Source organism: Zosterops lateralis (assembly GCF_965231275.1).
Source record: "Zosterops lateralis genome assembly, chromosome: 6".
Classification (NCBI taxonomy): Eukaryota; Metazoa; Chordata; class Aves; order Passeriformes; family Zosteropidae; genus Zosterops; species Zosterops lateralis.
The window spans coordinates 4,353,834-4,602,822 of NC_139761.1; the positions used below are offsets into that span (position 1 = coordinate 4,353,834).

Below are 248,989 nucleotides of genomic sequence, written 5' to 3' on the forward strand. Positions count from 1 at the left end.
CATTCCTGCCTTGGACTGCACTGTGTGACTGCTAACAGGGGAAATTCAGAGAGGCTGAAAGATGTCTCAAGCCATCTCTGCTGCTCTTCTGCCTCAAATAACCTCTTTTAAGAGTGTTACTGGATACCACAGCAACAAACAAGTCCTTTAGATGTGAATATTATATTAATGTGCACACAAGGCCCCTCAAAATGCAGAAAAAAAGTAGTTTGTTTTTTTTTCCTCTTCTCACATGAAGCTTTGCAGGGCCCTGGTAAGACTTTCTCATTTTTGTTTGCTGGAGTTATTTCTCAAGAAAGTGACAGGTCTGGACTTAAAAGTGAAATCCAGGAACTGCTCTACATGTCCTAACAGGAATCTTTAATTAGGAAGAATAAATAGTGTGGGATTACAGCCTCCTGTTTATTAACTGCTTAGTGCTGAAGTAAAGTGGGAAAAGAGTAGAAGACCTGTTGGAATTACAGGCTTTTATTCAAAGCAATTCCTTATGGAAATATTGAAATTTTGAGAAAGAAATGGATATCTGAATCCTTTTAGATCGATTTATTCTTTTCCAAGTCACCTTTGCCCCATCCCTGGAAGTGTCCAAGGCCAGGTTGGATGGCCTTTGGAGCAGCCTGGGATAGTGGAAGGTGTCCCTGAAACAAAATGATTTTTAAGGCCCCTTCCAACCCAAATCATTTTGTGATTATTCTGTGATTCAGAAAGGTTAATTCATATCCTCTCCATCCATGTTGGCTTTGTGTCCTGCAGACTTGCTGTGTATATCTGTTTTTAAACACTTCTTTCTGTTCCACAGAGGTGTTCACGTACAAAACTGTGTTCAAAGCTTTCATTTTTAATTTTTTGTGTGTTATCAGGCACCAAAGGACCCCTGTGGGGCCGGTGGAATTGCTCTGGCACAAGTTCACTGGCCTGGGGGAGTTTAAACAGAAAGAGCAAACAAAGGTCAGTGCAGGACTGGCCCAAATTCTGCTCTCACTTGTGTTGCTGCTATGGGAGAGCCAGTCTCTCTGCTAGGGTGATGTTTGTGTGAAGGAGACAACTCAGGCCAGGAAACATTGCTAGAGAGGGTTAAGATGATCGAAATGATGATGATAAACCTGGTCTAGTGGAAGGTGTGCTGATCCAAGATGAGTCACAAAAGGTTTAGGTCGGATATCAGGAAAAGGTTCTTCCCCCAGAGGGTGCTGGGGCACTGAACAGGCTCCCCAGGGAATGGGCACGGCCCCACATTTGACAATTTGACAGAATTCAGGGCTGGGACACGCTCTCAGGCACAGGGCGGCATTGCTGGGTGTCCTGTGCAGGGCCAGGCGTCGATCCATGATCCCTGCGGGTCCTGCCAGCTCAGGATACTCTCAATCTGGGTGTGTTCAGTCACAGGCCGGACTCAGCCATCTCACAGGCCTTTCCCAGCCCAGGAGGTGCTGTGATTCCGTTCCCCTGTCCCCGATTCCATCCCCTTACTCCCGTCCCGGCCCCGCGCTCCCCACACCCGCCCCGCCTGAGGGCGCCGGCCCCGCCCCGCCGTCTCCAGGCGCCGCCGCCAAGAGAGGAAGTGTCGTAAGGGCCGACAGGAACTGGCCGCGGGTTTTACGGCCGCGGCGGCCGCGCTTGGCGGCGGCGGAGCGGGAGCTGCCCAGACGCGGCGGTGAGTGGCGGCGGCGGGGGGACCCCGGGCCCCGAGCGCTCCGGGAACGGCCCCGCCCGCGGGGGCAGCGGGGCAGCCGCCAGAGGGGGCGGCGGGGCGGCGAGGCGCGGCCCGGGCACCCTACGTGCCTTTGTTCGTGCCCCCCCACCCCCCCCCACCCCCCTCGCTCCCTGCCGAGCGCGGCCCGTGAGGCCGCCGCGCCTCCTCCCCACATTCCCGTGGCCCCCGTTGGGTTTGGCGCTTTCCTCCTCCTCCTCTTCCCCGGTGAGTTTGTGTCGGTCTCTCCCGTAGGATATGGCCGAGGTACCGCCGGGGCCTAGCAGCGTCCTGTCCCCGCAGGGGGACACGCTCTCCCCCTTTCCCGGAGGAGGAGGAGGAGGAGGGGGGGCGGCTTCCTCCTCCTCCTCCTCCGCCGCCTCCTATGCCGCCGCCGCCGCCGCCTGCACCGGCGCCCAGGACGAGGAGGCCGAAGAGGAGGAGGAAGAGGAGGGACCCGCGGGCGGACGGGAGCAGCAGCAGCGAGGAGGAGGAGGAGGAGGCAGCGACGGCGGCAAAGGGGGCCCGCAGCACCGCCACCACCACCGCCACCACCACCACCCCCCGCACCACAACCACCAGCTCAACGGCCTCATCAGCCCCGAGCTGCGGCACCTGCGGGCCTCCCTCAAGGGCAAGATCCTGGGCTCGGAGGCAGGGGCGGCCCCCGAGGGGCTGGAGAACAAGCGAGCCAGCAAAACAATGGGCTCCGGACAGCAGCAGCCGTCGCCCCCCACCGCAGCGCCCTGCTCGTCCCCCCACGCCAACCACCTCCCTCCCCAGGGAAGGACTGCACCCTCTCCGCCTCCTTCTCCCCCGGCTAAAGGGGACAGGAGCCAGCCTGCTGCCACAACCACGACTGCTGCTGCTAAGACTGCAGCCCGCAATGGGCTGGCAGGAGAGACTGGCTTGGAGGAGGAAGAGCAGGAGGAGGGGGATGAAGGAGGGGAGGAGGAGGAGGAGCCCCTGCAGCTCCTCTCCGGGTCCTTAGCGGCAGCCTGCAGTTTGAAAGGCTCGGGAACGGACTGTCAGCCCGAGGAGGACCTAACGATACGATACGTCCAGTATGAGTCCGAGCTGCAGATGCCCGATATCATGAGACTGATCACCAAAGATCTGTCTGAACCCTACTCCATTTACACATATAGGTATTTTATCCACAACTGGCCACAACTTTGCTTTTTGGTAAGTTGCCAAGAGGGGAGCAGGGGAGGGCAGGAGTTGGGAGTGGTTTGGGGGCCGGGGAGGAGAGGATGGAAGGGTTGGAGTTTGTGGAAATAGTTTTAATGATCTTTTTGTGGGTAGGGCCACAAAGCTTTTTTGGAAATACCTGTCCCCTTGTGACCTGAGCACGTACAAGCAAAGCATGTGCCCGAAGTTCTGCATTTAACACATGTTTTAAGTGGTGGGGAAAGGTTTTGAGCACAGGGCCAGGATCCAGGAATTCAGGGCTTCTAATCTTGGTTTTGACATTGACTTTTGTGACCTTTGGTAGCTCATTTTATGATTCTGTCTCAGTTCCTGCGCTTGGATTTAAGAAAGAAAGTACTTAGTCCACTAATGCCTTGTAACTGCTTGGTAATTCTTGCACAATGGTTTCAAAACTGACTAAAGCAGGGCTGGCACATAAACGTTAAGTGATAGGTGGAGAGGCGCTGTGAAAGGTTTAGTAGCTTTTTGATCCTTGAGCTTCCTTTGACAAAGACAAGTCCAACTGTGTTGCTTTTACAGGTGCGAGAGCGCTCGCAGCACGCAGGAACTCTCACGTTGGCTCCCTGCTCTAACAACGTATTTAGTGTTGTATTCTTCCTGCTGCACTGCTGAAAGGCTGGTTTAGCTGCCCCCTGCCTTCCTGAGTGTTTAGCACTTTTTTTGTGTCTCAGTTGCACGCTTTTAGGATGATAATTCATCCGCAGGTAAATGAAACTGAGTAGAAGTTGGCCTGAGGAGAGTGTGTGCATAGCAAGGGCTTAGCTGTGCTTGGTTTACTCATAGGAACACTTAGAGCTGCAGAACAGAACGTTTAGGGGAGCTTGTGGCACTTCCTTGCCAAAGAAAAATGATGAATTCATCTCTCTTGATGTTTTAATTAAGATTGGACATTCCTCTGAAAGGTCTGATTTAGGCAGAGCCAAGACACCCTTCACTTCAGGGGTATCTCTGAAATTTTGAGAGTACAAGAGGTGAGAGTAGTGGAGTCCATCTGGCCTTAAACTTCCTGAATGTTCCTGGTTTAGGATCTGGTATCATTTATAGCAGGATTGATATGGTTTATAGGAGGATTTTCAGAACTGTGCCTCTTAAAATCCTGCAGAGGGAATACAGTAGGATTACAGGAAGTTGAGCAAAGCAAAAAGCTGACCTTCTGGAACAGAACAGAGTATGAAAGTACTGGAGAGCCTTGTTGGATGCAAAGTCATGTTTGCCATTACAAGGATGCTGATCAGAGCACAGTGAGCTCTGCCTGTGACTGATTTACCTCACACTGAGAGTAAAATGCTCAGGAACTACAAAAGTCCATACTTTGAGCATCAGGTGGAACCCTGGTAAAGCCAAGGCAGTGTTGGATATTCTCAGATCACAGTGCATTTGTTTAGACTTTCAGTCATTATGGGTTTTTGTTTTGTTTTTTTTTGGTTTTTTTGGTTTTTTTTGTTTTTTGTTTTTTTTTTTGTCAGGGAATAACTGGAGAATTTTGTTGTGAGAAAAGCAGTGACAAGTTGTTTGACAGAGAACTAAAACAGATGATTTCTAATAAGTGCATTTAAAGAGTAAGATATCACTCAAGGAAGAGAAAGCTTATTTTGTAGTGACAGCTTCATTTTTTGATAGCCCTGAAGAATCAACAAAACTTTATTTGAACTCAATGTATTTTCTTTTCTTTTTTTTTTTTTTTTTTTCAAAGGTGAAACAATGCAAAGTACATAAAAGTGTAGAGAATAATACATGGCTGTGAATATCTAAAGCCAGCAAATTGTGATCTGCTTAATAATTTGAAGGTCTTGCAGCTTGCTGAGTCAAATTCATGTGTGTGGGGGATTTGGGGTTTTTTGTGACTAGTTTTAATATTTTTTGAGGTTTGTTTCTTAGAGGTTGTCTTGAAAACTTTCTGTTCCATAAAATATAATTTGTTCCTGCAGTTAATGGATTCCTGAACTACTTCTCTCTAATAAGTCGCTATAAAATATTTATCTTCAGTCAGGGACTGCATATTTCAATTAGCAAGAAGTGTCAGGATGCTGAACATGAAGCTTAGTGCCTGATCTTGCTACTGAATCATTTGATTTAATGCTTTGTGGCCCCCCACACCTCTCTGGTTTCAGGTTTTGGCTGGATTTTGATTGTTTTGGGAAAAGAGGTTAGCCTGTGATTTGATTGTATTTGGAAAAAGATCTGTAAGGGTTCAATCAATTCCTTTACTGAATTTCACCATCTCCATTTGAAATTCTTCCAGAGTACATCCACCTGTCTTCCCAGTGCTGTCATGGCACCTTTTCCTTTTCTCTTCCTGTGAGGGGAAAGGACTTGACACCACTGAAATTTAAGATGGAATGTGCATTTTCCCTAAATAATCAGCACTTGCCTCTTTCTGATGGTTTATTCAGTGAAACATCTAAAACATAATTTCCCTATTCTGACAATGCAAAGCTAATTTCTGGGGACACGATTAACTTCATTGCATGGATTTGAAACTTGCTGAATTTTGGCTTGGCCTTCCCAAGTTCCCCAGTTGCTCCAAGGGCTGGTGCAGCCCAGGCTGCCACTTGTTTTCCCTTTCTCTTCAACTCCCTCTTCCCGCCTTGTGCCATCCCTGTGTTTCTGTGATTTTGGGAGCCAAGGTACCCCTCTGACCAGCATATGCTTGTAAATGTGTGAGTATTTAAATGTTTTAGGGTGATGCTCTGTTGGTTTAGAGCTCCAGATATATCCCTGTAGGATGTCACAGGCTCTGGGGCAAGGGCAGAGTGCACAGCTGGAGGAAAGGCAGAGGAACAACCCTGACTGGCCACTGGTGACCTGAGTTTTTCAGACCACAGTTCCTAACTGCACACTCAAGTTAATACTCCACCTTAAAAGGGCCTGGAGATACTGGAAATCTTCAAACCCTGTTAAATTCAGTATCAAATTTATCCACATAACTGTTATCCTGACTTTAGGGGTAGCAAGTTGGGAATACTGCTCAGTGCTGAGGTGTCACACTGCAGCAGTATCTGGGCTGTGGCAAGGTAATAACATTTTCCTCCATAAACTTCCAGTGGAAAATGTCCCTCTCTTTAGCAGGGGGTTGGAACTAGATGATCTTTAAGGTCTTTTCCAACCCAAACCATTCTGGGATTCTGTAAAACTCCAGCTGTCTGGTTAAATTCACATTTTGCTTGTCTTCAGAAGAGCAAGTTTGTGCTGTGTATTAGGAGCGGGTGCCCAGTAAATGCCTGGTTTTTACTTATTCTCAGAAGCTCTGTCAGCCCAGTTTCTCCTCAATTGATAACCACTCCTCTGCCAAAAAATGACAGGGGCAAGAGGCATCTTCTGTTCCATGTGAAGTATTTTTAAGCAATGTTACATCTTTGTCCCCAGATGGATTGTAAATGCATTTTCAACGTCGTAGCTTTCTTTTAAAGTGGTTTTGTAGCTTCTAGTCTTAGCAGTGCTGAAGTTCTGAAGCTTGCATTTCAGACTGATAAATTAAATATTTCAGAAAATTGTTTTCAAAATCCTTTAGCGTGGGAGAGGTGAGCTTAGGAAACCTTGCTCTGTGCCAGAGTTTGGATAAGACAGAACATAATAAAAGCAGAGTTCTGGCTGAGTGTTGTAACTTCTCCTCTAATTCACTGTACCACTCAGCTGCCTTTTAAGAAAAATCTAGAAGATCTATGCCTTTATTGGGTTCTTAACTTTGCCACTAGCTATAGCACCATTTACAATTTAAACTTTCACAAATTCAAAAATAACCTATTAATTCCATGTAAATGGTTTTAAATGTGTTGTAAATCCTAAATGACTGCAGTTAAGTCTTGTTTTATACTAATGCTTTGCAATTTTTTTTCTTTTTAATTGGATTTGATTCAAGAGTCTCGATGTGTTGAAATTAAGACTTGTGAGACATCATCCCTGTTCTTCAGCTGTGGAAAACCTGAGGCTTAAAGGAAGAGCCAGAAAAGTTAGGAGGTTGTCTGAGAAGTCTTCCTGGCCTCATGCCAGACGTAGGAAGAAGTTGTTTTGTAGGAGAATTTGCAAATTTTGTATTCCAGTTTGTTTTTGGGAGCGATCACACTTTTCAGACGGTCTGTCACTGTCGATGGCTCTGTGAAAATTGAAATCCCTGCAGCACCTGAGCAGGTGACAGGAGCCAGGGCAGTTATTCCAGAGGGTGTTCCTCACACAGGAGGGAATTGCTGCTGTCCAGGTTCACAGAGTGGAAGCAGAGGGACGTGGTGATTTGTGTGGTGATTTGCCAGGTATGGGAAGAGCTGTGGCTGAAGTGCCAGACGTGAGGTTAAAACCATTGCCCTGAGTGTATCCTCTAATGGCATTCGGTAACATGATCCCTAAATGTGAGCCAGTTCATACCGAGCTGTGCCTGGAATACTTTGGGATGGACTTTGGTGCAGGTGTGAAGGGAAAATGCCGTGCAGTAGTGCAGGTTCTGCTGTGTTTGAGTTGCAAAATATTTCCCTTTTGGGGCTCATTGCTTGTTATTATCTCCTTTAAGCAAAATTCACAGGATCTGGATATTAAATGCCTACTCAGACTGGCTCATAGACATAATGGCATCTTTGATAATGAAATTAATATAAATTGATTAATTCTGTGCAAAGTAATGTTCTTGCTGATTTACAGACATTTCTCTACTAGCTCTTCCAGTATATTAAAGTCTGGTTTGTTTTAAGCATTTAAACTTATTCATAGGAACAAAGATGATGCAAATATTGGATTTGGATTCATGTATGTTAATCCTGCTACTATTAACCTAATATTGGAGTAAATCTTACAGTGCTCTGTGGAGTTTATAATATATAGTAGTGACTTAGGCTGAATTCTGTTTGTAGAAAATTACATGTTTAGAAGTACTTTCATATACCTGAAAGGAAAATTTGGCCCGTGATTGTCTTTTTCTAAATGATATTGTGTGGGAGCTACTTCTTCTCCCTCCTCACGACTCTCCCTATTTTGGTCTGGTCTGGAGGTTTTTTTTTATTCACACAGTTTAACCTTCTCCAGGAAATTAAATTGCAAAGCTTCACATCACAGTTTAGGTTCATTTCTAGCTCTAGATAAGGTTGGAAAGAAGGAGAAAGGAGAGAAAAGGGAACAAAAATCCCTCTAAATGAGGTGGAAGTGCAGAACTCCCTTTATGAGTGGAACAGCTGTAGATTAACTGCCAGACTTACCTGCCTAAAGACAGAGAGAAATAGATTTCAGTGTTTGCAGAACTGGTAGCAGAGTCATTCTTTATTCAGCTCTCTGGCAGCAGTGGTAAAACCAGTGGGTATTTGCTTCTTTGATCACTGAAACAAAATTCTTTGCTGTTCATTTAGCATTTTAAATATATGATTCATGAATATAACTTTCCTAAAAAGTGCCCTGAACAGGAAAGAGTTCCGATACAAAGTGTCTAGATTATCATTGCTCCTGAAGCATGTAAAAAAAAAAATACATTTATCTTAAAAATTCTCCACATAACTGTTAGGATCAGCACTTTGCACGTGTTCACTCCAAGGCAAAGCACAACTGTAACACACTAGTTTGTGGTGTGCTTTTTTTTTTTTTTTTTTAGTGAGGTATAAGATTACATCTAGGTACTCTGCATAATTATAGCAATGTTCTGAGCAGTCTGTCTGATGATACTCTTTATTTAACTCCCTGCTTTTCTCAGGTCTGAGCCGAGATACAGAACTTGCCTTGAGCTGAAACTTTGCATACACCGTTTGAGTACGGGCACAGCTCCTCTTTTCTGTGGAATAAACTGTGTTTTGGAACAAATGAAAGACTGCTTAGAGGCTCTGTGTTTCAGTCCAGTTAGATCATGCTACGGTTTTTGTTTGTTGTTTTAAAAGCCACTTGTTAAGATTGTTCAGGGTTGTTCTTGGATACTGCTGAAATGTGTTTTCCTGCCAAATAAAAACTTAGCAATAGTTATATTTGCTTCAGCTACATTAGAAATGGAGTCAGGATCGTGCTGTATCATAGGGCTTTGGAACTGAAGCTTGTACTTTTTTGGCTGCTTCATTTCACTTGTGCTGCAGCTCCTGGGTGACAGCTGACTTGGTTAATAACCCACCATCCACGTGGAGATGCTCAAAGACTTTATTCTTTTTGGGGTGAAGAGCCTGTGCCTGCAGTATGACCTGCAGGAAGGAATCTTCTGTCTCTGGAGCTTTACCCTGCAAGCTGTGCACAAAGGCTCAGGTGGTTGAGTTTATACCACAGACTCGGGAGAAGTGATCTCTGGGTTCACAGGTGGCTGCTCTGAGGTCTGGCAGCACTGGCTCCAGCAAGATCTTTTCATTTGACATGTCTTAGAGTCGTAAATTTGGATTATCCAGCAGCTCTTGTGCCAGCACGTGCTTGTGCCAATCATGTCCCGTAGTCCTGGTTTAGCTGCTGCACTTGAGCCCAGGGCTGGTCCTCCCTGCAGCTCTGTCAGAGGCTCTGGATCCATTCACACACCCATATGTAAAATTAAGAGTTTCTTTTTATCTCTGCCCATCTTTCCTGAGTGCACAGGAATTTGTTTTCCCCTTGGATGCTGTCCCACTCTGCAGCATTACTCAGTTTTACTGCTGCAGGTTATAATGTCGTTAATCCCTTGTGCTGCCTAATCCTTCAGTTAACATGACTTAGTTTTCCTTTCTCTCATGGTAAAATTTTGGTGAGCACAAGTGGGTGTGCAAGTGGTTTGTTGAGTGTTTGGGTCCTTTCCTTTTTGGGGTTTTTCTTGTTAATATTTCAGAGTGTCTACATCTCCTTGACCACGGTTACTGTGACAATGGCACTGGGATTAACTGCCAGTGCATCGCTCTCAACAAATGAAATCTCCCAATAGTTAAAATGTGTGAAATTAAATGTGCTTTTTTGTTTGTTCTCTGGGTATCTTATGGCTGAAAACGACAGTGTCTAAAGATTAAATGCAGCAACACTTTTCTCTGATCCTTTTGTGACCTTGACATTAAAACCAGACAAAAATTAAGCATGTTATCTACCACAGCCCTTGTACAGGAAAATTCAGATCACTATTAAACAGGAACGGACTTTTTGCCTCTGCAGAAGCCCATATGAAAGGGTAATTTATGCCTTAACCTGGTCTTTTATTTTATTTATTTTCCCTTTTTAATCACCTGTGTCCTTGCCTGTAGACTTTGTGAAATGATAATGTGGTTCTTTCCAGGAATAATTCATTGGTTGGTTATTGGAACTTTATTGGAATGTAATAAAGCAATGAAGTCTTTTAATTATAGTTATACTTCAGGAGGGACTTTTAAAATTTACATTGTCACCTTTTGGTAGCTTCATGCAGACAAATTTTGTGTGGCTCTTTCACTTGAAAAATGAACTGGTTTACTGCTTTTTGGTAGCACTGTGGATCCCAAACTGAGAATTCCATCCGTGTATGTTTGTCTTTAAGGCCATGGTAGGTGAGGAGTGTGTAGGTGCCATCGTCTGCAAGCTGGATATGCACAAAAAGATGTTCCGCAGAGGTTATATAGCCATGTTAGCAGTGGATTCCAAATACAGAAGAAAAGGAATTGGTAAGAATAGCCTTTTTTTGTTCTTTCTTCCTTAAATCCTCTTGCTGGGATAACTGCAGCTGTCACAAAGATTTAAGCTGAACTGAACTTGAGGATGTGGTGCTTTGTGTGTCATCCCTGCCTTACTCAACCGCGCCAGCTCCCCAGTGGCTTTTCTGATTTTGTTAAAATAACCTGAAATGCCCTGTGAGGTTCACACCTGGGATCTGATAAGGCTAAAAAGGAAGGCAGGCAGCAGCCCCTTACCTCTACCACTGCCAAATAACAACAGTGGGAACTGCTTTGTGGTTTTGTGTGCCCTCATCACTGTATTTCTATGTTGTGTTCAGGCTCCTTTTTTACAGTGAACTTATTTCCTGACTTCCCCCTATAAATTATGCATATATTACCCATCAGGGAGAATGTATGGAGCTCATTACTGTATTAATCAGGGAAGAAAAATAGCTGTGTATTGTTATTTGAGTGATTGAAATGGAGATCTGTTTTGTTGGGAAGTTACACGGTAAAGAAATCACTCCTGGCAGGGAGTTTGCCCTTCCTCATTAATCAGTTTTGCCCTGTTGAAGGGATTTTCATTCTAACACCAGTTTGCCAAGTTGACTTAGCTAAATATCTGTTCTTATGGAACTTAACTTTTTCACACTGGTTATTGTGAAATTACATTTTGTAAGGTATTTTTAACTAAATGTAGCCATCAGTTCCAAAGCTTAGAACTGAGCTTCACCACTCATCCACACTGAACAGCTCATGCTTCTGTGATTAAAGACAGAAAATTACTTGCAATCGAAAAATACAGTGATCCATTGCAGAATGTATCACTGTGTTTGCTCTCTTCCAGAAAAAAACTCTCCAAAAAAAACCACATTACCACGACTATTCAAGCATGTGCAGATTTTTTTTCTTTCCCCAGTGCAATTCAAAAGCCATTGTTGGTTTCTGTAGTGGAGCAGAGGAAGAGGATACTGAGAAATCACTGTCTCTCCTTTTAGCTGAGTCATGAAGGAGTCTGCCATAATTTAATTGCAGGTGCTTGGATTCAGAAGTAAATAAGAACTAATGCTGTTATTATGAAGATCACTGCAAGATTTTTCCCTCACTTTAGTCAGTTTGTTAAATTAGAATTACATACATAGAATTGATCTTAAAAGCCTTGCTTACTTTAGCATTATATATGTTGACTTTTTTGTACATCTGCCACCTTACTGTTTCTCAGAGTGCCCTGTTAATCTGAAGATCAGCTTTAAATGTAAAAGTTTTATCATAACATTCAATGCAAAATCTTAACTGATTAGAGTTTTGAGAATATTTTAAAACATTCTGTAGATTCCTTGGGGGTTTTTTTTCCTTTTCTATAGCCTTTTTATGGAAGTGAGATTTATCCAATTTCACTCAACAGCAGTTTTTTCCACTAATAACTTTGAAAACAACTTTCAATTTCACCCCCATTCTACAGACAGGTAGGGATATTACATTTGTAGAACTTTTGTGAAATCGATGACAAATTAAGTTAAAAAAATTAAACAAATGCTTGACTGAAGGGAAGGAATGGGCTTCAAGAATATTATTAGATACTAGCAAACCCAAATGGGAATGAGCCATAAGAACAGTGGTTTCATAAGTTCTGTTACTAACAGAAGTATTTGTTTTAGTAAGAGGAAATTCCCTTGGAAGATGAATGTCCTTCAAGTACACGCCAGCAGATTTTGACTTTAAATGCAACAAAAAGGGATGAATCACATCTTGGAAGGCTATATATAACACCCTGTTGAGCATAGCAGCCAGTTTCTAATATCCTTGTGTTACAAGAATCTTGCACTTGAGCTGAGTCTCTGGATAACTTCACAGATTATTTTGGTGTTCAAACCTGAGACTGCAGCTTGACTGCAACTCCTTGTTTTTCTTTTCCTCCCTGCTTTCCCCAGGTGTCATGTCATGTAGGTAGCACACATGAGTCATATATAAACTGGCTTTATTTTTTTGCACTTCAACTCTGACACTTACTGAAATCTGTGTTTCAGGTACAAACTTGGTTAAGAAAGCTATTTATGCTATGGTTGAAGGAGATTGTGATGAGGTAAGATTTTATAATCAAAACTTTCATAATGTGAATGGTTTGCACTCTCTTGTATGTGGATTCATTTCACAGGTTTTTCTTCTACAGGACTTTTTTTAGGTGGGAAATAAGTTGGTAAGAAGGTCCTTTATAATAAAAGGGAAAACAAACAAAAAAAAAGTATGGTACAAATAGGAGATGGACTTTCTAAATTTGCCCCAAGTGCTGAAATTCAGCAATGTACCTTGTGAAGCTGCCTCAGCCTTTACTCAGGCCCAGTTTCCTGCAAGGGCCCCAGTTTGAGGTGCAGCTGAGCTGTGGGATGAGCATGTCCTGTGCAGCCCTGCCATCCCTCCAGAGTACACACAGCCACAGAACAGTGTGTGCTGTGCTGCTGCAGAATGTGGATTTATCACAGCCACTCATCAGCCTGTTCTGACACTGCACAGAGCAGAGCTGCAGTGGCAACACAGGCGTGCAAGGAGAGTGACTGAATCACTGGCAAACTTCCCTGCCCTGAAAGTTGTTACTCTTTTACCAGATTACAGTTCCAGCTTTTTTATATATACATAAAGCAACTCTATTGTTACGTGCCTTGTTTAACCTGTGAAGAACTCTGCCTGCATCCATCCATCCTCCTTAACCAGGTTCTCTGTCCCTTTAACTTGCAGCTCCTTGGCACAATGCAGTTGTTCCTGATACATGAGCACTGTCATTTCAGTGTGTCACAGTTAATGAGCCTTTGATCTCTGTGTTATCTCACTTCAGCTGCTCCCTCATTGTCCCACTGCCCTGTGGGGAGTTTCTTGTGCAAAGCTACAATTGGTGTCACAGGACTTTTGGCACAACACTCCAGTTTATTTTTCTACTTGTGTTTCACCTCTTGCAGCATCCCTGCCTGTGCTCTGGTTTCATTCGTAGGGGGATTTATTCTTCCCCTCTGATCCCTTCATGCCTCTGCTTGCTGGTGTCTTCTTCCCCCTCACCTTGTAATTTATGTTGTGCTTGGGCAGTACAGTACAGTCTGTAATTCTTTGTTAAGTTCTTTATTTTGGCTTCTTACCTCTATCATGTTTTCTAAAATGCTTTCCTTTAATCTCTTCTACTTTACTACTTGCCTATACTGAACTAATCAAGAAGAGGTTTGTTTGTTTTCCCCACTGCTCTCCACTATGGTCTTGAGTTGGTTTCCCATTTCTAGACTAGTCAAGTTGTTTAAAAAATTGCAAAATACTTGAGGATCAGGGTTACAGTGTTCACACCACAACTGCAGAAGTGAGATGCAGAGAAGGGAGGTGAATTGCCCACTGTTATTAGAGAGTCAGGAGTAGAAATGGATGTTTCTACTCAAGCTCTGAGTTGCAGTAATTACTGTATAATTTCTGAATGTCTGTGTGCTACTTCTCCTGTAAATTCATTTCTAGATTGGACTGTCTAACAGATGACCTCTAACAGTAACCTCTTCTGTGTCTGTCTTTTTCCTTTACCACTGTCACATTAATCCAATATCCCTTTTTGCTGGTTTTTTATCTCCATAAACATGAAATAACTGTGATAAGGTCTGCAGTGAGGCCTCATTAACTCTTAGTCACAGATTTTCATCTCTGGTGCTGTATAAATGCTTTGGACCAGGGGCAGAGTGCATTTCTCAGATTCTTTTTCTTTATTCGAAGGCACTACAGTTCAGACTCCTTGAATTGTTGGCTGGTTTTAGAACTGCTTTTTGTAAAATGATGATTCCACACTCATCCCCTGCTTTTGGGGGGCTTTTACACCAGCTGAGTCTTGTGCTGGCACTAAATTTTGAACCCTTTAGGGAGCATGGAATACAAACAGAGTATTTTACCAATTTTTCATCAACAGAGGCACACCTACACTTATTTTTATTTATGTTGTTCTTTTCCACATACAGGTTATCCACAACCAACCAGCCAATGTTTTCATGGGTTTTTTTCTTTGCCACCAAGTGGGCTTCTTCCACATCCCCAAAATTGTGCAAAATAAGGATGTTGGGTACTTGTACTATGTGGTGGAGTGCTGAGTTTTCAGTCAGACCAGAATCTGAAAAATCTAAACAGGCACCCATGAAAAGCTCTGCCCAACTCTTGGCTCTCCCCAGTTTTCATAACAGTTGTCAGGAGATGAGTTTCTGATTAATTGATGCTTAAAACTCATGATACATGAAGTAGTGCATCACAATAATTTGTCTGTGTGAGATGTATAAATAGTTTAATCATCCCTGCAGCTTTGAGGGTATTTTTCTACATCTTTTAATAAAATCAGAATCATGATGAAAATAAAAAGATACTGCTTTTTGAGATAAGATGGAGCACAATTAAAAACAAAATGCTATTTTCTGAAACTTGCTTGGAATAGGATTAAAAAACATGAATATGCAGCTGTGGGTGTCGTGAAAAATTTCCAAAGGCTGCTTGGAAACTCTTCCCTTCAATCTAATTATGGAATAGATGCAGTAAATAGACTTAATGTTAATAACTTGTGGCATATAATCTGATAAATGCCTCACTCCTTGTGTTGCTTTTTGAAGTATCACAGATTTGGCTTTGGAGGTACCAGCATTGAGTCCTAAAAAACAAAGGATTTATACAACACCACAGATGAAAATCTTGACAAATCACAGCTGATAAGTGGCATTTCAAAGCCTGCTGCAATGTTCTGGTGTTTAAGGACTTTTTTTTTTTTTTTTCCCCTGAAGGCTCTTTTAGTGGGAATAAACCAAGGCAGGCATAGGGAATGAGTGATTCCCAACAGTGGTCAGCAACCCTTCCTGAGAGGGAGTTTCTGCTGGGTGCAAAATCTTCCTCAGGGGTGGTTTCTGTGGGAAAGCAGTGGAGGGAGTAAGTGAGGAGGTGAATTGAGGGGAATGGAATCTGTGTGCAGGGGAGGAGCTGCCCATGGAGCTGGCCATGGCCCACATGAGAATAGAAACCAGGGAAGTGATCTGGTGTTGGGGGTGGGTGCTGGAACCAGAAATAACCTTCAGGCCTGAAGAAAGTACTCGACAGCAGCTTCCAGCTGGAGTGTCTGCATAGAGCATTACAAAACTTTGGGATCTCTGATTTGTGGGGTTTTTTTTTACCTTTGTGACTTTTTCAAGTATTTGATGTTTATGAATTCTGGTATTTGGGGTAGTGAACTGTAATGGGCTGAGTTTCCAGTAGGTCACAGTGATTTAGGATAACTGTGGGCTGGCTGCATAGAAAAGGTGAACTATGGAAATAAATCAGGTGAAGGTGAATAGTTTTACTTCCAACTCTAAAGTTTGGGAGATATTTTTCTTCCAGTTTAAGAAAGAAAGAAAAGCATGTGCTAATTGCAGCAAGGTGGGTGTCTGGCTGCTTTTTGTACTGTTTTTGCTGGCAAGCAATTTCCCAAACTCTACAGCTGAAGACCATCCTGTGTAACTGTTACATCTCTTAATTACAACTAGAAAGGAAGAGTTGTTCATATGCAGGTTTTCCATCTGTAACAAATGACTGAGGAATCTGCAGGCAATCCATTCACTTCATATTGCTGAAATAATGTACCATGCAAGTGGTAACTAATGAAAATAAGACTCCAGCAAGTGGGGACTTCAAAAACCTTTTTTTTTAAGCAAAAATGTAGAACTTGAAAGGGGACCACAGATTCTCATAGGACTTCCCATTGAAACTTTAGGGTGATTTAGAGTGGGGTTTTTGGCCACACTAGTAGGTGTGTCATTTCAATTCAGCACCTAGTAAAAATGAAATGTGTATTTTTGTGGAATCCTATTTGAAATAATTTCATTACTGATTTTTTAGTTTCTCCTTCATCTACAAAACATATAAAGTATGAACTGTTAGATTTTTTGGGGTAGTGTTTCTCTTTAAAAATTAAGGCAGTTAAATGGATTAAGGACACTGGACAAGTCCTCATAACTTGAGTCTGATGATCTGTCAGATTTAAAAACAGGAATAGCAACTTCCTCTGTGAGTGCTAGGAGGACTTTTTTCATTTGATTTGGCTGTACCCATTCTAGGGCTTGGGTTTTAAACTTGAGATCCTTCAGAGTTTGAACTGAAGAAGCAAGAAAGCCTGACCACTCCAGTTGGTTTCAGTTCAGGAATAAATTCAAGGTATGAAAATATAGCAACAAGGAACATTGCACTCCACTCTTAATATAGAAGTCTTCTTGCTTCTAAACCCAGTTAATATTAGAGTTGAGCTAAAACGTTAGGTTTATGAAACTGAAGATAAAAGAGAATGTCACAACCTTCAGAAAGTTGCAAAAAACTTGAGCAGAAAACTCTGTTCAATCCAATCAGAGCTTTGTTGCCCTTGGGGGGGTGTTACTGTGTTACCAGAGGATTTTAACAGGCATATGTGTACAATAAAATCAACCCACAAGAGCAGAAGTAAATGTAACAATTGAAAGTTTGCAGCTTAAATGAAAATCTCACACAGGAAGGGATGCTTTCTTCACCAAAGGAAGCGAATGAAATCTGAATAAAATATGCCTATGTTTCCTTTTCAGATAACAGAAACATGCCTTCAGCTGCAGTATATTGAGATCAGGGAATTACTTTTCATTGTGCTGAGACTTCCTTAGAAATACCAGAGCAAATCTGTTGCATTTGCTTTCAAGATGAGCATTCTCTCAGGTAGTGGGATTCCAACAAACCTGTATTTCCACATTGAACCACTCCCTTCAGCTCAATCACCTGCAGTGCTGGAAGTGTTTTAGCATTGCCAGGTGTTGGAGCTTGCAGTTGAATAGAGAGTTGTTACATCACTCTGCCAGGTTACTGAACCTTTGAGAGAGTGAATGGCCCTGGTAGCTGAGAGTTCAGATAAATAATCCTCTGCATGGTGGATTTACACAGGTCAGATTCCTTCTTTGGCTTCAGTGTTTTGTTTAAATTGGAATTAAGGAGTTGTACAATGTGCAGGAAATAGTCCTCTCCAGCAAAATGATGGTGCTTCCATACTTTGTTACAGATGAATAGTTATCCATTTTAATGGATGGAGGATGTTAGGAGTATTCCATCAGCTCACAGATGCCAACTAGAGAAATTCAATCTCTAATTCTTGTCACAAAACTGAGAATTGAATTAGGTTGTCTTAAGTGTGCAGCTACAACACTGCCCTGCTGTAATTTAAGAACTCTGATGATTAATTTAGTTCCTTTTTGTAAAACTTAACTATTTCCAAGTCTTACATTTTTCATTGGGTTGTTATCCCCAGCTTTATTGTTCTTTCAACGTCCTTACACTGAGAAACACAGGTGGAATTGCCTATTGGAATGTGGCAGCCAGACTGGTCACCTACAATGATATTTGAAAATCCATTTAATATTTCACTGAAGTTTTCCTGTATTTTCATTCTGTGGTCTTTTTACAGTGACCATCAGCTCCTGTCTAATATGTGGATGTTCACTGTCAGGGGGTGTGTGGAGCCCAGTCCTTGTTAGTTCAGCCTGTGTTCTTGTGCAACCAGGATATCTTGCTGATAGCAGAATCTTCAATAATTGAGTTGGACACCACTAAAGAGGCAGAATTCGTTTTTATTATGTGGAGGGAGTGCAGGACTTGTCAGTTATGGCAGAGTTGTGTTCAGTGCATGTGGAGAAAAGAGAGAGAGGAACAATTCTGAAAAATTCAGAAGTTTTGTGATGAATGTCTTGTTAAGGCCAGCGTAGTTTTTTCCTATGCTTGAAAATTCTGAGACAATTTTGAGTCTTAATCCTGACTACTCTTGGACTCGGGTTTGGTTTGAGTTATTTCTTGACAGATCTTTCTGCAGCTGAGATCTTACCAACACAGGGGAAAAAATATGGGAAAACTCTGCTTATTCTTCTGGTGTGCACTGTGATTTGGGTTTAGGGTATTTGTTGATACCCAAATTGGATCAGGCTCAGAGCAACCTGGGATAGTGGAAGGGGGTTGGAACTGAATGATCTTGAAGGTGTCTTCCAATCCAGACCACTCTGTGATTCTTGTGTTGAGCACAAATACTCACTGCAAATATTGTGTCTGACAGCCAGTGTCAATTCAAACCTTGTCTCTACATCTCACTGGAAGGAATCAGGGGTCAAAGATATTAAATCATTAAGTAAATGCTCATGTGCCAAGTGCTTGTGACATGCAGAAGTTCAGTTACTCATTCAAAGTGTGTTTTGGACCCTAACCTGTTTGGTAGCTTGGGTTTTGGGGGAGGATGTTGGGAGACAGAAGTTATTTGGGATTTGTTTGTTGCTGTGGTTTTTTACCCTCGTTAAGAGGTGGTGAACTGAAATACTGTTTACAGCCAAGATCTAATATCTTGAATGTTGTTTACAATTACAGTTGTGGATGAACTGCTGGTTGATAATTTTTTTTTAATGTGGGAATGGATGCTCAATGTGGAAATATTGCTTAATTAAGTAAAGATAAGAAGAAATGAATTCCATTCATTGCTAACAAACGTACCTTTAGATAAAACCTTTGGAATTGGTTCAGCAATCGGGTACTTGCAACTGCCGACTAACGCAACACACTTTTTTTTTTTCTTCTTTTTTATTTCTTTTCTCCCTTAAAGGTTGTATTGGAAACAGAAATCACAAATAAGTCTGCTTTGAAACTTTATGAAAACCTTGGTTTTGTGCGAGACAAGAGGCTGTTCAGATACTATTTAAATGGAGTGGATGCACTGCGTCTGAAACTATGGCTGCGTTAGGAGACCCCATCCCAGCGAGCAAGCGACGTCCCAGCAGCGCAGAGTTGTCCTTTGCATGCAATGCAATTTGTCCCAAATTGCTTTGCAAGGTGGACTTTTAGTACTTTCCATGCAGCTCTTAAAAAACCTGTCAGTGTCCCATTGAGTGTCGCACACATTCATTGCACTTTGGCATGGCGCATTTGTTCCGAATTAAAGCCGATTGTCTCAGACTCCGAGTCCTTTTGGTACCAGCCAGATGTGCCAGGTGATAGCCAAGATAGGTTCATTCATTTGCAAGTCTGCTGACTCTTTAGGACATCCACACAGTGAACGTTTTATCAGAGAAAAACCTGGATGGGAACGCCGCTTTTGGTTCCCGAAAATTCAAAATAAAGCCAATGTAGATTGTAAAATTCTATAAGTATACTAACATTTCATACAAAAATTGCCATAGTTTTCTGGGGAAGAAGAAGAAGAAAAAGAAAAAAAGGCTTCAATTTTAGGTTTTATTTTTCAATATTGAATTTTTCCATTCTTAAATATTGGTACCTCAGTGATTAGTGAATGAAAAAATGTATTGTAGGGTGGGGTGTGTGTTACAACGAGTAACCATTAAATTGCGTCTGCCAGTGCCTGTATAGATAAGTATATTTGTCTTCACCTCTAAGTTTGGAGTGCATGCTTTTATTCTTTTACTTTCTTCAGTTGTCTTTGCAAGGAAAAAAACAAAAATCTGCTTTTATTTAAATTCTGGATTTGATAATAAATTATTTCAGATTTTTATAATTCGGATACTTCTCCCAAACTAGAGTTTGGAAGGCCCTTCTTATAGCAAGAAGTGTAAGCTATTTTGAAAACCTTGAGTAGCTGCTAAAAGAACCTGGTGGCACCAGTGAATCTCTGCTGGGTTTGGATGCACTTTTTTCATTAAAAGAGTGAGGGACTTCTTTTAAAAGAAGATAGAGAAAATTAATGTAAATTGGTATGATTTTTATTTAATCAAAATTATTGCTAGAAGCTCTGAGAAACAGCTATTTTAAGATAGTTGGAACAATTTTTTTTTTTCAGATTCAGATTGCTTTGCTTCAGTGTTCTAAAATGCTTCAATCTTTGGTTCTTGGTCTTGGTAATAAATTTCAAGGTGTATCGTATTCATTTTTAGCTGCTCTCATTTTCTCACTTATATGAGCTAAATTATTGGGGGATTTTTTTTTTCCCCTCTAAAATCAAAGCAGCGGGGAAGGAATTTTGTCTCTCTTTCTTGCATTCACTCTTACTCTGTTTTTCTCTATTTTTTTTCCCCTTTCATTATTTGGGCTTAAATAGGTTTTACCAGTACCCATCAATTTTTTCAGTAATGACAGTGTCGAGGCTTTCTTGTTCCATGTGATTCCATAGCCCAGGTCTATGAATCAGTTGGGTTGGTTTTTTTGGGTTTGTTGGGTTGTTGTTTTGGTTTTTTTTAATTTTATTTTGAAAGACAAAGGTATTAGGTGACTTGTGGAAGCACCTGTGTAATCAGAGATCTCAGAATATTCAGACTTGGAAGGGACCCACCAGGATCAAGTCCAACTCTGAGGTGAATGGTCCTTACGGGGATCAAAAGGATGAACTCTCAGTGAATCCACTCTCATGGAATCGAGCGAATTCTCCAGATTTGCCTTACTACTTTTTTTTTTTCTTTTTAGGGTTTGGTTTGAGTCGTGGGGTTGGTTTGGGGTTTTTTTTTTGTTTTGTTTGTTTGTTTTCATTTTTGCTAATTACTGTACACTAAAAACAAAACCAACAAAACCCCTACCTCCAGTATCATTTGGAAAAGAGCCCTGTGCAGGAAAACTGGATTTGAGCAAAGCCGCCTTTTGCACAGACCAATCGCACATGGTGATGGACTTTTCTTACCATGTACAAATCATGAGTTGTATTTGAAAATAAAGATTTTTAATGGATATTGGCCCTGCTGAGTTTTCTGCTTGCAGAGACACCATCTGTGCTGTCCAGGGGGTCTGTTCCCCTCAGTAAAGAAAACTCAACTTTAAAAGGGTGCCCAAGACCAAGTGTTGTAAGTGGGGTCTGTTACTCTGTGCTGGAGCTCAGCCTAAAGCCTGTGTGTAGCCACTGCTGCCTTGTGACACGATAAAACCTTTTGTTACCCTGCTCCCCCAGGGGTGCCAGTTGTTCTGGATGGCTTTTCAGCAGTTTTGCTCAGTGTTAAGACTTGATGTTGGTAGCCAGTCCTTTCAGGTTTCCCTCAGCTGTGGTCCAGGGCACAGGGATTGCTCTGAAGCTGGATCAGGGAGGTTTCAGACCTTGCAAGCAGCTGTTGGGCTTGAATCACAAATTGCAAACTGGGCTGCCTTGTGTGTCTTGCTGGGGTTTCAATCTGCAAAGCCAGACAGGCAAGTTTTCTATTGGTTAATATTTAAGCCGTGGGTGTCTTCAGATTCAGAAGCCGACTTGGAAGTGAGCTGAAATCCCTCCTCACTGCCAAAAACATCCCTCTGGAACAGACTTCAAATACAATTCTGGTTGGTTATTGTAAGAAGTGGTTGCTGCCATGCCCATGTTGAAAATAATGAGCAAAATGGATGTAGAGTCTCTCTTTTTTTGTTTTTCAAAGAGCACAAGGCCTCTGAAAGGTTGTGCCATGGCTGCTGTGTCAGAGTTCACTGCAGGAGACACTGAGGCTGCATGTGTTGGGTCCTGTCAAACAGATTTGTTCTCTGTACTGCTTGGGATTAGGAAATCAAGTGGGAAGCCTTGAATTTGCATAGGTTTTCTAAAAGAATCTAGCAAGGAAAGGTTGGTTCTTTCTCCTGTCTGTTGCTGAACACAGTTCTCTCTCCCCCTCGCCTTTTTGCATTGACAAATCTAACTAAGGAGTTGATTGCTTTTATATTTAAATTTGCCCAAATGTTGCTACTGGCTGACATGTCGGTCTGGATGTTTGCATTCATTATGTTGGTTTTTTTTTAAGAAATGATCAGGTTCATCATCTTCAAGGCATCATCAGATTGGTGTTGCAGAGTATGTCACAAACTATTTTTCAGGGCACTGCAAGACATTGCTACAACTCAGTGCTGTGTTGAAAAAACTTCAGGTCGTGTATAAACATTACAACCTATGTTGGAGTTCAGGTATCAGGTGGGCATCTATGAAAATAGCAAGTGTATCTCAAAATACTGGACTGCTGTTTTGAGTGGATTATATTCTTCTGTCCCTTTATCCTTTTTGATGAGAACAAAACCAGTGGGGTTACGAAAATGTACAAGTTGTCTAAATACAATGCAGTCAAATAAATGGTTACGTTGTTTATCTATTTCCTTTTCAACGGGAATGTTCTGATGGTTGTTTTGCTTTGTCTACAAAATACAAATACACACTTGGTCAAGGCAAGGCTGGATGGGGCTTGGAGCATCCTGGGCCCGTGGAAGGTGCCCCTGCCCATGGCAGGGTATGGTCCTGAAGGTCCCTTCCAACCCAAACCATTCTGGGATTCTCTGACAGAGAAATATTGGGAAGATTTTTACAAGAGAAAACTGTCTGTCATGACTGGATTTAAAAATTGCCATGCCTGTGTTGGGAGCATCCTGAACATAATTTATCTGAACGCTGTCACAACTGAACTGAACTGGGTCCTTTTTTTGTGGGTGTTAAGTCATGACTAACACAGACACTCTGCATTTTCCTGGGAGGTAAGGAGAGGGTTTATTATTTTGGTTGCAAGTAAGCAAGACTTGGGAACTGCTCGCAGCCTTTGCAATGCTGAGGACTTTGTTTAAAGTATACAGAGGAGTCCTGTATGTGCTTTGAAAAAATCCTTTTTAAAATCCTCTCAAAGTACTTTACATGTACTTTGAGCTTTATTCCCTCTACCATTATGTCCAGGCTCCTAAAACTCTGGGAATTTTTCAGCAGTTGTGCCTGTGTGTAGTGTGCAGGTGACTGAGGGCTGTCACCAACTGCCAGGGACTGCTGCTCGTCTGCTGGGATCTCCAAGGCTTTTCTCCTTCCAGTCTTTTTAATGATTCTTTACAGTTTCCAGTATCTAAAGAGGAACTTTTTTTACAAAGACATGGAGTGACAGGCTTTAAACTCACAGAGGTTGGATTTAGATTGGAGATGAGGAAGAAATTCCTGATTCTGAGGGTGAGGAGGCCCTGGCACAAGGTGCCCAGAGAAGCTGTGGCTGCCCCTGGATCCCTGGAGTTGTTCCAGGCTGTGCTGGATGGGGATTGGAGCAACTGGGATAGTGGAAAGTGTCCGTGCCATGGCAAGGGGTTGGAATGAGATGATCCCTTCCAACCCAAACCTTTCCATGATGCTGTTACTCTAATGAATGAGTCTCCAGCTGTTCAGCCCTTGCAGGTGACTGGAATACGAGGCCTCCAGGTGGGAGACACACATTTAAATTCCACCTCTGCATTCACCACAAGTTCCATCCTGGATTTAAGAAATTATCACAATCAAACCTGAGCCCTGAGAGCATCAGCAGAAAAAATGTCCTAAACAGCTTCTTAACTTTTCTGAGAGGTGTTTTTCCTATTTTCTGCACTAGCTGTTGCCTTGATTTGGGGCATTTCCTTTAAAGAAAAAAAAAAAGCAAAAGCAAGACAGGAAAATTACTTTCTGCTAAAGTGAATACTTCTCTCCAGGCGCCAAAGACTGAGAGAAGGTGACAAAGAGGAGACAGTGGCTAAAGATTGAATACAGGAGCTTCGTAATAACTGGTTCCTACTTTTTATCTGTAACAAGATGCCACCTGCTGCTCCTCTCTTTTTTTGTTTGTAAAATACAAGTTAAGAAGAAGGTTGAAAAAGTAGGTGACCAAGCAGCTTTGCTAAAGTAAGGAAGATTTATGCAAAGCTGAAGTTATTAATTATATAGAATAATAATATTATAGACTTGTAGAATAACCTGAGTTGGAAGGGACCGATAAAGATCAGAGTTGCTCAGCTCCTGGGAAAGATTATTATATTATATTAATTATTTTATTTTATTTTATTTTATTTTAGCTTTGCAATCCCCTTACAGACAGTACCCTGCAAATCCCTGCCCTGTCCATGTGAACACACTCCTTTCCATGAGTAATTTAGAACACACAGTTAATTGAATACTCTCATGCTGCCATGGCTCCCTCCCGAGGGATGGGAAAGGCTCTTAGTCTAAATCAAAATTAGTCTTTAATATCAGCAAGAACAAACAAAGGAGCCCTCAGAGTTGGATGCATTTGATGAAAGGGTTGATGTGTCACTCCTGAATTGGGCTAAGTGTGCTCCAACCCCATTGACTCCGAGCAGGAGACTTTGCTGGAGGAGATAATTATATAAAGAAGAAAACCAGCTGCTCTTCAGACAAATTAAGGATGTCCTTCTCCCTCATTTCTCCTCTCTATACTGATCTAGGAGTCCTGCAGCTCTCCAGGAATGAAAAGAAGTTTCAGGTTCAGCCCTAATGAAGGGCTTGAACCACCCGTGGCTCCTGCTGCTGGTCAGTGATAGAATTCACCAGAAAATGGAATAATTTTTTTTCTCTCTTTTCCACCCATTTTTTTACTCAGGTGACTTGATCCAAAAACCTTTTGGTGTCCTTGGGTCTGAAGTCACTCCTGTGGCTGGCACAGGGCTGTGTTTCTTGCAGCAATAAACTGAGCGTGTTAGGGATGAGTGAGCTGGGCTGCCTGAAAATGTAAACAGCCCCAGAAAGTAAATAAATTGGGAAGTGGTTCAAGCCACAAATGGCAGTCGGAGCCTTTTCCTGCAAATAGAAGAGATTTTTATCTCACTATCTGAAAGTGACATTCAAAGAATTGCTCTCTTGGGACTGGAAAAGTAGTTCTTCATTACAGGAAAGAGGCCTGGATATGATTAAAAAGCAAAAATGTTCTCCTTGGGGTTCAGGGTTTTTTTGTTTGTTTTATTGAAGGGAAATTGAAAATCTGGTGATCTCCGGGCAGTCAGTGAAGCAGAGATTACTCCAATGGCTCCATTTATAAACTGACAAATGGAATATGGGGCAGACATTTACAGAGGTGCTGCCTTGCATTAGGCTCTATAATATCTCAGTATTCTCAGTCCTTTGCACTGTGTCAAAATAGGCCAAAAATTTATTGAATTTATTGAAATGTCAAAATTCAGTGTTCTGGTTCTGTCCGTGTGGAAATAACTTTTATATCTCTCCCAACAGGAGTTTTGTAGTTCTCTGTGAGATTTGTTTTGCAGTTTACTGCGTGTTCTTGGAAAGTCCTTTGGAAGAAGTGCTCTAGGAAAACTTTCAGCCTCAAAATCCCAGGAACATTTTGAACCTACAGAAAGAGCCCTTTTTTTCTCACAGATCCTGCGAGTGACTTCTGGTTTTTTTCCTCAGCAGCTGAAGGGCTTAATCCAAGCATGGAAATAAAAATCAAATTCCGGAAAAACATTTTTTAAAATATCTTCTAAATGATCTTTTGCCAGCTTGATCCCTCTTCCCCTCCCTGCTTGAGCTCTGCAAACTTTTAGTTTCAAGCTGTTCTAACACTCCAAGGACAGATTACTGTGGGTGAGTTTTCCGTGGTAAATAGTTTCCAGGGGGACTTAGATTCCTTTAAACTGCAAATTTCTGCTCCTTGAAATGCAAAGATAATTTTCTGGGGTTTCTTTTGGTTGTATCCAGCCCCAAAACTCCTTTCTATCAGGGTGCATTGGATGCATTGTCAGTCAGCATTGGGCAAACTGGCTCAGGACAGGTTGGGGAGGAGCTGCAGCCCTCAGAGGGAGGAAAAAGGGGAAACTGAGGCAGGAGAGGCTGGGTTTGCTGGAATCCTTTGGATTCATGAATTCTGGAAATCAGAACTGCTGCTTCTTCAGAGGCAAGTGCTGTCATCATGCCTTGGAGTACATGGATTGTCCAAACCTCGTAGAGATGGGAGGCTTGGGATGTGCTGGAGGGGTGTCCTTAGGAAATCTGCTCATCCTCCATGCTTTTCTTCCCTCTGGCCTGAACAAGCATTATCCTGCTTAAAACACTGGATCATGTGGCAGGGGAAAGGCACAAAAAAGGGCAAAGCAGGGATTTGGTTTGGGAGTTACCATTTGTCAGGACTTGGTTGTTACAGGAGCCTGATGTCGTGGACTTGAGCCAAAGCAGTTTTTGCTGGGGACTTTCTGCAGGCACAGGGATTAATCCTTAAAGCTGGTCCTGACACAGGACAGGGCCTCTGACTCCTGTGGCTCAGGTGAGGCTCGAGGCTTAGACCTCCTCGCTTCACCAAACAAAAACTGAATATTTCCTTAAAATTAGGACTTGAGGGGGAGATGGTGAACCACAGTAGGTTACAGCTGACAAAACAGTAATAAACCACCTCCTGAAACAGCAGCTACACCAGAAGCTGTCTCATCTCTCTGAATCCTCTCTGGAATGAGGCAACAGCTTTAACTGGCACTTCCAAATCCCTGCTGCCCATCCTGGTTGTCACCCTGCCTTGGGACTCTCCTTCTCCAGCAGTGAGAGCAGAATGACCCCCTGGCCATGAAACTACAGCCACAGTCATATCCCCGTGTATCCTGGACATTTCCCACTTTTCTGCTTGTTTACCAGGCAGAATTTCACCCCTTTGCCAGCAGACAGTGAAGGCATTGATGTGGATGCAGGGCTGGGGGCTTTGACTCCTCCTGGTCTCATCTCTCAGGTCACAAAGGACAGGACAAGAGGAAACAGCCCCAAGTTGTGCCAAGGGAGGTTTGGGTTGGATACGGGTGAGAAGCTCTTCACTGAAAAGATTCTCAAGCCCAGGGCAGTGATGGAGTCCCCATCCCTGGAGGGATTTCAAAGCCATGTGGATGTGGCACTTGGGGACATGGGTTTGTGGTGGCCTTGGCAGTGCTGGGGGAATGAAGAACATAATTCTCCACATTGTTGCCTGAATACATGGTATTCACTCAAAAATCTCAAGATACAGACTCTGTACAAAGGATTTGTCTTTTCAAGAGAAACGTTTCATCCAGAGCAGCCACTTTTCACTCCATGTGACCACCTGGGCACCTTTGGAATGGAAGTCAAAGTTTACAGCAAGACCTTTCTCCTTCTGAAACATTCTGTAAAGCTTCCAGCTGCTTTCCCAGTCCTCTGGCTCCTACAGCTGTGCCCCACAGTGCTCTTTATGTGGCTCAACAAGTATTACTAGGCTGCTTCCTGAAGATCTGGAGTATCTGCATCGCATCTGGATTCTGCCAGGAGCTGCTCCACCACTGCCTGGGCCATCCCACTCCTCTGTGCTGGGTGAATAATCTGCAACAGCAGCAGCTCGGGCTTGCTGATAAGAGCTTTACATAGAAATGAGGCAAGACGAGGTTGGGATGCACAGGTCTAATCTCTCCACTTGGTTTTTAATAGGAAATATGGGGGGTGAAGCAGGGAGGTAAGGCTGGGTTCATGGGGGAAGCAGTGCCACAGGTTAGAGGGCACAGATCTCTCAGATTTTTATGTGCTTTACACACTTGGGGTAAACCAAGCCTGGTGAAACAGATTCTTCCTTGATAGTAAGTGCCTCAAAGAGGGTGGGGTAACAGAGGTGTGGAGAAAAGGGGTGAGGCCTGGGGAGGGATAAGAAGAGAGGAAAATGCCAGGGATGGGAAATCAGAGATGTGGAGCTGGTGAATTGTCCCCAGTGTCTCCTGCATGCATGGAGACAGGCACTCTGAGGGGCTGGGAGGGGGATTTCACAGGTAATTTGGGACTGCAAAGCATAATAACAATGTGATGCCTCCTGCAGAGGGATCAGGAGGGTCTGCCCTGAAAGAGCAGCACCTCGTTCAGCTGAGGAATTCTGTGTGGCCAAAAGGAGGCACCTGAACAGCTTGAGAGGTGGTGAAAAAAATGAACTCCTGGTGCAGAATGGGCTACCAGAGCCTACAGAAAGACAGAAACAGGGTGGAAGAGCAGCCCTGTCTGCAGCCAGGTGTGTGCCTTCCTCTGAGAAGATTGTGTCTCTCACAAAAACATTCGTCTGGTGCTTTATTTGTGCCAGGGTGATACACTGAGCCAGCTCCCAGAAAGGTTCAGCTAGCAGAGGAAAAGCTGGGAACAAGAGCAAGGAAAGAAGACCCTGGTGGTATTTTGGCTGTGAGAGCAGCTCAGCCACCATAAGTGACCTCCTCCAGCTCCCAGCTGAACTCTGACAGCGCTGGCCATCCTCCCTGTGTGTTCCCCCATGGAGGAGCTTCCAACTCAGTTATAAAATAACCCAGATTGAACCCTGCACTTGTGTCCATCTCCCCCAGGAGCACAATCCTCTGCCCTTCAGCCTCTGCCTTCCCAGCCCCCTCTGATTAATTTTTCTCCCTCCAGGCTGGTGTGGCAGCGAGGGCTCTCCCAGAGGAGCAGAGGGACTCCTCCAGAAGCTGCTCCCAACTTGTGTGTTCACCACACCCCTGACATGCATGTGGATTTTCTCCTCATCCAGGAGTGCTCAGCAGAGAGCTGAGCCTCCACTGGGATGGTGTAAGCAGGCAGATAAATGTTTTCATGTTTAAGAGCAGGGAATTAATCACATCTGCCAAATCTGTCTTGGTAAACAAGCTTAAGCTTTACCTGGGAAACCTGAAATGATAAATCCCACTTTTCCATTTGGAAACTCCATTGTTTTCTTTCAGTTAAGCTTTCTATGTCCTTTTGGGGTTGTTGCCTGTTTCTGGCCAGGCACTGAGAGGAGAACAATGAATGAAAATTTGTGCAAAATCCTTTTCTCTGGGGGCTGGAGGTGTGGGCTGCATCACTCTGAGCCACCTATGGCCACTGTGAAGGACATCAGGGAGATGGATGCTCAGGGATCCCTCAGAGCCTTCACCATGGCCACAGCTTTACCTCATCAGCTTCATCCTGAAACTGAGCCCCAGTCCATGTAACTCTCTGAAAAAAACACTGTGGGGAGAGATGCATTGGCTGTAAGGGACCCTGAGGCTGCAATCTGTACACCCTTAGGGAAAGTTTCACTGCAACACAAGGTGTGGCACGTTAGGGACCTGCTCAGGGCTGATAATGTCACCTCAGGGGATGGGAAGAAACCCCAGGCTGTTCTCTCAAACCAGGCTCTGCTCTCCCATCCCCAGCACATTTAACCCCACATCTCTCTGGGATGAAAGGCTGGGTTTCATGTCAACAAGGCTTTAATCGTGCAGGGAATGTGCTGCTTCTCCAGGTGTTGGTTTACTGCCTGTCCTCTACAAGCAGGGACATCTCCTCAAGGTCAGGGGCTTCCTGTGCATTTATTGGGTCACCAAAGTAACTCCTTCCTTCTCCTGGCAGCAGGAAGGTTGTGATGCTTTCTGTGCTGCGAGAGAAACCATCAGCAGAAAACCTGAGCTGATGTTCTGTTCACATGTTTGGAGGTGGTTTTGCTTTGATTTTTTTTATTTTATTTTTTTTTTTTCTGTCTGAGGTCTTTCTTTGTCTTTTTATTTTTTTTTTTTCTTTTCTTTTTTTAAAATCATTTTTCTTGGGCTCTTTGAAATGTGCCAAGCGGATGATTAATTGCAGGAAGCATCCAGCCTCCTCCAGGGCGTGATTTGCGTGTTAATCAGTGAAATCAGCACCGCTGAATCCTGTTACACCTGGACATCAAAGCCATTAGGGAAGGGATGGAAGAGGATAGCCACGGGCCTGGGAGCTGGGGCTGGCTCCAGGCAGCCCCCAGGGGAAGGATCTGTTTTACACCAGACTCATCGCTGTGCTCCATCAGGGGAATCTGCACACGGCTGCCAAAATCTGACACCCGAAGGGAGGTGACTTCAGGGAAAACGTTGCCCTAAAAGCATTTCATTATTTCTCCTGACAGAAGCTGTGTGATGGCAAGTGCTTTTTGGGATGTTGAGCCAAGTTTTGCGATGCTCTCGCAGATTCTGCAAAACCTTGGTGTCAGAACCTTCAAAAACAGCCCTTAGTGACCATCATTCCCTTGGACCCCAAAGGCAAAGGAACACAGGATTGTTTGGGTTGAAAGGGACATTAAAGATCATCTCATTCCAAACCCTTGCCATGGGGACACTTCCCACTATCCCAGGTTGCTCCAAGTCCATCCAGCCTGGCCTTGGACACTTCCAGGGATCCAGGGGCAGCCACAGCTTCTCTGGGTACCCTGTGCCAGGGCCTCACTGCCCTCACAGGGAACAATTCCTTCCCAATATCCCATCTAATTCTGCCCTCTTACAATAGGAAGCCATTCCCTGTGTCCTGTCCCTCCATCCCTTGTCCCCAGTCCCTCTCCAGCTCTCCTGGAGCCCCTTTAGGCCCTGGCAGGGGCTCTGAGCTCTCCCTGGAGCTTCTCCTCTCCAGTGAACACCCCCAGCTCTTCCAGCCTGGCTCCAGAGCAGAGGGGCTCCAGTGACTTCACTCTATAGAAGAAATAGGAAAGGTGGCCACAGGCAGGTGTTATTTTCCTGAAGCTTGGACATATCTGGGCTAAGAGCAGAGATTTTCTGTGGAGGTTTTTGTTCTCACAGATTCACTCCCTGCTCCAGATCTCAGTGCCCCTCTCCAATTCCTGGTACGAGCACAAAGCCAGGTCTCATTATGCTTAACTAGAACATCAGGTACAGAATCCAAGTACTCAAAAGCTGGGAAATGAAGAGGTAAGGACTTGCTCATTTTAACTATTTCCACATCCATGTAACCACTTATGTGACTTTTCTTGCTGAGGGAAAAAAAAAAAGCCTTTCCCCTCTCTGCAGCTGCCCAATTCCAGCTCAGATATTTCTCTGTATTTTTGTTGGGTTTTTAAAAAACTTTTTAGTGTTTTGTAATATTTTTTTTTCCTTCTTACACAGATGAAGACTGGACTCCTGTAATTTAAACACCTGGAGCAGAAAACTCACCAGTGAGTTGCGTCCAAAGAGGAAAAAATTAGGACTAATCTTGTGTTATGTGCAGCTTAATATCTCTGTTCCCATGGTAGGAGAGGATTCCAGGGATGGGGCAACCACAGCTCCTCTGGGCAGGGTCTCACCACCCTCACAGAGAAGAATTTCTTCTTAATATCCCATATAAACCTGCCCTGTGTCAATTTAAAGCCATTTCCCCTTGCCCTGTCCCTCCAGACCCTCGTCAAAAGTTCCCCCTCACTCTTCTCAGGGCCCTTTAGGTTATGGAAGGTGCTTTAGCCCAACTGTGGATTCACTCCCAGATTTTTTTCTGACAGTTTGCTGAGAGCACCAACAGGACTTTAATTCCCCAGCACACTCTTTCTCCAGGAGATGGATAATTTTGTTTATGCCTAAAACCATCACTGGATATAAATGAGGCTTAGGCAGGCTGGGGATGGTTTTTTCTCCCAGGAACAAGTGGCAGGACAAGAGGAAATCACCTCAAGTTGCACCAGGGGAGGTTCAATAGGAGGATATTAGGATAAATTGAAATGAAAGTGGAAAGCAAAGGTCGCTGCAGAGAAAAGGTCTTCTCTTATTTTTGTTTTCTTTTCCTTTTTTTCCTGCTCTAGCATGGTATTTTCTGCCCTGTTTCTGCCACATTTTTGTGATTAATTTTAGTAATATCTTGCCAGATCATTGTTAGAAATCATCTTTCCAAAAATAGCAGCAATAACTTGTTGTGGCTGAAATGTGGGATCTCAATAAATGGAAACCAGAGAAAAATCCCAAACCAAAGCCCTGCTCTTAATCTCAGTGGCTTTCTGTTCGTTTTTTAAGAGTGGGAGATTCTCAGGGAAAAGCAGAATTTCTAAAATATATTTTGCAAAGACCTACAGACACATTTTGCAGAAAATCAAGTGTCTTATTTAATCAATCCCCATCCCAGGGCAGCAGCAATGGCCTCACAGTCCCTGTGTAGTGCAATGGAGCCAAATGAAGCTTCAGAACCTTTTTCCTTATAAGAAAACTGCAAGAAAAAAAAAATCAGCTCCAGCCACTCTCAAAGGCATCTTTGTGTGGCAAAAAGCTGTATTTTTAGGTCAGCTTGGCTAAACTGAAGGGGGTGGTTTGTGTGCTAAGTAGAAGTAATGCCTGGTTTTTAAGCTCAGCCTGAATTTGTGGAAGTCCTAAGCCTTGCTGGTTGTTTTGGGTGTTGTTTGGAACTGGGATCCAGTGGCCACCAGTGAGAGAAAACTGCTCTGTGCTCAGTATTTAATTAAAAGTGAGTGTCTGCAAGGGGTGACTGCAAAACTGCTCCTTTGTGGCCCTCTTTTCTCAGGGAACTGTGGTTATTTAACATTTTAATACAGTAAAATTAACAATTTTGGGTGTTAAATCGTGGCTGCACGGAGCAGCAGTTAATGCCAGGGTGGGGATCAGCAGAACAGGGAAATTTGGGGCTGGATCAGGAACACAGAGCAGGATTTGCTCTGCCCCATCCCCAAGGGGAGAGTCAGCATTGATGGGAATGAACAAAATGGATGGAGCAAAGGGTGGGAGAAGCTTTGGGCAGATGGAGGATCTCCCAGGACTGACACAGGTATCTCCTCTGGGGACACTTTGTCAAAGCTCATGTCACAAAATCCCAGAACCCCAAAATGGTTTGGGTTGGAAGGGACCTTAAAAATCATCTTTATTTCCAACCCCCTCCCACAGGCAGGGACATCTCCCACTAAATCAGGTTGCTCCAAGCCCCATCCAATTCAGGCAAGGAATTTAGGGGGAGAAAAAAAAACAAAAAAAAAAAAAAAAAACAAAAAAAAAAAAAAAACAAACCAACTAATAGATGAACTGAGGCAAGATAGAAGGGGGAGAAAGCAAGGCTTGGTTTTGCCAGCAGGAAAAATGATTTCTCACACTTTCCTCTTCTCTGGAATAATGAAACAAGGTGCTCAAAGGCTGAGACAAAGAGGGAATTAGAGCCAAGACCAATCAAATATTGAGCCTAAGGACTTGTAGCTGTGTCAGTGGGGGGTTATGTTGGATATTGGGAAAAAATTCTTCCCCCAGAGGGTGCTGGGCACTGCCCAGGCTCCCCAGGGAATGGGCACAGCCCTGAGGCTGCCAGAGCTCCAGGAGTGTTTGGACAATGTTCTCAGGGACAAGGTGGGATTATTGGGGTGTCTGCAGGGCCAGGAGTTGGATTTGATGATGCTTGTGAGTCCCTTCCAGCCCAGGATGTTACAGGATCCTGTGGGATAAGTGTTGCTCTCCTGACAGTGCTCCAAGTGTCCCCTTCACTCCTGGATTTATTTTCAGCCAGAGCCAGGGCAGGACTGAGCCTTCCTGCAGGAATTCGCTGTTCCCACAACGTGTCAGTAGGTGGCAAAAAAGCTACAACCCTTGTGCTAAGCAAGAAATAAAGGTTTTTTCCTACCTCTGTCAAGAGCGGGAGGGATCTGTGGGCAGCCCTGTGGCATCAGTGGAGATGGATTTTGTTCCCACTGGGAGAGAGATCCCTGCACCAGCACTGGAGAGACATCTCAGAATGCAGTACCAGGACCAGGTAAAGAGGCTCAGAGACAAACAGGAGCTGCCTCCTTCTCTTAATTCATCAGAGGACCCTTGTGCCATTGCTTGACCTGACTTGGGGATTATTTAAAGAAATCTGGAAACTGTGAGAATGTGGGAAAACAGCAGTTTTGGGGCTGTGCTGTCTCAGAGCAGCCCGAGGATCACCTGGTGAGGCAAACAAGAACCTGCCACGCTTGGTATTTTTTCTTTTTTTTTTTTTTTCAAGCTGATGATAAGACTTTAATCCTGGTGTACAGCCTGAAACGGAGCTGCTCAAGTCACTGTTCTCGGGGGCTTTTCTCTGCAGCTTTGTGTAAGGAGATTGGAACAATCCCAGCCTGTCACCTCCCAGAGAGGCAGGGCAGATAAAGGGGTTTATAAGGTTGCTGGGTGCACCCCAGTGGCTCAGTGATGGGGTTTTCCCTGATTTTGGATGCCTATGTGCGTGGGGAAGGAGGATGTTGTATGATGGTGAAGAACTCACATTCCTGGGGAGGTGAAATGCTCTGAGCACCAGGTGGGGCTGAGCCCAGGGAGGTTAGAAAATCCCATTAATCCAGACTAGGCAGTGAGACCCAGTTACAGTGTGGCTTTGTTCAGCTTTATTTACCTAACACCTCTCTTTGCTAAGTGTAATTAATTTTTTTTTTCTCAAGATCAGTACCAGAGGTGTTACAGCAACCCCGGCTCATTTTTTAAATACAGCAGCACTGCTCATTGACATTTCCTCTTATAAATTGTACATTTAATTGCTAATGATTGTGCCAGGCTGGTGCTAACTTCAGGCTGAGCATGATCATCAAAATTATCATTTTGATTTAACATTTCAGCAAAACCAGCTCAGTTAATCCTGAGCTGGAGGAACTTGACTTGCTCTGGCCACGTTTGTACCAACAAAAACATCCTATAACCATTTCCTGGGGAGATCAAATGTGCTTTGGGGCAGGGATCTATCTGACCTACATCTCCTGGGCTGTACCATTTGCTGCTGTCCATACCCACCTCATTAACTGTAAAATCTCCATTCTTTGCTGTTTTGATGAAATATGATAATCTGAATTGTCTGAAAGTGCTGAATCTGGCCTGAGCAGTTTCTGCCCCAGCACATCTCCTGTGTGGAGACCAGCAGGAAGGGTCCAGCCTTCCCTTAAAGCTTTGGGCAGTGTGGGATTAACCACAGAAACACATTTTTAGCCCAGGGAGGCACAGGGTACTGAGGGGCTCTGCTAAACACAGGCTCTGGTTTCTGTAGGGTTGGATCTGTGTGTGCTCAGATCATCTTTGGTGGGTGGCAAGTTTTGTCCTCTCTAGAGCTGCCTGCAATGGCTCAGCCTTCAAATGATTCCAGCTTCTGGAACTGAAAGCTTCTCTCTAAAGCCCTCAGTGCTGAACACACATTGTGGGAGCTTCATTGGGCTTGGTTTTGGGGTTTTTTTTCCCACCCCATCTTCTGCAGTTTGTAGAAAAGTCTGTTTCACCTTCAGTAATGAAGAAAATGTTTTCATTTCCAGTGTCTGGATGGATGTTAGAAAACAGAGGATGAGATGCCACCTGCCTCTCTACAGGTTGTGATAAATTAAGACAATCAAGAACAGTCAAACAGTCCTTGAGCACCAGAAGGATTTCACAGACCCACAGAATGGTTTGGGTTGGAAGGGACCCTAAAGACCATCCAGTCCCATCCCCTTCCTTGGGCAGGGACACCTTCCACTGTCCCAGGCTGCTCCAAGCCCCATCCAACCTGGCCTTGGACACTTCCAGGGATCCAGGAGCAGCCACAGCTTCTCTGGGCACCCTGTGCCAGGGTCTCCCCACCCTCAGAGTCAGGAATTCTTCCCAATATCCCATCTCACCTGCCCTCTGGCAGTGGGAAGCCATTCCCTCTGGGATGGGAGCAGATTTGCTGATTTTATCACTTCTGTAACAGCAAATTTTGCACGCTATAGTTGATAAATTAATGCTCAGAGTCTTCTCTGCACAGTCTCTGATATGGATTGAGTGGTCCACAGACACTCCTCCGTGGGCAGCTCTTCCTCAAGGCTGACAACACTATTATTGGAAAACTTATCAGCTCTGTCTGAGATAAATTGCATTTCCACCAATTATAGCTTAATTGTTGACAGATGGGAACACAGAAGGGAGATGTGTCACATCATTAAGAGAACAGGTGTATAGACAAGTGCCAGATTAATTGTTCCAGCCCATTAAATCATTGACCTTTTCAGCACACCCTCCATACTGAGACTGAAGTTCTCACGATATTTGCAGCTCACACAGGATGACTGTGTTCATCACCCAAGCTCTTGAGGCATTTTTAAAACACACAGACTCCAGACATGGACTCATTAGCCATGAGCAGCTCTCCTTCTCATTAAAATGATTCCTCCTCTTCTTCCTTCCCTGTGCTGGGGTTTGTTTTTATATTTTTTTCTGGTGAAATCCCACATGGTGTGTGGGCTTTTTCCAAAGTGCAATTTTCCCCAAGGAGCATGTAGACATTCTGTAATGGGCCATGCATTTAGAGATGTCAAAAGCAGGTGAAATCAGGACAGAGCAGCTCAGTCTGGGCATCTTGGCTGGAGGCCCCAGATTGATTTGGGGCTTTGACTGTAATTTCCAGCTCTTGCTCTGCCTGGGATTTTCCATGAAGATAAATTCTGGTGAGTCAGCCATGGGTGTCTCGTTCCCTTAAATAAGTGTAAAAATGTGTCTCCTGCTCTTTTCCTGGCTGTGTAAATCAGGAATGTGAGGGTGCAGTGCAGACACACCACAACAGCTTTGTGGGAAGGGAGCACAGCTTTGGGACACTGATGCAGGACAAGCTTCATCTGTCCCCACCTGCCCAAGCCCTGCTGGTCCTGGGTGACTGAGAACTGACTCCAGATCTTCTTGTTCTGGGTGTCCTGGCTTGAAAAGCCAAAGGATCAGGTTTTCCAGCTGAAAGTGGCTGGGATGATAACAATATTTGTTACACCTGGAGTCCCTGCCCTGCAGCAAGGAGCTGATCTAAAGATGTTTTGTCCCCTGGTAGTTCTAGAAAGACCAAGTGGGAAGGGAGAGAGACAAGCAGGAGACACAAGAAGGAGTTAATGTCCCTTGTCAGCTCTTTGTCAGCAGCTTCAAACAGAGGCAAAACTGATGCTGGCAATCAGACCTGTCTGTTCCCCAGGGCTGATGGTGAAATCTCTCCCTGCCTTGTGTTTCACCAGTCCCCCACTTGTCCAATTTGCCACAATAAAATATCTGTGTGATATTCAACTGAAATCTCCTTTTATGTAAGTGCTTTGAATCCTCAGATCTGGTGACTTTTGTGGACCTCCAGGGACAAGCAGACAGGAGACAGCAGAATTGGGTGAAGTTCCCTCTCAGGTAACAAATTATTTTATAAGGAAAATGAGATAATTTAATTAAAAAATACATTTTATGTGAGATGGAAACTGCAAGAGCGTTTTTGATAGATCAGATACCTTCATATAATCATCTTTTCCAATATACTTGGAAATGTCAGATTGCAACAGGGAAGCTTGTTCAAATTCCTATTGGTGCTGCAGCCCTGACCAGCATCCCAGGGAGAGTGTCTGCAGGAGAAGATGGAGATTTCTCCCTTCCCATCATTCACTCCCCAGCACTGAACCCTGAACAGGGGAAAAAAAGTGAACCAAAGCCAAATTTTTCAGATTATATATAAATCTGGAGGTTATTTCTGAAGAAAGTACATGTATTTCTATGCCCAGGACAGGGAAGGAGAGGAAATTAAAACAAAAAAAACCAAAACAAATCCTAAAAACCAACTAACCAAACAAAAAAACCCCTACAAAAGTCAAAGAGGAATTTTAGAAATGCCAAAAAAATTTAATTTAAAGACTTTCTCAATGAATCATTTTACCTCACAATTTGAACTGAGCTTTGTGGTTTAGAAAAGGTTAATCCCAATTTAAACAGGAAGATTGAGTAACTCAAAGGCAAGTGAAACATTTCATTTCAGTTGAAATTTAATATTTGGGGTTAACCCAGAATTTCCCCAAGCTTCCATTCAGATGGATTTTTTTATGCCAACCCCCTCCTCCTCTCTCCACCCCCATTTCACTGTTGCTCCATCCAAGACTTTCTTCCCCAGATATTTTGATTCAGCCACACGACCCAGAGGGTTTTTATTCACCCCACATCAGTGAGCTCCTCGTTTCCAGATGTCTTTCCATACTCACAGAAATTCCACTTACAGCCAGCGCTGTCTCCAACCTCAGCCCCTCCATCTGGGAGGATTCCAGCCCCTCCATCTGGGAGGATTCCAGCCCATCCATCTGGGGAGGATCTCAGCCCCTCCAGAGCTGGGGCTTGTCCCTTTGGCACACCCCAAAGAAATACCACTAGAAATCCCTGTCAAAGAAGTCATCAAAGAGGGAAACTCTCTCTGTCTTGGTCCTCACCAGGGTGGGTTTACGGTGACTTTTCTCTTCCCTCTCCCACTCCTCTGACCCTGTGCTGGAGGAGTCCCAGAACAGATCCCTGGCCTGTGGCTCCCTGCAGAACCACAGGTCCACCTTCCCCTTCCTGTCTGGAGAGAGTTCAGCCCTGTCAGGCTGCCTGGGGAGTCCTCCACTCCACGTGTTTCCTAGGGGAGAGAAAAAAATAAAATAAAATATCTTGGTTTTGCAGAGCTGCTCAGTCACTTGGAGTGGAGCTGGAGATGGCTCTGGACAGCTGGAGGAAAGGAAAATCCAAAGACCAGAGGCCATGTCTGGGGCAGGGTGACACACTCAGGATTGTATTTGGTGAAATTATAGACTCTGGCAATATGGCTTTATCCCCCAGGGCGAGAGAGCTGAGCTGAAAAACCACGAGGGAATAAGAAGCCAAGTTTGTTCCCCTTCTTCCTGGTGAAAGTTCACCCTCAGGTAAGTTTTTCACTGATTTAAGCACTTTTAGCCTCGGTGATGCATTCCCAGCCTGGGCCAAAGCCTGTCACGAGCAGGCAAAGCAGGACAGGGCTCATGCCTTGGACAGGTCAGGGTGAAGAGTTGGCTGAGATTCCACTTTGCTTCCCTCTTCTATAGGGACAGTGGAAAAAAAACACCCTACACCTAAAAAATGTGAGTGTCCCATTTACCCCAGAGCTCCCTGAAGCATTCCAATGCTTTGTCCTACAAATATTGGCCTCTTCCCCCCTGAACCTGCTTCTTATCACTGCAGGAGGTGGAGCAGTGGAAGCATCTTCCATGGGGAAACTTCTCTGCTGACATTTAGGAGGGCTGGGGAGTTTTGCATTGCCTTGGAAAATTACTCCACTTACCAGGGTCGTCCTCAGGAAAACTCTGATTGTGCTCAGCAGGGATGAGGTCTGGGCTTCTGGTGCTGTCACCTCCCTGGGGAGTGTCAGGGACATCCTTGGGGCTGAATTCCTTGATTTTTTGCTTGTTGATTTTTGCCTCCCTGTGGAGATTCCGCTTCAGCTCCGCCTGGGTTTGTAAATGAGTGAACACGTTTTAATAGCTCGACGTGGCACAGCATTCCAGGGCTGGCCCTGGAAATAACTGCACAGAGGAGTAGTTTAACCCAAGCAAAGGGAATTTACCAGGCTGTGTGTGCATGACAGAACACGACTGGGACAGGGATTTTTTGGTTTCTCTGTGAGTCATGGCCAAATGAGGGCAAAGAGTTGGAAAAATCACAGGTAATTACTGATCACAGGAGCCCTGGGGAGGCTCCCCACCAACCCTCTGCCTCAGACTCAGGGAAAGCTTCCTTTCACCTTCCCAGCAAGAGGTCTGAAGCCTCCTGGTCCATGGGAGAGACACCCCCATCCCCTCCCCAAATCCACCTTGGCACTACCTCTCGTCTCTTGCGGGTCAAGTCCAGCATCTGAAGCTTGTGCAGGTGCTGCCTCCTGCCAGGGAGAGGATACAGGCTTTGCCCTCTCTTCTCCAGCACCTAGGAGGTGTTTAAGGATGCAAATAAATACACCTGCACTTTGTGAACTTTCTGAAAGAGAAAGGAAGAGCCACCAGCTGACAACCCCCTCGGGTGCTCCCAGATAAAGGCAGTGAGCATCTCCCTGTGTTGCCAACTTGCAAATTCGTCACAGATTTTCACTGAGCTTGCAGTTTATCCCACAGCTCTGGGGCAGGAGGAGAAAAAAAAAACTTCATTAAAACAATGTATTTGTGCTTCTGCCCCCTGAGGTGTTACTGCCTTGAGTTGGTTCTCCAAGATAATCTCATGATCCAAAGGGGAGAACAGCTTTTGCATGTTTGGGGCTGCAGGGGGTGTTTATGGCATGGAGTGTTTGCAGCCTTTAAATCAGACTTGGGGAATTGTTAAGGTTGGAAAAGGTGTCTAAAGTCCTCGAGTCCAACTGTTTCCCCAGCACTGCCAAGGCCACCACTGACCCATGTCCCCAAGTGCCACATCCACGTGTCTTTGAAATCCCTCTGGGGATGGGGACACCTCCACTGCACTGGGCAGTCTCTTCTAATGCCTGATGATGCTTTCAGTGAAGGAGTTTTCCCTAAAATCCAATCTAAACCTCTCCTGGCACAAGTTGAGGCCACTTCCTCTCGTCCTGTCCCTTGTTCCTTGGGAGCAGAGCCTGAGCCCCACCTGGTCCCAAACTCCAGTCAGGGAGAGTGAGAAGGTCTCTCCTTTCTCCCCACCACGTGCAAGTGAAGGGTGATTTAAAAATGTGCCTCTCATACTTCCAGCCTCTAAAATATTTAATATCCTGGCTCAGGAGGTCCATCTCATGCAGGGAACTGTCATGCTGGAGATCAGGAAGCTTTTCCCTTGTTTTGGACCCTCTCACCCACACACCAGAATTTCAGCTCAGTGTCCTGGGCTCAGCCAGGGACAGGAGCACAGCCAGGGGTTAAACACCAACTTCTGCCCTTCAGGGAACCCAAAGTGTGAGGGAGAGGAACCTGCAGCCAGGAATGGCTTGTGGAAGGGCAGGAACTCAAGTGCTTACCTTTGGCTTTGGGCTTGCAGCCACTTCTCGCTGACTCCAGGGCTTTGCAGGAGTGATTGCTTGTGAAGGGATGGCAGGTTCAAGCCTCTGCAAGTCCAATACTTATAATATTTAGCATTGCTCATTCCACAGGATCATAAAACCGGATATGAAACCACCTTGACATTTTTCCAGCTCCAGTTTTGGCCCAGCTGCTTGGGATACAGGAAGGAGTTTGGCATCTCAGGGAGATGAGCATCATTTGGTCCTTCAGGAGTGGGGAAAAACTGGGGACATCTTTTGCATTACAGCACGAGCAGCAAAGCCCAAGTTTGGCAGCAATTCCATCCCTGCAGGGATTTCTCTTTGAGCCCCAACAGTGCCCAAAGCTCCATCCAAGACCAGAGTGAAGCCAAACCACGGCTCAGATTGCTTCATGGCAAGGTGGAGCCTGCAGAGGTGTCATAATTCAATCTCAAGAATCCTATCAGGTCATCAAAGGGCAGATCCCAGTTAGAGGAGACCTAGAGCACCATCCCCTCTGTCCAGCCAGTCTCTGCACTGGTCTAAATAAACCACTCTCTGCAAAACTGTGCATGGTACAAAGTTCCTTTTCTGGTGGCTGGTGCAAATAGGCAGAGACTTGCTCCACAGGCTGCTCTGAGCATGGATTTTTATCTTAAGGAGAAAAGTTGCTTCCTTAAATCATGCCAAGCTCTGAGGTGTTGCTGGGTCATTCAATGGCTTGATATCCACAGAATCACTAAGGTTAGAAAAGATCCCTCAGATCACCAAGCCCAATCATTAAACCAGCACTGCCAGGTCCATGATTAAACCATGTCCCCAAGTGCCACATCTACACAATTTTTGGACACTTCCAGGGTTTTGAACACTTCTAAAGTTCCCTTCTAGGAGGGGAGCTCAGTGCTCCTTTTAATGTAAAAATTAAAGGGGAAAAGGGGACATCATCATCTGTAAGACCTGATTTATACTTTATTTGGGACACCATTAACTCCTTGATTACAAACAAGTGTCCAATAACTGGGGGCACATCTCTGACTGTCTGCACTGAATTCTGGCATTTTCAATCCATGCAGGAGGAAAAATCAGTGTCACGTAAAGGGAGAAATCTCCACTAGTCTCAAACGCCAAATCCTCATCTCTTAGCATCAAACAAACCCCACAAAACTAAATATGAAACTGAAAAATGGCACTAGATGGCAGCATGTGACACCACAAGCTGTTGGTCCAGGCTGGCATCACTCTGGGAAGACACTGAGGCCACCAGCACTGGGGGGGATGAAGGAAAAAATCCTCCCACATCCCTCAGCTCAACACCCTGCCCTGCTGGAGAAGCCAAGCTTCAGGATTTTGGGTAAATCTCTGTCCCAGGCTGGAAAATTCCCTTTTCCCTTTAGTTTTTGCGAACATTACAAGTGTTTGTCTGGAAATACCCCGTGATAAAAATCCTCTAAAAGTCCTTGAGAAGGCCACATCACCCTGCTCCACTGCCTTTGGGAATATTCCCAAAGGAAAAAGGCTTTTCCTGGAGCTGTGCAAACTCCCTGAGAGCAACAGCAGCAGGACAGGGGAGGATTAACAGAGTCTTTGTCCTGAAATGAGTGTTAACAATGTCTCCATAATGCACAAGTACAGCCATGATGGAAATAAGATCATAATCACAGCAAGGGAGTCTCAAGCAGAGAATCTTCACTCCGGTGGGTTTGCTGTTCACAGAGTCATGGAAAACCTGCAATTTTTGGGTAGGGAGGGACTTTAAAGACCAACCCGCCCTGTCAGAGGGAAGTTTTCATTAGACCACGTTGCTCCAGGTGGATTGAGGTTGGATATTAGGAAGAAATGCCCATGAATGAAGGATGGATTAGAGCTGTGGCCTCACCCGGGCCAAGTAAAGGGGGAGAAATAAAGATCTGAAGATATTTCTGAGCTTTAGTTACATAAGGGTAGCCCTGGTGTGGACAAAGAGGAGACAGTGGCTGAAGATTGAATACAGGAGCTTAATAATAACTGATTCCTACTTTTTATCTGTAAAAAGATGCCACCTGTTGCTTCCCTTTTTTTTTGTTTGTAAAATACCAGTTAAGGAGAAGGTTGAAAAAGTAGGTGACCGAGCAGCTTTGCTAAAGTAAGAAAGATTTATGCAAAGCTGAAGTTATTACTTATATATAATAATAATATTATAGACTTGTAGAATAACCTGAGGTGGAAGGGACCCATAAAAACCATAGTTGCCCAGCTCCCGGAAAAGATTATTCTATTCTATTCTATTCTATTCTATTCTATTCTATTCTATTCTATTCTATTCTATTCCATTCCATTCCATTCCATTCCATTCCATTCCATTCCATTAATTATTTTATTTATTTTAATTTATTTTAGCCTTGCAATCCCCTTCCAGATAGTACCCTGAAAATCCCTGCCCTGTCCAAGTGAACACACTCCTTTCCATGAGTAATTTAGAACACACAGTTAATTAAATACTCTGGTGTTGCCAGGGTGTGGAGGAAAATCTTGACTGTTGGGTCAGGTAGAATCATGGGGTCTGGGCCTTGGGGAGGAATGGATCTGGGAAGTGCAGGATGGGGAAACTGAGGGAGTTTGGGCAGGCACAGAGCATGAACAGCAATTCCTGAAAGGCAGAACAGCTGCTGTGCCTCCCACTCTCCCCTAGAGCACAGCATGTCTGTCTGCTTTACCTCCTCTGCCCTTGGCCTGAAGAGCCAAAACCAGCTCCACATGATCCAAATTGGACCCTTGGCCACCCTGGCCCCATGGGGACAGCAGGATTTGGCTGCAGGAGCCCAGACATCCCAAAGGACAGTGGGACATCCCACACTGGGACACGTGTCCTCGTTGGGTGTCTCCAGAGCACACAAGGTTGTCCTCACTCCAAAGCAGGACTTTCCCCTGGTGTTGCTGTAGGGTGTTTGCCTTCCCCACCGTGGTGCTGTGCCATGTGTCCCTGTCCCCACAGAGCCCACAGAGCCCAGGGGAGGCTCAGCCAGAGCAGCTCCCAGGGAGGTCCCACACTCGCCTTACTTGGGGCCTTCGGGGTGGGTGCTGCTTGATGATGCTGGTCCCATCCTTTCCTGGCAAGGTGTTCCAAGAGAGGGGCCCTGAAAGGTTAAAGAAATGGATAGTTAATTCATGGTGGTCATCAGCTGCTTAGGTGCACCCAGGAACAGCTTTGTGCCCCTTTTTTCAGTTGTCATGTCCCTGTCTGTGTGTTCCAGTAACACATAAAGTATTCTGTTGGCTGCAGGAGTAAAGTGGGTGTAGCTGTGCCTGTGATGTCCAACAAATACCTCTCCAGCTTCCCCCCACAACCACTCATGCCCCTAAATATGACCATCATCATCCTTGTGTCTCCTGTGGCCTCTCCCAGCCCCTGGGATTGGGGTGGTCAAGGGACTCCTCTCCTCCCATGCCCTGTCACCATCAGCTGCCCAAGAAATCCCTGATCTCTGCTGCCTTCCCACTGTTAAAGTCAGGCCCAGGGAGCAGTTTGGGTATTTCCCTGCTGCTGCTCAGCCCCTGAGACTTGATTATTGTGATTTTTTTGGTGGGACTGAGCAATACCTCTGCTGATTTACTGCCTGTGGCAGGAGTGAGAGGGCTGTGCTCAGGGGAGTGCTGCACTCCCAGGCCCTGGAAATCCCAAAAGAACCTGTCACATACCACTGATCTCCTGTTAGTTATTAAAGCAGAGCTTCCTCCAAGGCCTGGACAAGATCCAGGCTCGGGTCTGCTCTGTGCTGGTGCTCTCAGGTGGACACCACTGCCCCTTTTGTTCTTTTCTGGCACAAATAAATACTTGCGTGTGCAGGAAGTATTTCTTTCACACAACAGTTCATGTGTTTATCCCACCTGTTTACCCCAAAAGACTGTCCTGGTGTGTTCAAATGACATTTTATATGGATTTAGGTGAGGTGTGGCTGAGCAGCTCCTCAGGAGGTAACAGGGGAGGAGAGTTGGGGATAAAGTGCAGGAAGAACATTACAGCTGATGCCAAATTTAATAATCTTATCTAACGAGAAAAGTGGCATTTTGGAGTCAGTTTATGGGGACTTCCTTGAACCTCATGGAATTTCACCAGGCTGGGCTCTTGGAGGAGAGAGAGACAACAGTCACAGAATCATGGAATGGTTTGGGCTGGAAGTGACCCTAACGATCTTTATTTTTCCACCCCCTGCCATGGGCAGGGTCACTTTCCACTATCCCACGTTGCTCCAAGCTCCATCCTTGGAACACTTGGACACTTCCAGGGATCCAGGGGCAGCCACAGCTTCTCTGGGAACCCTGTGCCAGGGCCTCCCCTCCCTCACAGGGAGGAATTTCTTCCTCCTGTGAGAATTCTGGGATGTGGGAGGTGGTGACTCCATCAGGTAAATGTTTGCTGGGCCCTGCAGAGCCCTGGCAATGTTTAACCACCGAGTGAAGAAGCTGTGGCTGCTCCACACATGCGGGAATGGGAGCCTGAAGGGAAAATTTCCAGCACAGGAGGCTCCTCTGGAATCAAACCTCATCTGCAGGGAACAAGGTGGTGAAATAGCAGCTTGCTGGAGAAAAAAAAGGGGTTATGGAGTATTGCCTCTATCTGCAGGCTGGTGAGTGTGTAGGGAATTTCTGGGGGGAAAGGGAAAGGGAAGGAGGTGGCCCATGGAGATGGGAACAGGGACACAGCACAGGGAAGTGGCTGTGCCTTAGGAGAAGCTTGTCCTGGTGCAGGATACAGCTTTGAGGAAGTTATTTCTCCCTTATGGGGTTTGATGGTATCTGCTGTGTGTGTTTGGGGTTGTTTTTAATTTTTCCCTCCCATCCTTTCCATGGATGTGGCTTGTAGGACATTTGCCCTTGTCTTCTGCAGGCACAGAATACAGATACAGTCTCCAGGTCTGCTCTCTCCAAGCCCCATCCTTTTGACTCCTGTTCTCCTGTTTTTCACCCTGACACTTCAGCAGCAGCAGATCCTCCCCTCTGGGGGAATCTGGATTTAAAATAAGCCAAGCTGAACCCTCGTAAACCAAATAAAACCTATTCTCTTGGAGGCTTTGCTTATTTAGACAGCAGCTCCAGCTAATACTTTACTCAAGTCCTCCTGAGCATAACTTTTCTTGTTTCTGAAAATGGAAAGTGATGGAAGATTACATTTATTACATTTTTTATAAAATACACTTCTCTTTTTTTTTAACAAGCATTTTTTAAATGCCCAGTGATAATTTTCCAGAACAGGAACATTTAGTTGTTCTTGCTCTCATGGAGTACTTAAAACCTGCTCTTCTACAGCAAGACCTGATCTGTATTCTCCCCCAAACCTCAGTTCTGGGAATGTCACTGCTATCACCCCAGAGGTTTATTTGCTTTCACTGCTTCCTGATGAATGATCCTGGAGGAAACATCCAGCCTCTGGTGAAGCTTAACACTGCTTGGTGTGGGTCAGAAATTGATTTTTGGGAATGAAAAAACAGGGAGGGGGATGCTGGGGGTGCAGATCCTCCTCCCTCTGTCTCGCCCTTCCTCACACCCCATTGGTTTTCATGGATGTTTCTCCCTGCAGCATCCAGCTCCTGGTGGAGAGCTGCACATCCTCTTGCAGATGGATGCAAACCTCTGGGAAGGCTTTGGGTGTGGATGGAGTTTAGAGGCTGTGGGGAGAGGCTGCCTGTAGGGAAGCACACACTCAGCCAGGCTCTCTGCCTTCCTCTGCTCCTGGCTCAGGAAATTTGGCATTAATCCCAATGCTGAGTTTTACCTGCCCAGAATCTGACTCTGACTGGGGCAGTGATGTGCCTGACAGGGGCAGGTGAGCAGGACAGGGCTGTGATGGGGGTCACAGGGTAGACAAGGGTTTGCCTGGACACAGGTGGGTGCCAGGGTGATGCTGGAGTGTGACTGATGAGAGCAAGGAGCTGGGATCTGGGCTCTGCTGAGTGAAACCCTTCCCAACACAGTGGGAGGGAGAAAATAAATGAGTTTTCCCAAAGCTAAAGCATCCTGGAAATAGCAAAAATGGCCACAAAGCTGCTGGTGCAGAACAGCACACTCCTAACACCCACCCCACACCTCAGCCAGCAAACCCACAGTCCCAGTGAGCCCCAGGCTCACAAAATTCCCAATTTCCCAGCCCTCACCTGCAGAGGCTCTCCCGTACCAGGTCTCCCGCAGAGGTGGAAGCTCCAGGTGGAAGATGGGCTTTCCCCAGGGCTGTCCTGGCTCTCCTGGGAGCCCGTGCAGGGCAGTCAGAGCGGGCACATCCCCCTGGCCGGGCACTGGGGCCACCCTGGTCACCTTGGGGTGTGCCTTGGAGGGGCCCAGACCCATCCTGCAGAGCCAGGGCTCTGAGGGGAGCAGGAAAACCCCTCATTCACTGTCCTCCCTGTGCATGGAGAGGGATCTTTGTGAGCTCTGCCAGCTCTCACAGACCTCCTTCCCAGCCTGGTTAAACATTGACCCATCCCCAGCCATTCCCCTGCAGGGATGGGAGGTGGATGCTGCTGACAGAGGAGGGGAAAGCAGATTGGGAGCCACTGCCAAGCCCTGGAGAAGGTTTGTTTTTACCTCCAAGTAAAAACATTCCGATTATCTGATTTAAAAAACAAACTGATTTTCTACCAACTGGCCTGCAGGTATTTCTTCAAGCAGGTCTTTTGCTAAGTCTTCAGGTTTTGGAAGGAAATTCAATCCCTGGAGCACTAGAAGGGTTAAAGTGTCTCCCATCCTGCATGGGAGGAGCAGCCTGGGAATAAAGCCTGGCCCAGGAGCTTTCCCATCCTTTGCTGAAGCTGGCTGGGGGCACTGCTGAAAAAAAAATGCAGTTTTAGGACAAAGCTGTCTGGGAATATTGGTCAAAGTGAGTCGTATTTGATGGTTCATAAAATCACAGGATCGTAGAAAGATTTGGGTTGGAAAAGACCCTAAAGATCTTCTAGTTCCATCCCTCTGCCATGGGCAGGGACACCTTCCACTAGACCAGGTTGAGATCAGAAGAAAATATTCATTCCTGGAATAACCCAACCAGTTCATGTTTTCAGCCACAAAGCACCAACATCTCTCATGACTTTGCTTTGCCCAGGTCACACAGGGCACCAGGGAGCAGAGCAACCTGGCTTGAAATATTTTTTCCTTCTTCTTTTCAAATGAAAATGTAAAATCAACACCCTGCTTCCCTCCTGAGTTTCTCGATGCTTACTGTCTATTTTTCCTTCTTAATTACTCTTCCCCTGCTGAGAACAGGTCATTCCTGTTAAGTAGCTTGGGGAAATCATGAATTAAATGGATGTGTGGGAGCTGTGGAAACCCACGTGGATGTTCAAGCCCATGGAGCTTTATCTGGTGTTTTACCCAGGTTTTGGCAAAATCCTGGCAGGGTCCCTCTGCTCCCCCCACTCCCCAATCCCCTCTCCTGTCCGTGTTTCCTTCTCACAGAGTTTTGGTGTGCAAAACAGAGGGCCAAGAGCAGCAGCTGAAGGTTTGAGGTGGAGGAGGCTGCAGGAGGATTCTCTTCCAGCAGGTCACTGGGGAAAGCTGAGATCCTGGTCAGGGATGCTCATCCTTGTCCTTAACGGGAGGGGTTTTTAATGCAATAATGTTATTTTGTCTATACATAAAGTTCAGTTAAATTCCTGAGGTTTGTGCTGTAGAAACGTGGGGCTGGAGGAACTTTGGTCCTATACAGCACCATTAGGGACAGCCCACAGTTCCTCCCAGGAGAGCTGGAAGACTTTTATCCCTTTCTCCCATTTCATTTACTGCTTTAAACTCTCTACCAAATTCAGCTGAAACCTGCAAGTGATGATGATGATGATGATGATGATGATGATGATGATGATGATCCCACCAGAACTGGATTTTCCAGTAAATTTATTGCAGTCAGAATGAAACCATTGACTCCTAAGGGCTCTGGTGCCCTCGCTTTAAAGGAGGTACTGAGAAAAGCTCAAGGGTAGGGCCATGACTCGAGGGGGTAGAGTTTGTTACTCACCTTCACACAGGGCAAAGGTGAACCAAGGGGCACTTTGGTAAGACAGAGATGGTACCAAAGGCAATCCTGCCTCAGATATATTGTTCATTACCAAAGAGTGGCCACAGCATTGCCCTCACACACAGATGGGTGTAGTAAAAGTGAGTTAGTTGGTAGGGAGTCAGTTGGGGTCTGCTGGCTGTGCTCTGGGGATGGAGGGACAGGAGCTCAGGCAAGGGACAGACAAGGTAAGCCACTGTATGAGGGACAGACAGGGTTAGGTGGCCGTGCTGGGGACAGCACCGAGCCAGAACTGCTGTGAGGAAGAGAAAAGAAGGGAATAAAGAGCCAGAGCTGTGTGGAGCTGCCCATAGGATTGCTGCATAGAGAAGGTATGAAAGACTTGTACATAACACAGGGCTGATACTTGGAGCCCTCTGAGGTTTTTAAAGCAGCACTCTGAGTGGAGTGTCTGTCTCAACTGACAGGGCACCACTCAAACACACACCTGCAGCAGTGGATCACCTCTGCCTTAAAGCTGCTCCTCAAAAATGAATTTTAAATCACGAAAAAAACCCCACCAAAAAAAAAAAAAAAAAAAAGTGGGCAAAGGAGGAGATGGAAAGTGGGTGGAATGGATTTTTGCCAAAATAATGCCTGGGCTTTTATGCAAATCCCCAGTGAGTAAAGCAGAAACAACCCCAGCCATGCAAGCAGGCTGCTGTTTATCCTGCTTGCAGCACGTTCAGGCAGAGACAGCGTGAACAAATGGATCAGCAAAGAGAGGAAAACAACCCAGCAAGGCTCCTCTGGCTGGGATACAAACTGCTGTGGCTGATAGAGCTTGTTATTCCACATCTGTAAGGTCAAGAAACACAGCTCCTTCCTCCCTCTGCTCCTTGTCACTGCTATTGACAGGGGACATTCTTCTTATCTCAGCCCAGGCTGGGGACAGGGTGGTCCTGATAACAACACTGCCTGTGCTGCTGGCTGGCTGAGCCCTCCAGGGAGGGCAGGCACTGCTGGGGATGCTCCAGGAGGGTTATTCACAGCACGTCTGGTTTTCCTTTCAGCCACAGGGAGAATGTGATAACGCAGCTGCTGGATCAAAAGTGGAATTTTCCTTGGGAGATGGGGCCACAGAAATGGAGCCTCACATTGGTGGGGAGGGCAGAAGGGGCTGCCAGAGACACCCACAGCAGTGGAAGTGGTGATGTCCAACCAGTCAATGCACACTTTGACGCCTTGGGAAGGCTGACCTGAAACAGAGACTGGACAGAACTAGAGAATAAAGTGGGTATTTATTGAAAAGCCCCTGGGATTGATCTTGGGCAGAACATGGCCTGACCAGGGCTGCACCCAAGGTGGACCCAAAATGGTCACGAAATGGACAAACAGTCCTGAGGTCTCACACTTTCATAAGTTTTGGTCCATTTGAATATTGAGGTTTAATTGTCCAATTCCAGCTTCAGGTTGTGAGGTCTCATCCTTCTTGTTCCTCCCTTCAGTCACTGTTGTTTGTGCTTTGGGCCTGAAAGTTGTCCTTGGTCTCCAGCAGGAAAAGGATTTGTTTTGTCTCCTTGCTCTGTGAAGAGAGATTGCTGACACTTAAACAGGAGGCTCAGAACTGCACCCCTGGGCAGCACAGAATCTGAAAAACATAAAAGCTAAAACTTAAGGCATCAGCTTGACAGGGGTGATTATTTGTTTGCTGTTCCTCTGATGGACCACCAACAGCATCAGGCCAAAGAACCTCTGTTTGTTGTCTGATTTCTTGGGTTTGGTGAGTTTTTCTGCAGCTGAAAGGCTGAACTGCACTCCAGGAAAAATCATTATTTCCACGCTTAATGAGAAATCTGAACAGGAGGTTGGGCAGAGGGTGAAGGAGGGGGTTTAAGGCATCACTGAGGGGGATGAGCACCCCTGGAAAGCATCTGGGAGGTGACTGTCCAGAGAACCTGTGGCTGCCTCATCCCTGCAAGTGTCCAAGGCCAGGCTGGATGGGGCTTGGAGTAACCTGGGATAGTGGAAGGTGTCCCTGCCCATGGCAGGGGGTGGGACTGGATGATTTCTAAACCCATTCCAACCATAACCATTCCATGAACATCAGACCAAGGCAGGGGTGCTCTGCTCAAGCCTTCCTTGCTGGGATTATCTTTTTTAACACCCTGGGCTGCTGGCCATGGAATGTGTCAAGCAGGGGAAATCTGACTCTAACAATGGGATTTCACATGATTTTCCCTGCAGAATTCTCAATGAGGTTCCTTGAAGGATCCAGTCTTTGGCCTGAAGATGTTGCCATGAGGCTTCTTGCCAAAAAGTTCTCATCAATGCACACAGAAACTAATGTTTTGTTTTCCCCATGTGTTCAGTTTGGCAAGAGCTAAAATTCCAGTAAAACACATCCCCCAAAACTATCTAGTAAGGTAAATGAATCTATCAGCTCCAAAACTGTGGGGAGAGGCCAAGCTGGCAGGTGCTGAGTGCTTTCAGCCCATCAGTATCTTTATATTTAACTTTTTTGGAATATTTTTTGTCCATCTACTCTCAAATGCAGCAGACCAGGAGCTGTAAGAGGCTTTTGTGGGTATGCAAATCTTACACCTCTGGGTTTAGGGCACAGGGGACAGTTGGTTGGGTTGGTTTTTGCAGCCCTTATTCTGCAGCCATTTGATGAAAGAGTCCAAGTTTGTGGTTTTTTTTTTTTTTTAATACATACAAGTATTTTTTCTGCTCTGCTGGCTGCAAGGAACAGTTAAGACATGAAGATTAAAAGATTTAAAAAACATCCAGCAGAAGACTGAAAAAAAAGAGTTTGGTAAATTATTATTTGCATGATTGTTTTTATTCCTTGGAAGAAATACCGAAAAAAAATGACCCCTAACTGGCTGCAAATCAAACTCACAAACTTTGGGCAAAAAGTCAGCAGAGCTCAGGAATCTATGATACATTCCAGTTAGGGTTTGTTTGTTCGTTTGTTTGTTTGTTTGGGGGGGGGGGGGTTTGTTTGTTTTTTTTGTTTGTTTTTTTTTTTTTTTTTTTTTTTTTTTTTGGTTGTTGTTGTTGTTGTTGTTGTTGTTGTTGTTTTTTAAGAGAAAAAAAAAAGTCTATCTGCCTATCAAGTGATCACAAATAAAGATAGTCTGGAGTGGTCAATTCCAGACAGCTGAAATCCAGGCTAAATAACACAACAACAGGCTCAGGGAAGAGAGTAAGAGGGGGGCTGGTTTCATTTGGCTTTAAAAGATTTTACTACAACAGAGGTTAAGAAAAATATTCCTCTATCCCAAGCCTCTAGAAAATAAAAAATGGTATTTCCCAGTTGAGATGAAGGAAGACCCATCACTCATGAAACATTTGCAGCAAAGAAGGAAGTGCATGTTCCTGGGAGAAAATGATGAAAACAAAGATATTTCTTTAAATTACTCATTCCCATTCAAGCAAGGGAATGAAGGCCTGAAATCACAGAAAAAATTGTTAAAAAGGCTCTGGAAAGGAAACATGAGTAAAAACACTGTGATTGGAAAAAACCAGAGAAAATCTGCAACTGCAGTGATTTCAATAAAATGGACTGAGATTAAATGAGGGGCAGTGGAAAGGACCAAGACTTGCCAAAATGACTCCAATTCATATCCTGAAATCAAGGAAGAAACGGAAATAAAGAGAAAGGAGAAATGAAATCTGACTATTATAAGAAAAATATTTTTTTTAAGAAATGGAGTCTTTAAAAAAGGGAAAATTTTGAAACCACGTGAAAACCATCAAAGTCAATGGGATGCCCAGAAGTGCAGGGAGAGGGCCTCAAGCTTGCCCAATTAATCTTCACTGAAATTTGAAGATTTCATTCCCTTTCCTGAAATGCAGTTTACCCAAATTCTAGCACCACTTCTAGAAAGGTGGTGTGTGAAGGAGGCACAGCTCAGTGTGCTGTGGGAGGAGTGGCCTCATGTTCTGCACATCATGGAATATTTATTCTTATAATAATTGGGAGTTATCAATGAAACATCAGAGCCTTTCAGAAATGAATTCTCCAAAATTCCAGGAGGAGCTTCAAATGCTTTTCCAAGCAGTTGGAAATTCTACCTCACCGAATGGGCACTTCATTTGAAGTAAACCAAGATATTAAATTTTGAGATTACCTGGAAATATCCAAGATTTATATTCTTCAAAATGGCTCTCTTTTTGTCAGGAAAGAGAGACAAACAGTACAAACTTGATCCACATTTTAAACTCACCAGCTCAGAAAGGCACAAGCTCAAACTTCTGTTTATTACAAAAGATTTTATTGTAGTTATTTACACCCGTTCCTCGTTAAGTGTATAAATGTAAACATTTATTATAGATGTATTTCTCTTATCTTACAGTTCATCCCCTGCTCAGGTTAGATGACATTTTTTTGAAGCATACAGGTGGTGAGGAAAAGTTAAGCTATATTCACAGAATATACATCTGCCTGCAGGGAGAGTCCTCCAGCCCTACGCCAGCGGGATGGACACTGTCCCGTTGGCTCTGCTCCTGCTCCTCGTGTGGACGCTGGATTCCGTGATGTCCTCAGAGTGATCCTCGCTCTTCTTCTCCTTCAGGCTGTTGATGAACCTCAGGGTGATCTCGTCCCACTCCTCAGGGAGCAGCATGAGCAGGAACCCCACGCAGATGATGATGGTGGCCCCCAGCCGCACCACGCTGAAGATCATCTTGTGCTTCAACAGGTCCACGGCTGGGAGGAGAGGGAGCAACAACAGCCATCAGGAGAGCAGCAAGGATGGATGGATGGATGGATGGATGGATGGATGGATGGATGGATGGATGGATGGAAGCACCAAGAGCAGCCAGGCACACCCCTGTCACCCTCGGTGCTGCACTCTGGGTGTGACACTGCCCGTGTGGCTCTCAAATCTCCCTGAGCTCTGACCTGACAATGCAGTGCTGGAGGTGCCACAGCATCTCTGTCCCTCACTGCCCTGGGCAGGATCTGAGGGAGCCTGGAGGAGTTGATTAAACCCCAAGATTTCATGGTGAAGGGTCTGTGAGGGAGCTGGGAAAGGGGCTCTGCTTGGAGAAAAAGAGGCTCAGGGGCAATCAATTCTTGCTCTCTGTGGGGCTCATGCTTTGCTCCCAGGGAACAAAGGACAGGACAAAGGGAAAAGACCTGAAGCTGAGACAGATTGGATATTAGGAAAAAATTCTTTGCTGAAAGTCTGGTAAGGCACAGGCACAGGCTGCCTGGGGCAGTGGTGGAGTCATCATCCCTCAAAGTGTCCAAAAAATGAGTGGACATGGCACTTCACTTTATGGTTTAGTGAGCACGTGGATATTTGGTTGAAGGTTGGACTTGATCACCTTGGATGTCTTTTCCAACCCTACTGAACCTGTGATTCTGTGATTCCTGAGATGGAAGGCACTTTTTGGTAACTCTTTATCCACAACAGTCTGCATCAGCAGAGTGTTCCCTCAAGGCTGCAGGAGCCAGGGATGGGGAGAGAGCTCCAGGTGCCTCCAGGCCCAGCCTCCCAGCTCCACCAGCAGCACCCACAGGACACCTGAGCCCTCAGGCAGCCTCCCACAGGCATTTTCACAGCTGCATTCCCCTAAAACCAGGTATTTTCTAGTGCTCAAACTCCCAGGAGTGATGATGAGGCTGAGGAGAGTGAAGAGCAGAGACAGAGGCTGTTCAAGACAGAACTCCAGAGTGAATTTCCACCCAAGAAATTATTTAAGCAATAAAACTGCTTTCTGAGCTCCCATGGGCTCGTTTTGCCAGCAGTGACACTGGTACCTGCATTTCCAGGGACGCTGAGCACGGTGCCAATGGAGATCAGGATGGGGTAGGTCAGCACCACCCCAACGTTAACCAGGATATTGAAAGCTACAGAAAAACAGAGAAAATAACACATGAAAACGGGGGGAAACATCAGAGTGAGGCATTTCTCCTCCACCTTGCCCCTACAGGTATAATATGTGATATTAATATGTGGCATTAAGTATCCACACCACAATGAGAGACTTGTCACAAAGTGATTGATTTTTTGTTGTTGTTTTTTTTTTCTATATGAGTGTGAAATTAGGGGAAATTCTACACAGGGGAAAGGGGAGGGCTGGATGGCCTTTCACAAACTATAATACTGAAGTTATCACACTCATATTCCATGGCTTTGCACAGGCTTTAATCAGATACAAAACCCCTGGCCTTTTGTTGTTTTGGTTTTTTGTTACATGACAGCACACCCAGAGAGCTCCAATTTCCTTGAAAGATTAAATAAACCCTTGAAGTTTGCTTCAGTTCCTTTAACCTTTCCTTGAAAGATTAAAAGCAAATTTAAGTTTTTGATCACCCACCACCCAGTCCTGCTGCTGAGTCCCCTGCACAAGGTTGGGTTTCTACACTTGGGTGACAAATTATCCCTAATTTTGGTCCCCTAGGAGCTCACAGGGCTGATGCAGTTGTGGTTAGAGCAGCTCAAGGTGCTCACAGCAGCTCAGCTGTCACATCTCAGGATGGGATGGGCAATGACATTCTCTGTGCTTCCATTTAATAAATGTGTAGCGAGACAAAAAACCTCTTCAATTATGGAATAAAAGAGACTTTACCAAAGGAAAGGATGTTGTTATATGTGGAAATTAAAATGCCCCTGGGCTGAATCCAACAGATATTTTGCTGGCAATTCTGGCTCAGAAAGAGGGAGCCCAGGGAGCCCAGGGCCTGCAGCATCCCCAGAAAGGTGCCCCAGCTCTGGGGGTGCCCCTGTCAGTGCACAAACATCCCCCAGGAGCTGACTGGGAACATTCAGCCCTTTGAAATGGGTTTTACAGCAGTCAAGCTGTGCCAGATACAGGGGCATTGGTGTGGAACTGCGGCAGGGATGAAAAAATGGGCAATTAGTAGTGCTGCTTCATGTTTACTCCCTGCTATTACTGCTAATTATTAATTAATGTTAATTATAACTATGCTTACATATCAATTATTAATTGTATAGCAATTAATAGTAATGTTTCATGAAGTGTAATGAAAAATATGAATCATTTCTAAGGAGTTCCAGTTAGCACCAGGACCAGAATTAACCTGTGAGAGAGCTCTGCTGCTTAAGGGGACAGGGGGAAATCGTTTGTGCCTGAGGCTGATTTTATACAGAGGTGAAGACTGAGAAAAGTATTTTTTTTTTTTTAATAACTTACCTAACCAGAGGCCAGCTACTCCACAAAGGTAACCCCATGGCACAGCAGAGAAGGGGTACCAGTACTCCACTTTTGTGAAGTAGAGGATGATGGGGGTGATAGAGATGAAGATGAAGTTGAAGAAGCCCAGGGTGGACACGAAATGAGCTGCTTCCCCGAAGTTTGCACTCCCAAGAAACATTTTGAACAAAACCTGGAGAGAAGAGGAGAGAGGAGGGGTTTAGACTCCATGCTTGTCATGGAAGCACTCCATTCCCTTGGGGACAACATGCCACAGCCCAGCCCTTTTCCTAACAAGAGTCTTGCAAGGGGATCTTCAGTGGGATTTCTGCCCTTTCCTGTGTTTTAGCACCATGTCTTTACCACGAGGATGGCTGAGTCTGTATAACAAAGCTTTCCAAAAAATGCCACGAGGAGCAAGGGTACAAAAATGCAGGAAAAACCCAGAATAAAGCAAGAACCCAAGGACACACCATTCCTGCAATGAATGGAGAGGATTTGGGCTGAGTGTGGCAGCGCAGGGATTTGGGAAGAGACTCAAGTGACTTCCACAGCATCACCCTGCTGTGAGAGAAAAAACAGCCTGGAAGGGCTCACTCTGGGAGAACTTGTCCTCTATGAGCCTGAATTCATGAAGTTTGAGTGACTTGCGAAAGTCACATTTATGAGTGAAGTGAGCAAAGTCCTAAAGCTGCAAGGGCAGCTTCTGACCCCACCACAACTCACTCCAAACTTTACAAACCCAGCCACGTTCAGCCCAACCTGTTCCTGAGACACAGAGTCCCTGCCTTTCCCAGCCCTCACCTTCCAGAGCTGCCATCTCCTCCAAGCAGAAGTGTCTCTAATGAATTGCCTGTGCCAGGCTCACACCAGGGCTCAGAGCCAGGGAGCTGCAGTGCAGACCTGGGATGAGTTGGCCACCCTGGCTGCACATGGAAAGCCCCTTTGAAAAGTGCTGATAAACTCTATTGTCACAATTTAAAAAATGATCTTAAACTCCTCGTGGCGTGGCAGTGGAGATTTCATTAAAGGCTCATCAAGAAAAGCCATTCTGGCAAATTGGCAGCTGACAGCTAATTACCCTCACGGTACATTTCCTGACACTGTCACAACCAGGAGTGACACAGGAGTGAGGAGCAGAAGAAAACATTTATTTTACAGCAATTCTCTTTGTATTTGTGTCTCTTCAACAGTCAATGATAATGAATTTAGGAGTGCCAACAAACAGTTGTGACCCACCTTATAGAGCGCAGAGGTGGAGGCTGATCCCACGGCGTAGGCCACCCCGATAATTGAATCACCCTGGAAACCATCTGCATATGCCATCATCACAATCCCTGTGATGGCCATTATTGCTGCCACTATCTGCACAGACAAAGCAAAGCAGTGTAAAGCTGAGATCATCACCAGGAGGAGCTTCTCATGGGCGTCAATACCCACTTGCTCTGACCTGGAGTTTTCCTGTTTTCCCTTAAATAGGAAAGACCGTGGGAGAGATGTAAAGAATAATGGAAGTGTGTGCACTGACAGGGATGTGGATCTAAAGCACTGCAAATTCTGCTGGAGCCTACTGACAGAACATCCATCACAATGCATTTTGTCAGCTAAACAGCCACTTTGGAGAGGCAACTGCAAGATCAAGAAATTCTAAAGCATCACGCTCTACTGTGTAACAAGAGAAATATTTAGCATTGCCTCCAATTTGACTTGAAATGCAAACATTAGATGGCCAAACATCCTGGAAATTTAGGCCAGGGGAATGAGCCCTGTATTTTGGAATACCAGGGTATCACAGGGTGCTCTTCCAGCTGTTTTGGCTGTGCCCTGACAGCTTTTCTGGACAGACATGACCGAATTTCTTCATGAAGCCTTTACCTTTGTGCTTAGGTTTTTGGCCTCATTTGAAAATCCCAGAGAGAGCATCAAAGGAGCTTCAAAGAAAAAGAACAGGAATCAGTAACTACACCATATCTGAAATCCTGGGTCTTGACTCCAAGAACCTTAAAGAAGTGGTAGGGAGCCCAAAGTGGTTTATTCTTAAAAAAAATTGCCCCTCTCTCCACCTAATTGCCCTCAGCAGGTAAATGTGGAGTGTGAATTTCTAAGACACTCAATACCCAACATCCATGGAGGGTTTCCTGAGCCAGTGCACAACTCCTGAGCCAACACCAATGTGACATGGGCACTTTGCCTCTTGAAAACATCACTGAACTTTATTTAAGAAAGATTTAGTCCTGGGTAAACCTAAACTTCAGCCCACACACTTCAAAGACTTCATCTTGATCCAATCATGTATCCTCCTCTACAACAGCCTTTCAGAAATCACAGCTTCACCAAGAGTCCCAGAAAACCACTGACACTCATCCCAAGCAGATGTGAACCAGACTGAGGCAATAAGCACAAAAAATCCCACAAAATAACTTCAGCAGAGCAAAATCATGTTTGAAGGGACACACAGGACAGGGACACACAGCTGACTCAGGTGTCCACACAGGGGACAATGGGGAACCAAGAACCATCTATCAGGGCAGGGCCAACCTTTGAGACTCCAGGTAAAAACATCAGGGCTCCTAAATCCTACAGGCATCCAGGCCAACATCTTCCCAACTCATCTCCTGGGTGCAGCTTTCAGTCCTTCCCTCTCACCATCAGCCCTATTTCACCAGTCCTTGGGGCACACAGGTGTCCCCTCACATGGCAGTGGTGCCAAAATCTGTATCCTGCCTTACTTACATGTAAAACACCCCAACTCCAAGATACAAAACCTGGAGGTACCACTGACACCTCCAAATTCACCACAAAATCCAGCTGAAATCCAGGATCCAATGCCATGGGCTGGAATCCCCTGTGGAATCTCAGTCTCTCAGTGCTGTGATGAGATCTGGGAGGGTTTTAGCAAGAGGGGACAGGAGGTTTCCCCCTTTTCCTTCCAAGGATAACACAATCCAGCAGCTGGGCCATCCTGGGAGGCACCACAGAAGTCCCAGCCTCATAGCAATGACAAATGACAGCCAGGACCCCTCAGACACCCACGGCCTCTCCTCTGAGAGTGCAGAACTCCCCTGCCCTGCCACACTGGGATTCACCTGGGATTCACTGGGATTCACCTCAGGCTGCACTACACACCCTGCCCTGCACAGAAATTCAAGACTTCAGCTGTCAGCTGGAGTATTTCCAGCAGTGTGTCTGTCCCAGAAGGCAAAACAGAAGAGTCCAATGTAGTCATGCCCTCCTCCTTCCAAGGGCAAGGATGGAGGTTTAACTCTTGGTGCCCTCACTGCTCAGTCCTTTCCTTGTGTCACTGAAAATGAATAGATCCATCATCCCCTTTCTTCCTGTCATGAAAAACTCTCTCTCAGTCTGTCTACACCAAATTTAGAGAGCCAGATTCCTAATTAAATCAAATATTTATAAAGCCAAGAACTTTTTTTTTTCCCCTGAAACAACTAAAATGATGGACACGTGGAGCATCAACACCTCCTGAGATATAAGCAAGACCCGGGACTGAAATAATTTTCAGCAAAACACTATTTAAATTTCATGCCCAAGGCTCCTCCTGCATGTTACATACCAGGGCATCAGCACAGCTCACCTGTGCCTGCCTCAAGTTTTGGCTTTAGAAACCTGAGCTCACATCTGCAGGCTGCTCTGCAAGGTCACAGGGAAGCAAAGACAGCTGTCAGCTCATTAAACAAGTTTTTTAATTAATGGAAGAGTGTAGTAATTGTCTTTTGGAGCCTTCTTAGGTAAGGAATGAAATTAGTTTGCCTCCTTTTTTTTTTTTCTTTTTTCCCAGCAAGGCCAAGCAACAGTTTATCAGAAAGATTTGGGTTTTTTTTCGATGTGGAGCACAGCAGAGAAGAAGGTGTAAAGAATCACAGGATGGTTTGGTTGGAAGGGAATTTAAAAATCATCCAGTTCCAACCCCCTGCCATGGGCAGGGACACCTTCCACTATCCCAGGGTGCTCCAAACCCCATCCTACCTGGCACTGAACACCTTCAAGGATGGAGAAGAAACCTCTCTCCAGGCTAAAGTCAACATTTTCAGAGGAAAAAAATGCCCCCAAATTACTCTGTACCTACCTAAAAAACACTGATTCAACTCCACACATGAAGCCCAACCAAGGGCTTAAGTATGCAAATATATAAGCATGTGTCTAAGTCTAAGGAGCACAAGCCAGCAGAACTTCTCAAATACATAAAGTCTTTTAAATATTTGTGCTTGCTTTGAGCCAAAGCTGTCTGGACTTCTCAAAGTGTAACATGGAGATGTTATCAATTTGAGAGAGAGAGATTCACAAGTGTCCAAACAAAGGTTAAGGTACAGGCAGGGATGGTTCTGTGCGTCCTTTCCCGGGGTAGGAGGTACTTCAAGGTTCCTGAGCTCTGCCTGCACTACTTTTATAGGTGAATAGAACCAGAGAATTGTTAAGGTTGGAGAAGACTTCACCGAGTCCAACCCTTCACCTAAATACTGCCAGATCCACCACTAAACTGTGTCCCCAAGCACCACATCTACACATTTTCTGAACCCTTCCAGGCATGGTGACTCCACCACTTCCCTGGGCAGCCTGTCCCAGTGCCTGACCACCCTTTCTGTAAAGAAATCTTTCCTAATACCCAACCTAAACCCCTCCTGGTGTTTTTTCTCTCTCGGGTGGGTGCTACAGCTTCACCACTGATGGCACATGGCTCTCTCTGCAGAACACACACTTTGGGTGCCTCAAACACAGCCACAGCAGCTGAAACTTTGTGTGCAGCCTTTCTGCAGTTATTCAGTGCTCCCACAGGTGGGATTGGGCCATTCCACAGGGTGGTCAGCAAGGCAGCTTTGCCTTTAGACACGGCATCTAAAAATGATGCCCTACAGCCTGGCTGCCAGCTGCTTCCAGGAGTGCAGGAAGGGTGCCAGGGGATCAGAGGGATGTCAGGCAGCTCCCACATGTCTGTGGGCAATTTGGGGGCTGCTGCAGCCACACTGGGCAGACAGGGAGCTGGGGATGTGCTGCAGAGTCACTGCTGTTCCAGGAACTGCAGCATCCCCACCTCCACGTGCTGCAGGTGCACCTGATGGTCCCGGAGCTCTGGAAGAGCTGCTGGAACCTGAGCTCCTTGGAAAAGCTGGCTGAACTCCTGGGTGCTGAGTTTTTCCACAAAAACATGGCTCAGGGTGTAGGATTAAACCTTTTATTTCTTTTCATGTCCTCGCTGTCCAAATAACCCAATTCCTGCTGCTCTCCGAGGGGCTGCGGGCAAGGGCAGCTGAGGAATTCAGAGCACAAAAAGCTGTGTCTCTGCTGCTCTGTCATATTTTAGCTCTCAAACACTCTCCTGCGTGGTTATTAACATCATTAAGTGTTATTCCTGTCAGGAGAGCAGCTGGAAAACACTGTGAATTACCTTCCCAGCAATGAGCATCCAGGCTCTGCCAGCGAGCACCGAAATCCAGTTTATGTGCAGGATTTGCTGCTCATTTTTCCCTTCAGGTTTTTTCCTGTGTGAACCCCACGGTGTTTACAACATTCCTACTAATGCATATTTATGGCAACCTTTTTTTAGTCAGTGAAAAATAAATAATAACTGAAAACAGCTTTTATTTCTAGGTTTCTTTAACAGAGCAGACTAGGAGAACACAAGAGCTATGCTTGCTCTTCCAGAAAGATGTTGCTTTGAGATGAAAATTAACTTAAAGGGTACAAAATGTTCAATTTCTTCAGATAATCAAGGGGCAGAGGGGGGTAGTTACTGCTCCTGTTATTTCTCTAGAGGACTGAGGGTTTTACATCCTGTTTATTCTTTGAGTCAGTGAGTGGGCTGAGGGTGGGTCACATTCACCTCATCTTTCTGTATTTTTAGCTGTGTATGAAACAGATATCCAGGTGTCTGGCTTTACCTTCAAGCACTGGCTCACCTCCTCAGCCTGGCAAGCACAGTGCCCTGCTCAGTGTCCTGGCAGCTGCTCCAAAAGCCAAATGAGATACCTGTACAACAGAATGTCTTTTCCCTTCATTTCTGAACCCTTCTATCACATTATTAATAATAATAATAATAAAGAAAAGCTGCTGTGCCCATTTTCAAAAAACAAACTGACTTGGATGAGTGTCCTGATCCATCACACTTTCCATGGAACTTAAATCCAGATGCTGCTGGTCCCTTCTGGTCACAGTGACCACACCTGACCCCAACCAGTTCCTAATGAAGTTCAAGATTTTCAAAAATTCAGTCAGGATTGTGCCCAACACGACCTTGAGCCAATTCAGAGGGGAATATGCATTAATGAACCAGCAGAAATCCTCACTACTCCTCATCCAAGGTGTGAAGCCAATAATTGAAACTGCACGTTTAAATTTAAATTGCTGCATGTTGGGAGATGTGTGCATGGAAAACTACTCAACAAGTTTGCTTTTCCCAGAGCAGGGGCACATAATTTTGTTCGAGTTCTGTTCTAAACTTTTGCAGGGTCCATTTTACTGCCAGTGAGTCCTGCAATACTTCAGTGAAAAATGTACCTCTACACAAGAGAGGTGTGTTATTTTTAAAGCAATTTTGGCACATGCACATGTACAAAGAAATATGGTAGCACAAGAAAAATACATCACTCATCAAAAACATCTGTCTACCCAAACAAGGAATAAAACTGCTTTGCTTAGAACCTAAGCATTCCATCACTAAGTTTAAAATAAAATTAACTAAACCTCAGCACCGTGAGCCAAGACAGAATAGGTTTATATGAAACTGGAAGTTCCATCATAATTCATCAAGTTGCAGTTGGCTGTAATAGCTCCTTGAAATTCCCACACTGAAGTTCTGAGGTCTCTAAAACTGATCCTGAGGCTGCATCATAAAACTAAATGAGAAAGGTTTTCATGGTGTGTCTACGCCCCAGTGCAGCAGTGCTATGGCAGCACCATGGCTGATGGCTTTAAGTGCAATTATGAAAATATGAGAGAGTGGAAAAGGAGGCACATTCATTACCCTTGCTCCCATGAACCTGTCTTTGAGCACAATCCAAGAAAGCAAGAAGACAAAAGCTTTGTTACAACAGAACAGGGCAGAGACGTCTGTGGCTGTGAGCTTCTTTAAAGCCAGTAAATACAGGTAGTTAGTCAAAGTCCACAGAATAGAAAAGGGAGCAGTCCTTTTAAGAAAGAGTTTCAGCGTCAGACCATCTTCACCAAAAATCCGACTGCATTCCCTACGGAAAGAAAAGAGTTTCAGTCTCAGCCAGGGTTTTCCTCAGCATTCACTCCAGCACAACAAACATTCATTAGGCTTTTATAGTGCTTTTCCTAACGACTTCACATGCCCAGGAGAATCCATTCTTTAATTCACATAGGGAAAACAACCCACAATCTTCTTAAAACAGCCATTTCACAAGAAGGAAAGACGTAACTTACCTGGAATAATCACACTCTGTGCAACAATAATCCCAGGGACTCACACACAGAAATGAAGGTTATCTGTAATGTTCCCACAGCTCCCAGACTCTGCCTTCAAGGCCATGAACACATGGATTAGAATCACCATTTATTCTCTGCAGCTTGCCAATTTTCTTTTTTTTTTTTTTTTCTTTTCACTTCACTCCAAGCCCTGTTTTCATTCTGATTGAAATATATATTTTATGCACGGCCAAGGAAGCTTTAAGATTTGCCCAAATACTCAAAAAGACTGGCAGACACATCAGCGTGGTGGGCAGGAGTGAGCCAGGCAAACAGGAGTGTGAGAGAAGGAAGGGAAAGGTATTTAACAGCTTCATTTTACTGTACAGTGAAAGGCTGTGTTTTCTAGGAGATGTTTTCTTGAGGATTAAATTGCAAAAAAAAAAAAAAAAAAAAAAAAAAAAAAAAAAAACCAGCTTCCCCAACACTGCATCACACAGAGCTGAAGTGAGCTGTTTGCTTCTTAGGATTTCAGGAATTTCTGCCTTTCCCAGACTGGGAGGGATGTTTTTTCAGCAACTCCACTGTCTGCACTCTTGGTTGAAGGTATTCCTGAAGATATTCCCAGTGTGCTCCCCTCCTTGGCACAGCAGGCTCCCCAACACTGCTTATAACATGAGAGGCCCCACAAGTGACCCCAAAAAGCAGTGGAGTGAACAAAGGCACCCTCAACCTGCAGCACATCCTTCCAAGGAAAGGGACATGGAGGGAATAATGCAAATGCCCTGAGGCCCTGGGGCTCCAAAGTGCTCACAGCCAAACGTGGCTGTGTTTGGAAGATTGGTAAAATACTCATTATGTAGAATTAATTAGCAACTTCAAAGATTGCACTGCAATGTGATGTCAAAAATGTTTGTTACTTGGGGGGGGTGGTCTGATAATTATCCTAATTTGGAAGACAAAATTGTTTTCAGGGACCCTTAACCACTTTTACTAAATCTTGGGGATTTTGCTGTTACAGACATTGCAGGTTTTTACTTTTAAGATGGAAACCATCACTCTCGTTTTGAAGAAAGTAGAATAATAACATATAACCGAGATCAGCTACATCTTAACCTAAATGGTTTCATGGTTCCACTCAACAACCACTCATTTCCTGATGCCACTAAGACAATCTGGTGTACAAAGCAGTCATTTCTGCTAATAATAAATTCCATTCTCCAACTCTGTGTAATAAGTTAACACTCAGGCTGGTGGATCTGTTAATTATCTCCTTCACTCTAGTTGACCTCAACACTCTCAGGAGTCCTGTTCACCAAAGATGAGGATAAAGAGGTTTAAAATATATAAAAAGAACAGCTACTGGTGTGCATCATTTATCTGAGATGCAAAGCAAACACACAGTGAAGCACATAAATTAATGCCTAACTTTGATTGCAGGTTTTTGTCACTCTGATTTCAACAGGAGTTAGAGGTGACAAGTTTCCCCTGTGTGAGAAGAGACTCGTTGGCAGCACTTCAGAATTCTTTGACACACAGATATAGCAATTTACCTTTACAAGATGCTTCCCCTTGAGACTCAGGTGGGTGCAGAGGGTGATTCTGGGCTCAGACTCCATCTCACCTCAGGAAAGGTGGGTGCAGTGTGGCTGTGTCACCATTCCATGACACCACAGCCAGGGTGCCCCATGTCCTGGCAGAAACAGACCTGCCCTGTGAACTCCACACCTGTGTGGTGGGAATTCTGCCATCACTTCTGGATCTCTGTAAATCCAGCCTGCCTCAGTAGCTGTCAAGATCTTAGAGGAAAAGGAGCCTGTGCTGTGTTAGAACAAGGCAGAAAGGTGTCTGGGCTACCTCCAGAAATGCAGGGCACAGCTGGACCCTAATGCCAAAATGGGCCAGGTTTTGTAGTCCTGCAGATCCCTGGGATGTCTGCACACAGAGCAGGGTCAGGAGGATGGATCCAAGTGCCCTGACAGTGTGACTCCTCAAAGGAGGAAGGCTCAGTGGTTATTACATTATTCTGGGTCAGATTAATTACTATTCTGGGTCAGGTTATTACATTAACCTGGGTGATTTGGGAGAGGCAGTTGTGGCTGCCCCAGCAGTGTCACTTATCTCTGAGTTCCCAGAAGCAGTGGGAGGGGTGAGCAGAGATGCACAGCCAGGAAAAGAATCTGGAAATGCTTCACAATGGGCTGCCCAAGCAGGTGGGAGGGCCTCCATCACACACAGTGGCCAGACAAAACAGTTCCTCAACTCTCAGTGAAGAAAATACAGTGAAGTCTCTGACAGGGTCGTGCTGAGTGAGGTAGAGACTTGATGATTTCACCCTTGTGCTTAGGAGAGCTCCATAAATAATGCTCAGTCAATGAGGAGACAGAGAGAATACTTTATTTTCCCAGTCAGATTGCCTGAGGCTTTGTGAGGGCTGGTGGCTCAGTGGTTAACTCAGCCTCTTTGACATGCAACTAAAATTAAACTTGTAGGAGTCATCAGACATGACAGTGATTAAAACCTTGGGCTCAGGAGAGAGGGCTCCCTGAACCCTCCCCACACAAATAATGCTGCAGGCTGCTGACTTAGAGGCACAGACAAATCTAAGGGCAGCTGACCCTGAAACTACGACCCCAACTCTTTTCCAAATGCACGAGAGGTCTATTTAAAACCTGCCCTCTAACACAAATAACTCTTTTGACTTGCAGGTAGCCCTCAGCCATCAGCTCTGGGCAGTGTGCCATGCTCTCAGGAATTACAGCACCTCAGGCAGTGGTGTAGCTTTGCCTCTGACACCCATTAAGTAGCTTGTGTGCCCTCTCAGTTATTCTGATGCCAGGCCCTGCACAGGAATGGGTTTGTTCCCTCCTGTTCACACAGCTGCCTCTGGAGTGAAATCCAGCAGCTCACAATAAAAAAAACCCCAGCCAACAGGCAGAGACCTGGGATAGAGGAACACAGAGAATGCAGTGACATCACCTGGATTAGAACTTGGCAAGGCCACAGTGACATTAGGGCAGCAAATAAAACAGCAGCACCTTCTGTGAGCACAAATTCAGGGCTTCTGCCTAAATGATGGCATCTGCAGCAATAAAATACCTCCAAGCTCCACTGCAGGGGACAGGCACCAAACTGAGTGTGGTTAAGCACCCTGGTGAGTTGTGCTCCCAGCACTGACTGAATCTGGACTGGCAGAAAGGGCCTGACCAGCTCTCCTTGTCTGGTGGAGAGCTGCAGCAAAAGGAAAGGGAATTCTGCATGAAGTTCTCACATAAGCAGTGATGCTTGGGGGCAGCACCAAGGAATGCTGTGTCCAGCACCAAGGAATGCTGTGTCCAGGACCAAGGAATGCTGTGTCCAGCAGGAATGGTCCATGGGGAGCCCAGCTTTGTGCTGATGGTGTTCCCCATGTTTCCCCCAAAAAGCCCTTTGCAGAGCAGGACTGGATTTGCCGTGCCATTCCACAGGTGGCTGAGGGAGCTGGACTGAGCTGCTACTGCAACAAGCAGGGACAGGTTTTTGGGTGAGAAACCTGCAGGGACAGGTTTCATATACAAATATCAGCTACTTATGGTTCAGCCTGCACTTCAAGTGATGCTCACTTCTTATTATCCAAGAAACCCAACTCTTCCCAGTGTGTTTTATTCACATTAAACCTGCACCCACCAATGCTTTCCCTGGCCAGTGCCCCGAGGCTGGGAAGAGCCTGTAGCACCAATCTCAGCTCTTACAGCTGGCAGGAAGCTGCTCAGTGTCACAATGTTTGTCCTTGAGAAGCCGAGGTGCCAGATGGGGAAGGCAAAATGTACTGACATAGAAAATTTCACCCACCTATTCCACACCACAACTGCATCAGACTCCTAAGTCAAGTCTGTGCAGTGTCTTCTGCTGTGGTAAATGCTGGCAGGGTTAGATTTCCTATTCCTAAGCTTCCTCAACTTCAGATTATCTCAGCCAGTACTAAAGGAAGGAGTTTCAAGCTCTTGCTTTTATTTACAATACTGAGGGAATAGCAAGAGCTGTCTACTGCCTCAAGACAACCAAGACACTTCCCCTAAATGCAGCAGTGAGTCCATAACCATGAGTTATTTTCTCAGACCACAAGACTGAATCCCTAAGGTGAAGTCTGAAAGGTAAGAAACACACAATTTATAATCTCAAATATAATAATAGAATACTGGAATGGTTTGGGTTGGAAGAGACCTTAAAGCCCATCCAGTTCCAAGCCTCTGCCATGGGCAGGGACACCTTCCACTCTCCCAGGTTGCTTCAAGCCCCATCCAACCTGGCCTGAAACATTTCCAGGGATCCAGGGGCAGCCACAGCTTCTCTGGGCAACCTGTGCCAGGGCCTCAACCCCCTCGTAGTCAGAAATTTATTTTCAAGATTTAATCTAAACCTGCCCTCTCTCAGTCTGAAGCTATTCCCCTTCCATGTCCTTGTCAAAAATCCATCTCTCCTGCAGCTCCTTTAGGTATTGAGCAGCCTGAACTTTCCAGAAAGCCAATTTGAAGTTGAGGATTGAGACTCCTGTCCTTCCAAGTGGGATTTATTAAAGGAGCAGAGGCTCTCTGCAGCTTTGCCAGCCTGGGGCAGCACTCTGCAAGTCACTCCCAGGATCACTGATCTCTGCCAAGATGTCACAGACATTGTTTGTTCAGATCCACTGGGAATATCTGCTGGACAAAATGTCTGATGCCTTTAAAGCTCCTAGAGAGTAACAACATCCTCCAGAAACACAAAGATAAATCACCTCTGGTCTCCGAGGAAAGCCTGGAACTGCTGCAAATGGGTTTATTGACAAGAATTATCTACTGCACAGGAATAAAACAAGCAAATGAAGCAGCAAGAAATCTTATGAAATGTAATAAAGAGTCTTGTAATAATAAGACTATTAAGAATGCAAATCAAGAAAATACACAAACAATGCAGGTTTGAAAATACTCCTGTGTTCTGGGGAGGAGGCTGGGTGAAATGACTTCCAAAGATCCTTTCCAAATTAAATCTGTCTACAAATTAAAACTACAAATTTTCAATCCCTTATGTCACCAAAAAATTGAGGAGATGCCAATCCCATATCCAAATTGTCATACTCTGGATAGTCAAGTTGTAACACAGCACAGACCAAGCAGTTACTCCCCCTGATGGAATCATTATTTACCAGCAGTTGCTTCCTCCTTGGGATGTGAGTTCCTGACATCTCTGGAATAAGAAATACTCTGGGAAGATTCCCATCAGCTCTAACACTGGTGTCCTGAGTCCACACACTCACTGACCCACTGGAAAAATTCCTGTGGCTTTTAACACAGAGTCCTCAACTTTAAAAAGCTGAATTCTTAACAGCTGGAGAAATATATCAATTATTTAAGCACAGGCTTTTTTTTTTTTTTATGCATTGCCCCAAGATTTTGCTCTGATAGAGATATAATCAATGAACCAACTGCAGGGGATTTATCTGCATGGTTATTTCTTCTCACCTTCTTCCTTTTCTGCTGTGCAATTGTTATTACTTCACCCCACAGGCAGAAACCAAGCTGACACTGTTAATGTTCTCACAAACACTCCAGCAGAAATCTGAATGAAGCATCATTAACAAAGCACCAGGGTTTGCAGAGAAGCACTTAATTAAGTGCAACTGTTCAATTCCAGTCACACTGATTTGACAGCAATGATAATTTAGGGCCAAATTACATCCCAGATCCTGGCAAAAAAGCAGCTGAGGGAAGAGCTTGGCCCTGCTGCACTCCAGCCTGATGGTCACAAATGGGATTCCCTGTGTGCTCAGTGACAGCAGGAGCCAGGGATGGGCTCCATGCTGGGTAATTCCTGCTGGAACAGACAATTCTCTTTGAGTCAGGCACATTGTTTTTCAAGCAAGCCTGCACTGGAACAACAGAACTGTGTCCCAGCTCAAAATGACCCTGTGAATCTCCTCCCTCCCTGGGCAAGGTGTGGGATCTCTTGGTGAGCTGAGTTTTGTCCTGTCCTTTAAAGCAGCTCCCATGTCACTGTCACATCAGAGGAATAATGGAAGTGGAGGAGGAACTGTGAAATCAATTGCTACAGAATGTGAGGTACTCTCAAGCCCTGGAGACAGACCAGATGTGGTTTTCTTCACAACTGAAGCTAAGCTGCAGCCCTGGTGGTTGGACTGGATGATTTCTTTGGGTTCCTCCTTAACCTTGTATTTGTCTGATTTCTCAGGGGCTGCTGAAAAGGGATTTATGAATTTCCAGCAGGAGGAAAGGGCAGTCTGCATTGTGCTATACTTGCCCAGTACAGAGAGCAAACCACGGTATTCCACATGGAAACCACCTCAGCTCTGAGCATCTTTCTTCTCACCTAGGAGTCAGTTTGGTTGTACCCAACATTGCTATTCCATCATAAATGGACCAGGACAGATTCATCAATGACCTGATCCAGGCAAGAACACAAAATATAGATATATCAGACAACACAACAGCAAGATTAAGAGCAGATTATTAACCTTTGCTATCCATTAAAAAAAACAAAACCTTTAAAAATCAAAGATCCATTTATTCAGCAGGCATCACTCATCTGTCAGCCTCCTGTGAGCTATTTATGAATGAGGTTTTCTGCAGCATGACCTTTACTCTGCCTCCTGACACCACGGGTGGAACTGAGCACAGCAGTGACCTCAGCCCTCAGGAATTAGGTTTTTTTAAAGGGATACTGCCACAATAAAGCCTACCTGAATTTTTTGATTGGAGACTGCTTTTCCTGTGCAGTTGCAAGGTGCCCGGAATAATAAATGGGGAAAATCATAATGTTCCAGTTTGTTGAGAACCAAGTCATGAAAAAGGGACAGTCAAAGGTCTCAAAAGTGATTTTGATGAATTGTGTGGTCCCAACCCAGGAGGAAGAGACGGATAAAATGATCAGGAATCTCCAGATTAGCTTGAGAAATGTGGATGTGCAAGACTGGCATCGTGTCTGTCCTTCAGCTTCTTGGCTGCTGCTCTCTGTGTGCGTTTGTGTTCCTTCTTCTCCTGAAAAAGAAAAAAAAAAGGAAGAATAGAAAAGGAGTTGTACGTGTAATGAACGCATTCAAAATAATTCTTGGTAAAATCTCCCCTTCTGGTCCAAGTCACAAATCACCTTGCCTTCTCCCTATAACTTCTCTATGTCCCATAAATACTGAAATACTGCACAAAAGTATTTTAATAAGACCATCTCTGTCACTTCAAGGAGGGAGAACCAAACACAAACATAACACTGAGGGCTGAGGTAACACCATTACAAATAAGCTGTTGTCACTATTTGCTTTATCAGCCCTTCATTCCCTCTGCCAGCAAACTTCCAGAATAAAAATACATCCCTTGGAACCAACAACATTATAGAGGCAATTATTGTTCATGTGTGCAACAGAAGAGCTCTCTGAGCCTGCAGGTCTGGAGACAGGGACAAATTCTTATTCCTCAACACTTTTAATTCCAGAATCACTTCTTTTATTTGCAAGCTGGGATGGGGAAGTAACAAAGAGTTTGGTTTTATGTACCCAAGCAGAGAATGGCTTTTTGCAGTCAGGTTGGTGTACTTACATTTTTGGAGTTAACAAAGGAAACTGGACAGAAGGGAAGCTTGGCATGGCTAGAAATAAACCTCTGCACATAAACAAGGAGCGATCGGAGAGTTGGCACTTCCCATTTTAGGACAGCGGTTTTCAGACCTAAGTGCACATTTCCTAACACAAGTGGGGAGAATTTAATCTCACTGACTGGTGACTTGCTCTCCGGACAGATCTCCCAGAGATCCAACCCATGATCCCTGTTTTGGTTCCCCAGATCCCAGCTGAAAGCAAGGAGCACTAACACTGCTGTCCTGAGAGCTCATGGGGCAGCAATGAGCTCCAACAATTCACCCAGTCTCATCACATCACAGCAGTCTGGCAGAAGAAACTGGGAAAATCTTCTAGAAGTCATGGCCTGAAGCTGTTCTGAACTACTCCTATCAATTATCAGCCACGTTAATTAATACATGATGTGATGTATAGAAGGAACAATATGATTTTGAGAGGTAATAGATGCACTGAGTGAGAGCACACACTGTCCTATATTCAACTTTTATGTGACAGAGGTATCCTTTTGCACTCAGGTTTAGTTTTCTTTTATATTAATGGTTTTGCGACATTAGCCATAAAGAAATGTCAAACTGGGGTTCCAAGCTATTACTGTAAACCAACATTACACATTAAAAAAAAGGATTTATCATAGCAGGGAGTGCATTTGGAATCAAGGATTTTCCTAACTAGGCCATGAAGCTTTTTGTAGTTGTAATTGTATGATGTGTTCCTAAAAATAACCTGTATTCAGTGGCTCCATTGTTTAGTGGTGAATCAAGAATTTAAATAAAATTACAGGTTTATTAAAAACATGCAGAGGATAATCAGCCACGGGTCTGAAAAGACAGGCATCCTTTTAGCATTCTCCTTGGCTGCAGAGAGAAAGTAGATATTTTTATGGTACTAATAATGACTGACATCTATTGAAAGGTAAATTACAGTTTATTTGCAAGTTAGAATGGCTTAAAAAGAATATATTATAGTAGCATCAACTTGCAGGTCTTCCTGCTGAGTAAAACTACCATGCAATTAGTCCTTTTTCAGCTACCACTTAAAATAATCACAGAATGATAGAAGAATAAAGCACTTTTAGCCATGCTTTCTATTTTTCAATTACAAAATAATGATGCAATTGGTGTCACTATGCATGACACCACCATCAGCACTTGATTTGGATGTTACAGTCCCAGGTCTGAATGTCAGGGAAAGGCACAGAAACACACACTTGTTGCAAGACCTACCTTGGATTTAAAGATCTGTGTAAGTTTTAGCCTGAATAAATGCACAGTGGGGAGTTGCTGTAAGTGTTTAACCAGTGGGATTCATCCTGAGCGATGCAGTTAGCAGATAATTGTGTATTCAGGATAAATATGTTGTCTGGGGCCCTTTATATTTAATGATAATGAAAAGGCATGGTGAGAGGAGAGCTGATTCCATCCTCTTGTATCTACATCCATCTACATCTCAGCTCACTGGAGGCACTTCACTCTAGATCAGATATTTGCAATTAACTTAAGTGAAATTGTGATTGATCCCAGTGACAGAGGAGCTTGACAGCTGCTTTCAAAATCCATGGATATGCACACCTAATTCCTGGCCAAAGAATCAAAAGGACAAGTTAAGAAACATCTTTCAAAATAATGACAAGGCTTGAACTCGAAGCCACAGGGTGAGCAGGCACACGGTTCCTATTAAAGAGGTTTAGGGATTTCCAAGTCACGAAGCTGGTGCTGGAGGCAAGCACTTGTGCTTAGACACCAAATGATAATGAGGAGAAAACAAACTGATCAGCCAAAGTGGCTGGGAGACAGCATTTTACAATTGGCAAGGTAGCAGAACTCCTTGGGGTCTGCATGTAGGTGGGACTGGAACAAACCAAGAGACTTTTCCTGGGAACAGCACAGAAACAAGGCTGAAAGGACAGGTGAGAATGCAGATCACACTGCAGGTGACACAAGGAGATGGCACTGGCCAATGGCAAACTGTATGGAAGGCAGTGAGCAGAAACACCTTTTGGTCCTTTGGTCCATAGTGCAATTCTTATTGACAAGATGGTCACAGAAGAGCCTTTTGCTTGCAGTGTTCAGAAGAGTGAGATGAGGAAAACCAAAACCTACACCTTTCCATTGGAACTCTTTTAGCTATTTGGCAATTAGACCCTAGAGAATTGTATTCTTTGTATTTGTTTACCTGTTGGGCCAGTCCTAGTTAAGACTTCTCTGATGAGGATGGGAAGATCAGAATCAAAAGGGAAATTAATAAATGCAAAGTAAGTGTTTAGAGGAGTATGATGTCCAAACACTACTCAAGGCTTAGGACCCTTTTTTGGAGAAGATGGATTCTGATTTCGGATGTACCTTAGTGCCACCATGCAGAGTTATTTCAGCCTGATATCTGGAAAAATGAGATCTGGTTTTCCAATATCTTAGCTGTGATCTTAACTGCAAGATGCTGCATCAACTCCTTGCAGCAATGATCACCTTCAATACTCTTCTGAGGCTTTCCATCAAGAGAGTACTCGTGGAGTATGAGATCCCTCTGTTTTACAGCACGAGGAGGAAATGGGTGTCTCCTGCTGCCATAGGAAGGTTCAGCTCCCCCAGATCCAGTGTGCAAGGGAGATCCAACCTCTTCTTCTTCCCCTTTTTGCTCACAGTGTCTGCACAGGCAGTTTTCCAATGAACTTGGGCAATTAGGTAATTTCCTTCCAAAAAGCTTGGACAGGTAAATTATCTCACTCATTTAAAGTCTCTCCTTCTCAAACAGTGTGGTTTAGCAGACTCACAAGCCTGTGGCTGCACATTGTAACTGCTCCCATCCCATCCCTGCAGCTGCTGGATGGACACCATGGTGAAGAGGTCAGTGTTCACCACACCTACAGGTTCATTTGAGCTAAACTTCTGCAGTGAGGAGGGTGATGGAAGCCCTGACCGATGTTTGGAGCCGTGATGGTCTTCCCTAGAAATCCTTCTGCTCCTTCTTCTTCAGACCATCCGTGGCACAAGCTGAGGTCATCACTGTCTTTGAGAAGGAACTCCTAAGGGCCCTGGCATGTGGCCAGGCTGAGGAGACGCAACCACTCTGTGAAATCTACCCGTGTGCTAGGGTTAACCAGCTCTGAGGATCTTCTGTGCCTCACCGCCGCGCCGGGTCCCCTAACGCAACGTCACGTCCCTGCGGATCCCAGGCTTCTCCTCCCGTCCGTGCCACCTTCCCGCCTCACCCCCGGGCTCGGGAAGGACCTGCAGGTGGCAAACCAAACCTCAGCATGCTCGGGCCCTGCCCCATTCTCTGCGGAGACAGAGGGGAGAGGCCTCCAGGCAGGCACGCGGCGGCGCTGGGAGTGCGGCTGCGGTTCCTACCTGATCTGCTCTGCCTCTCGACTCTGCTGTGCCGACAGATTCCCGAGGGACTTCGATTCTGCAGCTCAAGAATGGGAGCAGCAGAATCTTCAGCAACAGATAGAGGGGAGAGCTGCCTAGTCATGCCTCTGTGTCTGCTGGGGCAGTTGCCTCCTGGCTTGCATTGGATGACAGATGATCGTGAGGCACCTGAGAAGAAAGAGTTTGCATCAGTTTTGTCTGGAAGGCCCCTGGAGGGATGCAGGGCTTTCAGACAGGCTGGCAGTGAAATGCACACAAAAGGAAGCGCACGGCAAAAATGCAGGTTTTCAGCTCTGCTCTGGATAAAGCAAATAAGTGAGTAAATAAATACTTAACTCTCTCCCCCCTTATAGATAAAAAGGTGATGCATGGAAACCAGTCTTCCCCCTGAAGAAATGAGAGCCCCATGCTGCAGTGTGTTCTTGGCCCCATGGCTCCGTCCACAGGGCCTGCACAAAGGAATTTGTACTCACGTGGGCCCCTTCCTGAGCACTGACACTGAATCAGGCCAGAGGAGAGGTCACCATTCCCCCTCAGGGTGGGAAGGAAGGCTGAGGAACCACTGCCTCCCTCAGTGCTGGGAGCCTCTCTAGAGGAGAGCTTCCTCCTTCCATCCTCCAGAATAATCCTGGAGATTCTTGTACAGAATGAAGCCACAGTCACTCACAGGTCTTTTGGATGAAGATTTCTGCTGCAGGATTGAAGATGCTGATTTTATGCATTCACAAACACCAAATCAGAATCTCCACATCTTCAGAGAAGTTGCTTTCTCTTCCTCTGCTACGTGCAGGCAACTCCAAGATGAGACACTTCACATGGAGGCTGGACAGAGGCATGAGGTGGCAGAGAAGACACAGGTCCCAGAAATACCAGTGGCACCAGATGAAAAGTTTTTCATTGAGTAGGACACCATATTTAATGAGTAAGAGCATGAAGGGCTGGATTAAGAATGAGGAATCAACAGCAGGAGTGCAGTGCTGGAACCCATCAGTGACTGGTGATCGATTATCCATGGATTTCCAAATTTATTGGAGGTGTCTCTGTAAGAGGTCAACATATGAGCAGCACAAGAGAGTCTTCTTCTCCAGCAGAAAGTGAGGATGACAGGCCATTCTGGCAGATAGAAATGTGTGTTCCCGGCCAGCTGAGATCACCCACTCCTTGTTTTGCAGCTGCTACTTCAGCTGGTGACCATCTCACCTAAACTTGTGGAAGATACCCACACCCAGAGCAGCCACTGACCTTGCTGTGACTTGAAAGGACTTAACAGATAATCCCAACTACTTCATACTGAAAAGAACACAAAAATAGACACAAACTCCATGTGTGAGGTGCCACATGTACAACAACTGTGGCAGAAATCCCTGAGGGGAACATTCTTGGTTGCAACACGAACCATTCCAGTGCACTTTGAGCAAAACACATCAAACCCAACTATTACCTGAAAGTATATTCCAAAGCAAGGGCTGTATCCAAGACTCAAGAACTGAGATAAGACTCTTGCCAGTGGGTTCATGCAATCTTCCATGGACTTAAAGGTGGGCTGGGTTCACAAAGACTAACAAAGACCGATGTATAAAATATGGAATTATACAGAAAAAAAAATCATCTCTCACCTATTTAGAGCCTGCAAGGTTAATTTTTACCTACCAAGTAGACGAGTGACTGAACCAGCAGCTGACCCCCTTCAGATATTCTTTCTCAAGATGCTCTTCCCTTTCTTCTCTGTCCATTATGAGGAATTCTGATGAAGGGGGGCACCCAGGTTTAGATTCTAACTGATAATAAAGTCCTACAAATCCAATCAATGCAGGAAACAACCCACACTCTATGACAGCAGATCCACAAACCCACTTTGAAAAATTAAGACCTATATGATGAGAAGCAAGCTAAGCACTGTGTTGCCTCTCCTCAATTTTTGATGAGCATTACTTTCTAAAGAGCTTTCTAGAGCCTACCTTAAAGGTGTTTTCACACCTTTAAAAAGCCCTTCACCTTGACAAATCTATTTTTTTAATGGAGAAAATAATGATCTAGCAGCCACACAACTCCCTGCATGACTTTGTTCCACTTATTTCAAAACTCAAAGAGCTACCTCTCCCACTGGTTAAACAAGAATAACATCACCTACTTGAAAAGATTTAGAAAACATATTGCAAGTTACTCCTGCAAGTTACACCTTCATTTGTCATCTGAAAATTAGTCCCAGCCTCCATGAAGTTAAACCAATCACTAATTTTGGGGCAAAATGTTCAAAAAGGCATTTCTGATTTTTCAGGTGCACAACTTAAAGAGGTTTTATTTTCAGGAAGTGTTTTCTGGCTGCCTGTCCTTGGAGAAGAAGCCACCCAGGTAGCTGGCTCCAAATCACTCCTCATTTTGATATTCATCATTTAAAGAGATTTCATTAAGTTGAAAGACATGTGTTATGTCTCAATTCAGATTAATTTCAGAACAAGATTCACATTATACTCAGCAGAAGCTTGGCAGGTGACATGCAACCAAAATTTGATGGAAGCCTGTTTTTCCTCACGTGCAAAAAGAGCTCTGGGTTATTTGTATCTGGTACAACAGAGAAGCATCAATCTTCTCCTATGCATTGACAAACCCAGCAGGTGAGACCAAAACTGTAATTCAAGAGATTGCATTAAATCGAAAGTCACTGCTTGATTTACTGAACTCTTCTTCCCTTATACCTGAAGCAATCAGACAGCGCAGCCATTTATCAATATTTCATTGTTACAGCCAGAAACCCTGGACACCTAATGCTGCTCAATCTGAACGTATTTTAAAGATATCTGTTGATAGGAGAGGGGAAGAGATAAATACTGGGCTCACTTTACAAACCTGGAGCCAACAGCAGGGACGACAAATCACCAATTGCACAGCTGAGCAGTGAAACCTCCCAGGTGGGCAGTGTGTTATCCCATGGGAGAGGAAGGGAAGGAAGAGCCCCAGGAACTCTTGTCTCACCCCACAACTCTCAGCTATTGAGCAGGGATCCACTGTCCAAACTTGGACAAACAAGTCCCTCCAAATTTGGAGGGATCAAGATCAGCATTTTCCACTGAATATAAAGGAATAAGGGGAATGTATAGGAATATAGAGGAATAACAGAATCATAGAATGGTCTGGGTTGGAAAGGAACTTAAGATCATCCAGTTCCAACGCCCTGCCTTGGATAGGGACATCCTCCACCTGACCAGGGTGCTCACAGCCTCATCCAACCCAGCCCAGAACAACCACCCTGAGCAGAGATGTCAGCATGGGGTGGGACTTCTTACACAGTTTGTGGCTTTAGCAGGGATGAATCACAGGCTGAGAGCAAAATTACATTTTGGGCATCATTTGCTATCTTAAGAGAATGCTACTGCAAGAGACTGGGGAAAAACAAATAAGAAAAACCTTGCCAGACTGTCAGATCTTGCTGCTGTATGTGTTCCTTGGAGATTGTAACTGAGTGTCAAAGCAAGACTCTGCCAATGGGATTGACCAAAGAGGAAAGGGAGAAATGGGAAGTACCTCACATTATTGTATCCAGCACATCTTAATGCACCAAATCCACCTGGATTATTTTTCATTATTGGATAAAAACAAATCCATGCTCTTTCCCATTTTTTTACAATTACTTTTAGTCTCTTAATTTGTTTCAGCAAATCTATTTCCTCACCCTACAAGTGTAGATGCTTTATGGCTTAAGAAGTAAGGCCATTTCTCTGCACATGGAGACCAAAGGGAAACCACCAAGAGGACACACATGGCTTTCCACATGACTCTAACAAAGTCTGTCCCCATCTTGCATTAATTATTATACACATATCCCAGTGTACTTTGATTTAGCAAGGTAATCACACTTGTGACTAACCTAAACTACCTGATTAATATCACTCAAGTCCAGCCTTTCCATGTTCTTTAACACCATTCTGAGTCCCAGCTGGGGGAGGAGGTGGCCCCCATCTGCTGCTGCCATCGTGTCCACTCAAGCCAGGAAGAAGAAGCACAAGCTGGTCCTCAGAAGCATTTTCACCAACCACCTGTAACCAATGCACAGCTCCCTTGCCCCTCTGAAAGATGCAGTACATGACTTATGGCTTTCTGCTCATGAACAGGTTCCCAGATGCAGCTCACACAGAAATGTGAAATTGAGAAAATGTGTACCTTCTTTGGCTAGAAAAATCTCTTCACTATTCTCCAGGGGGCTTGGAGAGAAGGATTACACTCTGAGGTTCAAAACCAACTCTCTTCAGATCATCTTCAAGTATATGGCATTTTTAGCATGTGGCAGCAGTGCTTGGAATAAAAGAGCCAACCCATGCAATTTCATTTGGACAATGTTTCCAGTCTCACAGGTGCTACTAGATCATGGAATATCCTGAGTTGGAAGGGACCTGCAAGGATCATGGAGTCCAAGTCCTGGCCTTGCACAGGACAACCCCAGGAATCCCACCACATGCCTGAGAGCATTGTCCCAATGTTCCTTGAGTTCTGTCAGGCTTGGTGCTGTGACCACTTCTCAATCACACTCTGTGAGAAGAACCTTTTCCTAATATCCAACCTGAACCTCCCCTGACACAGCTTGACACTGTTCCCTCTTGGTCCTGGATCAAATGGATTGCCAGGTAAATAACCAAAGCAACACAAAAATGCAGTCCTGGAACTAAATTCTATGGCCAGACTATCTTAGGATTGGTTGTGTCCTTTTTTTTTTTTTTTTTTTTTTTTTTAATCCAACTGCTCTGATGGAAATTTAGAACCTCTCAAACAGGTAACTGAATTCTCATCCAAAAGCCATCTGTGCATGCACAATACTGCATTACCGACACGAAGTGCTGGCTCATTTAGAGACAGCAACATCTGGCTTGATGGGATGAGCCAAAATACATTCTCTTTATTTGATTACACAATAAAATAGATGGTTAAATAGGTGATGGAAATGAGCTGAATGATTTCTGTGTGTTACATTCCCAAAGCCCTGCAGAGCACTGGTCACCTCTGGCTACCACCACAGTCAGGAGAGAGAGAGAGCAGCTTTGCCAAAAGGCCACTCAAAGCACCTACAATCTGCTTTTTAGTCATTCAGTACTAAAACACACTTATTTTACTGTGTCCTCAAAATCTCAGCTCCTGATGTCTCATTGTTTCTGCACTGACAAAAGGATGCCTCCATTGCACTGCCACGGAAACAATCGCTGGGCTTTGACAGATGGATGGAGGCAGGAGTGGGTCTGGTGTGGTGCGGAAAATACGTCAGTTGAGTGTTCCTGCTAAATGGGGCCCTGGAGAAAGAATTGCCAACGTTCCTTTTACCTGCAGTGGTACCTGCAGGAGCCAGCATGAGCCCTGGTGATGGACCCTCTCATACCCCAGTGCTCCCACAGCCTGCCCAAAAACTCCCCTGGAGCAGCCACATCCTCATCAGGAGGGCTGGAAGCTCTCACAGTGAAATTCTGCTCTTACTGATGATGTCTTAAGCTTTAGCTTTCATGTTTTCAGATTCTGTGCTGCTTAGGTGTAGTTCAGAGCCTCATATTAAGTGCTAGTAAGCTCTCTTCATAGAGTAGGGAAACAAAACAAATCCTTCTTCTGCTGAAGACCAAGGACAACTTTCAGGCCCAAAAGCACAAACAATGGTGGACTGAAAAGAGGAACAAGAAAGATGAGACCTCACAACTTGAAGCTGTAATTGGACAATTAAACCCCTATATGTAAATGGACCAAAAAGTATAAAAATGTAAGATTTTGTGACCATTCTTAGTCCACCTTGAGTGTAGCCCTGGCCAGGCTCTTGTCCTGTCCAAGGTGTATCCTGGAGGCCTTTCAGTAAATACCCACTTTATTCTCCAGGTCTGTCCAGTCTCTGTTCCAGCTCAGCCTTCCCAAGGCATCACTGACGCACAGCAAGGAGAAGATGATGTGAATTTTGTGACCAGGGAAATATTGGATGCCCATGGAATGGGGAGTGGAGTGGTGCTGCTGTTGGGAGAGGTGAAGAGAGCTGCTCCTGTCCATTTTACAACAAAACCTCATTAAGTTGGATTAGCCACGGCTTTAATTGGATTGTTTGCTACTGTTAGCACACAGCTGGGAGCAGGGCATGCAACACCATCAATCCTCAGTGACTGAGGTCCACATTTTATTTTATCCCAGCCACTGCCTGTAAAATCAAATCCTGCCTTTCACAGCACTGGTGTAAACCCACAGCACGCCAGTACAACCAGCCCAGTGTTCTAGGCAGACACCCTGACAAACTCTCCAACTTTTAATGTGTTCTGAATCAGCAATTTGACCAGGGATGTGAAGTCATGATTACATTTTACAGAAGCCAAGCAAAATCAAGAAAACAAGCACACAAGCTTTGCTGGCAGCGTGCTACGCAGGTTTGAGGAATAAGCATCTCTTAAATTCCTTCCAGCATGTCTCAAGCATCTGGAGATAATGTTCTCCATTTAAACACTGCAATGGTCTCTGTGTATTAGCAATGCACAGATGTCTGTTCAGAGTGATGTCTTGTTCATTTATTATTTGCTTGTTCTGGAAGTTTTTATGCTTGAAGGGGATGAGAAGGTTACGATAATTTTTTTTTTTTTTTGTCCTAGGGGAAAAAGATTTTCAGACTACAATGAAAAACAAATGACTCAGTGATGGCGTACAGCATTTCTCTTGTACTATGATTAACTATTGTCAAGAGCAGAAAGCAGAAAAAGTAAGATATTTTGGTTGTGGTTCACTAGTGACATCCATCAGCAATTTCTGCCAATTATCTCTTCAATGTCTGTACACAGCCCTGACTCCAGATCAGCACACAGCAACTTTGCTTAAAACCAGGAATCTCAACAACTTCCACAGGTCCTCCCATCCTTGCAATAAAATTAATAAAGAGAACTTAAATTGCACATCCTGTAATTCACTTAGTGCCTGATCAAGGGAAGTTCCACTCTACACTCTCGCACCTAATAACCCTTCCAGAGGAGCAGTTCCAGCCTATTTGTAAGGGAACAGAATCCAAGTTGGCAAAAAAAAAAAAAAAAATTAAAAAAATAAAAAAAAGCCACTCTAAGGGACTTCTCAAATTTTATTTTTCTGAAGTATGTGGCTCCTGTATGTATTGCTCTGGATCAAGGCCTTTCCTCAAAACATACAAAAACAATTACTAGAAAAACCCCAAATTCCTGTTCAAATCTTTGTTCCACCTACATTTTAATGAAAGTATAGTTAAATACGTGGAAATACTTTTTTCTCATTTCAGCCTAACTCAAACAAATGTATCACTGCCCTTTTTTAAACATGGACAAGGGATTTCATTGATTTGACACCAAAAATAGCACACCAGCACCAGTGTGGGAGTGTCAGAACAGGTCCTGATAAAGAGACTTATTTGAGAACATCTGTGGTGGAACTGGCAGCTGGAATATGGATTGTGAAACACAGTGGCTACTCATATTTGAAAGTTACTGGGCATGACAGCACAGTTAGAGTTTGAAGGAATGTAGAAGGGAGTGCTGCAAATGAAAGATGATTTTTATATGCTGAAATCAAAACTTCTACAACACAAAATGACCTACCAAAAAAAATTATTTAGAACATCCATTTGGAGCGGAATGTTTTGGACTGAATTCTGCTGAAATGAAAATGAAAACATTGATGGCCTCTCCATTGAAAAGCAAATGCTGTGTTGAAATCTCAGAATTAGCCATGACAGCTCTGGAGTCAGAACACACTGACCTCCCATGGGGAGAGGATGGACATTTCCCTCAGCACAGAACTTTTCCCAGGCAAAGAGGGGAACTACACGAGAACTTAAGACCCTTTGTCTCCTTCCAGGACTTTATTTTAAGCTTTTGCTCACATAAACACTCCTCTGAGACCATCTCAGTGACAACTTCTGAGTGAGACCTTTGGGACTCACACATTCAAAGGGATATCCTTTGCTGCATCAGACTACAGGATTTTTTCCCCCCAGACACACCTGATCCAACACCATTTCAAGTCAATCTCAGGATCAGACCATCTTCCCATCACTCCAGCACTGACTGAGCAACATGAACCCAAATAATTTGATTCAAGGCTGCACACCATCCCATTAAAAAAAACCTCTGCCATAAATTTTATAATGAATTATATCAGATGTGCTTCCAATCGTTTTGCAATTTATACACTCGACTCCAAACCAAAAGGTTAACAATCTATTAAAAAAAAAAAAACCCTCTGAAAATTAATCTTGTCATAGCTAGAATTTGGTGACATTTCCAAAAAGAAACAGACACTCCCAGTTAAACTCTCACTTTTACTTTCACTGTCATAACTCAAGAGTAGCTTCAATGAAAGCCATGAGGCTGCTTTGACATGAAGTTGTTGTGAAAGGAATTTACACCTAGGACAGTCCAGATATCACTCACCTGTATCTCATTAAGAAATAATTACAATATAGCTTCTACTTTCAAGAAACACTGCAGTAAATCCAGGCTGGCTCATGAATCTCCCAAGATCCAAAAAAGCAGCAGACACACTGATGGACAGCTCAGCAACACTTTATATTTGTTTTTATTTCCTACACAAACTATTGCCTCTCCTGGCTGATGGGTGCCTCCAGGGAGTGATTCACTCCAGCTCTCTCAGATACCAATCTTGGGAGGTGAATCACCTGCTGGAGGTGTCCAGCTCTCCCAAACTTCTCAGTGTGTACCAAGGCTTATATTTAGATGGATGTGGATGAGTCCAAGCCTGGCTGTCTCAGACTCAGGCCATGCAGCACTGCAGTGCACTGAGCCCATGTTTCAATCTCCTTGCCTGACTTAGAGCCTAATTAAGCACATTTAAGGAAGGGTGGATTAAAGGAACATTTTCCAGGTAAGCAGCTGGGGGCAGCAGTAAGGATTTATCACTGCATTGCTGCATTTTGCAATCACAAGAGATACTTCCTTCTATTTTCTCCACTGCCCTTGAAGTAATAGCTTTGACAGGTCTCATCCCTGCCCCTTCCATGATTTTTGGGACAGGTCTCCTCCATGCAGTGTCCACGCCACACACCTGGCTGATGCTGGGGAGTGGGGGCTGGCCAGGCTGAGGTGATTTGACTCAGGATTTGGTGGCTGTGGTGCCAGCTTGGCACACACTTCACATCCTCCCACTCAACCCTGGGGCCAACCCTTCTGGCCAGCTCCACATCCTTCCACATGAGCAGCACTTTTGACCACTGATCTCCAAGCACTGGGTGCACCTTCCCTACCAAAGGAGTCTTCTTGCCTGGATTTCACTCCACTCTCCAGGAGTCAGCAGCTCCTGTGGTTTTATCTAGAGGTATCTAGAAAGCCACAAACCTCAGCTGTGTGAAAACTGCCCACACTGCTCCCCTGCTCTCCTCCCAGCACACAGGCCCACAGCCCAAGTTGTTCTGGAATCTCTTCCAAGTGCTCTCCCATGCTTGGGAAAGAAAGAGGGAGACAGATGCAGTGCTTTTGGGAAGCTGGCTGCCCTATCCCATTAGGATTCTTTGGGAATTCATGCTAAAATCTTTGCTGATCTGTAAAAACTGGCTGCCCACACATTTAATGTATGGGTCCAGCATTAATTCAGCTTGGCCAGGTCCATCCTGAGCAAGAACCTTTCCATTTGCAGCCTGTTGGATATGACAGGTGCTGTCATGTACTCACTTCCAGTCTACTGCCCTTTCTGGGTAAAAAAACCTGGATTTTCCCTCCCTCAGGAGCCCAGGCAATGCCATTTTGACACTGCTGCTGCAGCCCAGCATGGGCAGAAGGTTAAGACAGGTCTAAAAGAGACACCTGGCAGCAGCTGGACTGGTGAAGCTGAAGGCAACCACAGCTTGTCTTAGACCCCTGTGAGGCAGGGACCATCTTTAATCCTCTGTATTCCCCACCAGGCATGACATGAGCCTGCTCTGAGCCCTCAGGAAATAAAGAGCAGCAAATCACCCCATTTTTACCAGCACAGCCAGCTCACCTGGCTGTAACACTGCTCCTAAAAAAGCAGCTGAGGGTATGAATTACAATATCACACATCCTAAAGCCTGGTGCTGTGCACCAGCAGTAAGCAGTCAGCTCTTCCAACTTTCCTTAAGGCGTTTTCCCCTCAAGGAAGAAACACCAGGTAGCTACCAAGCCTGCAGAATTCTAAACATCACACACACAGTTCTGAGAAAAACAACACAAACTACTGCCTGGTCTATCAAACCCCATCCCCTGTTGGTAATTGAAGGCAGCCTGAGCCAGGTAGATCGAAGAACTGGAAGTCACGCTCTGCTGACCAGCACTGGACCATGGCTCTTGCTTTGTTTTGCTCCTGGATGAATTCCACTCACAAAAAAAAAATATAAAATTACATTTTCATTGCTGGTTGGCTCAAACCAGAGACAGCTTACACACACCTTGTAGTTTTACAGCTTCAGTGTCCTCACCACACACACCTGGTGGGAAAACAGCTCCTTTCTGGCACAACAAGCAACTTTGGGAGGTACCACAGCAGCTCTTAAAAACATCTGACACTGAGGAGTGTAAACTCAAATGGTGCAGTTAAAGCCTGAGATTTCTACAGACATTTAAGTCAAAAACTCAAACCTGGACATCAGGAGTTTGTTTTTTTTTTTTTAAAGCTTTCCCTTTTGACCTCTGATTTATACAGCATGTACACCTGTTGTAAATTTTCAGCAGACTGATTTATTTGTTTCACTATCAGGGCAGTCAAATCTCCTGCTGGACAACATCCCCACATCCCCAGTGACTCTAAAGCATGACATGAAGTTGATGGGCACTCTTAAAGGAACAAGGCTCTCATGTTCTGATAAAGAGCATAGAAAAGAGTTCCCAATTTCTATCTTGTGGTTTTCTGCATTAAAGAATTGCTTAAGAGCTGACACTTCTGAAAATGAGGGAGGAAAAAAAAGCAGTTTAAGGTGACAACCGCTATACTGAGCTGAGGGACAGTAAAAAAAAGCTAGTGCCTCTGTCTTCACAGCAAAAACAATAAATCTTGAGCACCATAGTAAAATACCCTAGAAAAGCCAATAACACTACGTGGACCTAATTTCACACAATTTTAAAAGCCAGAATTGAAGTACAACAACTTTATCCGTTGTTCACGTTTCAACATCAGTTTCTTCACCAGGAATCACTCATACAGCAGCTGAACGCAGGGAACAGAAATTTAACTGCCACTAATGCCAGATGATATTAAAGTGCTAAAAATGCTATCTGAGCATTACTTTAAAAATATAAAAACACACACACATACACAACATTCCTGCTACTCTGCACGGAGTAAGAGGAGCACGCAGAGTGAACTCCTGCCTAGGATGAGATATACAGGGATGGGGAAAAAAAAAAAAAGGCATTTACCGGCTGGCACAGGCGAATTTAATTCTGAAACACTGTAAGATGGTAGCGGTGCCACTCTTGCCGAATGTTTCTTCATCCTCTGGAATTGCTCTCCCACTCAGGCGCTCACTCTGGCTTTAGTCTGCATCACCCTTGGTCCCGAGTACTACAGCAGACACGGGGCTATGGCTGGTGGCTGGATGTTGTTCTGGAGGTGCTGCAGGAGCCTACGAGTACTGATTTGCTGTTTCCCTGGGAAACCATTTGCAACACGTTCAAGCAATGCTTGACCTCTGCCAACACTCCTCTTTCATTCAATTGTTGAGCGCGGCAGATAAAATATAAATATATCAGCGGCGGCGGCGGCGCCTGGCGGACTCGGAACCGTGGCAGCCCCTTTTTGCAGGAAATTGGGATTTCACATCAAATCTCTGCGCTGTGCTGGCAACGCAGACGGCAGATTTTACTCTCAGACAACTGCGAGGACATTATGCAATGCGATTTTCTGGTTCCTTACACTGCGACAATATACGGACGATTATAGTAATTATTTTAAGTAAACTTCGAATAATGGGGCTCCTATAGAGCTGCTAAATCAGGAATGCCTCGGGCAAAAGAACAGGTGACATTCAGGTCTGTGTCTGATAATAAGGCAGTGGTATTGCAGGAGGCTCTTCTAACACCCTACAAAAATTGTCACAACCCAGATAGATACAGATATATATATACATATATATACCAGGCTATGGCTGGTCTACATTTCTTCCTCATTTCCCTTGAGACAGCCAGGACAGGTTTTGTCCCTCTTCCCCTGACACCTTCTCTCTCTTCTACTTCCTTATTATTACTATTAATATTTTTGGAAGTCGTTCACTTGGAGCAATGGAAAAGTTTCACTGAGCAAACCAGAGTCAACCCACACAACTTCTGTAACTTAGAAGATCTCACCTCCTTGTGTAACCAGCATTGTGCTGGGAGCTTCCTCTGCCAGGAAGTGGTTACTGACACCTCTAAAGAGCCCTGGCTCTGGATCTCTTCACCAAGAGATCAAGTCTTATCCAAGAATTTGTAGGGAGCAACCATTACCATTTATATTCAAGGTGTTTGATTTAGGAACAATGGGAAATAAAAAAGGAACAACCAGGAAGGCAGCTCAGCTCTACCAGAATCCACTGGCAAAGTTGCTGGTTTTTTAAGGGCACTAGTATAGACCTTTTATTTATAGTCTTTGTGCTTTTGACAGCAGCTGAGAGTGGAGATTCTTGGCCTGGGGCTTGGCCCTTCTTTCCCCATTATCCCACCAAAAAAGGAGAAGCCACTGGCTGTAGGGAAGGCCAAAGTGGTTTGAAAAGGATGAAGAATTGCTGGGCTAGAATTTTCCATCTTGGGCTTCTTCGGGCACGGTGCTGGAATCTCACAGGTTTTACACAATAACAGGTTGTGCTTGGGGTACGTGTGCAAGGACTGGTCCCTTCCCTAACCCTTAAGGAGGAGAGGGGAGGAAGCAGAGTCCCAGCTGGATCATCCTCTGGCAGGGAAGAGACTGCGATTAACCCTATAGAAAGGAGGGACAAAGTATCTAATCCCACTCTCACAGCCATCCCACCCAGTGGGACACATCATGGAAGGAGTACAGGGAAGAGAAATGGTTACAGCTGCCTGGTTTTCCACCCGGCATGTCCTCTCCTGAAAGGCTTGGAGATCTCCTTTAGCATCTCCATTATGTCCCTGGTGACTCACAAGGCTCTCCACCATGACAGTCTATTCCAAAGTATCAACTGCATTGCCTAGAGCTAACTGGCTTTTACTGCTTATCTGCATTCAGAGGATTTCCAGCACTGTGTAACAACCACTATTCCAAAGGAAATTATCTTCCCAATTTGCAGAAGGAATTTTATTCTCCTGTCCAAAGTGCTGAGAGTCAGCAGAGTTTGTGTTAGAGTAATCACTAGTCAAGTAATTGCTGGCTCCACAGTCACTAGGCTCCCTATTAATACATGTCTAGTCCTTGAACATTCATATAATATAAACAACATAATAATATAACACAGAGATTGCTTTTAGAAAACCATTTCTGCAAATAGGGGTTTATAATGGAATCATTAACGAACCTTAACAATAGTGAGGATGAAACGCATGAGACGATGTCAGACAATTGCAGACATTTCTTTCAGACAATTTCAGCACCAACAACAGAACGTGACTGAATCTAAGAGCTGCTGCCTTTTTTATTCAAAGGAGAACCAGCCACTGTTTCAACACTAAATCAGAAGCCAAATTCAGCCCCTCAAAGCCATCTTTCAGATCCTCTCCCCAGCCATCTCTGCTTCCTAAAACAGTTACACAAGAAACGAAGAATATACAAAACTGCCTAAAACTATGTGGAATTGGTACTTACAACTTCCATCAAAGATTGCAGTTTGAAAAGCATCAGCTTCTCTGGCTACACAAGAAAGAGCTTTGGCCATCTGTTTCTGCTCCTGCATTTCTGATCCCTCCTCTGTGCTCTCTATCTCTGCTCTATGTGTGCTGAAGAAAAGAGTAAAATAATATGGAGTGGAGGAGAGAGAAGGAAGCTCTGTCCCTCTCTCCAATTCATCCACAAGTGCAATGTGATGACTGAGTTACCAGGATGGCAAAACAGTTACTCCAAGTAACTACTACAAGACTACAAAGCAACGTAAAATCCACAGGTCTGTGCCACCTTACTCACCTCATGTTCATGAAAGGCACCAGAGTGGGAAAATATGGGGGTTTTCCTCCAAAATTCAAGACTAAACTAAGTTTTCAGGTACCTTTAAAACAGTTCTCTGTATGCTGCTGCTTGCTTCAAGTTCTGCACTTTCAGCCTGGAACATATTTTAAGTTTTCTTATTCTCAGGGTGATGCTGCTCATAATAAACAATAAATAATAAAAGGCTCTGGAGCACAGGTCTGATGAGAAGCAGCTGAGGGAGCTGAGGGAATCAGTCTGGAGAAGAGGAGGCTCAGGGAGAACCTTCTGGCTCAGCACAATTCCCTGACAGAGGCTGGGCTGTGCCCCCAGAGAACAGGGACAAGAGGTGACCTCAAGTTAAGCCAGGGGAGGTTTATATTGAATATTAGGGAAGATTTCTTCATGGAAATACTTGTCAAGCCCTGTACCAGGCTGCTCAGGACAATGATTGAGTCCCCATCCCTGGAGGGATTTAAAAATGTGTGGATCTGATACCTGGGGACATGGGTTAATGATGAGCTTGGCAGTACTGGGGAAATGCATGGACTCAATGGTCTTAGAAGTGTATTCCAGTCTAAATGATTCTATCATCAATCTACTTATCCAATTATTTTCCTTCAGGAGTCCCTATTTGTCAAGGAAGCTTGCAGAGTGAACCACAGCAGTGGTTTACACTGTGTAAAGGATAACCCAGGCTACAACCTTACACTCTCCACACCTGCTCCCAGTTAAGGCAAAAACTGATGGGGCACTCACCAAAGCTCTGGAGACAGACCAGCACCAGCATTATTATAAAAGGAAATCACTGGATAAAGCATGTCTCAGGACAGATTCCTCATGCCAGCCAAGAGTCCCTGTGGCTGGAGGTCTCTGCACCACATCCCATTCACTTCCCACCACCCTCCCTGCAGCACTCTCTGTCCCTGGGCTCAGTAAATATTCATCCAGACGAGGGCAGGGTGAAGCTGCAAGCTTGCTGACTCACTAACCAGACAGCAAACCAGCCCTGGAAGTGGAGTCAGGACTGGGGAGTGCTGAATCACATCCACTAACAAGCCTTGCATGCTCCCAGCACAGAGGGACTGATGCCGTCAAAACACGCTCTGCTCCTTGGCTTACCCCAGCTCTGCTGGCACTAGTTAGTCATGCATATTTCAGGGACCTACTGCACAAGTAAAGGTTATTCACTCTTCTCACTGAAGCTGCAATCACAGCTGGAGCTGAACTCCAGGCAGTCACAGGTTTTTCTGATCCAGAGGGGATGACAGGTATGGTAGCACTCACCCAAGGAGGGCAAATCGTCACTGCTAAAAGGAAACAGCTGCACAGGTACATGGAACAATGAATTTCCATGTGGATAATGGGGATCCATCTCATTGGACTTTGGATGCCAAAGTTTGAATCAGCCACACCAACATCTTTATAAAGTGTGTGGTGAGAAACTGGCAGTGTTAGAAGACAACTCACAACCTCCTCTCTCTTACAGGTGTATTATAACCTGGTATCAGTAACCCTGAAGGCACCCACTTCTTCCCCCTGGCTGTGATGGCACTAATGTGACTTGCTCCCATCTGGTCCTACGCCTTTTAGATACCCTGGGTAGGGCAGATGCTCCCAGATGTGTGAATGCCACCCTGATAAAAACATTAAAGTGTTTCTTCAACTTTAACTGATTTTAGAACAATGCTCAGATACAAAACTGTGCTGTTTGCCACATTTGAACACCACTAGCTACAAGATCCATCTAAAATCCACTTTGCATATGTCTCTGCACCCAGCAGGTCAGTCCATTCCCAATCACTGGACTGTAAGACTCTCATAAACATGACTTTTATTGGCCCTTCCAGGCTGAGCACGTGTTTTAAGATGACAAGCTAAAAGGCCATTATCAAGTTCATTTTATCCTGCTGGAATACAAATTAGATGCAAGATGCAGAAGAGACAAACAGTCAAACTGAGATCAAAACAGATGTATCTTACAAAGGAATTTTTCTCTACAGCAAAGTCGAGACTTCAGTTTGAACTTTTATTTGCTTCTAGCAAAAGCAGAAGCATGCAGCAAATGCTGCTTGATTTGAACAACTCAATCCAAAACAACTTCCAAGGCTTGCAGAGAAAAGAGCCCTTCACCTCACTGCTGAGCCCAGTCATGTTATATGGATTTTAAAAAATCAAATTCTGAAGTGCTTATTCTGTCTGAACTCTCACTGGCTTAAAAACTGTCGGATATCCCTGCTCAGAAATTCAGAATATCAGCAAAGCATTTGATTGCCAGGCAGGGGAGGGTCCTCCAGCCCCTCCAGTGTGCCCCACAATCCATGGGGTGGGCAGGACTGCTCACACCTTGTCCCTCAGTTCTGCCCCCAATCCCACTGTCCATGTCACCAGAAATGCTAAACCAGTTCCAAACCAGACCCCTCATAAGCATGACTGGCTTAATTGAGAATGTTCACATCAAAGACACTCTACCGTCTCATACGTTTTGTTCACTGAGGAAAAACTGAACTTTCACCAGAATTTCCTGTATTTTGCAATTGCCAAGGAGTAACTCTCTAAAATCTCACCTAATGACTGCAAAAAATACCTGCTGAACCTGAAGCAATTTTAATACCCTTGGGCATTGCATGTTTGTACACTGATCTCTGGTTCACATTAACACACATTGCTATTTTCAGTAAATCAGCCCAAGAACTCACTCTTTAATACTCACCCTGATTCTGTAACAGAAAAACACAGTGTGATCTATTTTTAGCCTTCCCTAGCAGGCAAGTCCTGGAAATAAGACAAACAGCACCAGCTAAACATCCACTCCAAGATGACAGTGTGAAGATGTGCAGTGGTGCTGCAGGACAGCAGCTCCCACACCACTGAAACCAGCCCAAAACCCCTCACCACCCACAGCCAGTGGTCTCCTGGCTACTGATGCCTTGGAGTGGCTACCTAGAGCAGGGGCCAGACAAGATTAAGAGAATAAGAGTGGGTATTTATTAAAGACCTTCACTAGGTACACCTTGGGCAGTTCAAAGCCTCTGAGAGGGGCTACACCCAAGCTGGATGATGGTCAGGAGTTTTTCAGACAATTACAAATTTGATTTATTTACATATCAGGGGGTTAATCCTCCAATTGCAGCTTCAGGTAATGAAGTTATACACCCCCAGTTTGCTCCCCCCACCTAAATTTAACTTTTATTTATATTTTTTGAGGCCTGAGGCAGGAGGGTGTCCTTGGATTTCAGCCCTAGAGGGATTGTTTTGTCTGACCAAAATGTGAAGACAGTAGCTGACACTCTACATGGAGTTTAGAGTTAGGCACTAATGCAGTACAGGATTTGAAAAATATAAAAGCTAAAATCTTAAGGCATCACTACCAGTGGCCAGGTCCTCTGTCACAGAATGGTTTGGGTTGGGAGGGACCTTTAAAATCTCATTTAGCCCAATCCCTTGCAATGAGCAGAGACATCTTTGCATCAACCACATCATGTGTCGGTGTCTCAGCCTAATGGAAGTCCTGCCTTGACCCTGCTTTGTCCAGCTCCTTCCCCTCTGCCTCTGGGCCTAAGAGCATCCACCTGAAAGGATGAATGTGAACCTGAAACCCAAAAATATCTGATGGATCCTCCACCCCCTCCCTGCACAAGCACTCAACTGACTTGGAAGTAGCAGCATCTTCTGCTACAGTGCTTTTGGGAAGATTTTTTATTTACAATGTGATTTTATAGACCTGACAACCAGAGTGTCCCTGGGAAGCACAAGGATTAAATTTTCAATTAAAATAAACCTCAGATTTTCCTTAATCAGGCAAATTTTGAAACATAAACCACCCACCCACAAGGATCAGGAGGTACATGCTGATGCCTCCCGAGCTGGAAAAGCAGCTTCTTAGGCTTTTTACTCTGCTGGAATATGGAAATACCATTCAGCAAGAAATATTAAACTTTTAATGCAATTAAGGATGGAAGGAAAAAATATTAATTGTGGGCATGGAGAGAGATTCTTCAATTTTAATAAAATTCATCCAGCGTTTCATGGAAACAGCAAATGTATCAACTTTGATGCATCTTCAATATTCTGCTGTTGTAAGAAAAAAAATATGGATGGCCCCAAGCAACCTGTGAGAATGGAAATTGTCCCTGCCCATGGCAGGGGGTTGGAATGAGGCAGCTTTAATGTCCCTTCCAACCCAAACCATTCTGTGATTCAATAACTTCAGGTTGACAAAAACATTAAAAGTTACCTCCAACATTAGAAACTCATTCATATTTACAGAAGAATCGGAAGGAAGGGAAAACTGCTCAATGAAAAACCAAAAAGAATTTTTTTTCCTTCAAGAGGAACTTCATTCCATGCACACACTGTTACTGGCCCCAGAGCCTCTGCCTGGCTGGGTGGATCTTGCCTTCCTAATCCTGAAACACAAAGACAAAATGTGTTTAGTACTCCATCATAAATTTCAGCTAAGGGGCTTCACCCACAGCCAGACATAGTAAAGAGCAAGAAACTCACAGGGAACACACAGAAATCTCACCTGCAGTTTGCACAGACCTCATTTGAGAAAGCAGAGCTCACCAGGCTCTCTACAACCCACCCCTCCTGCTGGAGGTGGAAGGATTTAAGTCCCTTCCAATCTAACCCACCCTCTGGCTCTGTGACCTGATCATTTGAGAAGCAGCACTGGCAAAATGGCAAGGCCATGAGCTTCTGAAAAACTCAAAATCTGGGCATTCTCCAACCTGCATTTCAAACTCTTTCCACGTTTAAGAGCTTAAGGAGAAGAGTTCCTACTTCACTCTAGCTACTCTGAAACTCCCTGGCAGTAAAACACAGCCCAAGTAGACAACCAGCACTCAGTCTGCTCAATAACAAAGCATAAATTCAGTATCCATTCCAAATATCCAATACAGCCTTTCCAGACAGGATAATAAAATCAGATACCCAACACTTCTGTTGAGGCTTTTTTTTTTTTTTTCCCAAGGAAAACAGCTTAGATGTAATTGCATGTCAGGTAATTATTTGCCTTCCCAATGTTTTATTAACAAAGCTGCCAGGAGTGAAATAAGCTGTCTCCATTTTCTGGTTCTGCAATTATGAAGTGCCTCTTCTTTACCACAAGAGAGCATTTGAGTTGAGAAAACTTCCATTTTGTGCTTGTCATCGTGACTGTTGAGCATGTCAGCGTGACAGTAAATCACTCCTCATATTTGCTGTGGTTTTGGGTAGCCAGCAGTTAATTAGATGGCTTAGGGCTTCTTTCAGTACCATAAATCAGAATTGCATAGAAGGCTAGAAATCCAGGGCTGGCCAGTCCCAAAATTTAGCCACCAGCATGTTCCCATCTAGGCAGGTTCTGTGGTAGGGGTGGGAACTTGCATCATCCAACACTGCAACCCCTACCACTCCAGATGGCATCAGAAATTTTCTTTGGATGAAGAAATATTTTTTAGGGAGAATTACAACATAAGATGAAGTTTGTTGCCCTGTTAGTGGTGCTGCATTACATTTCCCAGCCTTCCTGATTTTAAAGGCTGGGTGCAGAATTCCCAGAGCTTTTGAAGCAGGACCTGAAGCTTCAGCAAAGATACGAAAATGGATGAGAGTAATCAGAAGTTTTTTTAAAGAAATCATATCTGTATGTGGGGTCAAACAACTTGAACAAGACAGAAAATGAGAGAATGGTTTGAGTTGAAAAGGACCTTAAAGATCAGCTGGTTCCAGTCATCCTCATGTGCATTTTCCTGCCCAAAAGAAAGGATTCATTAGAGATGTCCCTGTAGATGAGGCCAGGACCAAGAGGCTTTAATTGCATTAATGGGAAGTTCAGTGGGACAGCAGGTCAACTGTTCCACAAGGAGCACAGTGAACCACTAAATAAGATGATGTCAGGCAGAAAATTCCCATTGCTGGAAGGTTTTCAGACCAGGATGCCCGGGATGGATGGAGTTGAACAGCTCAGAGCACGGGGACACAGCAGGTCCATTTTCCAAAGGGAGGTCAAGCCATGGCAACAGGCTGCTCAGGGAACTGCTGGAATCACCATCCCTGGAGGGATTTAAAAGCATTGTGGACGTGGCACTTGGGGACATGGCTCAGTGGTGGGTTGGCAGTGCTGGGGGAACAGCTGGACTGGAGGAATTTGGAGGTATTTTCCAACCTAAATCACTCAGTGACTCGGTGACTCAACCTCTATTCACGGAGCTAATAACAAAGAGGTGCTAATAATAAACACCAGCTATTATTAGCTGGGCTGACAAGAAAAACTAGGGTGAAGGGAGCCTGCCGAGTGCTCAGAACGAGTGCTCAGAACGGGTGTCAGAAGTAGGATGTTCTGTAGAATCCCCAGAGAAGCATCCCACCACTGAATTCAAATCACTGCAGGTGGTGTTTTCCAATCTCTGTAGAACAGGGAATGCAAGACCACTCTTAAGGACAGGCAGGAAATGTTGGAAAAGCTGTCAACAAGTACCATTTCTTATTCATTATTTCTATGTTTTCTTTGGAAGGAACTGATACCTGCAAGTCAAATCAGCCTCACCAGACACTCAATTACAGAAGATTCCTGAGGCAAATGGGAAGTCTTGGGAAAGGCTCTTATGGCAGAGCATCAGGGATTCACCAGGGATTCACAAACACTGTGTCCCAGCCTGACGCTGAACACACAAAGTTGTAGCTTTTGAAGGAAAACAGTGACCAAATCCAAACTCAGTGGCTGGTTCTGTTTAAGGCCCTATAGTAAGATTAATTTCCAGTAGCTCTTGAGAGTTAAACGTAAAATCTACCTCCCCTTGGTTTCTGCTATTTTATTTTCAAGTATTTTAATTTCCCACTTTAAGTGCTGATCTAATGTGCCTTTGCTCCTGCAAAATTCCAGCTACATCAACTTACTGATGGTAAAATAACAGCCCAAAGTCTTGGCTGCAAGACATCAGCTCTCCTCCCCAGCCAGGCCTTAGAGTTAGAAGTTAAATAATTGTGGTTATAAAGGCTCAGCACAAAACATTTACCAGCTCCCACAGAGCCTCCTGAAATCTGGGATCTGAGTGTCAAAGTCCATCTGCACTCATCAGCAGGGAGGATGCTCAGGTGTAACCTGGTCCAGCAGAGGAAGACTCCATGTGAGTTTAATTCCCCCTCTTTTTTTTGCCACTCATAATTTGGGTCCACTTTTTGAAAAAAAAAAACCAAACAAAAAACAAAACAACAAATAAAACTAGATGACAAATACAGCTTGTAGCAGCCTGAACACAACCAGTGCTGCAATGCAAGAGAATTATTTTGAACAAGTAGCAACTTTTTGAATTTTCTATGAGAATTTCTCTATGAATTATTAAAACAAAAATAAAATCCTTGCACCAGAGAAATTAAAAATTTGGGTGCTCAGAAATCTCTAAACTATTGTGAACGTTTCTTGTCCAATCTTCACATAATCCTCCTTAATACCTTTCAGTGTAAATCTCTGCTATGTGCAACATCTTATTAGCAAGACAATAAAGATAACACAAGAAAAGTCACTGAGCAGCATTAGGGGATTTAGGGAGGATTAAACAGTCGTGACACAAAGAAAATGTCGAAGCTGAGTGTTCACCATAATTAGTCTGGTTCCTCACACTGTCCCTGGGTCAATTACTCAAGTCTCTGGATTGTCCTGTTGGACTGAGCAGACAGGACTCAGACATTGTCTCATGATTTGTGATTGTTTTCCAGTGTTCTAAACATACACAACAAGCTGAGTGAGGAGGGGAGACTTAAAACTGGATTTTAAGAAGAAATTCTTCTCTGTGGGGGTGAGGAAGCCCTGGCACAGGCTGCCCAGAGAAGCTGTGGGATCCCTGGAAGTGTCCAAGGACAAATTTGATAAGGCTTGGGGCAATATGGATAGTGGAAGGTGTCCCTGCCCAGTGCAGGGGGTTGGAATTGGATGGTCTTGTAAAGTTAATTCCAACACAAACCGTTCTGTGACATAGATCAGAAAATGGATAGTAAAAGCAAAACAGGCTTTTCCTGGAGAGATCCTGCATTTCTTGAGGATAATTATACCTCTTAGCGACGTGGTTTTATGGATACCTGAAATGTCTCTTTCCCAGAGAGGAATGAACTGGCAGCCCCATGCACAACAAAACTCTTCCAGGGGTACCTGGACAGCTCACCCTCCCCACAGACATCCCCACCCTGGGCTGGGGAAGCAGGCACACCTCCACAGCCATACTGGAGGCACAGTCAGATCAGCTTTACCTGGTGGATACGGGAAGTATTTTTATGAAAAGTCTCCTCTGGTCCTCAGGCCACTCACAGAACTGAGTGGTGCTTCCAAACAAGGTCGTTCTAAGTGAAACTGCTCCCATTAAGGAGATCCCTGATGTCTCCCAGTTCCCAGGGGAGTGATGTACCCCTGCTTTCACTGGCTCCCCAAGCAAAGCTTTGCAGGAGTTGAGATCTGCACCAGCAAGATCCACAGCCTTGAAAGGCCAGTGTGCTCTACCCTTTTACACATCCACCCTTAATCTGAAATAAATTCTTACTCAATACTTAAAATCAAGCCTATTTACTGCCACAGAGCACAGTATTGATCTGGCCCTGGTTTAACTTGTCAGAGGTAAATCAGAGTCTGTGGCAGGATTCCGTGAAGTTATTGAAAAGCCCATTTCTCATTAAGAAACGAGCTGTGCTATCAGGACTCAGTTCCCAATAATTATTGTGGCACCCAAGCATTCCCTTACATCCCCTGCTAACCACTGGCACCTTCAAGCCCAAAATGGCCCTCTGCTCACAGTACCTGATTGTCATGGATTATCAGAGATTACTTGGCCAGAGCAGGCCAAATACACATTCCCTGAGAGATTCAGCAGGGGAAACACAGCTCCCCACAGCCTGGGGGACAGAGCTGCTCACTCAGCTCTTATTTCTAAATACCTAAGGAGGGGTTGCCCCTTTTTTTCCAAAATCTTTCAGCACCTAGAATCCATTTCAACGAAAATATAGGGTTTTTAAAGAACTTTTTTCTTCCCCCAGAAGTATTTTGCCCCAGCCTTGCAGTAAGTCAGAGCACAAAGGCTGATTTCCAGCATTTCTGAATAAACACCACATCCTGCTCTCTGCACCAGAGCACAAAAGGGTTCCTCCCAGTCAGTGCTAATGGGGAGACAGAGGGACCACGATTAATCATGGAATAACAGAATCATAAAGTCATTAAGGTTGGAAAAGAACCCACCTGGAGTCCAATCATTAACCCAGAACCACTGTGTTCACCACTGAACTCTGTCCACAGGTGCCACATCCACATGTATCTTGAACATTTTCAGGGATGGTGATTCCACTGCTGCCCTGGACAGCCTGTTCCAAATCCTGACCACCCCTTCAGAGAAGAATTTTTTCTTAATACTCAATTTAAACACCCCTTGGAACAACTTGAGGCCATTTCCTCTGGTGCTGCCACTTGTTAAATGGGAGAAGGAACCAACCCCAACCTGGCTGCACCCTCCTGTCAGGGAGCAGCACTCCAGGGATAATGGGAATGAAGGAATGTGGTGCAGAGGCCCTGGAAGAGCACATAGACTCTTCTGCTTCCTACAGATGTGTCTTGACAGTGAGAAAACCCTGCATTAGGTTTTCATGCACGTAAAATGCCTGCAGGCCTCTCTCTGCAGGGATTTGGTAAAAATGCAGATTCCTGGCAGGCTCGGTTGGACTGAACACACTTTTTACACTCTTTAAAAGCATGACAAAGAAAAAAAAAAAAAAAAAGGAAAAAGGGAAAAACAGATCTCCATGTATCATGCCCACCTGAGCCACCCCCAGCAGCTTAGGTCTGTATTTAGTGGGCACAAAAACTGCTCTAATGATTCAGAGAACCAGGGAACTCACCCTGAGGACCTCCAAGCCACCCTGCTCTGCTCGAGCTCTGTTACAAGTGGAGCTGGCTGACCTCCCTCACACCATGCTCTCATCTGAACAGCAGCTTTTCCCTCCAGGATTGTCCCACCAGTGGTATTTTGAACCAGTTTTACTCCATAATATGCCACTCAGGATGGTTTTACCTGCTCCTAGGAATCCTGTTCCAGGAGAGCTTCTCCAGCTCTCCTCTCCTGGGGTTTGAAGCAACTTAGGCATTAACTTATCTAATTACTGCAAAAGGACATTGCAGAGGGTTTCCTTCCTCTTGTTCTTTCACTAATGTTTTCTCTTTTACATGTATTCCCCTGTCTCCAGCCCTTTCCACTGTGGGATCTGGGGTATTTAACATGACTCTCCCGGAGGACAAAAGCAATACATAAAAGTGTAGAAGAATCTGGGGAGTGATCTAACCCAGGTGCAGCATCTTCCACTTGGTCTTGTTAAACTGTGTGAGATTTCCCCGCGTGGATCAGGTAACCCCAGAACTGAGGAGTGGTGCTCAGCTGGGCTCTGATATGGGCAAAAGGAAAGTTGTTTTGAAATCAAGCCCCCAACAATCTCATGATGGTTTTGTTGGGGTAAGAGGGGAGCTGAAAAACAGGACAAGAACGAATGGCTGAGCACACACAGCCCAGCCCCTTTGGCACCGTGGACTAAGTCTGGAAACTGATCCTGAAACAGCCCTCATTCCTTCCAGAGGAGCACAAGCTCCTGAGTTCCAGGCTCAGGAACTCCTGGTCCTCACCAGACCATACCCACCCTGAAGCATCCCAGAAGGAGCAGCAGAAGGGGCCTGGCAACAGAGGAAGCTTTCAGAAATCCCATAAGCCAAATTCAGCTCTAACCTCCTCTTTCTGTAATCCCTGCTTGCTTAAAGTAGCTGTGTAAACACTCTTCCCAAAGAGGGAAAAGCTGTGTTGGGAAATGTAGACTGAAGCAGCTGCCCTTCCTCCAGCAGAGCTCAGAGCAGTGGAACAGGATGCCAAGTACTTGTCTTGGCAGAGGAGCACACAGGAGGCTGGGAAAGAGAAATTGGAGGCTCTTGAGCTAACAAAGAAAACCTGTTTTGGATTCTCTCTCTGCTTGATACTCTGTGTATGTTCAGGTTTTGTAAAGCAGAGCCCTGGGTTACACAGCTATAAATGGAGAAATGCAGCAACCACATCCTCTGAGGCTTTTAATCATCCTCTACCTGTGCCTTCCTAACCAGGGGCACAATTTAATTACAAAAGCACAGCTGCCAAAAACACAGTCAAAAGCCCAGAACTATTTTTCGTGGTGGCAGGTAAAGCAAGTATTTCTCTTTGCAGTGTCAACAATCATCTATCAAACTGGCCCCTCTTCTGTCATTCCTTCCCTTTCAGCTCCAGCTGCAGCTCCCTTCTCATTCTGCTCCCAGGAAATCCACACTGGGGTTTTTTTCCTAAAACACAAAGCAAATTGAAAGACAAAAGTGATGTCAGCACTCTGGTGAGATTTGGCCACTTCTTCCACTTGCAGAGCCCTTTTCCCCAACTTGTCCCAGGGCAAGATGAGCCCATAAGGAGATTCCAGCAGAACAAATCTATCACCTCCCTTGATGATGCTCAGCATGAGCTGGCACAGCATGGGTAAAGTTGCCACAGGGGCCACTCTTTGATGATCTTCCTACTGTATTTCTAGAAATTCCTGAACTAGAGAAGATTAATTGTTTCCTGGCCCATTTCACAATGCCTGCCTGGCTCAGCAGCCTTGGAAGCATGAAGGTGAGGGCAGGCTGCAGAGCTGCTGAGCAATCCATCCTTTGGTGCTCATCAGTGGTTTAGGTGCTATTCATGAATTCCTCCACCCCAGGAAGGAAAATAACAGAGCTGTTGTGTCCCCCCAAATTATCAGCTGTATTTTGGTTGCTTTGCAGCACAGGAGCAGCTCCTTGGTACAGGAAGCAATCCATATGAAAATCTGCACCTCTAAAGCATTTCCCTTTGCACTGGTGCAGTGCTGGCTGGAAATTGGGATTTTAATCAGCTTAATCACTGGGGTAATGCCCAGGTGTTGCACAGTCTTAAAACACAAACAGCAGCACTCCCCCAGCTGAGTGCATTTTCAGGAGCACTACCAAGCTGTCCCTGTTCTGATCTGCATCAGTTTATTGCTTGTCAAAAATCAAAGACCAGGAATTCTCTCTGTGAGCATTTCTAGTAGTGCTCATTAGTGTGGTAACTCAGTGCTACACACTCAGCTTGGACAATTTGATTTGAGCTGAAGACTTACCTAGGAGCCACCATGATATACACACAATATTTTTCCATTTGCTTAAATTCCAGATTCTTATTTTAAAAAAATTAACTTAGGCTTCCGACTGAATCCTTGTTGTACTCCCATGGACTTTTCACTTTCAATGACTGCAGGAGAATGGAGCTGGTGCCTCTTCAGGATCATCACAGGGAGACACAGTTCTGTGGTTTCCTCCAGCCATAACTCACCAGAACCTTCCTGCAGCGGATCTGCAGATGATTCCCTTCCAGCAGTGTTCAGCTCACAGTCACAATTCCAGCCTGTGACCACATTTCAGTGTGAAATGATGGATTGTGTGATTTGTGAATTCAAGAACTTGCAATTTGTCACCACAGGGACATCAGTGAGTCCACAGTCACTCATTGAGAATCTCATGTTACCCTTTATTTACAGGAACCTTCCTCCCCAAATCTCCCACTTCACTCTGCTGCTTGGTAAGACAACTCACCTGGGACAAGCTTCCAACCTGCCCATGCCTCAATCCCTGCACTGACAACACACTTCTGGAGATCAGGCTCTTCCATCCATGCCCAGGACCCAAATAGAAAAGTGACCTGATTTCCAGGAGTCCTGAGCATCACCAAGCCCCACGGAAATCAAGGATAACAACAGGATTCAGCACCTTGGGAAACGAGGACAGGCACACTCTGAGGTGCCTGGGTGCAGATTTAGAAGCGCGGCTGAAAATCTGGCCTGCTAATTTTACTTTCCAACAAACTGCTTCTTATTTATAGTTCAAACTGTATCGAGTATAGCACGTAGTATCCACCCAGGAACTGGGGTGAAAGGCAAGAATGAGGACAAAAATGCAAGAGGTGTTTAAAAGAGCTTTAAAGAAAAGAGGGGGAGGGAAAGCAGTAATTTTGTTCAAGAGAAAATACACTGGATATTTGAGAAGCAGCACAGTCAAACATACAGAGCAGGGAATGGGCCAATAGTTAAGGGATGCAGAGCTCCAGACCACCTGATAATGTGAGCAGTGCTATTATCCAGAAAATGAGGTTGAGACAGGGAATATGCAAACTGGATATCTGCAGAGTTCCAAGCACTGGTGACAGTCCTGGACTCACACAGCAGCTGATCTGAAGCCTCCAGGAAGCTCTGCTGATGGAGCTGATGCTTACAGAGCTTCACATAATACAAAATTTAAAGGATTGCCTATTTATGACATGGAAATACAGCCAGGTGTAATTCAAAATAAACAGGAAGGAATAAGCAGTGAAGCTCAACACTAGAACAGCAGCTGTAATTCCACACATCTAACTCATATCTCCACAATGGCATCAGATTCAGGAACAACCACAGAACCATTTAGGTTGAAAAAAACCTCTAAATCATCAAGTCCAAGTGTTAACCATCTATTATTTTTAATCTGTATTCCTGGGGAAGAAGTTTTCCCCTCCAACTCCCTCTCCAGATCCCTTAGGGTTAACCAGTAGCAAAGCTACTACTGAAAGTGCAAGCACAGCAGATGCCTGGTCTGCCTTTCCAGGGGCTCCTGTGCTCCCCAGGCTCCTTCTCCTGCCCATTCACACGTTTCCATGCCTGGAGGAACCCTGCAGCATCTCAGGAGAGTCCACAGCTCCCTCTTGTGTCCCTCAGGCTGCCACTTGTACCTGTGTGCTCTCCTGGACACCTGGACACCTCACCTGTGAGCACAAACACCCCTCCTGCACCACAAACTCCCTGGAAACCTGCAGGACCTCCAACTCAAGCTGCACTCTCCTGTTTTTCCTTCCCTCCTGCTCGCACAAGGCGCTTTCCAGGCTGCAAGGTCATGGATCAGCATCTCCAGGCGGTGCCAAAGGGAGCTGGGATGAATTCAACCTCCCATGGCATGCTCTGGGGCAGACACTGGATATATCTGTATCTGGATGTGTTTGCAGGAAGACAGGAAGAGTCTGCAGTGACATATTGCTGAAATTCAGCACCTGATGAAGCAGTTGGGTTTGGGTTTGCAAAGTGCATTTGAAACCAGTCTGGGAGAATAGCATTTCTTACATGATATGAGCCTAAATTATTCATTACTCCAAAGAAAAGAGCAATTAAAAACAGTATTTTAAGAGCTAGAAACAAATTCAGAGAGAGAGAGAAATCAAAGATGCCCAAAACACCCTCATTTGAAGGAAAAAGTGCTAATTATCCTGCTTTTTGCAGCACAGAGCTGTCAGATTGCCTGAACACAGTTACAAAACAACAGTGTCTTTTCACTGGCTCTCCTTCAGTGAGACTTTTCACACACACATACACACACTATGCCTTCCTAATATTCCTCCTCAGATCCAGCTGAATCTTTGCCAAGATGCATTTGTACCCATTTTTGCCCATCTCCTCTCAGTTTAGAGCACCAACCAAGTGTTACCACAAGGTATTAAATGGAATTATGTTGTTGTTGAAAGGCAGCAACAGAAAGAAAAGAGATTTATAGGCTGAGCTGCTCTTCACTGAGCAGACTGACTCTGATGGATATTAACCAGATATGAGTCACCATCAAATGAAACTGTTTGAATCACCTGGCCACACAGGTAAGGAACCCTGCAGCAGGAAAACTCCTTTGGAGCATCCCGTGGAAGATGTCCCTGCCCATGGCAGGGGGTTGGGATGGGATGGTCTGTAAGATCCCTTTGAACACAAACTGTTCTATGACTCCATGAAAAAAACTTGACTTCACTAACAAGGCCAGACTTTAAAATTATATTAATTGACTTTATTTTGCTCCATCCTCCAGAATCCCACCTCAAACACGGATTGTCCTTGCCAACTCTTTATTACCACAAGCTGTTTGTTATAGCTCTGGAGCATTTGGAAATTTCATCCTATTTCCAGGGCTGTATCACCTTCCAAAACTGCTCCTTTTAAAGCCAATATTTCTCATGCTGGCATTCAGCCTGGAAGTGAATTTCTTTAGAGAGTTAAAGTAAATCTGTTCTGTATTTTCTTTATGATCATCAGCATGCACGGCAGTACAATCTCCTGGTGACGTATTTAATGCAGAACTGTGCTTTTTGTTTTTGCTTTAAAAGGAACTCGAGCACAGAAGACAAGTAGGAGTTCTGGTGAGAGCAAAAGCAAGACCCTAAATTGTACAAAATCAAGAGGCAAAGATGGAAATCTGCAGCACCAGCTCCAACTCTCTCCCTTACAGTGTATCTACTTCATCCCTATGGCACAACAGAATCAAGTGATGTATACTCAGAAAAATACTAGAATGGAGCAACACTCCTCCTCCAGGAAAGCTGGATATGACTTGCAGCTTTTAAATCAAATTTTACCTTGAAACTGTGATTTTTATTATTAAACCAGGCACACATGCAACATGCTGGGCCACTGCCTTTAAAATATATAATCATGAAAGGAGATGAGGAGCACAACCTCATGCGTGGCACAATTTGCACTGGGAATTTTAACTGAATTCTATGATTTTGTGGTAATTAAAATATTAAATTATTGACAGAGTAATTTCAATAGAAGTTTCTGACTTCACCAGAGTCTCAGGAGATTAAGTAATTATTTACCTTTCCTTCTCCCATTAGGAATTGTAAAGAGGGTTTTTATTTTACTTCCTTTGCACAGTGCTCAGTCTTACCAAGAAAGCTGCTTTAAACTGCTGGTGTTAATTATTCATACATCATGTTGAAATTCCCTCGAGTATGCAGTTGACATTGAAAATTAAAGTAGAAGTTTAATTATTTCCAGATTTAAGGTTTTTCACTGGTCACTTACACACAAGAAATACAGCATGGAAGTTGTCTGGCTCTGAGGCTGATCACACACACAGACTGTGTGAGCCAGAACTTGTAAGAAACAGCTGATTTTCACCTGAAGAGTGGAACAACAAAACTACAACTCACCTAGACCAGCTTTGCTGAAGACTGAGAGCCAGTCCTGGGGAAATATTTAGTGGGATGAGCAAAAAAAGTTCAGACCACTGAGTGTGGATGTGTGGCCAAAACCCCAAGGTAAATTAACATTTTACGGATAGGAAATTTTTCAGTGGTGATGATTCCAGTGTGACAACACTCTGCCTTGAGAGGTGATCTCAAATCCTACAAACCACCATAAAAGGGAGGTGAAACACATTTCACCTCACCTCTGCTGCCTGCCCAGCTCTCCAAGACATCCCTGGTGGGATGCTCAGGGTATGGAGCTAAAAGGCTCAGCCACTGGACCACCTTCATCATTCTCTCCTCTGACCCAGCCCTGTTGCAGTCCACAACCAGACTGAGCCTTTAAGGTGTCTTGAGGGCAATGCCTGCAATATAATTTTATGTAATTGGACCCCCCCCACAAAAAAAAGTTTTTCTTCAAAGGTACAGCTTTGAATGACAAAACAGGGCTGACAAGACACCTCCAGAGGTCACTCGATCCATTTCTCTGGCACAGCACAGGATCCACTCAGCCTTGTAGGAGGATGATGTGAGCTTGACCTGCTATTTAAATCCCCCCTGAAGCGACTGCACAACCTGCTTAAGAGATTCACTGCCCTGCAGAGATAACCTAACTCTGCCTTCACTGCAGTTTAAGCCTTTTGCTTCCTGCCCTGCTCCCAGTGGCCACCACAACCAGTGCAAACTGACCCCCAAAGTCAGCCACCAAGGAGGATTTCCAAGCTTTACTGACTGGTCCAGCATCCCTCTGTGCCCCAGGCTACACTCCAGGTGTGCAGGATGAGATTAGAGCTTATTCTCTCACACAGGCAGGATGGAGCTGCTCCCAAGAGCAGCAAGGCAGGGGTTTCCAGCTCTGCTGCCAGGAGCACTGAAATGGATCCATGCAATGGTCACACCGTGGATTTTGGGGGCAAAAACCAAGGTGGGAAACTGGTGCCCCTTACGTGAGCAAAGAGGCTGGTAAAGTTTGACAAACGTAGCTCAGCTGATCCCAAAAGGTGTTTCCATGTAAATTAACTGGTGAGGGAGGGACACACACTGAGCAATATTTACACACCCTGAAGACAGATTTTCCTGCACCTGAGACATCCCTGCAAGCAGTGCTCAGTCTGCTCTGGCAGAGAGATTCTCGTCCCAGTGATTCTCCTTTCATTCACCTGGCTATGCCCATCAAAACTTCTCTGGACAGAGAATCCCTGGAAAAGGTCACAACAGGACACCTCACACTGTCTTACTGTGATGCCTTGAGAGGCTGATCTGGAACAGAGGCTAGACAAAGTTAAAGGAATAAAGTAGATATTTATTAAAAAGCCTTCAAAGGATACACCTTGGGCAGTACAAGAGTCTGGCCTGGGCTCTGCCCGAGATGGACCCAGGCTAGAAGGTGAGTCACGAGTTTTCACATTTTTGTAAGTTTTTGTTCCATTTACATATTGGGGTTAATTGTCCAATTACAGCTTCAGGTTATGAAGTCCCATCCTCCCACTTTGCTCACTTCATTGTTTATACCTTTTGGGCCTGAGGCTGTAATGGTTGTCCTTGGTTCTCAAGCTGGAAAAGGATTGTTCTGTCTGATTACCCTGTGAAGAGAACTTGCTAACACTTTATATGAGGTTCAAAGTCCCACATTAAGGCAGTACAGAATATAAAAATATGAAAGCTAAAACTTAAAGCATCAACTGAGGCACCCTCAGCCTGTGGGCCATGGAGGGAGCTGGGCTGCTCTACACAGCCCCTTTGGGATTAGTCTAGAAGGGAATCTTGCCCTCATTCATTTTCATCTCATTAACAGCACAGAAACTCCCTTTCTATGCACAGCCAGCTCCCAGAGACACTGTATTTCCTGGCCACTGTGGTTTCCACAAAGCCATTAGATTATCCTAACAGTCCCCAACATTGAATCATAGAATATCCTGAGCTGGAAGAGACCCACTAGGATCACTGAATCCAAATCCAGACACCTCAACAATCCCACCCTGTCCCTGAGAACATTGTCCAAACACTCCTGGAGCTCTGGCAGCCTCAGGGCTGTGCCCATTCCCTGGAGATCCTGGGCAGTGCCCAGCCCCTCTGGGGGAAGAGCCTTTTCCTGATATCCAACATAAACTTCCCCCTCTCCCCACTCCCATCATATATGTGTGCTTAGCAAAAACATCCCAGGAGCCAACACAACTTCCCATTTGATTTCTTTAAGGAAAACATCAAAGTGCACTGCTCTGCTTGTTACCAGAGGCTGGTGCTTCACTCTGCCTTTCATCATTAAGGTTTGAAGGAGCTGCAGGTTTGCTGTGCTGCAGCACTGACAGGGATCTCTCATTAAGGGAAGACTCTCCTCTATCCTCACAGGAAACCAGGTCCCTGGGTAGGACATGGTGCAAGCCACTCGTTGTTCTGTGCACAGACCCTCTGACAGCCACATCACTGGGACAGTTCAGCTGGGAAGATGGACAGATGGCATTTATCTGCTTCACAGGGGCCTAGAAAAAAAAATCAGACAACTGATTCCTCAGAACTGCTCTGAACTCCACCAGTGGACAAAACCAAAACCAGTCCAGCACCGTCACAGCTCAATCCCTTGGGAAGGAATTGAACATCAGCAGACTCGTGGAGATCAAGGCACCAGTAAAGTTATAAAGCACCAAAGAAATGCTGGTTTTTGAAAATACAGCTCCTGAGTGATGTTAACCACCTACACCAACCCACTAATGTGCACACTGACCCTCTATTTATCACTGCTCTAAGCAATCTAAACTCAAGTCAGAGTGAACAGTTTCCTGCTGACTTTTCTGGCATTTGGGAAACCAAAGTTTATTGTTTTCCTTCCAGTTCTCCAGAGTAAGCAGCTCTGGTGCTTTACAAGCCCTCTAAAAGCCACCATCTCTGGCAGTCCTGACCTGCTCTGCTCCAGGGGCTCAAAAGCCTTTCAGCTGCTGGATTCATTTGCTTCACTGATCTCTCAGCAAAGCAAGCACCAGGAATGCATGAAACAGTGCCAGGTTAGGAAACTGTGATGCTTCACATGTTTTTTAAACAGGCATCAGAAATAGCAGCTAACAGAGAATGGAAAACGAGACCCTGGTCTGGGATACTTTTAATTATTTAGGTTTTCTTCCTATGAAAAAAAAAAAATCAATGAAACATTTTCCTACAGAAAACAATGGCCATTTTAATATTCACCTTGCTGGATTTAGAACTTGGCTCTAAATATTTGGGTTTGATGCAATGTACCACAGCAGGCAACCAGAACTGAACTGTGGCCTCAGCTGCTGCCCAGTGACTTTATCAAAAGCCTGTCCTCTTCTTCCTCTTGCCCCAATGCCTCAAATGGAAAAAAAACCCAAAAAACAAACCACACCAAAAACACCCCAAAATTATTCTAGTCACTCCCAAAAAGACACTTACAGTTAAAAGGTCAGTATGAAACTTAAAACAGAAGAACAAGACAATGACAGCAACACCAAAATGAGCCCTGTAAAGGCTTGAAAAAAAATCCCATCCTGACCCCCAGCACTGCTCTCCAGTGTGTCTCAGGACAGGCAAGAGAGAGAAACTGCCTCTCCCTTGGCCATACACCCATTATTTAAACAAGAGGGAGTACACCCCACTAGAAAACTCCAGAAACTCTACTCACAACTTCCAATTTCAAAGAAAATCTAAATACAAACACTCTGTACGTGAAAAGATAAGATAAAATCCTCTGTACTGGAGACATCATTGAAATAATGTGATTGCAATAATTAGGAGCACATCAGTAGGTAGCTTTGCAAGCAAGAATCTTTCACAGATGTCTCAAGGGACATCTCCTAAGCCAGGCTTTGTTAAAAAAAAAAAAAAAAAAAAAAAAAAGAGGACAGCTGATTTGGGAGCTGAGCATTGTGAAAGCTGAAATGGGGGTGATAGTCAGAAGATAATAGAACTTTAACTGTGAAAAGGGAACAGCCTTTAAAATGCAACACCCCAAAACCACCAGGCAGTTTGACAACTTGTCCATGTCTGCTCCCTTAAAGAGAATGTTCCACTCCTGTGGCCATGGGAAAATAAGACCCATCTTTGGCCCAGCCCCACATTCCAACTGCAGAGCAACTCAAGGCCACCCCTCATCCATCCCTTCCAGAGACTGGGCACCACAGCCAGGGCAGGGGGAGGCAGCTCACACCTCTGAGCTCTTCCCTGTTCCACCCTGCAGCCACAACTGGATGCATTTTTAAATCAACTTACACAGTGCTCGACTCAAAACTTTATGGATCAGTGAAAAATCACTGCAGCTGGGGGGAGTGTCTATTCAAACCCTCCTGTTTATTAATTTCAGTGCTTAACTACCTTCAGTGTTGACTGAGGGATGAGAGCACCTCCCCACACACCATTCCCATGGGTTTTGTCTCCTCGTGCCAGGGTGGATGGGAACCAGAAAGGAGGAGCTCCATGTTTGGCTGTTTGCAGATATTTCAAGCTCACACTGACAGGGAAGTGCAGGAGAATTTAAGGTTTCAAGTGCCTGGAGGGAGGAGGGGTAGGGAGAGGAGGATCACCCAGCTGGAAGCGTTTTGGGGAGGAAGGGATGGAGCAGAGAGGTGACTGGCAGGAGCAGTGCCAGGACAGCCATGCTGCAGAGTCACAGCTCATCTCCCTGTCTTCCTCCTCTTTTCTCCTCCTCCCCTTCATTTGACAAAGTTTCCTCCTTGGCAGGATTTGATGACAATGTTTTCAAAACCTGCACAGCTTTGAGCCTTGCTCTTCCAGCAATGCAAAGGCACTGGCCAGAGCCCCTCACAGCAGGAAAATACCAACAGACTCTGAGTGCTTTGACTTCATCACCTATTTACCAGTCCTGGAGACTCACATGAGGTATCTGAGCTGAACAAACGTGGGAGAATTCCAGGTATTTTGGAACTTTTCTTCCTGCTTTTCTATCTGTGGAAGCACCGCTGGGCATACGCAAAGCAGGCTGACAAACACAGCACCTCTCCCTGCTGTGGGATCTACCAAAACATTCACTCTGGTGGGTAAAAGAAGGAAAATTTTAGGTGTTTTATCCTGGAAACAAGGGCCAGCCTGCTCAGGATCTTGCACACAGCAGTGATCCAGCTGAGAGACGTGTGAGTTTGTATTTAACAAGGCTTCGACCTGGCTTAGCTCCACGTGGGTGTCCCTGTGCTGTACAGGCTTCATTCTTGTGCATCCTGGCAAAAAAACCCCTGCAGCTTCAGTTTGAAAAAGAAAAAAGGAAAAGACCCTCTAATGTGGTTAGTTTTTTTGTTTGGTTTTCTTGTTTGTTTGTTGGTTGGTTTTTTTGTTGTTGTTGTTGTTTGGTGTTTTTTTTGGGGGGGGGGGTTTGTTTTGTTTTGTTTTGTTTTGTTTTGTTTTTTTCATTATGGCCATGAGTTCCATTCAGATCTGTATCTAACACTACAGCTGACCAAACCCACCAGGTCTCTGCTTCAACACCTTTCATGTACAGCACAGCCAAGAGCATCCCAGGACAGGACTTTTGTGCTGCTCCAGATGAACTCCAGACTCCAAAGCAAACGGACTGCATGATCACATATCACATGTCTGACAAGCCAACATCCCACTGAGATAGCCATGGTCCAAAAAAAAAAAAAACCAACTGGAAACACTTTCTCTTTCTGATTCAAAGTGTTTTGCATCAAAGAAGAAGGAATATTTCATAGCAAGGCTCCCCCAGGGTGGCTGATGAAAAGCAGGAGCTTCAGGTCACTTCTGATGAAAGAGAGTGAAAATAGAGAGTGCAAACATTCAGGAAAACTCAGGGGTTTTTTTAAACAATGCTGCTTGCTGTGGAAGTCACTCAGCCTAGCACTTCTGTTCCCACAGACAGTAAGAACAGAGACACAAAGCAGAACATCAGCTCAGCCCTGAGAAACAATCTCCAGAGTTTGTCTTTGGGTATTAAGACTCGCTGCAGAGGTTTGGAGGCTCAACAGGAGATGAGGTTTTTAAGCAGAGATGTGAGAAATGAGCAGAAAGGATGTGGCTGCTCAGAGAAAGCCTCCCTCGTGCGAGGAGCAGTGCAGTGACAGTGTGAGGGTCCTTTGTGACAAGTTGTCTTAAAGCAGCAGTGAAAAGCAGAGACAGCCAAGGGGTCACAGCCAAGGGGGAGAGGTCAGCAGAGCCCTTACAAAGAGCAGGCATGCTGAGGCAGAGGGGAAAAAAAAGGAACTAAAAAGAACAAAAATATAGCACCTCCACCATACCAGGGCACTGAGTCTTGCTGCTGCAACTGGATTTTCTTACTCATACAGTTGTTACATTCCCTCTATCTCTCTCTGTCCTCTTGCAGAGCTGTAACAGTGATGGATTTCAGCTTTAGGCACATCATTGCTGACCACGGTTAACCATGTTCTCTACTACAATTTCTTTCTTCCCCTGTGCTGTTCACATTGGCAGAACATGACCTTTCTGCACCACAGTCCTGCACTCCTCCCTGTGTATCCCCCAGCTTCTTGTAGCCTATTTGTTCATGATGGACAAAATACAAACCTATTTGGCATGCAGTGATGAGCTTCCAAACGTTTTTCCCTGACAAATCTAAAGCTGCAGTCAGCTGAAGACAATTCTCAGGGCTGACACAGTGTGGCCTCTTGTCTGGACAGAGGTTAAAAGCTCGTTCTGCTCTCTGACTGCAACACAGAGGAGAAAATAGTGACAACTCTGGCAGTGCTGAGCAGAGCCCCTGTGCAGGCTCTGCCCCTGGCTCTGGCTGCTTGGTGCATCTCTGCTGTTACACAGCAGCCACAGAGTGGCAGACGAGGTACCTGGAGAGCACATCACAACACCCTCCCACAGCTGAGAGCCTCCTGCAGCACAAACCTCCCTGCCCTCAGCACGCAGGCAAACGTGTCCCAGCCTTGCTGTGCTGCCCAGGGATAAAAAGGATCATTAGCAGGCCTGGGACAGCTCTGGGTTTTGCAAAAAAGCACCTATTTGATGGGCCAGCTTTGTACAATCCAGCTCTAGAGATGATGATATTCGACCAGCCTGCACACAACTTTGTAAAGCCAAGGCAGAACAGCTCCACTGTGATTAAACAGCAGTGAATTAGCACAGGGAGGCCAGAGCTGTTGGCAGCAAACCCCAAACCTCCATTTAGCTGAGATCCAGCAACTGTGCTCTTCAGAGAGCAAAAGACAAGGTGACCTCCATATCACAGAATCATAAAATCATGGAATGGAATGCCTTGGTTGAAAGGGACTTTAAAGACCATCCAGTTCCAAACCCCCTGCCAAGGGCAGGGCCACCTTCACCTAAACCAGGCTGCTCCAAACTCCATCTAACCTGGAGCACTTCCAGGGATGGGGCAGCCACAGCTTCTCTGGGCAACCTGTGCCAGGGCCTCCCCACCCTCACAGTCAGGAATTTCTTCCTTACATCTCATCTGAACCTCTCCTCTTATAGTTTAAAACCATTCCCTGATCACAGGATTCAGCCTTGCACAGAGCCCAGGGAAAAGGTTCTTCCTCCAGAAGGTGCTGGGCACTGCCCAGGCTTCCCAGGGAATGGGCACAGCCCAAGGCTGCCAGAGCTCCAGGAGTGTTTGGACAATGCTCCCAGGCACAGGGTGGGATTTTTGGGGTGTCTGTGCAGAGCCAGGAGTTGGATTTGATGATCCTTGTGGGTCCCTTTCAGCTGAGGATATTCTGTGACTCCGTGGACTGAGCCCCTTTTCCCTATGACACTGAATGTGATGTGCACATATAGGCCATAACCCAAATACCCTGCCTTTCCACCTGGAGTCAGCAGAAAGAGCTGCCTTCAAATAAAAGCCACACCATCTTCTGGGAAATATCTGTGCCATAATATGCATGAGCTAGAAATAGACACTTGAGGAGAAAAGAAACTGCCTCTGGTACCAGCCAGCCACTTGTCAGTCCCCTGCTCCATCTCCTCTGCATTTCTCTGCTTACCCACCAGTGCTTCCCTCCTTGGCTGTCCCACAGCAATAGGGATGGGCTGGAATGTGTTTTTCACCCAACAAACTTAATTTTATGCTTTAAATCGCTGAACTATAAATATTACGAAAGATGCAAGAAACCTCAGCCAGCTCACACTTCAGCGCTTGTCTCTCAATGGGAATTTAATAGATGCCTGAACTTCCCTTTTCCAGTCACGTAAGGAGAAGGAGGGAATGCAGGCTGCTCCTTTCCACACGAGCACCATGAAAACACCAGGGAAGAGCCAGATTGCGAATGTCAAAACAAGAGATTGGTTTTGAAATATGGGGAGAAGTTCGTTCTAATGATCCTTGCAGCTTACATACTTATGTAACGTGGAAAAAAAATAAGGAAGCAACAAAATCCTTCTCCAACTTTCCTTTCGTTTGGTGGGGTGGTGGCAGACGTGGTTTGCCTACAAAACACATCCCTGTCAGCCCAGTCCAGAGGAGCTGGCAGGCTGCTCACAGCACAAACCACGGGCTGCAGCTGAAGGGAGCTCGTGAGGGTTTTGTTTAGTGTCTGCCTCTGCCCTCAGGACTTTGTCCTAAATATATTCACCTTCCTTGTCTGCTGGAATCGAATGCTCTTGGGGCAGGAGCTGTGTCTGAAATTCAAGCACGAGGAATGATGCTCCAGCACAACACACCTCACAGTTCAGAGACACCTCCCAGGTGCTACCACAACAGAAAGGAGAGTAAATATTTGCTGTTATTTTTCGGCACCCTGGGATTTGAGCCTGACAGATATTGATGCAAAAGCAAGTAAGAAAAACAAAAACCCCGGAAGCCTCACAGGCTGTTTAGCTGATAGGCTCCCAGATTTGATCTCCTGTCCCTGTGGGAAGCCACTGAGCTGGCACTTCCAAAAGTCACTCAAACCTAGAGATGGCCCAGGCAGCTGGAAACAGCTCTGGCAGCAGGGATGGGCCCAACAGGAGAAGCCAGGGCTGGGTTTGGTGCAGGAGCTGAGTGTGAGCTCTGAGGAGTGAAACTGGGAGCTGACCAGTGCTCCCAGTGGCACCTGCTGAAGGATCACACCATGCTGCTGCCACAGGACTGCTCAGGAAAATCACTCCTGAAAAGCAGCCTGTCCCCCTTCACAGGCCAAGGAAGAAAAAGCTATTCCAAGAGCCAGGGAGAGGAGAGGGACTCCAGGATAACACAAATCCAGGGATTTGAGAAGAACTGACTCAGGGACTGCTGACAACAAGGTTACTCATAGACCTGGGACCAGGTAACAGTAAGGTTCTTACTTACCATTCTTCCAGCCCATTCTCACTGTTTCTTGTAAGCCCAGCAGCTCCTCAAATCAGGAACTGACCTGAGCTCACAAGACTCTGCAGAAAGAACTATTTTCCAAAATTATTTAAACTGTGAAGAGTAATTTATTTTTCTGTTTAAATATTTTTAGGTAATTTCTTCATTTTCCACCTGAGCAGTACCTTCCTTCTTAAAACAAGACTTCAAAATATATTTAATTCATTGATTAATAACGGAGTAAATTAGCCTTTACTTAGTTTTTGCTTAATGACCTAGCAAAGGCCTCAGAATTTGGCTTAATAACAGTGCTGCAAGGTCCTTCAGCTGATGAATTATAGCATAATAATTAACATCCTTGCAGTTGTCAGGCACAAAGCCTAGTGATGTACAAAGCCTCTGCACACACAGCATATCAATGATGCCAGTAGCCCACAGTTTGATGTGCTTATTGCTGTCATATCATAGCTGATATTCAGCATATCTCTAAGGTACCCAGAGACTATTCTTTTTTTTTTTTTTTTCCACTTATAGAGATATATTTAAGCTCCAGAACATCAACAACAGATTGAATGCAAACTGTTAGGAAATGAGCCCTCACATAGACGGTTCTGTCTCAGAAATCCATTAAAAATATAAATTCAGATTTTGCACCCACAAGAATCTTCTTAAGGTAAATCAGAGAGCTGTTCTCACCTCCACAATCCTCTAATCATAGCTGATCTCAGCCTGACCTAAGCCAGAGCAATTAACAGCAGTTAAATGGATGCTCTAATTTATGTGACCTGGGGGAGCACCCACCAGCCCAGCAGAGACATCCAGCCCCTGTAGGTCCTACCCAAGCAGCCCAGGGTGTTTCACCTCTTCCAGCTTTTAACCAAACAGCCTGTAACAGTGTGGAGAACTCAATTTTTTAGAAAGAAAGAATTGTTCCATTTGGAAAGAGAGAGAAGTACAACACACTTGGACAAATCCACCAAATCCATCTAATTCCTTACACATGTCACAAGCAAACTGTGGAAGCAGAAGGCAAGCTGCTGACCTCCCTTTGCATTAGGAAATAACAAGAGATTCCAGTGACTCCCAGTGCTCTTGGGAATACTCTTGGGAGCTGTGGGCAGCTATAACTCAGCTGGCAAAGGAAAGGACTTCCCTGATCAGCTTCTCCCTTCCAATTGTGACAAGGATTGCAGGAAAATCCACTGGGACCAGAAGCTCCTCAGCTGCCACAGCAAACGTGCACTGAACAGCACAAGTGAAGCCAAATGTGGCCCAAGTTCCACCCAAATTGCTAAAAGACCACAAGACCTTTTCAGTCCGTAAGAAAAACTATTACACAAATGCTGGATATAGCCATAAATATTGGAGCAGGAACTTCTCCAAAGTTGTCTTTCAAACATGCAACTTCCACTCAGATGCCAACATACCAATCAAGATTTGAAAATCTGCCCTTAAACAATAGATGAATGTGCCCATCTTCAATAAAAGAGCAGCTCATAACACCCATCTCAGATGGGAAACAGCTGGAAATGTGCCCTGGCTGGGTGTCCTCATCAGCTGTGCCCCTCTGAGACGCCTGGACACTGCTCTGAGGAGGAGGAAAGGGCCAAGGGGCTTTTGCAGGGCCTCTGACAACTGTCTGAGGTCTTCTGATCACTCATCTACCTCCTCTGAGAAAAAGAACCCATGAAAGTGTCTGTGGGAAGGGGGAATCTAGAGCAAATGCTTTACCACAGAGACACTGAAATCCATCTGTTCTACAGAAAGCAGCAAAAAATGAGGAAGGCAGTAACACATTTCCTAGAAACCAGTTCTGCTGGAGTGTTAAGATACCGATCAAACCTTCAAGACAAGGCTAAAAGAAGTGAAAGCTTGGGCTGTGACTATAAAACATATTTTTCTGGCCAGGCTTTCAATCAGCAGGTTAATGGATTTCTCCATGGCACTGGTGTAAGTGCCCCCCATAAGCTCAGTAGAGCAGAACCCATTCCCAGGAGCAGCAGTGCCTGCAGCCACCTTCTCCTGAGCAGAGGTTTCAATTCAAGAGTCCAATTTCTGGAAAAACAATTAAACAGGAGCTCTGCAGCAGCTCGAGCTGCTGGGGGGGGCTGTCAACCCTCATGACCCCCAAGCACAAGAGATCTCTCTGGCTGCCAATGTGGAAACAGCAGCCCAGTTCTTGTCTTACCTGCAAACAGGGCTCCTTGGTGCCAGCAGGAATCACAAACTTTCAAGGGCAGAGTGTAAATTTGCTGCACAGGCTCCACCAGGTACCTGAGGCCACTTTGGTTTAGCTACTACTAAATTTATGCAACACTGGAAGGCAAATGGAAGATTCGTGAAAAGGCTCAAGTTTGGAAAAATCCAGATGGTTTTGAATGCTCAAGACTGAGCTTAAGCATCATACCACAAAAATCACAGAATCACAGAATGGCTTGGGTTGAAAAGAGACTTCAAAGATCATCCAATTCCAACCCTCTGCCATGGGCAGAGACACCTTCCACTGTCCCAGGGTGCTCCAAGCCCATCCAATCTGGCCTTGGACACTGCCAGGGATCCAGGGGCAGCCACAGCTTCTCTGAGCAATCTGTGCCAGGGCTCCACCACCCTCACAGGGAAGAATTTCATCCTAATATCCAATCTAGAACTACTCTCAGCTTGAAGCCATTCCCCCTTGTGCTATCACTCCAGGCCCTTGTAAAAAAGTCTCTCTCCTTTCTTGTCAGCTCCCTTCAGGTACTGCAAGGCCACAATTAGGTCACCCCAAAGCCTTCTCTCCTCCACAGGCTCTCTGATTCCTTAACAGAAGTCTCAGGCATGAAAAAGAAAAAGCCTTTGCTTCACTGAGCCCACTTCAGCAGAACATTTAATGCCAAGTGATGGTTTGCCTGCACATGCAGAATTGAAAGGAATTTGGTTTTAGGCTGGAGTGGTAGAACTTCAAGCTGACAATGAGGAACATCACAGTTGATTTAATGACCACATCATTTTGGCCAACACAGCAGCCTGCCCACAGTCTGTCTGTAAAAAACAGAGCAGATGGCCCTAAGCTTTCTTGCAATGATTTTTAAAAGTTCTAAGTGTACCACATGGCAGACTTCAGGCCCAAGAATGGCTTTAAGGAAAAGACAGCTTTACAAAGCCTGTGTCAATGACTGTGGATGTAGTCAGGGAATGATTGTAAAGGCCAGCAGAAAGGACTTGTAGTACTTGGTGAGGAAAGGCAAAGACAGCAGAGTTTAAAAGGAGAAAAAAAGCAGAGATACCACAAGAAGTCACTCAAAGGCAGGTGAGAAACAGTGGAAATTGGCATGGAAGAAGAACACACAATGAAAGGGGAAACTGGAAAGAAACAAAAATGCCAGAAGGGTAGTCAGGCACTGGAATAGGTGCCCAGAGAAGTGGTGGAGCCACCATGCCTGAAGTGCTCAAAAGCCATATGGATGTGGCACTTGGGGACAAGGGTCAGTGGTGGCCTTGGCAGTGTTGAGGACTAGCTGGGCTCGATTTTAGAAGTATTTTCCCACCTAAACAATTCTGTGATCCTATTACTCCAAGAGAAGGGAAGGACAGAAGGATGAATGACAGCGAACAGGGATCCCCTTGCTGCCAGGATGGAGAGCCAAGACACAAATCCATGGAGGAAAAATCTTTGCATTATCTAATGAGGCCTCAGAGGAGATTATCTGTGACTGCCTTTTGGGAAATGCATGAGATTATTCTGCAGGTACAGAAACACCACAATCTGAAGGCTTTTAGAAGTTCTAAGCCCTCAAGAGGCTTTCAAGTAAAGGGCTCAGTGTCTTTGAAGGGCATTACTTTGGCAGGATGTTTTGTAAGAAGGGACAAATTGAAGACCCAAAAGAATGTCCTAAAAACCTGACAGGTGATCAGACACCTCACTGCAAGAAGTCCATGGAGAATTCTGTGACCATAAAGTTCCTGTAAACCTCTTAGCAACAGCTCTGGCTCAGGTGTATGTTGGGTTCAAAGTGGAAACTATCACCAGGCAGCAGACACGGGATAGTTAAAACTCCTCGGAGAGAAAAATGCAAAATGTTTTCATGCTGCAGCACAACAAATGACAGGAGTCGTTTTTCAAGAAGAAAATGCTACTCTGCAGACAACAGGCTTATCATGTGCCATTAAGTGTAAAAATTAGTGTAAGATAGGCTGCTAACATCATCACTCAAATCCCTCCTTGGAGATATGCTGCAGCATAATAGAATTTCTCAAACTCCAGATAGGAAGAGCAGGCAGCCTCCTCTGCATGAAGATTAGCTAAAACCATGGCTTAATCTTTCATTTTAGACTGCTTAAATCTATGCTTGTCTTCAAGAATCCAGAAGGCAAAGTTAAATGTAGATAAGGTCACTGTCAGCACAGGCAGGACCTGGGAAGAAAAGCCACAAGCCTTTGAAAGTGTCTCTGTTAATCACAAATCGCTGAAAAGTGTTCAGCCAGTTAAGGTGGCACAGACTACAGCTGGCACAGAGAAACAGCAGAGACCTTTCCTGGCTGCCAGCAGAGTTGAGTTTATATGGAAAAGTTACAGAAAGGAACAAGCAGGGACACCTTGGCCATGAGCAGAGTCAGAAAAGTGCTTTCTCAGTTTAACCTGTGGGAATAAACAGTGGCAAGCTCATAGAGCAGCTTCAGTCACTGAAGGATGAGACAGAATCCTCCAAACAGAACTGAGAAAGATCCAAGTCCACCAGGAACCAAAGGAGACAGACTTAGCTGAATGTGATCACCAACACACACATCTGCCAGCCCACAATCACTCCCCATCTAAAGGAGGGAGGAGAAATGTTGACTAACATCTGCAGAAAACTTAAGAACAAAGCTTAAAATGCCCCAGAGCTCACGTGAGCTTGTGGAACAGCAGAGAACTGGAACCAAACTCAGACCTGTTTTCAGCCTTAACCCCCAAATCACCCCTTGTCTCCTCTGCAAAAGTTTGGCAGGATGGACTCGAGATCATTCTCAAGCTCTAAATAGAGTACAGAGAATGGAAAATGACTTCCAGCACTGACAATGTTGTCCCTATTTAGCTAACAAGTATTGATTTCTTCCTCAGCCACTCCAATGCAGATGAAAGCAGCACAGATTTGGTTCTTTTGTTTAATTCCCTGAATCCAGTCAGTTTTACTGAAGCTATCACCAGACTCTGAGGGATGATTACCCATGTGCTATTTAAAGTCAGAGAGGTGCTTACATCTCATTTTATTTGGGACCAGTGGGAACTGCAGGTTATGCAGGAAGTTTTACCTTTTCTTACCTTTTTTTGGTTTGTTGTTGACAGAGCTCTCCCATGTGAAGGGACAGATCTCTGTAAAAACAAGCTGTTCCCAGAGCAAGAGAACAGATGATGCCTTGTTCTTCTACAGATTTATCCCTTTTCTACACAAGTGCAGAAACACTGCTTCCACTTCTGCCACAGTTCCATCTCCCCAGGAAAGAGAGATCTGGAGGGCTAGGCACTGCCCAGGCTCCCCAGGGAATGGTCACAGTCCTGAGTCTGCCAGAGCTCCAGGAGTGTTTGGACAATGATTTCAGGCACAGCGTGGGATTGTTGGGTGTCTGTGCAGGGCCAGCAGTTGGACTCAGTAATTCCTGCGGGTCCCTTCCAACTAAAGATATTCTAGGATTCTATGGTTCCTCTTGTAAAGCTCTTGCCCTGCCATTTCAAGCTGAAGGAGCTCAAGTAGTCAGACAAGAGCTGCAGCTGAAGTTTTCCAGCTGAGGCTGAGAATAACAGAAAGCAGTGGGGTAACAATTAATCTGTGTATCATTTATTCCTTCTCCATAAGAATAAGGATCTCCATAGATCTTCCCTCTCTCAATTCAGATGCAATGAGCACAGAGCACTTGCCTGCAGTCTCACCAGTTGTTCACATCTGTTGTGAAGATGAGCTGTCTCGATTGAGATGACAAGAAAAGATGACAATTTATGAACTGCCAATATTTCTGCCAGGTTTGCATTAAGGAAAAAGCCCCAGGGCCTGCAGGCAGGAGGGTCACGAGGCATCACTCCAAGCCTCACAGCTGAAAGGCAGAAATAAACTTCTGAGATTCTTTACAATGTTTACAATCCTCTGCATTTCAAGCCATTCCAATGGAAAATCCACTCTGCAGAGTGGATTTTCACACAAAGCAGAGTCTCAGGACCTTCTGCTTTAGTCCAGCTTTGGTTTTGTGCTGCCAAACTGAGGACACACAGCCCTGATATCATGACTGCAAGTGACAGAGAACTGCAAACCAGGCACGAATGTCTATGTGACTGCAACATCCAGATCCACCTGCTATCCCCACATCCTATACAGCCTTATCTACCAGCCACATTCATTGTCTCTCTACAAATACCCTCCCCAAAAATCTCTTCAAATGGCTGCTAGCCCATTCCTCACTACCAGTCAAGGGTACTAACACAGCCAGGGTCACCCTGGAAATAAATGCATGGAGCCCCCAGACACAGCTGCCACTGCTGCTGCAGCACCTCTGCAATCTCCACAGCATCCTTAAGGAACAGGGATCTGAACCACAGCACAGCAGAGGGAGAAGCCATCAAAATTCCGAGCCCATCACCACACTTCTTTCCAGCAATTGTAAATCTATTATCAAATACACTCTCAGACACAATCTGGGACACGTGTCTGGCACACACGGTGCCAGGCTATAAATAGTCAGATATAGACAATCATACTAGATACAACAAAGATTATTTGATTAAGCTGAGGCTCTGCCCTGCTGAACAGCCTGTGATCAGTAGAGACACCTTGTAGGAGCTGGCTTGGAGCAGCACAGCCATATCCCAGGAGCAGGAGGATGCTGAAGGGCTGCAGTTACACCCCATGCCTCTGTAGTCTCGTTCTTTTAGCCCACATCACCAGGGTATTTCTAGAATTCTAGTAAAGCCTGTATGAATTTTCACTGGTGTTTTTTACTGGTCCCTATCACTTTTATTTGGGGAATCAGGAGTAGTTGCTGTTCACTGCTACACTCAAAAAATACTTGGCTAAGAAGCACCAGTAAGGGAGCATTTGAGCATTTGCAGCTGGACTTCCTAGAAAGAAGGCAGCATAAGGTCAAACCACTCCAAATACACATTATTTTCACTTTATCCAGTTTCTCTGCACAAACCACAAATGTTTAGCATCAGGGGAGCTGCATTACTCTTTTAGAGCTGCCACAGCTCATACACTGGGCATGAAATTGGAGCACATTCCCACAGCACAAGGGCAGCGGGTCCTGCACTGCTGAGGTGACATGCAAAAAGCATTCAGACCACAGCAGCCCCAGCCTCAGCAGGGCAGCAGACACTGTTTAAATGCAGATAAATCTACACATGTGCTGAACCCACTCTTTAAATCACACCTGTGTGCTCACCTTCTCAGAAACACTGACAGACAGCTCAACCCTCCAGGGATTTGGATGTGCCATGGTCACCCACGCCCTCACAAATCCACATTGCACTTTTCTTCCAAATCAGATTCTCCACACTTCAACCCTGCTTTGGTCAGGCAGGGCAAGTGTTGTGAACAACATGTAGCAATCACACCCAAAGGCTCAAGAAACTAGTTTGGATTCTAGAGGAGAGATTGTTTGGATTCTGTGCAGAAGAGGAGAGGAGCATTTGGAGCCTCTGGATCCTGTGTGGGGAGTCCAGAGTGCAACTTCCACCACAGAGCTGCTCCCTGCTGCAGCTGACAGGGCAGCAAGCTCCCTGCCTGAGAACCAAATAAATTTTATAGAAACCAAGGTACCTGCTGGGAACATCTGAGAACTGCTGTTCTGTGGTGCTGCTGTTTCCTCTGAGTCACCAAAACCCATTTCTGAGGCACTGAGTGATGTTCACAAGATACAGACACTGTCTACAACCCAGTCATGACAGAACTTCCACCTCTTGGTTCCCAGCTGGGAGAAGACCTATTTTGGTTGCCTGGACCCTCAGCCATCCCAGTGGCTCTGCAATACAAAACTCCTGAGATCCAGCCCTCAGCAGCCCCGGGCTGAGCTGTCCTTCAGCTCACAAACAGCTCTTGTAAAGCTACTTGATCCGGATGACCACAAGCAACCTGGAAAGTATAAAACATAGCTGAAGAGGTAAAGAAAAAAATTAAGACTGTTTGGTTTACAAATGTATTTTATGGGTTTACATGCAGGGAGGAAAGCAGGATATGACCCATCTGCTTTTCTGTATTTCCTCAGTACACATGGACACAACCCACAACAAGCATAAGCACAGGACTGACAGGGAAACAACTCTGACAGAATAAAACGAAAAAATTGGGAAAACCAGAGATGATTCCATTAGAAATCTTGTTTTCCTCAGTGTTGTCTCCTGCAATGACTTAGCTTTGGAATCCAAAACATTGCAAGGTCCAACTTTAGAATTTCAGCAGTGGATAAGGTCCATCTTCTTCTCCTTCTTCTTCTGATGTCCAGTAAGGGTGGAGCTCATACCACAGAGTTTCCCGGAGTTTCTGAGGAATTATTTCCTTACCCTGCCTGCTGCATGCCCAGAACTAGCAAAAAGACTACCTTTCTATTTTATTTCAAATGAGACTGCAAGAGTTTGGATCTCTTTAACCTTCTGGATGGTCCAGGAGGTTCAGAACTCAGAAGAAGATGAGAGGAACATCAAACACACAAAAAAAACCAGCAACCCTCACTGACTGTATCCTGAGAAAATGAGTTCAAAAGGAGGATTATAGGAACTTGTGTCTGAAATCTGTGAATGAACAGCCAGCAATGTAAAGAACAATTGGAAGGGTTAAACCAGTTCTTATTAACAACAAAGTGGATTTGTTTTGAACTTGTCAGAAATTCACAACAAAATGAATCAAGACCAAGTAGATTCCACCACCTGTAATCCCTGCAGGAATGTGTCAGAATTGATCTCCACCTTCTTATCCAGCAGCAGTGAAATAAGAAAAGGGAAAGGGACCGACACAACCGATGCCACATCACTGATCCTGTAGTAGAAACATCCATTACTCTCAGGAGAGAAGCTGAAGCTGGCAAGTGAAATGGGATTTTCTCTCCCCTGGAGAATCCCAAAGCAGCCAACAACGTCACACTCTTTGCTCAACATTCCTCACTGGAGATAAATTCAATTTTGCAAGAAGCTGCAAACCTTCTGCAGGCAAAGCTTGCTTTTAGGGAGAACTACTAGTTTTCATTAGCCAAACTGATATATCATCATTAGAGCTGACACTTGAGTAATTCCAACTATGAAGGGCCAAGGTTATTTTTAAAAAATAGTATTAATCCAGAAGGAGAAGTTTCTCCAACAAACCACAAACGTCTTCAGGTAAAGTGGCTCAACTGCAAAGACCAAATTCAGCTGGAGAAGTTTCTGTGTTTCAGAGTAGGAGTCTTCCTTAGTGATTAATTAGTTTACTGAAGCCTTGGAGATTTTTTTTTAATTGTATGCAAAGAATTATCTGGATTTATTGTGTCAAAAATATGTTTGTGCAGCTCAACAAAGCCTATGTCCCACTCCCTAAAACAATAGGTTGCATGCTTTCTTTCTAAGGACAACAAATTGAATTAAAATGTCTGGGGAGCCAAATTCCCTTGAGAATTTTCACTGGGGATTTGATTGGAAATATCGATTTTTTTTTTTTTTTTTGCAAGTTGCTCTCAATGCTTTTGTTAGAAATTGAGGAGAGAAGAACATTCTGGAGATGCAAATTCATCTGTACAGTCATTGGCTAATTTGAGTACAATTCTGAAAAGCCAACTTTTAAAGAATATTTTAGAAAAAAGGTCTGGTGGCAGTGTTTGGTAGGGGAGGCCCCCTTGGCTGAGCTGTGTGGTCTGGGTGACATCAGTCACTACATTAGGTGATGTCTACTCCAGTTTAAAATCTTCAGGACAGATCATGAGGAGCAGCTGAGGGAGCTGGGGGGGCTCAGCCTACAGAAAAAGAGGCTCAGGGTGATGCCTTCAGTTTTAGCTTTCATATTTTTATATTCTGTACTGCCTTAATGTGTAACTCTGAACTTCATATAAAGTGTTAGCAAGTTCTCTTCACAGGGTAGTCAGACAGAACAATCCTTTTCCAGCTTGAGAACCAAGGACAACCATTACAGCCTCAGGCCCAAAAAGCATTAACAATGAAGAAAGCAAAGTGGGAGGATGGGACTTCATAACCTGAAGCTGTAATTGGACAATTAACCCCAATATGTAAATGGAACAAAACTTATAAAAGTGTGAAAACTTGTGACTCACCTTCCAGCCTGGGTCCATCTTGGGTCCATCTTGGGCAGAACCCAGGCCAGGCTCTTGTACTGCCCAAGGTGTAGCCGTTGAAGGCTTTTTAATAAATATCTGCTTTATTCCTTTAACTCTGTCGAGCCTCTGTTCCAGATCAGCCTCTCAAGGCATCAAGGGGGGACCTTCTGGCTCTGCACAATTCCCTGACAGGAGGAGGCTGCCAGGCAGGGTCAGGCTCTGCTCCCAGGGAATGAGGGACAGGACCTCAAATTTCACCAGCAGAGGGTTAGACTGGATATTATGAAATATTTCTTCACTGAAAGGGCACTGAAACAGGCTGCCCAGAGCAATGGTGGCATCACCATCCCTGGAGGGGTTTAAAAGATGTGGATGTGGCACTTAGGGACGTGGGTCAGTGGTGGCCTTGGCAGTGCTGGGGGAATTGGTTGGACTTGATGATCTTGGAGAGATTTTCCAACCTAAGTGATTTCACAATCATAACTAGTGCTAGTTCCTATTGGTATAAAAATTATTAATAAGCAAGTATCTGTTCTAACGATGTGGGAATTCCTCCACAATGAAGATGACAACAAATGTTATTCTTGGATTATTAACGCAGAATTAGACTACTAAGAGGTCATCAGTCAAACAAGGTCTGCCCTTTCTTAGTACAGCACAAAGCACAAAGGTCCCACCTCACTGGGATGTTTGCTGGGTCCACCAAACAATTAGTGAAGTTTCACACCAAAACCAGGTTGATTCACCCTAGATATTAGGAAGAATTTTTTTGTACAATGAGGCCAGTGAGGCACTGGCACAGGTTGCCCAGAAAAGCTGTGGCTGCCACATCCCTGGAATGTTCAAGGAGGGGCTGGACAGGACTTGTAGCAACCTGGGATAGTGGAAGGTGTCCCTGCTCACAGGAGGGAGTTGGACTGGATGGTCTTTAAGGTCCTTCCAGCCAAAAACAGTCTGTGATTCTCTGACTGACAGCACAAAGGACCATTTCTTCTGCAGACACTTGAGGCCCTGTGCCAGCCCCTGCCCTTGAAGACTGAGCACAACTGAAAAGCAAGTTAAAGATTAAAATCCCAGTCTAATACAAGGCAGAAGATAAAACCCAACATCCAACCCTACACAGCAGCAGTCCTTACACAAATCCACTCTTGTGCAACCACCACAGACATTCTTCTGCAATGGATTCGCTGTGTTCTCCTAATCCAGAACTGGCCTCTTTAGCAGCTGGCAGTAAAAAGAAAGTGCCAAGTCATCTATTTCCACATTTGGGGATGATGAAAAGCACTTGAAAATGCTCAGCACTTCTGCAATAATTATAACAAGCACAGTACTTGTTTTGGGAAAGTATAATGTATTCTGGGGAGCAGAATCACATCAAAGAGGAAGCTTTCAGACACTTCAAGGAGCAGAATACGAAGACAAATATAGAGAGATATAATTATCATCACGGTCACAAGTCCCTCTTAGGCAAGGATCACAGGAAGGAGAAGCAGATAAGTGAAGCATTGTGGACACAGAGCTAAGGCTGTAAGCTGATGTAACATCAGTGCTCACTACCTGGATATGGTACAAGCTGTGCTGCAGCAGTGCATTTGCAAGATTTCCAAAGATTTGCAAGATTTCCCAAGATCTGCAAGATTTCCCAAGATCTTCCTACCTGAGGGTGAGCTTTGACTAGTCAAAACCCCCACTCATTCTCTTGGAACAGTGCCCTACAGGCATTTGAGTACCCCACAGGGCCCAGAGCTGGTCAGCAGCTCCAACACAACTAATCACAGTCTTTTCAAAGATGAAAATCCCTGTTCCCTACTGCCCAACCCACCTGGATACCTGTTTGGGTGTCTGTCTATGTCTGTCTGAAAGATGCCTCCACCCCACCATCTGATGGGTGTCAGAGATTTATATGAGATAAAAATTCATGTCTGCAATTTTGTCTGTAGCCCCATTGCAAAGGTAAGTTTGGCCGAGTCTTTGTTTTTTAGTTGTCAACGAAATCAGGGATTTGGTTTAATCAGCATCAACAACTGCTCAGAAATCTCATGCAGCAAGTCACAGATGCAACGTGGAATTGCATGAAAACTGCTTTTCTTTCAGTTTTGGCATAATCTAAGAAATAGGTAAATATGGCCTCATTTGAATGTAAGAGAAAGAAAAAGTCTGGTGCACCTGAAAAAAAAAAAAGTGACCCAAAACCAAAATCCACTTGAAAACCTTCCTTGGTTTGGTTTGTTTAGCGTTTATTGTGTGGAATTTTTTTTTTTTATTATTATTATTATTATTATTATTATTATTATTTTTAGTTTTTAGTTTTTAGTTTTTGGTTGGTTGGTTGGTTGGTTGGTTTAGGATTTTTTTTGTCTTTTGACTTCTAGTCACTGCTGGACATGCTGGAGTCTCCTTTGGCTCTGTCTCACATGGAAATAAGCAAATCCAGAACAGCAGAGCCAGCAAAGCCTGGCCCTCCAGGATTCCCCACTCCACATTGGCCTCTTGCATCAGTTCTCTGAATTTCAGTACTAAATAGTATAATTAATTAGTATTGACATGGAAATTAGTCAGTACTGTAATGGAATTTATAGGATCTTAATACTAATAATTAACTGTTACTCCATTTTGAGTATTTTGCGAATTCAAATAACCCCAAGATCTGTATAATTTGCTTTGAATGGAGCAATGGGATTAAAAAGTTACTAAGAAAAGCCAGATCAGCACCAACACAATATCAACTGCCTCCCAAGACATCATGCTAAAATATAGTAAGGAGAGAAATTCTTACATTTTTCATGCATCTGATCTATTGAGAACATGGTGCAGTTTCTCAGATGGATTTTCTCTGTAACATTTCCTACAGCAACCTGGTATTTTCAGGAAAGAAGATTAAGAACTGAGGTCATTTGCTGAACACTGAGGCTGGCAGCTTTGTCTTGTTAGTCAGCCACAGAAATCCTTTGGCTGGCAGGGTGCAAGCACACGAGTGCCAAAGACGTACAGCAAAGATGGAGCAGGGTGATCTTATCTGAACAAGAGGAAGGGGAAAAGTGAGCACAGAACAGTTACTGGCACATTTCCATAAACAAAGAGCTCAACCCACCCCAGCCCCTTCCCCCAGATGCTCTAGGGGCTTCTTTAGGATTTTAACTCAAGGATTTTGTTGTTTTGGGGGTTTTTTTTGCCATGAAACCTTGGCTGTAGAGAGGTTGAGATGATGATGGCACCTTCCCATGCTGAGTGCAGCAAAGAGACACAGCCCTCCCTCCTGCCTTGACCAGCAGCTCTGCTGTTTCCAAAGAATTTATGGTGACCAGCTCCAGGATGAATCACACCTCCCACCCTCACCTAATGGCTCTCCTTGGAGCAGGAAGGTAAATCCTACTCCCCATACTGCTGCCTCATTAAAACTTTGCAACTTTCATGTTGTTGGAAGGCTGAGATTCTTCTCCAAGGTGCTTGTGAGACCCCCTTGACTTGCACAGTTAGAGGTGAATTCTGCACTGTGCCTATTACTGGGAAAGGTCTCTCCATGCCCCACTACCTGCTCCTATTCCACAACAATCCTGATTTTACCTCCAGTCACTCAACTCCCCGCACAGCTCACGGTGTTTAAAACTGCAAGTTTGGAAAAGATGAAAGAAATGAAGAGAGTATTTGTGGTGCCTTCCCACTGCCCCCTCTTTCTGCGTTTGTTTTCTGCCTTTTGGGGGAGTTAAATCAGCACAAGGCACCCAGAGCCTGTGCAGGGTGAAGTGGGAGCACAAAGCTCAGCTCCTGCAGCCTGACTCACAGTGTTTCAGTGCCACAGGCTGATAAAGCAGCAAAAATCATCTCAGGATTTTTAATTTTGGGAGGTTTTTTCCCCACAAGAACTTTCTTAAGACGAGAACTAATCCTTTAAGCCCAGATGTTGAGTTCAGGGTCTCTCTGAGCACAAAATCCACTAAAATTTACCTGGAGATAACACTGCCCATTCCATCCTCTGCCATTCAAGAGCCCCTCAATGCTTCATCATCAAACATGGTCAGTGCAGAGCCTGGCCTGGCTGGTACCACATGCACCATGACATTCCCTTCCCTCTCTGCCTTCCCATAAAACAGGATCCATCCTGTTCACACAGACAGGATCCATCCTGTTCAAACAGCTACCAGCACTGGGTACCTCCACAGTCTCCTCCTCATTCAGTCCCACTGCTCCACATGTTTTTCCTTACCCAAGTCTTCAGAAAGTATCTCCTGATAAAAAACTCCAAGTCCCTTTTATCAGCTTAAGGCAAAATACCTCTTGCCCTATCCACAACAGTCACAGAGAATAATTTGTCCTGTTTTTCTTTCACGTGCTCCTCAGTGCTGACTCACCAGGGCTTAAAAACTCTGAATTCTTGAATCCCTTGATACTCCTGGACAATGATGCCAAAAAAATGAGCCTGATGCTTCCCTTCACAGCATTCCCACCACAGGGCTGACATGGGGTGCTCAGAAAATTTTGTGCTGCACAGATTTGCCCAATTAACCCAATAGGAAGTGTCTGTAAGGAGAAGACATGGAAAAGGAAGAAGAGAAGTTTAGTGCAGCTCCTCATCTGTAATGTCAGAAAGACAAAACTTGCTCCATGGCATATCCTCAGAACGCTCCAGAAGGAAAATGAGTCACTGAAGGAGCAGAGGCCAGTTTGGTATGTCCACAGCATTGAAACAGCCACAATAATTAGCAGTGCCATTGCATTCCTAGGATAAACAAGGACCTAATCAGAGGAGCAGAGAAATACCACTGTGGTAGCAAGCCAACTCTTCCAGGAGGAAAAATATATCAAGATTTTTCACTTCCTCACCTCAGCCATCCATCAATAAATAAGTCTTCTAATTGGGAAGCAGCAGAAGCAACTGCCTTTGACTTGATGCCATAAATGGGCTTTCAAATCAACCAAGCAACAATATTCCCTTCCAAAGCAGAAAATGCCTCAGCATTTCTCTGCCACATACTTTGTAATGGCTTAGTCATCAAATCAGACAGGCCTTGGGTAAAGCCAGGTGCTTCATGAGCATCTCAGCTGCAGCTGGGCTCTGACAGAAGGAGCTGCTCAGCGGCAGTGCCACTTTGGGGGCTGTCACCAGCAGAGACACTGTTCCTCTGTGGAACCACCAGCATCCCCCCAAACTTCCCCCACCCTCTCCCCCTGATGCCAGTGAGATCCAAGGAGCACATTTCTCATCAAGACATAGATCTGGAAACAGTCCAGCCCAGCTGGAGCATCTGCTCTGTATTTGCATCACTTCACAGGATCTTTCCACTGGTTTCTTTGTTGCAGAGATGAGAGCAATTAAAAAACCTCCAGCTCGTGTCTGCCGTTCTCCCCCGTCTTATCTCGGCTCTCTGATTGTCATTGAAATAACCACAATAAAAATTGGAACAGAGACCCAAACTCTCAGTGAAATCATCTGCAGGCTCAAAATAAACTATGGGCTTAAGAGCTTTGCTGTACCAAGCCCTAAATAATGGAGGTGGGAAGGGAACAGAGACCACAGCTCCTACAGCACTGGGAGACGCTCCTACAGCACTGGGAGAAGCTAAAGGGAGACTTTGCATGAACAGAGAAAAGACAGAGAATCCAAACATAACCTTGACACATTCTTAATCAAATCCTAAAAACCACTGCAGAGCAGGGCAATGCTGGAGCAGAACAGGCAAGAACATGGGATCAGGAGTGCTGGGAGCACAGTACACCAGCCCTACCAGGGGGATTCTCATCAGCATCATAAAAGCACCCTGCAAGAGACCTTCCCTCTGCCTGTTGAGAAGCAAGGGCAGAACAAGTGAAAGAAGCCAGATGTTTTCTAGTCTCAGGTCACAGTCCTTGCTGATATGTTCATCAACGGTGGAAGGGAAAAAAAAGAGAACAAGTTGCTCATTTTAGTCTCTCTTTTTGGCCATATCCTGGATGACAAAGTCACAAGTTTAAAAAAAAAATGAGGACACCTACATTCCAGCTCTCAAAGAAAGACAGAACTGAAGCACAAGTCCTGCTTTCACCCCACAAAAGTCCTGCTTCCCATCCACCACTGACCAGCAGCTGCTTCACTCCTTTGGATGGAAAGCACATCATCCTTGAGAGTCCCCAGGCACTTCAGATTTGAGGACTGCTCATCCCCATCCCACATTCCTGAGGTGAAGGAATCAGCCACAGCTGCCAGTAAGGTGAGTCCAAGATGCAAAGCAGAGGAGGATTAACACAGATTAAACTACAAAAGGTCCTTTGGGCAGGCAGGTTGTAACTCTCTAGCAAGGAATATTACACAGGACAAGGACTTCAGAGGTGACTTTGGAATCCATTAGGACAAAACCACACAGGGAAAATCATGGGATGGGAAAGCAAATCCACCTGAAGCATTAACATCTGTGAGGGATATCTCTATCAGACCCTGTGCTCTGGAACCACAAATCAGGTGGTGGTTTTCTTCCAAATCTCTTCCAAACATAAACACTTGCTGCAGTGTTTTCAGGGTAGCACTGGGCCAGAATTTCAATGGGGATTCACAGCCAGCCATCCCCAGCAGGAATTTGCCAGGCTCCACATCAAAAGAACAGTGAAGACAGGTGGCTCCTGTCTCCAAGGACACCTCACTGAGCCAACTCTGACATCACCTGGGCCAAGGCTGCCATAAACAAATTATCCCTGCATTTATAACAAAAACACCTCAGGGAATGGGCACAGGGCTCCGTTTGTCCAAACACATGAGAATAAGGAAAAATGGAAATAAATTTCAAAGGAGAACACACCATGCCCTTAAAAAAAAAATCCCAAATCCTCGGAAATTTCCTCTCAGTCTGTCCAAAATACTTTAACAACAGTTCCTCAGTGAGGCCCTTCCAGCAGTAAATCCAACAGACACCATCCCGAGCAGAGAGGCCACAGGAACGAGGATGCACAACAGATGCAATGCCATCCAGACCAGGTTGTATGGAAGTAAACAGAGGGTTTAAAGGGTTACAGTATTATTTTTCCTTCTCCTTAGCAGTGTGGGATGAGTGTAAAAAGGGCTCCTGTTCTGGTGTGAGCTGTGTATGTTGCAGGGGACACCAGCACAAAGGCAAGAGGCCAAGTGACAGCTTTGGGGCCAAGAGATGACAGGGATGACTTCAGCCTTTCCCACATCTACAAGCTGGAGCTGATTAACTGAGGGTGGAGTGTGGGCTGGGGCACAAAATTGGCCAAGCTGCCCTTGGAGTCTCTTGCTGGCTGGGCTGTGCAGGGGAGGCAAATCCTTTTCTTGTCCTTGTGCCTCCCTGCCCCTTCCCACGTGGGATGGAGGCTGAGGAGCTCCCTTGCTTTTCCTGAACCATGTCCCCAGCCCCTGGAACAGCAAAGAAATAATTAAGCAAGACAATAAAGCATCAAGCCCTAAATATAGAGAAAGCCTCACCAGGAAAGCACCTTCTCTAGCTCCATCATTTAAACACCCACAGCAGCAGAGAGTGGTTATGAAGCATTTAAAAGACCAAACACCCTGGTGGGCTGAGATCAGGATGAGAAACCTCATCTCCACAGGTAATTTTTCACTAAGTTATAAAGCAAGGCAGAACTGCGACTTTGAATGAAAGAGCCAACTCAGCTTCCACTGGAGCTCCAGTGCTGCTGTGCCAGCATAAATTTTAATAAAATACCAATATAAATTTAGTCTTTTTACCCCTTGAAATGTTGCTCTATATAGAATGAGACTCATGGGCCTTTAAATAACAGCCTATTCAGGCATTACAATGAGCTATTTTGCCCACGTAAGTAGATACTTTATTCCAGCAACTTGACAATGATTCAGAGAGCTGCCTTGCCCAGCTCTGAGCCACAGAGCCACTCCACATCTCCACAAAATGATTTGTCAGGTATGCTACTACTACAATTTCTTCTTTGGCCTGTGAGTCTGTGCCCTTTTCACCAAACTACTCACAAAAATCAAAGAGCACATTTTTATTCTAAAGGAACCTCTCTGACACAGCACAGATTTCAAGTGAGATCAGCCTGAGAGATGTGTATATTTCTTCATAGTCAGTGTGTGTGCCCAGTGAATTCAACTCTAGAGCAGAGCCAAAAGCTCCACAAAAAAGACCCTTCATTGCTTGCTGCAGCTGGAAGCCAGGTCTGTGCTACAGAGATGCATCTTTATAAGCCCATTTAATTTTAATACCTTTAAATTATGGCACTGATTTTACAGCTGAGGTAGGAACTGACATTACCATTTGTAAGACATTTATTTCTAACCTGCTCCAAAAGGCTGCTTTCCCCCATGAATTTCCACTGCATGCCTTTATAACCCATGTAGAACTTGGCTTGCAAAGTCAACCATAAATCAGTCACAGCAAACCAGAGATGAGATACCCTTTTACACGAACACATCACCCTCTGAGTGCTTTACCTCAAAGAGGCAGAGCCTTGAAAACCCAGAGCTGCCTTATCTACAACTCTTAGGAGAGGGACAGTATTTCAGAATTCAAAGTCTTGGTGGTTAAAAGCAATACCAGTTTCCAAACAAAAGTATCAGCTGGTTTTGCTTCCTGCTGACATTAATTCATCTGTGGGGTTTGCATGTTATGTGAGGCAGTAAAATGGTGCTGAATGACACAAGACAAGTTGGCATCACCCCTGTGGGGAATGTGCTGAAAATGCAGAGTAAAGGAAGAGAGGAGAAAGCATCACTGGGCAGAACATGTATAACCTCTCCCTTTCAGATCAAGCACACCAGTGATCTCCTCTCAGGATGGGGAAGAGGGATGTGTTACATAAAAGAGCAGGTTTTTTATATCCTGTCTCATTTTTCTCAGCATCCCCTGGGCTCCTCACAGTACCAGCACTGGCTGTAAGGGAAGTAGGGAAAAAGCTTCTCCTGACTTTACCCCAAACGTGGCAGGGAGGGGAAATGATGTAAAGGCAAACAACACTGTAGGCAAAAATACTATAGAGCAAAATCCTGAGACAGAAAACCCAAACTATTCAAGCAATGATACAAGCAGGGCCCACCAGCAGGAAAAGGGACAGGACCTCCTGGTCAGAAAGGCCACCTGGATCAACCACTGCTCAGGGCAGGCAAAGAACAGCTGTCCTGAACATCCCTGTGGCAGAAGGCAGCTCTGGCACCCTCTTTGCTGAGAAGCAGCAGATTGTTTCCAGGACAGAGCTGGCTTTTGTGCCGACATCACAAATCCACCTCAGAGACCTGAAGTGGAACAGCTTGTTCTCCTGTCCATGGATTTTCACAACTGTGCAGCCTCAGGAGCTGCCAGGAGCTGTGATGGATGGCCTGGTGTCCAACACAGCCTTTCTGGAGGACTGCAGGAGCCACACTGCTTTCACCAGGACACCTGCAAACCTGGAGAAGGGATGATGCAAGAAGGAGTGGCTGTGCCTACTGCCCTGTAGGAGCATCTGTGGAGGACAGGGAGAAGGAACTCTGCAGACCTGGGGTATTCTAGAAACACCTGGTTTTATTGTAAGGGTTGTGGGTAAAGAGGGGCTGCTTTCAGCCACCAGCCTCGACTGAAGCAAAGCCCCAGAATAGAAAGGGGGAGAGAGAGGGTATGAGGTAAGGGAGGGAAAAAAGCCAACAGGGGTAAGGGAGAGAGAAGAGCAAGAGTGCAGGGGTCTGAGCAGTAAGAGAGAGAGAGAGAGAGAGAAGAGAGGTAAAAGCAAGAGCAAGAGAGAGGGAGCGGTAAGGGAGAGGTAGAAGAGCAAGAGCTAAGAGGTAGAAGCAAGGTAAGAGAGTGAGGACCTTGTTAGAATACATTCTATCTCTTTTTGTGTTGAATATTCTAATTTACAGTGACCAACCGACACAAGATACAAAACCTACAAACTTTGCATGCAGCCTATGAGAACTACTATATTACCATATCATCTTATATTCTAAACTCTAAAGACTACTTTTCCTATCTGCTTTCTCCCTGATGCCTTGGCAGGGTGGAGAGGGGCTACATTCCTGAATCCTTTTGTTTTCTGTCCTTCAACCTGACTCCAACTAATCACCATCTTCCTGCCTGCCATGATCACATCTCAAAGCTGGCCTTCACTTCTATTTCACTCACAGGTTTAAATCTCTAGTATTTCTTACCAGACAATCATATCCATAAGTCCTTCCTGTCCCATCTTTTCCAACACTGGCCACTTCCACCTCATGCCACTAAGGCAGGAGCGCTCAGACAGGAGCACTCAGACATCCCTTCTGAGCCTTTATGGCTCTGAAATGTAGAGTCCTCTAAGCAAGTGAACTGGCTCCATGGATTTTAGGGAACACTGCTGATGTGTGCCAGCAGTATGGTAATTACTGCTGTCTGTATATTCTGCTCCCACATAACACGAAATAACCAAAACATGCACAGAAATGTGCTTGGTGTCAGTTTACTCTACTCTCTCTTGGTGTAAGACACATCCCACACGCGGCTCAGCCACAAAGGGCATCTTCAATCTCCTCTTGGCAAAAGGCATTAGAGTGACCTTGACAGGACACAGAAATTGATACCAAGTGACTGCCCCAAACTGTTTAAATTTTACTCTGCAGCAGCTGGGATGTGATTCTCACCTGCTGAACCAGAAACAGACTGCAGCATTTGCTGAAGAAGACAAGCCTTGCCAAAGGCTGCCAAGCTGGGAGGGACACTCCATCTCCTCCAGGTCACTGTGCTTTCCCACAACAAAACAGTTCTTGGAAAGACTTCTTGCAATTTCAGGCCCAGTGTGAGCATCCAATTTATTCCTTTTAACTCACAGAATGTCTCAGAGCATCACAATTTTACAATGAGGCTCCTGCCTTCCCCTCTGGGCCCTCCAAGCTGTCCAGGTGATGACTGTGTGGCAATCACAGAGTAACTGATGCTGGAGAGAATCTCCATGTGCTTGGAGGCCAGGGCTCCACATCACAGGTAGGTCAGGTTGCCCAGGATCTCACCCAGCTGAGTTTTTAATGTTTCCAAAGATGAATCTCCTCAACTCCAGAGATCCCCATTTCAGCATTACCTGCTCTCACAGTGGATTCCACCCCCCCGATATCCTAAATTCCTAAAAATGACAAGTCTTGAGCTCCAGCAGCACAGCCCCAAACACCACGGTACTGGTTATTCCCTTTGGTCAGAATTTCTTCTCTGACCTGAAAGATGTTCTTCATTTGTCAGTTCAGATGGAGCACTCCCACAGGAATGCCATCCCTCCTCTAAACTGCCATCTCCTGGCATCTGTCAGCTGGAGAATTCCCAGCTGTGTTTTATGTGATAAATCCACTGCTCCCATCAGAGATCTGCCCTGCCTCAGCTGGCTGCCCTTCACACTGCACTGCCTGCTGCCCAGGACATTTGGATAAAAATGCAAGTCTGATAGAGGTTGGAAAAGGAGGGAAAGTTGTAGCACTCAGTCAACAACATGGACACCTTCCAGCAGCAAACCAATGCCTTCAAAAAGTGATGGATCACAAGCAAGTGGAGCCAGCTTCTGATTGCTCTTGCACTGAGTAAGGAAACAGTACCAATAAAAATACAAAGAAAAAGAAAGGTAATAATTTGAACTTGGCTTAGGCCGTGTGTCCTATACAGACATGCAGGCAAAAAAAAAAAAAAAATAAAGGGAAACACATCCAAGTAAATTCAGATTGCACATCTGTAAATTAAGGCTGAAAGAAGAGGTCAAATTATAACATTTTTGCCACCGAAAAGCAGAGTGTGACCACTGTAAGCAGCTCATCTGAAACATGTTCCTGAGCTTCCCAGCAAAATTCACTGTACCCTCACATTCCCTATGGGATCAGGCACAAAGCAAACAGAGGAACTTTGAGTTAAGATTGCCAATCCAAACAACAACAGGAGCTGGAATCCTGTGTCAATCGATGAGCTGAGTTTTCCAAACACAACCATACAGCCAAAACCTGAAACTGAAGTACTTCATTCTCAGGATCAGCTGAAGAACTCTGAAGCATTGAGGTGGTGTAGGAAGAAGAAGCCTATAAAGAGCACAACCATTTATATATCCCCTTGGGCTGACTCCAAGTTTTTGGATAAATAAGAAGCATGAACAGATGCCAAACCCCTTCCACAAGGCAGAACTCTGTTATTTGGGAAAAACTATTCCACAGTATCCAAAACAGTCAGAGGTGAAGGATGCACTGGTTTGCTGGCAGGGAACTTGCAAAGAGAATCATTAAGCTCCATTTCATTCATCCCTGGAAGTGGCTGCCCCATCCCTGGAAGTGTCCAAAGCCAGGTTGGATGGGGCTTGGAGCAATCTGGGATAGTGGAAGGTGTCCCTGCCCATGACAGGAGGTGGAATGAGAGGGGCTTTAAGGTCTCTTTCAGACCAAAACATTCTGTGATGATTCTCTGATTTTACTCTGCAGAGTTGGACACTGCACTGCCCTGATCAAAGAGGGCAAATGTGACTCAACAGGTGCCAAGCTGGGGTGCAAGAGCATTCATCAGTCTGCACCTTTAGCTGCTTCTCCTGCCTGGAAGGCAGACACATCTGGAGTCTCTGACACTTCTTTCTTGAATTATGCAAGGTGCTGGCTCCTGTGCTCGTCCTCCTCAATGCAGATGTTGGGAAGGGCTAGAAAGTTTGCCTCAAGTTGAGATGCTCTGATTTGCTCTAAAAAAACCCCAAGAGCAGACCTGGACTTGAGTAGCCACTGCAGGAAACTTTATCAGAGACTGAGCTGGTCCAGAAGAGCATCAGGTCTGCAGGACACATGAATGACTCCTGAGGATGGGAAGTCACCTTGGACATTCTGGAGTGCGCCAGAGCCCTTCAGTCAATTAAAACCAGCACATCTCACTCTTCACAGGCAGCAGCACTGGGCTCTTCATCATACAACAAAAAGGATCCCAAGCAAAATGAGATATGCATCTGGTTTATTATCAATTAAAGGCAGGAAGCTACAAATCACACTTAGAGCAGCAGGAGCAGGGCAAAGCTTGCTGAATGCATCCCTGGGAAACACTGGTATTCTCTGCAGAATTAGCCATGCTTCAGGATCAAAATGACTAAATATTCCATGAAGACCCTGGAATATTGTGCTGTGGTGTTGTGTCAACAAGACAGAGAAATAAAGAATGAGAAAAAATATCCTTCTTAAGAGTAAAAGGAAGATTGTGCTCTCACTTGCCCCATTACTACAGCTCCAAGTAATCAAACATGGATATAATTTTGCTGTTCCCTAAAATGAAACAGTTCAGCTCAGAATAATGGCTTCAGCTCCAACCCAATGTGACAAATCCAGGGGTGTACACACCAGGCAATCTACTTCGTTACTGTTTCAATAAAAATGATTTCATGGGTTCTTTTTTCCTTCCTCCCCTGAGACACCAGCATACTGGTGATTACTTAAGATTATAGCAGTGCTCATTCCATCAAGCAATCCAATTCACCAGGCATTGCTGATTTAGACACACAGTCCCACAAAAGGCTTGGTGCTGCTCTGTGTTTCCTGGGAAATGTGAGGCCCAAAGAATGGGGTGCAGAGACTGGGAAGCTCCCATCAACTGGAATGCCCACACAGCCTGAGGACTGAGATCCTGGGAGCAATTCTCTGCTGCCATTGATAGGAAAAACCTGCCAAAGTCTATGGAATGGAGTAAGGGGAAATTGTTTTCAACTTGTGCTATTGCCATCCAACAGAACAGCACAGCAGGTCTGAGGAAAGCAGTCAGAAAGTGGTCCCTGAAATAAATGCCAGGACATGAGGGCATGTTTGTCACCATTGTTCACTGCTGCTTGGATCTTCTTCCCATTTTTCAAATGTTCAACGCCAAATCACACTCGATGGAAGAAATCCTCTTGGATCAACGTATGTTACTGCCCATCCAAGTCGTCTCCTTCTGAAGAGAACCACAAAGTTCCCACTAAAAGGTCAAGCAAAGCAATGCTTTTATACCACATTTTACCTCATTTAATCATAAGACAAGAACAGCTTCTCCAAATGTGCTTTTTTTCTAGAAAATGTGCCTGTTTTTTAACCAGCCTAGCTGGGCAAATCACAGCGCTTTGTGCTGACCTCAGTATCTGTTCTACAGGCTACAGGAGATTATCTGCTCCAGCAGTTAAAGAATCTTCCTAAAGACAGAAAAACCTCGTCTTTGATAAACAAACACTCTGTTAGCATTCCAGCCAAGGCAGAAGAAGTTCACTGCAGAAGCTGGATTGATTATGTAAGGCATTGATTCCTGCCTCACACATTTTTCTGCTCTATAATAAAGATGTTTGAGAGCCAGAAATTCAGCGCCTGCAGTAATAGATGGAAGAGAACTTACTATAACTAGGAGACAATCTGATCCCAAATTTGAATTTTTCTTTCTTTCAAAAGCATAATTAAATACTGGGAGCTGAAATAAATCTACTTAATACACCCTGAATCATTTCACACTGGTATAAAGCAAAATTCAAGGGACTGAGGAAAGATCAAAACAGAACCTTTGCCTGCATCAACCAGAATTGACAGCCACACTATTAAGAAAATCACCACAGTAAAGCAAAGCAATAGTCTTAATTTACTGCTGAATCTTTCAGTTCTGTTTCCTTCCCTTGCCTTCCTTGAGAAGAGCATGTTTTATTTATGATTAGAGGAACTTATCCCTGAAGGGCAAGTCTCACCAAGCTGATCTTTAAGGGGACAAAGTAAGATGAACTTGGTCTGCTTCAATTTGCCAGGATGTTATTTGAGCCCATGAATTTCTATCAGGTTTTCTCAGCCAGTTGCTGTGTCTGGGTTATCAAGGAAGGAGCAGGCTCTGCTGCCGGGATTAGGAATGGTTTACTTTCACTCAATACTTCCTTTCACCATCAAAGACTCCTTGCAAACGTAATAACAGACTCCAGAGAGACAGGAAAAGCTCCCTTTACTGATAAACTAAGCCAAAGCTCTGCACAAAAAAGCTGAGCAAAAAGAGTTAAAAACCCATCCACTTGTCTTTGTCCCATTTCACCCTACACAGAATTTCAAGGGACAGATCACTATCAAAGGTACCAAACACACTTCAGAAACAACAAACAAAAAAATAACACACCACCACACACGCCTCTAACTCCAGCACTCCTCGTTCCTTATTCAGCTGACCTAAAACCCTTTCTAGGTTATCCCAGACTCCTTGGAACTGGACAGCTTAGGAATGTCAGCCTTGAATTATCCACCCACACACAGCACATTCCTTTTCCACCCCTGGAGATCAAACAGGATCCTTCTCCTCATCCCAGCTTGCACGTTTCCAGTGGGAGCAGTGGACTCTTGAGCAAGCTCAGGTTTATATTTAGCTCCAAAGTATCGGCGCCCACACCAAAGTACAGATTTGACAAGTGTTTATATTTAGATAGAGAGTCAATAAGCTCCACTGGAGGTTGGACATTTGATTTAATTGGCACTGCTTGCACCTACTGTTAGAGGGATTCTTCATCAGTAAGGGCCAGACCTAACGAATCTTGTGAGGTTTTAACTTTTGTTCCACACCAAAGAGATGGATATGGAAGGAAGGGTGACAGTGTAATGCTCAGTACATCAGTTTGTTTGTCTCCTGCCTCCAGAAGATGAAAGGAATCCTATCCTTGCCTGATGACTAAGTAGTTCAAGGGAGAGGAGGAAGAAAAAACCAACCAACCAAACAAACAAACCAAGGATTAGTCCTATGAAACTGCCTTTTCTGGAGCTAATCAAATCTTATTTGCACTAATTTGATCCTTATTAGACTTTTCAAGGAAGATTTTCCCCGGGCCATCTAAAAAAAAATTATTTTTTCATTCTCATGCTGTTTGGAGGATGAGAACACATTTACATACAAAAAGCAAATGATCCACAGATTTTAAAGCAACCCTGAGATGCTGTTTGCACAGAAAATCTTCTGAAAGCAAAGAGACCAGGACTGAGAACCTGCTGTTGCCCTAACTGCAAAATTTTGTTTAGTTATTCCTTCGAGTGTTTGTTCATCCCATTAGAGAACTCTTACAACTTGCAAATAATTTAAGTCCCTGCCAGGACAATGCTGAGTCAAATGCTTCACTATACAAGGCAATTCTCTAAGTACCCTTCCAGATATTTGAATCAAGGCTTTACCTCCAGCTTTCTCAGCTTTATCACACCAGCTTTCAGTTCTGCCAGCTCTATCAGAAGTAAGTTAACACTCGAGTGTCACAAAACAGCCTGGAATGAAAAAATGAAAATGACCATCAAAAGCTACAGGAACTTTGTTATGGTTTGTTATGAGAGCCCAAATTTTCCCACATTACACAGCTCTGAGAGGTCTGATCTGTGAAGCTGAAAGATGACAGCTCATCATAGCTCAAACTTCTCATCTCAGGACAGGCCACAAAGATTTGTGGAATAAGGAATAACACAAGTAAAGGAAATATTCCAAGCATGAAGAATCAACTTAAGCTCAGCTCTCTGAATTTGAAGGACAGAGGAAAAATGTGTTTCAGATCCTGCTGTTCTGCAGGCTCACAAAAAATCAGGTCCAAAGCTAAATTCCCAGAATATATTCTGGATAAAGTAACATCTCTCCTGCGCTTCTGCCCAACTTCCTGTGTGGAGAGAAGCAGGTGAAAATTAAAAAAGAAAAAACCATCCCAACACAATAACACGGTCTCTCAACAGCAGAGACATTGCTGGAACCCCACAGAGTGCCAGGCATTAATTAAACACTGCTCATTAATCAGGCACAGATAAAAAGCAGCTGTTCTGCAATGCAGGCATAGAAATGTTGGAGACATTTCCTCCCTTCCCACCAAACTCTTACTCAAAGTGGTACCAAGGCCAGCATCAGCTCAGTTCAGCCACGGCTTTATCCAGCTGAATCCTGAAAGCCAAAGATGGAGTTTCTGCCATTCCCAAGGACAGCCTGCTTGGACAGAAAACACCAAAAATTCCCCAAACAAACCTCCCAGAGAGCAACTTGAAGGACAAGGGCGTTGACCTTTTCACCCTTTTAATACAGCCATAGGGGTTACTTTCACCTCCAGCTGAGGGACAACTTCAGAAGTTCTCAGGAGATGTAATTGCAGCTTGTAGCTACTGCAAAGGTTAATGCCAATGCAGCAAAGCAGAACAAGCTCACAGAGCACTGAGTTCCTCCAGGTTCCTCAGCTCTGAGTGAGTGCTGAGAGACACTGGAGAGGTTTGAAAGCTCTCAGCAGCACTTTGTATCATGCACAGGAAGGCAATTCAGAGATTTACAGGCAATTTGCAGAGATTTGAACAGACAGGATTCAAGCATCCCACTAGTACTGGCTGGCACACACGCACAGTGAATGGTGGAGTCAGATCACCCCAAAACAGGCCAAAGCAAACACCTGGTTGGCCCCACAGAGACTCTGAACACCCTCTCTAAAATGGAAAGCCACAGTTGAGGGTAGACTCAGTGCAATTCTTGTAGCTCTCTCTTAACCACCACATATGGGGCAGGGCAATGTTATTTAGTTAATGAAGATGTGAGGCTTGGCAGCACGGACTAAGGAAAATAGACATGAGAGCTGCTCCTATACAAAACATCCCCAAGATTCCATGAAAACCACCAGATATTTTTCAGATATTTTTCCTTCAAGAAGTTACTGGTATCGTACCAAGTGCAAACTTCTTTTTTTCTTTTTTTTTTTTTTTCCCTCTCTCCTAAAACGAACATTTCTTAGGCTTTGAAGCATGAAATAAGCAAGCCCCATAGAGAATGGTATTTTTAGCTTCCAGGATCATATGATGTGCCAATGGATTCTGTCAGGATCATCAGTCTTGCAAATTTAAATTGATTGAAGTAATAAGAGTGCTTGGCAAACATACCAAGCTGAAATATATAAAAGGCCGAAACTTCTAATCAGACAGCATGAAGTAAATGCAGTTCTCTTTATAACACTTCTAAACAATTCAGATTTGCTGGAGAAAAAAAGCTTGCTGTGCTGCAAAATTATAAAGCATTTTTGTCTTGGTTTTTCAATCCTTTCATAACCAGTTTCTGTTTTTTTGTCATCCCTCTGCCCTTTCTTTCCAAGTGTTTATATAAATCAGTCTGATCCGCATTAAGAACTAATTAATTCAATATCAAAGAATAATTTCTACTACAAACAAACAGCTGGATCCTTGCAGTTATCCTTGCATTATTCTTATCCTGGATGGATGTGCAATGCAGTATGTAAAACAGGCAGAAATGTATGATGAAATACTCTGACAAGGCTGGATTTAGACTGATCAAAGGCAGAACAGCCAAAGAAAAACTTCAAAACTTCTCATCTTTGGTGTGGTTTTATTGGTTTTTTTTTAATTCACTGTGATCAGACTTTAGTATAAACCCCAATGGACAGAGATTTTCCATTCCCATGGCCAGACTTCCATCACCATTCCAACTTTAGCTGAAGGCCCACACCTCCTGAGTATCCACAAGCATCTCTCCTACAAACATTGGAGAGGATTAAGGGCAAGAAAAGCTGAAGTAAACAAGGATAACAGAAAAACTGGTATTCCTCAAGGTCAATGAAATTAAAAATGAAAATTAGCCAACCTTCATTGTCTTCTAGGATTTTAAGTTTCTGGTTTAATGATTTTGTGCTCTGAGATGAGATGCATTGACTGAAACACAAGATGTGTTTAGGAAAAAACAGGCAACACATGGGCCAGGTTCTCTCAATTGCACCAAGAGGAATCTCCAAGAATTCCATTAAAATCTGTGGGTTCTCACTGGGTAAAACCAAGGGAAAGATCTACAACAATTGCCACTGCCATTCATGAATTACAGTGCAAAGATAACCAGAATTTCTTATAAAGGCTGGTACCTTTTTATATTTAGAATATGAAATCAAAATTTCATTCAGAGATAGAGTCTGTGGACTAAATCACATAACTGTGGTCAAAAGTGCTAAAACAAGGTGAGTTATGGGGCAAGCTCTGCTTGACTTCAGGGACACACCAAGGATGAGGTGCTGGAACAAGCCTGGACACTGTGGAACATAGTTTGCATTTAATCACATAACTAAAAGCAATTGCCCTCCCTTTCCCATTGATTACTATCTGTAAATATTCACTTTGAGCTTGCAATGACCTTCCCCAGAGCAGGAACTGACCAATTTCTGTCCAAGCATGGGAGGCTGGGAGCCAGGCATGGTGTCCAATAAAATTTCATGTTTCCTTGCTAAGATCCAGAGACTGAGTCCAACTACACCCAGAGATTCTCCAGGGATTTCTCATAGCTTCAAGAAAAATTGACTGCTGTACTGCGGTTTTAATACATTTACATTAAAATTATATTACAATGCATGTCTTGGTTTCTATAGCAAATGTTAGACTATATAATAATAGGTATTTTTATATAAGGTAATACAAAAAATAAAGGAGGTTAGATTAACATTAATTGTCCCTTCGGCCTTAAAAACATCTATCAAGCTTTAGGAACAGTTATACAGACCCAGCTGATCCAGCTGCCAGACAAACCCAGTCAATGAATCCTGACCAGGTAAGAGCTCCCTGCATCAAACACCACTGCAGTCTAAGAATGGCACTGGTGGTAGCAGAACCCAGCAGCTCTGGAGGTTCTTCACAGCTTCCTAGGAAAATTCCAGTCCTGTTGGATTCTTTTTCACTGCTGCAGGTGAGCAGCACCAAAAGTAGTAAAGGTTGAGCAGAGCTTACACCAAAGGCATTTTAAACTTTTATATTCCTGTTTCATCTCGGCAGATCACAAAGCTCAGATGTGAAGGAGACCTCTGGAGCCAAACTACCAGAGAAGATAATTACTTGAGAAGTGGTTCCAAGGTAGAGCTGCCCTCAGGAAAATTCAGAAAGACCTCAGAGGTTCAGTGATAGCTACGAGGCTCATTTCAGGAGTTCTCAAAACTTCTCTTCCCACATGCTTTCCAAGCAGACACAATTGGAAATTTGGATGCATTAGACGTGCATGAATTAGATCTGAATAGACAAGTAGGGAAATCCTATAGAGGAGAAAAATGTAGAGCTTGCTTTTATTTAGATATTTTTTGTGTTTTCTTTAATGTGTGTCAGATTAATGAGGAGTAAAATCATTAACAGATGATTCCACAGACCTGGAAGAAGCAGAATACATTTCATTTCTCTTACTAGCCACCCCAGGGGATTCATCTGGAAGTCCTCAAGACTTCAAGAATTCACAGAATCACTAAATGGTTTGGGTTGGAAAGGAATTTAAAGATTATCTTGCGCCAATCCCCCTGCCATGGGCAGGGACACCTTCTGTTGTCCCAGGTTGCTCCAAGCCCTGTCCAACCTGGCCTTGGACACTTCCAGGGGCAGCCACAGCTTCTCTGGGCAACCTGTGCCAGGGCCTCAGCACTCTCTGAGTAAAGAATTTCTACCTAAAATCTAACTCCAATCTTTCTTGTCTTGGTTTAAAACCATTCCTCCTTGCCCTGCACAGACAGCAGACGATATTTTTGTTCAAAGCAAATTTAAATTCCAAGTTACCACAAAGCACTCTAAAAGCGATCTCTGTTTCTGAAGTGTTTGTGTATCCCAAGGCTCTGATCCCAGTTACATCAGTGTGAACCTGAAATAAATTCCCATGCTGTAACGGAGTTATTCATAAGCAGCTACTTCAGACTGATCCCAAGCTCACAAATGGCCACATTTCCCAGCCTGGAGGAGAAGGTGACAGCTTAACAAGGCAATATTAAAAAAAAAGCACTTTCAACTTGAGCAAACTCTGTGTTTTCTGAATCTAAAAACTAACCCGACTGTCCACAGGAGCTTATGTGTCAGATGCTCAAAATCTGTGCTATAAATAGGCTCCAGCAGACTTCTGAAAAGCACCGAGACATGAGAATTGTCAAACACAGACAGAGCACCTAAATATTCAGTGATCCAATTTTGATCTCACTCACAGAAGGTATACACTGGTGTAACACTGTATTTTTTTTTTTAATGGAGAGAGGATTCATCTAGACACAAGATTACTAACCTATATTTATTTCTATTTTTAATCCTTGTGGTTAATTATTTATGTTACATGGCATGTTTAAGATAAGAACATATTGCCGCTCTAGAAAAAAACTAATGGAATAGGCTTTCCTGCTTTCTCAGATAAAAGAAAATAACAAAGATACAATGCTCTCTAATTTCACACAACAGTCCTGTCTTCCTGTGATCACTAAATTAACAGTGCTGCAATGGCTTTGAAACAGTATATAACATTTAAAGTTATTAGTCAGCTGTTTGCTTTTCTACAAAGAACTCAAATAACACACACCATGAAGCAGCAGACAAAACCTGAGCACTCCCAAGTGATCTGCTCTCCCAGCTTGAGTCTTCCTAGTCTGCAAGTCAGATCTGCAGAAATGGCCATTGAGCAGGGCAAAAGAAACAAACCCAGGCTGATGGATGAGTACCTGCAAATAACTACAGGCCAAGATCAAAATTAACTCACTTTATGCACTGGTAAGTGCAGTCAATTTGCAAGCAGATTCAAACAAGACAAAATGCAGCAGAGGGGAAAAAATAGACCAAGGGCTACTCCTGCAGCCCTGTCACCAGGGAACATTCCCATTCCTTTCAGTGGTTTTCCCAAGTCAGGAATCCAGCTCTAGAACCTGACTAACAGCTGAATATCCAGCCCACAGACAGCTCTGCCAGAATCAGATCCTCTCTCTAAACGATGTGGCAGACAGCAAGGCTCTGCTTTTCATCAGCTGCTTCTCCATCTCCCAAGACACCAAAGCCACAAAGGGTTTGTCACTAACATGCAAAACTCAAGCTTTGGGACTCAATGAAAAAAAATAGATGGTTCTAGAGGAGACATAAGTCAGCAGGCAGCTTATTTGAGGCAGCTTATCCACACCATGCAAAATGAGACCGGGGCACAGAGGAGTCAGTGTCCCTCCTTGGAGTTGTGAAAGGATTTTGAAGCTTAAACCAAAGTTAGGCCACCAAGAATGCAGCACTTCACTTACAGAGAACTAGGGGAGGGGGGAGAGAAACCTTAAAATATTAGTGAGTCACACTAAGAAGACACATTCTGATGATTATGAGCTTAAAGAATAATCCTCATGAATTCCAGAAAGGAATGTGACGATGACCTATCCAGCTGGGGCTTGGAATGTGGCAAAGGATGAAGAGTTCAGCTTGTTGGGTTCTTTCCTGGGGTGGCCAGGGGGAGACACTTCCTTCTAGATACCATTTCTAGGCAGATCTGCCATCCGCCTGATCTAACCTAACCCCAGGAGTCACTGCTCCCTGTTCTTGTCCTTTACAGCCTAATCACAGATTATTCAGAATTTTCAGCCATGGGCCTGGTGTTGGCTTTGAATTCCAGCCCCTTCACTGTTCAGACCTCCCATGGATGCAGCTGCAGCTCTTGGTGCAAGTCAGCAGATTTTCATGCAGTGATGAAGTGGGAGATGTTTGGCTGGTGGGCCAATCTGCTCTTCAATGGATATTCTTGAATTCCCAAGGCTACAGGCCAAAAGAGAGTAGGCAAGATGGCCTGGATTAGACAAACTCAAACAATCTCCTGAACACTCACACTACTGCACAGTACTTCTTCATTAGGACCATTAAACACATTTCCTCTGGTATTTAAACAGTTTCTCCTTCCGGATTCCTTTTGTCTCCTGCAATTTGTTGTGCAGGTGAATTTCTCCACCTGTGCCAAGGTCAGGGTAGTGTTTACAACGCATTTAAATCTAACTCTGAACAGTACCTGAGCCTTTGCTTGCCATATACCACATCTAACAATGTCACCATCTGTGAGCAATATGCTGACGTGACTTCACTTCCCAAGCGCTGGCAAAATGCTGGAGAAAAAGATAACAAAAATTGCAAAGGTCATTTTGAAGTCACTGACAACTTGGCCAAAAATTTTGCCTCGTTATCTGCCCCAGCTTTTGCCTTGATTTCCTCATAAACATAAAGGAAAAGCACAACCTTATCTTAATATATATGTTTTAAATTCTTAATGGAGCAGTGAAATACGGTATCTTTAATGTTGCTCTGCAGTCACTGTTCTGTGAAGCAGTAAATCCTGTGGAGTAATGAGGTGGCACCAAACCAAGGCCTGTCTGGAGCTCCAGGATGCATTTCACATCAACAAACTTGGTCTGGTATAAAAAGCACCCATCTTAGTTTTGGTAAATCAATGAAATTTTTAAACTTAGCTTACAAATGTTAGAGGGAGCTTCACAGAAACAAAGGGGTTTGGAAGGGACCTTAAAGACCATAATGGTCCAGCCCCCCACCATGGGCAGAGACACCTTCCACTAGAGCAGGTTGGCAAAACATCTTTGACAACGCTAGGTTGGAGAAAGAAATTGGGAAAGAGTGGAAAAATACAACCTTGAATAGAAAATAAATAGGAACAGTCAGATGTAACCAGCAGCCTGTGTCCTCTGTTCCTATCAAAATACCAGGCCAAATAATCAAACAGGTTACATGGAAAAGAAACCAGGAAAATGCCAGCCAGAGCTTCCTTGAGACTAAATCCCATCAGAGTAATGTCATTTCTTTCCATGGCAGAATTACAGGTTGGTGAATAGTGAAGGACATGAGACTTTACAGATCTTGATGGCAGGACAGCTGCTGACACTGCCCAGCAGGACATCACAGGGAAACAATTTAACCAGGAGGAAAAGTGCTCAAGAGCCAGCCCTGGGCTTGCCACCAGTGGGTCCTGTCAGGAGAAAGGATTTTAACTGAGGGTCGTTCTGGCATTTGTTATTTCCATAATAGGGAGCTTAATTGTTATGCCTTAAGCTGTATTAAACAAGAAGGCTCCAAGTACACTGAAGAAAGAACTGGAATTATTTTAACAACATGGAGAAATCACCTGGATAAAGAATTATTTGCAAAACTGAAAGGTTATTCCCACCTAAGTGGAGAATCAGCTGTACAGACACAGTTCAGGGAACAACTGCAATTTTCTAGAAGAGCACTGGGAGTTTAGAGGAAACCCCAAGCTGAAGCTGCATCACTTTTTATACAGTTGACAAAAATTCAGACAGAGAAGTGAGATGAACAACCCATTGCACATCAAGGATATAATTCTTCTCTACGAGGCTACACCAGTGAGACCTCAACTGAACCTGGGTCCAATTTGAGGAAGGAAATTTTAAGTAAGGTGATGGCTACTCCACAGACTTCAGAAGATAAAGACAAGAAGGAAGTTTCCAGAAAGAATGGCTACACAGAACAAGCAGAAGAATTTGGTTTGTCTAGTAAAAATGAAGGAAAATAAGAAAAAAAAGTTTGTAAGATCTTTAAGATATTGTTGCAGAGGAGGAGACCAGTCACAAGGTACTTGGATAAGAATTGGGTCTGAACTAGAGCAAGAAAGATTTAGTCATGAGAAAACCACAGTAAATGAAGCACTGGAACAGAATGCCTGGAAGGTGGGCAATCTCCACCAGAGATGTTTTCAAAGTGGATTAGACATGTATCCACTGAGAATGATCCAGCTGACCCTGCCCACTAAGAAACAAGTTATTTCTCCTCATCTCTGCCAGCTCTGCAATCTGCTGACCAGTGATCAGTGCTCAAACCACAGAGCTCACCAAGGACAATTTTTGTAAAAGTGGCCAAATCCCAAACACTGTAGACAGTCAAAACTCCTGACTCTGGAATCTGCATTGGTAGCAAAAATATCAAAGAACCAAGTCAGGTTTTGCCACTTTTCACCATGTAACTTCATTGGAGGGACAAATCATTATTCAGCCTGAGTAACATCCTGCTTGAGAAGGAAGATCAGGGCAGACTGACTCACAATTTGGATGCCTGGCCATGATTTTGCCAAGTTTCAGGACAGCTTTTGTAGCTTCCCACTTGTATCTGATCTCCACAATTACTTAAAAATGTTCTGCTGTAATAGAATAATCAGAGGCAATTATGGAAGGTCAGGGAACAAGCAGGCATCAATATTCTGTTGGCTCCTCCTGATACTTCATGATGGAGAGCTTTATTAATGTGTCTGGGACACATCCCCCAGCCCACTCCAGAAATGCCAAGGCTCCCTGGGAGATGGCACTGAAGGGATTCACAGCTTTCCAATGTCTCTTCAAAAAGATAAAGATGATGACTGTCCAAGAAGTCAAAGGGAATTAGAAAACTTTCCTCCAAAATCAAATGGGGGCACACACAGCATTAAAAGTACGTGCTGGGGACAGTAGGATTAAGGCATCCTTCCATCAGCCTTGAGGCAAAGGTCAGACTTGGTCCAGATTTGCACCAAAGGCTGCATTCCAAATTATTCCAGCTCTGAGCAGCTCCTTGCTCACACAGCCCCAAGCTGCTGGATGTAACACTGACACTCCATATCCTACTCCTTGTGTAGTGAAGATTATGGGCTCTGCCGTGCTTTAACTTCATTCATCCAATGGGGATAAAGTTTAGTGAAATGTCACCATGGCCAAAATCCCCAAAATCAAAGAGGAAAATTTCAGAACTTTGCAAGTTCAAATTCATGGGCTGGTTCCCCTTTTCCTGTGATCCACTCCACGCACACGACATTTTATTTCCCCTGCTGCTTCTACTTTTATGTTCTGATGGAGCAGATCCCTTTGCATCTCCACCCCTGGAAGATCTTTCAGAGGGCAAAGGGATAAACTTCTGGTACTTTATCTGGTACTTCCCATTATCAGAATATTTATAAAAAATATGCAGTGTGAATAAGTTGCCAGTTTTATCTGTAACCATTAAACACAAATAATTTACGAAAATCTATAAAGACATCTAATGATGTGCTCCCCATCACCTGTTTATTTTTCTGTGTTTATAATAAGATTATTCAACCTGATTAATTTTACGTTAAATTACTGCTTTGCTCAGAAATGGAAGGAAGAAATATTTCTCTTTGGACAATTAATTCCCCTGGTTTTGACACCCTTCTCTGCCACATTACAGCTGGTAAGTTACATATGATCACAATTAACATCCAACCTTTAGCACTTTAACATCATCTCAGTATCAGCCACTTTGCACCTATGCTCATGAAAGAAAAACTGAATTTTGTATTTCATCTCCAGAACAGAGCCGTCCCATCCAGCAGCATTACATAAATGAGCTTCACACTAGTGGGAAGAGCCTAATAGATTTTGTAGGTCAGTGCTTCTGGCAGATGTTTCTCTAAAGACTCCTTGGAGTTCAAGGAAAAAAAGACTTTCAACTAGATTTTCGAAGGCACAGTCCAGTAAAAGTTAATAAGAGTGGGGAAAACACAGGAAAGGGAAAGACCTCGATTTATCTGAAAATGTTTCGAAAATTCAGAGCACGAGAGGACAAAATAAAAAATATTCCACGGAGAACAACTCAAAAATAAAAATAGCAGCAGTGGCTAAGAACAGCTCTTCAAAGGGATGTCAGACTTTACAATACTTTGTGCAGCAGCAGTGACTAAAAAGTCTTTGCCTTGTTGCCACATGGTGATATTAAAAACTTGCATTCATTTTGGGGGAAAATAAATAAATAACAGAAACACATAGAACAGAATAATAAAATGCAATCATGGGATGGGTGCTTTAAATCCTATTTATAAACCCTTGGGGCATATTTCCTTGCTCATTGCAGTCACCACAATGTCAATTTCTAATTTGCAACACAGGTCACAAATGTCACAACTGGTGACACCACGGATGGCATGAGTGGCAAAAATAATTTTTAAGGACTTAGCCTTTAAAAAAACCAGAACTGGTCACATTTCTTTATTGCCTGTTTTAAACCTCACAGTTATACTGAACATTAAATTCATCAACAGACAAACTTCTATGCCTTACATGAGCCCTCTTGAGTACAATGTTTTCTTTCCCTGGGCTCTGAAATGTCTGCAGAAGCCTCTCCCTAACCTGCAGGAGAAAGAGGGAATAGCTTACTTTTCCTTCTCTGGGCACCACGACATACTTGTGAGCCTAATAACATCCTTGCAAAGTAGATAAAATATTAAATATTATCATTACATTACACCAGTGAAGAAATAAGGGGCCAAGAGCCAGGCACCAGTTTTCTACAAGTACAAAATTAACCTTGGATTTATTATTTCAAATAAGAGGAGATGATCATCATGAATATTTGATAACATTTTCTGTAGCCATAATAAAACAACTCCATTCTCTCCATTTTTTAAAACTGCAAAGTGTTCACAACCATTGAGCCTGCATTGCTCTACAGATCTTTACCAATAGCTGTGGTTCTGCAATGTAATCTTTTATTCACTGAATTTCAGACCAAAACCTGAAACTGTCCTGTGGCATCACTTTATGTTTTTTCACTGCATCATCTCAAAGTCCCAAACAAAGGCAGGTGTATCCTGTGAGGCTCCTGGCATCCCACTACAGCCTGAGGAAGCAGCCAAACAGTCCAAAGCCAATTTCTTTCCTCCCAGGATAGTATCTTATCTCTGCGCTGGAAGGAATTATGAAATAAAACATGTGTTAGCTCCACAGGATGTTTATTCACAATTAACATTATGTTCTCGTTCTCCTCCCCTCCCTCCACAAAACCAGGGGGTGGGAAGGACCTGCCTCCAAGATTTCATGGGAGTTGCCCTCATTCCTCAGCAGAAGAGCCACACCCAGAGAAGGAGCAGCAACAGAGAAAAGAAATCCTACAACAGCAAAATAGACAAAGTCATATCCCTACAAACTCATGGAAGAAACAGCCATTAAAAGCTACTACAACAGATGAACACCAAGAACTTCTCAAAGCACAGATCAGTGGTGGATAGAAATGCATCAGGAACCTCCATTATTCTCTTCCCTGCACATCTTCTGTTGGTCACTGTCTGAAGCTGGATGTTAACTAGATGTGTCTTTGACAAGATCCCCAAAAATTATACGCAGCAAATCTCATCTCCAGGAATGAGGTAATCCTACAGCTTTTCCACTGTTGAAGAACCAAGACACCCCTATTTCTAGCTGTGTTTTTATAGGGTCCATCAGGGCTTTACACCTTTAGTGCTCTCTCATTTCCTGGTAATTTTACTTGGATTTGGCCAACAGATTCAAAAGCTACATGGGGAGGGAGGAGGGGAAGAGAGATGGTGTTCACATAAGCCTTGTTTCCTTAAGAAACCAGGTTAAAGAAACCAACAGCTGAGGAGTTACAAGACGTTCTGTAATCTGCTTTTAAAACACCCCGGAACGAGGCGCAAAGTCCTAACGGGGCATACGAGGATGTGTTTGACAAGGAGCAAGTGCTTACATTAAGGAAAGCAACATGATCCTTTAAAAAAAACGATTCTGTGATAAAACAGAGACCCAGTAGCAACTCCAAAGAGGAAAAGAAATTATTCCATGATAAAAGAGACCCGGTAACAACTCCAAAGAGCAGGAACCTGCTCGGTCATGGACCTACCAGAAGGCACAGGATGATTCTTGCCTTTCTAAATCATTCCTTTCACTCTCTTGGAGACCTTAACAGACTGCTACAAAAATACCATGAATTATAGAGTATGAATGATGTCAAAGCCTGTTCTCAGAGGAAGGCTGGGAACAGCAATCATGTATTCTCCAGTTTGGGAATACAATTTTTGTTCATAAACTATAAAGAAAAAAAAGGGCTCTACACATCAAAGGCAGCAAATACATGTCCTTTCAGACCATCCCTTCAACTAGCCCAGTCTAACACCACATAGAGTGAGAGAAGGGAGGCTGATTAGATGAAAAGGAAAATCAGGACCATGGAGAGTGACTTAAGTCACCAAAATACACAGAGAAAACATAAATACAGCAGAATTTATGTGCCTACACAGTCAGGTCAAACTGCACTGTGCAATTCCAGCTGCTTTCAGAGACACCTGAACATGACAGAAGATGGCTGTAACCCTCAAATGAAGTCCTATGAATCCTGTCTTTATGTGCAAGGAGGATATTTGGCAACTCAGACTGCTCTAAACTGCAGTTTCTGCCCAGAGTACCAAGTAGAGAAACAGAAAAACTTGGGGATCATGAGCAGAATGAGATTACTTGCTTTAGGCACCCCCACACCATCCATCATCCACAGGGAGGACGTGACGGGCAACAGTCATTAAAGCACCAGAGGATTCTCCTGCCTTAAGGTGATAGTTTTCAAGGTATCACACTGCTTCACCATGGAGAGGAAGAAAAAAGGCACTGAGATTTTTCAGAACCCTGGCGTTGTTCTCCAAAGCTGTGTTCATCAGAAAAACATGTTTAAAAGGGCTTAAGTTTTGTCTGCAACTAAACCAAAAACACCCTCAGCTGTGAACATCCCATGTCTGGGGGCAGCCTTGGAACTAAAGTAAATCTGAACTCAGCCAACTATTCCTACAGCAAATTTGAGACTCCAGCTAAAACAGAGACTAAAGTCAACATCTGTTAAAAATGTGCAAAACAACAGTGACAGGTTTCTTCTACTCTCCATTCCCCTACACAGGGAAAATCTGGAACCTGCTCCACCCACTTTTCTTTGCCTTCCTAAAGCAATGCACTCTAATGAATCTCTTATCTCCACAAAGTGCTACAAAACCTCACTAAACTGCATCAATATTTTATACCAATAATAATTAAGGTGCACATTTTCAAGGCAGTGCCTCTAAAAGTCAGGCACACAAAATCTGAGAGTGCTGCAGCTGCACACTCACTGTCCAGTGGTATTTCCAGCTCTGCCCAAGAGTCTTTGTCTCTCAGAGGAGTCACTGCTGTACCTGTGCACGGTGTGAATATCTAAGTTTAAGGGAGTTCTTTTGATTCAGCCCAAATGCAGACACCTTTTCTTCTGGCTGCCTTCTCTAAACCCACAGCCAGGGTTGCCTGTCTCCACCAGGATGCTCAAAACAGCCGCTCTGAATTCACTTCAAAGCAGAAGTGCACAAAAACACTGCACAGACCCCAGCCAGAAATAGAGTTGCCCTAATTTGATCTAATTAACCTCCTTTCCAGCACTGAAACAAACAGGATGCCTTGGAAAACCCAGTTAAGCAGCTTCCTCACCACTTTCCCCTGCTGCAGAGCATTTATGGGTGGAAGGACAACTCCTGACTCTTTGAACAAAAGTCAGGGCTGCATCCCAGAGCAGATGAACATAGGAATGAGTATTCCTGGACACAAAGCTCCATGAGGAGGTCAGAGGACAGTTGTGCACTGTCCTGCACACTGAGATCAGCCCAGTTCCTTGCTTTCTGGAGCACAAGCACACACAAACCCGTGCCTGCTGCCACAGGACCCCCCAAGAACAGGGACAGAAGGCAAGGCTTGTAGGGATGAATCACCTCGACAGGACACATATGGCTTGGCACACCAACAACAGCTCAGCTCAGTCTTTCAGCTGAAAAATGCCTTTTGTTCCTTCCTCCAAGGCTTGTTTTCCAATGCATGTAAAATGTGGTGCTTCTTTAGTTACATTTCAGACCTCGATTATTTTTCCTCAGCAGAAATGTTCTTGAAATATTTCGTTTTCTTTTAATCTAATTCCTCACTTCTTTTCTTTTTCTTTTTTTCTTTTTTAACCTTTCTCATTCCATCCCACCCTGGAAAGAAGAAAACAATTGATAGGAAATTGGGAAATTTCATCAAATATGTCCCTGGTAAATGCTGAGTTCAATCATTTTCCACCTGGTCTTTGTGTTAGCAGCCCCACTCAGTACTGAGTGTTGAACAAAAGTTTTCTCACACATAAAACCAACTCTCCTCAGGTAAGAGTCCAAACCATGGTGCAGAAACACCATGGGAAGTTCACCTTCCTGCTATCCATGCTGTCAGCACTGAAGAATTTCCTGTGGTGAAGCATTTTGAAGCATCCCACTTGCACACAAGCTGCTACAAATCTTAGCCCCTGTAACGTATCACACAACAGGTTATTTCTGGCACTGCAGAGAAAAACCCCAATCTGCACCCACACAATTCCAGGGCTGCACACTCCACATGCCAAGCTTTGTCTAAGAAAGGATTTTAAAGTTCCAGGACTCAGATATGTAAATGAGAAAGGTTGCAATGACTGCACTTGTCGACTGCTTTGTAACAACTCTGCCATCTTCACTGCAAGATGCAGAATATAAATCACACCATGAGGACTAATTTTCTCTCCCCGACAGAGAACATGTGTTCCAGCCTTGTTTCATGCTTATCTTACACAGGCACAGATGATTCCAGTGCTGTCCTCAGAACATTCAGGTGTATGATGCCCATTAGCTGGAAAGGGCCTGAAGAGTTTTGTTCCCAGGAATCCCAGGAAAAATCAGTCCCCAGCAGGAAAGTGGTTTTTTTTCATGAAGTCACCAACTACCCCATTAATAATAGAGGTGTGTGAGCTCTAGAAGTCCCCCAGAAGACTCAGCCTACATGGGAAGAGGGGGAGCTGTATTGGATATTGTTTCAGCAGGAAATCACTCAAGCAGTTCCATGCCATAAGCAGCAAGAAGGAATAAAACCGGAGGAGTCACTGAGTTCGCCTCAAGCTACAATGTCTTTCTCATTCTGGATGGAGAGTTCACTGCCAGGACTTAAACTGGTCTAAAAGTGAATCTGGGAGAACTGTTTTAGTGGAGTTTTACTGAATCATGAGCCGCCTCTCCCTTCCTCTCCCCCCAAAATATAGCTGGAAACTTAAATAAGAATCAAAACAGGCGTGGGAGCTCTTCTTGTATCAGACAAAACAGACTGGACAGCTTGGAGACCAGGAACAGAATTCAGATTTCCAGAATCAGCAGGAAACATCATATTTCACTCTGGACCCAACACTCCTCCTTTGCCCCAGAACAGGAGCAAATCATTTTCTTCCTTGCCTCCACAAAAAAGAGGAGCAGAGGCACCTTTCCCACCCTCTCACTCTGTCACCCCCGACCCAGCCCAGCTGAATGCAGGAGAGGGCAAGTCCATTTTACCAAAAGTATTTACCAGGGAGGTCTAGGAAGAATCAATGTTTTTAAAGGACTAACAGGAAGGTCTTTGTGTGGCAGACACACCAAAAACCTGTCCCTTGAGCACATCCTGCATGCCTTGGAATAAATTCAGTGCTGGCACTGGAGGGGCTGTTCTCACTTACAGCTCTGTGAAAGCCATATCCTGGGCATTAGCTCAGCACAACCTTGCAGCTTCTACCTCCCTGCAGTGAAATCTGCCACTCTGCACGGGGCCAGCCCAAATCTTTGGCCACCAGGGAGTCTCACTTCACCTCAACACAAGAAAAAACAATTTTCAGTCTCACTAAGTAGAGCTGGTCCACTTGGTAAATAATTTAACCACTCAGTTAAGCACTTTGCATCTTGTTCCCCCCACTCTATTCTCACATTTGCCTCAAAGAGACACTGATTTTATTTTTATTTTTTTTTTTTTTTTTTGCAGGTGTTTTCATTATTCATCACTGTGATCATTCAGCAGCAGGTTTATGTGAAAAAATCCCTGCCACCAATCCTTCCACAAACAGTAAGTTCACTTTCATGGGTGAATTCCCATGCAGGCAGTTGAGCAAAAGCCCATCAATTTCCAAATGTGCAGAAGAAATAATTGCAAACCTTTAAAACCACTATTAAAAAAAACAGGAATGCAAGCACTGGAGGGATAAAAGTCTGCCAGAACCATCTGTCACTTTGCAATATCATTTTAACCACATTCAACCAGGACCAAATATGCTGCTGCCTGCCTGAGTAGATGGGGAAGGCAATGTCAAGGAGACAGTGCTGGAAGGACAGTCGAAAGAAGGGGTGGTATCCTTTCTGTGCACTCCAGAAGAGCACAGAGGAGCTCATGGCACATCCAGGTCATGTCCCCATGGGCTGTGAGCAGTAGGCAAAACAAGAAAAGAAAGAAGAGCAGCTCCATGCAGTCATGATGATGTCACATTCAGCAAGGTTAAAGCCACCCCAGGTGAACCAGGTGCAGGTGAGGTGAGGTAGGAGCTGTGCCACCATCCCAGCCAACACCCAGAGGGTCAGGCAGCCAGGAAGACTTTCTATGACAATCACAGAACCACAAAATCATCAAGAGGTTGGAAAAGACATCTGGGATCAATCCAACCTGTGACCAATCACCACCTCGTCAACCAGACCACAGAAATGTGTGCCACGTCCAGTTGTTTCTTGAACACACGACTTCACCACCTCCATGGGCAGCCCATTGCTTAACAACCCTTTCCATGAAGAAATCCCTCCTGATGTCCAACTTGAACCTCCCCTGGTGCAGCTTTAGGCCATTTCCTCTCATCCTGTCCCTTGTTCCCTGGAAGCAGAGTCTGACCCCTCCTCAGCTGCATCTTCCTGTGAGGGAGTTGTGAGAATGAGAGGTTAAGACTCTCCCTGAGCCTCCTTTTCTCCAGGCAGGTACCCAAAGCTTTCTCAGCCACTTTTTATATGATTTACTCTTTATACCCTTCCCCAGCTCGGTTCTCTTCTCTGGACATGCTCCAGCCCTTCAAAGTCCTTCTTGTCATGAAAGGCCCAGAACTGGACACAGCACTCGAGGTGTGGCCTCACCAGTGCCCAGCACAGAGGGACAGTCACTGCCCTGGTCCTGCTGGACACACTGCTGCTGACCCAGGCCAGGTGTCACTGACCTCTGGTCCACCTGGGCACACCTGGGTTCACGTCCAGCCACTGCTGACGAGCACCACCAGCTCCTTTTCCAGCTTTCCAAACACTCTGCCCCAGCTTGTAGCTCTGCATGGGATTATTGTGGCCAAAGTGCACAACCTGGCAACTGGTCTTCCTGAAACTCATACAACTGTCCTCAGCCCATCAATCCAGCCTGTCCAGATCCCTCTGCAGGGCCCTCCAGCAGATCCACACTCCCACACAACTTGATGCCATCCATGAACTTACTGAAGGGACACTTGACCCCTCAACCAGATCATTGATGAAGTTAGTGGGCCCAACATTGAGCCCTGGGATCACCACTGGTGACCTGAGAATGAGCACAGCAGAGCAGAGGAACCCAAAAGCAGGCAGAGAGAACACGTAGAAGCTACCAAGCTACAGAGAGCACCTCCTCCACCTTTAGCACAGCACCAGACTTGCTGTGCAGTCACCAGTGGAGGCAGAGATCGCTCCATCAAACTTATGGCTTGTTCTGAACAACCTCTGGCAAATTAGCATCACTCCCCCCATCTTACTGTCTCAATTCTCCCTGCCAAATAGGGGTAATCTTTCTCAAAGTCTTGGCAGGCGTCTTTATGAGGCATCTTTAAGGCTTGGGAAATAATTCTTATTTAAATACATAAGACTGTGCAAGATTTTTGGCCATTACTCTCAGCCTTCTGCTAATTTCCAGCCTTAATTTATTCATGGCCTGTTCCTACCCATTTGCCTGTGTGCCAACATGAGATTTCAGTTTAAATAACTCTTCTTTCCTACATTTCCTTGTTCATCCTCCCACGATGTGTTTGGAGCCCTGTTCTATCCCTGGCCTAGGCAGGCCCAGCTCTATCAGTCCCTTCTTGCAAGGAAATGCTCTTCACTGCCCTGCTCACCACGGTGTCCTTCCCAATTTGGATTCATCCCTCCTGCCCACAGATGTCCAGAACTGTATCCATGCCCAGTACCACAGTTCCACAGCTGAGCTCCTCAGGGATTTCACCCCAAGGGGATGAATCAGCCCCTGAAGGAAAGCCAAGGACTGAAGTAGTTTTCTCTCCTCCCAGCTGATGAGACTTCTCAACTTCCACAAGAATTGATGTCCCCAGGTGAGGGGAAGGTCCCATATTCCAGCACCAGTTCAAGGCTGCCAGGTCATCTCCTTCCAGCACAAAATCCACACAAAACCTGGCTCTGTTCCACTGAAGAAAACAAACCTGGTCTTGCCAATATTAGTCAGCAAAGGAGTATTTATAAAATTTGTTTTGCTGAAAGAAGTTACTTCATAAGTTACTGCTACCAGTGCTGACATACAGCCATACTTTTTTTTTTTTTCATCCAAACAGAGAGACAAGTCTGTGAGAGAAAGCAACTACAACAGGACTGCATCCTGTGCCATGACATCCACTTGTGCCCCAGAGCTGGGGTGGGGGAAATTGTAAAAATTGGCAATTTGCAATCCTGCCCTCACTGCATAGCCCTCCTATGGCTTTCCCCTGTCCAGTGGGGAAAGCAAAGGCTTTGAAATAAAACTAATTCCAGGCTAGCCTTGCATCTAGAGTCCCTGCAACCCCAAATGCTACCAGGTGGCACAGGGACAGCTGCCACAAGTGGTACAAGCCAACACAGCCCCGAGACTTCCACTCACACAAAGATTCAGACACTGCTTCCTCCCTCCCAGGCTCCTCAAACGCAGCTTGACAAAACCATCCACCACAAATTTCAAAGCACCTTTCCTCGAGTGCCCCTCTCCCATTGTTCCTGCTCTGCACAGAGAAACTGTGAGCTCTGGGAATTGCGGGAGGAGCAGCTGGAGACTTTGCTCCTCTCCCTGGAAGTGACAAGCCACCAGGAGGGCAGGGTGCTCAGTAAGCACTGAGATGATCTGGGTTTGCCATGTGATTTGTACTGCAGCAGAGCTGCTGGCACAGCTGCTGTGATAACCAGGAGAAAATTCTCTCCAGTGTTTTCAGGGGTAGCTTTTCCCTCCACAGCCTTTTCCTCCGCACAAGGGAGCAAGAGCTGAATTGTCAAGCCACTGATGCTGGCTCAGCATACCCTAATCCCAGACTTATTAAGGCAAAGCAATTAAGCACAGACTTAACTTTGAACGCATCCTCAAAGCCCGGTGGCTTAGAGCAAGCTCAGATTAAGTAGGTGCTTAAGTTCAGATTGCTGACTTGAGGCTGAACTTGCCAAATTAAAGCACAGACCTTCGCTAGAGCTGCTCTGCAGGGGAGCAGGAAAACACACAGCTTGCTCCTGACAGGCACTGTGCTCATGGCAAGGACAGGTTCAGCACTTCCCCAAGCACTGCTGAGGTCACAGGCTGCTGCAAGGGCTCCTCAGCTCCCTGGCAAACACCACCAGAGGCATGGTCACCCAGTGTCCCACTGTGAGCCCAATGTCACAGCCCTGCTGGGTCACCCAGTGTCCCACTGTCAGCCCAATGTCACAGCCCTGCTGGGTCACCCAGTGTCCCACTGTCAGCCCAATGTCACAGCCCTGCTGGGTCACCCAGTGTCCCACTGTCAGCCCAATGTCACAGCCCTGCTGGGTCACCCAGTGTCCCACTGTCAGCCCAATGTCACAGCCCTGCTGGGTCACCCAGTGTCCCACTGTGAGCCCAATGTCACAGTTCTGCTGCTGCACAGACTCGTGACAGCACCTTCTGCTTCCAGGAGCTTACACAACTCCGTGGTGCCAGGTCAGGCCTGAACGAGAGGAAAAGGGGAGATTGGGGTAATGTCCAAAAGAATTTGTTTTAAAGTCTAGTAAGGGCCTCACTGAGATGGGTGTTCGTAACCTGCAGGTGTGGGAATCAAACCCTCCAGCCACAAGTACAAGGTAAGAGAAGCTCAGCAGGCACAATGAAAAGGAGAAGGTGATGGCCCATGTGAGGAACCACTGCATTTTCAGTGAAGTTGTGCTGTGTTTGTCCAGGCCTCAGAAAAGAGCATCAGAGAAATGCAGATCTGGGATGCTGAGAGCATCCTGCAAGACATAAGGCTTTATGGATACTGGGAAAGGCTTCATCAGAAAGACAATACAGGCAGAAACTTGATTTGATGAAGCTGATGAAGATCAGGGATGAGAAACTTTGACTGGAGCAGTTTTGATTCAGCGGAAGGCACAGAAGAGATGTTAGGACAGACTTGAAGTAGAGGAACTTTGTAGTATGAAAGTTCAAAAGGTTTCAGCACTGAGATGAAAGGCAGCAGGATACAGGATTTTTGCAATAGGCATGGATGTAAATACCAGACCAAAATACATTTTTCTGCTCATTCAGATGATTTACAAAGAAATAAAGCAGGCATTTTCCTTCTCTAGCAACTTTTAAAAGAATAAATAAAGTGATAAAAGTGCCTGACTTAAAATTAATAAAAGAATCATCATCCCAAGTCTGAAGTAGATTAATGCACACAAATATGGATGATAAGGCACAAGTCAATAGAAAATACTGCAGTTCTTTGTGATAACAGCTCTTGAACACCACAGTGCTCTAACATCAGATTTCATGGCTGTTTGTCAGCAGTCTTCAGCCTTCCCACACAGAAACCATGGCATGATCCCCTGTTAGACTATGCAATACAGGCCAATTTATTGAAGGAGGGATAGAAATCACCAGCACATTTCACAAAGCTTTGGGCTTTCCCTGTCATCTTCCAGGTACCCCCAAGAGTGAGGAGAACAGCAGCCATCCACTGCTGCCTTCAACTTCCCCCAATGAATCTTTCTGTCCCTAACTGGGCACTGCAGGCTGGGGACAAAGAGGAGCCTCAAGGAAGGTGGTGACCATCAGCAGATTGTCAACACCCAAATCATGTCCCCCCATCTGGTGCCTGGCCAGCTCTCTGCTCAGAAGAGAGCACAAAGCCATTCTGGGGATAACAGCTCATCCTCAGGCACGTTCCAGAGCCAGGCAGGAGCAAGGTGACAGCACAAGCAGATGACTGCCCGTGCCACAGGCTTGGGCTTGTGACAGCAAAAGGGCTCCTCTGGCACTGGGGAGGGTATGGACACAACCCACCTGGAATTCTGAGCCCACTGTGTGCCACCAGCACTGTCCACCTGAACTGAGTTTGGATTGTGGTGACAAAAATCGCACCCTCACCGAAATGAAGTGATATATCAAATCCATCAATAATTAGGGGAAGAAACTCCCCACCTTGCACGTTTACAGTGCTGCATCTGTGTGGACAATTAGCCACAACAAGAACTGTCAGTCAAAAGAATTCCAAAGCAGCACCACTCAAAGGCAATACTTTGGCCAAGACACAAGAACAGAGTAAGAACTCCAAGCCAGGATGTCCAGGAGTCACTCTTGCTGAGTGCCAAGGGGATGTATGTTCATGATGCCTGAAGGATGTCTGGTTTTACCTTGGGTAAGGCCAAAACACCTTTGCAGAAGCATTCAAGTACTTTATAAACCCAAACCACACAGCCAGGAGGACAAAGCAGTCCTCTGCCAACTGCAAGCACTCCAAATATTAAGATGATGGTTCAAAAACTTAAGAGACTGTTTTAAAAAGTATTCACAGCTTAGAAGAGGTTCATGTCTTTCATTTACCCAAAGGCATTTAATATTGGAATACTTCTGATTTACACACTTGCAATTTTCCTCTTTAAATGTGACAACCACAAATTTTGCTTATTTTCTTCAAACAGCAAAACCTGAGCTACTGATCATTTTGTTTTGCCTCAGAACCCAGCCAGAAAGGCACAGAAGGCCAGGAGACTTGCAGTAAAATCCCAAGAGTCAGCACTTCTGAAAGCCTCGGTCTCTCCTGGCATGCTTTTTCTAATTTTTAAACAGATGCAGTTTGTAGCATCTGCAGAACCTGGTTTAGAGAGCTTTTCTCTGTCCACGCAGTGCTCTCCTGGCATTCCCACTGCACCACACGGAGCACTTGGATTGACAATACTGGATTCAGATCTATAACTTGATACAGAGCGGGAGCGTTGCTGCATGACTGAAAAATTTCATGCTGCCACCAAAGCAAACTTACAACAAACTATTAAACCAGAATCCTCACCCTTCTCTGGTAAATCACAGTGTAGAGATGCTCTGCAGCCACTACAGAATTCGGGACACAGGTCCCACCTGGCTCAGACTTAACTAGTCCCTGGACTGACATATAGCCACACCTCCAGATTGTTCAGAGCTCCTTCCCAACTCCTCTGACTGCAGAAAAACAAACTGACCTCACCAAATAAATTCTCATAACACCTGTCACGCTGTTTGCGTGCCACAAATAACAGCTGGATAAAACCACTGGGCTTGACTATTACACAGAGGAATTCCTATTTATTAAGTGGCTTCAATGCATGGTTTTTCTCCATCATAAAAAGCCCGTAGATATGTTTTTCTGATATTAGCAGTTTATTGATTGTGTTTTGGTTTATTATTGCATTGGAGCTGGAGAGTACGACACAGGCTGTTCTGGAAAGCAGAATATTCCAAGGGGAATATGCAGAAGGAAGTCTGTTCCTTAGTGCTCACCTCACCCAAGTGGGCTCCTTGCCTTTTTTCCTTTATTCTGCCCCTCACTTCACCTCAATCCCTCTTCTGTTCATTAAGCTGTGGCATGTCATAGTTTTGCCAACTGCAAAGCAGCTACTAACGCAATATAAACCCGATTTCCTCGGTGGTAAAAATGAATAATTTCTTTCATTAGCCAAACTTTCCCCATATCAAACAGAGCGCTGGGACCGCCAGAATTCCAGAGAAACCCACTAAGGCTCTCCCAGCTGCTGAAAACCCCGCTGCTTCTAATTAAAAACTTCAAAAGAAGAAAAAAAAAAAAAAAAAAATAAATAAAATGTAAAAAAAAAAAAAGGAGAGAGAAAAAAAGGGACTTTCTGCAAGGATCACCTGCTTTATTTTCTGCGTTGAAGGGAAATAAATAAAGAGAACGCACACAAAAAAAAAAAAAAAAAAAAAAAAAAGGAAAGACCCCAAACCAACGCCAACCCCATAAACCACAAGTGTCTGGTATTAAAGCGGCACGAAGGAACACCCCCATCGTCCCTAACTCCCCACTTTTCTGGGAAAAAAAATCTCATTAGTTTAGAGAAGATGAAGATGAATAATTGAGGATCCGGAGCGCCCGCCCGGGGGGACCCACCGGCACCGAAACTTTCCCGGCGCGGACGGAGAGCGAACCCCCCCAGCCCCGGCGGGGATAGGGCTGGGAAATGACAAATAAACCCCAAAATGCCAGCCCTGAGAGGCTCAAAGCCGCGAAGTTCCGCGGCCAAGCGCCGCCAGCCCCGTTCTCCATCCGCAGAGCCGCCGCGTCCCCTCGGGGCACAGCGGGGACCCCTCGCCCTGTGTGTCCCCATAGTCACCCCAGGGATGGGGCAGCACTTGGGGGGCACCCTCAGGGCTCTGCTGACACACACACACACCCCTCAAGGGCCGGGAGAGGCGGGAGGGGAAGCCTTACTTTTCTGGCTGGAGTATCCCGGGTAATATCCATAGTAGCCGGTGATGCGCAGGATCCTGTCCTCGATGGTGGCCACGCCGTTGGGCGCTGCCTTCCCATCCATAGAGGGAAGGAGCCGCGCGGGGCGGCCGGGCGGGACGGCGAGCGCAGCCGGCAGGGCAGGAGCAGCAGCAGAGAGCAAGAGGAGGGAGGAAGGAAGGAGGAGAGCAGCAGCAGCAGGAGGAGGAGAGGAGGAGGAGAAGAGGGGGAGGAGGAGCGCGGCCGCCGCAGATCGCGGGGCTGGCGGGGCGCTCGCTCGGCCTCCGCCGCCTGGTGCAGGACGGGCCCTCAGGGCACGGCCGGGCCGCGGCTGGGCCGGGGTGAGGGGGCTGAGGGTGGGATCCTGCCCCCGGCACGCTCAGGGGTCTCTCCTGCCCCTCGGCTCGGTCGCTGTGTGTCTCTCTGTGTCTCTGTGTGTGTGTGTGTCTCTGTGTGTGTGTCTGTGTGTCTGTGTGTCTGTGTCTGTGTGTGTGTGTGTGTGAGGGAGCGCCGCTGTCACCCCCTCAGCCCAAAGCCTCCGGGCCCGGCCCGGCCCCGGGAGCTGCGCTTTGGGATGGGACAGGAGGGTGTCCTGAACTGGTCCTGAGGGTTCAGGCCCTCAGATCTCACCCCCTCTGGTGTCGGAGGAAGGAGAGAGTCCTTTAATTCGGACTCTGAGGGGATGAGGTTTTGCCACTCCGCGCTGTGAGTGTCATAGAGGGGTTTGGGTTGGGAAGGACCTCAAAGCTCATCCCGTTCCACACCCTCCAGTTTGCTCCGGGCCCCGGCCCCGCCTGGCCTGGAACGATTCCAGGGATGGGGCAGCCACAGCTTCTCTGTGCCAGGGGCTCACCATCCTCACAAGGAGGAATTTCTTCCCAATATCCCATCTAGCCCAGCCCCCTGGCAGTTCGAACCCATTCCTCGTTGTCCTGCCACTCCTTGTCCTTCTCCAAAGTCCCTCCCAAGCTCTCCTGGAGTCCTTTTAGGGCTGGGAAGGGGCTTTGAGATCTTTCCAGAGGCTTCACTTCCCCAGGCTGGACAGCCTCAGCTCTCCCAGCCTGTCCCCATGTCAGAGGAGCTCCAGCCCTCTCATCTGACACCTTTAAGCCCCTGTGTCTGTCTGTGTCACTTGGAAATGCTGTTTCACCTCAGTGGTGGCAGCTCTGCCATCCCACACTCTGTGAAAGATCAGGGAGAAAAGGGATGTCTGCCCTCAGCTACACCTGCTTTAACATCTCTCCGTGCAATGTCCACAAAACCCTTGCCTGCATTTGAAAAAAAAGAAAAAAGAGGTGACAAATTCACCATTTGGCTTTGTTACTCATTCCAGAGGCTAATTCTGTCTCTGGCAACAATTAGGCTTTGGATTACTTGACTTTTCGTGCCACTGGTCCTTGCCACGCTTCTCTCTGCTAGACTGAAAGGACCATTAGCAACCAGGCTTTTTTTTTTCCCTTAAAATGTATTTGTATCCAGTAATTAACTCACCTTTTTTTTTTTTTTTTTTTTTTTTTTTTTTTTTTTTTTTTTGTGCCTGTGTCATACTCCCCTTCACTTATTCCTTTTCCACCCAGTCATTTTAATTAACTGGTACACGGGGAGCCCAGTCAAGACATTCCATATCCTTTGCTTCTTCCTCTGCTCACGTTCATTTTTCTCCGTCCTGTGTTTGGCTTTACAATTTTAAATAAGCTGATGGCACAAAACTGCCTTTTATGAGCACAAACAAATAACAGATGTATTAAAAATAGCCATTGCTGTGGCTTTGCTCAGGGAGTCATTAGCTGGTTAGTGTTTGTACAGTGCTTTGAAGATCAAGGTTTTCTGGCGTGTGGATGCAGATATGAAAATGCACTTGCAATATGAAATACCCTTTTGATCTTGATTTCTTGTCTCTTCCCCTGGTGCTGGGTAATACTAAGGGTGGTTACAAATCAGCAATAAATCAACCACCAAAATAACTCAGGAATTTAAGGCACAACTCATTTCACAGTTTCCCCCTCCCCTTTTAAGCTCGGTGTGAAACAAGATCAGTGACTTTTCATGCTTTTCAATGTAGAGTTTTTTTTATTATTATTTGTCCAACAGAAGCAGAGACCCCTGCATGGCAAATTTACACCTCAATTGACATGAGACATTTGCTTTTACTTCTAATCTGTAGAGTGCCAGGATTTGACCCCTCCAGGATTTCCCAGAATGTGGGACAGAGCAGCTCAGACCCAGCCCAGATATTAGTTGGCTTTGAGAGGTTCTGGGTCAGTAGGAGCTAGTGAGGCTCTAAGCTCTTCTCCAGGATTGAAATTCCCCGTCCTACTTAGGGAAGCACAGTTGATGCAAAAATCACTTGCCTGGTGTGTTGTGAGGAATCTCTGAACAAACCACAAGTCCCCCTCCCTTCCCAATTTCACCTCCAGTGGGAGTTGGTGTTATGAGAACGTTACCAGCATTGATCTCAGCTTCAAAGTCAAATTTTGGGACTTAAGAGTGTTACTTTGAAGAGAAGGAAGGAAATGGCTGGTTCATTTGAAGGTTAAACTGATGTACCCAGAAACAACGCTGAGCTTCAAGCTTTCCAAACACTTTAGTTCAGGCTTAATTTTTCATCTCCTCTCCTCCTCTTATCCCTAGGCTTTCAAGGACATGCTGTGCATGTTTAAACATCACTAGATGATAATACTAGCAAAGCCATTCTTGAAATTGCTCCTGCCTGTGCTTCCCTTCCAACATCACTCTGTGCAATGGGGGCACAGTGATACCTTCTGTCTCATTGAAAGCTTATAATGAATTGCAGCTCTGTATTGTTTCTGAATTCTCTCTATGCTGACTATTTTTCTTTTCAGAAAGATCAAGCAAATTGCTTTCTCTGTAATTGGGCTTTTTGCAACTTACAGTTAGAGGTGTGCAGAGGAAAAAAATGTCGCTGAGCAAGATGTATTAACTACATTTATTACCAAGAAAAAGACACATGGTGAGGGGCACATGAGGATTTGTTTCCTCTCTTCAAGTTAACAGGGCCATCAAAGTTGCTATTTGCATAAATATGCTGAAGTGATTTTGCACAGAGATTTGTGTATTTACCATTCCGTGACTAAAATTTGAGGGTTGATCCAGAAAGGAGCTTTAAAAGCATCAATTTAACCTGTAGCTTATTGTACAGGGTGAATTTCCCTCAGATTCCACAAATAGACATCTTTCTCTAAAAGGAAAAAAAAGCCTTACACCATTACTGGCCACAGAATTTGGCCACAATGTTTTCAAAAAAAAAAAAAAAAAAAAACCCACACTTAACTCCAGGCCATATGTTTTTAAAAATAACTTCTCAAGTGAGAGAACAATGTAAATGTCTCCTGATCATCTTGCTGATTCTGCAGACAGTCCCGGTGTCTTTTTTTTTTTTTTTTGCTGCTCACAGCTTTCCCAGACTGCTTCAAATAGAAAGGAACAAGAGTCTGGGTGTACTTCACAGCTGCTTTTCAAATCCCACTGGATGGAGCTGTCATGAAACCCTGAGTATCCTCATTGTGAGCAGAGCCTGAAGAGGCAGACCTTTCCTCCTCTGCCCATTTTCTGACCACATCACCTCTGGTTTGTTCTCTGTGAGGCAAGAGATATCATTTCCTCCTTTGCAGTTCCTTATTTGTGTTGCAAGATTCCCTAAAGACCTAGTGGTGGTAGCTCAGACCTCCCCATGTTGGACAAACAGCTCACAGGGTCATGGACAGCAGAGAATCAGAGAATGCTTTGGGTTGGAAAAGACTTAAAAATCATCTTGTTCCACCCCCTGCCATGGACAGGGTCATCTTCCACTGTCCCAGGTTGCTCCAAGCCTCATCCAAACTGGCCTGGGACACTTCCAGGGATGGGGCAGCCACAGCTTCTCTGGACAACCTGTGCCAGGGCCTCCCCAACCTCACAGGGAACAATTTCTCCCTAAAAATCTAACCTAACCCTGCCCTCTGGCAGTATGAAGCCATTCTCCCTGTCCTGTCCCTCCATGCCCTTATGCAAAGTCTCTCTCCAGCTCTCTGGACTCATTTAGGTACTGAAAGCCTCAATAAGGTCACCATGGAGCCTGAGGACTTTAGGATTTAGGGCAAGAGTGGTGGCAAAAAATGCTTAGAGTTGAAGTGGTTGCCTGAGATCTCTTAGCAGATCAACCACAGGCTTTGAAGAACACAACCCAGTTCTCCCCTTTCCCATGCCAATTCCATGTCCTTCTCCTTCTCTACTCCACCATCTTCCCCAGTCTACCTGAGGTGAGAGAAAGGGGAGATTTTTCACCATGAGCTGAGGTTGCTGCCAATCCTGTCATCTCGTCTCTTTGAGGAGGTTCTGCCCTGTGTTGTTACAAGGATTGAGAGATAAAAAAAAACCAACAGGCAGCTTTGGTCTGTCATGCAGCTTACCTGTGAGCCTGTGAATGTGTGAAAAAGGGAAAAAAGGACCCACACAGAGAGGACTGTTTAATGCCAAGTGAGAGTTCTAAGTGAAAAATTAATTACAAGTTGATCATTCCAAATTAGCTGTGTTCATCCTTCCAGTACACTGTTTTTTTTAAACAAGAATGTGTCATTTTGGCTTGGATTATACCTTTAGCAATAACCTTTAAAAAGTCATGGCCAAGAGGATTCATCTCTTGTCACTTGGAGAAAATTGTTTTGTGTGTCATGGGTCCAGTTCTCCTTTCAGACAAGTCACACTGGTGTAAAACCAGCATAATAAACATGAAGGAGCTGGACTCGTAGATAGGGCAAAGAAAATCTGTAGTGTTTGATGTTCCTTTAATTGACCTCTGAAGTGGCACCATGAAAGTCACTGGAGCAAAGCCAGTTCTTGCTTAATCTGCCTCGTGCACACCAGGAATGAAGGATGGGCTCAAGGTCGAAAGGACTCATTGACAATATGGAATTATTCAGTGTAAAGATGCCTCAAGTTGGCAGCTCAGTTTTAAGAGCTTTTCCCCCCCTCTGTCTGAACACTGGGGAGATTCCAGCTTGGACCAAAATTTGAAACCCAATTCCAACATATTTCAGAGCATCACCAGATATTAAAAGGATTCGATTTGGCAATGAGCAAGGCAGCTTTTTTTAATGCCAGTTGATTTCACTGATGGGAGGCAGAACAAGAAACAATCAATTCTTTCTGAAACCATGACACAAAGAAGGCATTAAGGATAGAGGAGAAAGCTGCCAAAGCAGTTTATGTATGGATGTATCCATGCTCTGGGACACTAGGAATCAGGGGGGCAAGTAACAATTGCCCCCACACTGTATAAAAATGAAAGCCCCCAGCCCAGTGCCTTCATTCTAACCAAAGGCAGCAAGAAAGGAGCTTTCAGGGCATTCATCATTTTTGTTTGCAAATAGCAAGGGGACGTAGCTATTCCTCTGAGCCCACACTCAAACATTTCCTGGAAACATTTATTTAGCAGTAGCACTGTCAATGTATTGATGCTTGTTTCAAAGGGAGGCAAGCAGAGAAGAGACTCAGTTGAAATAGCAGCTGGTTGCTGCAGGTATTTGCTCCCTCAGGATCATCCAAGACTGTTCAGTCTCAATGACAAAATAAGACTAACAGTTACAGAACTCCATATAAATGCAAATAGCACATGGCCACTGTGTTCTGCATCACTTAAGATGGGCTGAAACCTGTTTTTAAAAAGCACTGACCATGTTTTTGCCTTTCCCTTTAGCAGCTAGAGATACACAGCAATATCCATTGCTCTACTTTTTCAACTCCCACTTCTTCAGCAGGGTCTGAGAATGATAAGCCACCACAATGAAATTCTTCTGCTCTTTTCAGTAGAGCTGTGGCCACATGTACCAGCAAATCTTTGTTGGGAGTAGTGAGAATTCAGACTGACAAAGTCTGCTGGACTTCCAGATCCCAGTGTGACTGCAGTGGTAGGGATAGGAAAATGAAATCATTATTTGTACAGGACATAGGGTGCTTTTTGGAATAAATCTGTGTTGGTATTTCCAAGCAACTGCTTTCCTGCCCTTCCCCATTCAAACCAGGACTTGATCCCTGAAGTCTTTGGAACTGGAGTTTTATGCTGTGGCTCAGCACTCAGCTGGGATGAGACCCACACCAGTTTCTTGAGCACCTGGTAAGATTTTGTGTATTTATCCCTGTCCCTGGATCTAGAGGCTGGAAGTGACCAGGCAGAGGCACTGACATGGAGCTGTCTGGATGGCTGGTGGTCAGGACAGGACTGAGCTCATGATGGGGTGTCAGAAATCTCTTCTGAGACTGTTTGTGATGGTTTTTCAATGGCTTTTGACGTCAGCAGGACCCACAATGTAGAGCACACAAGAAATCTGCACTATTGGGCACTTTTACAAGATAGTTTTCTTGCAAATGATAAACTGGCTCTTTTGATACGTCTGCACCTATGAAGTTTCACAGATGGTGTTTTGAGGAGATAAAGAGTTCATGAAAAGCAGCATGAAAAGCTCAAGAATCTCTACCACCTCCTGGTGGCAGAGATTTCCTGTCTGTGTACACAGGAGAGATGCTGATGGGCTGAGGCCTGATCATCTCACATCACTGCAAAGGTTTTGGTGTCTTCAGATCTGTTCTACAGTTCCACAAAATTCCAGCTTTTCCTTCCCACACTTCTCCCTGTCTACATCAGATCAATTCCTTCAGGCTTCTCCACACTCTGGACAGTAAAGCCAAGATGAAAGATCTCCTCTACTGCCTCCTTCCTTTTGTAGTATCTTGTGCTGTTGGAGAAAGTGATCTCTCCACACCCACTCTCAAAACATGGAGACTGAAACAAGTGATGTGACTTGGCCTCAGCAATAAAGTGAGCCCTGTCCCCTGCCCTTCACAGGTCCTTCTTAGATCATTCTGTAGAAGGATGGAGGTTCAGCTCCTTCTGATGTCCGAGACTGAATCAGAGCACATCCAAAATTGCTCTGAAGTTTTGTGTGAATGAAGCCCTCAGTGTCACCACTAAATACCTGAGTGACTTGGCTTGGGGAAAAAAAACATTATCTTGGTGCTTCTGAAGGCTGGGATGTCTCATCCTGAGTCACTTCCAGGAGGCACAAGAACAGGCTGTTGCTGTATCCCAAGGCTGGATTTGGTGATTGCCTGTTCTGAATTATCCAAATTGTACCTGGAATGGGATGAGGCAGAACAACTCAACAGAGGCTGGGGGCAAGCACTCAGATTAGTCTCTCTCTGTGTGTGGATATCTCCTTTCAAAACATGCTGGTCAGTGAAGAAGGTAAATGTGGAGAAAGAGAGGCTGGGGATGGTGCCTTTAGCTGTGCTCTGCTTTCCCTGTCAGCCTCGGGAGGATAGTACCTCACCCTTTGGAGCATTACAGCTGCAAGCTGAGCCTTTTTGCTCTTGGGAATGAGGTTTTTATGGCGTGAACTGTCTGTGGAGGTGAGGTTGGTTTTTATCCTTCGCTGTCCATCTGTTTGCCGTGCTGGGCTAAGTTGAGCACATCACAATCAGCTCTCACTGCCCATCCCCAGCCTGCTGGCTCTGTCATCTTGCCAGGCGGCTCTGACATCCCTGACCCCTCTGCAGAAGGAGCTCATGAATTCAGATTGCCTGGACGTGCTCCAGTCGCGTTTGTCACGTTTCTGCACCTTTGCCGTGTGACAGATCTGGCTGCACACCTCCTGCCAGGTTTGCAGCCCAGCGCTGTCAGCTCTCTTCTGCCTCACAAATGGACATGTAATGGGCTTGTGACCTGCTGCTGGTGCTCCATATGCAGCCCCAGCAGCAGCAGTGCATCACTCCCAAAGTCCCTGCCAAAGGAGCCCAGTTCCCTTCCCCCAAAGAACCCCAGGATCTTAATTCAGTGTCCTTATCCAGGTCTCATCACACGCTGCAGCCCAATTGCCCAGAGAATTCATTGCTGAATCTCATCTGCCTCAAATCTGAGATGTTTCATGATGGCACATTAGAAACAAAACTACAAGAGTCTGACCAGTAACCTAAAAAAAAACAACACCCTGAGCTTTTTCCTCATTTCCTTTGCAAATATGCAAAGCAGATTTGGAGACTTTATTCTTCTGCCTCTGCAGCTACTTCATAGCCATGGGAGAAAACCTACATCAACTGATCCTTTCTCTAAAGAATCAGTGGATAAAGCTTGCATTTGAGAATCTGGTTTCTCTCTGGAAATTCCTTGGATTAGACTCTAGTGCAGGAAAAGAAATCTGGTGTCCCGCTCCCTCTGCTGGTACAACTTTTCAGCCATTACCTTGTACCAAAGACAAAACTGTTCCAGCGCTGTTTTCCAACACCCGACCTGGCCCTGCTCTTTGGAGATCTATCCCTGTGTCCAAGGAGAAACCTTGGGAGGGGCAGCAGATCTCTTTTGCAAACAGTTTTCTAATGAAATCCAGGTTTTTTCCCATAATATTTTCTGTCTGTCTCTGAAATCTCTATGTGAGCTCTTCTATTTGAGATTTTTTTTCTGTGTCCACAGAGACTCCTGCTGCTACCCAAACTTTTCTGATGGGATTTGTTCCTGCTTCCATAAGCATTTAAAAACTTCTTCCTTCAAGATCTCCTAGTCTGTGCTTGGTGCTTTTCTGTGCTTCAGCCCTCAGAGGTAGGATCCCAGTGTAGGTATCTCATTTTCTCCTTCTTACTGATATTTTATTTAGAAAGCTTTCCAGACTGCCAGCAAACCCTGGGCAACCTTTTCATCTGATATTCTTATTTCTAACAAAGCCCTTTATCCCGTGTTTGCCAAATGCCACACTTTTTTTTTAAATAGAAATTGCCAGGAGGAAAATGGCAACATGGTTCTTCCTTTAGTGATCACACACATTGTACTGAAGTAATTTATTGGGGTCTTTGGTCGTCACCAAAGAGTGAGCAGAGTTTGGCTTGTGTTTCTAACGGGGCTTGTCAAATACCAGCACAGACCAACCTATTCTGCAGCCAGAGTGAGCCATCATGTTGAAATATCCAGAAAACATCCAAACTGATTGTTATTCATCACATAAATTATGAAACCTTTCATCAAGAACAGAGCCAGCTGTTACTGTTTTTAGCTAAATATATTGCTTTTAAATTGTAACACTTCTTGCTGTTTTCCAGAGTAATGCAACTTACCATGAACAATGTTTTAACTGTCTGGAGGGGATTCATTTTTTTGCTCCCTCTTGCCATATGTGAATCTTTATCTTTTAAAAAAAACTCCAGAATTTTTCTTTACTCAGGAAGGAAAAAATGTTGAATTCATACCCAACACTGCTGGCAGCATCATTTTTCAATGACAGAAATGGTATTTGGGGTGGCACTGAGATCTACGTGAAAGGGTACCACAAAGCACTGGTTCTGTAGAAGGTTTTTAAATTTTATTTTATATATATTTTTAATATGATACTTGGCAGAAGTCATGCTTTAGGGCAGGAAACTTCCTGTGACAGCCAGGGCAGTGCTGGGTTTCTATTTCAAGTGTAACATGGAGGTGACACATTTGCTTGTATAATCTCCAAGAGAAATTAATTCACTAAACTCATGGCTGTGACTATTATACTATTGAAATTTGGAAAAGTAGTAACCACTTCCTCTCACTTGGTGTGAAGACTAACTAGTTTCCAGTCTTCTTCCTTTGTTTTTGATAAATGACCTCCCTGTGAACTGTTCAGTTGTAGTATAAATCAAATGTTTCTGTTTCAAGGAGACATCATGAGTATCTGAAACTTCTGTTGAGACTCTCAATTTGTTACATCAAGAACAGGAACTACTAAGGTTAAGGCTGTAAGACCAAGCACTAAAAGGTTCAGAAGCACCAAACTTTGGATTGTCTGTGCCACCAGGACTGTGCTGGGTGGGTTTTTACCACCTCTGAAATCATTCCTGTTATGAAGCAGCCCTGAAAAGCCTCCCCAGCTGCCCCACTTCCAAAAGCTGTGTTATTCATGTGGTAAAGTTCTTTATGCCCAGTTTGAGGGACGGCTCTTCCTCTTCATCCCCTGCTTCCTCCTTGTCTTGGACACAGAGCCATCCCCATCGTTCCTTCCACTCACACTCCCTCTCACATCTCCAAGGCTTTAAAAGCAGCACAACCTCAAAGCTGGCTATTACTTATCCTCCCAAATCCAAGCCCACATTCCATGAAATTACTGTACACTGTTTTCCCTGCAAGTCTCTTACCTCCTGGAGCTGCTGCCACAGTGGGGACAGGACACCAAGCCATTATTTTTCCATGCTCTGTGTGAGAGCTGAGCCCCTGTTTTCCACAGAGCCCCAAAACTCTGCACTGAACTGAACATTAATTATTCCCTGTGGGACTTTTCTGGGATGCTCATCACAAGAGAAACAGGGAGTTTTGCAAACAAAATCACTTTTTAACCTTCACAACAATCACTAGCAGGAAAGCCCTTGTTTTACACACAGGGAAGTAGGTGCAGAGACAAAAGTACCAATTTTCCAGATATTTAACTGTGGTTTAACACTTTTTATGTTCAAGGCACAGCTCTCAGTGTCTTCAGGGGTAGCTTGGAGAGCTCAAGACATCCCCAAATCAAACCTGCTGAGTGGACCTCACAAAATAAATCACTGATAATCACTGACCACAGGGGTAAGTAACTTGCTTATCACCCTTCCTCCTGCTTTGGTTGCCTTGACTGACAATTAAACATTAACAAAGGCTTTGCTTTCTTGGGGCAAAAATTTATCTCCTTAACAGAACCTGAGAGTCCAAAACCTCTGGGACAGCATCACTCTGTGAGACACAGGAGGGAAACCACACCAAAATTATGTGGTGCAAAGACACATCCTGTCTGTGTTTTAAAAGAAAACTAACAAAACCAAACAGAAATACAAGCAACCACTTTGAAAAGCAGCCTCAAAATGCTACTTAAGAGATTACAAGAACATCAAACCAAACCCAGAGGAATCTGTAATTGGCAGAATTGCTATGGAAGCTGAGGAAACACTCGTGGCTTTCCAGCACTTGTAATTCCTTTTCATTCTCAGCAACAATCGATGCCAGTTGTGGACCAAAGGGCTGGGCTGTCCCTCCTCCTGTGCCATCTCCACTCTGAACCCCTCCACCTTCCTCTGCTCCCTTCTGGGTCTGCTTCTTATCTTTCCAGGCCACCAGCTGCTGTTCCTGTGCTTTTCCAACATTGAGCCAGAGAATGCAGCTTTTTGCTGACTCGATCACAAGCTGGGCTCCTCACCTTGTACCTAAAAGGATTTATCTTCCTACAAGCCTTGTGCAAGTCATTTCCAAGGAGAACTTGTCAGAAAGGGTGGGAAGAATTATGACACTTTCCTTTAGCTGTTCCAAACATCCTTGTTAAGTCTAAACTGAGCCTTTGCATTCCTGCAGCAATTAATGGAGGAAGATAACCAGTTCCATAGGGTGCTTCATCCCAGCCTAATTCAAATGCCTCAGACAGGTGGCAAGATGTTTTTCTGTGATTACAAAGCTGCATCTAAAAGGACTTTTCTTCCCTGACTTTTCTGAATGTCTGTAGGTATTTCTATAAACACAGTCTTACAACAAGAAGTTCCTCACATTAAAATGCACATTGTGAAAGGAAATTTATTTTGCTGCTTTAAAACCTCCCACTTAACCACTTGATAGTGCCCCTTTGTCTCTTCATTCTGAGAAACAGTGTTGAACTGCTCCCTTAAATCTTCTCCATGCCCCTGCTGCTTTCACAGGGCTCCATCATATTCTCTCCCTTTTAATCTCTGTTCCAGGCTGAAGGGTCACATTTACTTCCCTTTTCCTCATGCAGAAGTTGTTCCTTATCTTTGGCCATCTCTGATGTCCTTCACTGTGCCTTTCTCCAGTTTGTTTTATCTGAGATGTCCTTCCTGAGCTGGGGGAGCAGCACTGCACACAACCTAATCCAGACACACTGTGGATGTGCAGAAAAAGCCAAGTGATGGTTTCTGTTTTGTTGCCTGCTCTTACTAATATCCCTCCCATGCTGTTTTCATTTTCTGAGCACCTCTGGAAGTATTGCCACAGCTTTTAAGATTTCTTCTCTGGATTGTAGCAGCCAATTTACAGCTTCTCTTTATGAATGCTTTGTAAGAATATATTTCTCTGTACATACTACCTTTGAATGTCATCTTGCATTTTACCATTTCATTAGTATCTAAAGAGTCTTTATTAACCATTTCCTCTGCATTTTTAACTACCCTGAGGGAAGGATCCTTGATGACACCCTGAATAGATGCCTGTCATTCAGCATTGTGTCCTAACTGGTATTTCAAGAAAGATTAAACAAATTAAAAAAAAAATTCAAAAGTCTTAGAAAGCATCACAATAATTTCCATGATTTGTGACTCATGGGAAGTATCTGCCTGCCAGTGTGACTTTAGGCCAAATTTCAGTTCCTCTTGCCTCAGGCTTCCTCAGCTGTGAAACAAAAGCTGCATTTATAGTGCATGGCAGGGGCCAGAGAACTTTGTCCAGCTGTTTCCAAGTTCAGCCTCCCAGGCTGCCAGAGCTCGTGCATGTCCTCAGTGTGATCTCCTGTGTCCCTGAGATTGCTCCTGATGGAGGATATCAAAGTGATTTTCCCAAAGGGACAGTTTCTATCACCATGGAAGAATAAAGAATTCAACTTTATATTCTCCTGCTGAATCCAAAGCAGAGCCAGGGAGTAAGAAGAAATTATCCCAGCCAAAACCAGGACATAAACCTAAGTTTATAGACTCCCTTAAAAGTTTATTCTCCTTTGTAAGCACCTCGTGAGTCTGCAGAGGATGATTTATATCCAGTATAAGTTTTCATTTCAGATCTAATTACCCACTCCAGCAGCCTGGGCAGAAAAGGGTGAGGTTACATGGACAGAGGATGTGGAGGAAGAATAAACCACAGGATCTTCAGGCCAGATCCAGAAGGATCCTTGTCAAAAGTCCCTCTTCAGCTCTCTCATAGCCCCTTTAGGTACTGAAAGGCTGTTTTTCCTTGCTTCCCTGGTTACTTCCCTAATATTTCCAAGCAGCACTGCACAGTTTGACAAAAGCAGTCTTTCTAAGCCTTTGTTTCAAGATTCACTTGCACTAAGGGAGATTTGGGAGCAATTAGAGTGGCTTTTACAAACCAGTCATTTTTCTATTTGCAGTTCAGATCCTGATAGTAAATATGACAAAGGGGCACTAAAACCTTTAAGTAGCTCAAAGTATTGCTGTGCTCAGAGCAAAGCAAACTGAAAGAGAAGCCAGAAGAATACTTATGCAGACCATGTTACCAGAGCACATTTAAGGAGACTTGCATTTATAAAGAAAAATTCTTACAGTCAGTTATTAGCCAATAAGTGGAGCAGTTCATTGGCAAAGACACAGAAATACACAGCAGGCTGCTGGAGCTCTTAGGGAAAATACAATTAACTTGGTAACAAAATTAAATATAGTAGATCTATAATAAGTGTGAGCAGCTTATAGTAAACCCAAAGGGAGTATTAAGAATTCAACCCATCAATCATCACAGCATGTAACCACCCCTGGACAACATTTCTAAGAACCTGTTTGCAATTTTATGCCTGTTCCGGTTACTGTATGAATAAAGCTGATCCTTGATTGATTTTTTACTGCTATGACTCCTTGAATTTCAGTTCTTCACACTAGTGATTTAATTTCACATTTGGATATTCTTGGGTTTTGCACACATTTGAACTGTTGCAGTGTTTTTGCAAACCCATTGGGCTGTTTCCACCTCTGCCATAAATATACTTTGAGAAGGTTTTTAACAAAAAAGCAACAGGTTTTCTCCATCTGAAAAATCAGGATAATGGTTTGTTTCTAATTATGGACAACTGGAGGTCTAAGGTTGCTTAATGGGGAGTGCTGCAGCCACCTCTCCTTTTGCCTCACCTGAAGTAATCATGAGTGATACCACAAACTTGGGGAAGTTTTTATGGTAAAACCCCAGCAGGGGAGAAGATACATCTCCAATCATTCCAAAGAAAAAAATATAAGATTGCAAAAAATAAGATTGCAGCTTACAGAAATCAATCCTGTGGGAAAAAAAAAAAATGCTACCTGCTCTGTTTTACCCTGAAAATCCAGTTTGGGCTCCACAGTGGTGATTTGAAGTTGCAGCACGTTCGCTCAGCAGATTTTTGTTCTCCACAAATTCCCTTCACAGGACAGAGAAACTCACCCTGTCTCAGCCCTATAAGGAGGCCCCACACTTTCAGCCATGAGAGGTGACCTCAAAGTGCAGCTCCCTGATTTATCTGCCCTCACAACCATGGGTCAAGTAATTTCTCTCACCATGGATGAAGCTCAGCACTGACAGAGCTCCCACCTGAGTTCTCTGCTGCTCCTCCCAGCTCAACCCCTCACAGTCCCAGCTGAACTGAAGAAACATGGAGAAACTGCTGTTCCTAGGAATTCACACAAGGGTGAGGAGATTTGTTACAACCCAGGGTCTGGAAAACTGCAGAAGCACTTGAGAGACCAAGTATTGGCCAAAGCCAACTCTGCCTTCTTTCTCCCTTGCAGCTTCCCAGTTCCTCATCTTTCCAGCTGCTCCTCACTCTGGCAGTTGTCTCTGCCCATGGCAGGGGGGTAGAACTAGATGAGCTTTAAGGTCCCTTCCAACCCAAATCATTCTGTGATTTGTGATTTTATTGTCACCATGTCACCACCCAAAGCTGTTTGATGAAGGGAACCCCCCAGGCCACCACCTCCCCTCCACTGTGGATCCCAAATCAGCTGAATCTGCAGTGGAGTGAGGGATGCTGGATGAGGCAGGAGGAGAAACAAGAGGCAGATCAGCTCTCCCTGCTCTGTGTGTGAGACTTGGCGAGTCTGTGACTTGCACTTCCAACAGGCTGCTGAAAGAAAAGGGCCTGATTTGCCTTGAAGCAGTGGGAGTCCGGGTTGTGCACAGCCTCTCTCTTTGCCTTGAAAAGCATCTGTTAATAGAGAGGAGTTGGAGGGGAGCAGCAGACAAAGAGACATCACAGGCACGATCCTCCCCATCAGTGGCACTGCCGCTTGCCAGGAGGGTTTCTCATGCAGCCCACGCCTGTGATGTGCTATTATACTCCATGAAAAGAAGGGAAAATGTCATGTTTAGAACATCGTGGCTATTTCCAGAGGTATAATGCTGTTTTACAGGGCTGAGGTGACATGCAGTAGAGGCTGCTGCCTGTTCCCAAGAAGCAATTCAGGACCTAGCTCTTGAGGAGTTACCTGAGTAAAAATAAAACCAGCCCCAGAATAAGGCAGAAGCTCCTCATTTAGCTCCTTTTATCCATCAGGCCTCCCCAGAGCTCATCCTGAAGCACCAGTTACTGACCAGAGCACACAGAGAGGGGATGGTGAAGGTTCTGACCTTGTGTGACATTTCCCACACTTCCATCCCAAAGGCCATATGTCCCAGGGCAGCCACCAGATTTGTTGTCCTGCCTGTAACTCATTTTCCTGTTGCATCTGCAGCAATAGAAGAAAGTCGTGCCTCATTTCCTTCATTCCGGGTCACTCCTCAACAAATGAATCATCATTCCCCCTCCAAAGGAGCTTAAAAAATATCCACCAAACCATTTGCTCTGTGCTCCTTCATGAGATGCTCCAGGTATCATCCAATTTCTCAGGACACCAGCATGGCAACAACTCCCTTCTTACTGGGGATGTTATTTTAAAAGACAGAATAATCGAACATCATACACAGGTTTTCCTTCAGCAATGGCAGAGAAAATCCCTTTAATCTGAAATATGACACATGCTGATCAGGTGTAGGGAGGGGGGAAAAAAAGAACCAGATCAGAGAGATTTTGCTTTCATGTGACCACAAGATAAATCATCATCCAGCGCAAGTAATGGGTAGTAAATGTAACTCCTCTCTGCATTTACAGCACATCTGAGACCTGTGAGGGCTGAGATGGCTCAATAGCTCCTGAGCCTCCCAGGCTCCAATTACCCCTCTCCCTGCTCTCAGTATCAAAGGCAAAAAAAATTGCTTTCTTCGTGCTAAATGATCTGCAGGGTGGAGGCAAATGGGCAAAAGGACTTGGAGAGATGATCGTGGGCTCTGCTGTGCCCAGGTCTCAGCTGTTTCTTCAGCTCCCTCCAGAGGAGGAAGCACAGTAGGAAGGTGTGGAGATGAAGGTTTTGCACCTCACCCACCCCTGTGATGAGCTGGCTATTTGCTTCAGGAAAAAATAAAATTAAGTTGTGCTCAGTTTGGTCTTTGGCCACTTCAATAAACAAACTGCAGAGAAAAACATTCTTGTCTTCCAACACTGCACTTCCATTTAGGAAAAACACCCTGCAGCAGTGACTGTCGTGGGCAGATGGACCTGAGCATGTCAGGGGAGCCATTTGTCCTCTTAAAAAAGGAAAAAATCAAGGCTGATGGGATTAATTTGGTGGTGGATCACCTAGAAATCTTGTGGCATGAGACCTTCAGACTCTACACCCCAGCCAGGGCTTGGCTTCTCATGCCCTGCTGCTCTCCTGAAAGCAGAGACATCCCTTCTGTCTCCTGAAAAAAATTTCTCTCCTCCCAAATAGCACAAGACCTGCCAGGATGCTCAGCCATGGCCAAATCTCTGTCAGGTACTTTTATCTATCCAGGGCATGCCCTCCCCATCTCTTAAATCAACTTAAAATGAATTTGTGGAAGGTGTCCCTGCCCAGACACTTCACACTTGCAGTGCCTCTTGTGGTTACCTGGCCATGCAAATGTTTTCATCACTGCCTGAAATGTGGCAGATCCAGCCAGCTCCATGGCAATATCCCTGTGTTTGCTGGATGCACATTTTAATTAATCTGCAGCATTCCCAGTGCTCGGGTTCACCTGCTAAAGCCAGGCTGATCACTGCACCACTTACTTCTCTTCTCCACTGCATCAATTTTTGATGTCCTATACACTCATTTGTGCTGACTAGACCCAAAATTACATATATTGCTTCAATTTTGTCTTACAAGCAGGCCATGGCCCAAGGGTTTATAACCTCAAGAACAGCCAGGTAAGCAAGAGCCTTCACCATTCTCCAGATTCAATGCTCAGCCCATAAAACCACACTAACATTTTATTTCCATAGTGTCAGCTAACATCCCTCTTCCACAGAAAATTCCCAAATTGTGGTTTTCTCATGAGCACCAGTGTCAGGGCTTGGGGTTTGCCAGGCAGGGAAGCTCACAAGCAAATCCACACTGAGATTTCAGCTCCAGGTTTCTGTCAGGCTGGGGGACCCAGAAGAGTCTTGTGCAGATTCTAATAATGTTGGTGTTATTCAGCACCATGAGCCCTGGGGTGGCTCACAGCACATTGCTTTGTTAGAAGGTAAATGTGAAATTATGTTTCTTCCTGTTTCCTGTCTCCTCAAAGTCTGCACCCTGCTATCAAAAAAAAAAAAAAAACAACAACAAAAAAAAAAAAAAAAAAAAAAAAAAAAAAAAAAAAAAAAAAAATCCCCTCCATATATCTTCTGTTTCAGTATTTCCACAGCCTCCTCTCCTTTCCACACTCAGATGTTTCAGGGCAATAGTTGTATATTTTTAAGCCTAGCATGCTGACAACAAAACAAATATCCAATTAAATACTTTTTTTTAATAAGTACAGCTAGCAAGCAGCCCAAATCCCTTGATTAGCCTTTTGTTTGTCATGCTATTATGCTACATTCTTCACTTTCAATTCTAGAGGAAAGTCTTCCCTGGATTGTGCATCCCCCTCCTGCCCAACAGGCAGATCCTGTGAGCCATGGTGGCTTTGGAACCTTTTTCTGTCACTTCCAGCAAGGACAAAACACCCAACAAACCTCTGCCCCCATTTCTCATGCAATCCATGGTCCAGAGGAGCTGCAGCCCTGGCACCCTCCTTGCCCATAAATAAATTCCACATGGCCAGCACTGAGGCCCAGCTCAGCTTTCCCTGATTCCAGCCTGGATTCAATGATGCATTTTACTACCTCCCTCCTTTCCATTTTAAACCCAAGACCAGAGTTTGGTTTTTTTTTTTTAATGCAGGTCTCCTTGGCCATGGTTGTGTCTTGAATATAATATCAATTTTTTTTTTCCAGTTCCTGCTCCTGCTGAAGTGGGAACAGCTCCAAACTCCTCTGGTCTGCAGGATTGACATCTCTGGTGTGTTATTTAATCTCACAAACTACAACCAACCCCCCCCAGCAACCCCCTCAGCTCCTTGTGCCCAAATTACCTTGTTTGTCACCACAAACCCATCCTGGATGTTCACGCAACAGTGCAGCTCCCATTCTGCAGCCCTGCTGCTGCTCTTGTAACAAAAATCCAATTTCTGGGTATTTCAGTCGAATTTCTGCCTGTATCCAAGTGAGATTTAACCAGACAGGAATGTAATGCAATCAGTCAGTGGAATGGAAGACTGCTACTTGCTATTTTTTTTTTTTAATATTAAAAATGCAAAGTATAAATAATAATCTGGGAAAAAAAAATTAAATCAGAAACCCTGAAATTGCTTCCATAATTGCAGATTAAGTTATGGAAAGAATAAGTGAATAAGTCCACAGCAGATGATTTCCAGAGGCAAATCAATAACTTTTAAAGGACATATTGACCAGCAAGAATGAACCTTGGGAAAAGAGCTAAAATTGAAAAAAATATCTACTTGACAAATTATTTTAAATAAAGATTTTTCAGCTTCTTGATCTAAAGTACAGTTAAATCCAGTGATCTAAACATTTTGACTGCAAATTCCAGGTCGGGTTACAGTCTGATCCTGGCCAATGTTTTCATTATTGAGACTTTGCTTGTGTAAGAGAAGATGTTTTAAATTTACATCAGACACTCTTGATTTAATTCTGAATTTCCTTTATATGAGTACAGTCACTTTTTTGCAGAGATTTAATTTTTTTTAAGAGACTACAAATTTTCCCTCCATTAAAGAAAAGAAATATCTGTTAATATCAGCCTCTTTTATTGCCCAGATCCATTTCCTCTGCCTCAGATGAAATGAAATCCTTAGTGAAGAGCCTCATTGACTGAAGTTTACCCTTCCAGTCACTTTGTATTAAAGATTTGGAAAATTAGTGAAAGTACAGCTCAGCTCCCAAATGCTGGCCCAACACAGAGGTTAACATCCCTCTTCGTGCACAATGTGCAAGACCCAGGAGTTTTCTGGGGATATTTTTGGAAAGGGACAGTCAGAAGCTGCCATTAATCTCCATTTATGTCCCTCCACAGCCCAGCTGCAGCCCAGCTCTGCCAGGAGCTCTTCAGGTCTTTGGCACCTTTTTTAGTGGCAGAGAACCACAGAACCATTCAGGCTGGAAAAGACCTCTGAGATCAAGTCCAACCATTCCCCCAGCACTGCCAAGGCCACCCCTAACCCATGTCCCCAAGTGCCACATCCACATGGCTTTAAAATCCCTCCAGGGATGGGGACTCCACCACTGCCCTGTGCCAGTGGTTTATAACTCTTTTGGTGAAGGAATTTTTCCTAATATCTAACCTGAACCTCCAGTGGTGCAACATGAAGTCATTTCCCATTGTCCTATGGCTTGTGACTTGGGAGAAGAGAACAATTCCCCCTCATCCATGAATATTCCTGCCTGGACATCAAGGCTTTGCTGATTGTGGTCTTTCAGCCAATGCTCAGAAGCTTTTTCTGGACAGAATGAGAGTGTGGCACATTTCCACTGCTCTGAGAAGAGATTTTTACCAAGAAATCAGCCTAAAACCTAAGCCAAAAAAACTTAAAGTAAATCAGGAAAAATCATAGTGCCTGGGAGGTGAAAAACTTGGGTTGCAAATACAATGCCCAGCACTTGTCATTAAGAAAGGAAACATTTCTGCAGGGAACACCTCTTGACTCCCTGCTGCTGGCTCAGACCCAAACCCTTCTCTTGGGATGGCGTCACCACTGGGAAGAAAAAAAAAAAGGGGGGGGAAACCTCAGTAAGCCTTAGGGAAGCTGAGAGTGAACATCCCTGTGCACTGAAATTCTGTCCATGAGATCCAGCTTTAGTGGAGGGGGTTTCACAGGAGGGAGATTTGTCTCAAAGTAAAGGAGGTTTTTTGTTCTGAGCACAGATCCTGGCGTGTGTCTTTACCACCAGAACATGCAGGGAATGCCTTTGGTTTGTCCTTCCCAAATACATTGATGAAAATAACCCCAAGCTGGGCTGTTTGTGCTGCTCTGCACAGTGTCCTGCTCATGCCTGAAATAGGCTGAGCCCTGTGCCAGCCTCATCCTTGTGCTTTGTGCACAGCCCAAGGAACCCACACGGGGCAGGAATCCCAATGATTTCCAGGACATCCAGCTCATCCTCTCCATCAAGCCACATAGAAATGCTGAAAATGCAGGAATTCTGCAGCCTCAGAATAGCTCCATACATGCTTTTCTTGGGGTTGGGTTTTTTGGGGGTTTTTTTTGTTTGTTTGTTTCTTTGTTTGTTTGTTTTGGAGGGTTTGAGGGTTTTTAGGGTTTTTTTGTTACGGTCTCTTCTCTCCCCCATTTTCACAAACCCCTGGCTTGGCTGGCAGAGTCATCACAAGGAGAGCAGCTGATGGACAGAGGCTCAGAGCAAGGCAGAGAGATCACAAAGAGTAATTTCCTAAGGAAACAGACCTAGGGGAAAAAAACCCATTGTCATTGTTTATCTTCTTTCAGCAGGTCTTGTTTTTTTCATTGGAAAAAGCCAGCAGTGCAGCAAACAGCTTCATGAATATCCAGATTGTTTTTGGCAACTACCAATTAGCAAAGAATGTGTTCATGCAATCCCCAAGCAGCTATTTCCCTGGGAATTTCTTGTTTTGAACAAGCCATTTTCCATTAGAGAAAATACACACGGTGACAAATAGTTCTTGTTAGTGGAGGGAGATGGGAGAAGGGCAGGCAGGCACCTTGTTATTGGGATATTGGAAGATCAGGGCACAGACAAATCAGAAACAGGACAAAACAGAAAAGAAAGAAAAGAGGGAAAAAAATGAAAAAAAAAATAATGAAAAGAGAGAAAAAAAAAGAAAAAAGAGAGAAAGAAATATCCTGGTGTGCACAAAGATGTCACTCTGTGTTGGGGCTCATTGCTGCCACTGCAAACCAAGGGACTTTGGGGTGTTACTCATCACAGCCCATGGCAAACACCTACTTCCAGATAAATCCTACCCAAAAAAGTGCCAGGCTGAGGTTCCCCACATCTCCTATTGCCCTTGCAATCCCAGCCTTGCACTGACCATGCAGCCTGGAGAAAGAAACACAAACACTCAAATCTTCCAAGCATCACTTCACAGCTTTGCCTGAGAGGCTGAACGAAGCACAGATCAGGGAGACCAAGCACTTAAAGTCAGCTATGATGGACAGCTTTTTATTTCCCAATGCTTTCATTTAACAAAGTGCTACATTCCATAGTTACAGGATGAGGAGTTGTTCCTGTCCAAAATAGAAAAACCACAAGGAAGCAGGAGCACTGCTCACACAGCTCTGGGGCAGCAGTGCAGTCCAGAGAAGCCTCACCAGGGTCAACATCTGGCCTCAGAGACACCTCCAGGGGTCAGCAGCTGTGTGGTGGAGGTGCATTCCACTGGGCTGGTCCCTCCTGTCAGAAATGGGGCTGGAGATGCCAAAGCTGCTGTGTAGTGCCTGCAGTGAAATTCTGATTTGTGCTGTCAGGGAAATGCAAAAGGGAGGTGAGTGGCTCGTCCTGTGCGGAGTCCAGGGGTTGTTATTGCTGCAGTGACATTGCTGTGCCAATGTCACCACTCTCAGCATTCAGGGGCTTGCAGTTCACTGCAAGGGGGATGAGGAGGGCCCTTCTTGGCTGCTTTCCTTGCCCTGCCTCTTCCAAAAGAATCTGCTGGTTTGGCAAGGCAGAGGTAAAGATCAAACCAGCAGTGTTAGGTCACTGGAGCTTCAGCTCCCACCTGAACCCCCTGTCACCTCCCTGCACTTCAAGGGGATGACTCAAACTCCAGGAGCTGTGCAGAGAGTGTTTTTATGAGCCCAATCTGAAGTCTGTTGGTCTTGGATGACGAGGGAAGGGGCTGAGTGGTGCCTGTGCTGTGAGGACCTGCAGACACTGCACTGATGCCAAGGGCACTGCAGGGAACACTGAGCTCCAAGCAGGAAACACTGACCTCCAAACTTCCCTCCAGCCAAGGCTGGTTCTGACTGCCCACTTTGCTTCCAGGCTGAGCTGAACACAAGGGCACCCTGCAGGGCTGACCAAAACCAGCTATTCCACAATAGAAACAGAAACCTCCACTCCCAATGGCCATCAGTTGGTGTCTCTGCACTCTGGGCAGCTCAGGGAGCTGCTCAGGTCCCATCCTTGGGTGAAGGATTTCAGAGCCAGAGTCAGGCCTGGTGCAGACTCATCACAAGAAAAACCTTTGGGAAATCCACCTAATTCTCCAGAAGAGACCAGAGAGCCCACACTGAACTGGGCATGAAACTGGGCCTCCCTTCCTTGTCCCCTTCCAGCATCCAAGCCACCCCTGCCACATCCTCTCTGAGAGAACTCTGGCTCTAAGGACACCAGGGCCCCCCACAGATGCAGTAAAACCCCACTTTCATCATTCTGACTGGCAGTGTTGCCTTTAATTCCTCAAGTTCATTATGCTGGAGAGGGAGAAGAGAGACAGGGAAACTGATTGCCCCTGCAGAAAGGCCGTGTTTCCCAAACTGGGGATTTGTTAACACAACAAAAGGCCACAGCACCTCCTCACCCTAATCCATCAAACTGACAAACCATCCATAAGGATCCTCCTGGAGCTGCCAGAGCTGGGATACTTAAACCAGCAGCCTTCCTCAGCCATCTCTCCTTCTCCTCTTCCTGACTGACCCAGCATCTCTGTGTTTTATCAGATATTTTATCAGAAATCCACTTTGCAATCCCCACCACGCCTTACCAGGAATAAATCACCAAAGAGCCCAAGGGACAATATTTCCTGATTCCCAATACTGCAAAGCAGCCAGGAATGATCAGCTGGACTCTTAACAGCTCCCAAGCTCCAACAGACTTAGGAGTGAGAAGGAAATAGGGAGAGATCAGTCTGGAGGGAAAACTTCATCTTAACTTGGAGTGCCCACTATACTACATGAGAAAGAGGCTTTAATTTTGGATTTAATGCTGCATTGCCAGTCAGTGCCTGTTAAAGATGTGGGGCTGGGGTTTTTTTGCAAGGCAAAATCCTCCTGGTTGGAGTTTCAGGAACAAAAAGGGAGAGATGCACTACTGACACTTCCACAAGACATCTCCTCACCATCTGACAGACCTTTCCACCTTCCCAGGGAACAAATCCTGCTCCTGCCCCTCCTCAGCCTCTCCTCCCTCCCTCTTCTCCAAAGGTTCAGTGGGATTTAATCCCAGCAGGTGTGTGGTCTGCCCTCACTTTTCTGCTCAGTTCTCCTCTGGCAACAGTCACTGCTCCTTGCAGGAAGGATGATTCCCCATAGAACAGCCATTCCCACCTCAGAAATGGGGATATTTTGCATGTCAAATTGAAGCAATTCCACAGTGGGAAGCAGAGATCAATAGTGCAGCCCTTTTCCTGGCAATTTTTACAGCATTTTTGGGCAAAGCTACATTATTCTCCCCTGCTCAATGCCTGTGACACCTCAAGCACTAACAGGGCACCTCCACAACTCTCTATATCCATCTGTGCTGTGAATCCACTTTACTCCCTACAGCCAAGGGTTCCCAGTGTGGTCATCTCACTCCCCACATCTCTCCAGCTCTTGCTGTTTTCTCACTATCAGCCACAAATCCCTCCACAGTGACTGCCACCTGCTCCCCAACCCTTAGTGCCTTTCTGTATTCCCTGGTTTGGAGATCAGTTGTGCAGGGAATCTGTGGCTGCCCCATCCCTGGAAGTTTTCCAGGCCACACTTGGAGCAACCTGGTCTAGTTGAAGGTGTCAGGGTTGGAACCAGGTCCTTTCAAAGTCCCTTCCAACCCAAACCATTCTGTGAGACAAGACCCATCCAGATCCCCCAAAGGTGCTGATGCTCACGCAGCTTTCAGGGGCTGAAAATGCATTTTCCAGTGGGGTACAGAGGCTCCACTCTCATCCCTATGGGAATGCAGCCTTGCAAGGAGATGAACCTGGAGCTGGTGTCCTTCCAGCAGGAGGCAGAAGCTGGGGAAGTCTCTGACCTGCCTCTTCTCTCACCTCCTTGCACACTGACCAAAAGCCAAGAGATCCAGGCAAGAGCAGCCGTCAGTGGGTGAGCGCTGGTATTTATTGTGCTGTAACACTCAGTGCTGGTTGAAAATGGACAAGGAATTTTGTTGTGGGATCAAGTGCTGAGGCCATTCCTGTGTGTCTCCAAGCAGTGTGCAGCACAGCTGAAGGAAGAAAGGGGTGAGAGTGGGGGCAGAAATGTGCTTCAAACTGTACCAAGGACCCTGTACACGGGCACTTCTCAGGCAGCCAGGGATACAGTTCAGGCTTACAACTCATTAATTAAGCAGAGCAGCTAATCTTAGCACTAACAAACTCTAGCTCAGGTAATGTAACATTTAAAATGAATTGGACAGGAGTCATTCACAGTAAAGATTTCCATTCCTGGGATGGGTGAGAGCTATTGTTATGATTAGATTACTGCCAGCCAGGACCAAAACAGTACAGAGAGGAAAAGAATCATCCACATGGATCAGCTCCAGCTGTGGCTCTGAATGAGGCGCCAGGGGGGTGAGTGTGAGATCTCCACTACTGTATCAAAACAAACATCACGGGTGGCACACGTAGAGCATAGCATTGTCATTGTCATTTGGCTGGGGACACCACCCCTGCCCAGGGCAGCTGAGGGAGCAGCAGAAAAGTCACTTGTTGTTCTTCTTCTCTCCCTCTCCCCCTCCCTCCCTCCTCTGAAAAGTCACGGGCTCTCCCAAGGGCACTGCAGTTCCACTCAAAATTCGTCTTCAGAGCTGTCGGCCAGGAGCATGACTCGGTCCTGCATGCTGTTAAATTCCCTCTGCTGGGGGAGGAGAACAAACAATCAGAGAGGTCCATGTGCCAAAAGGAACAAAACAAAGAGAATTTGGGTGCCCGCATCCCATAACGAGGTGCCCAGGACACTCCAGCTCACACAGAGCCTACCCAGGCTGTGTTGGCTTTACAGCCAGAAGGGCTCACAGCCTCCATACCTTTCCCTGGCAGTTTCCATACTGTCCTGGGTTGTAGTGTAAGATGTACACAAAGTATTTATTACATCACCATCTTCATGAACTGTTGGAACCAGGTGGGGCAGTGTCTTCCCAGGCCCCTCCTTTGGGCTCTTCTGCTCATGGCCCGTCAATGCCTTGCCCAGGACTCACAGGGAACTCCCTCCAGGAGCTCTCTCTGTTTAATGGGCCATCAAGGACCCACTGCACGACTCCTCATCCCATTGGGAGATGCTCCGCCCAGGGGGAGGAGCCAAGCATTCCCACCTGGAGAGAATCTGGGATTTGGGACAGGACAAGCAGCCCTTACCCACTGGATTCCCAGAGAAGCAGAGCTCCCAGACCTTTCTACAGGATCACTGCTTCAGGAAGAGCCCCTCACCTGGACTGCTCCCACCACCCTGCTCAGGTTGTATTCTGACTCTGTCGGTGCTCTTTTGTGTTATTGCATTTGTTTTATTTTTACCTTTTTACATTTCTTCTTATTAAATTGTCTTTCTGACTTGGAGCCTCTCACTCGTTTTGCTTTCAAACCACGACACATACCTTCCTTTTGTGTCTCTTTGAGCCGTTTCTCCTCCGGCGATTCATGATCTTGATGCTGTAGAGGGCTCCCAGGATGAAGAGGGCTCCAGCTATTCCCACTCCCACAGGAACCAGCATTCCCGACATGTATCCTGCCTGAATGGAGAAGAGAAGGAGCAGAGCAACACTCCCTAAACCATCCTTCCAGTGTCATTTTCACCAGTTAAGGACTGCAGTATATCCCTACATTGATTTCCTCAAGGCGTATTGGATTTGAGCCCCCATCATCTGTCTGCATGGGATAATTCCTGTTTCCAGGGACTAACCCCACTCCAGGAGCAACTCAGCTTTTCCTGACAGATATTTACTGGTGACAGCTGAGACCCTGCAGTGCTTGCCTGCCTTTAGGAGAGGGAATAATTTGGGTGAGTGCTGGGGTCAAGTGGGATGCAGGTGTGAAGGAAAACCTTGGCTGCCAAAGGAAGGTGATCTCAGGTCACTCCAAGACCTCCTCAGTTTTGTACTCAAAATCTCTGAGCCAAACACTTTGGCTTTGCAGGGGAAGGGGTGCCCTGCATGGCAGCAGGGTGATGACAGGGAGGGAGGGCACACACACCTTCAGCTGGCCCTTAAGGGGAGCACAGCAAAAGCAAACCAGCCCTAATGCAATCGCTGTGATCTGTATGTTTGCACTGCCCATGAGAAAAAAAAAATACAGACAGCATGAATAATCCAAAGTTATACATCTAAATGCTTTCAATCCTTGGGAAAATATTTCCAAGTGCTTGGTATTTTATATTTTAGTGCTTGAAATGGGGATGAACCTAAGATTTAAAGTGCCAGACAGATTGCTTCAGAATCCTCACCTCATTTGGGCAGGTGGGCTCAGTGTTGCAAGGCAGGCAGGTACAGCCTGGCTGTCCCCCTGTAGCTCTGCCTCTCCCCACACTGCAGAGTCCTCTGCTGTGCCACTACAGCTTCACCCTTTGCCTGCTACACCCCCCAAAATAGATTTTACACCTGCCAAGGGACACAGGCACCAATTCTGAGGACTATCAGACAGCTCCTAGTGAGCCCCAGCCCATTGCTTACAACCACTTGTCTTCATCTGTGCTCTCAAAACACAACACAGCACACACACCGTAATTACTTCTCTTCCATAATCCACTCAGTGGGAGGGAAAATAAAAAAGCTATTCAGCTGCACTGCCCTGCTTTTGTACACTTACCTGGAGAATGAAAAGAACTGCTCTCACCTGGGGCAGGCACCATGCCAAGGAGGGCTGGTTTGCTCCCCTAAGCCCCTCCAGATCCTACTCAGGGCTTTAAACAACAACAGCTCTGTGTCTGCATCCCAAAGCTTGAGGGATCTCCAGCTGCATCGTTCAGATTCCCTGAACACCCTCCCAGAAAAGCCAGCCCTGCTCAGCTCAGGTCCTGAGAAGGGGCAGGGTTTTTTTGGGAGCTCAAAGCCCAGCTCCCAAAAAAAGAAGGTTAGTCAGGACACAGCTGAAGGCTGTGTCTCTGTGAGGCAATTAAGGTGCCTTAATTGGGTGACCTAATTAGTGCAGTGTGGGGTTTTCTATTTCTGGAACTTTGCTGCTGGCATGGGCAGTGAGGGGAGGCTGCAAAAGGCTTTTAGCTGCTGCCCAGTTGAGTTTCCATGTCAGAAATCACAATGAACTCCTCAGCCTGTCTGTGAGCCCTTATCACACCTAACCAGCCCATGGTCTTTTACAGGTTTCCCCCAGGACAATGTTCTATACCCCAAAACCCTGTGATGTGATGCAAATCCAGCCCTTCTGTGTCTTGCAGCCCAACTTCTGAGGGCCATTTCAAAATCCCATTTCACAGGTCAAAGACACATTTTTACCCCTTTATGGGAAGACGTAGCTTCTTTAGGGATGCTTTTAATACACCCAGTCCATGCTCATGACCTTCCTGGCCCTGCTGGGCTTTGAGATAACACCAAGACAACTTGAGAGGAACTTCATGTCCGTTATTTGCCACACCAAATGCAGCATTTGCACAGTGACTGCAGGAGACCAGACATAAATCTGTCCCTGACCCTGTGCTGCTGGTCCCACAGTCCCTGAGGGACAGAGAAGGACAAATCTCCCAGAGATGGACCACTGTGTGCTGGAATCCTCTTCTGGATGGAGGGATTATAAAACAGAGGACAGGGGCAGCACATAAGGCTGGTGCTGATAAACTCAGCCAGGAAGAGGAGGGAATGGGGTGAACAGGTTTATTTGGAAGTGATTTGCTACACCAGCAGCTGGTTGGGAGTGGGGGAGAGAGTGTTTTTTGTTGGGCTTTTCCAAGGAAAAATGTGATCCAGGTGAAAGAGCTGCTGTTCCCCAGAGGAGGGAGGTGGCTCAGGAGTGAGTGGACACCAGTGGATCCTCAGTGACCTGGGCACTGCCCAGCTCCAGGGTCTCCAGAGCTCTGCTGGAGACAGGGACATGCAGCCCCTCTACAACAGGGAAGGACAGAGGTGGCCAACAAGGTGACAAGAGGAAAGATGTGAGAGCTACAGCTCCAGTGAGAAGACTCTGATGTCCCCAAGCTCGTGCTGTGCCATGAGCAGGTGCCCTGTGCATGCTGCAGTCCCTCCAGGCACACAACCAGCCTCGTGGCTGCTCTTTACCTTCGCTGGGAAAACCATTCTCTGTCCTTTCAGCATCTGCTCTGGATGAATCCCAGGCCAAGGAGCTCTGCCATGAGCAGAGCTTGCTCTAGACTTGCCTCCTTCCTAGTGCAGGCAGAAAGGCAACTCAACAAGGGCTGGGCAGGAACTCAAACCCTTCCCACTCCCCAGTCCTGGAAAAACAGACACCAGACCCTGTTTCTCTGCTCTGACTTGATGGTAAAAGTGCTGCTGAAATTTGGTGTGGACCACATTGGGAAGGCTGGGCCGGTTGGGTGAGTCTGCCTAAGCTCAGGGATGTGTTTTCAGAGATCAACCCCCCACTCCTTGTGATGATTTTTTGTTTCTACTGACTCTGATCCTGCTCAAGAATTTCCAAGGCCTGTTGAGTCACGAGATGTTCTTGCTGTCACCTCATTTCCAGCTTCATGGCTCTGCTGTCAGCAACACAACACTTGGAAGGCTTCACAACCATTTTGAAATGTCAATATTTGCTCCAGGGCAGCAGAGCTTAAAAAGCCATCACTGCCTGTGGCTGGCACAACTCCTGATTCCGTGGACCAGCCCCCTGTGATAGCAGGGAGGAATGATCAGGGTCTGTTACCTTGTCAGGTTTACTGTGTTTGATCATTCTTCTTCCAGGGATTTGCAGCACATTGAGGTGGAAAAGGCTTCATCCAGAGGCAGTGGCATGACATGCAGCCTCTCACCAGAGAGCAGCACCAGACCCTCTTTATTTAGATCCAGAACTGAGCTCAGCACTCAGAGAAAAGGGGAGGAACTAAGTTCTTTACCCTGGGATCCCTGGAAACATCCCAGGTCAGGTTGGACAGGGTCCTAAGGAACCTGATCCTGATCTGGTGGACAATATCCCTGCTCAGTGCAGAGGGGCTGGACTGGACTAGATGGAATTCCAATGGTCCTTTCCAACCACAACTATTCTATAAGTTAAGGGAAAATAAAAAAAAGGGACTCAGGTTATCTGACAAGGTCATTTTCTGGTGCAGAGAAATCAATCAAACACTTCTGTCCCTCCTGCCCTTTGTTACAACCCATCAGGGGTTTATTATGGATTCACACCACTCTATACCAGCAGCATCTGGTTCATTTGCCTCCCAGAGAAAACTTTAAGCCCTTTCTCAACTGTCTGTGTAGAGCTAAAGAACTGCACTGACAGGAATTTATTTATTCCTGCAAGTAAAAGTGGCTTTGCTTTGAAAGGAACTGAAACACTGAGCCTCCTACCTTATCTTTCAGCTTCTCCATCCAGCTTCTCACTGAAAAATAAGGGAAAAAAAATAAAAGGTGTAATCATGGAACTTCTATTAATTAGTAATGAATGATGGTGATAACATTAAAATAGACAGCAATTAAATTGACAAGCTGATAAGGCTGAACATTAGATTTCCTCTTTTCTCATTCATGAGAAAAAGCAAATGCAGCAAATCAAGGCAAGAAACTCTTGGAGTGAGTTGGCAGGCAAGGAGCTCACCTTTGCCTGAGCAATTCACATCTTCAGAGTGATTTTAAAAGGAAGATTTTAAAAACCAGTATTTCAGGTTGTGGGTTCTTGACCATCACTTTTCATGCACACACTGGGGTATCTGACCAGGAGAAAACCTTCAGTGCAGTTATCCCCTCCCACTGGCCTCCTCTCTGTGGATATTCTTCCCTTTTTTTTTCCTACAGCCTGTAATGATGGCTAAATATGTATTATCCTCAGTCCTTTATTACCCTGCTTTTCTAGAATAGCCACTGCCTGTTCTGGGATAGCACTGGAGGTGCCAAATCACTAAACCAAGCAAACTTACACTGCCAGCACCACTGTGACTTTCTTCTCCTGACAGTTCAACAAGTCCCGTGAAATGTGACAGCTGAGAATTAAAATTCTGTAATTTTAGGCGCTTTGGGAGGAAATATTCACTGATCTCAAAGAGCTGCAAGGGCTCAGCAGTGGATACAGGAGTCACTGACACCACAGGGCACTGAGAGAAAAATGCCCACAAGGATCTGCCAGGATTTTAACAAATTCCTGCTCACAGGTAAGAAACAACAAACAGTTAAATGTTGGGGTTTTTGGGCTCAGTAACTGTTTTTTCAAGGATTCTCATCTCTCCAGGATGACAATGCTACAGGCACAGGGGACTCTTGGATGCAGCAATGTCCTTCTGAGGGATATTTCTTCCAGGGCATGTTAAATCCCAAATGTAACACATAGTTTGTGGATTTTAGACCTGATTTCCAAGCCAGCTTTGTTATAAAACGTCCCTTCAAAGCTTGAATTGGCAATATCAGTGTCTGTATGTGCACCTGCAGCACTCAGAGCCTTTCTGTGGTTGGGAGGGGGCACAGGAGGGCCAGCAGCAAATGGCTATTTTATGTTTCAGATATAACACAAGTTCAAAGAGATTTGAATACTCCCTTTGAAGTGTTAGCAACATAACACCTTCCAAACAGAAGGCTCCCAAATTAGCTAAAGGTGAAAAGAGGCACAGGTGCACTTATTCCGGATGGGGAGCTGAGAAAAAAGATGAATTGTCCAGGAGAGGGACACACACAGCACTCGAAGAGGACAAGAGATCTTGTTTTATCAGCTGAGGTGCTGTTTTATCAGCTCTTCCCACCATTAGTCCTGCCCTGCATGGCCTGGATGTCACTCCCAGGGGAATCCCAGAGATGAAGGAAGCCCATGGCTGCCCTGGACTGGGTTTCCAGGTGTGACAGTGCCAGGAGGAGGGTGACAGTGGCTCAGGCACACAGCTGCAGACCCCCAGGGCTTGGGGACAGCCACACGTGCACCCACAGCGTGTGCTCCACACTCCAGCTGAGCACAAAAGCCTATTTTTACACCTTTCACAACAATTCCATGGGATCAGTGATCTCATCAATAGCCGACCCACTTTTCCTGCAGCTCAACAACGGCAGCAATTAACTCCAGAGTGTTTCTGCCAAGGCAGAATATTCTATTCTGAGCTAAGAATATTCTATTACCTATTTTTAATGAACACAGATTCTGGCTTTGCTCTCCCCTCTGGTCCAACAGAACAACAGCAGCACACCCACTGGGGCCCACCAGCTCCATAGTACAAATCTTTATTTGCTATTTCCCATTTGTTTGTTATTAAACCCAGAGCACAGTCAGGAGCCTTTGGAAACCAACCCAGGTTATACAGGATAAAACAACCCAAGGTGATTTCTCCCTGACCAGGTGCCTCTCCAGGGGATGCTCTAATGCAGCCACAGTCTTTGACATCTGCTGGAGGAAAACAGTGACCCCAAATTAATGAGATTGGGGCAGCAGGAGGTCAGAAACCCTTCAAGGTCCTGGCAGGACTGCACTGGGAAGGAGAAGAGCATGGAGCTGTCACAGCCAAGGTCCCAGACCTGTCAGGCTGGGGCCAGGACAAGTCAAGGAGCACTGGATTACCATGAATTACAAACACTTCTCATGTCACCAGTGCACAACATTGGGAGGAAATCACAAGCCACTGTGGCACCAAAACGAAAAAAAACCAAAACCACTCGCTGCTGCACTGATTTACCCCTCTGAGGACACCATGACTGTGGGCAGGAGACAGAGCATTATTTCAAGGCAGAATTGATATCTATGCTAAGCAGCTACCATCAATTAATTCTGGCCTTCAGACTCTAATTATGCAACAGAATCCATAATTAATATTCTGGCTCGGTGTTGGGAGAGGAACATTGTGGCTGGCTCCTTCCCATGAAAATGCAGCACTCTCCAAGAACAGCAGGTGATTTGCCAACGAGGCCAAGCAAATAATTAGTAAGAAATACTCTAGTCCATGTATTTTTCACCATCCCCTTTAATCCTCCTTTCTCTGATCACTGAATGTCCTGAAGAAATTACAAGAGTCTCTGGGTGTGAATTACTAACAAGTGTCTGCAGTGCTGGCTCATCTTCCAGGGCACTTTCAGGATGGTCCAAACTCTCTGCCTCAGCTTAATTTTGATCCCTTGGTTCCATGGGCAGCTAAGTCAGATGAGTGAGGAGCACTTCTGCAAATTACATACATAATCTGACATCTCCTCAGTGATTTATATAATGTCTGCATCGCCACAAATTAATTTTAAATAACATATAGCTTAAAGATTAAGCCAGTCATGAGCACAGAGAGGAGGAGCACGGTGATCTGGCACTGGCCTCGGAGCAGCCCAGGATGAGTTCAGACAGTTACAGATGCAATGTGCTATTTTTAGTCAGTTTTACCCAGCTTTCCCCTTTAAAATGTGCAGCCAGCTATTCAGAAGCTCTGGTGCCAGCCAAAGAAGTGAGGCAGAGGTAAGCAGCAGCCTGTGGTGTCTGCCTGGTCCCGTTTGGAGGGACAAAGGGACGCTCACAATTCCCTGTGAGCAAAACCCTTCTGGAAGTTCAGGTTTTACAGGCAGGAGGCTCAGGAGGGGACAGCAGGTGACACCTGAGGGTGGATGGCACTGGATACCCAAAATCAGAAGGTGCTCTGAGGTCTCCCCAGAGCCTTCTCCTCTCCAGGCTGAACACTCCCATCCCTCCCAGCCTGTCTCCAGCCCCCAGAGCATCTTTCTGGTCTCCTCTGGACCCACTTGGCTCCAGATCCTTTTTATGTTGAGGTTTTCACTCCTGACCTCCCTCCCTGCTGCTGTTCCATCTCCAGATAAGTTCTTTTTCATTATCCAGGTCTCTCCACTCTGTCCTGGCAGCTGCAGGGGGCTGGGTGCCTGCCTTTCAGCCTCCCCACAAGGCACCATCAAATCTCTCACCAAAGGCTTTTTCCCTGCTTTCCCCTCCACCCTCCTCTGAAATCAGGAGCACAAGTCCTCGGGGCCTCTTGCTTTGCCAACTCTTAGTACTCCTAATTGCCTAATTATCCACTCCAATGCAATGATAAAGCTGCTTAATATTTCTGTTCGCTTCTCATTCATTCTCTCCTTTCCCAGATAAGAAAATGCAAAGACTTCTGGTGGAGATTTCAATCAATAATTCATGCCCTGCTGCCATCAGCTGTGTCTCCCCCTTCCCCTCTTGGAGGCCCTGCTGCTTTGTCTTGTCACTTTGGTTTCATCTAATCAGCTTGTTTTAATCACAGCCTCTTTTTAAATCATCAGTTAAAGCAATTCTGTTTTTCCATGGCACATTATCACTCATCCCTGCAGATGTTGCCTGGTTTTCAAATCCAGCACTTTACAGCTTCATTCCAGAACTCCATCTTGCTACTGATGAAGGTTCATCCATCACATTTTAATAACTCTCCACCATGACCCCCAAACCAGTGGTGAAAATGTGGCACTGCCAGGGAGGGTGGGGGATCCTCAGCTTCTCTGAGCAACCTGTGCCAGGGCCTCATCACCCTCACAGTCAAGAATTTTTCCCTAATCTCTAATCCAAACCTGCATTCTTTCAGCAAAGGAGAGTTGGTTACAGTGTAAAAAAAAAAAATAAGAAAAAGATTGATGACTTTCAATCAGTCTGTATATACCATGCAACCTGCCCTGTTCCATTACAGATTTCATCCCTTTCTCTTGCAGGTTAAACTTTTTTTTCCCCAAATGAGACTTGTGAGAACAATTTTGCAGAAATGCTTCGTGCTCCATCTGCTCAGCTCTGACAACTTAATGGCACAAGGGTGCATCAGCTCCTTCCCCTTAAAAAAAAGCACAATTTTCAATTTACTTACTAGCACAAATAAATAATAAAGAAAATGGCATCTGGCTGGAAGGTAGCATATTTTTAATTCCAGAACGACCCCACCTACCTGATGGGAATGTTGATGCCTGAACTACCCAACTCTAGAAGACTTTGAACAGCTGGATAATCAAACAAATGCCAAACTGACGATTACCATTTTATGTTTTCAGATAAAAATTTTGCTTGGGTGAACTTTGAATTAACCCAGTGAACATTAATAGTTACCATGGCACTGTCTGGTCCCTGCACTGTACCATCTACACCCTTCTCCCTCCCTGTCCAGCTGCAACCCAAGCCTGGCTGCAACCCAAGACTGCCACAAAACTCTTGGAAGAGAAATGGAGATGAGGAGACAACTCATCACACTCACCCAGAAAGTGGGAACTAAAATGGGCTTCCCAACACCTTCCCTGACCTTATCAACCCTTTTGACATTCCTTTCCCCATGGAAATGCCATGGAAATTAGGTCTGGTTCCTCCTTTTCCTTTTCCCTTGCACTTTTAAAGCTGTTTCCCACTTTATCTGTCCACAGTGAGTAGCCCCTTGCTGAGGCTGGCAAAGGCACTGCCCTTGTGCCTTGGCATTTCTCAGCTCTTCTGTGGGGCATTCAAAACACATATTTGACACCTACACAATTTATTTCACCCTCAGTGGCCACAGACAGACACAAGATATTAAAACCAAGCCAAGGTACACAACCTCCCATCATCCTAAAAGGCATCAGCAGGACGTTGCTGTGAACTGGCTGTCACAATTTGTTGTGTGATTAAATATTTACTGGATCACACTGTGTTCAAAAGCTGCGTCTGCTCCGGGAGAGGAAATGCAAACTTTGTTTATGGGAATGGCAACGACTCTGCTGGAGCACAGGTGGGATCAGCTTCTCCCTCACTCTGCCCTGGCACAGCTCCTGCAGCAACACAGGGAGTCACCAGCAGTGAGAATCCCCCCTGCCTCAGCTCATGGTGTGCTGGAAATGCTCACATTCACCAGCTTTCAGAGAGTCAGACTGCTCTGGGTTAAAGGGACCTTAAAGACAGTCTTGTTCCAAGCCCCTGACACGAGCAGGGACACCTTCCACTATCCCAGGTTGCTCCAAGCCCTCTCCAACCTGGCCTTGGACACTTCCAGGGATCCAAGGGCAGCCACAGCTTCTCTGGGCACCCTGTACCAGGGCATCTCCACCTCTTACAGTCAACAATTCCTTCCCAATATCCCATCTAACCCTGCCCTCTGGCAGTTTGAAGCCATTCCCTCTTGTCCTGTCACTTCATGCCCATGTCCAAAGTCCTTCTCCATCTCTCTCAGAGCCCCTTGAGGCTCTTGGAAGGGGCTCTAAGGTCTCCCTGGAGGCTCCTCATCAAAGCTGTGTCCTGCTGAAGATTAAAAATCTTTCTTTACTCATAAGAATTGACTTTGCAGCTTTAATAGCCTTTTTAAGGTGAGACTTGTGTGCTTTTTTATTTATATACCACTATCCAAATAGAACTACCTAGAAGCAGCAGCTGAAGAAGCCAGGATCTATGAAAGAAAGCTTTCCAGGCTCTTCCAGTACTTTTTCCAGAGCACTGATATACCTTTTAACGGAGTTTTTCTGATCCCTGCACTCTCAAATCTAAAATTTTGCCATGCAATTTTTTTTTCTCAGAAATCTCCAGCAAAAAATTTATTAGTGGTTTGTTCTTCCAGTGATTCATCCACTGGAGCAGGTGAACTTCTTCAGCCAAAGTTTTCTTAAAAAGTCTGGGACAAGAACCATGGAAAAATCTTGGTCCAAACAGTCAAAAATTGGTAAAGTTATCAAGAACTAGAACACAACAAATTCAATGATTGGAAGGGCTTGTGCAAACTTGCAGGGCAATGCCTTGAGGGGAAACATTACCCTTCCCCAGCAAGTGCAGTCAAGGCCAGGTTTGGATGGGGCTTGGGGAAACTTGGAATAATGGAAGGTGTCCCTGCAGAGGGGTGTGAACAGAGAGGGTCTTCCAGGTCACTTCCAGTTCCCAACCATCCTGTGATTCCACCATCTCAACCTTACTGGCTGATTTTTGGAGAAGCTCCGAGGTGCGCTGCAATCCTTGGTTTGCCATTTCCTGATTTACCACAGCCAAGAATGCAGCCCTGGGAGAGAAATCCTGGGAGAGAAATCCTTCCTCCTGCCAGCAGGCTTTGTGTTGTGCCTTCAGTCTGCCCAAGTTCCCTCGGGGACCAGAGGAAAGCAGCAGGTCAGACACGGGCATGGAGCCACTCAGTATCCACAGGGAAAACTGCGCCAAGCCCAGCCCAGAGCTCAGAGCTGAGCTGCACAAACACTGTGGGATCTCTGTCCTTACACCAAGCCAATATTTGAGCTCTTTCTGCCACCAAGTCCCCCTCAAACCACTGCTGGTTTTGAGGGCTGACTGCAGGGTTTGACCCTGTGTATTTACAGGAAAAGAGCTCAAGATGGGATTCGGTCCATGCACATTTTTCTCCAAGTCTGTTTTTCACTCCATAACCCGACAGCATCTCTCATAGTCTGGCAAAGACAGAATGGATTTTTTGCAAATTAAAACCAAATGTCAGATGGCAGTGATGAGAAAAGGTGGAGAAGCTGCAGGTGGAGAGCACCTCATGCACCCCTCTGCTCCAACAGCACCTCATTTCAGCTGGAGGACAGCAGCAAAACAGTGGTGGCTGTTATTTGATTAAATACCTTCCAAATCTCCAGCTGGAGTCCCCTGATACTCCCCTACACTGAGAGGAGAGGGCATTTCTCATTCAGCCCTCTCTAAATGCAAACCACAGAGATCTTGCTGCCCTTCTGACAGAGCCCATGGTCTCATCTACTTTAAAGGATCAGCAGCTACACTGCAAAACTTCTTTTTGTGCTTCAGTTTATGTCTGATATTAATCAGGCTCGGAAAAGATTCTTGGTTTGCTTCTTTTTCCTTCCATAAAGAACAAAAGTCATTTTCAGAATCCTATTTCCTGGGGACACTGTATGAAGGATTTGCCAGCAGCAAGGGTTGAAATAGGGGATCTTCCATTTTTGTGTTTAAGACAAAAGATGTATTTTTCTTATTTCAAGTTCTGGCCTTTATTTCATCTGTCAAGAGGCAGCACTCCCCATGAAATGACATAAAGATCAATAAAGGACTAAATGGCTGGAAACAAAAATGATGGAGTTGACCTTTGAAGGAAAAAACAGGTATTAGACTGTGTTTTCACAGTATTCCAGTAATTAAACCACAAAGCCCTGAGCATCGATTAGATGCTAAAAATAAGATCTGATTATCACAGAGACTCATCTTCCTGCAAATACTTGGGAAGAGCAGCATTGTCCAGTGTTAGTCACAAAAGGAAAATGAACTTGCTTATGTTTGCTTATGGGACAAGTCTTATCCCACATTCCTCCTGCATCCAAAACTGAGCATCAATTCCCACTGTGATTGGATTCTCTTGTGACCAAACACCAAATGGGACCTTCAAGTTCCTGACAGCTGTCCCTGACTTCTTGTACAACTGTGGGCAAGTAAATTGATCTCTTATCCCATTTTCTATCCTTACTGTGGGAATATTAAAGATGTAATAGATCATATCTAGTAGGTAATTTCTGTTTCTTTTTCTTGTGTCAGAGCCTCTTCCTTCATAGTTTTATAGCCCCAGCCATAGTGTAACACCTCCATCTGTGTGGGATGTTCTGGGAGCTAAAACAGTACAAATATTAAATCACAGTAAAATGAGATATTTTGGAAACAAATGTCCTTTAGGATGCCATTATTTTAAGCACCCTTTTCCAACCCCCTGTCATGGGCAGGGTCTCCTTCCACTGTCCCAGGTGGCTCCAAGCCCCATCCAATCTGACCTTGGACACTTCCAGGGATGAGGCAGCCACAGCTTCTCTGGGCAACCTGTGCCAGGGCCTCAGCATCCTCACAGGGAAGAATTTTTTCCCATTTTTCCCCAGCTAAACCTATCCCTTGTCAGTTTTCCCAAAACTATTCCCAACTACTTTTAACATTCCAGATACACCTGTGGGAATGGGCCCTCAGAAAATCACAGAGGTAAAAGGGATTGGAGCAAAGGGCAAAGCAAACCAAGTGAGGAGAGAACACGGACACAGCAGGATGAGCTGTAAATCTACACTGCCAGTGATTTATTCCTCTGTCTGCAAATGGCTGAGTCGGTGGCCGATTTTATCCCCTAAAAAAACCCAGGAAAACTCCAGGAATTACAGCAGTCCTTGGAGGGCAAGAAGGTCACAGGAGAGCCAGGTGACAGCAGACTGCTGATGAGGCTCTGAGCTCCAGGAAAACAGTGGCACAGAAATGCTCCATGCCTGGAAGTGAGGCAGACAGGGAGGGAAGGCACAGGGCACAGAGCCAAAGTGGTGGGAATGAGCCTTTCCCCTCCCTGCAATGCTCCTGGAGTGAACACTGTCACTCTGCAGTGTGTGCTCTGGGGGAGGGAAACACTCTGGGCACGTCCCTGGAAGTGATGAGGTAAGAGCAGGCTTGAGGAACAGGATCTGGTGCACCAGGAAGGGTTAGTACAGCAGTGGCTGAAATGAAACCTCAATCAGACATGGTTCTTGTCCTACCAGGCTGCCTGGTGCCCACAGTGACTATGGGCAATCACCTCTCCACAGGCACCAGGGTGATGGATCCATTCCCAGGAGGAATCAGCCCCTCCAGGGGAGATGTGATCACTCCCTGCTGCTGCCAGGCCTCACACAGAACCTGGCAGCTGCCTCAAAGTGATTTCCCAGGGAAAAAGGCTCAGCTTGGGGAATATTTTGAGGTGATTCTGGAGTAACCTCTCAGGAAAAGGCTTTGGCCTCACTCTGTGCTGTGCCCAACACTGGCAGCAGCCTGAACAGCAGAGGAGGAGAGTGCCTGGGATGGGATGAAAGTCAGCACTACAATCCTCATATTTTGACACTGTGACATCCTGCAGCTCTTCTCTGCATTTCCAAGAGACAATACACTCCCTGGGCTTTTGTCACAGAGATGTGGGCTCACTCCAAGCCTCCCATGGTCAGAAACCTCAGCATTCTGATTTATAACTTCAGGCACTGGAAACTGTGCCAGGGAAAAGGCAGATTCACCAGAGTCACCCAATGGTTTGGGTTGGAAAGGACCTTAAAGACCATCTTGTTCCACTCCCTTTCCATTATCCTTCCATTATCCAGGTTGCTCCAAGGCCCATCCAACCTGGCCTTGGGCACTTCCAGGGATGGGGCAGCCACAGTTTCTTTGAACTGGGATAACTGGGACAAACCAGGAAATTCAGTGCCAACCAAAATTATGTCTCTGCTGCCTTTTGTGTTGTGAGAGTGACAACAAGAAGATGCTGCCCAGAGGGATCTGGGCACCTGGAGCACTGAGGGCACTGGGAAAGTCACTTCATGTCTCTGAGTTGGCTCCCCAAATTTAGAACAGGGTTAATGGGATCAGCTGCCTTTGTACAAGACCTGCTTGGCACAGAGCTGGAGACTATGACTTGCAGACCCCTCCCTAGAGCTGCACAAGGGGGATAATTATTCAGTTCTTCTGTTTCTAAACGTGCCAGTGCTTGGTGAGCATTGGAAAATGATAATATCTTGTTTGCCATAAATGCAGTAATTATAGCTAAAACTCTTCATTTACATGGAAATGACAAACAACAAATTAGAATCAAGCATCTACAATTAGGGTAAAAAGCCAGAGCAATTTGTTATTCTTCGCAAGGAATCATTTTTCACATCATTTACTGGGAAGGAGGTCTCATTATATAATGATATTTAGCTCTTCAACTACTTTTCAGCTTCGCAGCTTTATTAATTGCACTCACAACAATTCTCTAATATAAACAAACATCTTCATCTGCTGACTGGGAATCCAAAGCTGACAGCACTGACAGGACGTGCTGCATCCAGCTCTGGGGTGTCAGACACAGGAGGGACAGTGACCTGTGGAAATGGGTCCAGAGGAGGACACCAAGATGATGAGAGGAGCCCCTCTGCTGTGAGGAAAGGCTGGGAGAGCTGGGACTGCTCAGCTTGGAAAAAAGGAGGATTTGGGGTGACCTCATTGCAGCTTTCCAGGACCTGAAGGGAGCTGACAGGAAAAGTGGAGAGAGACTTTTTCCAAGGGCCTGGAGGGGCAGGACAAGGAGGAATGGCTTAGAACGGACAGAGAGCAGGGTTAGATTAGATATTAAGAAGAAATTGTTCCCTGTAAAGGTGGTGAGGCCCTTTGCCCAGAGAAGCTGTGGCTGCCCCATCCCTAGAAGTGTTCCAAGCCAGGCTGGATGTGCCTTGGAGCAACCTGGGAGAATGGAAGGGGTCCCCTGTCCATGGCAGGGGGGTGGAACTGATGCTCTTTAGAGTCCCTTCCCACCAAAACCATTCTGTGATTTCCTGATTCTATTTACAGCCAAATGGAGACCCAAAGCCAGCAAAGGAAATGGAGGGAAAACCATTTTGTGACCATTTTGGGTCCACCTTGGGTACAGCCCTGGTCAGGCTCTTGTCCTGCCCAAGTTGTATCCTTAAGGCCTTTCAATAAATACCCACTTTATTCTCCAGCTCTGCCCAGTCTGTTTCAGGTCAGCCTTCCCAAGGCACCAAAAGGGTTGATTTATCCTCAGATCCTCTGCTCTCCACACTCCCCATTTATTCCAGCCATGGCACAGAGCTCCAGTGTGACTCCAGCCCCTGTGGGGTTTGCTGCTGCCCCAAACACACACCCAGTGCTATGCCATTCTCCCATCCCACTCCTTCTGCTCACAAATGATCAGAGCTGCAGTTTCTCCAAGCAGATTAAGATAATCAGTACCAATTCACTTACCCTGAGAGGGCATTACCCTGATTGAACAGGCCAGAGCCACTCTCTGATTAGGACAGTGATATGATGTGGCTCTAAGAAGATATTTTGAGTATCTCTGAGTGAACTCCTGATTTTGCTGCCATCATCTGTTCAAATAATGAAGAAACAATTTGTTGCAAGGGAACCTTCACGACACTATCTGGATAAAGCCTCAGAGGTCAATCTGCTTTCAAAGCAGCAATAAGTGTTTATGATCTCAGTGCTGAGTTTGCTCTTTCCAAAGACCACCAAATGGGCCAGAAAATTTTCTGTTGGCTTGACAAGAGTGGTCTCAGCCCTCTAGGGAGACAAACTCTGCAGAGAGAGACACAGAAAGAAGTCACTGACAAAACCAAAAGGAAGAGATAAGCAAAGGACACTTTTTAAACTCATTTTTTGCAGTGGCCTGATTGCATTGTGGTTTTAAAGGAGAAGATATTTAGATCAGATGTCAGGAAGAAATTATTGATACTGAGGATGGTGAAGCACTGGTAGAGGTTGCCCCACTCCTGGAATGTTCAAATCCAGCTTGGATGGGGCTTGGAGCAACCTGGTCTGATGGAAGGTGACCCTGCCATGGCAGAGGGTTGAAACAAGATGAGATTCTGTGATTCACAAGTGAGCTGCTCTTACTTAGCTGCAAGACTAACAAATATTAGAAAGAGGTTGGAGTTGTCAAAATCTCCCCTTAGTCTTCTAAAGTAGCTGCAATTTTTTGTTTTTAACTGCAAATATTCTGCACAGGGAGTTCCCAGGGGAAAAGCTGCTTTTTCCACAGCACAAACAAAAGCTCTACAGGCCACCTGAAATCTGAAATTCTTTGTAGGAACAGAAAACAATGAAACTGCAGAGCACTTCTGAAATTTAGCCCTAAACATGAAAAACATTTTACTGGCATTACCCTGTAACATTGTGAATCAGTTGACAGATTTGGGCAATAACTGATCCAGCCCAGTTACAGGTTTGATTGAAGGACCCAAAGAACTCTTGACTCAAACCAGTTCATCACATCCTGATTTATCAATCTCTCCAGATTGAGAAATGCCATTTGTCCACATTTACCTGAACCCAAAGGGATACAGGAGCTGAAGTCTCATTTTTAAAATCCATATAAAGAGATGAACAGATCTACCAAAACCAAAGATGCAACAACCTACACATTTCCATGTGAGCTGCTGGACCCATAACCAGCTTTGGGAATCCACAGGTAATTTATGCATCCAGGAAAATTTCCATTTGTTATCTGGAAAGAGCAAACAAGATTCTGGGAAGCTGAGCAGAGCAAACCTGGTGCCTTGCTGGAAATCCACAACTTTCTGTGCTATTGCACCAGCTTTTCTGCCTTGAAGACCTGAGATAAGATCATGCAAGAGGGAAATTAGCTCAGTCTAACAGTGGTAGCCTGACCACAAAAGAAAACATGCCAAGTCCTCATCCAGGGAAGGGGATGACACAGACTTACACTGAAGTCTGCACTCAGCTGCCTGTCTTTGGTCCCTCAGTTAAATTATTGACAAGGTCACATCTCTGATTTCAGTATTAAAATGTTTTATGTGGAGCCTGGTGAATTTGAAAGACACTGAAAGTGCTTCCCCTTCCTGAGTCACAGCTCCCTGCCAGTCTGCAAAAACCAGGCAGTTTTTAGGTTTTCTGTCCCTGGCATGTGGTTAAGGACTGCAGGGGGAACCTTGTGCCAAAGGAAGAAAATCTAAGGATGGTTGTCCTGGATCAGCTGAGCCCCACATCCCAACTCTGAAGGCAGATGCTCCCAGAGAAAGGCAAACACAGAGCTCATCCTTCCCTTCCTCACTCCCCAGCCTGCACCAATCCACTGCTGATCCAGGGGTCACAGCCTTCCCCTTCAGCAGGCTTCAATACAGATTTCTGTCCCAGTGAACATTTAATGAGCAAAATGTAATACAGGAGGAAGAAACTGCATTTCTTGTTATTAATTTCTATTATTGTGAGAGCTGAAAGGCCACCTGAGATCACACACACACACACAGAGTGATAAATGCTCTACAAATGTGCAAAGAAGAGTCAGAATCTGCCCCCAAAAAAACTAAAAGAATGAGCCTCCCCCCAGAGCATTGGAATTGTCCCATCTATGAACACCAGCACTCAGGGACAGGGTGGGGAAGTGATCTGCTCAAGGACTCTCATGAAAAAGCAACACTGGCTGTAATCAGATGAGACAGTTTGGGCCAGACCAAAGGTCAGGCTGCCTTAGTGAGGCTGGCAGTGACCAAGAGCATTTTTCTCAGAGATGTTTATGGATGGGTTTTTTTTCTAGGAGAAGTTTATGGATGGGACAACACACAGCAATACTGCCTTTGCTCATCCTCCTGGCACTCTGTGGCTCTGGACAAGGCCTCTGCAGTCATTCCTTGCACAAGATCCCATTTATCCTCTGGTTATCCAATGTTAATTTATCCTTTTGGCTTATCCTCCTTCTTCCTCATTCCCTTCCCATCTCTGCTGTATCCCTTTCCAGATGCACAGAGAAGCAAAATAGCACAGAGTATCCAGAGTTTAAATGCTGGTTGTTATTTTTCTCTGTGTTCATTATCCCCCCACATCCCTCCAGGCCAGTGCTCCTCCTATATCATCCTGCCCTTTCTCTCATAAGGATCTGGAACAGAGGCTTTGCTTTAATTTCTCCTTTTTGCCACGATTCCCCAGTTTGCCATTCAAATCCACTCTCTTGTGGTTACAGGACTAACAGTGAGAAACAACTCTCAGCCTGAATTTCCCCCTGGAACTTGACTGTCCATAGGATTTTCTCCAGGATTTCAAAAACAGTATCTAAGCTTTCCTACTCACCCAGGCATAAATAAGCCTTATTTCCCCCCATGTATTTATCCTGAGCACTAACACCCACCAATCCCAAGCTTAGAGGGACTGGGGGAACATCTCAGATGGGGAACATCTCTGCATCCCTGCTCGGGGCTGGGGACAGGACAGGATGGGTCCAACACTCATCATCCTGTTAGTGAAATCTGCTTTTAGAACCATAGATTTATACCTAAATCTATAGAATTTTTTAGGTTGGAAAATCCCTCCAAGATCATCAAGTCCAACCATTCCCCCAGCACTGCCAAAGCCACCAGTAGCCCATGTCCCCAAGTGCCACATCCACATCTTTTAAATCCCTCCAGGGTTGGGGACATCACCCTTTCCCTGGGCAGCAGTGCCAGGGCTGGACATAATATCCAACCTAACTTCTATGCAGTGAAGAGCAGAGGAGGGAAACACCTGAGCCATCAGAGGGGATTCCAGCACCCTCAGGAGCAATCCAGACCTTTCCTGGCTCATCCCAGGGAAATGAGGACAGGGGAACTCTGCTGCCCACCCACACTATGTAATACATCCAGGGGAACTGCTGGCAGGAGCTTGAAGCACATTCAGATTATATTTTAAAAACCACAAAGTCCCACTGTTCTTTAAACCCTTCTATTCTTCTCCAAAGCCCACACAGTAGTGACTAACCAAACCTCAATAACTAACCTCTGCTGCTGTCAATTAGAACCACTGAATGTGCTTTTCCTCCTGCAGGTGACTCCAGTTCAGGGCTGCCTGCTCTGCTTTGGAGGGATGGTGCTGCAGCATCTCATAGAACCACTGGGGTTGGGAGAGACCTCTAAGATCATCAAGTCCCACTGTCTGTGCCAGGCAATGCCCATGCACTGTCCCAGGAGCTCCCAGCAGCTGCAGGGACATCCCTGGGGACAGAATTCCCTGCAGAGCCTTTGGAAGGAGTCATGGAGCTGCAGCCCAAGCCCTGCACTGCCCCAAAGGCATTTCTGCCTGCTTGGTGCTGTCAGAGCCTGCCTGCAGCCATGATCTGGCATGGTTTGAGACATTAAACCTGGGCCAAACAACCACTTTGCATCCTGAGCTTGTCAGAATGCAAAGGCTGAAATCAGACCCGAGGAGCCAGTGATGCAGCCCAAAATTCATGGTCCTAGAGAAGATCACAGATCCCTCTGCAGCTCCAAGGCTGTGAGACCACAGTATTCACCAGAGCATCCATCAGCTGAGATTCTGACTTTATCTGCTCCATTAACACATGCACCTTAGCAAAACATGCTCCTGGCTGCCCCTGTCTACCAAAAGTTAAAATAACTCCCTGCAAATAAAGAATCACAGGATTGTTTTAGTTGGAAAAGTCCATCCAACTGTACTGGAGCAGGGTTGACTCACCATGGAGGCACTGCAAACTCACAGGAGCATGTTCTGGCTGTGGGAGAGCAGATATAACCAGACAACACTACTTCCCTCAGGGTACTCACCAGGTCTAATATGATATTTAACCCTCTACCCAACAGTCCTTAAAACCAAAAAATCAAGAGACTGTATTTAACCAGTGCCATCAGATATAGAAAATTAAAAAACCCACAAGGAAGTTATTTTCCTGACAGGATATTTATACTGAACTGGGCTGTGTTCCTGACCTTGGAGCATTCTCTGGTTCACCTTGGCATGAGCATCCCTAAGCTGGTTTGAGGGGTGCAGCAGCACATCAGCTTAAGGGGACAGTGACAGTAGCACAAGATGTGACACTGCTAAACACAACAGGGCTCCCCTGGGGACAAGAGACAGGAGACTGAGCAGCCACTCCTGCAGAACCATCCCCACACCTGGGTGAGAAAGGCAGCCTGAGTGGTCAGAGGGGAAAAAGGGGATTTGGGAAAAACAGCCTCAAAAAGGACTCAGACTGGAGAACCTCTTGGCCTCACTTCACATTAATAAAGCCTCGAGCACAGATGGTGCTGCTGGTATATTAAAATAAATGATAGGCTATCAGGGAGCAGCCTGCCTGAAACCCTTCATTACAGCCCAGGCTCGGACGAGGCTGTGATTAGAATTACTCAGAAACAAGGGAGGGGAAAAAAAAAAGAAAAAAATAATGCAAAACCCTCCAATAATTCTCACCATATCGACCCCTGTCTGTGATTAATGTTGATACTCAGCATCTTTGCAAAACAACAACTGCTGGGGGTTTGAGGTAATTATTTTATTGTCAGACAAAGTCTGAGCAATTTGCTTATTTCCAATATATGTTCCTAACTCACTCTCAGGAAGAGCAAAACTTCTACATATATATATATATATTTAGAGAGAGAGCATCCTTCCAGGAAATAACTTGGATCTCCTTTGATTCTCAAGGGGTCTTAATCTGAGTGAACACCAGGAGGGAGAAAGGTTTAGCATCAGTCATTTGTGGCTTGCACTGTCCAAGCAGAAAGTGCATCTACATTCTCATTAGGAAGGAACATTTTAAAATTACCTCCTCAATAAATTACCCTCCCTCTCCCTGCTACTTGTTGCAAAAAGCTCTTTCCCCCCATTTTTCTCTCACCAGCTCTGCCATGGGGGCAACATTTTAACCCCAAAGATCAGCCTCTGACGTAAATCCGCAGAAGGACAGAGGCAATTCAAGGCTGATGAACCTTCACGTTCCCCTCTCTCCTTTTTTTTGAATGCCATGAAAACAGACAGATTTTTGCACTGCAGTATAGATCACTATTAGAAAATAAGTGTGATTCCTCCAATGTAAGGACAAGCCTCTTTTTACATGGCAAAGGCCACCCAGACAGGAAAGCAAAGGAAAAATGAGTAACTCTCACCCAGGGAAGACACAGCCCTGCCTGTGTTCTTCTATCAAGATAAGTGACTGCTAAAATCCAAAGGGAGAGAGGGGCTCAAAAGCAGCTCCTCTGTCTAAATAGAGCCAAGTTTTCTGACATGTAGAAACTGAAGGGTGGGAGAAGAGGCAAAGCACACTGAGAAGTGACACGTGTGTACATTGAAACTGCAGGGATGGGAGAGGACAAGGATTACTGCAGGTTAAAGAGAGAGCAAAGACACTCTGATTTATATTCCAGCGGGGCTGACAGACAAAGGAACAGGCAATCCAAGGCAGCTGACAGCCCAGAAGGATTCCTGCCTCACTGTGCTGTGCAGGAACCCAGATGGTTCCAGCAGATGCAGCCCAGCCCTCAGAGCATGGAGCTCTGCACAGGCTAATGGACCCTATCCTGGAATCCTGGCAAAAAAAAAAAAAAAAAAAAAAAAAAAAAAAAAAAAAAAAAAAAAAAAAAAAAAAAAAAAAAAAACCACCAACCAAGATAAATCACCTGGAGCAGCAAATGCAAAGTCATGCTTCAAGGTAGACACATCCCAACTTTAAAGGATGTGTCAAACAGATGGATAGAGGCAGACAGCTGGGGAAGGTCAGAAATGCTCAGACATGTGCCTGAGTTTTCCAACTTTGCTTTCCTGGGCTGACAGGAGCAACTGGAGCTGCAGCAGAAAGTCTTTTAGAAGGAGTCTTCCTGTGCTGCTGCAGCTGCCCTTCTGTGCCACCCAGCCAGCCAAGGAGGGAGAATTTCATAGAATCATTAACGCTGGAAAAGGTGTCAAAGATCAAGTCCAACCACCACTTCCATCACTAAACCATATCCACAAGTTTTTTGAACACTTCCAGGGCTGATGACACAATCATTTCCCTGGGCAGCCTGTTCCAAAGCTTGACAATCCTTTTGGTGAAGGGTTCCCCTTAGTGCACCTTCCCTAATGCTCTCTGCACACAGAAATCACCCAAGACTCCCCTATCTGAGCTGTGCAGGGGTGTCTTCCACAGATGTTTCCACCAGAGAAGTTGCTGAATCCTCCTTGCAGGTATTTCAGGGAATTTTTGCCTAGCAGGATAGTGGGGATCAGGGCAGGCAGGGCTGGCAGCAGCCCTCACACTTGGATTCATCCACCAGTCCCAGAATCCATTAGAAACTTTCCCTCAGTCACTGGGACCTCTCACACCAACCATTGTGATCAAAGTCCCCTTTCTCCACAAACTGGCAGACAATTTCTCCATGTGTCCATGCCAACTCTCTCCAAACTGAAGGAAAAGAAGCAGAAATGCCATGGATGGACAGGATCTCTTCAGTCTTCCCTGCAGTAGTCAGTAATTTCATTTTAATACATTGTCTGATGGGGTTCCATCTTCTCCATGGGCAGGGAGAGGGAAGGCAAAGCCAAAACTGAGAAAATGTCTCTAAATCCTCTCCCAGCCCCTGGCGGCAGCACTTAAAGGCTGGTAACAAATGGACTTAGTCTTCCTCCGACACAGGATGCATAAACTTAGTGGAAGGGCTGGTATTTCAAAGTAATGTATCCAAGGATGTTTTAGTGCTGCTGTTTCCCAATACACTCCAACAAAAATGTCAGGGTAAAATATCAGCCTGATTATTGAGAGCAGCAGCTTTGTGTCTCCTGTTTCTGATAGCTGAGCTGGGAGTCACCAAGACACTCTCCCATCTTCTGATTTACTCCTAATATCACAGGAGTGTTTGGTTTGAAAAGCCTCTCAAAGATCAAGAGCAACCATTTCCCCAGCACTGCCAAGGCCACCACTAACACCTGTCCCCAAGTGCCACATCCACACAGCTTTTAAATCCCTCCAGGGATGGGGACTCAACCCATTCCCTCATCTCTATTCCCTCCTCTTAGCCTTGATTTTTGTTTTGAGGTCAGGGCTGAGGTGCTTCCAAGAGGAAGGACGTAGCTCCAACCCATTAGGGGTTCATGTTCCATGGTTGGAATCTCCTCACCCCAGCCCACAGGGCAGACACACTGTTCCTGTCTTCCCTTTGAAACACACTGGCCTCATTCCCAAGGGCACAGCAGTCCTGTGCAGGATGGAAAAAGGGAAGAGCACAAAAGGGTGACAGGTCAGGACCACAGGGCTCAGAATAGTCCAAGTTTTGTGTCTCCTGGAAGGTCCCACTGACCAAGATCCCAGCACAGGGCCCTGCAGGGAGTGAGCAGGCTGAAGAAAGAAGGAATATTAGAGACACACTCTCCAAAATACCTTGGAATTAGATCTGACAAGGAGCAAAAGCCATCTCTGATGTGAATTGTCCCCTCTCGGGAGCTGCTCTGTTGTTATAACAGTGAATGTCACCCCGAGCTGGCAGAGAGGATCATCACTGCTCACACACAGGATGCAGAATTCCCTTTGACAAGACAAACCTGATTAAATATGAGTCTGCTCCAGGATGGAGATGCAACCATGAACAATCTCTCAGGTAAAAAAGAAGCAATTCCAAAGGGAGTGCACATCCCTCACAAGGGATGGAAACCTGAGTTAGGCACAGATTGATGGTGGGAGCTTCACTGCTGCTTGGGAGAGGGAAGGGGAGCTAGCAAGGAACATATGGAACAGTATAAATTATTTGGAGCACCCAGAAAGACAGGAAAAATAATCATCTCTGTTCCTGAGACTGCTCATTTCTGTCTGCAGCTGTCTGGAACTCAGACCTTGCACGGCCAGTGCTTGGTGCCACAAAACCCCCACAAATACCATGGATGGGGCAAGGCCACAGAGGGCAGGATTGCTGCACTTGGAACAGGAGGGGAAGGAAAATTTGCTGGTTATCCTGGCTCCTGCCACCTCTCCCACCTGGGATTCCTATGGACTGTTAGGATGGTGACTCTCTGGGTGATCCTTTTCTCCCATTCCAGGGACAAATGCAGGTGTGCACATCCTGCCTCCAGAAGGGAAAGGCAATGTCCAAGGGCTAATTTAATTCCTCTCCTTCAAATCCCCACTCTGCCAAAGGCTCCCTGGTGAAACCAGAGGGGTCACTGGGCCTCTCTGTGGTTTTGCTCACCACCTTTAAAACACATTTGAGCCTTTCCAGGGTGATTAAGGAGACAAATGCATTAAAGATTAAAAGGCACTCCGATGTTCCAATGCCACGAGCTGTAACAGTACTTAAAATAGATCCATTTGTGGCAGCAATTAAAGAACATATTACTAATTTCTGAGTCTCAGCTCCTGCCTTTCTAATGCTGGTTATTTTTGCCCATAACAGCATTAATCCTATCTCCCTGTAAAAATGACATTTCAAACATTCATCATCTTCCACGAGTGTCCTTCTGCTCCTCTGCCTCCCCATCATTAACCAGAGGCATCTGTTATATGATTTATGCAGTGTAATTTGTGACCACAGATTTGCAATACAACGAGAGCTATTTTCTCTGTAAGTAGCTGCTTAGAGCTGCAAACATTTTTTTATCTATTATATATTTAAAAAAAAAATCACATCCCAAAAGTGTGTTTATTGTGCAAGTGCTTTGTCATTACCTGAGAGAGTTATACAACCCTCCATTATGGTAAGAACTAATGTCCTGCTCACAAAAATACATGAAACACAGACATGGTTTATATTTTGAAAACTACATGTCGAGAATTATATTGTCACACTTCATAACTTCTTCCTAAATTGCTGGTTTGTTTGTTTTGGGTTTCTTTTTTATTCTCTAAATCCTATGCACAGGGATGGTCCAAACTCCCCTGTGTACAATTCCTCCATGGGCAGATGGAAATCAAAAACAAATGCTGTGGAACCAGGAAACTCAGGTGATTCTCCCAAGCTAAAAGCCTGCAATGTGGTATTTCACAAATAAACAAAGATGCAAAGAACACACCAATGGAGCAGCTAAAGAAAGGCAGACCTGGACAAAAATAGATTTAGGTTAAAACAGAGAATAAAAAAATAGTACCTAGCACACATACAAGCCACCAGAGAGAGTAAATTCAGATGTAATATGGAACTGCAGGTTGATAAACAAAGGTGCAGAACCACGTTAACAAACACACAAAAATTACATCAAGTGGGCCTTAAATGGAGAAAGAAGAAAACACCAACTCCACACATTTTAAATGCACCAAGCAAACCACTGCATGCCCCAGTGTGGTGAAATTAAAGGCTCAGTAAATTGCCCTAGACCTCCTGCTGTTCCCTGCTGTGGATAGCAGGAGTTATTCACCTTGGGGTGTGGATGAAAGACTAAGGCATCAGGAAATAGCTTGGAAGTCTGAGGCCATTCTCCTCTTGGCTCGTTCTTGTTAAATTAAGAATTCTCACAGAACTGGGAGGATAAACACTCTTGAGGACTGGGAGAAGAAGCCAACAGAAGCAGAGGGGTTTGATCTCCTTGGAGCTGCAAAGCAGACACCACCTGCCCTAAGATACATGAGGAATAACTAAAGGAACACAAACTCTTCACCAGGTTTGAACCCACCTCAACCAACTGTAGTTCTCCTGGTAATGCATCACAGAAGAGGAAACAAGGGGAAATCACAGGTGTTTTTATTTAATCCCTGAAAATTCAAGCTACACACTTGGTCTTTGTGTTCCTCTGACCCTCTCCAGGCATTTAGTGTTTGCCTACCACACATCACCTACACACAAATCAAGAAACAAGTACAGAGACACCAAAGTCACCTCACAGAGAATGAAGAGAGATCCAAAAGTGCTGCTCTGTCCTTCACTGGCAACCTGTGAAAGCAAAGCACTTGAACAGGACACCAAACCAGATCCCAAATCATATTCAGCTTCAAATTCCAAGCATGTTCTTGTTTCCCCAGAGCTGCAGGCTGCCAGGATGGATTTTGGAGGGTCTAATTCTATTTTATAGATGCACAGCTTTCCTCATTTTCTGCTTTACTCTTTGTCTACATACCGCTGGTTAGAGAGCCAGTTGATGGGCTGTAAAACTGTCAGTCTCTTTATTGGTGCTTACAAATGGCTTTTGCTCAGCTGGAGTTAATGCAGGACCATCTGACTGCCCAGAACTGACATTTTTAATGATTCTGTTCCTCCAGCACCTTCTCATTGACCACCACAAAAATCCAAACTTGTCTCTTGCTCTGCCAAGCTGTTTTGTGGATCAAGCTCCTTGTTCTCCAGGGATTTGCAGCATGTCAGCCCTCTGAGCAAGCAAACTCGATAATAACTGACCTGAGAACAGCTATTCCAACACGAGAACAGCTCTTCCAACACTTCTGGGCTCTTCTGCACTGTAGATTTTAGCATTAAATGTCAAAATTCTGAAGGCTAGAGGACAGAAGCATCCCCAGGAGGAGGACATGAGTGCTAAGTATTTTAAAAATGGAAAATGCCAGCTGTAAAAGTTTGGTGATTGGATGTTGTTCCCTGTTGGGTATTGTCACCTTCCTTCAGGTCTCTCTTTCCAATGCTGTAACCCAGGAGAAGCAGAACAACTTCCCCTTCCAAACTCTGCTTAATTTACACAACAAGGGAAACTCTTCACATCTCAGCACTATTTAGGGAAGGAAGAGACACACACAGAGCTCTTCTGGGGATGTCACCAGTTAAAAAGCAGTCCCCAAATTAAAAGGACTGGATTTTCAAAGGTGAAAAACACCTAGAAAAAAAGGGTTTCAAAGAAAAATAGCCCCTGCACCCATCCAGCAGCTCTAAAGCTTAACAAGTCTTTTACAGTGAGTCTGGTCTCTCCAGGTGCTCCAACAGAACAATGGGAGCAGCTCCTCCAGCTTCCTGCCAGGTTTGGGGGATTTCTTCTGTTCTTTACAGCCCACTGTCCTGCTGACACAAGCTGTGTGCTTTTTCTACCTTTCCTGTTCCCCCAAATAAAGAAGCACAAAGCCAGGACCAGCTATGGACACAGAGTAGCCTGATGTGTGCCCAGGAACCCAGAGCTGGGAACCAGGGCAGAAATTCTCACCTGGCACAAACTGGAGAAGGGAAGGGCCACAGCCCTGCAGAGGCATCTCCCATTCCCCACTCACTCCCAGGAAATCAGCTCTCATCCCCAGGGTTCAGCTCCTTCCATGGCTTTAGGTTATCAGAGTGAGCTCATGCAAGTCCTTGGTTTTCACAGGACCATGGAATGCCTTGGGTTGGAAAGGATCTTATAAAGATCATTTATCTCCAATCTCCTCATCTAGCTCCATTTCCTTTGTGCCTCTAAAACATAAATAATTTCCCTTTCTCTCAGGAGTTCTGCTGAGCACCAGCACACTGCAGAGGGGGAAGGAGCAGTGTCACAGAGCCACTGAGGTCATCCAGACAGGAAAGGAATAAATGGCTCTTTACATAAGTGTAAAGACACTTTTGTCTTCTGCCTGCTGGAATCAGAGGGGTGAGTCACAGGCAGAGAGGCTGATCCCACTGTGTCCCCTCTGTTTTTGCCAGCACAGCACTGCACAAAAGTCCCATCCAGTTCCTAAAAATGAACTCAGCTCAGCCACAGTCTCATCCTCTCCCTCATGGATGTCTGCACAGACTGCAACAGCCTAAAAACAAAAGGCAATCCAAACCACCTGGATCTGGTGACTTCCAGAGAACACCAAAAGCCACACCTGCCCATTCCTTGAGGTGCTCAGAGCCATCCCTCTGATGCTGCCCCAACCCACATTTCACAGGGGCTCCTCCAATGTGCATGGAAGTCAATAAAACCTAAACTGGGGAGAAGAATCCTGCCTTTTACCACACATTCTGTTTATTCCTTGTCTGCAACTTCTGGAAAGATGCCCTTTCCAGGCTCTGAGGAAAGCACCAGCTTTCTCACCTGCCTGCTGTACCAGACATGCAACTCCTACCCTGAGCCTCTTCCTCCAGCAGCTGGAAATGCAGCTGTGACTCCAGCCCAGACCTGCACAAACCATGAGCTGAGTTGTGCCTGACACAGAATAACCTCCTCTCTAACCGCAAAACTTCACAGTAAACACAGTAAAACCTACAACAGCACCACACAGCTCTTCACCCAGCTTGCCAAAGACAACAATAACCCTTAAGGACTTGAAATTATTCCCCTGACACAGCTCCTGGTGGGACAGCAGGAGATGTGAACAGACCTGACACAACCATCACCCAACACGGTGCTTTTCCAGCAGGATTCAGGATTCCAGCAGGATTCAGTGTGACAGGGAGGGATCAGCCCTGCTGCAAACTCAATCTCCCCTCAAAGGCCAAGCCTCCCACTGGATTCTGGAAATCAACCCTCCCACACAGCTCTTGAAACACAATCTTTGATTCAATTAAGGAAGGCAACATCCCTAAAGCAGGCTGGAAACAGCATCACAGAGGAGAACCTCCAGGTTAAATCAGAATTACACATTCAGGGGAAGTGATAGAAACCACACAGTAATAGACACAATGTAACAGACAATATATAAAATGGGTTTTTTATATTTTGTGTTTTTTTTTTTTAATTTGATGAGCTTCTCAGAACAGCTAACTCTGACAGTCAGATATAAAGACCTTCTGTCTAATGTGGTTCAGCTCTCACAAATTCACCTGAAAAGTTCCCATTGTGTTTGACAGGGCTTGGCTTGGGAATTTAGTATGCTGGGAAATTATTCCAGAGCCTTTTTCCAAGCTGGACAAGTTCCTTTCTAAGATCTGCCTTGTCCCACACCACTTCAGACTTGCATCACATGGACTTCACACATACAAACACTGACTCCTAGGTGGAGTAAGTCAGTCCAGTCATTAAACACAGAGCCTGTATGTGGAATAAACTGCAGCAGGAATAAACTGTATAAAGCTTTACAGAGGCTTTGCAGGTTTGTCTTCACACTGCCAGCACAGGTTCCCATGGCTGCACCATGCACCCCTTAAAATGCCAGAGAAGTGGAATTCAGAAAAAATACTGCTGAAGTAGCAAAGAGGTTGATGAGCAAATACCCAACTCCTTTGTCCTCACAGGACAAATATCCCTGCACCAACCCACCTTGGGCAAACGGAACTGAAATTTCCCCAGGAACCTCATCTTGGAAGTTATTTTTATTGTCTTGGAGCAAGACAACACTAAGCTCTGGGAACAAAGAAGCAGCTTTGGAGTATCCATATTTTCCCCAAAATGACAAGTCAGGTCAGGCTGCCTGGGACACATCCCAGTTTGAACTGGGTTTCCTCATGAATGAACCTGCTTTGTGCTTAGCTTAAGAGCCAACCCATGACTGGTACTGCCTTAAGCTCTGGCTTTCATATTTGCAGATTCTGTGCTGTCTAGAGCCTGTTCTAAGCCTCATAAGTGTCAGTCAGCTCTCTTCACACAGTAGGGAGATAAAACAAATCCTTTTCCTGCTGAAGACTAAGGACAACTTTCTGCCCAACAGCACAAACAAGGGTGGACTGAAGGGAGGAACAAGAAGGATGAGACCTCACAACCTGAAGCTGGAATTGGACAATTAAACCCCAATATGCAAATGGACCAAAACTTATAAAAATGTAAGACTTTGTGACCAGTGGTGCATTTTGTGACCATTTTGGGTCCACCTTTGGTGTAGTCCTGGTCAGGCTCTTGTCCTGCTCAAGGTGTATCCTAAAGGGCTTCCAATAAATACCCACTTTATTCTCCATCTCTGTCCAGTCTCTGTTCCAGGTCAGCCTTCCCAAGGCATCAGTACAAGGGACTGTCTCGTGCAGAGTGAAGAGCAGGAGATGTGAAGGGTAAAGGGAGAAGGGATTTTCCTCTTACCCAGACCTTGGTTCTGCTGCTCCCACTCAATGGTGTCAGGAACCTGGTAGGACACTCCAGCCAGCTGGGCCACAGGGTTTTCCAGGCCAGCCAGGGGCTCCTGGGAGGTCTCTCCTGGAAGTGTGAAGCCTGGCAGCTCCGTGTCACCCTCCATGCTTTCATCCATCAGGTCTATGTCTTTGTCCTCCTCGTCTTCCTCTTCCTCCTCTTCTTCTTCCTCCTCCTCCTCCTCTTCCTCCTCTTCCTCTTCCTCACCCTCTGGCCAGGGAGACAGAAAAGAAAGGTCAGGAGACATCCCACCAGGCAGAAGATCCTTCCCAGATCCTTCTAGGTGAGCACCAGGCTGAGCTCCTCCAAAAGCACCAACTTGTGCCTGTCCTTTGACAAGAAAGGCACCCACAGGGCTTCATTCGGAGGAGCTCATCACCGTTGGAAGCTCCTGGGGAACAAGGAGATGCTGCCTCAGACTCTCAAATTAGTGGGAAATGCAGTAATTTTCTCCTTCCTAGCAGCAGGATGCAAACAAGGATGTGCATGTGTGCCAACACCTGGGCATCTGTAACTACAGAGCTCCCTGCTTAACTAATTACAGCTTAAGTGAGAGCTCTTTCCCTGATTTCCAATCTTGGAGGCAGCACAGAGCTGGTTCTATGTTTAGCTCCCATTGAGTCTTTCCCAGCTCTGGAAAGGGAACTGCTTTCAACATTCCAAGCCCCATCCCAACCTGGCCTTGGAAATTGTTGGAGAGAAAGCAGCAGAGCCAACACTTCACAGGAGAGCTGACAAATGGGACCTTGAGGAAATTCCTGTGAATTTAGTGCAAGGGTCTCCCTGCCCATGGAAAAGGGAGGGTTGAAACAAGATTATCTTTAAGGTCCCTTTCAACCAAAACCATTCTGTGATTCCATGAATTCTTCCCTACAGCAGATACCCATTTTTTCCAAAACTGTCTGTACTGTTAAAATAGGGAAAAATAAATATTTAAGCCATATTTCATCACTGGAATCTAAAAAGGCAACACAGGAACTACTGTACTGAATCAAACCAAAGGTTTTTTCCTATTTTTTCTTATTTCCAACCACAACTGCCTGCAGATGATGCTGAAGGAAGTCTAGAGCAGGGCAAATATAGAGCCAGCCTTCCCACAGTTTCTTTTCCCAGGTTCTAGTTCCCAAAATCTCAGGGACATCCTATGCCACAATTTGCATTGGAGCTATTTAATAGCTACTGATGGAGCCACCCACCAGGGAAAGATAATATCTGGAACAATGACATGCTTTGAATTTCTCACAGTTAGTTTTTCAAGGCTGAGAATTGAAACATAGTATCTATTTATGCACTTTTATCTAATTTACACCAGCTCTGCTCAGCCCTGTAGAAAAATTCCCTCCTGGTGTGGTCAACCTGGGAGAGCCCATCCTCCTGCATCCAGGCATTAAAAACTAACAATCCAACCAAATCACCCTTTTTAATCCAAATTTCCCTTTATTTCTGCTATAGTTGTACCTTATATTGGTTGGTGACAATCCAGCCTGGATTAAATGCCCCCCACAGATTGGAACATCATATGAGAGATGAGAATATGAGAAATGAGTGCATGTTATAAACCCACTGTGCTGTCCTGTGGCACCTCCTTCCCCTGCAAATTCAAGGATTTGCTTCCAAACACTGCACGTTTTCCTCAGCTCACCAGACAAGACAATCCTTTTCAGTTCTGCTCCTGTATTCCATACAAATGAGCTGCTGCTGCTGCTGGGATTCAGCTGCATCATCCTGCTGGAGCGTGGCTTGTGGCACCTGGAAAGATCATTCCTGCCACAATGACAGCACACAGAGCACCTAATGGAGCTCACAGGGAGGCAGTTAGCCCCTTTTAAATTCCCATTGCATTTTATAGGCAGTTTCTGTATTATAAAGTGCTTGGCATTCAGAATCGAGATCAGAAATTTCCTCTGTCAAAATGCAGGTTTTCGTATAAAACACACAACTGTGGAGCTGAGAGTGGCACCTGGAGAGTGCTCACAGGAAAGCTGCAAAGACAAGTTAATGTAGGTAGGACTTTTAACACATCTATCAACAATCCCAAAACTTAACAGCAGAGACACTGAACAGCCAGAACACCAGAGAAGAGGAACATGAACAGAGCTTTTCCCCAGACTGAGTGCAAAAACCAACCAAGAGAGAACAGACAGGGGATTTTTATCTCTGCCAAAACTACTCTGGGACAAGGGTTTTAGAAGCTTCTTGTGATTTTTAGCAACCCAAACTACACACACCTGCCAGGATGGAGTGCTGAAGGCACAGATAGCCATCTCCCTGTCTCCAAAGCCTCGAAGGCAGCCAAGCTGAACACCCAAATTGAAAGTGCTGAGACTACTTATCACATCTGATGATCACCAAGCTCCATCAATCACCAGGCAGCCACAGCAGAAAGCTGTGAATAATGAGATCCTTGTAGCAAGGAGGGGAGAGGAAAAGGCTCTGAGCTTATTCCTTTCTCCTCTTTGGCTCATTCCTGCATCTGCAAACAGCTTTTGAACCCCCATCCTGAAATGCCAACAGCTCTCCTTGCTGCAAGGTGCAGCACAGAGCACCACTTGGTGGTCACCAGGAGGAAACTACACTTCCAAAATAATAAAAAAAGCGCACAAATTTGACAAGTGTGGGATTTTAGGAGCACAGGCACAACAGGCAGCCGTGGGCAGACTGTGCAGAAGGCTGGGGAGGCTCACAAGATGGAAAATGGAAGTGAGCAGCACACACAGCTGAAGCTCAGGCTCAAACCTTCTACAAAAGTCATGTTTTCTCTGCTAAATTGGCACCTTCTGGCCTTCAAAAGGCCTCAGCAGCAGATTGAAAGAAAACTATGGGGAAAGATTGAATGAGTGGAAGTGCAGAGCACAGCAGATTCAGAAGTAATCCAGAGCTTCAGTGTGAACTATTTTTGTGTGCCATGGAATGGTTTAGAGGTTGGAAAAGCTCTCCGAGATTTCTGAGTCCAGCTGTTAATCCAGTACTAAACCACATCCACCCATCTTTTAAACCTCTCCAGGAATAGGGACTGGGCAGCCTGATCATCTTTTTATTAAAGAATTTTTTCCTAACATCCCATCTAAACCTCCTCTAGTGCAGCTTGAGGATGTTTATTCTTGTCCTATCATAAGTTACCTGGGGAAGCTGTAGGGGAACCCCAAGGAAATGAGTCTGAGATAAAAATAAAACATTTTAAGCAGAGTTTTGAGGGGTTTCCAGCTTTATTTATAGAAACAGCCACCACTGGGCTTTACCATGAGACTCTGAATGGATCCATTAGTGACACAGGTGAGATCCAGAGGATGGGATTTGCTTTTTCAGGGGGGCAAAAGCACCTTGGTGCTTGCTCCAAAAGTGAGGCTTTTCACCACAGAACTACACATTCACAATGACTTCACTGGCTTAGGCAGGAGAAATGGGACCACCTCACACCTCCCTTGGGAGGCATTTCCCTGAGCCAGCAGGATCCCACAACCTGTGGAATCTGAAGCAATTGGAAAAGCACCAGCAGCCAGCAGACTGGCTCAATTTTTGGGGGTGTGATGGCTTGAAAGCAGCTGTAGCTGAAGCCACTGTGCTCATAACCTTGCTGAAGGCAATGGAGTTACACCAGGTTTTCACCTGAAGAAACCTTCACTGAAGAATGATGTTTCTATATTTAGGTGTATTCCCATTAATGTTTGCAAACACCTGCATTCCTCAGGAGAGCCAGGAAACCATAATTTGTCAGGCTGAACACACAGGAGAAATATCTTGCTGTGCCCTGAGCAGTGAGAGGCTCTCAGTGGAAGGTGACAGATTCACTCACAGGCACAAATGGAATTCAAAGTGCAACCAAAAAACAAAAACAAACCCACGAAAAACCCAAAACAAACCAAAAAGGAAGAAGTTACAGGGCAAAAACCTGGAGTTGTCACTGGCTCTGTCCTTTCCCTTCCTAGTGGATAAAGATGTCTAAATGACACCACAGAGGATTGCTGCAACCTGTGACACCTTAAGCTGTGATTTGATGTGGAGTTCAGCGCTGCAGGGTCACCCCTGTGTGTTAATAACCCCATGTAAATATGTAAATAATGCTGTGCAAATAACAGGATTAGGGATGGGCAGGCCTAGGACTCCCAGCTCTTGCCAGAGCAGGAGGGAGAGGCACAAAGAAGCCTCTGCCAAGTGTTTTCTCCCCCTGAGGTTCACTTTGTGCACTGTTTTTGTGATCACAGCTGACTGCCAAGGCAGGAAGGCCTTTCTAGGACACCTCTTTTATTATTGATGTGTTGCCTTCACGTGGATCAGTCATCATGTCACCATCCAGCAGCTCCAAAATGCTGCCAGGAGCCTCTGACAGCCTGGAGGGAGGGACCTGGTGGGAAGGTGGACAGGCTCTGACCAAACAGGGCTCCTGGGGAAAGTGCTGTGCCAGGGTGGGGCAACACAGCCAGGCACAGAAACTCTGCCACACATCAGGGTAAAACCCCCTGGAGGAGTTCTGCTCAGCCCAGTCACCTGCACTGCAAAGCCATCCAAGGCATTTGCAGGATTTGGGGTTGGTTTGAATGCTGTGCTCTGGAAAAATCCATCTTTTGGGAAGTTTCAGCATCTGGGCAATTGCACAGAGACAGGGAAAGGGGCTGGTGGGAGGAATGGAGCTGTTGGGTCAGATCCTACACATCAAATTATGGAAAAGCTCTGAAATCATCAAGTCCATCCATTCCCCCAGCACTGCCAAGGCCACCACTGACCATGTCCCCAAGTGCCACATCCTCAAATCTCTTAAATCCCTCCAGGGCTGATGACTCCACCTCTGCCTGGGCAGCAATGCCAGTACTTGACCACCCTTCCAGTGATTCAGTTTTGCCCTAATATCCAACCTAAGCCTTCTCTGGTGGAACTTAAAGTTGTTTTCTCTTGTCCAAATTCAAGGATTTCTTCCTAAAACAAAAGCAAACTGTATCTCCAGCAGCACTCACCTCAAAATTGCTCTCACACTGAGCCAAGCTAGAGAGTCAAGTTTAGCAACACAAGACTATTTTAAAGGGGAAAAAAACCACCCAAAATGCTGCAGAACACACTGCATGTACTATAACAAGTTTGCTGCAGAACAGCTCTTCTGCCCCTGGTGTTGAACCAAGCAGAATAAAGATCAAGGCAAGAAAGTGGTGATTTATCAAGTGAGGGCAGTCAAATCAGTCCAGATTTAATGACTGTGACCTGTGAGTGGACAGGGCAGAGCAAGACAGATGAAGGGAGATAAAAAGTTTACAACATCTCTTAACAAAATGCCTCCCCCAGGAAAAAGGCTGTGGGCATAGGACTTTTTTTTTACCCCAAATCACAAAAAAAAAAAAAACCCAACAAAAAAAAAAAAAAAAAAAAAAAAAAAAAAAAAAAAAAAAAAAAACCACAAAACACTGGCAGAGTGCTTTTCCATTTTCACAAGAAAAGGCTTGTTGGTGTTTTTTTTTCCACAAGCATTCAATTCAATCCCACCACCTGGGAAGGGAACAACCAACAGGCCAAGAGTTCAGAAAACATTTGATTTCAGCTTTCTGAACACAGAGGATGTATATTGGGGAGCAGGTCTGTTATTATGGGCAACAGTCTCCAGGGGACCAAAGTCTTAAGTCCTGCAAGGAGACTAAGAGGAGCCAAAAGGAGCATAATTGAGTCTACTCAGCTCATTTCTAGTCTGAGCTCCTGCTTTTTCCCAAATCTTTGATCCCCTTCCTGCAGCACCCCTGGTCCTACTGAACAAAGCTCCCAAAAAAGCCCCATGAGCAACTCTCCCACCTGTTAAAGGACTCCAGCAGAAAATGGTCTTTGCAGAGCCTCAGTGCCACGTCCCTGCTTATCTAAATTCACCTCCCTTGAGCCACGAGGGTAAACTGCTTAATCCTCAGATTAAAACAAACAGGAACTCATTAAAAACTTTCACTCACCACAGCCCAATTACATTTCAATAATAGCAACTGTGGGGGTTTAATCTGTTGTTTTCCTTCAAGCTTGGAGATAAGCACAGGAAAGCTGCAACATTAAAGTGATATTTAAGTGAGCTCTTTTTTTTTTTTTTTTTTTTGGACAAATGAAAAATCTAATGGAGTTCAAAATTCAAACAAAGGCTGGTCAGAAAGGAACCAACATGGGTCAGGCTAAGAAATGTCACCCAACCTGCTGGAGGCAGAACATCACAAAGAACAGAGAGCTGGGGGTGCTCAGCCTGGAGAAGAAAAGGCTCCAGGGAGAACTTAGAAAACTTTCCAGTGCCTAAAGGGGGTCCAAGAGAGCTGGGGAAGGATTTGGGATCAGTACATGATAGGACAACAAGGATGGATTCAACTTGGCAGGGTTGGATTGGAGATTGACACAGAATTTTTGCCCATGAGTGGAGTGAAGCCCTGGCTGAGGTTGTACAGAAAAACTGGTGGATGTCTGTATCAAACACTTACAGAAGTGAGAGGGGGGGGGGGGAAAAAAAGCTGAGTTTGATACAAAAAATTGTCACTTTTTTTTACCATTTTCTGCTAGAAAGGAGAATGAGGGATGAGCCACCACCTACTGTGAAGAAGATAGAGGTCAACACAGAGCAGTTCCCATTCCAGTGGCAGCAATAAACAAGAAGCAAGAGAAAAGTGTGTACCAAAACCATTTAATAATTCATTCTGCACGTGCTTTGTTTTAAGTCTTCTGTTCCTTGCCAATTTAGTTGATATCCAAAGAGCTGGTGAGGAATTATAAGACCTGGCTAGTTAACCATGCTGGGTTAAGTGCCTGTTTTATTTACACCTCCGCATCCTAATTCAAAATTTTAACAGGGTTGTAGAGATTTAATGAGGCAGATCTTAATCCATACAGTCAAGGTCCAAACAGCAATCCCCTTCAGAGCCCTAATTTCCAGGAAGAATACCCTTCACACCCAAAATAAAAAGTTCCCTGTACTGTGGCACAGCTCAGAAGAAAAATGGGGAGTTGAAGCATCTTTTATAAATTTATATAAAGGCTACAAGTTCTGATGCATTCAGGAGCAATTTCTTCACAGAAATGGTGATTGAACATTGGAAGGGGCTGCCCAGGGAGGTGGTGGAGTCACCATGGCTGGAGGTGTTTAAGGAAAGACTGGATGTGGTCTGGTTGACACAAGTGTTTGGTCAAAGGCTGGACTCAACCCTGAAGGTCTTTTCCAATCTAAGCTGTTCTTTGGTACACAAAATAATTCACAGCAGGCTGCAAATGCACACGAAACTCCAAATTCTGCCAGCTGAGAGCCATCCTAATTAATTTGGAACACTCCACACTCAAGAGCTACTTGGTTAAGGCCTCCTCCTCTGCAACAACTGATTTTAAGTTGCCCATTTCCAGAGCTATTGGCTGTTCTGACACCACACAACAGGCAGAGCAGCTCCTGCTTCAATCAAAGCTCTGAGCACCCTCCAGAGCCAGCAGCCCTGCTGACCCCTGAACTGTGTGAGCAGCACAGGAGAACAGACTGCAGGAAGAGATCGTTCCCTGTGAGGGTGGGGAGGTGCTGGCACAGGGTGCCCAGAGAAGCTGTGGCTGCCCCTGGACCCCTGACAGTGTTCCCAGGCCAGGCTGGATGGGGCTTGGAGCACTCTGGAGGAGTGGAAGGGGGTTGGGATGAGAGGGGTCTTTGAGGTCACTTCCATCCCAACCACAGTTCTCTGCTGGTGGCACACAAGAGAACCAGCTCTTGAGCCTGCAGAGCCAGATACAGACTCCCCCTCACCCACAGCAACAGGAGCAGAGTCTGGTGAGCTCAATCCAGCAGTTTCAGCTGAAAACCGCAAGGATTTTGCAGAAGGAGGAGCGTGGCACTCGTCCTGCCACTTCAGAAAGCCCCACCTGCCAAATGCTGGGGGTGTGCAGCCAACTCTGCCAATACCTTCCATGGCAGATGTTACAGCACAGGAATCAAGTGGAAAAGGAGTGTGGTTTCTTCCCAAAGAGTCACTTTTTGAAGGGTGTTGGGAGGCTCACCCAGCGCTCCTCCGTGAGCCTCAGTTAAACCAGTATCTTTGTACCCTGAAGCCCTACAGGGAAAGCTGCAGTGCTCAGCTTGCTGGAGAGACACACAAATTCTAGGCACAGAGACAAAATACATAATCAATTCCCCCAGACAAGCAAGCCTTATCCTCTGCTGTGTCCTGTCCCCATATCCTATAATCCCTTTATAGGATTTCTCTGACTAGGAAGGGCAAGTAGAACCAAGCTCACCACAGAGTCAAGGCGGGAGGATATTTGTTACCCAGCTCATCTCTCCAGAGTCCACCAGAGAGGTGGATAAGCTCATCTAGACAGATTTTCATTTTGTCTGTGCAATTTGATTTTTAAAACAGTTTTGCATCCGAGCCGGGCAGGTGAATATACAGATGCAATTAACCACAGGCAGCTTGGCACAGATGGTCCCCAAGAAACAGAGTGAGCTGAGCAGCAGGGGTTTGTATTTAATGATGAGCCAGGCCTTCAGTCAGGCAAGTCAGCAGGACCCCACTGAAGGCAGCAGAGCTCACTCAGCTCCTTCTTCCAACAGTGAGCCAGGCACAGCCTCTCCCCAAAGGGCCAAGATCCCTCCTTAGGGACTCAACCATGTGCCTGCAACAGCAGCCCCCAAAAACCAGAGTATCCTGGGCTGGAGCTCCATGGAGCTTTAAAGGAAAGCACCCCCAAACATCTTGAACCTGGCAGCATCTAAATACTCTGAGAGTAAACACCAGGAACTGTAATTTTCAGAGCCAAGCTTCCAAATGCCACTCCACCATGAGGATGTCATACCCCCCCACCAACTGGCATTAAGCTGAAAAAAAGATGTTAAGAAAGCAGAGTTATAGCTCAAAAACCTTCCTTTGTGCTTAACTGGGGCAGCACCATCCCCAGGCAGAAAGCCTTTCCCCAAATGATAATTGCACAATTGTCCCATTTTACAAGATGTGGATTCATGACCCCCAGCACCAGGGAACCTTCTGGCTCCCTGCACAAAGGTCTGGGCTGAGCAGAAGAGACTTAGGCCACAAAACCTGTGCCAGTTGTCAAATCCACACAGCACAAAGAGCCCCATGTCCTGTGCAGAACAGGCACCTGCAGAGCCAAGAAACCCAGATTTCCACCTGAGTCCTCATCATTGAGGACACCTGGGCTCAGCTACAGCCAACATTTGCCTTTAGAGGAGCCCAGAGCAGAGCAAACATTGCAGCAGGAATCCAATAAAGTTGCATCAGTCTTGTATGGGAGCAGAAAGATTTTTTTTTTTAATGCCTGTGCAGAAGGTCTCATTAAATGGAGAGAGACCAATGCCCAGCTGAAACTGAAATCCCTCTTATCTTCCCATGCAGAAACCCAGGCTTCTAAAGGAGATCCCAGAGGGCTATAAAACACTCTAGCCTCCTGAATCACACTGCTCCTGCTAAGCAGAGACCTCATTTCCCAGCCTGAAAGATCAGGTTTTCCCTACACACACGACCTTTCCTTTCCCCTGCTGCCACTCTCCCATCAGCATCACATCCTTGCCTTGCCAGAGACATCCCAGATTCATCCTGGCAAGGGGAGAATGCTGCAGTTGGAGTCCCAGAGAGCTCAGGGAAGGCTTCAAAGCCAGCAGCAAGCCAGGCACATGCAGTGGGGAAGACCCCCCAGCTTCTGCTGCCCTCTAAACTTAACAGGAGGGAAGAGTTATTGCTTCCTGCAGAGAAAAGATGCTGATGAGCTGCTGTCTACAGCACCCCACCTCTACTCAGAGGAGAAATACCATCTGGCAATGCCACCCCTGGAGGGCTGCCAACCTTTGCAGTAAAATACTAAGGCAAAAGAAGGTCAAGATAAAGGAAGGGGGAGCAGAAACAGGAGGAAAGATTAATTCCTGCCAGGTGGTATCAGCCCAGACACTGGAGCACAGAACTGGATGGATGAGCAAGCAGGGAGGAGTTGAAGTTGGAAAAAGAGCAAGAAATGGTCCTCTGCAGGAAAATTGTGGGTGAGCTGAACAGAAAGCAGCAGATCAGAGCTGCAGACCAGCTCCAGGGCAGGATCTGCTCTACCTCAGCACCCCTTGGTGAGTGTTCCCTGGCACAGAGCTCCGCAGTGGGTGCACACACCAACATTACAGGCGTGCAGAGCCAGGCCCTGCTGCAACAGCAATACCACTGCTGCTCCCTAGCCAGGAAAAAACCCACCCCCATCCAGTACAGCCACCAGAATTTCAGGCATCCTCCAGGACACTGCTCATTGCTTGCCTCCTGTGCCTCCTGGGAGAGGACAGGTTATCCAACACCTTTATTTGGAACAGTAAGATGTGCACACATCACACAGGTGGGAGCCAAACAGACAAACTGGGGCTGTCAGGGCAGGTGTGGCCCCCCACAGGAGGCCACCTGTCCCTGGGGCTCAGGGGTACCTTCAGACTCCAGGCGGTCCAGCCCGTAGGTGACAGCTGTGCTGATCCTCCTCACTGAGGGAAGGGCTGTTCTCCTGACAGAGGAGGATGATGCTGGAGTCACCAGGACCACAGTTCTGCTGGATGGCTCCTCTGTCTCTCCAGCTGGGGTGGAAGACATGCCAGCAGGAGCTGGAACAGCCTTCTCACTAGTGACCAGGATCCCATCTGTGAGATCTGCAGAACATAGGGAAAAGAAACCATTCAGCCCAACAGTATCTTTTTAAAAATCCCTTAAAGAAATTCCTCAATGAAAATTTAACTCAAAGGAAGTTACTAAGCTTTTGCTTCCTTTGAGATGTGACTGCTGTAATGAAGCTTTCTCCTCAAGGGCAGCCAGCAAAGGAGGTTCCCCTTAATGAGGGGGGAACCCTTAAAGGCTTTCATTCCATTGCTTTAAGGACCACTCATCATCACACCCTTGCAAGATCAGGGCACCAAGACACCAGCTGAGAACTGAGCCAAGTGGCAGATCTGATAGTTCATTACAAAGATAAAAGTTGGTTGAAATTATAATTAAATCCCAGAAGCAAATTCAATTAGTAGAAACTGCCAGAGGAACCTTCTCCCCTTTACAAATAGACCCTAAATTTAGAGATACAATGCACACAGCTTTTTCCTTTTGATGCCCTGCAACACGAGAATCTCTAGAAAAGCTGCCCGGCAGCATTTTCCTTACAATGGTCCCCACTACTCCAAAAATACACTCCAGCTCAAAGTCAGTCTCGTGCTGAGGGAACCCTTGCTGCACTCCTGTCAGGCAGACACACTCCAACATGTACCTGCCAAGGTGACAGCAAACCAGCAGGCAGTAGCTACATGAACATGACTGCTTAAAGCATTTCTGCACGAGCTACAGCAAGCTGAGAACAAACAACCCACCACTCCTCAGTGGAAGTGAATATCAGTGCAGACACCCAAGGGCTTGCCAGGCTCCAGCAGGAAGGTGTCTTTCCCTCCTCCAATGGTTCCTACTGGCTCCCTGATGAAACATTTTCATCCTCTGGGCTGAGCACCCTGTGACTGCCTTGGGTTGCAGAAGTGAGAACTCTTCATCCATAAATAAATAAAAAATTGTTTAAGTGTCTAAAGCTAAAGGCAGCTTGCTAGCAAGGACAGACAGGGGGCTTGTTTGGTTTGGGGCATTTTTATTTTTTTAACCTCTACTCCACTTATTTGGAGCAAAAAAATCCATATGCTGGCAAATTCCAACATGGTAGATCTCATGTGTGCTGGTTTTCATTGATGGATATTTAGTGAGGAGGGAAGAAGCCAGTCATGGAAGTGATTTTCTAGGAGTAGCTGCCAACAGCTTCCTCCATGCTTGACAAAACCAATTAGTGACTAGTTTTGAATGCTGACACCTTGTTAAACTACATTCTGCACAGGTAGAAAGCAGCAGCAGCCCAGGGGTAGAGGCAGAGGGCAGAAGGTCAGCAAAAAAAAAGTCAAATGAGGATGTTGTGTTGAGACTGGAGTGTCCAGGCACTGAGACTGGTTTCAGATGTACCATCCCATCTTGCGTGGAAATAAGTCCCTGAAGCAAAACCCTACCTTGTGCATCCACAGGGTTCACTGTGGAGGAGGCACCAGCAGCCACCAGCACCTCAGTGGCACTTGGGGCTGTCAGCACCTGGGTGTCCTCCCCGCTGTTCTCCTGGGGAAAGCTGGCAGCTCCTGCTCCCTGGGTGGCACCAGGCATCTCTGTCACAGCTGTCACAGCAGCATCAGCCTCCTGGGCAGCTGTTGTCTCCTCCTGAGTAACACCTACAGCAAGAACACGTGTCAGGGCAGACTCACAGGACAGCTGACAGCAGCAGAGCACACATCTGAACCAATATAAAGGGAATATAATTCCATGTATTTATGTCAGTGACCAGCTCCCACTGACACCTCAGCTATGCAGAAGGGTTTATTTTTGTTGCGCAAGTCTTATAGACAGTGTTGTTTCCCCAACATCTGGGAAACAGCAGAGAGGGAACCTGCTGACAAGTCAAGTGCTTAAAAATTAATCTAGAAATTAATCAGTCAGGTTTCAGCACCAGCCTGCAATTAGCTTCCCTTCTTTTACAGCAGAAATTAGGTCTTTTGGATGCAATGAAGGGAAATCATCCTTTTTACATCTGCAGCTGAAGAGGGAAGAATAAAGATGCCCAGCAATTAAAGTCCTCATCAACCTAGAAACATGTCATTACCCTACACCTGACCAGCCTTTTTTTTTGTCTTTTTAGCATTTCCTTTATATTTTAAACACTAAGCAGGAATACTGTCATGAGGCTGAAGGTGCCATTTCTGGAGGAATATGCAGGGCAGGGTGACACCATCAGTCTGTGGCTGTCCAGGAGGAGTTCTGCCTGCAGGTAAGAGCTGGGACAAGCACTGGACAGCCACAGCTCCACTATGGGGTGAGGAGACAATAACCAGGAGTTTGTCACAAGGGCACAGACCTCTCGACCTGAGCACCCTTGCAAAGGCATTTAAGACATCAGTGGCTCACAGGCTCCTGGTACAGCTCACTTTAAATCCCAGAAATGAGAGGCAAGTGTCTGTAAAAGGCAAGTTTTACCTTTCCATGAACTCTCCAGAGTGGGAGGGAGCTCAGGCTGGGTATCTGTCACCACAGCAGCCTCCGGCTGTGACAGAGGGACGCTTTTCTCCTCCTCTGCTGTGACTGCACTTATGTTCTCCAACGAGCCAAGATCAGCTGTCTCTGCATCTGACAGGTTCCCAGTGTGGAAAGCATCGCTGCTGCCTGTGGAAGTTGCTGGCAGCTCCTCCTCCCCTTGCACTGGCACTGTGCAGTTGCTCTCCTTGGCAAGCTCAGGCGCTGGTGGAGGGGACACAGGGGAGGGCACTGCTCTGGTGGCATCCTCTTCCTCCCCAATACCTTCCTGGGTGGTCTGGGATGGTTCTGTCATCCCCAGCTCCTCTGTCACCTCCTCATGAGACACACTTCTCCCTCGACTGATGTCCCCCAGTTTTGTGTCATCCCAGTCAGGTGGCACAGTGTCCATAGGGGGGATGGTGACAGTGCCAGCTGAGGTGGGCAGCTCCTGCTGTGTGACACCTGTCCCTGCTGCTGGCTGAAGGAAAGCCTCAGTTGCCACAAGAGGATGTTTGGGAGCCACAGATGTTGGTGGAACCAAGGATTTCAGAGGGCTCCCTGTGTGGGCTCTGGGCATTCCCTGCTCAGAGGTCACATCCACAGCCTGGGGAGTTGGGATGACAACATGCTCACCTCCTGCTTCCCAGCTGGGAGAGCTGGGGGTCAGTGTGGGCTGGGGCCCAGCTGAGGGCTGGGAGCTGCTCTCTGCTTCCTCCTCCTCCTCCTCCACAGTGGTCCCAGAAAGGGGGTTTGCTGAGGGGCCAGCAGAGCTGGGCTCCACTGCCACCCCTCCCTCTGTTGTGGCCTCACCAGACTCCTCCTGGACTGGAGGGCTCAGCGTGGTCACAGCTGTGGTCAGCATGGCCCTGAGTGCTTCATCCTCCTCCAGCTGTGCCTCAGTGGGAGCCAGCTCCTCCTCCTGCTGCCCAGCAGAGGGGTGAGCCCCCATGCCCTGGCTGCTGGAGACAACAGGGCTTGGGCTGGCAGGGAACACTTCTCCTGCAGTGAAAACTTCATCTAAGGGTGTCCCAGATGGAGTTGCTGACACTGCACATGGCTCTTCAGAAACTGCCTGCTCAGAAGGGCCCAGATTGTTTTTCAAGTCCACCATGCCTGTCCTTTCATCTTCCAGCCCATTCCCTGCCCAGGGGCCGTGCTGGACCTTTGTCACATCCTTCTCCTCCAGAGGCTGAGCAAGGCATGGGAGGCTGGAGGACAGGAGCAGGATGCTGCAGGTGAGCACACAGATGTTAAATCCTTTTGATCTCCTCATGGCTGAGAGGAGATGTGTCCAGGAGCCTGCAAGGCTGACAAATCCAGAGACCTAGAAGGGGAAAAAGGAACCAAGATTACACATACCCATAACCAACCACAGACCCAGGGCCTTAAATAACTGGGAGACCAAGTCTATGGCCAGTTGTGAGCAGAGCCCTCCTACACATTCCAAGCAATGAACTCCTCCATCTATTTTACTGTTCTCAGCCTACCTGAAGATGCCAGACAAAACCAAATGCTGATCTGAAGCCCAGGACAGACCTTGCCCAGCCCTCACCCCAACAGCAGAGTGCTATGCCCTACCCAGCAGACTTCAGACCTACAAGCAATGGTATGGATCAACCCCTTTGTCCTGAACCAAGTCCAAAAATGATGCTTGTCAAGGCCATGAAGCCTCAGGTTTGTTATGGCCAGCCCTGTTCTGTGCATTGGCACAGGAGGAGACCAAGGAACCTGCACAGAGAACAAGATGGGTCTGTGGGGACATCACAGGACCAGAGCCACCCCAGGAGGCTTTAGGGCTGCATCCCATCCTGGCTGAGGCCCTTGGCCCCACAGAGGGAGCTCCAGCCCAGAGAGCAGCAGTGCTGCATTAGCACAGTGCCCGTGCTGCACTGCACCATGGAGGCACTTCCAGACAGTTTCATGTCCAGAATCACCGCACGAGTCGAGGGTTTCCAAGAGAGCACTGAACCTGGAGCCCAGCAGTGATCCAGCCAGCTGACAGCCTGCCCTTGGCAAGCTCTGCTGCCTCCAAGCACACAGCTCCAGCTCTTTTGGGCATGTGCCTCAGTCCTGGGCTTGCTACTCCACCTCTCCAGATGAGAGGACAATCCCATCCCAGGCCCCACTCACTGGTCACACCAGTCCCATGCACACAACAAACATCCCTGTGTCACACAGCAGATCTGGTGTGCTCCTCCTCCCAGCTCCAGGAAGCAGCTGGTCAAGGGCACAGTCAAGCTCTACTCTGCAAGGGTCTCCAGCCATCAGCAGCTTCAAGTTCTTTCTCTCAATGTTCCTCCAGCTCTGGGGCCCCCAACACGAGAAAGACCTTGAGCTGTTAGGATAAGCCCAAAGAAGAGCCAGGAAGATCACACAGCTGGAGCACCTTCTGCTACAGACACAGGCTGAGAGACTTGGAAGCTGGAGAAGAAAAGGCTCTGGGGACACATTGGAGCACCTTCCAGTGCCTGAAGTAGCTCCAAGAGAGCTGGAGAGGGACTTTGGACAATGGCATGGAGTAACAGAGCAAGGAGGAATGGCTTTCACCTGACAAAGAGTAAGTTTAGATTAGATATTAAGAATAAATTCTTGACTGAGGGTGGTGGGGCCCACACCCAGCACAGGTTACCCAGAGAAGCTGTGGCTGCCCCATCCCTGGAAGTGTCCAAGGTCAGGCTGGATGGGGCTTGGAGCAGCCTGGGATAGTGGAAGGTGAGATTTTGTCATTCCTGAGTGAACTGTTCTTCCTTTTGGGCTGCAGGAATAACAAATATCAGTAAGGAAAGAGGTTGGGGTTGTCAGAACCACCTCTCAGTCTTCCAAAGAACAGCAATGGTCACCCTGTGCAGTCTCCCTGCTCATGGGAACAGGATAAATCCCTGAATTTGCCACACTCCTCATTTCCCCAGCCAAACAGCACATCCAGAAGCATTTCTCACATTTGTACCCACAGAGTGCAGCAGCACAGCTCAGAATCAACCACTGCAGGCTCCAGCATCTGGCTGAGCCTTCAGGGCACACTGAGTCACTTTTTCCATTCTCCCTGAAGCCTCATCCCAGCACTGTGAGCTGCTACAATAACTCCCCATATCACAGGCCACACACATGCACCAGGTGCTCAGGGACAAGCAGAAGCCACCAAAATGCTCTTCACCAGCCTAGATACCTTCCACTTTATTTTTAGCATCTTCTGTCTCTGAAGGATGGGTGGCCACCCATCTATTTTCTCTATTGCCCATCCTCAAAAAATAGCTGAACACTGACAATATTTAGCTCTTCTTCCAGGCTAAATCTTTATGCACTTTTGTAATTAAAAAGCACTAAGGATATACTATGCAAGTTAAATTGTTAGTGCCTAACTACATGCATCTGCCTTACCATGCAGCTGAATATAAATCATGTTTACCTCCACACCCCTTTAGCAAGTGCCTGTTAAGAGCAGGCATATTGAAACAACAAAAAGTTGGGGTTTTTTTCCTTCTTAGAAAATAGTTTGGCTTTAAATACATCTTCTCAAGAAGTCAGGAGCATTTAGGTGGCACAAATGCTTTCAGCAGTGCTTAAACATAAACAGAACTCCAGCTGCACTTGAAAAGCAGCACTTCTCTTGCAGTCAGGCACATCATACAAATGTATACACACGTCTGTACAGATATTTTGTAGCTTTCTAGCTCTAGGCTCTCAACTAGCCCAAGACACTCAGGTCATGGTTAAGAGAAGTAAAATGCTCACCTCCTCCCAACAAGCTTACTCTATATCTGTATTAGAACTTTTCCTCCTTCTGGGCAGCAGATAACATGGGCACTCAATACCAGCCAGATAAAAGAGGTCCTGGGTTCCTCCAGGCAGCTTCATATTGTTTCCACCAGTCTGAAAAGCCCTGCTGGTCATAATCCTACATTTCTATAGGGCAAAAAAAATCATATTGGAGAGTTATTTGCTCAGGAAATCCACAACAGCCAGATGTAAACTAACCTAGACCTTCACACTCAGTGGAAGCAGGAGATAGTGGCACGGAGCTTGCTGCAGGATAATGGCACAGGTTCACACTTCAAAGAAGATTAGTCAGGGCTTAAGACCTACTTAGCTTTAGGAAGAGGCTGGATTAGAGAGTGTATGAACAGCAGTGACCCGGCTATCTCCTTAAGCAGAGTTTGACACCTTGCTGAAGCTCTTCCATGAATGCAGAAGCTGCAGGTGCCTGCCTGCAGAGCAGTCTGTTCCTCAAGCCACACTGAGCTACACATTTATCCCCCCATCTGGCTATTTTTATAGCCAGCCCCAGCCAGGCTATAACAGCAGGCTGGAGCACACTGCCCTGACCAAGCACCTCCCCTGTAGTAAGGCTGAGCTCTTCCCTTACCAGCCTGAAGGTAGTAACTCAATATTTCATGCCGCAGGAACTCCTGGTCCCCAGATCTCACCTGGCATCCTCGCAGCTGAAGCCCTGGAGGCAGCTGCCAAGCACTGGCCAGGCTCTCGGTGGAAAAACTAATCCTTGCTTCCAATAGGAAGCACACACTGAGGGCAAGAGCCAGTGCCAGCTACTTCCCCTGCACTTAATAACAACAAATCCCAGGAGATGCAGTTCCTCCAGCCGCAAAGGCAGAGCGACTGCAGGCAGCCAGGGAGCTTTATCTTCAGCATGGAAAAACAATAACTTTTCTTTTAACACCTGGTAGGCTGGGAAAATAACACAAAGGACTGCTAGGCCGAAAACAGCAGCCAAAACTGGACATCTCCAGGAGCTCCCCACAAGAATAAGAACCATCTACCCCAGTGGGGAAGTCAGGAAGCTGAGGGACAATAAATATAAATTGGTCACCAGCTGAAGCAGTCTCAGTTGGATCTTTCTGAGCCAGGCTGCTTGCCTGCTCCATACAATTAGCACTTGCAGTAGTTATTAAACCATTAACCCCTCTGAATTCTGGAGACCCGTTTGAGATCAGCTCTTGGGAGGCCCCAACAAAAGCCAGCTCAGAAGGAGTCCCAGCCTGTTATGGCCACTCCAGCAGGGCAGGTTTGCAGGGGAGCAGCACAGAGCAGAGCAGATGTCTCTCCTTCAATAGCTGCTCCTTGCATGGACCAGTGGTTTGTGGAGAAATGCTGCAAAGGATTAAGCTCCCCCTCTGCCCCAGCTGTGTGCAGCTACTCCCTCTGAAAGCTTTTAAAGTTTCACCCAGTCATCTTTACTTAGAGAAAACAACCTCTCTCTCCCCCCACACCAAAAAAAAAAAAAAAAAAAAAAAAAAAAAAAAAAAAAAAAAAAAAAAAAAAAAAAAATTAAGCTGTTATTTTCTGTCTTTAGCAAGTTATGGCTATGATTCCACCCAAATTGTTGAAACAATGAGGAAAAAAAGTATCAAGTTTTAAACTCACTTGAATTAATAACTGCTCTAACAATTTCTCTGACACAGGGAGAACACTCAGGCTGAAGTGTCTGCACACACCGTAAAGCAGAGAGCAGGAGATGAACGGGTCAGCCCCAGACAAACCCGCCTTGCCTTTGAAAAGGGCTTCTCACACCTCCAAGTACAAGCTTGGTGTGAGCCTGGGCTGGCTGAACAGTCCTGGGTGTGCTCAGCTCTGCAATTCACCTGACAATTCATAAGGGAACCGGACAAAAAAAAAAAAAAGCTGCAAATCTTTTAATGGGAAGATTTAACCAAAACACACAAGTCAAACAACTGCCAGGCACCAAGTGCTCTGTTACAGGGCGCTAATGTATGCCATCCAAGCCTCATTACTCGCACTGAATACAAAAGGCAGCAGATAATACACTGCAGAGCTCCAACTCCTACTTTTGTGCACAAGCAGACAAAAAAAAAATGCCTTCATCTCATCTCGCTTTATGTCCTTGCCCGGTTCAACCGAGCAAACCGAGGAGGTGATACCCTTCCAGCACACACTTCAGCTAAACACACCTCCACCAGTTCCACCACCTCCAACAGCTCAGTGAAACCCCAGCAGTGACACCACTCTACTAACACAAAGTGGGGTGAGAAAAACGATGTCGAGACAAGCACACACATCAGAGGGGCACAGCCTCGCCTACCCTTGAGGATGCATCTTTAAACAGCAAACAAATGAGGTATTAATATTCTGTCAGGCCAGCTCCCCCACCAGTCCCACTGAGGCACCTTAATGCATAATACATCACCTCCACTTCCAGCCTCGACATTCCAGCTGTAGTTCTTGGAGGAGCCGGAGACATGACATGTTTCAGGCATTATTCCCCCCCTCCAACCACCGAGCTTTGTTCGGAACAGCACACGGACCACCTATGGAAAATCCCTGCCCGGATTTGCAAGTAAAAGCCGCATAGTTCTCTGTGGCTTTTGACCCGTGCCAGGTCCCCGGCATCACCACACAAGTCTAAGGTCTACCAAATTCCTCAGGGATTAAGGCAGGGAGGAGGGGGGAGTTTAAGAATGAGGCCAAAGGGTGCACAGCAGTTTTCAGGCAGAGGAAGGACACAAACGCTGCTGCCCAGCCTTGCCTGGGAGCACAGGGAGAACACTCGGGTTCCAATCAGCGAGAAACGCTCCACAATCCCAGCGCTTCACCTAAACCTGACAGCAACACACACAGGAGAGCGGGAGGATCACGAGTCCCTATGCAGGTGAAGGTTTAAGAGCAGGTTAAATGCGCCTTTTGGGTGGTGAAAACCCGCGTGGGGTCCAGGGAATGGGATTAGGGCTGGCTCAAGGCTCGATTACACCCAGCACAGGTCCATCCTCCCCGTCCTCCTTAGTCATTTTACAGGTGACTTTACGCCCCAGAAGTGCATCCTTACCCCATCAAGTGCCAACAGCCGCCCGGGAATTCCTCCCGCACAGGCCCGCCGCAGGACAGAGGGACAGCCGCGGTCACCCCCGAGACAAACACACCCCCCACCCCCAAAAATTCCCCGAGGAAACCCACCGGGACCCCCCATCCCGGCAGGACAGGGCCCTCCCCTGCTCTCCCCGCTGTCCCTTCCCCATCCCCCGGGGCTGCAGGACCAGCCGCTCTCCGGGAACAAAGAGCCGCGCCGAGGATGCGCTGCCCCGCGGGCAGCCGAGCATCATCGGGAAACATTAAAAAAAAAAAAATTAAAAAAAATCCAAAAAAAATCCTAACAAACCACAAATCAATTCTAAACGCGGGGGTGGGATGCCAGCTCTGTGTGTGTGTGTGTGTCCCGGCCTCACCTGGCTGCCGCCGCCGCCCGGAGCCGCCCCGAGCCGCGCTCCCCCAGCCCCGCGGCCGCACGGGCGGAGCGGAGCGGGCCGCCCACCGGCGGGCGGTGTCGGGGGCTGGCTCCGCTCCGCCCGACCCCGCCTGCCTCCGGTGGGCTTCGTGCTCTGCCTCAGACACCCGCAAACCCCCCCGGAGAGGCCGCCCCGCAGCCGCGTTTGGGGTTTGTGCCTTTTTCTGCAAAGGGAAGTTTTGAGCATCCGAGCGCGCTCGGGGCCGCGCCCAACTCCTCTCCCAGTGCCCGACCCGGGGAGCTGCCGCTCTTTGCTTATGAGGAGATGTAAAAACAAGGCCTAAGGCACCCTTTAGTAGTTTTCCGTCTATTACAGAGTCTCCTCCAGTGTTTTCAGCTGCAGAGATCACCTTCCCCTAACACTCCCTATGCACAACTTCTTAAATAACAACACCCGAATTAGAAGAGCTTTATTCAATTTCCCTTTTTGGGATGCTTTGTTTTGAGCACCTATTTGGCCAGTACAGAGAAAGGTAAACAGCTTCCCTTGTGCTTTCCTCCTGCTTTCCTCCTCCCACCTATTTATTTTCCCCAATAAAACCCCCATAAGTAACAAGAAAATGGACCAGCAGGTCCTGGCTCACACACCAATTCACTTTGCCAAAGAGCGACTCAAAAGGCCATACCTCACCTCCAAACCCAAGAAGATGAGAGGGGTTCAGCTTCCTCTCACTCCCCCCAGCCCAGTGTCAGGGCCAGGACAAGGTCTCTGCTGCCCACAGAGGGTTTTATACCCCCTCGGGCACTGACTCATTCAGGTGCGAGGAGTTTGAGCTGGGCAGGGACAGGTGAGGAGAGACCAAAAATAATGATCTCTCACAGGAGGCAGTGACTGGGGTGGGGGGATTTTGGGGGGTGGAATTGCTAGGAAGGACTAGAGGGAGGTGCAGGTGAAGTGAGTTAAAATCTTGACTTCCTAATAAATGGGCTCTACCACACAAAGCAAATCAGTGAATCGTCTAGTTGTGATAACAAACTACAAAATAAACTTCTCTTATTTTTCCACACAAAGTGAGATGTAACCTGCTGGCACAGGTTGCTCAGCTCTTTAAATAAACAACCTAACTGCTGGAAAAAAACTGAAGTATTCCTTACCAACAAATTGTTCATTATTTTTTCTGTTTGCTGTGCTGCTGGCAGTAACATTTACATTAGTGATTTGCTCTCTTTTTGTCTCTAAACACACCCCAAAGTTTCACCTGTTTAATTTTAAAGAAACAGTGTGGTTTCTACTGGATTTCAACCAATCTGGATCCAACCCAATTCATTCGGTTGTAGCACTGTGCGTCCAATATTAAAACTTTCAAAAGACAGATTTGTTGCAACTTACGGTAGTTTTTTTCAGGGAAATATTGCTTACCCCTTCATGAGTTGAAAATAAAGTGTCAGAGTGCCTGTATCAGCAATAAAGACAGACAGTGACAAAAGGGATAAGAAAGAACTTCAGAGTTAGGCTTGGGGGAGGAAATGGTCATTCAAAATGATGGGGAAAGTCCCTTCTGGCTTTGCCTCTCTGAACTGTAAAATCCGGGAAAATTATTCATTAATCAATATGTCTAGTGATGTGGCATCTTCATAAATAAAATACAAATATGTGAAAAGAAAAGATGTTTCCTCTCTCCTCTAGGGGAGATGGGGTGGGAGGGAAGGAAGAGGTAAGAGCTGCATTTTTCATGCCATTTTAAACACCATTAACTCCCAGGTTAGGGACTCAAAACCCTTCACAAGTTCAACCTCTGCCCTGGCCAATTCATTTTGGCCAAGGGCTCTGGCTGAGAAGAGGGGGTGGCTCAGCCATGCAGGAGGTGCCACCTCCCAAGTTAATGGTGCAGCCAGATTTTCCACAAGACCAAAATCAATTCTCAAGAGCAGCACTGCACCTTGTGGTGGGTCTGGGATTGATTCCCAAGCTGTTCAGTCATTCCTGTGTGGGGAAAGGGGCAGGACAACAGGGACCACCCCAGCAGAAATCAGAGCTCTCAGGGATAATTCCAGGGGCTGAGCTTCAGCAGCTGCACAATTCCCCCCCTTAACAGCTGAGCTGCGATTCAGAACAAGGGATCTTCCAGTTGAAGGTGTCCCTGCCTATGGCAGGGGGTTGGAACAAGATGATTTTTTAAGTTCCTTCCATCACAAACCACTCTGTGATTTTATGATAGTGTTTTCAATCCCATTTCTAGCTAACCTTTACAATTACTGGGAAAGTTACTTAAAATGTAAAGCGTGTGTAAGGGATGATTTAGTGTTCTCCAAGGATGCAGAGCACTTAATTGACTGGAGAGGTTTTCACTTCCCCCTTGCCGTCAACTCCGAACTCAGATTGGCACTGTGTCCTCTCAAGGTTAAATATTTCACTTCTAAGCACTGGAACCAAAATAGCTGGTTATCTAGGTTTTTTTTTTTCCCTGCCTAAAATTGCACATTCCCTGTACTCTGCAAGTTTCTCTACCCCGCATAACCTGCCAAAATCAGACGCTTCTGTGTTATCAACAAAAATATCTGCAGACTGAAAGAAAGAGGCATGATGAGAGAGGCAGAAATCACCAGAGAGCAGTCCTTTGTTATTCCTTTCTTTGGTTTATTAGTTGGAAATACTGATTTTTAACTCAGATCAGTATGCCATGGAGCATACATATAACGAAGCAAAACTGGCCCCACTTCCACAGCAAGTTAAGAAACATCCATTCCTCTCCTCTCTTACCTTTGCTCTGGGTTGAGACATTTCAGTACAATCCTCTATTGGCCTTGTCCTTCAGAACTTCTCACCTGAGGTGAATTCAGACACTAAATTTGTAAGCAGGCTCATTCTTCCATGCAGGTAGCGTGGCTGGGAAACAGTGGGACTCATGTCCCATTCCCAGCTCTGCCTTTCTAGAGGACTTTCAAAACTGAATTTCCCTGCTCTCAGCCTCCACTTCTCTGTAAAATAACAATACCTAATTCTTGTAAGAGCCTCTTATAAAATCCGTGTGTTATTATAGCAGCCAGCTCTGTTGTACAAAGTAATGATACATCAGGTTTCTTTCACAGGTGATATTCCTGTCACAGCCCTATTGCAGAACCCAAAAAGTACCAATAGCACGTCCTAATTAAGAGACTGGGTCACATAAAAATTTATATGAAGATATATTTTGCCTGTATAGAATGAACTAAAAAGTCATTGTCCTGACAGCAGAAATGCTGCACCTTATGCTGCAACTCCTGACACCTGTGAGGAGATGTATCAGCTATCCTAAGTGTGTCAGGACGTGCCACAGAAGGTAAAGGCAATTTTAAAATAGTTACCGTTAATTTTGCTGCTGAATGACTTTCCCAAATTGAATATTGGGGACATCCAGCACACAAATCAGTGCACATCTCCATCACAAGACTCACCTTTACACCAGCTGGCAGCTTCTGTTTCAAGGGGGCCCTCTCTTCCTATTAAACAGCAGCCACTGGCCTGGAGTAGCCATGAGTAGTTCAGGGAAAGTGAGAACAGCATCCCCTGCCACAGAAAGGAAGGTTTGTTTTAAACAACTCCACTTTGAAAAAGTTTTTGTCCAATGAATTATTTTGAATGTAACAATGTTATGGATGAACAGATTTCTTCTTCCTCCAACTGCAAACCCAATAAATGTCAACTGCAATTAAAACTCAATCAAGAGAATCAACTTGGGTTCCTTTCTTCCATGTATCCCCCTGCTGGCATTAACAGGAAAGCTGGGCAAGGCCAAGTGGTGCCAGTGCAGCCCCACTGCTGGCTGGGGTTTACAGTAATCAATCCTACAAGGAGGCACAGGATCCAGCTTTCCTGCTCTCGTGTTTCTGAAGTGCTCACAGAGCAGGAAAGCCATAAGAACTTATTTTTGTCACTAAAGTCAGCAGATGTGACTTGGAGAGCACACAGAGCCCAGATCTGCTGAGTAGGAAATGCCATTTTTACACACTCACTCTTCAGAGTAGAACCAGGCTTTTGCTGACTGGCCCAAGGTCACTGGAATCCATTGCAGTAGCTCTGGGAATGCAGCCCGGGAGGCCCAAGGCTCACATCCATAACAGAATCATGGCACAGCCCTCGCTCTTCTTCATATCCTTCAGCAAAATCAATGCAGTTAATGCCAAGGTACACCACATACCACAACTCTCCCAGAGATAAAGTGCTGAGGAAGCCCTCCACGTGCATATTGGAGTCTCAGCTAAAACACGAACCATCTGTCAGTTCTCTTGGATATTTTCCCACCCATCCTACAAACTTCACTACAAAATTAGGCAGACAAGGAAAAAAAAAAAAAAGCACTGGACTCACCACCCCACAGCAGGCTGACCCTAAGCCCTGCTCTGACATTAAACCCCCAGCTTCACAAATTCACAGAAACAGAGAATCAGAATCTCCAAGATCATTGAGTCCAACCTCCATCATCTGAATCATGGTTATTCACACACATAAAACCCAGAGGGACTTTATAAATTGCAGCTTTCTTTTGCTTTTCAAAATCTGAGGTTAAACTGAAGCACCAAATCTACAGGTTTTAAAGAAGTGCAGTGTCAGTACTGCTGGTCCATCCCTCCCTTTCTAAAACAGCAAAGAGGGGCTGAAAGCTCCCACCACAGAGACTTTTGGGGTCTTTCCCAAATTGGGATGTCTGGGTGGGAGGAGCACTGTGTTTTAGAGTGAAACAGCAATGCTCCAGACACCACCAGTGTTTTCATTTTTCTCCTTGAGTACGCTTAAGAGCAGAGAAATGCACATTTTTTTTTCTTTTGGAAACATTCAAATCAATTAAGCCAAAATTTTTCAGCGGGAACCAGATTCAGCTGTTAGCAGGACCCTTAACAGGGGTTTTTCTCCCTTCAGAGAGCTGATACATGGATCTCCTTGAATCCCTGTGCTGGGAAGAAGGTGAGAAAACACTCTGTGATCTCCAGAAGGTCTAAAGCTGGCCCCAAAATACACAATTCCCTGATTTTGTGAGGAAGGGGTGAGTCTGTGCCTCAGCCTGTAGAGATCAGGGAGACCTAGAAGTGATTACACAGACTAAACCAGCCAATGCAGGGACACAAAAGAGTGTTTATTTTACGACCAATTAAAAAAACACCCCAAAACAATAAATAACGCTCTGCTGTTGAAATCTGCCTGTGTCCAGCTGAAATCCAAGTCTCTGCAGGGGTCCAGGGAGGCATTTTGGCTTCCAAGGCAGCAGAGCATCAGCAGGGCGTGCTGGTTCCCTGCCGTAGCCACGCAGTGTTTGTGCTGCAGGACACATTCCTTTATGTTCGCAGTGCTTGCAAGTGCTCCGCGGGGATTAATTCAGCTGAGAGCCAGCCGCCTGTTTGCGGGGCGAGTGGTGAAAAGTGATTTTCTTTATGAAAAGCGTTCCCTGTTAACCCTCGGGGCAGCAGCAGCGCTGTGACAAGGACGTGTCTGCAGGACACCCCAAAGAAAGGGGCTTTCTTCTGAATACTGGCTTGAATACCAACAGAATCCTGGAAAAAAGGGGGAGAGAAAAAGGACTGCGTCAGGCAAAGAGAACTGCGCTACGAATTTTATTCTGCTGGAGCAAGTCCAGAGGAGGCCACCGAGATGAGCAGAGGGATGGAGCAGTTGCTGTGAAAAAGGGCTGAGATCGCTCAGCCAGAAAAGAAAGGAGAAGGTTTTGGGGTGACCCAATTGTGGCCTTCCACTGCTTCAAGGCAGCTGGGAGAAAGTTGGGGAGGGACTTTTTACCAGGGCCTGGAGTGACGGGACAAAGGGGGAATGGCTTCAGACTGTAGATTGGTTATTAGGAAGAAATTCCTGGTCGTGAGGGTAGTGAAGCCTTGGCACAGGGTGCCCAGAGAGGCTGTGGCTGCCCCTGGATCCCTGGCAATGCTCCAGGCTGGATGGAGCTTGGGAGCAACCTGGGATAGTGGAAGGTGTCCCTGCCCAGGACAAGGAGTGGAACTAAATGAGTTTTAAGCTCCCTTCCAACCCAGACCAGTCTATGATTTTATGATATTAGAGTTTTTACTGATTTCAATGGGCTCCTGTTAATTTCTTGTATTTTTATGTCCTTATGTGACCTCTTTCTTGCCTGTCAGAGATAACACCACTCCCAAGAGTTGCATGAACTGGCTGGACTCAGGGAATAATTTCTTATTACGTTATGGAAATCCTGCTTTTTCACTCTGCTGGACATTCTGCTTACGAGCTGGCTTAATTGTCCCACCGTCTCCTTAGACTGTGAATAATTATCTCCATTTATATTGTTATCCTGAATGTATTTATAGCCTGATTCTTTCGGGTTAGCATCACCATCTGTTTCCTCAACAGTCACATATTCGGGGGAGAGCGAGTGCTCTTCACGTTATGCAAGCAGCTTCCTTGATTAAACCAGCCCGGCGTGGATGAATTTTGTTATGAAACCCTGGCACATCTCTAACTCCCTGGCTCCTATTATCAATAACTCTGAAAAGCCCATCCATTAAATTAAGCCACTTTTAAGCTGCAGCTTGCATTTCACAACTCGTGTTAACTGTGATTGATTAACGTAATTTAAGAGGAGATTTCCAATGGGCTATAAAGATGGTGATGTGATTAGCAGGAAACTCTGATCATTCCCAACCCAGGGATAATACATTCAGGAGGAAGCCATGGGCTGTGGATTTCAAGCAGGGCCCCTGATTTTTTTGCAAAAATATCTGAGCAGTCATTTTACATAAAACATTATATTTAAAACATAAGCAGTGCTGTAAATATGTAGTTATAGCATGATGAGATGTCACAAATGGGTGGGATCTGGGGATGAAAACAGATCATGCAAACATCACGCTTAGACTTTAATCATATATTATCTAAATTGCTCCAATTTTTGGACCTAAAGTATTTCAAAAGCAACAACATTAGGTATAGTATATTATGTCTTTATAAGACCCATATCATAGAGATATTCAGGAGGATTTTACAGAATTTGAGAGGAAGAATATTCACACTCCATTCTCACCAGGGCACAGTGACTGCACAGCTTCCCTGTGCTGTCCCTGAACAGCGAGGGCAGACAGCACTCCAGGTAGTAACTTATCTCAGAATCATGGAATGCCAGGCTGGAAAGGATCTCAAGGATTATCTGACACAACTTTTCTTGGCAAAATCACAGTTGAAACAAGATGGTCCAGCACCCTGTGCAGCTGAATCTCAAAGTGTCCAACATTGAGGGAGCCACCATTTGCCTGGGGAGATTATTCCAATAGTGGAAAATTTATCTTGTGTCTGCACAGAATCTCCTGAGGAGCACTTGGGAAATTCTGGGATTGTTTCCCTGACAGAAAAACCAAATACAGAAAAGTTTCTTGAATATAATTCCCATCTCAGTCAGGTGTAATTACCACTGAGTGCATATTCGTGGTGCACTGGGGAATTGCTCAAACATTGCAGAGTTAAGGTTCTGTTGTGGAAATGACATTTGAACATATTTCCATGCCTCATTGTTTGCATATCCTTTAAAGTTCAGCTACATTTTCATGTTCTGGAAGGCCATAAAACACTAACCATAAAGAAATTAATTTAAAAAGTCATTAAAAACATAAAACCACATGGAATCATAAGGCAAGTTGAACTCGGTGTCACAATGTTTAATCACTGCAGGGTTTTGTTTGTTTATTTTTTCACTGCATCCTCCAGTGCTGCCTTGGCAGTGATCCTTCCTCCTCCAGAATTCACTGGGTGTGTGCTGGTCCCATTGCTGTTTCTGTATCTCACATCACCACCACAGCCTTGTCCTTGCTCCTCAGTTTTCCTCTCCTAGGAGAGGATGGGAAGCTGGTGATGGGTTGTTTGAAGAGTGCCTGGGCTCATATGGAGATGTGGGATGGTGCCTGAAGGAAAGAGAGCAGGGATTTATGAGGGATGCAAAGGGATTTGAGAGGAGTCTCCTCTGAGTTTGTCACTGCAAAGTTCCCCTTCTTCACACCCCTCTTGCATTCCCTCTGCTCTGCCTGGATTCTTTGTGTGTCCTCCAAGAGCCATTTCCCGGGGCAGTTTTGGGCCCCTCAGGACAAGAAAGACATTGAGGGGCTGGAGCACGTTCAGAGCATGGAATGGAGCTGGGGAAGGGTCTGGAGCAGCAGGAGAGGCTGAGGGAGCTGGGGAAAGGGGCTCAGCCTGGAGAAAAGGAGGCTCAGGGGGAACCTTGTGGCTCTGCACAACTCCCTGACAGGAAGGGACAGCCAGGGGGGATCGGGCTGTGCTCCCAGGGAACAGGGACAGGATGAGAGGGAACGGCCTCAAATGGCTCAAATGCTTCAGCTCAAAACTGCCTCAGCTCCCCCAGTCTGCACCTCTGCTCCACACACACCTCCACACACTTCTCTCAGCGCTGCCTCTTGACCCCGCTTTGCCACCTTGGTGACTTTAGGATGACCAGAAGGGGGGAACACGACCAGGCTGTGACAGGAGCAGCAGAGAAAGCCTTTGTGCAGAGCTGCCAGCCCAGGGGCTCGTGCGGGGGCCGGCCCAGGCCACACAGCAGATGGTGGCAGCGACAGCTTTCAGCATCTCACGTCACTCCCACTCGTCATCCAACTCCCACACTCCTCCACCTTCAGGGACTGCAAATAGAAAGTGTGGATGTGGGACAAACAGCACTGCTGCAGAGTGGGAAAAGCACAGCATCCACAAGCTGCTGCTGCAGCTCCCAGGGCAGGAGGGTTGGCTGCAGTGACAACAGAGCACAGCAGTGTCACCACAGCCTTCCCTGGAACCCTCTGCCTTCATTAGCACCCTTGTCCTCCTCTGCACAAACCCTCAGGCTCTCAGCCTGGCCTGTCTGGCAATGAGCAAATGTCTAGACCGACCCAACTCCCCAGTTAATTGCTTTTTCAATTCCTATTTTACTTCCCTGAGTAAGAAATGGGTCTGGTGTACTTTGCTGAAATAAACACCCAGGACTCATCTTTTTGGGGGTGTGAGCAGAGAGCCACAGTCACACTCCTGGACATCACAACTGCCTGAAGAGCAGCTGGTTTTACAGGTGCGGTTTTACAGGTGGGGTTGTTGTGGACAAGGGGACAATTGGCAGGGGAAAAAAGATGGTTGTTGGGAGTGGGCAAGGACTACTTTCAGAATCCCTTCCACAAATGATCCCAAATTTGCATTACACCGACCAAAATTTGTTAGAAATTCCCTTTTCTCAGCCAGGGGAGACACACACCACAAACAATATTCATCAGAACACCTTTTATTGATTAGGCTCTTACTGCCAGGCACAGCTGATTTCCTGTCTCTCTGACCACCTGTCTCAGGCAACCCAGCCTTGAAAGCATGGATTCCTAAAAGGTCCTGAGCTGAGAGGGATTCTACAAGGCCCCTGCACGGGTTGTTACCACCACAGGGTTTATAATTTCTGTCCTCACTGTATTTTGAGCTCCCCTCTTCACTCCCAACCACCACACTCCTGGAGTGGCTCCAGTGGCCGTTTTTAGTCTCCGAGTTGTTTTATTTCTGTTCAAGAGGGAGGATGCTGTACCCTGAGGGTGCTGTGCATTTAACCTCATGGAAATGGCTTTTTGCATTAAATGTGTCTGTTTCTGTATCATCCATGGTGTGGCAGCAGGACCAGGGCAGTGCCCGCCCCTCTGTGCTGAGAGACCTCCAGTTCTGGGGGCAGTTTTGGGCCCCTCAGGATAAAAAAAGGCATTGAAGGGGCTGGAGCGTGTTCAGGGCAGGGAACGGAGCTGGGGAAGGGTCTGGAGCCCCAGGAGAGGCTGAGGGAGCTGGGAAAGGGGCTCAGCCTGGAGCAAAGGAGGCTCAGGGGGGACCTTGTGGCTCTGCACAACTCCCTGACAGGAGGGGACAGCCGGGGGGGTCGGGCTCCGCTCCCAGGGAACAGGACAAGAGGAAATGGCCTCAGGTCGTCCCATGGCCAGTTTAGGTTGACTATTGGGAGGAATTTCTCCCACGAAAGGGCTGTCCAGGGAACTGACGGAGCCCCCATCCCTGGACGAATTTAAAAGCCACGCGGACGCGGCACTTGGGGACATGGTTTAGCGCTGGAATGTCTGGACTCGATAACCTTTTCCAGCCTAAACAATTCAGCGATTTTCACGCTTCGGCTGGAGCGGGAGCAGCGCCCGCCGCGCCTCCCCTCACACAGAG

General features: G+C 45.5%; 4 protein-coding genes and 1 long non-coding RNA gene across 13 annotated transcripts; 2 read left to right on the top strand and 3 right to left on the bottom strand.

The window, feature by feature from the left end:
- The first annotated feature begins 1,599 nt into the window (after window positions 1-1,599).
- On the top strand, window positions 1,600-21,117 carry NAA30 (N-alpha-acetyltransferase 30, NatC catalytic subunit). Its single transcript, XM_083863158.1, is given in 7 exon segments — window positions 1,600-1,654; window positions 1,946-2,164; window positions 2,166-2,204; window positions 2,207-2,875; window positions 10,317-10,440; window positions 12,459-12,514; window positions 19,052-21,117. Coding segments are annotated over 6 exon segments (1,242 nt in total). The 5' UTR covers window positions 1,600-1,654; window positions 1,946-1,948; the 3' UTR covers window positions 19,190-21,117.
- Window positions 21,118-27,205: 6,088 nt separating this feature from the next.
- LOC310910436 lies at window positions 27,206-32,843 on the top strand. Of its 4 annotated transcripts, none has more exons than XR_014590347.1 (3): window positions 27,206-27,512; window positions 27,921-28,106; window positions 28,496-32,843. It is a non-coding gene; the product is annotated as an uncharacterized lncRNA (long non-coding RNA). The 4 variants fall into 4 exon arrangements; XR_014590348.1 differs by having other exon boundaries at window positions 27,206-27,498; XR_014590349.1 differs by having other exon boundaries at window positions 27,206-27,488.
- A 4,567-nt stretch (window positions 32,844-37,410) lies between these two features.
- On the bottom strand, window positions 37,411-46,964 carry CCDC198 (coiled-coil domain containing 198). 3 transcript variants are annotated; one of them, XM_083863120.1, is made up of 6 exons: window positions 46,675-46,964; window positions 43,578-43,659; window positions 40,544-40,630; window positions 39,412-39,510; window positions 38,873-39,038; window positions 37,411-38,194 (listed from the first exon to the last, which is right to left on the bottom strand). In XM_083863120.1, exons 1-6 carry the CDS (start codon window positions 46,905-46,907, stop codon window positions 37,950-37,952), a joined length of 912 nt encoding a protein of 303 aa, XP_083719246.1. In that variant the 5' UTR covers window positions 46,908-46,964; the 3' UTR covers window positions 37,411-37,949. The 3 variants fall into 3 exon arrangements, with proteins under 3 accessions (XP_083719246.1, XP_083719247.1, XP_083719248.1); XM_083863121.1 differs by having other exon boundaries at window positions 43,583-43,659; window positions 46,675-46,963; XM_083863122.1 differs by lacking the exon at window positions 39,412-39,510 and having other exon boundaries at window positions 43,583-43,659; window positions 46,675-46,963.
- A 6,000-nt stretch (window positions 46,965-52,964) lies between these two features.
- SLC35F4 (solute carrier family 35 member F4) lies at window positions 52,965-163,576 on the bottom strand (the record flags this gene model as incomplete). Of its 2 annotated transcripts, none has more annotated exons than XM_083863119.1 (8): window positions 52,965-53,220; window positions 54,280-54,369; window positions 55,677-55,869; window positions 56,916-57,041; window positions 62,653-62,872; window positions 69,769-70,063; window positions 74,001-74,189; window positions 163,474-163,576. In XM_083863119.1, the coding sequence occupies 8 exons, from the start codon at window positions 163,574-163,576 to the stop codon at window positions 52,979-52,981; spliced, it is 1,458 nt and encodes a 485-aa protein (XP_083719245.1). In that variant the 3' UTR covers window positions 52,965-52,978. The 2 variants fall into 2 exon arrangements, with proteins under 2 accessions (XP_083719245.1, XP_083719244.1); XM_083863118.1 differs by having other exon boundaries at window positions 69,769-70,066.
- A 21,203-nt stretch (window positions 163,577-184,779) lies between these two features.
- Window positions 184,780-239,097, bottom strand: ARMH4 (armadillo like helical domain containing 4). Of its 3 annotated transcripts, none has more exons than XM_083863512.1 (8): window positions 238,820-239,097; window positions 231,588-232,950; window positions 230,576-230,788; window positions 228,983-229,198; window positions 218,554-218,811; window positions 192,963-192,994; window positions 189,090-189,224; window positions 184,780-188,353 (listed from the first exon to the last, which is right to left on the bottom strand). In XM_083863512.1, the coding sequence occupies exons 1-8, from the start codon at window positions 239,063-239,065 to the stop codon at window positions 188,288-188,290; spliced, it is 2,529 nt and encodes an 842-aa protein (XP_083719638.1). In that variant the 5' UTR covers window positions 239,066-239,097; the 3' UTR covers window positions 184,780-188,287. The 3 variants fall into 3 exon arrangements, with proteins under 3 accessions (XP_083719638.1, XP_083719637.1, XP_083719639.1); XM_083863511.1 differs by having other exon boundaries at window positions 184,780-188,356; XM_083863513.1 differs by lacking the exon at window positions 238,820-239,097 and adding an exon at window positions 237,787-237,902 and having other exon boundaries at window positions 184,780-188,356.
- Window positions 239,098-248,989: the final 9,892 nt, after the last annotated feature.

Coding starts and splice junctions, on each gene's coding strand:
- ARMH4 (XM_083863511.1), bottom strand. CDS start 239,065: ATGCTCAAAACTTCCCTTTGCAGAAAAAGGCACAAACCCCAAACGCGG. Junction 232,951..238,819: donor CGGGCGGCGGCGGCAGCCAG/GTGAGGCCGGGA, acceptor TTCCCCTTCTAG/GTCTCTGGATTTGTCAGCCT. Junction 189,225..192,962: donor TGGAGAAGCTGAAAGATAAG/GTAGGAGGCTCA, acceptor TTCTCCATTCAG/GCAGGATACATGTCGGGAAT.
- CCDC198 (XM_083863120.1), bottom strand. CDS start 46,907: ATGAGGGGTTTTCCTGCTCCCCTCAGAGCCCTGGCTCTGCAGGATGGG. Junction 39,039..39,411: donor TGACCCGCAAGAGACGAGAG/GTAGTGCCAAGG, acceptor TTACAAACCCAG/GCGGAGCTGAAGCGGAATCT. Junction 38,195..38,872: donor TTTTCCTGAGGACGACCCTG/GTAAGTGGAGTA, acceptor TCTCTCCCCTAG/GAAACACGTGGAGTGGAGGA.